General features: G+C 44.4%; 3 protein-coding genes, 1 long non-coding RNA gene and 1 pseudogene across 8 annotated transcripts; 2 read left to right on the top strand and 3 right to left on the bottom strand.

The window, feature by feature from the left end:
- Positions 1–5,044: 5,044 nt before the first annotated feature.
- On the bottom strand, positions 5,045–5,220 carry LOC139055038 (U2 spliceosomal RNA; annotated as a pseudogene).
- Positions 5,221–38,935: 33,715 nt separating this feature from the next.
- Positions 38,936–39,439, top strand: Blos3 (Biogenesis of lysosome-related organelles complex 1, subunit 3). The gene has a single exon (XM_065444127.1). The coding sequence runs from the start codon at positions 38,936–38,938 to the stop codon at positions 39,437–39,439; it is 504 nt and encodes a 167-aa protein (XP_065300199.1).
- A 167-nt stretch (positions 39,440–39,606) lies between these two features.
- Positions 39,607–104,228, bottom strand: LOC135911831 (VPS9 domain-containing protein 1-like). Of its 2 annotated transcripts, XM_065444177.1 has the most exons (14): positions 103,871–104,227; positions 85,812–85,884; positions 81,303–81,392; positions 77,244–77,514; positions 74,270–74,378; positions 68,427–68,489; positions 67,929–67,981; positions 67,767–67,857; positions 63,551–63,636; positions 56,750–57,049; positions 50,925–51,103; positions 48,510–48,576; positions 47,505–47,609; positions 39,607–40,244 (listed from the first exon to the last, which is right to left on the bottom strand). In XM_065444177.1, the coding sequence occupies exons 1-14, from the start codon at positions 103,943–103,945 to the stop codon at positions 40,169–40,171; spliced, it is 1,638 nt and encodes a 545-aa protein (XP_065300249.1). In that variant the 5' UTR covers positions 103,946–104,227; the 3' UTR covers positions 39,607–40,168. The 2 variants fall into 2 exon arrangements, 1 of the variants encoding a protein (XP_065300249.1); XR_010567465.1 differs by lacking the exon at positions 48,510–48,576 and having other exon boundaries at positions 103,871–104,228.
- Positions 104,229–104,616: 388 nt separating this feature from the next.
- Positions 104,617–208,944, top strand: Acn (apoptotic chromatin condensation inducer acinus). 4 transcript variants are annotated; one of them, XR_010567464.2, is made up of 17 exons: positions 104,617–104,792; positions 105,333–105,378; positions 105,458–105,477; positions 106,221–106,326; positions 133,640–139,881; positions 148,022–148,668; positions 156,238–156,286; positions 156,345–156,420; positions 168,344–168,456; positions 170,483–171,009; positions 179,549–179,747; positions 179,843–179,950; positions 186,981–187,416; positions 188,739–188,848; positions 193,602–193,736; positions 207,714–207,887; positions 208,350–208,944. XR_010567464.2 is itself a non-coding variant. In XM_065444176.2 (17 exons), exons 1-17 carry the CDS (start codon positions 104,655–104,657, stop codon positions 207,756–207,758), a joined length of 8,877 nt encoding a protein of 2,958 aa, XP_065300248.2. In that variant the 5' UTR covers positions 104,619–104,654; the 3' UTR covers positions 207,759–208,944. The 4 variants fall into 4 exon arrangements, 3 of the variants coding, with proteins under 3 accessions (XP_065300247.2, XP_065300248.2, XP_070382529.1); XM_065444176.2 differs by having other exon boundaries at positions 104,619–104,792; positions 148,022–148,418; positions 148,539–148,668; positions 207,714–208,944; XM_065444175.2 differs by having other exon boundaries at positions 207,714–208,944.
- A 13,312-nt stretch (positions 208,945–222,256) lies between these two features.
- Positions 222,257–236,407, bottom strand: LOC139050236 (uncharacterized). Its single transcript, XR_011508822.1, has 3 exons — positions 236,275–236,407; positions 235,217–235,352; positions 222,257–227,877 (listed from the first exon to the last, which is right to left on the bottom strand). It is a non-coding gene; the product is annotated as an uncharacterized lncRNA (long non-coding RNA).
- Positions 236,408–259,079: the final 22,672 nt, after the last annotated feature.

Below are 259,079 nucleotides of genomic sequence, written 5' to 3'. Positions count from 1 at the left end.
CTGAGTCCTAGTATAAGCGCTGCTGCACATGACTGCTGTTGATTCTGATTTCGAGCGTATCCGGCTTGGGCTCATTTCGGTTACTGAGTGAATTACACACTGTGTCCCAAATATCTTGCAACAAGACTTAAAGAAAGAGCGATTGCGTTACTCGAAGAAAACCTAGCGCATATCGTTTCCAGTACAATAAAGTAACCGCCAGTAATATTTTTCATTACTGAGATTTAATTATGTAAGTATATCTTAATCATGAAGTACTGTCGTAATTATCAAAGTGTCAATGAGGCATTTGTAGGCACCGCAAACTGACATCTAACTGCGGTGTTTTCAGCGACGTAATAATTGCATTTTTTTCCGAGTGGTAAAGAAACCCCATGAAAAATGAAAAATAACACGTGACTGCGCTCCCTCCCATTCAGTAAGGCAGCGCCCTCAAATAAGCTGATTGACAGCAACTGCATTGCCTGTCGTAATCCAGAAGAGACAGCGCATCACCTTGATAATCGTACTGAAGGAGCACCAACAGCAGGTTTCGTGGCTTCGCAGCTATTCCTTCCTCTGCTTTCTACGTAACGCTTATTCCTCTCTCAAGGCCGACTGATCACATTGATTACAAGAGCCGCTTGATAACCCGACCGCAGCGCCGCTCTGGCGACGCACGAAGCGCGAAAACTAATGCGATAGGCATATTGTGTTTCGAAATACAGGCTCTGCTCGCATCACATCGAAAGATTGCGCGCGTAGCTCTATTTCGCGCCAGAAACTTGCTTCGGACCAAAGCCAAATTAGTGACCGTTTTATTTTTCATTAGAGTGTACACGTGCTGCAAAAACAGGTTCGTGGCAACAAATAAAAGCGAAATGAATAGACCGGGAAGCGACTCAGGTGTAGAGAAAAGGCAAAACCGATGCGTTCAAGAAAGTAAACGTACCACTTCTGAGCCGAATTGGCAATCGGGGCGTCTGGACAAAACAAGAAAGAAAGAAAACAAAAATTCCACGCAGAATCTTCTCTAAGGTTTATCTGAATTATGCGTAAGCATATCGTAGTACTGACGTGGTTTTTCGTGATAGTATGCTGGCGTGTTTCATATAATTGCGAGAATGACCGCGAAAGAATCGCGAAACGGATAAGTGCGGTTGCAACACCGAACTGTTAAGCGAGACCTGCACGAGACGACGTATGTAGAAGCAATATTCACTGGTGTTATAGATAGCCCGCAGTGGGTTTAGACGGGGGATGAAATTACCAGGGAGATGTAGCAAATGAGGGAAACTTATGCGGCATTTATTAGGTACACTGAACCATTATAAACCGTGAGCACCCGTATGTGCTCCGGCGGAGGATATACGCCTGGCGGCGCGGCCCGTATCTTGACAGCGATCTGCGAAAGAGGCAGAGTGCGGCGTGTGCTGAGAGCTCCGTGAGCGCTGTGTTCTCGCCGTTTCGTTGGCGTTGAAGCGAGAGGCAGCACGCAGGGCAAATTAGCTCGCTGCTGCGGGCGCTATGTTGAAAGCGATTGTCTTAAGGGACGGACTGAGCGACGGTGTTTCCGTTCGGTAAGTATAGAAATGCTAACGAATTTAAAACCATCAGATTTCAGTATGCCCTCATTATCTATGAATTAGTAAGCGCCGTTGAGCACCAGCTGCTGCCTGGAGGACGTGTTCGAATAGGTCTCCTTCTGCAGCTACGCAGTACCGAGTTCGCTTTATCACGTCTTCAGTGGCTTTATCCGTCACGGGAGATTTCAAAATGAAACATCTAAAACACACGCGCGCGCAGGAAATCGAAACATCGTGCGCTGACGTAGTGCATGCACACGCGCAATCGATCGCCAAGAGTCCGTGCGGCCGCCGCATTGGGTTGTCATTGGCTTCCATCGTACAGTCAGCATGCAACCGGAATATACAGTCGCGGACGGAATATTATGGACCATGAAATCTAAGAAAAAGCTGAATATCTCCGCAACCTCACAACGCAATCGGGTATTTGCAATTTGGGCCTCGACTAGAATATGCTAACAACGTTGTCGTGGGCAGTTTTACTGGTTACTGCTACAGGCTGCTCGGGAATGAAACGTTTTCGGAGATCCCGTGGTCCATTTTATTCTGTCCGCGACTGTACTTCACATCGTACTTTCATATCATAATTTTTCGCCCATTGTTTCTTTCACGCAAGCCGAGTAGGCGATGACCTCAAGCAGTTACCACACATTGTATTTGGCGAAGAGTTCTCGGCTCTCAGTTTGCTCAGGGACATTAGTTTGGCAGTGAAGAATTTCCCTCGTATTGATTGCACTTCGAGAAACGTCCAGGACGGCGCCTGCGCGGTGCTCAAATTGAAGCCCCACCTTGATCTTAGCTTAAATTGAGTGCCGGAAGGCAATCTGAGCGCGCCGCGTTAGCCCTCATACCTAGTCAGCGGGCCGCTCCTGGAAGATGGCGCCACACCAAGACAAGAACGAAGGTCCGCTTGTGCCTGGCCGTTGACCACGTCCGGGCTTGAGTATTTCGCCCGACGTCTTTAGGCTACGTACTGCCAATGCTGCTGCTACAGGTCGGAAGACGAGTGCCGGCCAACCTCGCTATGACGCTAGCGAGAAATTATATATATATATATATATATATATATATATATATATATATATATTGTTACGGGAAGGAAGAAGCGTTCGTCTATTTACAAGTGGCTTTTAATAGCTGAGCCAAAAAGTGTAGAGCAGCGATGATGCTAAACTCTTCTTCGTCGTCTCTAAGACCACCATCAGCGTCGTCTTCTTTTTACATTACTGACTGTGACATCACCCCCGTCGGAAAAAGCACCTGATTGGTGCGGCTCATCTGTCCGAGAAAGGTAAGGTTTGAGACGGCTGACGTGGATGATGTCAGAGAGAGGTGAAGGCACCGTGGCATCCAGCGGAGACACTTCATACGTGACGGGGGTCACCTGGCGAAGGATGCGGTAAGGGCCATGGTATCGCGTGAGGAATTTCTCCGAAAGACCAACATGCCGAGTTGGATACCAGACTAGCACAAGGGCACCTGGTTCATAATACACGTCGTGATGGCGCTGGTCGTAACGGCACTTCTGGCGTGTCTGTGAAGCAGAAAGACGAATGCGGGCGATCTGGCGTCCTTGGGTCGCTGTGGTTATGACATCCCGAGTGTACTCTGTCGGCGAATCGAGCATGGTCGAGAGGAGTGTCTCGAAAGGCAAAGTTGGCTGACGGCCGAAGAGGAGATAGAAGGGGGAATAGCCAGCTGTGTCGTGGCGCGAGGAATTGTAGGCGAACGTGACAAATGGTAGAGCAATGTCCCAGTCGCGATGATCGGAGGAAACATACATTGCGAGCATGTCAGTTAATGTGCGGTTCAGGCGTTCGGTAAGACCGTTAGTTTGAGGATGGTAAGCGGTAGTAAGTTTGTGTTTAGTAGCACATGATCGAAGTAGCTCGGCTATGACTTTGGAAAGAAAGTATCTGCCGCGATCGGTGAGAAGTTGACGAGGTGCACCGTGGTGCAAGATAGCGTCGTGAAGCAAGAAATCAGCGACGTCTGTAGCGCAGCTGGTCGGTAGGGCTCTAGTAATGGCATAGCGAGTTGTATAGTCCGTAGCGACGGCAATCCACCTATTTCCGTCATTCGACATAGGGAATGGTCCGAGAAGATCAACGCCAACGCGAAAAAAAGGGTCGGCCGGTATATCCAAAGGCTGCAGCAGTCCGGCAGGAGGCACAGCTGGTCTTTTCCGGCGTTGACACGACTCACACGCGGCAACATAGCGGCGAACGGAGCGGTTGAGACGGAGCCAGAAGAACCGTCGCCGAATTCGGTCATAGGTCCGCGTAACGCCAAGGTGTCCAGCGGTGGGAACGTCGTGAAGCTGCTGCAGTACAGTCTGTCGCAGATGAGACGGAATGACGGTCAGGAGCTCGGGCCCGTCGGGGTGCATGTTGTGGCGATACAGGATGCCATTTTGTAGCACGAACACGATGGTGGTCTCTAAGACCACCATCAGCGTCGTCTTCTTTCCACATTACCGACTGTGACAATATATATATATATATATATATATATATATATATATATATATAAATTTCTCGCTAGCATCATAGCGAGGTTGGCCGGCACTAATATATATATATGGTTACTGAGCAAACCGTTACTAACCTTTTACTAGCTCTTGCAAGATATTCGCAGGTGCGTGAAGTTTAATAAACTAGGAAGGGAGACTAGCATAATCGCCTTGCCCGAGATCTGCTTTGCACGCGATAGCAGTCTTATTGGCCCGACATTTGAATGGACTCTATAGTTTCTTTCATTCCGTTGATTTGAAAGTTGTGTGCTTGCTCACGGCTCACGTGTGCGCAGACGGCAATTTGTAAATATTTAGGTCTACACTTATTTATTTATTTATTTATTTATTTATTTATTTATTTATTTATTTATTTATTCATAATAGCTTACAGGCCCGAATAATGGGCATTGGGTAAGGGCAGTTTCAAAAATTTTACATAGTATTTAGTAAAGCAATGAAGGGGGCTAGTTGGTGAACGTTCATGGTTATATTGCGCTTAGTTTTACACTGACGATATTAAGTGAAGGACAGGACGTGGACGTACGTAGTGCAAACTACCAACTGTTTAATACTGTTAAAGAACGCGCTTATATACAAGGAGATATGGCGGGGGGGGGGGGGGGTATCACAGCTCATTTACATAGTATAAAGAGCATACAATTATACACAACATAAAGCGCTTTGTTAATAATAATACAAGGAAGAATCAAATTTACACAAACTCTAAAATCCTCAGATCAAGAAAAAAAATCAGTACTTCGATCACATATACATACTCAATACGAATTGTGCTCCCAAAAGTAGGCCAGTGGGGTCGTAAATACTAATGAGGTGTATTACTAATGCAGATAGTTGCATATCAGCCCGTTCGTATTATTATGCGTTGTTCTCATTTATTGTGTTTTCTTTTACCCCGAAGATGTTTATGGCCAGGCTTCTGTGCATTTTTCGTGCGTGTGTGCCAAAACCGTGGGACAATCCCGAAGATAGTGCAATACCGGGCGAACCAGCGGGGGAGGTGAAGTAGGCTTCAAGCACTCCGCCAGCTTGCAAAATAAGTTTAATATATTGGGTCCAAATAGAACCCGTATCAGATCAGCTGATAAGAAAAGATACTACACTTTGACCCGCGTCGGCCATGTCTACGTTCACACTGCCCTCCCTTTGTCGGCGTTCCAAGCACTCGCGTATCTTCTTTCCTTCCGCTCTCCCGAGGAGGCAGTCATGTCGAAACGTCATGCGTGTCTACTTTTCTCCGGATACTCGCGGCGGTCCCGTCGTCCACGCGAATGTATATAAAACTCACGGTAAATGAGTTCGTACCTTTGTTCAAAATTCTGTGTCACCTCTTTGTCGTGTGCTAAACAACTTCGCTGGTCATCCACCTTCACAGAGTGGAATGCTTTATCACTTTCTTTTCTCTCATTTTCTTTTTTTTTTCTGTGCACTATAGCCACTCACAGCTCATCTTATATAACCTTAGGGTTGGGCAGCGCAATCCGGACGAAGGATAAAAGGAAGACGACGATACGAATGCAGACTGAAAATTGGTTTATTTTTTCGAACAAGTGATATTAAATATACAGAGAATGGGATCATGTGATCATGTGACGCGTACAAGTGGTGAAAGGGTATCAGCCAATCTTGCCGTTAAAAAGACTTTGTTTCTTTATCATGCAGAGAGACAGAAGTCTGGCTGGCGCATGCGCCTGGGTTGGTATGCATGAAGTAAACTTCTACAATCTCGCGGTTGATTTGATTTCCGTTTTTATGCGATATTTCAGTTCTTTTCAAACGAAGGTTTTGCACGGACTATTTCAACACAATGCGCGGCCAGATTCGGCCCTGTTGAATTCCTGATAGCAGCTTGTGCTCCCTAAGGTGAATGTTAAGGCAGCGTCCCGCTTGCACAAAGTACTTTTTTGCTACATGAACGTGGGATGACGTATAGACAACTCTCACTGAGCATGCCACGAGCTGATTTGTGTGCTTGATACGGCAAATGGCCTTGGAAGCCTGCTTAGGTCTATTCACGATTGCAAATCTTGTTTAACTAGTTCTTAGCTAAAAAGACGACTTGCACACCATATTTTATGGCTGCCTTTTTAAGCCATGCCGCAGCTTATGTATACATAAAGGATGACTGCATAGCTTTTTCCGGTTTCCACCTGTTTCTGGGGTGATTCCCCCCCCTTTTTTTTTTCTTAGCTAGTCCTTCACACATTGATACAACAATGGATTCAATAAACTGGCCTTCTCTAGACGATTTAGCTGCTGCGAACAGCTGAGATTAGCGAGGTGGTGGCATGACTTTCCAAGTACGGAACCTAAACATGTCGTATCAATGCCTCTTTTCAATAGTTTAGAGTGTGACGAAGGGTAGATTAAAATTGGTTTGCTTATCTTGGGATTATACTGCCAACAAATATGTTGTGCTGTTAATCTTAACTGTAAATACAAAAACAGAATTTCATTGTTAGTCGGCAGCTCATGAGTAAATACGAGACCCATTCCTCCTTTATCAAAGGCAGCGAGAGTTACTCCAATGTCTTTGGAACTTGTTTACGAGCGGATAATTATCAAGAAGTCATCAAAAAACCTAAAGCACTTAATCATTGTTCCCGTCAAAACGCTCTCGAGCGCCCGGTCAACATTGCCGAGAGAAATATATCTCGCTAAGAACTGGTGCGACATGAGAGCTAATGCAGATGCCCTGCTTCTGAATCATAACTTCACCGTCACAGATAAGGAACGTGGAAATTAAGTAAAAAAAACAACTGCTCGAGAAATGACTGAACCGGGAAAGCACTCTCATTCCTAAACTTTAACTCATCGTCATTCATAATGCAACCTTAGATCGTCTTCATTAGTGAATTTCTTGGAAGGGTATAATATAAATATGTTACGTCAACGCTGAATGCTGTACATGCTGGATACACTCCTTCTTGTAAAATTTTAACGACTTCTTCCGAGTTTTTATTTTTTTTTATTTTACATGGGTCTCCCACCCGAAGCCCTGTTAATTTCTTCTGAAGATTCGGAGACTACGTGTTGCCAAGTGTGTCTCTCAGACACAATTGTACACAACAATTACTCAGGTTTATGGGGTTTTATCGTAAAGAAAACTTCAAGGTTCAACCCCTGAATTTTGTTTAGTGTACTGGATAGACGCTCAAGGTCCAATTCCAGCAACAATTTCGTTGCTTGACCTTAACTTTCCTAGGTTCGACCTGTGCCTTTCTTTTAAGTTTTTTTTTTTTTTTGTTAAAGCAGTTGAGGCTTTCTCAGAAAACTGTCCTTCCGTAAGGAGGACGAAGTACCTTTCTTTATCAGAATGTCAATACTTTCACTTTGTTTTCTCTTAAAATTGCACAAGGGGTTGAATGGCTAGCGCTGTGCCATTCCAGTTTCCTTAGGATTTGACTAACACATCTACGCACTCAGAAATGCACCTGAATTTTTCATCTTCTCTACATGCCTGGACACTGATCTAACGGTGGATATATTGACGGGTCCTAATTCGTGAATGTACATGCACTTATCTGGAACGGCAATGTCGGTCAGGTTCAGCACTTGATATGGTATGGTATTCCTTATGCGATGGCGCGCACCCACTGTGGGGGATTGGCCGAGATTTGGATGAAATTAGGCAATCTTGATTAAATACTAAAATTGGTAAAGCTTACTGGAGGAAATGAACAAAAATAAAATGTTTAAGAATTCAAGACAATCTCTTTGTAGCAATTATAAATTCCTCCACGGTTGAGTAAATATCCCTGTGGCACTTTCCAAGAGAGGAGGCTCCTAGAGAAAGGATATTTTTAATTGGAAAGCTTAAACCAAGCTGTGTAAATCTTGATTCTAGAATATTTTTTCTTAAAGAAGTAAAACGACGGCAGAATATCAAAAAATGATCTATTGTTTCATCTTCTCCACAGACTGGGCACAGAGGGGAGGGCACCAGACCAGCCCTGTGACGATAGAAGTTTAATTTTGGTATTCGACAACGTAATCGGGTAAAGATGACTTCAGTTTTTCTGGTGTGAAAGGAATTTTTGGGCCAAGGGAATAGGAGGTGTCGATATTCTGAAAAAATTAGCTACAGCTGGGTTCAAAAAGTCTTGAATAATTGTATATCTCCTGAATCTAGTAGTCGTTAGGTAAGCTATTGTAGGAAGTAATGGTAATACAGGGTCACTGAGGGCCGCTCTCGCGAGACTGTCAGCCATTTCGTTCATGACTAATCCTTTATGTCCAGGCACACAAAGCAATCTAATTATATATGTGTGGGAAGGCACTAGAAAATGAAATGTACGTAAAAGGTTAGTGACACCATTTGCTGTGAGCGAGGAACGTAAGGATAAAGAATCTGTTATTATTACTACTGCCGATATTGACGAATTTAGTTTGCGTAAGGCTAGAACTACAGCTAGAAATTCAGCCAAAAATACGGAAAAGAAGTCCGGAATCCTGATTGCAAATGACCAATCTAGAGCGGGAGAGAAAATGCCAATTACAGATTTTTCTTCACACTGTGAGGCGTCTGTCGCAATGACCGTACTTATAGATAAACTCAATAAATGGTCCTGTAATAAGCCGTTTAATATATTATAAGAGAGAAGTTTTGCATTATTTGGGTAGATGTCCTCATATATAATTTGTAGGTTCTCTCGCACATCACAAATAGGCGGTACCTCCCAGTGACGCACATTTAAGGGATTGATCAATGTTTGTGCGAAGACCACCTGTGGTGTATGAAAACGATGCCAGTGTACTCCGAAGAATAGTGCAGGCTGGGAAATGAATATGTACTCCAATCTTGTAATAGGGGATTCATACAATTTTAAGACTGTTTGCACCGTCAGTAAACGAAATCTACGCAATATTGAGGGGAACCTGACTTCTTGGTGTAGTATGTTATTGGCAACACATTTCGGTAATCCGCAGCACAGTCGTAGGGCTTCCCGCTCAAGTAGAACAAGGGGACGTAATTTATAAGCTGGAGAACCAGGAAATAAAACACATCCAAATTCTGAAATGGGCCGCACACACATTTTGTATATCATTAAAAGTGGATCTCTCCGCATTTCGGACCGACTGTTGCACAGCTTACGTAGCATACCAACTGCTCGCACTCCTTTTTTAACTATTTGGTCAACATGGCCGAGCCAGCTGAGGGAACCGTCATATACTACACCTAAATATTTCACCGACTCCACTTGAGGTATAGTCTCGAGGCGATAAGATATCGATATGTTAACGGGATTGTTAAGAGGGAAAACCAATATCGAGCATTTTCTAAGGTTAAGTGAAAGGCGAATTTTGTTTAACCAGGTTTCTATGGCGTTGAGGTAGTTCTGTAGTCGATAATATAGAGAGTGAATATCACTGTCTGATGCGAAGAAAGCAATGTCATCCGCGTATACGTATGTCTGTACGTCTTGATGAGTAGGAATGGAACACATCAGAATATTAAATAGTAATGGTGAAGTGACAGCTCCTTGAGGAACACCTCGTGATTGATTATATATAATCGAGGCAACGCCTCTTAGACAGCAGTAAAATGTTCTTCAATTTAAAAATTCACGCTTCGGTTTCTTCTCCCTCGGAGGTAGGTTGCGCCGGACGTTGCTCCAGAGGAATTCCAGTGAATTCCTGCGCATTGTAGAAATGCCCATGCAACCATTTGTTTGAAAAAAGAAACTGAAATATTGTATAAATAATTGAAACGAAATCAACCGCGAGATTGCGGAAGCTTACTTAATGCATATCAACCCACGCGCATGCGTCAGCCAGACTTCTATCTCTCTTCATGATAAAGAAACTAAGTTTTTAATGGCAAGATAGGCTGACACCCTTTCACCACTTCTACGCGTCACATGATTACATGATCCCGTTCTCTGTATATTTAATCACTTGTTTGAAAAAATAAACTATAGTTGTCAGTATGCGCTCGTATCGTCGTCTTCCTTTTGTCCTTGGTCCGGGTTGCGCTGGCCACCAATAAAATTGTTTAGTTACCAACTCGCCCAGCTTTCTGTGTTAACCGATAATATGGTGCAATATATGAAAATTTGGTTTTCGTTTTTTTTTTTATTGCTTTCCATGCCCTGGATATGATTTAAATAAGAGCGATCTAAAGGCTAAACCCCATGAGCGCGATTTTGTGCGCGACAGCGACGAGCGACGGATCGGGACTCAGGGGCGATGTTCAGGTCCGATCGGGCCGTCGCGCGAACAGATCGCTCGGTCTTGTCGCGCGATCGCTCGGTTCTGCAAATCTAGAATTCGTCGCTCGTCGCCCGGAAGTTCTGTGAGCGACTAGCCAATAGCGCGAAGCCGGAATTGGATGTACATAACTCAAGTACTTCCGATTGTCGCAGGGAACGAGCAAACGATTGAATTTTTATACGTGCAAGGATAAGAACCTACTGCAAGACTTTCAGAAATATTTTATGCTGCTTTTTACAGTAAAACACATCAACTTAAGGTAATAAAACACGCGTCACGCTAGTTTCGGCGCCTATATTGCTGCCCTCATACCGGCAACACTGGGGAGACGTCGCTCGAAGTTTGGGGGGAGGAGGGGAGTGAAAACTAGTTTAAGGAAAAGAGGATATAAAGAAGGCCGGCGCTGGGTGCACGCACGTGGCAGCAGACGACCCCAAGTGGATTCCGCTGCTGCCACGCATGATGACGTCACAAAAAGCAAACTTAGAAAAAAATACATAAAATGCTAACGTTATCGTTTTGTTGTTAAATACACTACGCCTAAATAAATAAAGCATTTATTTTGTGTAGCGTTTTAAAATCGAAAATGACTGTCGGCGCCTACACGCGTGCACGCAGTGGGAGGACCGTTGCGATTCCTTGTGGCTGTGTGGTGTGTACAAATCAATATCGGCGAGTACGAATAACGTTGCCGTTACGAAGCTACAGAAGCTTCGAACGAACTGTGCTGCATCCACGAAACAGCACGACATGTCGCATCATTTGGACTGTCGGTTTCGAAGAGTCGTGGTAGCACAGCGCCGACTGCATATTTGGTCACTGTGTAATATCGGCGAGTACGAATAACGCTGCCGTTACGAAGCTACAGAAGCTTCGAACGAACTGTGCTTCATCCACGAAACAGCACGACATGTCGCCTCATTTGGACTGTCGGTTTCGAAGAGTCGTGGTAGCACAGCGCCGACTGCATATGGTGCCGACACGGATCATGCATATTGCAGGGTGTGTCGTATGTAGCGATTCTTTAAGTTGTGTGTACGCCTTCTGGCAAAGTCGGATGCCTATTTGGCCTTGGACACCACGTCGACACACTGCTCTCGAGCTCGAAAACGCAGAAGTGGTGCGCGTCGGCATTGACGTCGATGTAGGGTGCATACACATTTCCAAATCGCTGTGCAAAGTAAGGGCGCCTTTTGTCGATGAGCAAAGTGCGTTCAAACATTTCGCGTCGCCTTACGCACGCAGAAGCCTAGTAACGAAAGCCTGGACGTGAAACGTGAATCTAACAGAAAGGCCTGTCCCCGCCTGAAGGCAATGTCAGCAAGTGTCCGTGACGAGTGTCAAGTGACTCACACGAGGCTGGGCGTTGAAAAGTGTCTCTCGAGTGCCGCTGCTTCAGTCTGGCCAGGGCCCAACCCGCTTTCATGAACCATTTGAAATCCCAGTGTATTAGTTGCTATAGATTGTGGTGCAGCGAGACAGCCATTCCATAGCAGCCATGAAAATTACCTGTGGAAGTAATAGTAATGCGATAGGCTTTCGTGGTGATTGTCATTATGTATCACATGCATCGGAGTGCGATCATTTACACCCTGTGCTTGTGTTTAGATGAATGCTTTATCTTCTGAAGATACGGTACAGCACCTGGATCTTGAGTGGATCTTTCACTGTGCAGGCTATACCAAAACCTCTCTACCTTTGTGTGCTTCATTTTTGCCAACTGTCTTTGCTCCACAAAGAAGGCCAAGTTTCTTTCACTGAGTTTCACTCACTAAGGGAACAGGCTTGTGCGACTTGCAATCAACAGGGGTCAAACACATGTGGTAGAGCTTTAGTTGTACAATATTCAATTGGGTGCCATTGTACATGCACCCCTAGGAAATCATTTGCTATGGCAAATACTAACGTAGTGGCATTTCCTTTTAAAATTTGTATGCCTTAATAATATTGTTAAAATATAGAAGTATGTCTGCAAATTTAATAAATTTGGAGATCCTGACGTAATTCCTAATGCATGTTGGTACATTATATTATTCCCAATGGACTCCTCAGTATCGCTGTTATTTCTCAGCATTCTCCCACAACAGGTATTCTTTCATCTCTGAAACAAACGAAAGTCCTCCCGCTTTTCAAATCTGGTGACTAAGGCATTTGTAGCTATATATAGATTGATCTTCTTAGCACCTTATTCAAGTAAAATGTTAGAATACATAGGTTATAAGCATACTGTTGAATTCATTGAATCGCATAATGCCCATGTAAGTTCTAACATGGTTTTTTGCATGGATTTAGTATGATGTCGCAGTTAACTCACGACGTCACTCATGCTTGTGTTTTCTAGCAATGTCAATCATGATTAATAGTTTGCACTTCATTTGCTTGCTTTTTTTCACATTGCATGGTGTGTGCATATTATTCTTGTATGTATACCTGAATAAAAAATTCAGTTGCAAGTCAGTGCTCCTGTTGCGTTTTCACTGTCCTTCATACTTTGTGCGCTGTTTCTACTCTTTCAAAAACGCACTAACTCGTCCAGCTCTCAGTATGGAAGCTTAAAGTCAGCTGTTAAAATGAGAATCCAATAAACATGGAAACTGTCTGTAGGACAATAGCAATGATTTTGCTGTTTGCAACATGCAGTTTGTACATGTTGGTACAAGAAGATTTCAGAGAGATATACAGAGTGTTACAGTGCGTAAAGTTGAATGGTCCCGTCCCTGCCATGAATACTGCAGTATCATCATAAGTGTGCACAGGTCTTGCACTGCAAGCCAGAGACTTGCTCCAGGGCTTTCTTATTTTATTAAGTGTCAGCTGCTTGCATTGATAATGTGGTTGGTAAATTGCTTACCTATTTCCCACCTAAGTTCTCTGCATTTCATTCTGCTGTATTTATCGAATTGTTTTCAGCACTGTTCTTTCAATGACATCAAGGGTTACATTCATTTTGTGTCAAGGTGTTTTCTAATGCACCAAGATTAAAGATTCTGACAAGTTTTCAAAGCTGACACAATGGCAAAAATATTCTCAGCCATAAAGTGTGCTCATTGAGACACCAGGCACCCTGTCCCACAAAACATCAATTCTATTTTTAGATAAAAGCACATCAGTTTCTTACTTGTCAAGCTACATCTCTAGGCACCACATGGTCTTTCCAAAAAGAAGGTTGCACAAGTATTTAAATGCACTGTTTAAAAGTTTACTGTTAAGACTTGTGTTTCCTTCATTTCAGTTGCAGTATGTGAAGTAGGTAGCAAGAGTGTTCAGCTTTAGTGCATCTGCTGTTGACAGAGCTAAGCTTACATGAAGGTGAAAGGGCATCCCTGCATATATCAACCCAATGTAAAGGTATGGCTTGATAAAGACATGTTGTGCTGGAAAGGTTAATTAAAGGTCAGCAGGATTCTCTGGTAATGTGGCATGCACAATACAGCTGGGATACAATATGCAGATCACTTTGCAATTACTCATTCGCTTCTTGCTTTCTTTCTGCAGCATAAGTCTGCATGCTATGGTGTTATTTATCTTCATAACATCATAAAAAAAATTGCAATTCATTGCTCCACCAAAGGCACCATCAGCCAGCTAAGCCATTTTTGACATAAAGCTTCTCAGCCTGGTCTCTACATATGTTAGCTTTGAGAATGTCTTTTCACACAAACTTATCACAGGAACTCTGGAAAGGAGGTCAAGAACGTAACATAAATCTTTGGAAACTGATTTGTCCAGCCCAGTATCATTTTACAGTCCTGGCTTTCTTGATGCCAGTTTGGAACTTAAGAAGCTGCAGCTTAGCATGCAAGGTGTCGAATTATATATATTTCAGAGGAGCTAGACTTGAAAAGCCATTTTATTATCCCCCACATAAAGGTCCAAAAGGCTCTACATGAAAACTATGAGATAAACTTGCGTAAATCCCACGCAATGTGAAAATTGATGTTATGTGAAGTATTTTACAGGTAGTTGGCTATGCCAAGGTGAGGTATTGCTATCGGTGATTCGAAATGAACACTCGTGTGAAACTTCCTTTTGAATTTCAAATGGAGGTGACCAACAACGGGTGGGTGTGCTGCTGCTGAGACACCTGAATCTTTTCATGTGAGCCATCTGGTTCCAACGCAGGTAGCGTGAGAGTCGCATGACAAAGCTGGAATGACGACAACGCAGCGAACACGATGGCATCACAAACATAACACATCCACACATCTAGTGGCACAAGCTAATATACAGCTTGGGCTACTGGGTTGGCATAAAAACATGTAAGAGTAACAACCCCATTATTGAAATCTTTCAATACAAACTATAACAAAAAATTTTGTGCTTTGTTGCACCTATAAAACTACATCAAAAAAACGTATACTAACATAAGCAAATACACAATAAAAAGTCCATTACAGCAAAAGCAATATTGTATTACTTATGCGTATTACTTTATTGATGAGGCCATGAAAGTAGAAATGCCAGGTGATAACACTTGCCAAAGCTCAAGCAAATGTCTCGTTTAGTCCACTTCCTGTTTGGTGGACCTTAATTTGCTGGTCAATGATGCTTGTACACGTTGACATAGCTCCTGCCAGTCATGGCAAAAGCTGATATTATTGTGATTATGGCATGCAGTTTTTAAACTCCAAGCCCAGCTGCTGCTCTTTTTTTTAAGCATAGCTTCCTTCAGCTGCAGCAATAATATAAAATTAATATGTGCTGGGCCAATGTACAGATATTTCTGTACTCTTGCATGTCATCCTATCTTTTTACTTCTCCCATTTCTGCCCAGAATGATGCAGTTGATTCGATTTCCAAGGTTGCTTTTGCATTGCTTGTAATTAAGCTTGGAAGGCAGCATTCTCCACTCTTTTTCTGTCCTTGCTGGATTAAGCAACAAGCGAGAATACTGCTTCATGTGGCCCAGTGGTTGCTTTATTTTGTCCTCCAGTGTAATAGCAGTTGCTACGAACTTAGCAAGAACCTGGTCCAGATGCCAGCAATCCTTTCTGCACCTTCGTCACAGATGTCTGACAATGCAAATTATTGGCAGAAAATTTGCAGATCATGCACTTCAACTTGCTCACCAGCTTCAATGCATGTTGCTATGCAACGCTTGCAGCAGTTTGTCCAGTTAACATATTCCACTGCCAAAAAAACTTGTGTGTCTGTATCAGCATCACTCTTTTCTCTGGTGTTTGGTCGGATGAAGTTCTGCAAGAGAAGAATCTGCCAGTCATCGCACGAATTCTTGGGTATACATTAACCAAAATATTAATTGAATTGGTTTAAGCAATGTAGGTAGTTGGGCGAGTTGGTTCAGCATTGCAGGCTTGTAAATGTATATAAGATACAAGGACAGTTAAAAGAAAGCACAAGAATCAGTAGTGCATGTGCTACATGTGTGTTGTCCTTTCTTTTGTACTTGTATTTTAGGTGCATTTACATGTCTGAAATTGTTTAAGCATGTCGCATCTTAGTTTCAACAGGTATGGCTGACTAGATATTGTGTGGTTTTTGGTTTTTCTGCATGGGGTTTACATTTGAGAGAGAAAGAAAGGAACAAGGAAGGCCGGGTAAGTTAACCAGACGTACATCCAGTTGGCTATCCCTGCATGGGGGTGAGGGTATGAGGGTTTAAAAGAAAAAAAGGAGGCAAGTCGAGACAGTTCACTCGCACAAAAGACAGATGGTGTCTATAAGTATCTTTTCAGATTCGTTTATTTTAGAAAGTCATAAGAGCATGTATGCATAGCTTTCTTCATTAATATGGCCAAGCACCCAGGATCCTAGCCTCTGTGAAAGGTCGACTATCCAGTTGCGTGGGTAAACTCTAATAGGGCTGACATTGGATATCAAAGACTGACAGGGGAGGTGTTCATAGGTCTTTTTGCAGTTACAGTGGTCACATTTAATAACGAAGGACAGTGAATTTGTAAAGGCACTTGATCAAGTATGCCTCTAATTACCAGGGGTTACAAAGAAGGCCCAGATGTCATAAACAGTTCTAATAGAGCTTTCTCTCACCTCGAAGGGGAAATGGTGATGTTGCAGCACGTGCAAACATCTTTGAAAGTGGAGGCTAGTGAGTAACAATGGTTCTTGAAAATGTAGCCTGAGAGCTCACCACTTTCAAGCAAACGAGATGGTACTCAAGCAAGATGGTGGAATGTTGAATATGTGCTCTGAGCCCTTTAGTATGTATAGCTATGTAGGCCGAGATTAGGTCTCTCTGCTGATTGCAATTGTAACAGTTCAACTGTCAACAATCGCGAGTGTGTTTTACACACAGTAGATTCAAGAAAATGCTACCTCGAGACGTACCATGGCTGTATCACCAATTTAACCACTTCAGAGCTAAACTTGCATTTCAAAATGCTAAAGGTCTTGTTAACGGCCATGTGCTCAAGAGGGATTTATTTAGAATTATTTGTCTAGCATATGCCATACATGTACCCGCCTGTTGTGTTAACTAGGACAGGGACCATTGATTTATATTTGCAGAGGCTTTGTAACAGTGAGGGCTGTCTTTAGGAATTCAGTAGCCACACAATACACGATTTGTGGTGCAACCAAAAATATATGTGAGCTGTGCTCCAAAAAGGCAATGAGAAAATAACTTTTGCGATAGTGCATTTCGCACGGATGTAAGTGTAAGTCAGTGTGTTTTTTTTCTTTTTTTGCTCACTTCCTTTCTTTAGTCCCTTGCCGTCTAACATGGAGAATAGTTTTCCAAGCCTGGGGCTGGGGCTTCTCTAGATGCAATTAAATTTTATCTCGAAAGAGAGAGAAGAGCTAGACGTTGAAGATTTCACAGCCACTGACAGTCCACAGTACACTCTAAAAAAAGTTTACATCCTTTAGGGCTTGTCTTGTCCTACAGCGATAATCGTCATATCTGCCTTACTTGCATATTTCCTTTCTTGAAAACTCGGTGCTCGATACTTTACTGTTGAGACTGCTGTGTCAAGCTGATTACGCACAAGCCGTTCGTGACTAGGAAGTACCGGCCTCGCAGCATTAAAGAAAGGAAATGTGGGCAAGATAAATGACGATTATTGTTTGGGGACAAAATACAACCCACAGGGGGCAAACTTGACCGCAACATAGACATCTTGTAGGCTAAATTGTACAAAATGCAGTGCAGAGGAGCATATGTATATATATGCTCCTCTGCAGTGCAGAGGAGTATATATATATATATATATATATATATATATATACACACACACACACACACCTACACGTGGGCAAAGGTCTTGTATGTGTTTCTTAATGGTTGTTTTTTTGCTTTATCTTCACCACAATACAGACAAGTTATGTGGTGAGTTATACAAACTAACTGCATTGCTGTGAAGCATACTGAGATTGAAAGGGGGCTCAGTTCAACTCTCACGGGGACTATAATAAGAGTCCCTAATTACACACGTGCGTACACGTCGTCTCCGGTCACAGTATGAGCACAGAACCATCTTATATGTGTACCGACATGCATTCAGAGGTGTTTCTGGTGTGGTGTTTTAAACCGTTTTCTTGCCCTCAGGATTCCTCTCTGTTTGCGCCCTCTTTACACAACCGCTCGCGAACAACAATAAAGCCAACTAATAAACCCAGCTATTCGCTGCAATGCATAATTGTTGTCTGCAAATGGGCTTTGCAGCAGCATTAAGTATTATGCAGTGAAGCGCTATCGTAAAAATTTTAAGCTCCGGTAAACACATTGCGCTTCATCATGTTTTCGCAATGTTCAGTGTCTCGCAGGTAGCCAGTATATATATATATAGTTCATCGCAGCCACTGCAACTGCTGAGAACATATCGTAAAAACTTGATTTGCACACACACACACACGCACGCACACACACACACACACACACACACACACATATGTGTGTGTGTGTGTGTGTGTGTGTGTGCAATTCAAGTTTTTACGATATGTTCTCAGCAGTTGCAGTGGCTGCGACGAACTAGCTTTTACACCAAAATCTATCGGCTTCATCGCATAAAATTTTTGCTCCAGTGAAAATGTATTCGACGTGTACCATACATATCCGACTGCACTGGTACAATAAACCATCCACAAAATTAAGCCAATAGCTGTTTAGCTTGAGTTTCGTAGTTTTAATGTCTTCGTGCGAGTGAGATGTTTCCAACTTTCTAGTTTTTTGTCAGTGAGGTTCATTATTATGTTGTACTGCAAAGAAGCTGCATGTCAGAAGTACATATTCTTTACTCGTTGCACAGTGACTAACAAATTAGTGGTTCTCGCCATGAACTGCTGTCCATATTCACAATGGTCACAGTGATCTCACAGTTCCTGCAAATCAGTACTCATTCAGCTCATACTACGTGTCTTTTGGTGTGCGCTACCAATCAGTGATTCATTCTGTCTGCTGTTTGCAGTCGTCCATTAAAGCTGTATGTGTTAGTACTTAGAAACTGGGACAATATGCAATGATTTACTCATTTTTATGTGTTGTATTTACATTTTTAAATTTTTTCCTTTCTTATTTCCAATGCAATACAAGGCGTTGTGCAGGCTAACGATGCGGTACTTGTAAATTTATTAAGATAGCTCTGTTTTTTGAACACTCTAAACATGCATGGTTTTGAATTTGTCTTCGGTTATATGTGTAAACGGCAGGAACTCCTTTCTGGTATAACGTTCTTGGTTGCAGTGAAGGATGTATAAATATAGCTGATTTCGTAATAGCTTCACGATTTTTTTGCGCCGCAGTTCTTTGATAGCGCACTACCAATACATACAGAATACACTATAAAAATGTCTTTCCGCACTACACATTAGAATTTTTGGCGAGGTGTTTGCACCTGTGAAATTCAGGAGCCGTCGTGTTGTGGCTGCCCAATTTACGTGTCCGACATTTGTGGCACGTTCGAAAAGGTGGCAGTCAGGAACTGCTCTGCTTCCTTTTTACCCAATCATGTTGGTGTTCTGATGGTCTATCTTTTAGGTAGTCAGAGTTGTCAGTTGATATTTCTGTATCTACTGTCATCGAAAGCTTCATAGTTAGCCTTTGCAAAACATGAAATAGATTATCATATCTTGGAGGTGAAGCAGTGCACTGACAAGGACAAGGCGAAGACACCTAAGAATTTATGACACTAGCTGCAAGGTATGATGATTAATCAGCAACTAGCCCAGCTTTCCACATTAATGAAATATATCATTTACTTGTAGCGTGAAAGAATGACGCAATAGAAATGTCAGCTTTTCATATGAAAGTATGCATGCACGTGATTCATGCATGTGTGCTTTTTTGATCCAGCGATTCCACAAAGGCAGCCCTGTCAGAATAACTTATTCTTATGTGAGAATAAACCAAAGTTATTGTTGAAATGTTCTTTCCCATACTCACTTGAATGACTGAGATGCCCTTGTACTTAACTAGGGATAGCTAGTTGGTCAGCACACTTGGTCAGGCAATGGCCTGGCCAACTAAGGTACCACTTTGCCAGAAATTAATGGTGGTTTTAAAAAACACCTTATTGTGCAAGGTTTTGTGTAGAGAAAGTAGATCACCACACAATAAGTTAAATGACTGACAGTCACTGAACAAAAGAATCTTCTGCCTGGAGTCAATGTTTGGACAAAGGGACTTGCCTTATTAAAAACTGATTTCCACATAGCTCATCGCTCGCAAGGGTCGAGGAGGATATCAGGTGTGTAAGAGTAAAATGAAGGCTGTGGAAAGGGGAAGTGGAAGGCTTTGAAGGCAAGGATTAGTTTGCAATAGTAAAAGGGGTGTGCTAAGGGTTCTTCCAAGTGGAGTGACGAAAACAACCCACAAAACTTCAAATGAACCATTACATACAAGTAGGCATCAACCTACTGTGGCAGCCTTTTAGGGAAACCTAATTAAGGTAAGGCTTGCACTGTCAACTCTGTGGACAGCTGAAAGTCTCATAATCATTTCACGTTATGTCCTGGCCATGACCAAATATAATCTGGAGCTCCTACTGTTCCACTTGCCCTTTGTATTTACTATGATATAGTGTTACCTGAAAACACATCTTTCTTGATGGACAGCTCTTAAACTTGCAAAGCCTTTGCTCACTTTCACATACTCGGGCTTCTTAAGCACAATGTCAATTTTATTAGCTTTTTATCAATGGGTAACTGTTCTAAGACCTGTGGTGTACAAAAATTATTTATCTTCCGATGGTGCTTACTTGTTCAACATCTCCCAATATTGCCCACCATTTAATATTTAAGACAACAGCAGTTATAGTGGACTAAGGATGACTGTATTGACTGATGGAACTACCCACATTAAAATATTTCACTTTTAGTACTCTTAAGAGTTCAGCATTTGAATTGTTGAAACATTCAAATGTGGTCAAGTACACTGGGTTACAATTATTGGATTGTGTCTACATTAGAAAGAAAAGAATGAAACTGCTGCCATGATATGTATGGAACACCTGGCTTATAAATTAAGTCATGAACTCAAACCCTAGCAGGAACACGGATTTTGTTTTTTCTACAACAATGGTTTTTTTGTAGGATCATTTCTGATCACTAACTCAGCCACGCTAGCACCTATGAGTGGTATACATGACGGCTAAATTAATATTTGGTACATTATATTCTAAGCTTGTTTTTTTAACTAGTATATGCACTTGAACTGATTTGACTAATGGTTGTGCAGCTTTGCTAAGGTTCCCTTCTTTGTATATTGGATATGCGTTTAACGGGTTCACGGCAACTCCATTTTTATTAATCACTCTGTTGTGGCAATCTAAATGTACTGACAACCATCATCTTGCACTCATTTCTCTCCTTCCAAGTTGAAAAAGAAACACAAAAGAAAGAACCATGGTCACTAAGAAAAATGTTTTGCCTTTAGTGTACTTATCTGACTAAACCTGTATTCCATACATACTAATACAACTAGGAAGACGTTACAGCATGGAGCCCCTCTGGTTGCTTGAAAGTTCCGAGATTCATTCAGCTCTAATTAATATCAATATAAGTGACCTTTCCTCTGCATATGTTCCAAGTAGTACTTAATGAACAGGATTGTGGAAGTATATGCCTGATGCTGATGCTATTAAGCCAATTTGTCAAAAGACATTGCTACCTGATTTGTGTGAAGCCTGTCTGCAGCTCCTTTTTATAAGTTTAGGTGTATAAAAAAGGGTAATATTATAAACCTGATGATAAAGCAGTCATTGTAGAGAGAATCTGGTTCATATTTTAATGTCTGGAACAGGAGCCAGAAATATCACCTATCTCATCTGCCATTGTTAATGATGTGTGGGCATGTCCTACATACATCATTCTTAATCTGCTTCTGAGCCCCCCACCCGGGCCGGGCCCCTTGCTTTAAATCATTGTCCAAACAAAAAGAGCATGTAGGTGGCTGTGCTAAGACTTGTTCTTCATTATTGCCTTTAACTGAAAGCCATATGACCCCAAGCTCTTAACAGTATTCCTTTGACTAAGCAATGCAAATTTGTGTCATCAAGCTTATTAAAAAGAACTGGTCTGTAGACCAAAGGCATTTTCATAGTAGCCTAATAATTTACCAGCAGTTTCTTTGCAAAAGCTACCCAACATCTTTCACCGCATGCCTTGCATTCTTAGACTTTTGTCCTTGCTGTCTAGTTTTGGAATTGCTGACGTGCATCATTTCAGGCGTGCTTTCTAGCAAGATTGGTAGACTTAGCTTTCCGTCAATTGTACAAGCAATACTTGCCAGGTGTTCAGCTTGTGTTCCCCTACTTGATTCTGAAATGAAATACTTGTACACATAGTGGTATGTTTAACATTTTCCGTGCCTTCGACGAGCTAGGTTCGTCCTTGGCTTTTTGCTAAAAACGGCCAAAAACAAGCTCAGCTCATAAACAGTATTTCGCATTCTCTAGCATTGCCATGGACAAGCCAAGATGTGTCTCAATGCTTAGTCAGGCTTTTGATCGAAGGCAATGCATAATCCATGGGACAGCACAAGAAGAAGCAAATTTATTCTTTCCGAGCAGGTAAAACACGTTGTCAACTGAGGTTTTAAAAATACATTAGCCACTTTTCATCAGAATGAAATGAATTATGGGGTTTTACATGCCAAAACCATGATATGATTACGAGGCACACCGTAGTGGGGGATTCCGCATTAATTATGACCATCTGGGTTTCCTTAATATGCGCCAAATGCACAATACATGGGTGCCTTTTCATTTCGCCTCCATCGGGGTAACAGTGCGACATGGAAGGGGATAAAAAAGCGCTTGCTAGTACATACTGCACGAGTGTGCTTAACTGAGCTGGTTAGTGCACGTTTATAATTGAATTTACCAGTGCTGAAGAGTGGCAGAGAGAAGACGACAGACAGCGTTTAAGGGGTGAAGCCTCAAAACACCGTAAATAATTCAATATAGTAGCTTCTTTACAGCCACTTTTGTTTTCCAGGAGGATACTATGCCTTGATGTCACGACACAGTATATGGTCATGTGGGAGCAAGACATTACGATGTTACGACACTCGCTCTAGCTCATTCAGTTGTCCACTGTGCTGCTACATTGACCTTCAAAATTTGCAGTGCACAAGTCGACTGAGCTAGCCGGAGGCCTCAAGAGAGTGTCAAAACATTGCAATGTCCTTTTCTCACATGACCACATACTGTGTTGTGATGTCACTACATAGCATCCTCCCAGAAAACAAAACTGAAACCGGCTCCAGGAAAGCTATTATACTAAATCACGCCACTCCAAGGCTTGTTATTATATTTTTAGAGCTCTAAAGCCTTAATTTAATGAGAGAAAAAAAGGAATAATTGAAGATATCATGTCAGTACCTCTTCAAATGGAACTTTGCAGATAATGTTCGGCCTAAAGTGTATTGGGTGCTTTGAATAAGCATTTATGGTCTTAGGATGTGTTGTAAATGCCAAAGAAAAGTCGAAGGGGGACAGCCCCCGGGCATAGTTTTGTTGGTAAAGTACTTTATTTAAAAAACCTGAAGGAGCCAAGTAACATCTTTTTGGTGCAAATATTGGCTTGCATAGCTGTAACTGACACAACAATTGTTGAAGCTTGAAGCAGCATCGACTGTGTCACGGGCACTCAAGCAGTGGGCATTCCTTCTCTGGACAAAGACCTAGAGTGAGGGGGCAGGGTAGAATTGAAAAATATTGCCGTCCATTATGAATGCAAGGACATACTTTATGTTATGCACAACATACGGTATCTGTCAACAATAAACTTGCGCACAGTCATAAAATACAGATATGCCTTCTCGTGGATAGACATACATGGCTGCCTTATACATGACATTTAGCATGACAGCTATTTGGCTTTGCCAAAGTATGCAGTAGTCTAACAGCCATGCAAGACTGTATGGCAAAATCTACGCAAATTAAAGGGCAGGCTATTGCTTCATGTCAAGATAACTTGATTCAGTACAATACCAGTGCAATTTATATCTCGGTATATCTGCCCAAAATAGACCCTATTTACACATTGCACTTCTGCCCACGTTAACTCTCACACTACTGCACACAAATGTTAATGTTCTTTTCTTTCCCATTGCCGAACTCCTATTTTGTTCACCACTATAGAAGTTTGACTAATTAATAACCTTTCTGCTAAGCAAAAACTGCACACATTCAGCTTATGCAAGTCACAATCCCGATTTGCTCACAAGGAACAAATTCTATTCCATCTATTTCAGGCTGAGTTTGCACAGTTATGCAATTTTGAAGCTGTGTATAATGTTTGATGTATCGTACAGTGGGGCAGTGTTATATTAATATTGTGTTCAAAAGGAAATCCTTTTTCTTTAACATAACGTATTATTTTCACTCTTTTCTTGCATTCGGGTGCTTGAGTTGTTTCCCGCAATTTTTCTGCATTCAATTGCGTGACTGTCTTTCCAAGCTGCCAAGTGCCTTTGCTTCATCCTTGTGCTCCTCTTGACGCCTTCAGTATGATGCATGTCCGTTTGATCACACACGAAAGTGCAAAAACTCTCCTTTGACTTATCGTTCTGGTTCTGATCATGACTGCCACACCTTATCTCAAAGAATCCTTGTCTCGTTTTTCTGCAAGCTTCATCCCCCCCTCCCTCTTGCTTTGTTTTGCGTTTTTGTCTTTAGGATAAATGTTTAACATTACTTTAGCAGTGGTGCTAGATGGGCTATCAGTCCCAGATAAAGGTAAGCTGTCGCCGTCTTCAGGGCAGACACAGCACCCATTGACCGACACAGCATAGCAGACCTGCTGACAGAGAACAGAATGGCTTTTGTGGCACAAATTCAGATTCGCCTCAGAGTTTCTGTGCTTCTGGAGCTATGACTGTTGCTTCTGCAACGCATCTGTTTGCTGTGAGAATATCGCTACTAAAGTAGTGTTAAATTCTTGCAGCATTCTTTAGACCGAGTTACTTAGCTTTATCAATGGGCATCCTCTAGTCATGTGAACAAACCCAGCTCTATGGCCTGCTTATTAAAATCCCTGTTGGCTTGGCGGATGTGTAACACGCTTTTTTGTCTAATTTGGTCAATCGGACCTCGAGCTTCACTTTACTGCAGCAGATTTCCAATTCAAAGTATTCACAAGCCTCTACGTCACTCTCGTTGAAAGCAAACTAAGTTGAACTTAACAACTATTTGTGACATAGATGTAAGTATTCTATTACTTTTCTTTGATGTCAGTGTGCAAGAATATTCCCATAATTCTCAGCCACTCAATGTCCCATATTTCAGTCTTTTAGGTCCCTAGGGCACTTGTGAGTGCACAGACAAGGATTCTACATAATTGTTAGTAAACACTAGTGATCCTTGCAGTTCCTCCCATCTTTAATACTGCCATGGTGGTACTGGATGCTTGAAGGGCAAAGCTTCCAAATTTCAGATGGGATGACCTCAGCGTTCCAGCCTTGCAGACCTTGGAGAGCCCATCACGATGAAGGCACAGATTATTGGCAGACACACAGCTGGTGGTTTCAAGGGCTAGGCCTGCACGATCAGCCTTCCGATGAGACTTGCTATCCTAGCCTTGTGAGCTATGGAGCAGTCATCGTTGTGATGGCAAGATAAGTCTGCACTCTATGCGCCATTCACTTCAAGGACTAGGCCTTCAAGATGGATGTCACTGAAGAAATTTATCGTCCCAGCCTTGCAAGCTTTGCAGTTGTCATTGCAGTTGTCCTTCGCATCGATAGGCAGGTCATTGGCTGCTCCAAGGGCTGGGCTGACAGGTTGTGTCATTCACCTCCGGGGGCATCCTGGCTTTGTGAACTTTAGACTGTTGTACTGAAGGGCAAGGTCAGACAGGAGCTGAAGCAAGCAGAAGGTGCTCCCACCTCCCAAACTTACAGATGACGCCTGCAGCCACAGTACGAGTCCTGGGTATTATGGCACAAAATGTAAAGAATCGAGACAGATGCCATGGATACCCTGATCTTGCTCCTTTAATGGAACTCTAATGTGAACGATCATGATAGAAGAGTGGTGCTATCTTCCTTTTCTGTTTGCAATAGGTATGAGGGCATTCAAGGCAAGAAAACAGGTAAATTAAAGGACCTATTTGTACATATTAAGTAAGGGACTAATCACTGCGGACCACGAAGCCCCGGGTGACAAAAATGAAGGGAATAGCTGGAACATGGATGAAAGCCACATAGGAAGGTTGCCCCATGGATTGTGCTGAAGACATGCAGTCAAGACTTCACTGGACCAGGGCAACCAGTCAAAACCTGGACAACACATCGCTACAAGAGTACGGTTTGTAACTTCACCAGGCTACAGAATTCTAACACAAGGCCTGTGAGCTCCCGCTTCTGTGGCCAGAACACAAGCTTCTCGATATGGTTCCCGCTTCTTTGGCCAAGTGTGGACATTATGTTCGAGATGTCTTGGACCCTTCGGCCAAGCCTGTAGTTGCTGGGGTGAGTGCAGGGCTGCTTCCCTCTTCTCACCTTGCAGCAACAGTGAAATGTTTTTATTGGCTGAACAATACTTTTTTAATTCGCTTTGTTTTGTGCCACTGCTTTATTTGTTGTAGTCTGCTGTTCACGTCGAAATACCATCTTATTCTCAGCTTCTAACTTAAATCTTTACGATTTACTTCCCCTTCCATGGGTGCATTAAACTTTTATTGCATGTATGCGATGGATCTTTTTTTTTTTTGGGGGGGGGGGGGGGGGGTACTATGAGGTTTTTGGAAAGTCACCAATTCCAAATATAAATAACCGACATGATATCTACTGATTATTGGTAGCCATGTGGAAAACAGGCAAACGCAATGAATATGTAATGGCTAAAAAATCACTCCACATAGTTAGATGGTCTGTTGAGATTTTTAGGCCTGCCAAAGTTATAAGAACACGACAGTGCAAGCCATAAAGTACTTAAATTTAGAATATACAAAATAGTATTCGGTTATTCACTATGTTGACTGTTTATTAAATAAAGACTGGCAGATTTTATTCCGTAATGATGCTGCGAACAGCCATGCAGCTCAGTATAGTTGTAGCCGCAATGGGTCTGTGCTGCGCAGAAATGTAAATGAAGTTTATTAATTAAATATTCACATAACATCTGACGAGAACTTAGTTGCCATATACATGCAGCCGTGCAGGTATGTCTCCATGATCAATGAGCGCAAAAACAATTAGGCCATAAAAATAGCTGGGTGGCTTGTTTTATTCGAAATTGATTTTGCCCAAACTACACACAAATGAAAAATCATCACATAATATCTATCTCAATAAGACAAACATAAATGAGGGGGGAAATGGTATGACGAGGAGGACAACAAAGCCAGAAAGATGGGGCTTGGTTCGAAACCTGACAGCAGCTTCAAAGCATGGCCAGAAGGTTGGCCCAGGATGCTAGAAAATATATGTATGTTGGGAAGAGTTCGAGGGCATTGTGGTCAGCTTCATGCTTGATCCATAGTACTATCTGCAATGCGTGTCAATAATTGGTCTCCTGAAAGTTGTTTCCTATGTAAGCATGGCTGTGTATGTTTCAGCTCAAGAACAGGACCTGCTTCTGTGCCTGAATTGACAGGTGAGCACGCTTAATAAACCAGAGCGTGTCAATAGTGTACTGAGCAGGCGTATGTTAGCAGGCTAGGATTTTATTTGTCTTTAGTTATATTTCTCATCATTTTACCTGTTGCACAATGCAGACCAATGAAGGCCCAAGCACAAGAGGGAAGATGAAAAAGTGAATGCATACATGACTTTCTTTAATGACAAAATGAATGTTTTCTGCATCAATGTCATAATACATACCTGCCAACTTTTTCAATTTCATCACAAGTCAGATTTTTAGAGGTTGCTTATAATTCTTCTATTGACACAAATAATTATAATGTGGGCATTTCTTAGGCACTTCATCATCTGCACATGACCATCATCACATCGTGTTCTTCATCTCTTGTGGGGACCCAGCTTAAGATTGAACTGCGCCTTCAGTGTGATCGGTCCACCATGTCTTCGGGACGTATTAAAGGTCATGCTAAATGCTACATCACAGTAACATTTTTTCATTTGCATCTTAGTAAAGGCAAAAACTGATCTTAACGGAATGCAAATACAGTGAAAGCTCGTTAATTCGAACTTCAATAATTGGAATTTATGGATAATTCTAACTGTACGATTTGGTCCGGCCAAGCTCCACAGAAGTCTATGTATAAAAAAGTCCGTTAATTCGAACGCGAGAAGGTTCCCTCACGGATAATTCGAACTACGCTCACCTGGCACACGGCCAGAGAAAAGCGCCTACTGCCTACACACAAGGCTGTATTGCCTCCGAAACGGGGAGAACGGCGAGACACGGCACAATCGGAAAAAAACCTAACCGACGCGGGGTCAGCCAGAAGGCAGTGGCGACTGCCGCCTCTCCGTTCTACGTAATCTCCAAGACTTCTTGCCCGTTGCGAATCTCGGAGGCTTTGCAAATCTTGTACAGCTGCTAATGTTGTGCGGAGATGGCACGGCAAGCGCCAAAACACAGCGAATCAAGTACGTCGCAGCTGCGCTTGCAATCAAGAACCAACGAATCAGCGCCTTCGCCACCTTCACATGTTCAGCGTCTTTGTCTCGGCAGTCTTCATCGGTTGTGCACCTCTGTTTTCAGCTTAGGAGGTGTCGGCCGTCGCGAATCACTGTGATAGTGTTAAGCCTCGGCTAACGTTGGTTTCGGTGGACATCGGTGGTGTGGCACAGTCGGACCCAGAGCTTCGACTTGAAGATGGCCTGTGCCCGCGGCACACGCCATCACTTTCTGACACGCCAAATTTCTGACATGCCCTACTGCTTCCAAATCGCAGTGTACTGTTGCTCTCCTTCACTTTCGTTAGTTCGAACTTTCGTTAATTCGAACTGAAGCGGCTTCCCCTTGCGGTTCGAATTAACGAGCTTTTACTGTATTATCAATGGGCAATTTTCAGAGCCAGACTACTCAGACCCACTCAGGTATTCAGGCTTACTGGCAGCAGTGCCACAATAAAACGGCAGGTAATATTTTGGCTGACGTTACATGAATATTTTGCGAATAAACATCACAAACATTTCTTTTTCTATGACGCAGATTATGTTTGCTGCGAATATAGAGCAGCGTGCCTTTTCCTAGAGCCTCTACAGAATGAAGCCATGTAAGGTTCCCAGAAATGTTGCATAATTCAGTTTCCTAAAATCAGCTTCGCCACAATACGGTCTTGTTATGCAGTGAAGCATATGCAATGTACGACGGCGAAGCATATTATAAAAGTGGAAAGGGGCCACTGTCAGGGACATATAATGTGTTCCTTAAAGTGACAATAAAGAGAAAGATTATTTCTTCTGCATTAGTAAATTACCTTTCTACAACACCAAAAACACCACTCTTACCAGTATAAGATGCTTGGTAGACCAGAAAAAGTGCAAAAACAAAAGACGGGTGGCGACGCCTCCTTGAAGTTCCCAGACCTGGTCGCTGTGACGTCATGGATTTGGATGGTATCTTCTAGGGCCTACTTAAGTACATAGCGGTACAGACTGTCTACATTGTGTTCTAAAGGAACCAAATATGAAGTTTCTGGAATTTTTACTCAGCCAACGCTGCCCAAATGCAAAAATATACTTTGAAATCCCTGACGTCACACTGACGCAGCTGTGTCGAGGTTTTGGCGTGAATTTCAAATACTGATACTTCGAACTTCATTTTCACATCTAATAACCAAACTATTGTTTTAAAATGACTGCCTGCAGGGTTCTAAAACAATGCTTTATTAGTCTAAACTGATTTATTGTTTTGCTTTAGTGTCCCCTTAATGATACGTCTGTGCACCCTCCGTCTCCTGTCAGTAAAAGCACCAATACACCTATTTATTGTACTAGCAGGCCATCAGAGCTACTTTGGACATGGCTGGGGCAATGTGAGCTGTTATTTCAACTACCTTGCAAGGATGTAGCTATTATTCTAGAAATATTAAACACTTAAAAAACATGAACACTATAAACTTTGGCATGATAAACAAAACGTTGCTTTCTTACAGCTAGGGCCGCACTTTTCACCCCAGAACATGGGCCTTAAATCTCCACACAAACAGCTTTGAATGGCTACCAGTAGTTATTACATGTGTCGGTATTTGTAGTATGACAGGAGACAGCAGGTGCGTGCATGTGTAATTAAGGAACACGCATGTCCTGTGACAACAGCCTCTTTTCATTTTTGACATGCTTCACCGCGTGACACAGCTCTATCACGGAAAATCTGACTTTAGGAAACCGACTTACACAACATTTTTGGACCCTTGCCCAAAGTCAACCGAATTTCTTGTGCAGAAAACAATTCCCAGAATTTTTTACCATATTTTAGTATTTTATGTCTGCAATGGTAGTACTTTTTGGATTTAAAGTTGAAGAGTCTGTAATACAAATGGTTTGTTTGTGTGTAAAATGTCTATCGGGGTATCTTAAGCACATGTGTAAGCACATGTGGTGCGCACGTCTGTAATTAAGGAACACACATGTCCTGTGACTACAGCTGTATTACGGAAAAACTGCCTTTAGGAAACCAAATTACGCAACATTTTTAGACCCTTGCCCAAAGCCAACCAAATTTCTTGCGCGGAAAACAATTCTCAGAATTACTATATTTCAGTGTTTTCTGTCTGCAATGGCAATACTTTTTGCATATAAAGTTGAAGAGTCTGTAATACAAATGGTTTGTTTGTGCATAAATTGTCTATTAAGCGCCAAGTAGAACACAAAAGCAAGATGACATACAACACAGAAAAGCTTAAATTTGGCCTGACAGCACAAGATAGCACGAATTTTAGTTCTTGTGTAAATGTCTTTTGACCATAAGTTGAAAAACCCTGTTCACTTAATGTTGAATATAAAAGCTATAAGGAAAAGTACACAAATTCTTAAGGAATGAAAATGCACAAGGTAGGCTCATCAGAAAGTATAGGCTTTGCCTTTTAGTGAGAGTTTCTTGCAAATTTAAATGTGGTTTGTAATGAGAGCTAATTTTGAATGCTGATAATTGTAAAAATTCTATCACATTGAAGTCGTTTAATAAGGATCTAGCTTCGCTTTTTCCTCCAAGTTTGGCATCGGCATCTAACCAAGTAGACGTAGCAGGATACAGCTGTACAATGGACAGGGAAAACATGAATATTTACAGGACAAAAGACTCCTGCCAGATAGACTAAGCGGAAGGGCTCTGCACTTGTGTGATAGGTGTATTTAATAGCTCATGCAATTCAGAGATGCTCAAACAGTAAACATGTTTAGTACCTCATAGCGGCATGACTGTCACCTCTAACGCAGGCGAAAAAGATGAGCTCACATGCAGGTAGTGCGAGAATAGATCACGCTAGCGCACTTGACCAAAGTGGCTGCAGTGTCAGCCTGCCCCGAGATCCCGTGGCACCATGGCTGGCTTAAACAAACAGTGGCTACGGCAGCTACTTCTTCGCTCTGCCTCCCTCAAAGTGATGACACAGCTGACCGAGCCCAGCCTTCCCACAACTTGGTGACCAAGACGACTGAGCCCTGCCATGCCAGCATCAGCGCACCGACTTTACCAAGGCGAGTAGTGACGTGGCCTCGCACGGTTTGGCAGAAGTCTTGCGATTGTAGGGGGCATGGGAATTCTACATTGACATGCTGGACATCTGGTTCATCCCGCTAAACAACCATTTCCTTCTTAACAAGGTTCCAGGCTCCGGCTCTCAGCCCCTGCTCTGACTTGTACAAGGACTCGTGGGCAGCCGTCCTTGCTCACTATGTCACCTCGAGCACTCACTCTCCTCCAGCTGGTGCTCCATCACAACAGCTCTCGCCATCTATCGTGTCATTCTGAATATGGTCGTCCCACATCACCTGCTTCCACCCGTGCCGGTCGTCGGCAGGCGCCGACCCCAGCATCAAACCTCTACGTGGTCCATGAGCTTCCTCCCCCAGCTCAAAGGCAGCTGCTCGACGATTCTTTCCAAAAAATACACTGGGCTAAACGCAAGCGCCTTCGGCTACTTTACAGCTCGTCGCTGTTCTTCCTTAGACGTCCCCACAAGCTGCCCGCTTTCCACTCGGGGCAACTCACTCATCGCCAATTCAGAGGCTCAGCCACCGACTCAACAAGGCGCAAATTTCACTCTCGCTGGCGCGGCGTTGCCACAAGCACAACCTTCGTGATGCATTGAGTGACCACTGCAACCCTGATGCTATCGGCATTCGAGATTCCACTGAAAGCAGCAGCAGGCAAGCTTTCCGATGTTGTGCTCACATCTTCCGCAGATGCATGGCCTACCGAAATTTTGCAGGAGCAACTTTGCCATCTGGTTTCTTCAGCTCGAGAATCACTTCTAAGTCAACAACATGAGTGACCAACACTTGCGCTATCTCCACGCAAGTCCCAAGCTGCCAGATGGTCTACTTTTGGAGCTCCGACTTCTACAGGCCCGTGCATCTACGAGTGCCTGTGGCAGGTTGCGATTTCTCACTTTGGTATCATATGTGGCTGCGCTTCACTCACAACCTATGCTGCCGGTGCTGCCTGGTGTATATCTCTCAGACTGCAAGAACCCGACACTACCAATGACGACACCGTCTGCACACTTTACCTGGGGGCTTTACCATTGGACTTTATTTCAATTGCACTTCGCACTAGGAGATGGGCTCTGTAGCCGCGCGGCATCACTTCCAACATAGGCAAAGAAGATGGGCTCACGCACAGGCAGAGCAAGAATAGAACATGCTAGTGCACGTGACCTGAACGGCTGCTCCCAAGATCCCGTGACACCATGGCTGGCTGGCTTGAATAAGCCTAGTTACCTCTTCATGCTGCCTCCCATAAATTGGTGACCAGGACGACCAAACCTAGCCTTCGCACAACTTCTTTGTACATACACCTCTGCTCACAGTGCTTCCGTCGCAAGTCTGAAAACATTGCCTTAGCCTGCAAGTCATTATTGCATTCATGTAATTAACAATGAGGACTTGTTAATTTGAATTCCAGCAAAAGGGTTAAACAACTACACAAGTCGGAAATCAAAATGGAGCGACTCCCATGCATTATGGGAACCAATGTTATGGTAACATTTTGCTGGTAACCCAACATTGTTATGATTAACGTGAAGTGTTGCTAGGCGGACCAACATGTTTGTGTAAAATGAACTATGTGTGTAACAAAAGCAAAAAGACGTCAGTGACTATGATTGTGTGACACTGACAGCATGATTTCTACTCCGGCCATTTGAAGTCAGCTTACAACATGCAGACTGTTGCGTTCTACATGGGTACTGGACGAGCATATGAAAGAGAAGCATGGATTGTCAAGTTATCAGTGATTATGTGTTATACAATCGTACGTGCCTATGGCTATGTCATGTGATGTATGTTAAAACAATGATGGCTTCATAGGTTTCTCAGCCCAAAGCAGTTTTTTAAAAACCCATAAGGGATTTCTTCGAAAAAAAAAAAAGCTTCACAGCTGAAAAAAAATTTTCTCCAGGTCCTGGGATGGAACCCAGGACATTGTGCTAAAGTCAGGTTGATGAGAATTTTTCTTTTCGTGAACCCTCCTTGATTTTGCGGGCTTCCACAGAATTGATTTGCCATTAATCGGTCTTAGGAGCAGGCAAATGGTCGACGGCCCTAACTTTGACCGCCTAAATGCCTTGGGGTAGCATACAACAGTTTATTGGCTACTAGCCTGCTTCTAAGGTCACATGCAATTAAAATGAATTATATTAACTAACACATGCAGGATTGTTTTAATAACATATGCCTCCATGAATTCATGCACTGCCCAAGATCATAACACGCAAAAAGCACAGTTCACATTAGTAGGCCTTGCAAAGCGTGCCAAGATGCACACCATGAAATTTATTTGAATTGTTTGAGTGCTTCCTGTTATGGCCATTTAATGGGACACTAAAGGCAAATACTAAGTAGATGTTGCCTATTAAAGTAGCATTCCATAAACCTCACAGTGCTTCTTCCATGCCAAGAAGAGATAGTTTACGAGAAAATTGCATCTGAAGGGTTCGCATACCTAGAGAGCAATTCAATTCGCCTGCTCCTGAGGACAGAGTGGCGACGTTGTGCCATCACTGCCCTTCACTTCCATTGGTGAGTAAAACAGCACCCTACAGACAGTGCTACAGTTTTCTGTGCAAAATGCGTAAGCCCGGCCATGTAGCAACCGAGCCAAGACAGAACGTTGGACTCGCCGCTGCAACTGCTCTTGATCAAGTAGCACGGACTGTTCGGGAATTCCGCATCACAGAATTCCGCATCACATAAACATCGAATTCTCTGTAACTTGCAGTTTGTGCGAGTTTCGCGAGCCAGAAAATCCAGCTCAGCATGTGATAACGAAACTACTAAAACATGTAAGCGTGGGCGATGCTTTCAAGGGTAACCTCAATGGGTTCTTTTTTCTAAATATCAAATAGAACTAGATGAATAGCATTTTCTTTCATCTTATAATGCAATGCAGCAATCTTTTTATTACTAGTAGATAAGTCCTAGCGACAGAACTTTAATGAGGAGTGCCTTCATCATCGGGCTGGTACTTTAATGTGCTGCGGCAGCCTCTAATTGTGTATTGCAGTTACTTCTGTTCATCAATTACTGAAGCTCTGTTCGCAATAACAGTGATACCTTCGACGTTTTCAAGCACTAATCTATTACTTTAGCTTGACTTAATAATTGCCTTTAGTGTCCCTTTAGACACTAGTCCCTCTGACCTGCATAGGACTTGCCACAGCAGAGAGGTATTGCGCTGATAACCCCCACAGCACAACACACAAAGTGCTTGGCATGGTTCTTTGTACATCCTTGTCTCTCAGTACTCGTGTTACAAAGACACAATTGGGCTAATCACTTCGGTGCGGGAGAAACCATTGGGGCACCATATCTACTAGTCAAGTTTTTCAATTTGTGGCTAATTCTGAGCACATATGGCACGAAGTCATATCTAGTGATATCTGTTCTTCTTATGTCCGATGGTGTGTCCTAGTGAGGAACGCTTCACCTTTCAAAGAACAGATTTGGTAACGGCATGTACAACCAATTGAGTAAGTGGGATTTCAAATGCCTGTTCATTTGATCAAATCACATCAACAGGCCACTTGCCCCAATTGGGCAAATGGCCAATAAACCATCATACCCTGTCTTAGGGCATCAAGGGGCAGCCGAAGTCAGAGCCCTTGAACAGTTGCCTGCTGATGTATTTTATGATGCCTGCAGTTAAGACGTCTGCTGCTGTGGCTGTGAGTGGTAGTGGCTTATGCCAAGGGGATGGGAGGGTGAGTGCCACAGTAGCTGAATTGGTAAGGCACTACATGCCTAATGAAGGTGGTGTGGATTCAGCTCCTACCTACAGCAAACTATCTTTTCGTCCACTTTCATTTCCCTTATCCATACTATTTATAAATTCCAAAAATGCATATTTAATTTACCCTATGCTTTCTCCGAGTTCATTACCTATTTTCATCATCTGGTCAAACAATTATGGCTCAGCTCAATAAAGGCTAATTCAGCTTGGAAGATAAGAACATCCGAGGAGGCCAAAGGAAGTGACTTGGTCGGCAATTGTGGATACTGTTCAGAATCAGCTTTAAAAACATAGAAGGTTTTCAGCTAAGCGCATAGCAAAGACAGTCAACTTGTCATAAAGGTGCTTAGAGTAACTACTCACTAGTGCACTAAACATGAAAGTTTTAGCTAAGTGTGCCCAAATTTCTGACAAGAAATGCGGAAATAAGGTTACTTGTCAATCTAGTATATGCTCCTGACAGAGCACCTTGGTGGCGAGCGTCGCAACACCCGTCACAGCAGAAGCGCAACTAGCGAACAGGTGGGGGAATTAGGTCATGCGTGCCATGGCCGAATCCATTTTCCGAAAGCTGAAGAGCAGCTCGACAAGGACTTGCTAATCAAATGTAAGCGGAACAGACGCCACTAGGCCTGAGGTGTACAAATTGTACACCTCATGTACAAATATGCGCACAAATTTACCCACAGCTTCAAGAACATGCCTGCTAGATACAATGTCCCATTTGTTCCTTTATACACCTGTCAAATTAGCCCAATTGTGTTCTCGTACCTAAAGACAAGGGTGCATGAAAAATCACGCCAACCATATTGAGCATTGTGCTGTGGGTTGGTCATAAGATATCTCTCAGCTGTGGCAAGTTCTATGTGGACCAAACGGCCCAATGCCTGAATGACTATTTGAGGGAGCATTCAAACAATTTAAATAAACCGGATGGTGCAGCACACATTGCAAGGCCTGCTCATATGAGCCGTGCTTTCGCACATTATGATCCTGTGCAGGAGTAGCAACAAAACATCTCATGAGCTCACGAAGGTATATTTTATCAGAGAGTGCACATGTTAGTAGCACTTCAATTGCCTTAATTCCCCAGAGGTGCACTTGTTTAATGGCTATTTGTAGCATTAAAAGACAAACTAGCACTGTCACAACATTCACCTCTTGCCTGTGCACAAAATTTGTACACTATGTTTCATCCTTTGAATCATTAAATCAGTTAGTAGTTCGCACTTTCATGTGTCCTTCCTCTGTAAATAGATTTTCGCACACAAAAACAATGTGCAGCAGACTTCACCAATTTGCCCAAGACGAAGTCCTAGTCAGACTCAAAAATCTCCTTCAGAGATTTTCTTACTGTGATGAGAATTTCTGTCACTGCATGGCACTCTGTTCGAACAAGGCCTTCACTGATAAGATGGGAGAAAAAAAAGGTTACAGAGGCAAAAATTGTCACATTGGCACTCAGATATATTCCCTAATGCAATGCCTAAAAGATTTTTTTTTTGTTGGACAAGAGGATCAGGGTAAGGCTCATGACTAATGAGCATTCTAGTGCACAGATGAAGGGATTAACCAAACAAGCCCTGCGAAGTCAAGGAAGATTCATACAATGGAAACTTGGCATTTGCTTGAGAGTGGCATGCAGGGACCCGCAAACCCACACCAGTCATATTAGCGTGCATCTCACATCTATAACCTAATGCAGGTTTCTGCAATGAACCTACATCATGTTTGTAAACAAGTTGCGAGGAACATTTGCGCAAACCTGGTACCTCGCATAGCGCCATCACAAGAAGCAATACTAAATAGCAGCTTAGCAAACTAGCTGGAAGAAATTTAAGAAAATTTCTTGGTCTTCAAGACAGCCAAGCTTTAGAACAAAATTGAGCCAAAGTAGAACTATGAGCGGCTGGGCCACGTTCTGCAATATTTGTCTTCATAGTTTACATTGGGGTTGCTCAACATGTTCCTTTAGAACTGTGGCGAGCAGGTGCTCAAGCAAGTCGCGATTCGCTGGCCGCCAAAATCCGATAAACAAGGGAACAGTATGAACATGCAAGACAAGAAACAGTACAGGTAAATGCGACATCGAGTGCCATATAAAAATTGCAACAGCTCACTTACTTAGGCAATATCTGCAACAGCAATTCTACGAAGGATGAAACTTTTTTTTTTTTTTTCGCGATCGATGCACAACACTAAGCGGCAACTGCAGCAACAAGCATTTGGAACGAGTTTAAACGTTTTTTACCATAAGAGCAAAAAGTTCTGCCAAACTGAGAGCCCACATATGCTCCATTCACATCAGTAAATTCAACAAACAAGAGCAACAGCACTGAAAAACGTAACAGGAGCTGCACAAGACCACACTACCAACCATAAACGCGCTCCAAGGCATAAAGAAACGAGCTGCTCCAGCGTTGCGCCCAAGTGTGGCTCGAGATCGCAAGCTCGAACACCATCCGGTTCTTCCAGCGCAACTAACTAGAACAACATTCTATCACACAACACAGTAAGAAACCGTAAAATTCTGTTTTAGCTAAGCTGAAATGCTGAAGCAGCTCCAGCAGCGCGCGCAAAACTATAAACCGGAACACACCATACTTGTTTAAACAACGTCATCATAACTGTGACGTCACTTCCGTGCGTGGCAGCAGCGTTTTAGTATGGCATTTCGCTCCTACCACGTGCGTGTCAGCAGTTTACGCCTATAAAGAAAGGAAAAAAAATAGGAGGGGGAGCAAAAGGCTAGGTGGCGCCAGCCGCCGCCCGTTACAAAGGGTATAGCCGCCATCCATCCATCCATCCATCCGAAGTCATCGCTCGCATGGATGGATGCATGCAAGATCGCTTGCATGGGGTTTATACTATTATGCCTGATCATGATAATGTAGATGGAATGTAGTAACTGTTACTACGTCTTGGATCGAGTTAAACAGGACTAAAACACTGTGGGCATTGGACGGGGTCTCCCGATGTTAAACCGTGGGTCCAAGCGAACGTCTGTCCAAGTGACGGATGGTGACGGCATGCACTCTAAGAACAGTTTACACCCTTTGGCTTGCCCCTTCTGCCACACAAAAATAATCGTCATCTGCCTTGATGCGTTTCTTTTCTTTATCGCTGCGAGCCCGGAACTTTCCAGTAACGAACGGCACGCGCGTTATCAGCATTGAACAGTTTACACCCTTTGGAGTGCCTCTTCTGATAACGCGCGTGCCGTTCGTCACTGGAAAGTTCCGGGCTTGCAGCGATAAAGAAAGGAAACGCATCAAGGCAGATGACGATTATTTTTGTGTGGCAGAAGGGGCAAGCCAAAGGGTGTAAACTGTTCTTAGAGTGTGGGGCATGGTCACAGAACACCTATGCATGCACCTATCGTACAGTCTTGGCATCGAAAATCGAAAGCGGCTTCAATTTTGGCGCCACTAAGCTTGAAACTTAGAACCTCGGATGTGGTATTTTTTTAAAGTTTTTTTTAAAGCTAGCCAGGTTATTGTAGAAGGATCTAATAAAGAGAAAGACTGTACGTGAAGCGACAACATAATTTTCTTTTTTAGCTCCATGAGCAGCCCTTGGGTCGTCCTGTTGCCGATAAGAAGCAAAGCGAGACAAGCCAAGGCCAATGCTTGGCCGCTGGCCGGCCGGAGTCACGGACTGCACGCAGAGACGCGCGTTTATTTCCTGTTGTGGTCGAATGTGAACTACTAGCATACTACTAGTGACCGCAGCGTACTGGCTGTCAAGTTCTAGTACCGCCTTATTTTCAATCTAGCTGTGCTCAGCCGTTCCTACGTAGTGGTAATTAAGAGATCGTCTGAGGCCCATCGACAGCAAATATGGCGGAAGCGACAGACGCGGAGTTGAGCGTGGCGGCGGAGCCGCCCACTGTCGGCAGCGGCCAGCAGGCTACTGTAGTGTGCGGGGAAGCTTCGGAGTCGGACGACGAGGACCTCAGCGTTTCCACCAGCACAGTCGCCAGCGATCTGAGTGTGTCGAGTGCCAGCGACAGTGCTACGTCGAGCGAGCGTCGATCTGCGGAACCTAGCCAGCACAGAACGCTTCTTCACCGAAAACTGCGTGAACGTAACGCAAGCTTACGGAGGAGCATATGCGAACTGATGCGGCATCCCTATCAGAACGCTGCCCGCGAACTCGGTGCTATTTCCCAAAACCTTGTTCGCTCGCATCAACTTCTGCAAGAAGTGTCTACCTTCCTCAGGAAACTGACCAACGAGCTTTTCCAGATTGAAGACAAGCTCGACACTATACAGCACTGCAACATCATTCCGGAGATAACGATTCCGCCGCCAAATCCCCGTGCGTCACCAGAACGCCTGTGACTTATATATGTATATATTGACTTACTAGACATGATATCGCGATTGCAGCCAACACTGTTGACATGCTTCTAATACCGACCTTAAGCTTGGGTTGCACCGGTTGCCGAGATCTTTTGCGTGTGCTGCGACACCTTCTGTCGCGAAAGGAAGATGCAGGCACGTATCGATTCATTAAATATGTCTTTATTGACTGTACAGAATCAACAATTCAAATATGGCCGTTTCTGCGTGCATTTTGTGTGAGCACAGAACCATTTGAGCAACACTAACATACCCGTAGCATGCCACTCGCGGAGAACAGTAAAGTACATGACTGTTTTCAGACTGGCAGCACTGTTTAGGCATATAGTCAACTATTTTGAACAGGAGTCCAACACTTAATGACACTGTAGTACTACAGAGCTGTTTGCTTTTGCCAGCAATGTGTGATGCCCTAATATTAGGACTTCGCATTTTCATCAAGCAGTTATAATGCGAATCTCAAGTATGAAATACAGCTTGTAGTTTGAGCACACATAGCTCAACAAACACTTTGCCAGTCCATAAATTGGGCATGGTAGCGAAACTTAAGTTCACATACTGTTGGCAAAGTTCCACTAAATGCTGGAGGTAGAAAGTGTCACCTTTACCTATCGAGTTCTCAGCCTTTAAACAAGATCTGAAAGTTCAGTCATTTGTTTAAAAAAAAGCTTCACAGAAGTTCAGAAAATAAAAGCTTGGTTGTCTGGCTCAAGGTAGTGATTCCAGGTACTTGAAGGCCATCAGGACTGAAGCTAAGCAATACCCTTCTTCTCCAAGCATGTACCTGAAAGAACATGAACTTTGCCTATTAAATGAATTTCATAACAGACTGCATGCATTAGTTTTATGCCATCTTAATTTTTTAGCACATATGCCTTGCAGCACATCCTCAAATAAAAAAAAAGGTTGGTACAAAAAGTATTGCCACTAATGAGCAAAAAATTCATGCAACTGCACAACTGTGCTACCGTAAGTAGTGTCAAACATTGGCGTATTAAAACAAATACCAGCTTAAAAGCTACAAACTTGTATGTATAAACTTCACCATGGTGTAAAGCCACAATATAAAGAGAAAGGCTGTACCCACTTCCAGGAGGCTTGCATTAAGCAAAGCTGCTTTGAAATTGAATTACATTGGTGTTGAGTAAGGGGCACTTTGCAATTTCTGCAGTTTCCATGAGATTCAGTCAGCAGCAAGGCTTATTTCAATTTGCACAAGGGCTCTTACCCTGCAACATAAAGTAACTAACTAGCTCAAAAACCATTTGTCTTGTGCCTGTAGTTTCTAAAATTACATTTCCTTTTCTATTCCTCATGCCATGCATCACACCTAGTAGCCAATCTGAACCATAACAGTGGCGTTTGAGCCATGTCCAAGCCAATGACAAAGAGCAAGAAGAATGAAAGGCAATGTGAATTTCCACAAAATTAACCCCATGGTCCATATTTTCCAATTCATGATCCATTAAATTTTTCATTCTTTTCATCTTTGGCTTGGATGCTACCGTTATCCTGGTATTGGCCACACAGCAAAAAACAGGTGATGAAAACAGAAAATGAAATGGATGCTAAAAATACGGGCCGTACTTCCACAAGTGGGAAGAGTATCGATGGACTGGGCGGGTAACATATCCAAGAAAGCAATTCAGCTTCTTGTTCCACAGTGTGCAACTGAATGTTGCTTTTGTATTTTTAAGCAATAGTCACTTGCAAAAATCTGTCCCACTATCTGACAATACAGCATTTGTGTTAAACAACATTGTGATTTGCACAACTTTTTGCTTTCTACCATAGGGATAAATAAATGAGGGCAGTTGGTGCATCTGAAGTTTTGACTCCCAAGTCCAACTGCTTTTTTTGCTGGCACACTGATAGATGAGATTCCTTACAAGAATTGAAGCCAAAATATAGGCTCAGTTATGGCAAAATAACCTTCTCACCAATATGTATTCGTTTTATTATGCATAGGATATGTTACATGTAAGCCTCCTGCATTTTTAACTATATAGCGTGAAAACACTAATATTGTCCTGCGTCGTCCTGAAGGGAACATCGTATTAGACTACCCGTGTACAAGCGAGTGTTTAGTGTGCCTGAGAGTACTTCTGCCGGTCTCGCTGATTATCGCCGCTTTAAGGCACTAAAATGACGTGTGATGAACGCTCGCATAATATAGTTAAAAATGCAGGAGGCCGTACATGCTACATACAGGAGGATGTCCCATAGTCAAAGCCTGAAGGGGGGACCTCCTATAACATGTAATTTAATTATTTATTTAGTGCAGCATGTGTGGTCAAAATAAGAAATAATAATGCATCTATGTTACTTAATAAATAAAGAACTACACAAGATGAAGAAAAGCGTGAAGGTTGTGTTTAAACATGTTAATAGTGCAGGGTTCTTTAAGGTGTGGCAGTAATGGAATCCAAAATTAATTAGCAGTAAATTTGCCATAGTTAGTATTGGGCATAGGAAGCAAAAAAAGTTATTTGAAGGAAATTGCATGGACCTAGAATGGGGATGCTGGTTTTCTGAAGTTTTCCATTGAAGAATTTGTGCATAAGAATAATTAGTGAGTATTTGTGAAGCTTTCCCACAGATAATATGTTGTACATAGAAGTGAGGAGATGTTAGTCCTGGCACTGCTGAAAGTTATGATGCGCAGTGTTTTGTTTTAAATATGTTGCAATGAGCGTCACGAGGAAATGCAAGAATTAATATGACTGTGTGTAAAGGCATAGTTAAGGAGAAATGAGGATTGCTGATGTAAATTATGAGCAAACTTTCATGAGTACCCTAATGCCACAGGCAACATTTTTTGTCAATGCAGAAATATGCATGTAAAATTTTATATCTTTGTCCAGTTAGCGTGGTCGGACACAACAAGAACACTGTTGCCAATACCTATAGAGGGACTTCCAGGAATGTTTCTTTAGAAAGATGCGAAAATTACAAAGCAAGTTTTTAGCATTAATTGAAAGTGCTTTTCTTCGACACTAGTTTAATATATTCTCTGCATCAGTATTCAGTTTGGATAAGAAAATATCTACGTGTTTATCAGAAGAAAGAATGGTAGTGTTGTCAGCATAGAGTATATGCAATTAGAAGATATTAAGAACAGGGGTAAGTCATTAATATCAATTAAGAATAAAAGTGGTTCAAGTATCGAACCTTGTGGGACACCAGTGTTAGTTTTACGTAATAGGCTGAGAATAACTTCCAGGTAACAAACAATTTGTTCCCGATCAAGTAAGTAGTTGCAGATTAATCTTAAGGCTTGACCAGTGATCCCAATGGCGTTTAATTTGTTAAAAAGTAGTTTGTGGACAATAGAGTGAAATGTTTTTGTCAAATCTATTCATAATGTGCCAACGAAGTTAGACGAAGTATGCAGATCCAACGCAAATGTTGCAGTAGGTGATGTTCCGTAACTTGCAGAAGACTTACTATTCCTGTGCATGAAAATTGCAAAAATTGCAAAAATTTTCCCTGTATTATTCTAAGAATATCCTCATAAATTTCCCTGCCCAAACACACACATGGATCGCAAGGTTCTCACTGGTACTGCAGAAGTCACAGGGCACGGTAGCCTGGAACATTATAGCATCACAAGTTGGCGGCTGAGTATGATTCTAATTTTTTTTTTTTTACTAGTTCTAACAATGCATCATTATTTTGTACTATTGGTGGCACCTGTCTAAAGCAGCAACGGGGAACCAAAGCTTGAACCCAGACTAGTCCGTGGGTTGGGCCGTGGCGAGCCCCAACCCACAGACCAGTTCGGGTTCCAGCATTGATTCCCGCGCTGCCCCTTGGGTGTCCCGATGATGCTGCACCGCCTGTTTTAGTATAAGCTTGGGTGCTTCAGTTTGCCAGTTACATGTGCCCTTCTGAAGCAGTAGTTCTAAAACATGCAATCTAATCATCACGACGAAAAAAAGCACCCCATGACAAAACAAGTGCCCTGTGACTTCTGCAACACCAGTCAGAACCTTGCCCACATAGGCGCTGTCCATCTATCTATCTATCTATCTATATATATATATATATACACACCTTCACATTCTCTGGAATATTGCATAGAAGCACTTTTTTTCTTTTGTCTAAAATTCCGCGGCACATCACTGGACATAGGCGGAAAGTGTTAATTCTTCCGGGGGGGGGGGGGGGGAGGGTCGACCAGCTTTTCAAATCACACACACACACACACACACACACACACACACACACACACACACACACATATATATATATATATATATATATATATATATATATATATATATATATATATATATATATATATATATATGTAACCTTTAATAACAGTTGCACTTGAAAAAACTTCATGTGACCTCGAAGCACGTTCACTGACGTGACAACCTTATGTTAATATATAGAAGACCTTGTAGTAGGAGACAGTTCAGTTTCACAACTTGAGTCCTCTCGCACCGCCAAGAATCTGGCATCTCTCGGTAGTGTAATCTTCCTTCGTGAAATTGTTTAATACTTTGCTATCACTAATACTGCTTCGCCTTTCTGGAGGAACTGCAGCATCTCTCTCTATCATTTTCGGTGAGTTGGAGTATAAGCGCTACTGTTGATTCCGATTATGAGTGAATCTGGCTTGGGCTCATTTCGGTTACTGAGTGAATAATACAGTGTCCCAATTATCATGCACCAAGACTTAAAAAAAGAGCAATTGCGTTACTCGAAGAAAACCTAGTGCATATTGTTTCCAGTACAGTGAAGTAGCCACCAGTAATTTTTTCTGTGGAGTTACTGAGATTTAATTAGATAACTATAGTTACCTAACTCGAGAAGTACGGACTTAATTATCAAAGTGTCAATGAGGCATTTGTAGGCATTCTCCTACGACATCTAACTGCGGTGTTTTCAGCGACATACTAATTGCACACTAATATTTTTCCGACTGGTAAAGAAACCTCACGAAAAATATAATATACCACGTGACTGCCCTCCCACCCGCATCATAAAGCAGTGCTCTCAAATAAGTCACATCCAGCCAGTTTCGTGCTCAGCTGCTGTCCCATCTAGCTGATCCCAGAGAAGTGGGAGATGTGACAGCGGGACTTCGCTGAGAAACTATTCCACCACTCCAAGGATTATGTCCACGTAACACTGTTGACTCAGTGTATGATTGAAGAAGATGAGACTGATAATAGCACCAGTGTAAATTCTGAGCCACACATTGAACAACCACTGGCACTGGTGCCCATTGCACTTTACCCAATGTGAATTGGAGTTGCTCCAATGCAAATTTACCTGGCTGTTTCTGCAAAAATTGGCTTCATTTATGCACATGATGTTGCTCAAAAAGTCCAGTGACTCGTCCGCTTTTGTGAGGAGCCAATTCAAGAAATCTAGATGATTCTGCAGGTCCCTATCTTCCATGCACTGTGCAGGTGAAAGGCTCAGTCATTTAGAATCCTCCAAACTGATGACTTGGAAATTTGTACCTGGGCGGCCACGTCCCGCACGCTTGCATGAGGGTTTGAGGCCATAAATGCTAGAACATCCATGCGTAGGCTTGGACTCAAAAATGGAGTCCTCTGCTGCTGGCTCTAGAAGCTGCTGGTTTGTATGATGTTTTCATAGTTTCTGCTGATAGTCAATGCCTTTGGTCTACCGCCACACTTCCATGAATGATATATATTTGCGGCCTTCCTCTTGTTGCCATTCTCAGATCCCAAGGTAAGGATCATGTTTACCTTCTGCTCATTAGAGAAAGTCATGGCGACAGGGACGAAACAAAATGCACCTTTAAACCTTTGCACTGATGTTGTGAATTAACTTTTATGGTAATAGGTATTATGGCAAAAAAAAAAGAAAAAAAGCCATCCGTGAACAATATATACGCTAAGACAACAGCTATCACTGCTTGTTGCCAACTAACACCAAACGCGACGCATTACTTAGCTGATGCATGGCAGATAAGGAACTGGCTCGATCATGATGCTCTTCTTTATTTCCTTTATTTCGTTTTGGCTAACTTGAAGGGAGCTTGTTCAAGGGCACTGCTTTTTGGTGCAGGTGGGAGCACAGTCACGTGGCATTTTTCATATTTTGCGGGATTTATTTATCAGTTGGAAAAATTAGTACACACTTAAGTACGTCACTGCAGATGCTGCAATCAGATGTCCCTTGGCTGTGCCTACAAATGCCTCATTGACACTTTGATAAGTAGGATAGTATGTCTCGAGTTAGATAATTAATTACAATTACTAAATTAAATCTCAGTATTGAAAAAAAATTACTGGCAGCTACTCCACTGTACCGGAAACAAGGTGCACTACATTTTCTTTGAGTAACGCAATTGCTCTTTTTTTTTAAATCTGGGTGCATAATAGTTAATTGGGACATCCTGTATATATTTATGACCTCTGTGTGGAAGTGATGTTTCCATCCTTAATAAATGTTGCAAATTATTAGAAGAGTATTTCTTTTTTCATGAGTCGACAGCAATGCTTACCGGAAAGATAAGCAATAGTGAGACACATAATTCACCTGCATTTCACATGCCATTGATGAAAGACTGTCGAAGGGGTCACTGAAGTCTGCAGGTTTTTCTTCAGGGTCAGAAAAGCACGCAAAGCAATTTGAAGCGGGGTTAAGATACAGCAACAAGTTAATTCTCAAGGCATATATCCATACCATTAGAAATAATTTTTCACTGGCTACCTCCTTCTCTTTCAAAAATATAATAAACTTTGTCCTGTGTGTGTGCATGGTGTTTCAGTGGAAATATTAAAAAATGTTGAAATTAAAAAATATGGATGAGGCAGCCGCCAGGCCATTGCTTCATATGCGCTTGTACTCCAATTGTTAGGATTTGCAGAAATAAAGCGAAAGTATGAATTAAACGTTGTGCACATCCATGTCAACAATGATGCAATAAGCTATTAGCCACATAAAATTTTAAGTGAAAAGGTCGACGCAAGTTCAAATAAACCTCATATGATGTGGGTGACAAAACTCTGGTAATGACATTTTAGGCATGTGTGTATGCGGGGGGGGGGGGGGGGGCTCTGCCTGATCCGGAAACTGCTCGGGCCCCAAAGCCCCCCTGCAGTCGGCGCCTATGTCACTGGTTGCAGTATATTTGAAGGGAAGCTTCAGTGAATCAAATCCTACCAGACTAAATGCAATTTGTACAGTTGTGGTTATTTTCATCCTATAAATTGTGTAATCATGCAATGGTTACGTTTATGCACTACAGCGTTCACAAGCTAAGCTTAAATGTAAGCACCAAATCAGGCAAGTGCATAGTGCGAGATGTCAATGCAACGATGTCACATGGACGAAGGTGATGTATGACACTTGCCGAGGGAAGAATGGTGATGCAAGGTGCATTGCACAGGGGCACATAACAATTTTGGAGGTTTGCCTGAAAATTGGGACATGACCAGTTGCCCAAGAATGGGATAGCTAAAACATAAATTAAAAAAAGTTAAAAAAGCCATTGGACATTGAGCGCTATTCCACTAAGAGGCCTGTCTGTTATAGAGATACTTATGATCCGACATTATATGTGCAGGTTTTACACCATGATTTAATGTTTTATCAGGCAGAACAGAGGTATACTCCCTGGCACTACTTTGTTGGTCAACATTCAGTGCTTTTGTGGACACAGCCAAGACAAAAAAAAAGTTTCACTTTAAAATTATTTTTTAAATGGAAATGTAAGGCATCCCACACCTAAATGATGCTATATAAGTGTGGCGGAACCAGCAAAAAGATAACAGAAGGAGATGATGTACATGGCACACACACTGGACTTGCAGCTTGCAAGTCCTATGTGTGCCCTGTGTACGTCTTGTGGTGTTATGTCTTTTCACAGGTTCCACCACAGATACACTATCAACTCGCCCAGCAAAATGTTAGTATACGACATCGTGAAGTGCGATCACAGTAGAGTAAACAAGGTGTTAATCACAAAGGCAAGAGTGCTTCACTTGCATTCATAAATTCGATGCTGAGTCTACTTGCAAGGTAGCATAATTGAAGCAAAGTAGGAACTTACCTAGAATCTAGTATTTGCTCAAGTGCAAGGTATTCAGAATACAGCTGTGGTACCTTTGACTGCACCAAGATGTAAATTAATGCAGGAATGAGGTCATCAGCTCCCCTACAAGCAAAAGAACTCAGTGAACTGACGGTGTTTTAGCAACCCCACTACAGTCAAATTATTTATAATGAGGAACTGTTAAAGCATTTTGAAACCAATCGCTTGAGCTTTAAAAATGAACTGGCTTTAGTGGTTCCATTTTGATCACATTACACCAAGCTAGTCTGGTTTGGCATATGTGGCTGATTACTTTCATGTTTTAGAGATTCTCAATTCCACCATGCCCACAGCCACAAGCAATCATGTCGAAGCAAAAATGATTTTTTTTTTTTTCATTTAAAACTCGTGAGAAGTAACAAGTATGAAGAGCAATGTGCCTACTGTACAATATTAGCTTTCTGTTTAAAATATGCCCTTTTTCATTGCAAAAATGAAGGGCGTCTCAACCAATATACCTAGCAAGTCAACATAGTCGTCATGTCCACTACGTGGTTTTAACAGAGTGCGCTCAGTCGATACCAAGGAACTATATTCCATTTCAAACACAGCAGGCAGTACTACGAAGGCTAGAGAAACTTCTCTCAGTGTTTGCGTCCACAACCAAAAAGTAGCACGTCACATATGACAGGATGGGAAAGATTGACATCCACACGTCTTGTAGCACGAAGCTACAATGAAAACCCATATGGTTTTCAAATGTAAGCTTCCTCCACCTGGCGGGCTTCTACAGAACTGATTTGCCAACTGAAAGAAAGATATTGGGTATGTGCCATGTAATTTCATGTAAAATTCAGTGTCATACTTTTACGTCATGAGTGTTCCAATGCACAAATCGCTTCCTTTGTAAGTCCTTCATGCCCATTAATGTTGGTCTCACCAACCTGCGCTAACTGGTGTGCTCACAGTTAACTGATTGAGAGTATAGCCCTGCTCAGGTAAAATGACTTTCCATGAACTCACATTAGCTTCCTATGGTGTTCATCTTCGCTTGCAAGAGGTTCTGTACAAACCAGCCGAGTGACATGAACTAGAAAAAACAATGAAAGGGAATAACATTATTTTCCTCAAGTTGCGGCTGCACTGATATTGCCAGTGAGCCTGGAACAAGCTACAGTTTTACTTCTCTAATGAAAATTTTAATAGAAATTTCTATTGGTAGAAAACAAGAATTATAGGTCCAATAGCAAAACAAAGTCTCATAGACATTTCTGCCAGTCCTGTAGCTTCTTCTACAGGGCAATACAATGTTGAATTAGACAAAATACTTTATGGGTCTCAATTGAATCAATAAAAGAAAGCGTTATAATTCTGTAGTGGACAAATAAAATGCTTTATAGGTCCCAATAGATGGAATAGAAGTAATAATCGTGATATAAACTTGTATTGGTAGTATTGGTTGGGAAGAAGCCAACCAAGCAGACTCATCAAACATCGAGAATGAAGGCACAGAAGGCTTCGCTGTAATAAAAGAATTATGCATTCTAAGCTGTATATTTTTTGTGCTGAGGATATTTAGGTACCATTTGTTGTTTCACTGCCTAACTTTGTAGAGAACCGGGCTGGCTGCCAGCATATCTGTAGGGATAATAAAGATGGGGCTATATAACGGCCACAATTCGTTATACGAGTGCCGTCCTGTGTGCTAGCCATTGGCAAGACAGCAGCAGCAACCACAATCACCTAAGTCCGGGAGGGCTCACCTAGGAGGCTTTGCTTTAATATGAACAATTAGGAGACCTTTGTAGAACAAACCGTTTTGATACACAGTGCTCCTGTTCACACCAATACACTTGTAAACTAAAGACCAATCAGGTCTATTGTTTCACAGACCAATACCGACTATGTATTTTATCAGTGTGTCAGGTTTATTTCATTATCCAACAAACCAATACAGGCTATCTGTTTTACCAATGTATCAGGTCTATTGTTTCAGAATTCGACAAGATAAAAGCAATATAATTTCTCTGTAGGAATTTTTTCTAGGATTATGTGACCTAAATTTTGAACTTTTATACTTCCTCGAATGAATTTACTACTGCTAACAAAGGATAGCACATTATAAAAGGTAGACTACAAATATGTGCCAATGCTACAACATTGTCACAGCAGCATATGTCATGGAATGCTGATTCATATTAAAGACTTCAAGCACTTCATAAGGAGGTAAACCACAATATATTTTTTCGTGAAATGAGTACCTTTGTATAAGGCATTACAGTAGCAGTTGCATAAAGGATGATGAATATTCTCTCCAGAAAGGCAAGGCCTTTACATTTCTTGAAATAGTTTGCCAGAAAGAGCCTAGGACAGCATGTTTCAAGCTGTGGTGCACAGACTATAAAAGAGATTGGGGAGCTTGCAGTGAACTGCTCTGAAGACACCTTACTGACAAGTATAGTCTGTCAAAAGAGGAGAGATGTCTGGTGAGATACTCGTGAATCTGTGTGAAGTTGTGTTTTCCATGCTAATACAGGTCAAATTGAAGAAGATTAAAACACAAGCTGGAATAATGTAATGATTCTATTCCAATTCTTTTCCTTTTCCTGCTTCATCAGTGATAAAAACAGTGCCCCGTCTGCATTATCACCAGATCGGCTGGGCAAGAGCAGGGAATGATAAGAAGGGAATAGAATGCAGTGAAAGGAGTGCTTACATTATACCAGCCAGGCACATGTTTAACTGGACATCAAATATCATGAATTAAGCCTGATCTTGGGACAAATGGTTCTGGCAGTGAAATATCGCTCGCAGCACCATTTTCTTTTCTCATTGACTGTAGAATACACGTGACAGCTAAAGCTTTACCTTGGGCCCTCCCCATTTGAATACATGTGGAATGCTCTCATTTGGCAACCACTGAACTGGCTTCTTGAACCAATAAACCATTTCACTAGAGAAAGCATTTATGTGCTTCACATATATGCAAGTAAGGAAATCAGTTGGTGCCCAGCTAACCCATCCTCTTGATGTGCCTAGAATCTGTTGTCATGCTAGCTGCTGCTTTAGTTGCTGTGGTTTTATATTTACATCTGTTTTTCTAAGTGTAAATTATTGTTCCACAATAATAAACCGGAATTCACAGGGATGCCATGAGGTGCCATAGCATTCTATCATACGATGACATTGCTTGTAGGTTCACTTTAGAACACCTTTGCACAAGGAAGCCTTGTCCTAAACAGATGCCAAAACATAACCGTTCACTTATGGTCAAGTGGTCTACAGCAGACACAAAGTGCTGACAGTTTTATGCAGAAAAGAAGGCTCACAAAATCATATTTTGGCTTTGAAAAACAAACGTAAATGCCCCCATAGTCTCCAGCTTAGTCTTAGTGCTGGTCTCTGCAATGAAAAAAAAGAAGGCATTAGACTGCATACCCAGTACACGTAGTTTATGACTAGGGCCCAGCCGAGGCACAGTGCGCAGCATCCCCACTGCCTCACTTAGAGCGGGACTCTTGTGCAGGCAAGGTGAGACGTGCATCTCCTCAGCTGATGCTGAGGCCAGCTGGCTAATGGTGGTTGCCACACGCTGCTCCCCTGAAAGGTTTTCTAACCTGCAAACATGCAACCTGGCTCAGTGTTGCAACAAAAGCCACTACCTGCACTAGTAAACTTCAACTTTCTTTTTTGTTAAGTAATCATGAGAATGAAACCAACATAATAATGAAAGTATGTTGTGGCACATTTGGCAACTATTTCTAAGCCATGAACAGCAACTTAACCAAGTGTATAATCACTGTATTGTGTGTAAGTAACTAGCATATAAGGCTGAAACTTGGAGGAAAAGACTGAGGAGGGAGGGGAGGGGGTTACAGAAGAAAAGAAGCCAAGAACCAGGCGCTAGTTTATGCGCTCTTCTTCTTGAAGGAGTGACTTGACCTTTAAGCAAACAACTCAGGGATTGCAACTCAGGGATCTGAAAATATGCTGTACAGCAAGATAAGGGAGGCAAGGTACAGTGTGGCTTGCTCATTGACATAGTAGTTTCTTTCGATTTCTCACAAGTTGTCCACTCTCCTACGCGTGGTGACTCTTTGCTGGATCTTGTGCTTTTGAATGAGCAGTTGGTTAAATGTGGGTTCGAATGTGAAGTCGGTGATGGTCTGTCTGATCACAAAGCAGTCGTTCTTAAATTGAATATTGCACCTGAACGCAAAAGACCAGAATACAGGATGATTACTGACTTCACTCGTGCTGATGATGTCATGATATTTGGTGCTTTGGCGTCACATTTTGATGATTTTTTATTTAGTAGTGAACACTGTAATATTGACATGTTGGTCGAGCGATTTTATAAAGTTGTGCATGACTGCCTGTGTAACTTTGTGTCCAAGAAGTGTGTTAAAAGAAATCCCAAACATATCTGGTACAGCAGGGAAATTATCCAACTTATCCGTCGCATAAGGAGACTTCGCAAGCGATGTAAGTCACAACATATAAGTGATGGTGCGCTTCTAGTTTCCTTGAAAACGGCTCTACGAACCAAAATGCATGACGCTAGGAAATTTTATTATGAGAACACACTGACAACATTCATGAAAACCAACCCACACAAATTCTGGAAAACAATTACTCCGTCTGGTCGCTGTTCTTCATCTTTCATCCACAAGGCCGATGTTTAGTCTAGTCACTGAATTGCCATCCTTCCCGAAGTTGGATATAAGTTATAATGGAGTTCTGAATCTTTTGTTGCAAATTGACACGACCATAAGTGCTGGAGCCGATAATATACCTAACATGTTTCTTAAAAAATATCTGAGTGGTGTGCCCGGTACTTCACTGTTATTTTCCAAAAATCCCTCCAAACTGAAACCGTTCCACAAACCTGAAAAATAGCTAATGTAGTACCAGTATTTAAGTCTGGTAACAAACAAAGCCTCTCCAATTATAGACCAATTTCGTTAATATGCACTTGATCCAAGGTATTGGAACACATTATTCATAAACATATTGTCTTGTACTTGTCTAACAATAATCTTCTGTCTAATAATCAGCATGGTTTCCGGCCTGGGTTTTCTATTCTCACGCAGTTAATTGAATTCACACACGACATTGCATCATGCCTAAATCATCGTGGTCAGATGGATGCCATTTTTATCGCCTACTCAAAAGCATTCGATTTGGTTTATCATAGTAGGCTCATTACTTGGCGCCTTTTTCAAGGGAACTCACGGTGTCTGACTACTAGGCTGGATTAAGGACTACTTGCGATTAAGATTACAGTTTGTCACGTTTAATCACTCTCAATGAACATCTGTCTATACAACATCTGGTGTCCCACAGGGATCAGTTCTAGGGCCACTTTTATTTCTCATTTACATTAATGACATCGTCCAGATAACTAATAACACGTTAGTTAAAATCCGTTTATATGCAGATGACTGCGTTCTGTATTCAAACATAAATAATGCATGCGACCAGCTTACTCTAAATAATATGTTTTCTTCATTCTGTGATTGGAGCAACACATGGCAGATGAGGTTAAATTTTAGCAAAACTGTATCGATGACATTCACTAACAAGAAAAATCCTTTTCGTTTTTCGTACACTAACAACACACATCAACTAACGCACGTGAACGAGTTTAAGTACCTAGGTGTAGCGTTCTGTTCAAACTTGAATTGGTCTAGCATGTACATTTAACTTGCTCCAAGGCACTCAGGAAACTCGGGTTCTTAAAACGTACATTAAAAGATACAACCAAAAACTGCAAGCTGACAGCTTACACATCTTTAGTAAGGCCTGTACTTGAATATGCATCAGCGGTCTGGTCGCCACACTTCGCCAAAGACATAATTAAACTTGAAAATGTGCAGAAAAAAGCAATAAGATTTATATATAAGCGTTATGACCGTCACTTCTCTCCCACAGTTCGTGCCCGCATGTTATCACATGACACACTTCAACACAGACGCATGTGTGATCGCATTATCCTCCTTCACAAGATTATCAACCAGCGTATTTATGTTGACGCCCCCTTTTCTTTCACCAGTTCTTCAGCACGTGTCACTCACCGTTCCAACCCGCTTACCATCACGCTGTTTATGCCGTTTTTAGACAGCTTCAAATTTTCATTTTTTCCTTTCACAGTCGAATTGCGGAATGATTTAGATGGCACATTACGTGAAATGTCTGTTGATCATTTTGTGCGAGAATTGCCAATTCATGTATTTTCTTCGTGATACTGTACTGTTTTCTCTACAAATCTTTGTACTCACATTTGTAATCATGCACTTTCCTAATATTGTTTATGTATAATCTTCTGTAACACTCCTGCAAGGTCCCAATTCATGGGTTAGCAGTATTTGTAAATAAATAATAAATAAATAATAATAAAAGAAACGAAACAGGAGTCATGAGAAAAAAGGAGACTGGCACTCAGCAGTGAGACGGGAGAAGGCAGCAGAGGAATATTGCTTGCAGGGGTAGGTCGAGACAACAGGAGAGAGCCTGTGCAGAAAGAAGGGCAACTTGCCTTATCACACAAGGGCTTCCCAACATTTTATTTGTTTCTATCTGAGCTACTATTGAAATTTATATTAAAATTATTGTGGCAGACACTCCCTGGAGAGGTCTTTACAATTCTAGGTTATAACCAAAATTTCAAATAAGGCCTGGTAAGGGCCCTTAAAGGGCTGAGACATGTTGGTACAGATTAGATCAAATGTGGATAGACAATAAGATTAAGGGAAAGAAGTAAAGAAGGGCAGGTCATCTAATGCACAAAACAAATACGTGGTAGCTTATTAGAGTTGGTGAATGGGTGCCAAAATAAGAAAAAGTGCAGTTACGGGTGAAAGAGGTCTAGATGGAGTGGTGAGATTAGGAGATCATCAAATGTACAAAGGTTTTGGGTGATGCCGACCAGGGGCAAATGGACATCTGTGGGAGATGTCTTCATACTGCAGTAAACTCGAAATAAGAAGAGTAGGAGTAGGAGGATAAAAAATGAGCACCAAAAAGCCAGCTGACTCGTGTACCTTAACATCTCTTTTCCAGCGTGACTGCATATGGTGCCTGCAGCAAGGTTCACTTACTTTTGTCAACACTGTAGTTTCTTACAACAGGAAAATTTACTTTGGGTGGTTGTAGATTTATACATCACTAAGATTGCTGCATCTCTCTTCCTGCTAGCAAGCCAGCTGTTTAGTACAGTCTAGAGAAGTGCCGAAATTGAATTGAAAGACAAGGAAGGAGTACAAAGGCAAGCAAGTGTGAGGTTTAATCAATCACTTATAATAATATTAATAGCCGCAGGTACCAGCAGCTATGCGTTCTGAAACAAGAAATTAGGGTGCCAAAACTATGCCTAAAACAGCACTATTATTTTCTTCTCAGAATACAAAAGAACTGAAAACCTAGCCTTTTGGCTGCCTTCTGGTTTTGCTAAATCTACTTGTTGAGCTATTGGGGGCGAGGACTTACGGAGTCGCCATCTGTCAGAAGCGCCTCTCTTGCATAGTATGAGGGATCACACGGCACACTCCTAATAGGTGTTTGGCTTAGGCGCTCAGTAAAAACACCATGCGGCAGCCCTTCTGGACATTTCTGTAAGTACTCTCAATATGAGGAAAGTTTCTTAGTGATGAAATAATAGTCTTGGGTAAACTGAAAGCACAGAATCGTTTACAGATTCTATCTACCGAATACGTACAGTGCGATGCTCGCCTGCGCTCGCTGCCCGGCTAATGTCATGACGGTTTGGTCTATGAGCTTGTTGATGCTAGATACTGGCAAGTTTACTGGAATGGAAAAGGATGGATGTTGTCACGCAACACCTTACGATGACGCTTCGCGCCACCCTTGCCGAGCCCCTTGCCGCCCTTGCCACGTCCAGACATCTCGGCTGTTGCTGCTGCTTCGAAGCGAGTCAGTCGCCGCGATGGAGTCTCCCGAACTGGCTTCTTGTGTGAAAGGTAGGCAAACGCTGAGAGCGAACTATGTGAAATATCTTCTTATAGTGGGCTGTCTTTATAAACAAATAGAGCATAAAAGAATGGAGCCTCAATGCAGTGATCGCACGGGTTCACAGTGACCGACTGCGCGTCTGCATGCATGTCCGCGCACAATGTTTTCCTTTCGCTGCGAGCGTGTTTCCGCACCGTGCCGTGAACTTTAGGCTGCAGAATATGAGCATTTGACAGTACACAAGCAACCATTGTTGCATGGTCGCTATCAGAGCTAATCAAAAATAATTTAGTTATAGAGACATCGACGCCTACGGCGACTGTGATGTGCCGTCGCGATGATTCAATCTTTTTTTTTTTTTCTAACTTCTTGGACGTTTCAATATTATTTCTCAACTTGCGCCGCACTGTATGTTTACAGGTATTCTCAGCATGCAATTTGCCGCTGCTTCTGTTACGTAATCTAGTGTGTTAATTCATAACACAAACATCACCATATGCCACGCATTTTTTAATACACTTCTTACCGCTCCTTTTCCATTCCAGTAAACTTGCCAGTATCTAGCATCAACAAGCTCATAGACCAAACCGTCATGACATTAGCCGGGCAGCGAGCGCAGGCGAGCATCTCACTACGCGTTTTCTGCTACTCACCGAACATGGCAGTCCCGGTGCCATAGCAGAAATCTCCCTTGCGTCTGTGTTTGCTGCATACCCGAGTGGTAGCCGATGGCTGTTTGCCGGTTCTAAGTATCGCGAGCCAAGCTTCACGCAGCTTCTTGTCTTGCGGCTACATGTGAATAAGGCTTGACACTGGGCTCCGTTGCGTACATCCGGCACTGCGGCACCGAACATGCTGCACGCCTCCAAAGGCAGCCACTACCTATTATAGTGCTTTCAAATGTTGTCGAGCAGACACCCAAGGCGAGAAAGCCTCACCACTTAATCAGAACCGCAGCGCAGGTGGGACTTTAAACTTTAGTTTTCAGCTCGCTTTGGCGCTTCCGAAGCAGCTGACGTGGCAGCTGTGTCCACGTGATCCCTCATGCCACGTCATGCTGACTGTGGCGCCAGCTTTTCCAGTGGTGGAGCTCGCCCCCAATACAAGACCTTTAATGCAAGTGGAACACCGGCTATTAAAAGGCTCCGACACGAGGCACACTTATTACTGCTACAGTAGCACAACATGACAGTGAATTACTATATATATATTTAACACAGGCATTGTTTGAAGCACCCCTAAATTTTAATTTTTACTTAGCCTCCATAATAATGCACAGTGTAAGACCACACCTGACAGTGGCCAGAAGGTGTGGCCACAGTGGCCAGGTGAAGTGGTCTTCTAGCACACTGTAGCATACTTCTTGAGCAGCAGGGTCTTTCAGTGGCTCAAGCGTCAAACCTAGCAGTAGTAGTGCAGTTCGAAGAACACTTTCCACATGGGCACAGGCTATGGATCGTTGATTGCCACCACTTGAGGGTTCCTTAGGAGCTGCCACCAGATGGCTCCTGCTATCCAAAGCCATCACAATCTCTCGCTGCAATGCGACACGCTCTTTAGCCAGCCACTGGCTTAGAGGATGTTTGGAGTCCCTGGAAATGAACATTTACATCAAACACCACCTTTGGTATTAAAATAATACTTGTTAAAACAAGGATTCATGTTCAAAGCACCTGTATCTACTCCTACAATATTTAAAGCAGCTAAACATGATGTTCGTGCAACCAACGTGGAGGTAAGTATGTAGCTGATGCAGTGGCATACGTTGTTAGAACACACAATCGTTGCAGCAACGTACACACCACTGCATCAACTGAATGTAAATACTTTGGTGCATATAACTTGTCATAAAAATAGAAAACATTTTTAGTGGTAAGGTTATAGACAAATTTTTCTTTGAGGTGTGGTTTCACAACAGTGCATGCCACACCGCTGTGCTTCTGCAACCAAAACATTTGTTATCCCCTAAGCTACCTAACCTTCTCCCCATCCTCACACGATGGGGCTCCCTTCTCCTTTCTTTCATGGTTGCCCTTCCTCCTCCCCTTTTGGGGTTGCCATTTTGTGTTTTGGCTGGGTTAGCGGTTTGCAAATAGTGCACACCAGGGGCGTAGCCGGGGGGGGGGGGGGTTTACTGGGCTTTAGCCCCCCCCCTCCCCCCCCCAAATTTTTTCGTGCTGTGATGCATTGCTGACCAAACAACCCCTGGCGCCGGCAATCATTCTGGATTTTGTCTAGAATGTATTTCTCACGCTCGAAAAGGCATTTCGGCCCAAAGATTGTGAACTCGGGCTGGATTTCGTGGCAATGCCCATGCACCTGGAGTCACATAACCCAAAGATCCCCATCCGAACAGAAAGTTTCAAGGGTGTTTTGATGGCGAGTGGGCTCATCGCGGCATCTTGCAGAGGCCTCTGTATCTACAGGCCGCATGGATTTCAATTCTGAAACTTCATGAGTATAAAGATCACAGGAACTTTTGATGTGAAAAGTGCGTTGACATTTCCAAAGTCGTGCTTTACATTTTCAATTCCGGATCTTTGTGAGCTTAATGTTCTTATAAACATTTGATGCCAAAGCTGAATTGACTTTCCTAAAGTCGTACATCGGACCATACAATGAGACAAGCCAAATCAACACACTATCAGACAAGTTGATAAAGCACGCAGCAAGGTCCGATGAGATGAAGCGTTGTGATGGTTCATTTGTGCCATCATGTCACAAAAAAGAATACCAAATTTTTTTCACCTGCACCAAAGCATCCATGTCAAGACGCTACAGCCAGCAAAGGTAACTGCGTTCTTATTTATTTTTTTCTACTTTGACTTTTATTTGCGAAGACACATTGAGCCTCTTCAATTTTCTTGTTCTCGCTACCCGGGGGCTGCCAGAGCCAGTCAGAGGTCATGCGTTTTTCACGTGTTGCCCTGACAACTGCACGGCGCACTTTGGTGCGCTTTCGTTTTTCTCTAGCCAAGTCGCAAGGCAGCTTAGCCGCCGCGACGTGGTCACCCAGAGGGCAGCCGCTGCCGCTGTTGTGTGGGACATCAGCGGAGGAGTGACGGCGATGGCGGCGGCCATCCCATCCAGCGCCGCCGCTGTCGTTGCGAACACAACCCAAATCGCGACGAACGGAGCTGGGGACCATGGGGACACCGACCGCGATGTCGAGGAGTTTCTGGTCACGTACCGAGAGGTGCTGTGTCACTACAGGAAGGAACGAAGGAAATATCCACAACCCCACGGGCAGCTGAACAGGTCCCAGGCGGTCAACCCGAGACGGTTGCAGACTTTCAGCAACCCCTACCACCTACACCGCCTGCGGCCCAGCTGCCTGTGGTGCGAGCACAAACGCGCAGATATGGCCCATGTGCTTTGGCAATGCCAACACTATGAGGGGGAAGACAACAGCAGGACCCTCTGAAGCGGGGTGCCTCACTGAGAGATGGCAAGCCACCCTCCTCAGCGAGGCACCCGAAAACCAGGAGTGGGCCATCCAGTGGGCCAATGCCATTGCCAAGGATCTCGGAAGATTTTCCTCGGGCGATGGACCCTCTGGCAGCCTAGCCCCAGGCACCAACAGCAATAACCGTTGGACAAATAAACTTTATTCCTATCCTATCCTTCTGGCTAGCAGACGACAAAAAGAAGCAATGGTCGCTCGTCGCCACCATTGTGGGGACTCGACAGATTGGAATGCATTCGCTTGAGGGCATCACCATTTCAATGTTTTTTATCTTTTATCTTTAGTCTTTTATCTTGCCAGTGCAGGATAACGAGCACCATGCATGTGGTTCTCTGTGGACCAAGCGTCTCACGTTTCCTTCGATATTCCTTGGGTAGCTACATTAGGTGCTCCAAGTAGGCATTCGATTGTGGCCAACATGCTTTCCTTTGCATTTCTTCATTTTGATGCCACCACCCCACATACACACACACAAAAAAAAAACATTGTTGCGGCGCAGCGAATTGTCGCAGGGTGAAAGTTCGATTTTGTTACTTCTTTTGCAAAAAGTAATGGGCCACGGGACTCTTCAGTTGCTGGATACTCTTATTATATTATTGCGATAACAATTACATGGACACTCAAGGCGCATACCTGTCGTCCTCGTCATGTTCCGTATGAAGTCCAAGGGCGATAACATCGTCAGCGTGCGCTGCATGCTGTATGTGCCAATGAAAGTGCGCAGAGGGGGGGGTGGGGGGGAGCCGACGGTGGTGTGGGTCACTCTTATTGCGCACTGGAGAAAAGCGGGGAGAAAGTGCACCACCTTCCGTTGTGCGCGATGCATCGGGGGAGTGGGCAGGCCTTAGGATTCTGTGATCTAAAATTATGGGCTTTTATGTGCCAAAACCACTTTCTGATTATGAGGCAGGCCGTAGTGGAGGACTCCGGAAATTTCGACTACCTGGGGTTCTCTAAAGTGCACTTAAATCTAAGTGCACGGGTGTTTTCGCATTTCGCCCCGATCAAAATGCGGCTGCCGTGGCCGGGATTCGATCCCGCGACCTCGTGCTCAGCAGCCCAACACCATAGCCACTGAGCAACCACGCTGGGTGCTCTGTGAATCTGTGATTGCGCAACATGTTTATTTGCCTTGTTTGACGCATTATACAGGGTGTTTTAGCTAACTTTAGCTCAAGTTTTAAAAGTATGCTAATGCACTCCAAGATTATGCGACCAAATGTACGTTGCTCACTTTGGTATGCAGTGTGTCATGCAATTTTTTTATTTTGTTTAATTAGATAATTAGTCAAGATTAATTATCTAACTTCTGAAGCAACGAAGCTAGGAAAAAAATTCCAATAAGAAAGTATCAGAGCGGTTTACAAAACATCTGAATAAACATTTTCTGTCTTTCTATCTATTAAGTATTAGTGTTTTTCAGCCCACTGTGGATGCCCGCGAAGTACAAAAAACACTATGTGACATGCCCGCTTGCACGTTGTGATTGCACTGCTCCCAAGTGTTCCGCGCACAAACAGCCATAGGTGCGCTGCCGCTTAAAAAGTGACAGGGCAGCGACGCAAGCGTTGGCTGTTCGGTTTAAGCTAGCAACCGTTATCTGCTGCGCTGCGTAAAGCGACTGACGGACGTGGTGGTGGTGATATGTGGTAGTTCCAGACAGCGATAAACAGACTATCGTGCATCGGCTGTTAAAGCGCGATCAATTTCGTGATGCCTTTTTCCAACGAGGAAAAAGCAAACATGATCCTTGCCCTAGTACCTGCAGGCAGACAGAGACGGCAGGCTGCAAGAATATTTCGAAGCTGGCATCCGAGTACGCGACCGAGCCTGATGACAATATTCAACACCTACGAGTCGCTGAAGCAAGCCGGCAGCTTCACAAGAACGAGGCAGAGAGCTTCACTCATAAATAATGAGGTTCACTCCAACGTTTTGTCTTTCATGGAGGCTAATCCACATGCTAGCACACGCAGCGTGAGCGCACAGCTCAGTGTGTCCAACTCAACTGCCTGGACTATTTTGAAAACAGCTGGACTGCACTTGTCACCTGCAGTTGCATCAATGCCTGGAGTCAAAGGATCTACAAAAGAGACTCGACTTTGCGAAAGGGATTTTGGTTCAGGAGGAGCAGGCTGCTGACTTTCTCACCAAGGTTTCCTGAGTGACGAGGCGAACTTTTCCCGAAATTGCCAAGTAAATATCCACAACGCACACTATCACAGTAAGCAAAATACCAAATGGCTAGGAATATACCGCCACCAACATCAGTGGTCTTTTAACGTTTGGTGCGGAATATATGACAGCACAGTCACTGGCCCAGTGTTTTTTAACAACACTCTAACCGGCAAGAGGCAAGCGAGTTCCTCAAAGGGCCGGTTGAAGACTTCTGCTGCAACATGCCACTAGCCCAGCTTGACGCAATGTGGTATCAGCACGACGGGGCCCCAGCCCAAAGCTGCACTCAAGCACGAGCATGGCTTGATGTTAGCTTCTCAGGGCAATGGATAGGGAGAAACGGGCCTGTCCTGTGGCCAGCAAGGTCACCCGACCTCAACCCTCTTGACTTTTTCTTGTGGGGCTATATTAAGGATCACGTGTACACGACAGAAATGACAACTCCAGAAGCCTTGCAGGAGAAGATAACTGAAGCCTGCCACAGCATTTCACCGACGGCGCTCAAGGCAGCGACAGCAAGCTTTCTCAGAAGATCCCCGTGTTGTATCGCTGCAGAAGGTAACCTCTTCGAGTGCTTGCTGTGAAAGCACATGAAAGATAAACGTAAATTCAGTGAAAAACTGCATCCGGTCAGTTAGGATACTCTTATTCTACCCTTCTCAGCCTTCTGAAAACTAAGTTTTTTTATTTAGGGATGTTCAATTTGCTTACAGCTATTGCGAAATGACTGATCTGTTACTTCCAGCAGCAAAAGCGATAACCGCTGTGTCTCCTTAGAGCTATAACAAACTTTCATGAGGGGAGCACATCGCTGGCATAAATGGCCCAGCCAACACCTACGTCGCTGCCCTGTTGCCTTTTAAGTGGCAGTGCACCTATGGCTGTTTGTGCACGGAATGTTGGGGAGCAGTGCAATCACGACGTGCAAGCGGGCGTGTCACTTAGCATTTTGTATTTTGCAGGCATCATCAGTAAGCTGAAATATACTTATACTCAATAGATAGATAGAATGACAGAAACTGTTTATTTGGACGTTTTGCAAACCGCTTTGAAATTTTCTAATTAGAATTTTTTTCCTAGCTTCGTTACTTCAGAGGTTGGTTTACTAATCTTGACTAAAATCTAATTAAGCAAAATACAAAAAATAGCGTGGCACACTACATACAAAAGTGAGCAACATGCACTTGGTCGTGTCGTCTTAGAGTGCATCGGCATATTTTTAACGCTAGCTAAGATTAGCTGAAACACCCTATATACAGTTACTTTTGCTTAGATATGTAGATTTATTGGATACTTATATGTATACTTAAATATCTTGTTGCGAAGTTTTGTGGACACATGCAGTGAACATTGTTTGCAGAGACACTTTTTTGCTTTTTATCAAGCTTTATCTTCGCATTTCTAATGTACATTTTGCAGAACTGCTGCTTTTTATATGTGATATCTGTCGAGACTACAATTTCGGTGCAAATTACAATACACGACCGGTGACAGCTGGAACTGCGCAGTACACTGGAACGAAGGACAGCGTCATTGAGATTTTTCCCTGGCCATTGCATATGTACAAAAATGTAAACAAGGTTCTTGAATGACAAAGTTTCATTAAAATATTTGTCCTCAACTTGTTCATTTCACGACCTTTACATTAATCATATCAGCGGTATGCACTGCTTTGCTGGTTTCACACTGATATAGTTCTAAAGTTCGTGTGATATTTTCTTTCTTATTAAACAGACCAAAAACATGAAAGCATTGATATCTTACTTCTAGCACAATTTTTGGGACATAAGAATATATTCTTCTAGAAAAAAAGATGTTTTACTTGTCTTGACAATGCATAGCATCCAAGAATTCATTTGCAGCATCTTTCGCAATGGCAATGCAGTTATTATTCATGTATTTGATCCCTCGGCAAATTCTGTGAGGAGGCCGAGCTCCAATGTAAGCACCTCCCCCTCGCCCCCCTGGTCGAAATTTCTGCCTATGCCACAGGTGCACACAGCACATGCAAACCAGTACTGAGATCACAATGAACTGCACTCAATGACAGTTGCTTACAATATGCAACATAAGCTGAAGATTATCAGTGTGACTGAAGGTACAATGTGAATGAGTCGTGCATCTGCGAATGGAAAATGAAGCAGGAGAGCCTTCAAACTGCTAGTTGCAATCTCCGAACAAAAGCTGATGCTATCTGCAATAGTGGTGATGGCGCTTCAAGCAAAAGCAGCAGTGTGAGAGATGACGACTAAACGTTAGAAGCAAAATGTTTCTGGACCATCTCTTTGTCCCAATAAATGTACCAAATTGTTTTTATAAAAATCTGAGCATTTTTGTATGCAGTAATTTGCATGATGTCATACACGAGAAAATATGGTACTTATTATTCCAGTAGGAGCAAGAGCGGGATAAATGCAATTGCACAATCCAAATATTGTGATGCGCTTACCCAAGAATGTGCATCACAATATGCCTTGCGACTTTCGGATTCTTTGGATGAGATTCGAGCATATCTTGAAGAGCTGGAGGCCACTCCTGGTATAGGGAAGAAGCAAAGAAGCACAGTCAGCTGACCAAGTGCATGTGGAAAAAGCAAAACTAAAAGTAAAATTTTCTTCGGAAGTGTGCTTATGTTGTATAAGCAACACTCTTTTTCCTTTCTTCTGCTAATTGCAAAGGACAACCTCCTGTCTGCTAGAGACAGCTGAATGGCTACCTGCACGGTATCGCAACTGCAGCATGTTGTGGTCCAATCAGCTACTGCCATCCTTAATATTAGGCATGAGAACATACCACAGCATTATCAGTATAAGTGGTTTTGCTGATGTGTTATGCATCATCACGTGACACAGGTTATGAAGAGTTTCCCAGCTGCCTTCACTGGTTTTCGTTCTGCAGCGTGGTTGCTTCCAGCATTTAACAAACAGCCACACAGTGTTAGAAACCTGCCACTAAAGACTGCTAGTGTGGTAGCACTGGTCAACATCAACAAAACACCATTTGATCCAAGCGTGCAGTTGTTCTTGAAACTGAATTCTGCCAATTATTGATTATGATGATGGTTCTATTGCACAGCCTTCTAAACAGCTTTAAAAGAAACAATGAGATAAATATGAAACAAATATATCTAATCCTGTCTGAAACACTGTTGCTATTCCTGAAGTCGTCAATATGTTCTCATACCCCAGTCACATGAGCATGCCAAAGGTCTTTTGAAGTTAAGGAGCAGTGAGCTTTCAAAGGCACATTAGTTGAAGGGATATGTGTCGGTGCTACACGGTCTGCAGATGGTCTCCATTGAAGCTTTTAACAGAAACCGCAACGTATCCTTAGCGCTGCCAAGGCCTCGAAAGTAAAAAAAAAAATATGGCCCAAATGCATCTTATAATACATTCGTCATACTTTTTTCAGCAATACTTATTTTTCCTACTACATACGAACATCAAACAAAATGCACGCGTAGTAAAGGCATTACTTTACCAAATACAGATGTATTTATTGTAATGATGGCCACCATGTGTACCGCTTCGTACACTGCATGCTGGCGTTGATTATTCGTTGTTGCCCTTGCTTCAGCTGCTTTATTTCATTCCTTACAGCTAGGCAGCGGTAGGTACTCGTAAATGTGGTAAAATAAAGAATGACAAAACAAAGGTGACGAGGGAACAAGACCCGCAGAAAAAAGCCGAGGAGACTGGGATGCCTAGCAGCCGCTAACCAAAGAACGTAATCGAACATGGCACCCGTGTTGTGTCGATGTTGCTGCTGACAACAGGCCGTGCCGGCGCTGCTGTACCGGCGCATTCGTGATGAAGATTGCGGGTGTCCCGAAAGGGTTTAGTACTTTAGTAATAGTATTCAGTATTTATAAGCTTGTTCTGAAGAGATAAAAATTGAACTTCCATATTTTTATAGATTTTTTTTTTCTGCAGTTGGACGCCCTCTAGACTCTAGAGTATTCTCTTGAGGTTTCAAAGGACGAATGCACTCTCCTTTGACTCAAAGCTCCCTTCCAGTAGGACTCCTTTGCTGTGCCTGTGTGACAGTGCGCAGTCTCCCTTGAAGTAAAGGATCTTTGGTTCAAAGGACTTTGAAAGTGCCCGTGTAACTGGGGTAGTATAATATAACTTGTGCACTCTGTATTTCATTACGTTAGTATTTTAATTTTTTTGCCATTGTGCACATAAGCTGTCCCACTAACACACAGCCGAACATTAATTGCCAGTTTCTGCCACCAGCTTAGCGTCTGGCTGGGGATTCTGTGCATGTCCAAAGGTCACACAAGATGGTTCTATGGCATCACTACATCTGGTTCATGGCAGCACCTCACCTAGCCAGTGCCAAACGAACTGTCATAAAATTCCCAAGTGATGTGGCAAGTTACAAAAGCAAGATGAAGCATGACATGTAATCCACGGAACATGGATGATAGCACAGAGAATGAAGGATGATTTGTTTTTTCATTTTTTTATCATTCAGGCATCTTGCCGATTTTCCATGCTTGGATAATAAGCGAGAGCTGACACTGAGTTAGGCTGAACGCGCTGACACTGCTGTACAAAGCAGTACTAGAAAATAAATCATTCTGAAAGCTTTGCCAAGCAAATTATTGCTTGCTTGAGATCATGATGCATAATTACACACCATAAAAGTGTTAGAAAGCTGAGATAAAACAGCAGCAGCAACTAATATGCAAGTACAAAAGTGCCTTTCCATGAAAATGTCCAGTTTTGAGGTTTTGCTAGCATTATTAGGCTTGGGCATTCAATTAATACAATGCAATCATGTGCAACCAATGAAATCACAATAACTCTAGAAACTGAAAATTTCCATACTTCAGTGCCTTCAATTCCACACACGAGAGCTGGCCACCACACAACTCACTCAGACAGGTAGATACAGCTGCTTGCTATTTGATGCATCTTCAGCCAATTTAGTATTCACCCATCACCCCATTCTCCCCGAAAAGCCAGACAAGCAAAGGAAAAATAAAGAAGACATCTATCGTATCAGCATCCGTTAGCAGAATACTCAAGTAAAATTTTTCTTGTGTTGCAACGAGTACGGTTTTTGACATCTCATGCCCAGTTTTTTGTACACATTTCATGTAATTATCTTGCCATATTTATAGTTTGCAATTAAATAAACTGTCTATCTTTGCCCACTTTATCCTTAAGGATATACATATTCGTTCTTCATAGAAGTGGTATGAAATGTGAATATTCAATACATTCAAATTTGAAATTCCTTAAAACTACAGCTAGTATAGACACATTCCAGGTGCTTAAAGGGAAGCTGAAGAGTCTGTCGAATTTAATAAGACGCTCATATACGGATGCGGGAACCTTATAAACCATGTAGGTAAAATTTGGGGTTTTTTTTTCAATTAGGAGCGACGTAATCGTCGGTTGAAATTGCGCTGTAGCTCCGCCCCCCGTTGAGTGAGTGAGCGGAGCGGAGACCGGAAACCGCGGTGTTGTGACGTCAACTCTAGTGTTTCGTTCCTTCGCAGCGTCCGCGACCGTGCCTGACCGCGCTTGTTTCTGCGTGCGTGCCATCGTAATCTGCTTCGATCGACCCTGCATTCCTTTGTTGGTGCGTCTGCGTGTATGTAGAGTGGTAGTCAACGTGAGTGGTAATCAACGTGAGTGGTAGTCAATGTGAGTGGTAGTCAACAGGTGAAGGTCACTACACGTGCTGCATGAACCGGGAAGCTTTTCACGCGTTTAAACTGTCTTTGTAGATTGCCGACAGCTTTGCACAGCGCACAAATGCCGACGATCGCATCCCTGCTTACGCTCCACGAGGAGTCATGCAGGAACACAACACTACAGTTGTTTGACCGGAAACGAGCTCACTAGATCGGCGAAAGATCGGCGAGATCACTAGATCGCTTTGCAAAAAACATACTCACCAAAGAGCATTTCCAACATGAGGAGATCCCAAGACTTTGCTTTCGTTCGCGTCGAAAGCACTGCTCGCACCAGCATCGTTTGCTTCTTCGAGAGGCCGGCTCTTCGCAATCGGCTCGTACATGTAGGGAGTAACGCCGAACTCCTCAGAAAACCGCAGTCTCGCTAAATTTTCCATTACCATCTCAGAAAAACAGCACCAAACTACCTGGCACCACGCTTCATGTGTAGCGGCAGCGGTCGGTTACTAGAGTTGACGTCACGAGGCGCACCGACCAATCACAGGCGGAAACGAGACGCGCGAGCTGGGCGTGTCCGCTGCTGCACTTTTCGTCGAAATAAAATATATTTGCGCTTTCTTTCGCTCAATTTCGATACAATATTTGAATTCGGAGGGTTGAAAACCATTATGTACAGATGTTCACTCATTTTTTCTGAAAAACCTTTCAGCTTCCCTTTAAAGGACAGTAAATCGAGACCAAAGTAAGATAAAGTAGTATAATTATTGCAAAAAGGGGGTTTGTTGCTGTGTGCTGAAACAAGATGTGCAAAGGCTACATTAAAACAATTTACACCTATAGAAAGCGAAAGAAAATCTTTTCCCGATTCAAGTTTCGTAACATTGTTTCTAATGATACACAAAGAATATATCTGAAGGACATGTCCCATTAATTAAGAACACTGTGTGCATGGCAATACGCACACTGCATAAATTCCTACAACTCAAAACAAGAAAGAGGACTCTCCACTCACACGGTTGTTTTCATACTGCAGAATTCTGGCAAAAAGCTCCTGCTGTCGCTTCTCTTCTGGTGTTATGCACTCCCCAGAACCCTGCAATTTTCTGAGCCAAGACACTGCACTCACAAATCCTGCCAATAGCCCACAAAATCAAACAGCAAATCGGGACCCCACCTTGCAGCCATTTCAGCAATTTTCTTTTCTTGCTCTTGGAGGTTTCTCAGATACTACGAAAATGAAAAGAGAGAGAGAGACGGTGTTCACTCAGTACAAACCATCTTTGCACATTCACAAATAGAGCACACCCGCTTGCAGCTATGGTGGCTTTGTGGGGCAAGCTCTTCACCCACTGAGAGAGCAGCAGTTGAAGGCCACAGAAACTGATATAGCCATAGTTTATCAGAGGGTGGTGTATATCTTGTTTTTATTGACGCAGGCAAAAGATGGAAGGAGAAAATGGAAGATAACGTAACTTGGCTAACTGAAACTTGAGGAAGAGCATGTTGTCCCACGCAGCAATATAATCTGATAATAAAGAACATATCAATCAACTCCAATGACGTCAAAGAACTTGGATGCATTTTTGTTTTTTTTTTTACTACAAAAGCCAAAAATATACCCAGAAGCTGCATTTCCCACAGCAATGCACAAACAAAAAGCCACTGTGCTCACCTCTGCCTGTTTCTTCCTTCCAGCCATCAGGTTATCCATTAGTCGGCGCTGAAGTTCAAGGCGCTAGAACATAAAAAGTAGAATCTTTACACACACCTTTAATAACAAATGAGAAGTTCAGAATAAAGCCATGCAGTATTTTTTTTTTTTCAGAAGATGGCTAAAATAAGAAGAAAGTGCAATAGATCAATACACTAACAAAAGAGTCCTGCAGCACTCTTGTACTTATAAGTACACATATGGTTGCAAAGAATTGCATCAGTGAATGTGAGTGCCACTACCATTACAAGCACTTCTCGAGCAAAGAGCAGAAAACATTCATAGACACATTGGTGAAAAAGATTTCAGCTGTTGCAGGCACAATACAGGGTCCATCGTGATCTTGCAATGGAGAGGGAGCGGTAAAGCAAGGCAATAATCATAAAAAAGCTGTGTCACAGATTACACTGGACTGGATTGGAACTGACAGACTGACAAATGGACGGATAGATAAATAGAAGATAGATTTATGGAGTTTAACATCTCAAAGTGTTGCATGACTTTTAACTGTATATACTAGTTACTATGATGTGCTCTACTACTGAACCATGTTTTCACTACTTCGATTTTAGTATATTGTTTGAATTTATTTGTTAGTTTTCTTTGTATTATGCCACCCCTGCTTAGTCTAAGGATTGCAGTATGTTCTAAATAAATAAATAAAATAAAAGCAACACTGGGGATATCATAGATGCCACCACAGTCAAAGGCACTGCATCAACTTTAATCCCCAGGAATTCTTGTACATTATTATTTCTGCATTAGGTCCCCATCAGAATACAGGAACAGTGGCTAGGAATCGAGGCCACAACCTCGTGCCCAGAAACAGAATGCCATTAGCCATTAAACTATGAAACAACAACAACGACAATGATGATGATGCACAACTTTTATCTTTTATTGTCTGCAAGAATATGTAATGTGGTGGTATTAAATGAGGGAGGTTTAGCATAGCATAGGTTTAGGTCTGTTGCTAGCCTATCCTGCCATGCATTGCACGTACGTCCTCAGAAGTTGCAGTCATGTTGTTTTTCGTTGTGACCACTCTACCTAAGCTATGCCTTTCAATACTTAGCAGCAGCTGCATGTACCAAATGCTGCTTTCCATCAGCACTAGCAGCAAGGCCTTCGTCACTGTTTTGTTCACAGTAATGTTTAAGCAATAGCAGATGCTAATTAAGTTGCTTAGACCAGCCCTGAACAGCGCAGTTAACTAAATTTATACTTCAACCAGGAAAACTGTATCTCCCAAATTTTTTTGTGATTATGATTAACATAAAGACTACAAACTTAAAATAACACTGTCAGAGAGCACTTCCAATGTAGGATCAATGACCATAAATTAAAAGAAAGCTTGGTAGCAGTGCACAACAAATTGTTTTTTGGAAATATTTTTCATAGCACCCAGTTTTATGTCAGTGACAGATAACTTAAACAGGAATCAAATTATTCCCTTTCTACCAAAAAAATATTTTGTGGAAAGACTCCTTTTATTATAACCCAAAGAAACTACACATTTTGATGCTTTGAATGGGCGTACAGTAGCAATTACCTAACCACTGCACTGGCTTCGCGGCTATGATGTTGCGCTGCGAAGCACAAGGTCGCAGGATCTAATCCCAGCTACATTTCGATGGAGGTGAAACGTGAAAATGCCCGTATCCTGTGCATTGGGGGCATGTTAAAGATCCCCTGGTGGTCAAAATTATTCTGGAGTCCCCCACTATGGTGTGCCTCATAATCAAGCATTGTTTTGGCATGTTAAACCCCTGAATTCAATTCAATTCAAGTTCAGTAGTTCTCAAATAATTTATGAGAATTTCTTATGTGAAACTTCAAGGAAGTTTCACATAAGAAGTTTCACATAAAGTTTCACATAAGAAGTTTCACATAAAGTTTCACACACACACACACAGGCGCCCTGCCCTCCCTGTGTGTGTTTTCTTTCTTAGTCCACCGTAATTTTAGCGAGTTCACTTCAGATCACGCTTAACCAACACAGCCAACCATCCATCCTAACTTCAAAGAAGCATCTCAAGGACACGAATGAAAGTAATGATTTGCTATTTTTATTATAAGTACCGAGTGTAAAGAAAATCTCAAATATACAAATATGCACCTGGTTTCTAGTTCCCAACTTCTGCAAGTCACATCATGCAAAAAAAAAAATATAAGATTTGTTGGCGTCAATAATAGCCATATTGATTCCCATAATATGTGGGAAAGCAGTAGCTTTGCAAATGCCAAAACGGGCAAGTCCTTATTGTAAAGGGAACATTTGCCTTCACTCATTGCAGCAGGCACCTGGTTTGTTTTTTACTGCATTCTTTATGCTCGTGAAGCAATTGTCAGGTCAGGCAGCATGTAGAAGCCTCCTCATACTTGATTATTGTGTCCAATCAGCTCTTTTGTGCAAGCATGGTGGTCTACTGTGTGTTCAACTGGCGCTGGAGCCTCCACATGCTTTGTTCAGTTCCTGTACAGTAAAGCGGAGTGTTGCACAATATACAGTAATGAATAAGGGCCCTTGCAATGGCGGTCTTCAAGATGTAATACATTAGACAGCCAGTCAAGCTTCAGTCAATGGTTGGTCTGAAACTGACTGTCTGCTCTTGTGTGAAAGATAACCCCATACAAAGGGAAGGATTGTGATTGATAATTTGTACCTAAGCCGTCGAAGTACTGATGGATGAAAGCAACCCATGGTGGGGAAAATAAAGTTGTACTTAATATTAGCTGAACACAATCACCAAAATAATGTGCACTCATGGTATCTATCATTGTTTGAGATATTGATAGAACAGCCTATATGTCAGATTATAAAACTGACAACTTCAGAGAAGCTTCTGTGCCTTAACTGCTGTTGTCATTGAAAAAGAAAAGTTATGTTGCCGAGTCAACCATCAAAACGAAGCGCAAATTTTGCATCCTTTTATTGAAGAGCTGGGAGCACTGGAGGCTAGTTTTGACAATACCTCTGGTCTGTTTTATTTTTTCCACACCCGTATCTACCAAAAAGTTGTCAAATCTGGGAAATATTGAAAGTTCAGTTGTCATTTAAGACTGTGCATGATGTTGCTAGTACTAGAAGAATTCCAAATGAAATGTTTAACAACACGTAGAAAAACTGTCAATAAAATTGATCTGACTTCTATAGGTGTGGTCACAAAAGAGTTAAAAGCCCACTAGTTGGGAGAGATGGCATAAAATGATTGTGCATCTGTTTGAAAAATTAATATAATGCCATGAAACCAGTAGCCAATTGCCAAATTCGATTAATGTGGTTAAAGGGGCCAAAAAGATAATAATAATAATAATAATATTTGGGGTTTTACGTGCCAAAACCACTTTCTGATTATGAGGCACGCCGTAGTGGAGGACTCCGGAAATTTTGACCACCTGGGGTTCTTTAACGTGCACCTAAATCTAAGCACACGGGTGTTTTCGCATTTCGCCCCCATCGAAATGCGGCCGCCGTGGCCGGGATTCGATCCCGCGACCTCGTGCTCAGCAGCCCAACACCATAGCCACTGAGCAACCACGGCGGGTGGGCCAAAAAGAATAAAAGTAAACTGTTCAAGTAAGAGATTTCTTGCCAGCATATCAATAATATGTCAGGGTTCATACAGAACATTCGACTCAAAATACGAGAACATTTAAAGGATTTCAAGGATGACAAATGCCAAATTTCAACAAGAGTGAAACACACCTCATTCGTACACATACATTGGAAAATGGTGAAACCTCCTCCTTAGCTGCAATTCCTTGCAGCTAAGCAGTTTCTGAGTAGGACACATGCTTCGACCTGTTCAAGTAGCTTTTTGATGTTGACTTTCCCATTGTAAGGATGTCAATCAGCTTCTAGCATGATGGTTAGTAGTGCCTGGCTTCAGCCAAAGGTACTCGTCACATTAAAGGGACTGAGAACCAATTTTTCTGACACACATTTTTTTAGTTCAACAGAAAGCTTACTGGTCTGAGTGTCCAATCATACACTGGAGTGGAATTCAGCGTTGTTTGTGCAGGCGGCTACATTTAAGGGTCATGCGATGTTGTCAAAAGAAACCCGCAGCTGGACACCAAGACGGCGGTGGAGAGTTATAGCTGTTGGGGGTGGGAGAGCTGCGGTTTACAGAGAGCGCATAAGCGGGTTGACTATGAGTCTGGGCTTCCAATGTTCGGTTCGCGAGGCAGTGAAGTGGTTTTGAAGTCAACCCCTCGCCGCTAGACCACACCCATGCCGAGGCATTTCGCAAATGGACCAGATGCCCCAAAGGGCTTGGAAGTGTTTTCTTTGGGGGAGTGTGTCTTGTGAGATTGTAAGACAAGAGACCCGTTGCACTGCAAAGTATTTGTGGCAACAGCCTTGACATATTGGAACTCCAGATAGTGTCACCCTGGAGCCCCATTGTATACACACTGTGTGCACTGCAGTGTGATTGGATGAATGACAGGGCGGGGGGTAATGTTGGCGATGCTTTTTGGTACATGCAAGGTCGTTGGAGAGAGATTTCAGTGGTGATTCGGCTAATAGAAAGGAGACCAAATTGTAACATCATAGTAACTTTTGACTCATAGTCCTTTGATGTCTGTCTAAATACAGTAAAACCTCCTTCATACGTCCTGGAAAAAAAAAAGAGAGAGAAAAGAACGTACTAACTGGGAAAACATACGATTCGAAGTAAAAAAAAAAATTTGACAGACTTAACTATTGTTTACATCTACGTAATGCGAAGTGTCACGCAAATCGTTGTGGCACGAGACACCGACGCACGTGGAGCTGGTGGTGCTCCAGCAGCCTGAGACACGTTTTGTTGTTTTCCTATTGCATGGTGCTTTAGGAGGGCGACGGGAAACCGTAACGAAATCTAGCTGGTGGGTGACACTGGATGCCGCCGAAATGAAACGTGATGCCCACATCACGCCACTTGCAGCAAGAAATGGCGGCGCATTTGGATTATCAGCTACTAAGAGCGCGTAGTACGCAAGTAATGGCACTACGCACCATGCGCTGTAAAACAGATAGGCAAAGAGGCATATCGCAATAAGTTTGGCGGCGATAGCTGTGAACGTGGCGCGTGACGACCCAGGTGAAGATTTGCTGGCACGACGGCGATAGTTCGCTGTCAGGTTCATGCTGATTGGCTGGTTGAGCAAAATCAGATGATGTAGCTCACCCGATTTTGCTAAAACAACCAATCAGTGTGCGCCTGACGGCGAGTGAGGCGACGATAGTATCGCCAAAGTGGATCGTTTCAGAATAGGGCCCCTGTTCTCGATCACGCGCGCCTTGTGCATTTTCTTGTTTACATAGGATCTAGCAGCCTGAAAGCGTATAATATGATCGCAGTTTGATGACGTACTGAATGTTGGTGCTGAAAAATTGTGTTTTGCGGGAACATATGAACTGGTAAGAAATAAGCGTAAATCTATTAGGCCATTTTTTGTGTTCTCAATGGCAAACGTTGGTGCCGGGAAAACGTACGTAATGGGAATGTATCAACAACATTCTACTGTACACCTGCAAGCTATTTGATTAAGCTGTTGTGTTTACTAAACACGTCTGTCTTAACTTTAGAATTGTGTCATTGTCTTTCAAATTTATCTTTAAAGCACGTGCGCTCATTTAAAACTTGCAAGTGAAAAGATTTACAAAAACGTGAAAATATTTTTTAGCGCTATAGAATGTAGTTATAGTGATTCAATGACACTGCCTAGTATAATCAGAAAAGTTTTCAGATGCAAGTATGATTATGTAACTGTGTTCCAACTGAGGAAGAAATGAGTGAAGAAATAAAGAGTACCAGATTCTGTTTGGCCATGGGGTCCACAGTCCGTTGAATAAGTGCATGGTAACGCTGACATACAGCAGTGTTCTGTTGTTCCATTTGCTCCATAGGTGACAGCACTTTCCTGCATGTGCAACAGGAAAGTATTATGCTTGTCTGGCACAAGGTGGCCATTTTTGTGTATTCAAAGTTAAAAGTAGCATACAAAGTGAACAACGGCTGCCATTGAAAAGAAAGGATGTAGCATGGAGGAAGGAAAGTGTAGGAGAGGCCCTGGTTAACTCGGATCAGTTGGAGAAAATGTGGCAGAAGCCACATGGCGTTTTTCGCAAAGGAGCGCTGGGACTGGTACCCCAAACAGCAACACTACCATAGCAACCGCGCTCCTGAAACCCTCACTGCTGCTCTTGGCGTCCAAAAAGTGAGATAAGCTTTTTCGGCCCATGTCTTTCTCTCAGCACATTCTGCTTGCGAACAAGCTGACTTTGGTGTGTTGTGTGCAAGCTTGAAAGTTGTGTTTTGAGTCTGAGTGTGAGTGTCAACCAGGAAACAGAGACCAGGAAACAGAGACACTCAAGCAATCACGGTAGTGGTCTTTGTCGTCTTCTTTGGTGTGCCACGGAAAAACACAGGAGCATGTCTGCTTCACTATAGCTGTTACAGAAGTTTCGTAGGCTTCATTCTGACGTGCGTCAGCAGCACACACTTCCGACGGCTCGTAGAAATACAAGATCAAAGCTCATGCCTATCTGCTCAGGTGAGCTGATTGGAGGTGCAAAGGCAAATGGCACACCAACATGGCTGCACTTCTGGCTTCAAAAATGTAATGCGAGGGTCTTTCCTATTTTGTTTCTTTCCTCCATGGGGTATAGCATCTATGAATAGCTGCCAAATCTCTCATGCAACGCACACATACAAACTGGTGCTTCTCTATAGGGTGATGAACCGCTGCTGGATACAAACACAAGCAGAGCCTAAGCTTGTGTTTTGTTTGCAGTGAGTGTTTTGTTTATACTGAGGCAGATTTGGTGACAGTTCTGCTTAATCCTAATAGGTAATAAATAATTATAGACATAAGAAACTGCATTTTGCTTCACATGGCACAATTTCATGTATACCATATCAAAGTGAAAGACAGCGCCAATTGACCAGTAGGGCTCAACACCAGCTACTACAGGTGACGACACTACACTACCTCCTGTGCCAGACCAGTTTTTCCCTATCTGCCTCACTTGCCACTTCACATTCCCCATGAAATCAGAAGAGTCATGGGGAATGAAAAGGGGGCGTGGCCTAGAAGTACACTTGGCTTTTACACATAGCTTGTTAACTCTGTCTCTGTGCATGATCGTGTTCCAACAACATAGACAATAAGGTTTCATTCTAGCTGTTGATGTGCTGTTATCGAATTTCTTGTTAATCAAGAAATTGTAACTTAAGGATGCAAAGACATTAACATGAATGAAGGTGGGAGAAGCAAAACAATGACATTGAACTTCGAAAGCAGGACAATGCATTATTGGCATTTGTTTTAACCACAAGCATGATGACAAATGTGAGTAGCCGTTATCAATTATTTTTTAACAGCTGAAATGCCCTATAAGCTCACAAAGCAGGGCTAGCTGGTGCACATCGAAGAGAAGCAGCACGGAATACAGTGAATGAGAGGTCGCAAGAATAGGCAGGTCATGAGAACGGAAGAACTGCTAAGCATCAGACAGTAGGATATACAGTCAACTTTTCTTAATTCAACCCTGAAGAAACTGATTGAATTATCTGGCAGGTCAAATTAAACAAGAGGATGAAAATATGCCAAAACATACCTCTGCCTCATGTGGCAATACTAGTCTGAATCTAAGACACTCCGAATCTAACACACACACAGTTTTTATAGGTTCATAAGTAGAACACTAACACAGAAATTATATTAGAGCTCCTAAACAACATAGAAATCTAAATCACACCCAATTTTTTTACGAAGAAAAATGTAGCATGTCACCAATTCTAGCAATAAGAAAAGGATGAATCCAGCAAAATTTAGCTTCACGCAATGAAAACTTATTTGCACTTATTGTTCATTATTGTCACTTTCAGACAGCACTTTATCACTGTCTGTAGGCTCAACCATGTCCTCTTCCATGCAGTCCAGTGCATGTTTGATACTCCCCAACAATCACAAATGGCATAGTCGCCCATGCCTACACTAAATACTCTGCTAATTTATCCTGCAATGAATTCCCTGTAATGCAAAAAACACATGACACAACTAGTTGCCTCTAGCTTATCATGTATAAACCTTAGCTTTTGAATGAGCTTGCATAACCAAAGACTGAAAGCGGCATGTAGTCATTATGCCGTGTTATGCTATGCGAGAGCTTGTTCTGTCACCATCATGCGACAAATGGCAATGACGCTGGCTAGTCTGGCTCTGACTATACGATGCTGAAAACACTATGACACAGTTCTGGATTAACATGCAATTGCACCATGCAGGAAATTTTCAAACCAATTTTCTTGGAAAAAGAAAAATGCATGCATCAAAAGCTAGCAGATACTCTAATCATTCATTGTGAGCTTTTGCTGCTTTCGCTGGAAAAATCTGTCTAGGACAGTCCTAAAAAAGTGCTTTCAGCAAGGGATGATGTGTTTTCGATGCATTCACTATCCCCTAGCACCTCCAAGACAAGCACTGCAGCCATCGGGGTCACTAGTGGGGTTAAGCGCTTTTGTGTCAACCAGACAAGTTCTCATTCTCTGGTGCTGGCCAATTTCAGGATCGACATAATGAAAGTTTTGGCTTATAGAAATGTATGTGCTGGCGAGGATCTTCAACCGGGATCAAATTACTTTACTGTATAAGAGAAATTACTATTTACAATATCCCCATTTGGAAGCTCGTAAATTGCACAGAACACCTCTGGCAAAAAGTTCAGCATGGTGCAACATTAACGAGAGTGATGCCACATTAAACAGAAGTTATTAACCGCACCTTGTTACTTTGGTCTTTGTGAGTGTACCACATGTTCTCACAGTAAACATGGGGTTGGAGAGCAGTGCAGCATCAGAAGAGGCATCCGAATGTGGCTGCTGATGTGACTGTCGTGACAGAATCCGAGGAGCCAAAAATGCCACAGATGGCAGACCCGCCCCACCTAGTACCTCAGGCGTGCATGGGGTCTCCAACTCAACAGTGGGCAATGGACATGAATAGGTTTCATTATATCTTTCTTGTTCAGCATAGAACTGGTTCAGTGATGTTCCTGCAAAGTAACAAACCATCTCTATTTCCCATATCAAAAGCATGACTTCCTAAGAACTGAAAATACAAAGAGTGACATTAATTTAAACAGCTAGTTGATAAAGTCTTTTGGTGGTCTATTCAAATCTGCCAGTTGCTCACATTTCAGCAGAAAAGGCACTTTTGTATGTGATATTACACCTCAATGCATTTTGTGCTGAAACAAAGATCTTTTTGCTATTGGGCTAACTTAACCTCAATGTGCAAGTGTGCAGGTCACGGAGGCAGCTAAAGTGACAAATCAGAGTTTTAATAAGCAACATATTCACAGCGGTGTGTGAAAGTTACAAATACATTGCACAGTGGCTACATGAATGCGTGTTGGTGGCATGCCTTTCTTATTTTTTTTATTAGTGACATCCTTACAATACAGCCATAGCTACCAACAAAACTGTATAGCACATTGATGTTCTGTACAATATTCTACACTGCCCTGCATGTGACTTGTACCTCCTGCATAGGTGTAGGTTTTCTTGCAGTTGGTTTTTAAAGTACATGCAGGATCACCATGGCTGCTCTTCGTCAGTTGCTGCAGGAACAACTTGTTTTTGGTGTAAGAGGAGAAGGGAAACGGAGGGGCTCGATTTTTTTTAAATCACGACCATATAAAGCCAGCAGACAATGAAGCCAAGGAAAGCATGAAAAATGTAGAAAATAATGAAGGAAAGGAGAAATTAAAGCAGACAAAAAGATAATTTGTCACTGGCGGGGACCGAACCCACAACTTTCAAATAATGCAAAGGTTGTGGGTCCGGTCCTATCAGAACTGTGTTCTATCAACAATGTCATTAACTTTGGCTTTCAATATGTTATTTCAATAATATATACATATGTCTATCCCCATGCTACTCTAACAAAGCATTAGTAAAGAGATCTTTCCAAAAGGTTACCATATATGTATACAGGGTGTCCAGACTATCATGCACCAAGATTTAAAAATATTCAAATGCCACCTAGCTGGACAGAACAGAGGTAATGTTACTTGCCATCACGTGGAGACACTCAGATTATTTTTTGCATTCTGCCTATTTATATAGTTAGTCTTAATCAACTTTCAAATGTTATAATTAGATGAAAAGTGTCAATGAGAGAATTGAAGAGCAACATGAAAAACTCCCTATACAGCTTTTTGTTGCTCACTACATGCTACCTAAGGGTATTTTTCTAAGTGTGAAAGGAGCCCGCGAATACAGGCAATGTGCCTCGAGCGGCCAGTCTCATGGCAATTTTGCATGTAGTCGTGGTCACAGTACGAGCACCAAGACACCTAAGTTGACCAACAGGCCTTTAAAGTTTTAAAAAGACCCCAGTTCTCATGCTGGCTTTAAACATATCCTCAACTTACTTAGCTTTCATAGCGGAGCTGTATATGTCTACCCTTTCATGCATTTTTCAATGTCTGTGCCTCAAAGCTCCTGCACCCTCTATGAAGAGGCATTCTGACATCTGGCATGGCAAGAGGAAAGCTAAGAAACCACCTAATACATAGTTTCATACAATAATTACTAGAGGGAACTCTGCCGCTAGTGTCTATGGTCGGTGCAATCGGGGCAGTTCTGCCAGCATGGGAATTATGGGAAGTACCATATTTATTCGAATCTAGACCAATAGTTTTTTGTTTTTTTTCAAATAATAAATCTCTAGGGTTGGCTTAGATTTGAGGATTTTAAAAACGCGCCAGTTTGTAATTGAAAATGATAAATGTGGTTCATAGCTAGCGTAATCTAGAAAAGTCAGTATTGCAGCTGCTACTAACCATACCAGCAGCCAATTGAAGTACACGAGCGACGTCGCCACTTTGGCCTGTTTCTCCCTGTATGGTGGCTAGCCACCATACTACCTGTGTCGCATCGTGTACCTGAGCCACTTCGTGTGACCAGAAGTGAGCACCGCCACTAGGGGCAGCAGATATTCAGGGGGCCTTGCTCTCCGCCAATTCTGCTGGCACAAGCATGGATAATTTACAACCTCACTCAGCATTGAAACACCCATACCTCAAGATATGCCCTTTTTCGTTATTCAGATGCCTAATTCTGAGCATGTGGAAGGTTTCATGCCGCTTACTGTCAAAATATCGTCATTTCCAAACTGAAAGAGATGCGTCGTCTGCTCGAGCAGATGACGCATGATCGGAGGTTGCTCTTGTAACCCTCAAGACATGAGGCCGGCTGCTGCACCCGGCTGCTCACATATTTCAAATGCTGGAGAGAGCAGAAGCAGTTTACCAGAAACATGCTGAAAAGCCTGATGCTTACAACCTCACCATCAATGAAATGCTTGATAAGCATCGCATTCGATTTCCATGTTCCAAGCACAAGGTAGACATTGCAGTGCATCTTTTAAATTACTATGTTGGGTTGAGGATGTGACAGTTCAGCAAACAAAGAAGGTCTGACAGCAGCAAGTCGCGCAACTTGAGAAAGCTGGCTAAGCTTGTGTGAGCTACGTGCGCTGTTCTGCCAGCTGAGGGGTCAAATGTAAGAACTCTTGGTGCAAACAGCCGGCCAATTCTGATATCGAAATAACGGAAGATTGGGCCCACAGAAATGTATAGGCGCTAGCCGGGACCTTCGGTCAGGTTCAAATTAACCAAGAAATTGAATAACTCGAGTCATATTAACGGCAGTCTACTGTAAATATATATAATTTTGTCAGAAATGTTGATTTTCTCGAAGTCACCATGCGCTCAAATACCTTGCGCACCTGGTATTTCATATTATTTTATGTATTTACCACTCCTTTATGAGATAAAGAATTTCTGTAGAGTCACTCCTATCACCCAGAAAATGGTCACATCCACAGCTGAGGACCACTGCTATATAGGTGACAGAGCTACCATAACAGTCCTCTCAAACAGACAACACACTTTGGAGCATACATATATATATTTTATTTTTACTCAATCGAACTTTTTCTAATAAACTTGTTGTGCACATACCTGTGAGAGAACTTCTTTTTATAGACAATTTTTTTGTACCATGTGTGACCGCACAGTTGCACATGGTCAGCCATTTTTTTGAATTAATAAAGGGTCCTGAACATTTCGCTGCGCATGTTCGAAGAAAGGTTTTTGCACTCACTGCTCCACTGTTCTAAAATTTTGCAGAATGATTGCATTTCGGTGTTGACTTTGTTTAGTATAACACTTGGCACAGTTAATTGCCTGATTTTTAAGAAAGAAATTCAAATTTGCCTGTGCTTATGGGGATGCGAGCTGCTGCCGCGACGGCGAAAGCATAAACTTGTGTCGCCGCCTACCATCAGCTGCAGAAAGCAGCATTTCAGGGAGGGCAGTTGCCTGTGCCAGGAGCGGTCAACATGGGGCAGCCCTCCGTGAAATGCTGCCTTCTGCAGCTGATGGTAGGTGGCGACACAAGTTTACGCTTGTGCCGTCGCGGCAGCAGCTCGCATCCCCATAAATGCAGGCAAATTTGAACTTTTTCTTAAAAAACAGGCAATTAACTGTACCAAGTGTTACACTAAACGAAGTCGACGCCAAAATGCGATCATTCTAGAAAACTTGAGCAAGAACAGTGCAGCAGTGAGTGCAAATTTTTTTTTCAAACATGCGCAGAGAAATATTCAGGACCCTGTAGTACATGGGGGCCATTTGTGCCACAGCACGCAGCCTTCTTGTTGTTGCACATGCATCAACAAACCATGCCCAAAGAATGAGAACTGCAAGTCACAAACAAAATTCAACTACCAATCAATGCGACCTTAAACATCATGAGTATGCTTCTTACATACCTATTATCTTTTCCACTCTGTCTAGGCACTGCCTTGCAACAGAAATTACTTTTTTGGCATTGTCCACAGGTACTGGAGTCTCTGGGATGCCTGTTCCAAGTAAAAAGAGGAAAACTTCCACAGTCATTACAGAAGTAACAAACAAATGGCTCCAAGAATAAGGCATAGCTACAGCTGCATGTTCCTAGTTTTTCTTTCAAGACCACACAACTGCACAATTTGGGTAATCTAAAGCATTCGTTTGCGAAATTAGGTGATCAAGGATGTGTAGAGCATCTTCACCAGCCTGATGATATGTCTACTGCAAGACAACGAATGCTCATAAAAATGTCAACTACCCATGCCCTGCGTCAACCAAATCCATCCATATGCCTCCAAAAATTTTCTGCTGTTCTTCCATTGGTATATTTGGTAACACTAGTAGATCACCAGTTATCTGGTCTACGAATGGCCTGCCCCTCAGACTCCACCACTCTTTATAATTTCAACGAAAACACAATCCGCTCATGTTCAAATCCCGATCCGTACCACCGTATGTTTACCTCTTGAATAAGCATGGTGATCACACACCTCCAGTAATTGTTCCTGTGATATAATGGTGGAAGAGGTGCCTTTGAGGTGAGCGTACATGTTACATTGAAGAATTCATATATGCAAAAAATATATAAATATTAAATAATTAAAGGCACAATGGTGCACATTATATGAGTTTGAACATCTCGTAACAGTTTTAAAACATTACTTATAAAAGTAATGTCTCCTTTTTCAGGGACCTAAGTTTTATCGCACGATGGCAACACACCTGCAGAACATAGTGAAAGCTCAATTTAACGAAGCCACATTTACCACCAAAATACCTTCATTATATCCTATACTAATATGAGCATATATTTGCTACACACTGATAGTGGCAAGAAACATTTTAGATTTACATTACCATATACAATAATTAATCATACCTATGTTTGTTATATTGAGGTACAAACATAAAGTTAAAGTTAAATTCTGGTGTTTTATGTGCCTAAACTATGATAGGATTATGAGGCACACCATATTTGGAGACTCTGGATTAATTTTGACTACCTGGGTTTCTTTAACGTGCACCCAATGCACGGTACACAGGTGTTTTTGCATTTCACACCAATAAAAATGCAGCCACCGCAGCCGAGATTCGATCCTTCACACTTGGGCTTAGCAGCTCAACACCAAAGCCACTATGCCACCACAGTGGGTGAGTACAGCCATGTGGAAACCAATGATAAAGGAAAATAATAGACTCTTTTTGAGGCTTCTGTGTACATCCATTACTTCATGCCAGATTAGCAATAAATAAGAATTAATGGCCGACATGCAGGGTTTGTCCATAAAGTAATGAGACTGGATCTGGTAAAAAGAATTTATTGATAAGATCGGTACATATTATTAAAATTCTTCGAAGCAGTCTCCTTGGGCGTCGATACACAGCAAACAACACAATTCCCACGCTGCAAACGCTTTCTGGAAGTTAGCTGCCATAACCTCTTTCAGAGACCCTGTGAAAGTCCGTTGGATGGCAGGAACATCGTCAAAACGATTACTTTTCAGGCTTCTCTTGAGGTTTGGGAACAGGAAAAAGGCTGCCGTGCTCACAACGGGGCTGTATGGTGGCTGTGGCAAGGTAGACCAGGTAGGCAGTCACAGCGAAGGCGGCGTGAGCTGGAGCGTTGTTGTGGTGGAGCTTCCAGCAATCGGCAACCTCCACTTGTTTCTGTTTGATGGCTCTGTAAAGGCGCTCAAGGATTCCTTCTTAGAACACAGCACTGACAGTCCGTCCCAGAGGTACAAATTCTTTGTGGGCCACCCTACATTTGTCAAAAAAGGCAATGAACATTGTCTTAACCTTGGACTTCGACATCTCGCTTCCTTGGAGTGCAGTGGGGAGTTCGCAGTGTGCCACTCAAACTTTGGCGCTTGGTTTCGGGGTCATACTGGAACACCCATGATTTGTCGCCTGTTATTACGCTGTCTAAAAAATCCCATTCACTTTATAACTGCACCAACATTTCATGGGAATCATCAACTAGTCGTTTTTGTTCATCACTCAACACTTTTGGCACTAATTTCAAACAAACATTGTGCATGTTCAAATTTTCTGAAATAATTTTGTGAACCGTAGTTTTGCACATGTTGAGGCCTTCAGAGATTAATCTGATACTCGAACAATGGTCAGAGTCCAGGAGATTTTTTACTTTGGCCACATTTTCGTCCAAACTACTCCTTGAAGGGCGTCCAGATCACTCCATGTCTTCAACAGTCTCCTGTCCGTTCTTGAACTCACTAAACCACCTGAAAACATTGGCCCTTGACAAGACGTCATCTCTGTAAGCCTCCTTAACCAAGGCAAGCGTCTCAGAAGCAGTTTTGCCCAGGTGAAAGCAAAATTTAATCGCGTACTGCTGCTCCAGCGAACGCTATATTTTTTGTTTTCTGCCGAGACAAAAACTCAAAAACAGCTTTTGCAGCCCTTTAGATCGTCACAGCGTCAGAACTCGGAAGCGACTGCCTCCCAGTGTGTTACTTAGCTTAGAACCCTCACCAAAAATCCCGCATTCAGGGAGTGCGCTACTGGTGACTGCAGCGCTACGCGACAGGCAGTCTCATTACTTTACGGACAAGCCCTGTATGTGCCTTGATTTCTTTCTTTAAAAAAATGAGGCATCAGTACAAGATAACTTTTGAGACTTGCTTAACTTCTATGATGTGTGCATTCAAGTTTATCTGAGCAATTTATTTATTACTTGGACTATCTCTCACTCTCTGCCTCCTTTTTCTGTTAATATGGAGAGTTATCATGCACCTATCCTTGAGACATAGCTCCACACCCAACTTTCTGAAAAAACATCAATTTCACAAAATATGGCGAGATATCACCCACTTCAGCAAGTGCACTGCAGACCACACACTGTCACAGCGTACTCGTGCATTTTAAGAGCAGCTTGCTGCAGCCATAGATGGCATTTTATTTAATTGTGAGTGTTGCTTGTGAAGGCACACATTTACCAATATAATCTATTAAGTACACAGCACTAACAAATGCCAACAAAACAATATTTTTTGCGCTCAGCTTACAAAATTTAGCTTTTAGGAGACATCATCACCCCTCATTCCCATCAATTATGTCGACTGGGAGAGGGCAAGTTGAGCAATAACTGCTGATATTACATCAGTCATTTTCCAACTGAGTAAAGTTGGCACAGACGCATCATTAATCATCACCATCACAGCCAGGGGAATCGCATGTGTAGAAAAATCCAGACCCCTAAAGGGCACCAGTAATGTTTTGACATGCTACTCGTATGAATGTAGCAGCTATATATTTCTACAGCTGCTCCTGGTGCTCCATAATTTGTGAAAAATAGCTGAGAAGTTTAAACAACAAACCCACAGACTTTCGCAAAACACAAGAGACATACCAATGACAACAATGACGTCCTATGGATATCCTATGGACATTCACTGGCAGAACATATATTTCCTAGGGGTGTGCGGAATATGTCCTGCAGATGTCCTTCACATGACCACTTGGCCACACTTTGCTTGTCCTGCAGACATCCCTTGCATGTCCACAAGGGACATTATGGGGACATGTAGACTACATGCCTTTTGCACAGTGTTTGCCATAATGTCAATTACGGTTTCAGCACAAGCTGTGTGACAGATGCAACAGGCAGACCACCCATGCATGAAGAACAGATCTATACATTGTGTGCACATGTTACGAGTGCACACATGTGTGTGGAAGTGCAGCACATACCTCATTCTTCTAGGCTTTCCGCAAAGTGCAAGTGCCTTATTGAACTAATTAAGTTTCCAAAGTAAATTGCGTCAGAAAATTCGTACAGTACAACATACACACGAGCTGCAGACTTGATAGCTTCGGATTGTAATTTGAACATGCGAGAAAACACAATTCTGTTAAGAGAAAACTCGGACAAAGGCTTAATTAGACAACAAATATATGGTGTATGTCAAAAAAGGTCCACGTGGGATAACTTTGGCATATCCATGGTAGAATATCTGGAACAGGTCCATGTGCAATGTCCCTGGGACATTCGTAATAGGATATACGAAATTGGATGTCCAGCGGATGTCCTATTTGCATCCTAAATGGTGCATGGCCATTGGGACATGATTCGTATGTCCTATGGACTAAGTGCTTTCAATGGGACACTAGGTTGCTGAATATTGTATAACAACAGAGACAATTATAATTATAAGGTATAAATCTTAAAGTGATAGTCTAGTGAACAGGAGGCTGAGCAGAATCCAAAACATATTTCAGAAATGAAAAAGAAGTCATGCACTTCGTGCACACTAATAGTAGTCGAGGAGCACATCTATATGTGGAAAGCACACATAGTCCAGGCAAAGCTTTGCCTGGGCTAGGTGTGCTTTCCACACATAGATCTGACACTCAACTACTGTGAATACATTAGGTATTGCACATGAAGTGATTAGAATCACACTCACCATGAGACTCGTAATCCTTCAGCAAGCTGGCAGCAATGGCGTCCAGGCTTTTTAAATAGTTTACATAGGCTTTCTGAAAGTATAAGTGAGGGGGCTTACACACTTTGTGGACATGGTAGGAAACAGTAATATGAGTGCTTGTGCAGCTTCCCAGGTTTTAAATAATGTTGCATGAGTATCTACCGCATGGCACGTCAGCACCTCGTAACAGTGAGAAGCAGCGAAATTCAGCAAACCATTGTGCCTGCACTCAAAGCACATATCACTGCGAGCATGATCTGCTACAACAAACGTCTCTCTAGGGTTATCAGTGAAATCCTGCTTTGAAAAAAAAAAAAAGAAGTCTATGTGAAGCACAGGGTGTCTACCAAGTCGACATTTTCAAATTCCCTAAGTTCTCCAGGTTTTCCCCGAGTGCCTTTACAAAATTCCATGAGCAACACAGAACTTCGCGTTTTGTCAAGACGGGCCGACACTATGCCGCCTGATGCTGTCACTCTCTAAGTAAGCATGTTAAAAAAAAACTGCTTCATCCAGTTTGAATAGGAAGGAGTAATATTTATTTTATTCCAAACAGAAAACTGAAGGGAGTGGTAGTAAAATGCACAGCGAATAAATCATTTTCGAAAAAAAAAATGGTAAAGCCCATTGCAAATAGAGTTGAACATTTTTAAACATGAATAAAAATAGATACATATAGAAGCAAATATTTTCGAAAATAAGCTATTTCCATCAACTGATTGGTATTAGGCCTGAACTTTGTCACAAGTGAGATTCTCTTGGCAGCTGGAAAGTCAACCTCAGCTGTCCCAACACACTCTCAGCCCCCACAGAATGCCTCAGTGTTGTGTTTTACTGCATTAAAAGAGTTTATTTTGGTTTGGATGAGGGTCACCTGCACATCGGCATAAGCCAACACTTTTATTTTTAAGTTCAAGCTCCTTCAAAAAAGAGGCGGCACAGTTCATTCCTCAATGCGACAGCCCTTTCTGTTCTCGTCCTCTTCCTGTCGCACGTTCGCCCCATGGACCATTTGAAGAATCTTCTTGATCAATTGTACATCAACGTCCAATTTTTCGGACTCCCTAGGAATTTCATTGAAAGCTTCTGAAAAATCGGGTGGTCCGAAAAAAATGACTGCATATCTTTTACTGCCCTTAAGGTCTCGGATCACCACAGGCACGTCCGAAAAAACTCTGAAGGCCTAGCAGTACACTTATTAGGGCTATCAGTGCTTGTACTATAGAGGCTAGGTTATCCTAGTGTCGTGAAGGCGCGAGCCGATGTGAAATACTTTGTTATGCTATGGCAGATGGCGCCAGCGCTTGCTGGTGGGTTGCTCTTGCGGGCTCCGTGCGCTTTTCAGCGGGCGCTCGCAAGTGACCGGCCCTTCAGAAAGTTCAGAAAACAGGCATGCAATAATCTATGAGAGCCAGTCAACCTTACAAAATTAGCAAGCACGCTTATCGCGACGAGCGGTGAAATAAAACTGTTTTGGGCTAGTTGGCCCATAGCTGGTTATGACAGCAGCGTAACCAAGATGAAGAGACACAGAAATGAGACGGTGTGCTTGTCATGTGTTTCTATGTGCCTTGTCTTCGTCTCTGTTCTGCTGCCATTTTAACCAGAGTGACGGAAGCTACGCAAGCAGCTGCAATAAAATGGGGTTGGTATTTTTTTTTTTTTTTTCTACGGGAGATGCGACACCAATCAGCCCACAAATGTGGAGAGAGTAAATTGAATGTATTCTGTTTGTCTCGCGCATATAATTTATTGCAGCTTAACAAAATTGCATACTATGGTCCACAAAAACGCTGTATGGGGAGCGCTTCCAAAAACCTATGTGACAAGTTTTTTTTGTTTTGTTTGTTTTATTGCACAACGAAGGTAGGTATGTACAAAAACGGGGAGCATTTTCGTGACTGTTGTTCTACTGGCATCACCTAATTTTCAGGAGCTTCTGCTTTTCTCTTTGTGTGTTCCGTTCCATGTTCTTTGCTTTTGCAAAGAAGTGCAGCCTCGTCAGTGTGTAGAACTTTATTATGTTTGTTGTCAAACTCTCCCCATGCTCACTGCAATCCACTTCTTTAAGCTTCGCTCCCAGAAGGAAATGCAAAAAGCAGACCAAGCATGAAGCTGATTCCTGTTGAAATACACAGTAAATGTGTCCTCAACTTTAGAAACAAGCTCCTTAACAGCTTTGAAAAGGTAGATCAAGCCCCCATGATCAAACTGCCTTGTTAGTATAGAATTTCCACCACAATCTGCTTGTAGGTGCAAAATACAAAGGCGAGAGACACACTCTGGGCGTCGAAATCTGTCTAAAGGCTTTCTGACAACATAGCCAGCTATATAATACACTAATCTACTGTCACTCTGCTTTGACACAGTTGTCATGATCCAACTGTTTGCCTTGTGTTTTTAACACAGATTCTACACACTCCAAATCGCCATCATCCAATAGCTCATCAATAATTTTTGTTAGGTGGTCAGCCTTTCGTTTTACAACATCAGGTGGCTTTAAGAGTGCAGTTACAAAATCTCCTGGTGAGTTCCCATATTTAGGAGGCCTTGCCAGACTGTAAAATGACAAGCTGTTTATTAAAATTAAAAAGCATTCCGGTGAAGGATTGTCATTACAACCGAAGGATTGCCTTACAACACCAAGCATATTTTCCATTTTGTCCTGACTAAGATTAGCTGTTAACAAGTACTTGTAGCCTAGTGAGCTACTTAAGTAGTCTAAAAGGGACAGAGTGCTTTTCATGGTCATACGCAGACCGAGGGCAGTTCCAGGGCTAAGAAATCCACCACCATGCTTGGCAGCATAATCTTCCCATTCTGCAAGGAATGCAATGCACTCTTCAAGAAACTTTGCACTTGGAGAGTTGGGTCGGAGGCCTTTAGATGGTGTTTTTGAAGTCATAAATATTGACCTTTCCATAAGCTTCACAAGCTCTTTTGTCGGCTCAGTTGTTCTAAAGTGCCTGTCCAAATGAATTTTATAGAAAAAAATCCCCTTTAGTACCTCCTCGCAAAATAGCTGGAAGGCTAAGTTCGCGAGCATTTTTTTTTTTTTCAGACGCATTTGGATGAATGTGTGAGCGGGTAATGTGTGGCATTACTTTAAGAGTTAGTGAACCATGTCCAAGGCATTGTCACAGAAGTTCAGCACATCGCATTGCACCAAACCGTGGCACTACGGTGTCAACGTAAATAAAGGCTGGAACAAAACGAACTACGTCGGTGCACGTGCTACCCAAAACTGACGACGACTTGCGTCTGCATTCCTTCAGCTGGCATCAGTAACCCGATGGATGGATGGATGAGGCTCAACCCTTTGAATCGAGCAGCGGCGGCGCGCGCCACCTAGCCTTGAATGGTACTATATGCATGCATATCTATGCACTTACTCCTTTACTCTTGCGTTGATATTATCCACCAATCAGATAGCCTCCGTTTAGTTATTTCTATCTGTTCAAAGTCTATTTTACTTTCACTGTCTTTAAAACCCAAAGCTTTGAATAGTTCCCCGTTGCATACAACTGCAGGGTGAAGTTGTTTGCAAGCAAGTATCAGGTGTTCAGCCGTTTCCTCCTCCTCTCCACATGCCCCGCACAACAAGTCTATCTCCTGGTATCTGGCTCGGTACGTTTTAGTCCGCAGTACACCTGTCCTGGCCTCAAACAACGAGCTTCCCTTAGAGTTATCGTAAATATTTTCTTTGGCTATTTCTTGCTTAAACGTCCTGTATGTCTCTGATGCTGATTTGGTTTGCATCTCTGTTTTCCACATACCCCTCTCTGTCTCCTCTACTTTTTTCTTGACGGATGATTCTCTACCTGTCCCCCCACTGCTGCCCAAGTATTTGCTTGACAATTTTCTAGTTCGCTTCCTCCACCTTGTGTCAACATTCCTCGTGTATAAGTAACTGAAAAACTTCCTAGCCCACCGCATTTCCCCAATTTTTTTCAATCGCTCCTCAAATGCTATCTTGCTACTAGCCTCTCTGCCCTCGAAAGAAGACCATCCCAGATCCCCCTGCAACCCAAGATTTGGTGTCTTGCCTTGTGCTCCCAGAGCGAGCCTACCCACACCACGTTGCCTAGTTTCCAACTGTGCCCGGGTCTCTGCTCTCATACATAGAACTGCATTGGCAAAAGTCGGGCCCAGAACCATTACCCCCCTTCCATATCCCTCATACCACCTCGTACCTATTGTAGTTCCACAGTATCCTACTTCTCATAATCGCTGCACTTCTGTAACCTTTAGTCGTTAGATATTTTTCATACTCTGTCAGATACTCAATGCCATTATTTATCCACACCCCAAGAGACTTGCACTTATCGACTATCTCCAGCGTGGCCTCCTGTATCTTATGCTCGCCGCAAATGTTATCATTAAAAATCATGACTGCTGATTTTTCTTTGCTAAACTTCCAAGCCTAATCTGTCTCTTTCTGTACCACATATGACCATCAATCCCTGCAGACCTTCTGTATTGTCAGCCATTAACACAATATCATTCGCATACATCAGTCCTGGTAATGACTGTTCAATCAATTTTCCTTGTTTGAAAAATGATAGGTTGAAGCCAAGTCCACTTTGCTGTATTTTGGCCTCTAAATCTTGTAGGTACAGCATAAACATCAGAGGTTACAATGGACACCCCTGCCTAAGCCCCCGCCGAATCATTACAGGCTCCAAAACCTGCTTTTCACATTGTGTAATCACCCGGTTACATTTACAGATATCTTTTAAGAAATTGGTTACTCCATCTTGCACTCCTAAAGTTTCCAGAATGCCCCACAAGCCCTCGAAGTACACTGTCATAGGCTCCCTTGATATCCAAAAAAGCCAGCCTAGGAGCCCGTGTTCCTTTTCAGCTATTTCAATGCACTGTGTTAAAGAGAACAGATTGTCTTCTAGCCTCCTATGCTTCCGGAACACATTTTGTAGCTCTCCAAGCACCCCCTCATTCTCTACCCATGCCTGCGGTCTGTCCTTTATAATCTGCATAACCACCCTGTAAACCACTGACGTCAATGTTATAGGCCGCTAGTTATTTATGTCAGCTTCGTCCCCCTTTCGCTTATATATCATTCTCATCATACTTAGCCTCCAGTCGTCAGGTACTTTACCATCCATTAGCATTTTGCTCACTACCTCCCTTAATGCTTTCTTAAATTTCGGGCCCAATTTCTTTATTACCATAATTGGAATACCATCCGGGCCTGCTGATGTGCTACTTGGTACCCTCTTTTCAGCCCTTTCCCACTCTCTTTGCCCAAGCAAAAGCAGTGGATTGACCGGGCTAACCCTCTTCGACATACTGCATGTACCATTTCTCTGTTCTGTAAATTTTTCCCTCATCATGGTTCCTATATGCTCCATTGCCTCCTCTCCTTCTAACCGAGTACCTTGGGCTGTTACTATATACCTCTGCTCTAGGCTTGTCCTATTACCGAAGGAGTTCAGATGTTGCCAGAATTTCCTAGCTGCCTGTTTATCTTTTTTATTGCTTACTTCCGACAGCCATTGGGACCCTTTTGTCTTGATTTTCTCGTTGATCAAATAGGATGGTTCCCTTCTGCATTTTATGTAGTTTACCCATTTCCTCTCTACTTCTGCTTCAGGTTCTCCCTTACTTTTGGAATACCCGTGTTCCCTGGAGGCTTCCTGACATTTCTTTATGGCCTTTCTAACCTCTTCATCCCACCAGCTCTTGAGTTTTTGTATCCCTTGCCTTACTTTCCTGACTCCCGCCTGATCTAGCTCACGCTCAAATAGTCTCATTAACTTTGGGTAAGTCCAATCAGTTTCAGTACCCTCTGATATTTCTTCTTCAATATGTTTGGCCGCTATTTCCACTTGCTCTTCCGAGTAAAAAATCCCATCTGGCATTTCCTCATGTGTCGTTCATGCTCTAGTTTCTCTCTTAAAACTCAACTTGATATGCTTGTGGTCGCTACCTATACTTCTAGGGCCCTGTTCATCTATAAGCATGGCTCCTAATCTATTGTACATCCTATGTGACATTAACGCATAATCTATTGTCGAGTGTCGACCCCCTACCTCCCATGTTATGATCCCGTCACACTTCTCAGTAGAGTTACAGACAACTAAGTTATGCCTTTCACACATATCCGGCAGCATGTTACCTGTGGAGTCTGTGTACCCATCCATATCTTCAACATGCACATTCATGTCTCTTAATACAATTATCTCACATCCTTTTCCTAGCTCATTGATGTCCGCTGCTATACAGTCTGAAATTTTTTTTGTTTTCCTCTTTAGCACTTAATCCTGTCCAAAGGTATACAAAGCCTAGAAGTGTTTTCGCCCCTGCTACTTTTCCTTTTAGCCATAAATGCTCCTTGCATTCCTGTTTGACCCTTTGCCAATTTGTATTTTTATGAATGAGTGCTCCGATTCCCTCGCTCTTTCTGCTACCCTGCACTCTGTTGCAGTATTCCCATGCATAATCAGGGTTACAGGGCGGTTGTTCCATGTCCCTAAGATGTGTCACAGGAGCGCAGCACCCTCTTCGAACTACCCAGCCAAGCATCCAAACTGGTTTCTCTGGCGCTTTAGGGAAGGGCGCCCGCTCCCGACACTAGGAGAACATTTCCAGCCTCTATACTTGTACTGTGACAGGAGACTGCAGGGGCACACGTGTATAATTAGGGAATATGTACTATGTCCCGTGACAATTGCCCCTTCCCTCGCTTGGTAAGCCTCAGCGCAATACTTTATGTATGCTTCAGCGTGTAACATTCCTGTGCTGAGGCGAAGCTGCCTTTCGGGAACCCACATTATGCAATGCGCCGTGCTTCTAAGCCAATCGCGAGGATTGCAGAGGCGGAGTCGGTATCATTGCTGACAACAGCGAATTCTTTCAATGAAAAACATGGCACCGAACAGCAAGAACCTTAATAGCGAACGTCGAAGGAAGGCCTCGCGTTTCCGCAGTGGTGGCTACGGCTGCCAGGGGATCTGCGTGCGAGAGCACCGGTTCAAGGCAGCAAGATAATAAAAACGGCAGTGTTGGCTTTGATTAATGCCGTTTCGGACCTGCGGTCCCAGCAAAACGTCAGGATAATCGGACGGCGAAGGGTTGTTGCATCCGAAATTTCAGACGTTAAGCCGTCCGCAATATCAGGCATGTCCCAAAAATCGGGCGTCCGGAAAACGGGTCGTTGACCAGTTTCCGGACACTGGCAACTCCAACAGAGGACACGGCGTCAAGGACAACTCATTACGATTCCTCTCTTTTACTCAAGCCAGCATTAGAACAACTTTCGTCTACTTTCAATAAAATGACAGCTAATTTTTCCCTGATAGAAACACAAATTCCCCAAGTTTTCCTTGAGCATTTTCAGACTATTCGAAAAACCCCAAGAATTCCCGGTTTCCCTGGTTAAGCAGAACATGTAAGGTGTCTCATCTTCAATTCACTTTCCTTTTTTTTTTCATTTTATTGAACCCACGCATGCACCATAATATTATGATGAAATTATATGAAATAATAATAATAATAATAATAATAATAATAATAATAATAATAATAATAATAATAATAATAATAATAATAAAGGGAATTTATCAGGCACATATGGAGTATTGCTTGTGAATGATGGGGCCCCACGGATAAAGGCAGGGTGTGTGCACTCTTGAAGTGAACAGAGTAGTAGACAATTCTTTCACTGGAGAGTGCTTCGTGCACTTACATGTACTATTACTGATTTTGCTGCTTCTGACCATTATAAGGTGCTGACATGCCGTTCAGCCGATGCTTGTACAATTTCATTGGAAATCAGGGAGGCTGTGCATACATAAAAACAAAAATATTTGTCAGACATGAAACATGTATAACAGGTTGAACAGCTTCACTGGCTGAATGCGAAGAGCAGCAGTATATGAGTAATTATTAAATCAAATGTGCTACAGTAATATTGCCTTACATCTTTCACTCTTTCTACTGTATATAAACGGAACACACAAATACTTTGTTTCATAAGGATTTAGGCACATGTTTAAGGATAAAACGATGTCAATCATGACAAACATCATGAAAGCGAATTTTCTGCAGTTTTTACTGGCATCAGCTGGTTACAGCTGCTTAGCTCTTCATAGGATCACCTTAACAATTCCCCTTCACTGCATGATCACTCATGCTCATGTGAGACCCCATTTGAGAATGCCTCTTCAACCAGCACAACATATCATGGCCTCTGCTTCCTTTGTTTGAGCTGTACTTATAGGACAGCGCACATATAGCAAGGCAGTAAGATTGACACTGTGATGTCGTAAAGCATGTGCAACCATCATTGACAAAAACCGTGTAAGTGAACATAATAAAAATATGACAAAAAAAGGCAGGTACAGACGTAACAAACGAAGTATCACAATCATATCAAATGTGAAAAAATGCAATAGAGAGGTAAGGTAGATAGTGCCAATCTCAGACTTATGATTGAAAGTTCATGACCTTATTACTGCAACAGCCTGTTAAAAGGTCAAGACTGCATTTGCTACATCCATTCGCCAGTCCCATATCTACACTTTCCATACTATTTCCATTGCTATCAAGTCGCTGTCAGGCCAACTCTTCATTCTGTGCTTCACCCTCACCACATCGCAAAGAAAAACACTTTGCAGACTAATGGAAACTGAACTTCTGCCCCTATGGCAACGTTAAAAACCGTTACACAAGTTAAAAACCGGGCACGCTAACCAATGGCTATCATGCAGCCTTGGTGCTGGGCAAATAATGTGAAGTTCGGTGCGCCACGCAGACTGTAAGAGGAGCGGCATCTATGCATGTATTTTGGAGGCAACATAAGGAAATACTGGAACAGATAAGCACAATGTGAATATCACAATGAAGTTGCTGTTGAGAAGATCCCAGACTCCGCTGCAAGAGCCTCAGGCTGCCACAGTAAGCGAATTCAAAGCTGGAAGAAATACTGAAGCCTGGGCGTCATCTGCCCAGAATTCATACCAAATGCATTGTGGTAGGCAGGCAGGTTCATGTGTTGCCTTGCTTTAAGCCTCTCCAATAAAACAAAGATGTGTCCAATGGTGGGCTTTGAACAATAAAAACCCAATGCACTATCCATTAGTAGGCCAGAGACACTTGCATACTTCTCTCATGCCACCGCCAAATAGTGCACCGAGACACTGGCACATGCAACATGTTGCAAAGCAGCAATATGCTTAATAAAAACCATATGAGTGTGTACCAGTTTCCATGGCATTAGGCCACAGAAACAGGAACGGACATTGTACCAGGTTCAGGATCAACACAGATCGTAACAGAACAGGTTGCAATGTTTCTTCACGAGATTACAATAAATCAGTCATGTCAACGTCGTCGCAGTCACACTACCACTGTCGCCTTGGTGCTTTCATCAGACAGCATGCTTGCATTGCACAAACCATTGTTCACTTTACACAAATATGTTGGTCCATCTGATAATGCTCTGCAAAACTCCAAGCTATGCTGGGCAGTCAGCTACTTGCAAAATTGTTTGCTTAACGATTTACACAGTGCATAGGATGTGCGTTATTTTTACTGCGATAGAAATTTAATGGTCGCTTCAAACGTATTTTTGTTGTCGGTGCTGCCGTGATGTTCTGTACAAAGTCAAAGGACGAAAACACAGTCGCTATGCGCCGTATGTTCGAGTGAAGGCGTGCAAGGGTGAGCTGGTGATCGCGGCTCAATCCTGTGTGTGCAAGGGAGGAAATCAGGAAGGAAGCGAGCTGTCTTATGTAGCACATAAGGAACCGGGGGGACATTGTACTTTGGCAGCAACTGTGTATGGCGTGGCCGCACAGGCTTTATCTTCAAAGCAATTTGCTTTGGGGGCACAGTCTAGGTGAGCCAATGGCTCGTAGCTTTGCGTGCTGTGTTCTTGCTGCTCAGTTTGCGTTATGAAGCAATTGACAGCATGAAGGTCACTTAGCTCACTGCTGCAGCGGTGCTTCCACACGCCAGCATTATGACAGCAGGTGTCCGCAGTCATTGAGCATGATGCGTGCATGTTTGCCTGCGCACGCCGACATCGGGCTTGTTAATTTAGTTAGTAAGCGAGTGTTTACAAGTTTATACGGCTGATAAAACTACTATCCTTACTTATCATGGATGTCTACTAATTTTCCGTCATAACTGATGCTTCGCCTTTTGGGCGAAACTGAGTTTTTTTTTTTTTTCACATAATGGATGCAAATAATTTAAAGTTAAGTAGAACTGACTGTTGGGCAAACTGGTAAGGATTTATTTCTTCAAAATGGTGCCACAGAAAGACACGAAAACAGAATGATACTAAGAATACAGGCTTAATGTTCAAAACAGTGCCTTGGAGTGCATTCTGCAATGATCACTTTCGGCGATACTATCGCCTTGGCCACGACTTCGCCATCGGCGTGGGCCGATTGGATGTTTTAGCAAAATCAGATGAGCTGAATGGCTGGTTTAGCACTCATCTGTTTTTGCTAAAACAGCCAATTAGCGCACACCAAGCAAAATAGGATGAGCCGATTGGCTGGTTGAGCACTCATCCGATATTGCTCAACCAGCCAATCAGCTCATCCTATTTTGCTAAAGCAGCCAATCGGCGCGTGCCGATGGCGAAGTCATGGCCAAAGTGATCACCGAAGTGATAGTAGAGTGTCCACCTCATATGCGGAAGGTACTAGGTTTGAATTCTGCTAATGCCGGAAACCCACTAGTTTTTTTCTATTGGGTAAGGACGTACCGCCATATGGCACTCAATCATTTATATGGGTTCTTATCTAGAAAGTGAGCCCTATAGGGATTAGCGAGGGTCTCTAGTCACCCCTTGTTGCTGCCACAGCTTTGGCGAAATAGTCGAGCATCCGCCGCTGCTGTGGGATGCAGAGAAGTGCTGCTGCCAGGTACTTACAAGTAAAATAGGTACAAGCGTGCTCCTGGCCTCGTGCCTGGCAACTACGGGAGTTCCAGATTTATTTTATTTTATTTATTTGTACATAATGCAGCCCGATCGGGCTATTGCAGGAGTGGGTGTGAAAGGCAGAGCAATGAAAATAATAAATAATACAGGCAATACGAATAATACAAACCAATACAAACCAAACTATTCAATGGCCGCCAAGAATAAGTTTAGAGGAAGAGAATGAGTAGGACCAGGCAAAGAATTCCAGTATTCGATTACACAGGGAAATAAACTGTATTTAAAAGTGTCCGTACGGGCAAAATAAGGTGGGATGTTTAGGTGATGGTGACTTCTAGTATTAGATGGTTTTGCAGGAGTTAGGTAGTTTTTTGAAGATATACGGCAAGAGGATGCTTGGAAGCACACCCACCTATTGGGAAACTGGTGGCAGGGGACTAGCAGATGCTAAGAAAATGGTGCTTGTGTTAGTGTCATTCCGAGTTCGGGTCTTTCTGTGGTGCTCTTCAGAAGAAATAATCTACAGTATGTGCTAAGTACTTGACATTTTATTCAGTAATGCATGGCAATTCTATGTGAAACATAACTGCCTGCATATTTTGTTGTTTGTGGTACATTGCATTGAATACCCCCATACCTTTCATGTACAGAACCAAACGAAAACTTTCAAGCATTCAAAACGAATGTGTGTAGTTAGCTTATTAATTTTTATTTTCACGTACAGAGCAAGGAAGCCTTTTTTCTAGCAGAAGGCGTAAGTGCCAACTTGTGCATTTATTGACATTGTCGTTGCAGTAAGCTGTAGCCATATTCAGATAAAATAATAGAGAGTTTTAGAATAGGGGCCCCAAACATTTTGGGGCCCCAAAGAAATAGCGTCGAAGCCACTGCGCATGCGCGAGACGCAAACTGCGTTTGGGTTTTGCGTTGGGAACGCTATTTCAACGGTTTAGCGGGAGCTCAAATAGCGTTCCCAAAAGCTTTGCGTCAACAAACATGGCGGCACCCATCGAAGCGACGGCTCTGACCTAGCACCAAACTGGGTTCGATTCGGGGTAACGCGTGAAGTTCGCAAGCTAGGAGAAGTGACTGCAGTTATCGCTTTCTCTCAACTAGCGTATGTTATGAAGATTGATTCATTAGATGCCGCTGATTCCGAATTCGAGTGTGGATTTTATGGCTCGTAGGCCTAACATGGCTAAGCTTGGCTGGTGAAGGCACGTAATGTTGGTTTTGTTGCTCAAAACTAAGCACAACTAATTGTTTGCTGCTTGAAGAATAACCTCTAAATTGTAATTAAACGCAAATACATGCAAGTCAAAATTACTATTCATATCATAAAATGGAATATTTTATTTAATTATTTGTAATCGTTTTTCTTAGACGCCGTAGTGGCGCTGTCAATGCAAGACGCTATCTGCAAACGCAAAGCCCTATTCTAAAACTCTTCATTCCTGCATGCCCCAACGCTAACACCCGCAAAGCTGTTTGGGGCATTTGAAATCATGATGATATGATATCGGAAACACATAATTAAAACCAATTTCGCAGTAACATTTAACCATGAGGCGTAGAGGAACCTACAATGGCATGTTCTGATCAGTGTTTTCTCTCCAAATATGGTCTCTTGCCTACATGATAAGTATTCTGGAGCTATACATGCAATTAAATGTTGTCTAATTGACATCCAATAGGCTGCAGACATGAAGACCAAGAGGAACAAAGTGAAGTAATACTACAGTCTCCAATTACTAGTCTACAGTCGAGCAGCTGACAATTTTTCCCTTTCATGAACTTTCATCTACCTTGCAGGCTTCCGTAAAATGGATTTTTGATCAGTGTCCCTCTGCTTTGAGTTGCCGATTAATTTGGCCTCGTTCTGTGACCTACTAGCCTCCTGGTTAGCTCAGACGGTAAAGTGACTGCCCTGAAGAAGCGTTGGTCCTGGGTTCAATCCCCTGGACCAGGATGAATTGTCCTTCTACTGCGAAGCTGTCTCTCTGAGAAACCCGTACAGGTATCCTTTATGGCCTTGTGCTACAGTCGGCTGAATGACAATTGTCCTGTTCAGTCACTTGCCAACCTTCTTGCCCACAAAAGGTCATGCAGATATCCAACTATGTTACACAAGAAAGGTGTCAAAATGTACATTATTAGAATTTGAATTGAGAATGTTTCAATGCTCCAACACAACAACAGAGGTTACAAGAGACTCTGTGGTAGAGGGTTTCATATTAATTTTGTTCACCTGAGGTTCTTTAACATACTCGAAGCACAAGCATCCTCATATTCTGCCCCCAATGGAATGCAACAGCGGCAGCCAGAAGTCAAACTCATATAACCTCGTGGGCAGTAGCACAACACCGAGCCATCGGTCAGTAACAGTAGCTAAAATATAACCAGATTAGTTTTAACGCAATTGTACAGTGTGCACCCTATTACAATACACCCATAGTGTGAATTTTCAATTGAAAGTTATACATGCAGAAGCAATGTTTCCAATATTTCTGTTCCAGAGGAGTTCTTGCAAAAGAGGTGCCCAGGTTTGAGTGGATTATACTGACGGGTAATGGCTCACGGATGACAAAGTCATGAAGCCACTACTCCGATTTCTACACGAGGGGAGCCTCCACATTTTTATTTATGTTCACATCTACACCACAGGGCAAGCTGCTGGAAAAAACTGAACACAAACAAAATAAATCTAATGTTCCAGTAGATTTCAAATGATCCATAAACGTCATGATACAGTGAACTGCCTTTCTAACGGAGTGCTTGAGACCTCCAAAATCCTTTGTGGTACAGTTCGGTTACTTTGTTGTAAAGAAAGCGCCCATACCACTTGTTATAAAGCAGGTTAAGAAGCCCAACTCCGATGCGGCCTATTCAAATACATGTAGAATGCAAAAACATTTTTATGAGATAACCCCTGGGCCGATTTTAATAAAATTTGTTGCATTTGAGAGAGAAAGGTAAATTCTAGTGACTGTTGGAAGCGGAATTTCAATTTAGGTCCTGAATTTTGTTGAAAAGATTTTCAAAAATTCGGAAGTTTGAAAAAACAGAAGCACAAAGTTTACAGATTCATAGCTCTGCATCAAGAACAGATATCGCGGTTCTGTGAATGGCATCCATTAGACCAATGAAAGCGGACAAATTCGATATGTCATTTTATGTCATATTTCATATGTCATATGTGAATTTGTTAAATTGTTTACAAGGGTTCTGCAAAAGCTATATTTCCATATTACCAACTTTTTTGAGATTCATGTATAACATATAAATTTTGTCCACTTTAGATGTAACTATTAGATGCAATTCACAGAATTATATTATAATTTTTCATTGCTGAGTTGTAAACTTGATGGTATCGTTTTTAAAAATTTTCGAATTTTGCCAATTCTTAATAACAAATTGACGACCTAAATCAAAAATTTCAAACCAACAGTCACTAGATTTTAAGTTTTTATTTTAAATGCAACAAACCTCGTCAAATGTGGTGCAGTGGTTGCCGAGAAAAATGAAATCTCTTTCTACATGTATTTAGATAGGAGCACCTGAGCTAAAGCTTCCTTTTAGGCACGTTTGGCAAAAAGAAAATATTTATTTAGCATGACTTGAAGAGATGCCTAGTTAAAGGGACCCTGAACGATTTTGACAATTTTCTACAAACGTACTGATTCATTAGAGTAGGCCCTTCTGATCATTAATTCACGCATCTAAGTGCTCCGCATAAAACGTGTATTATAAAATTTTAAAAATGTACATCGCTGCCGATCGCAGCACACCGCTTGGTGGAATTTTCAGCCACCCCTACCCATATGACGTAAATCACCCAATTGATGTCATGTGGGCGAGCTATCCAATTGGCTGCCAGGGCACGTCATCTATAATTTTTCCACCTTTATGGTGAACAAATGATGTTCGTAATAGTTGGAATGTTAATTTGTTTCTATAAAAACAAAGTAACAGAAAGAGAATGCACAAGAACAATTTCTCACTAGACTTAGGCACTTCCGGCACACAGCAAGCATCGTCTGCTTGTGTTACAACATGCTCCATTTTGACGAGAGCTCCGTGGTCAGAGTCGGTCGGTCTTTTCGCGAGCAGTATGATTCGACTTTGTTGCGCTGTGGGCTGCAAACGTAGCGACTGGCCATATGTCAAGCTGCGACATCATGTCCCTCTGCAAGGCAGCAGACAAGCAGACTGGCTGCAGCGCATCGGACTGCCGCTATCCGATCAACGCCATGATTTTCGCATTTGCGGCCTTCACTTTAGACCGGAAGATTATTAACGCAATAGCGTCTCGCGAGGCCGGTGTTAGGGTAAACGCAAGCGCAAGGGGCCAGGGCCTCGCCCTTTGACTGTGTCGTTTCACGGGATGAGCAGAAGCGCAAATGTGAATGGTCTGCACAGTGCAGCCACCTGGTGGCACAGAGCTCAACCACACACAGTAGCAGTAACAAAATGTTTTCTTCTTTGCTGCTGGTGTAAATGTTTCGCAGGAGTGTAATCGTTAACACGTTTTTGTAAATGTTTAAAATGTTTTACACTTGGTTAGAGCAATATTAGCTCTGTTTGGCTGGTTAAGCTCTGGGCCAACGGGTGGCTGGACCGTGGAGGCTGATCAGGCAGCTCGCATACGTCTACGCTAAAATTCCTTCATCAGCTTGAGTTTATGCCTCCACCAGCCCGTCGAAATGCCCAGCTTGTTTGTGGTTACCGGAATACCAGACAGGTTCGGTGCTGCGACAGAATTCTCGCAACGCATGCTGCTTCGATAGCTCTCGCTTGGGGTCGACTGCCAAGCAGCTGGCGGGGAGTTTAGAGGCTTTGCGCGCGCACTCTTAGAGAACCGGAAGTCGACGACACGACATGCCATCATGATGCAGAGCCAATGAAAGTGGAGCTCAGCCCCGATCACGTGGTGAACGAGTTGAGGAGAAAATGCAAACTTGTAATGATCTGTAGCGCTCTCAATATGAGACGTTTCACACAAATTGTGGTGTGAATGATTAGCTGTACCCTACGCGTCTACAAAATTTTCCGAACCGTTTCATGGGTCCTTTAATTAGGTCTCCAATTTTCTTCGGCACACTTCATATGATGGAATGTGGGACTGTATCCAACGATACGGCAGCAAGATTTGCGACATGCTCAGTGGCAAAATCTAGGAGTGATGCAAAGTACAGCTGTAGAGAGCGTCAATTGCCTTTGTCAGAATTCTTGGTTAGTCTGCAGGCTCTTCATCACTCCTGCCTTCATCAATCTCCATGTCGTCCTTGATGGCCTCTACGAGGTTACCAAGAACATAGGTAAAAAAAAAGAGGGTGTGTGTGTTGGGGGCTACCATAGCTGCTGCGTTGTTCAAACCCTACCGCATGGTGGCATTCAATTCCTATATGTACCGCCATTCTGAGGCAACTACGGAAGAAAACAGCACCGCCACCACATGCATTCCTTGTAAAGCAACAAATCAGCCCTTGGGGACACGTATATTCCTTCATTGTACAGGCAAATTCACTCTAGTGGCCTTCGCTGTAGAGGTGTACACAATACACATGGCAGATAGGACTTCAGCAAGGACAAACAAAATCCTTCATTATGAAGGTCATTTCGTTGCAGGAAGCATTTCAGTGCTGTTTCAAAAGATGCCTTGAAGCATTTCACATACTTCTGACAATATTGTTATATAAACATAACATTATCAGCATATAAAAGCTGAAGAATGGTAATAGCTTTTCTTTGAAGTAATTACATCCAAAAGTAAGTGTTCAAACACATGTTCCCAATTTTAAGCTTTCACCCAAGGTTAGAAAGAAAAAAAAAAGTTGTAGAATTCACCGTGCCTTATCAATATAGGCATTCCAGCAGTGCAAGCAGGAATACAGACTCGAGAAGTAAGACACAAACATACACGTCTTCAATTGAGTTCATGTTCTTGCTTGTGATGCTCGAATACCATACGCTATCGTATCAATAAGCCTACATTGCAACTCACGTCACCATCAATGCAAGTGCCGAGTGGAAATCGGCAGGTAGTATTAAGAGGTCCACTTTCATTTAAAACTCCCATCATAGTCGATCATCAACGCCCTTTTGCGTCGGCCGAGAAAACACATGCACTGGTGATATGCTCATTATTAAGGCAAGAAAAACGTAGACCGTTTTGGCAATTTGCTAGAAATCCGCAGCTTTGTCACTGAGCACCAAACTTAAAAGTGCTTGGCTTTGCGATAATCGATTAAGCACAGTATATACCGATCTGCTGTCTGCACTGAATCCATGTCCAACTTCAGTGTATCACATATTGGAAACGAAAATCCTCTCTAAAAAAGATTTATGCCTGAAACAATTTACTGGCTTTTGTCATCACCTCCACAAATTCCCCCTTCATATGGTGCAATATGAGCTGGATATATCGTTTCGCGCACTGGTGGGTTTGTGCAGCTGGAGGAGGAGGAATAAACTTTTATTGTACAACCAGCACTTTATGATGTCCGGGCCTAAACCTCCCATGTAGGAAACGAAAACCTTTATTTAAAAATTATATTGTGGGGTTTTACGTGCCAGAACCACTTTCTGATTATGAGGCACGCCGTTGTGGAGGACTCCGGAAATTTCGACTACCTGGGGTTCTTTAACGTGCACTTAAATCTATGCTGCTTTCGCCCCCATCGAAATGCGGCCGCCGTGGCCGGGATGCGAACCCGCCACCTCGTGCTCAGCAGCCCAACACCATAGCCACTAAGCAACCACGGCGGGTGAAAAGCTTTAATAAGAAACGGCATAACGTTTGTTCACCAGTTACGGATACGACTAATCGGTTGTGCTTAAAGTTCAGATCGAACAGCAATCGTTGACGAAAGCTCAGCTGTCACGCAGCTTATATAATTGGGACGTAGCGGACACCAATGCAAAATCAATTCAGCAGACCTACAGGCACATGCTTAAACCGCGCGAATAGAGTTCCTGTTTTGAAAATACCACGGAAGACAGCCTCCTGAATGTTAGGTGCGATACAGAGGTGACTGTACGCGTCGTCTGCGTAAAAAAATTTACGCGCTCAAGAGCGCACGACGCACGTATATACCAACAGGCCATCATGACAGCTTACCTCATACTCATTTCGATCGTCCTGGCCAAGAGCCTGAGATACCAGTTGCAACACTAAACCAAACCGATCGCACATTTTTGATAGTCCGTGTACTTGCACGCGTAGTTTCGCTATGCACGTTTGAAGTGAGGCAAAATTGCGCAGCCGTGCATAAACCGCCCTGAGACGCCCAGCTGCTGCGTCCGAGTGATGCGAAACGCAGGAAGCGCCAGTCCAAAGGCCAGGAACTAAAGCAGCCAGGTGTTTCCATGTAATAGGCAGCAGCTGCAACAGTACGACGCCCGATCGTCTGGCGCACGCGGAGACACCGCCTACTCGCGACTATCAACAAGCAAAATCGCAAAATGTTGTGTGACGTCACAAGGACAGAAACTAGGGGCCATACAGAAACCGCAGAAACCACGGTAACGGAGCGCACACCACACTGCCTTTTCGCCAGACGTCGCTAGCGGAAGGCTGCTGGCATGGCTCGATGAAACCAAGCCGGTCGTGGATGAAACGCACCTCATCGAGCGTCCGTGCTGCTGGCTTGCAGTTTACATCAAAAACAGAGAACTGGAGAACTCTAGGATAGCACACTCCCTTAGAGACCATCTACAAAATGGGAATGCACGAACATGACGATCGAAGAACTGTAACGTGTTCAGAGGCGCTTGCAGTGCTGGACAGCAGCGCTCTTGGCGACGCGCGAAGCAACGAATCGCCCACAGCATAAATGAGCTCTGGACCACACCTTGGTGGGGCTATAGTGGGGCCAGTGGGGCCGAGGCAGCAACAGCGAAATATGGCGGATAAATCGGAAGCTGGACTAGATAGCAAAGCTCTACATTCGTTACGCGTCGTCGACCTCAGATCTGCACTTGAGAAACGAGGACTACCGAAAAGTGGGAGCAAGAAGGAACTCGTTGAGCGACTGAAGCTGGTAAGCAGTGCGGTCTCAGTAAATGAAGCTGGCTCTCATGCGCGCAAGAACCTGTGGTTCGGCCGACGAAAGCAACGTCGTTGCTACGAGTGACCAAACGCGCGGCAGTGTCTCGCTGCTGTCCTTACTGCGTTTCTGCTGGCATTCAACTGTGTGCAACTTTCACCAGACTACCACCAACGAGAAGCACGTGCAGCAAGCCTCTGTAAACAAATACACAGCGCATCTTCACAACATAACGCGGTTTAGTTTTTGCTATGCGAGTGCGCACGCACTTGAGGCTCGACTGTCAGGCGAAGATGGGAAGTACGTGGGTATGGTTTCTTATAAGTCGTAGGTTTGGCGGTATACCCAAAAGCACTTAGACATTTGTAATGGATTATTTAGCCTTTCATTGCATGGGTCAACTGCCGTAACACCTGGCTACCTTGTAGTGGGGGACAGTGTATGCGGTATTTTTGGGTGTTAGTGGAAGAAAGCTAAATGTGCGCATACATGGTATATACAAATTAAACGTGCGTATTTTTTTTTTTTTCACAGCAACTTAAGATAGAGAAACTGCACGAGGAGTCAGTGAAAGCTGAAGGTGAGTTGTATGTGCAGCACCAAATTAACTCCACTTGATGACTTGAACCAACGCATTTCAAAACGTATTTCTCTTCCAGATCGTGTGCCCAACCTTGACGTAAGTGCTTTTTTTTTTTTTTCACATTGCAACGGAACGAGAAATGTGTCGTACTTGTCTTTGGCAGAAATAGACAGCAGAGAGAGCAGTGGCAGATATAACCCAGAAAACTCCTAAAAACTTTAAAGCTGTAATATATGTAGAGCAACAGTTAACCCAGTGTACACAGCTTTCAGTGATGGTTGTCAGTGATGCCATGGTGGGGTATTTCTGGCACAATGAAAAGCTAAATTCTAATGCGATCAGCTTATCGCCAGCAGTGCTTCAGTATATTGTCCATTATGTCATACCCAGTTAAATGTAGAAATGAACATTAGCTATAGCAATATTTTATTAATGGCAACCTCTTGCAAAAAGAGTACAAGACCTACTTTAGCATCCTGTTAATATTAAAGTGTGTCATAAGATTGCATGCCAGTGTTTGAGTGTGCCACACGACTAATAACTAGTTTATACCAATATATACGAGAAATTCTGTGAGTAGGCTTCCTTGCATGGTCGCAGTGCCACCGAGACAGAAATAGTACTCATTCTCTAGCCAGGTACATGCTAGGTACAAGACAGGAAGTAAAGCACACATTGGCTGCTTTCTTCTTACCACTAGCACCACAAGCTCCAACATATTGGCGATGGTGGTCATGTGGAGAAGCCTGCTAACAGGATTCCACATTTGTCTATTGCCTTAATTGTTGATCTTTTAGTTCTTATATTGCATGTTTATTTTTTGCTGGCACATTTTGCAGCTCCAAGATGAACTGACTGGACAGAATGACTTTGTCAGGCAGTACTTGGCAGCCCAACAACAAACGTATGCAATGCAACTTAAAGAGCGCAGACTGGCTGAGATGCGTAAGTAGATAATGCAATGTTTCATTGGTAGCACTTAACTGCATGAGGAGTGAGCTTACTTTTGCTTTATCAGTAGTAAGACTAAGCTTGCACCTCATGAGAGTTTAGTAATGCGTAAAACATGTTGTTGCTCTGCCTTTAATATTGTGCACCACAAAATATAACCTGCATCTATATGGCGTTTCGGCTAACTTCTGCCAAGACTTTAAAAACTCATGTGTTTGCTACAATGCAACCAACTTAGCACTGTACACTGTCCTTTTGAGCAGCTAAAAGTTTAAAATTTAGCTTAAAATTTTTCCAGGCTGCAAAGAAAGTGCATGAGATTTGAAAAAGTACCACATAACTAGGGACCTACATGCAGCGACATTAGTGCACTCAAGCATGCTACCTACGAATGATTGATGCTGCATGCAGACCGAACACATTAGAAGTTCGTTAGAAATGCTGATGGATTGAAGACAATGGTCTTGGCCTCCACTGTTGAAGCAGTAAAGCAAATGAAGCCATGGGATATAAGATTAATAGCTCATGCCAATTCATGAAGCTCTGCCAGTGTTTTTATTGTAGATCGATTGTGTAAAGGGTGAGGAGGTTTTGGCACTGTATGGTGATGCATCGGAGACAGTGGGTGTGACCATTGCGTCTAAATTTTGCTGGCATCAATAATTTGTTGGTAGCATGTTTAAGGGCACTAACGTCAATTCGCACAATCGGCCAGTCACGTGGTATGTTTCAAAACCTTGCACACTTTCTTTGCCGCCCAAAAAAATGAAAACCAGTGCAGCTATCTTCACAGAAATTATCTGGATATTTCTCATTGGGCTATGCAATGTTTCCATTGAAAATTTTGCATTTAAAGCAATTCTTTAACACTTTCATGGACAGCAAGACTTATCAGTGTCACTTTTCCTGGAAACCTGACTGCACAGTATCAACTTTTCTGTGCAACTACGTATACGGACCTCCTGATTTTTTCTTGCACTTGATAGCATACTTATAGAAAAAAAAATGGTTACTGCAATTGTTTACTGCATTTTGCATTTCCGCATGTTTCGTTGTTATTTCTGTCTTCCTTCAGGTCACCACAATGGTAAACGGTGACTCTTTTGAGAAAGACGTCTTTGTTGTACTAGAGCAAACACATATAAAGCTGAAGCCCAATTTCTGCCACATTTATTTACGGAAAAGCATGTTTCCATAACAGCTTTCTGTTTTTATGATTTGAATTTGCCATACTCATACGTAGGAGTAATAAATTATCTAATTATTAGCATCACACACATCATGCGCTATCTATGATAAATGCATAGCCTTTGAGGCTTTCTATGAAGCATTTGTTTTCCGAAAACTGTTGTGATAATGGACAGACTTGAAAGACAATGCTGGTATAAAGTTGGTCTTTAAGTAAACAGAACGAAAACATGCAACACAGGCCCATGCTTCTTGTAAAGTCTGCTAGTGTACCTAGGGTACTTCCAATTGTTTTACAGGCAGCCATAAGTACGTAGAAGCAGGCAACAAAGGCATGTAATGCTTTCCTTGATGAAGCTGGCCTATGTGGACAATGGGACATACTGACATGTGTACTTGTATATCTTTTTCGAGTGACCGCTTTTCACCATCTAACAAATGTTATAGCTCAGTGTGGGGCGCACCTGCATGTATCGGAAATTTCTTTTTCTTTCTGCTGTCTGTTGTCACACAAGCTGATTGCATCTGCGATGCGAATTGTGTAGAACTTTCTGGAAGACACGCGGGCACCAGCGATTAATCTGGAACCTTGGATGGCTCATGTATTAAAGCTGATCAGATTTTCGCCGATCGCCAACTGTGTTCGCCCCTGTCACCATTTTTTGAGTGCAACCTGTTTTTGAGTGCACAATTTCGCCCAATAAAACACTAGTTTCATCATTCCCAGTTTTGCTGCTTTCTTCACCGTCACTACCACGTGACATCTGGTGGATATGCTTTGAGTTCATGTACCGGACACCCCCACAAAGCCGTGACCCAAGCTTGAATGCAGGAGACAACACCAACGCCGCCAAGAACCAGCGAGGTAGCCGCGGACATGCAAGGACTGCCCCCAGAGCACGGACTTTTGCCTGAGACGACTAGGAAGATCGTCACTAAGTCAACCCCAATCACAGCCCCAGCGTCCCCCAACATGCTGCAGCAGCCCGGGGAGCCACCGACCTTCCGTGGATCATCATTTGAAGACCCGGATAACTGGCTGGAAACGTATGAAAGGGTCACTGCATTCAACAACTGGAACTACGACAAGATTCGGCTTGTGTACTTGACCTTAAAAGACGCCACCAGGACGTGGTTTGAGAACCAGGAATCAACCCTGACTACATGGGACTTGTTCTGCAACGGCTTCCTGCAGACGTTCACAAGTCTCCTGCACAGAGAGCGAGCCCAAACTCTACTGGAAACCCGCATGCAGCTACTGAATGAGAACATAGCGATCTTTACAGAGTAGATGACTCGCCTCTTTCAACACGCCGACCGAGACATGCCAGAAGAGAAAAAAAAGTTCACTTCTTGATGCACAGTTTGAAGCAAAAGCTGTAATGCAAAAGGATAGAAACTTGGGGGAGTTGGTACGGTAACATGATCTTGGATTGTAGTGCGAAGTGACACAGACAGAGACCTGTTTGCTTGTAGTCTCTGCCCGTGTCACTTCGCACTACAATCCAAGATGAAGCAAGAGCTTTTCGCCGGATTGATATGCAACCCGCCTAAGACTGTTGCCGAATTTATTTCTGAGGCCACAACAATTGAGAAGACGCTCGATATGTGGACAAAGCAATATAATCGCCGACTGCTGACCGCAAACCACACCGATGCACAAGCACTCGGCAGCGATGACCTGCGGGAGACCATCAGAGCAGTCGTTCGTGAGAAACTGCAGAAGCTCCTTCCAAGGTCGCAGCCTCAAGTGGCCTCACTCGCCGACATCGTCAAAGAAGAGGTTCAGCGATCGCTTGGAGTTCCTGAGGTGCAACCACAATCACTGCAACCCCAGCCAGAAGCGATGACCTACGCCACAGTCGCCTGCCACCAAGGTCCCCCTCCGCGACTGCGCCAGGGCCCTGTAACAACGCCATTCTGTCATCCACCGCCGCCAGCATGCCCACCCGTTGCCCAGCACAGCTACACAAAGAAGACTGACATTTGGCATGCTCTCGACCACCATCCACATCTACCACCGATGCCCCTATCACGACTTGGGACTGTGAAGGTTCACTGTCAACGCGCCGCACCCACAGCTTGGGGAGCGCCTCGTGATATCGCCGAATACATCGCCGCTACTCAGTGGAGCCCTCGACGACCATCCCGTTCGCTGTCACCAGGCCGCTACCTGTCGCCGCAGCACTGTCCATACACTGACCCAGCCCGGGGCCAGTCCGTCTGCCCATATCCGGAAAACTAAAACGAGCAACCGATGAAAGTGCAGTTGCTGTTCGTCGAACTGACGAAGATCCTGCGGCGCCGCCGAAGACTAATTCGACGAGATAAAAACGACATGCCGCCATCCCGACAAAGCCTGGAAGCAAAGAATGCACCGACCAAAGACCTGACGATGCGACGTACCAACCACACATCAACACAACGTAGCTGTGATCTGCGCCAAGACCTAACTGCAACACAAGACAAAGAACAACTGACCTCGACGTGCTTGTCGACGGCCATGCAGTCACTGCCTTAGTGGACACAGGAGTCGACTACTTCATCATCAGTGGATTGTTCGCCGCCAAGTTGAAGAAACTCAAGTCTGCATGAGACGGCCCTCAAATTCAGACAGCTGGGGGACACCTCATAACGCCAATGGGAATCTACACGGCAAGAATTACAGTTCATGACCGGACCTACCCTGCAATGCCCGTTGTCCTTCAACAGTGCTCGTAAGACGTAATTCTCGCCATGGACTTCCTGAACCAACATGGCGCCATCATCGACCTGAGGTCAAAGTCGATAATGCTGTCCACAGACGAAGCAGTACCGATGGAGAGGCCTTCCACTCAGTGTGCCTTGAGGACCAAGTCAGCATCCCGCCTCACTCCAGCATCGTCATTTCAATTGGCAGACATAGAAGGCATCATCGAGGGCGACCAACGTCTACTGCTCGACCGTGAAATTTGCGTCGCGCGAGGGATTCAACTGATAGAGGGAAAGCGAAAGTGATGCTGACAAACTTCAGCCAGGAGTTCAAGCACATCAACAAGGGCACGACGATCGCATACATTGAGGAAATTGTGAAAACCAGCAATGCATTTGTCCTCTTGGATTCTGCCGTATCTACCCCGATGACCATAGTTCTCAAGCCAGACTTCGACATTAATCCAAGTCTCCCCCTGAGTAAACAGCAACAGCTCCGAAGTCTTTTGCATCGATACAAATACTACTTTTCGACATCATCGAGGATTTGACAAACACCAGCTGCAAAGCATCACATAATAACCGAAAAGTGCGCTCGACCACTCCACCAGAGCCCTTATTGAGTTTCGACGCGAGAACGCAAAGTTGTTAGGCAACAAATCGATGAAATGTTGCATGAGAACATCATCCAGCTGTCGAAAAGCCCGTGGGCATCTCCTGTAGTCTTGGCGAAGAAAAAGGACGGAACCCTACATTTCTGCGTCGATTATCGTCGACTGAACAGTATCACGAAGAAGGACACCCCCTCCCACCAATAGGCGACGCATTGGACCGGCTCTGCAACGCTAAATACTTCTCGTCAATGGACCTCTAGCCTGGCTACTGGGAAATAGAAGTCGACGAGAGAGATCGCGAAAAGACCTTTTCATGGCACCAAACGGCCTCTGTGAGTTCAAGGTTATGCCATTGTGCTCGGCATTGTGCTCGGCACCTGCAACATTTCAGCGGGTGATGGACATGGTTTTAGCTGGATTAAAGTGGCAGACCTGTCTTGTTAACTTGGAGGACATCGTCGTCTTCACCGGAAATTTCGACGATCACCTCAGGCGGCTTTTGACAGTACTAGAGGCCATCAAGTCATCAGGGCTTACTCTCAAGCCAGAAAAGTGCAGTTTCAGTTACGATGAGCTTTTGTTCCTAGGAAATCTGGAGTCTGCCCCGACCTGCAGAAGACAGCTGCACTCCCAAAGTTCCTTCAGCCCATCGACAAGAAGGCAGTAAGTAGATTCCTTGCCATCTGTGCCTACTACAGGCACTTTGTCAGGGACTTGCATCGCTGAGCTGCTGCCACATCTAACTAAATGTGATGTCGAATTCAAGTGGGAAATGTCGCCGGCCAACGCATTTCAAGAACTCAAACGACGCATGCAATCACCGCTGGTACTTGCGCACTTCGACGAGGACGCCAAGACTGAAATCCATAGTGACGCCAGTAGCCTAGGCCTCGGTGCCGTCCTAGTCCAGAGGAAAGACGGACTTGAACGGGTGATAGCTTACGCTAGCTGGTCGCTGTCAAAAGCAAAAGGCAATTATTCTACGACCCAAAAGGAATGCCTTGCCATTATTTGGGCTACAGCAAAATTCTGCCCTTACCTATATGGCAGGCCATCCAAAGTTGTCAGTGACCATCATGCATTGTGTTGGCTAGCGAATTTAAAGGACCCTTCAGGACGGCTAGTGCAGTGGAGTCTCAGACTGCAAGAATATGTCATCACTGTAATCTACAAGTCCGGACGAAAACACTCTGATGCCGACTGCCTATCACATGCCCCCATTGATCCGCCACTGCAAGATGACAAGGATGACAATACCTTCCTTGGAATAAGCGCGGAAGACTTAACTGAACAGCAACAAGCAGACCTGGAGCTAAAAAGTCTCAAAGAGTATTTGGAAGGGAACACCGATGTTGTCCCTAGGGCATTTAAACGAGGATTGTCTTCGTTCTTGCTTCAAAACAACCTACTCGTAAAGAGCTTCTCACCAGTCCGTGCCTACTACCTTCTTGTTCTCTTAGCGGTGTGTCCAGAAGTACTGCATGCCCTACATGACGATCTGACTGCTGAACACCTTGGATTCTCCCGGACGCTTTCGAGGATACAGGAAAAGTATTACTGTCCGTGCCTGATCGCCGACGTTCCCCATTACGTCGAGACATGCAGAGACTGTCAGTGACGCAAGACACCACCGACATGGCCAGCAGGATTACGACAGCAGATCGAGCCTCCTTGCTGACCATTTCAGCAGATCGGGCTGGACTTGTTGGGAGCCTTTCCAACGTCAACATCTGGAAATAAGTGGATCGTCGTGGCCGACAAACTACCTCACCCACTTCACTGAAATGAAAGCTCTGCCGAAAGGTAGCGCAGGCGAAATGGCTGAATTTTTCGTCGAGTACATCCTGCTGCAACATGGTGCCCCAGACGTCCTAATCACTGACAGAGGGACGGCTTTAACAGTGAAGCTCACCCAAGCCATCTGCAATAAAGCCAAACAAGCCACAGGAGGACAACTGCCGGCCACCCGCAGACAAATGGTCCTACGGAGCGCCTGAATAAGACCCTCACTGACAAGCTAGCAATGTACGTCGACATTGAAGACAAGACCTGGGATGCCGTCCTGCCGTACGTAACATTCGCTTACAACACGGCGGTGCAAGAAACAACATAGATCCCACCATTCAAGCAGGTTTACAGCAGGAACTTGACGTCGCCACCTATCTCCAGCTCACCCGCCTGCAGATCAAGAACCAGCAGAGGAGGGACAGCCGGCACTACAACCTTCGACAACGCTACGTCGAGTATGAGCCCGGCGACAGTGTTTGAGTTTGAACTCCAATACGCTGACGAGGGCTTAGCAAGAAGCTTTTACGCCGCTATTTTGGACCCTACAAGATCATCTGATGCATTGGCGCACTCGACTATGAGGTTGTGCCAGACGGCATTTCGCTATCACAGCGGCACCACTCATGACCTGAAATAGTCCATGTTGTGCGACTTAAGCCGTTCTACCAGCGCTAATAATCTTTGAGACATTGCATAGCTCAACTTTGAACTTTGTTTCTTTGTTGTTTTGTTACCGCTTAATAAGTGCCCTTTTGGTTTTTTTTTTTTCACTCCTGTCATGTTTGTAGCATCAGGACAATGCTTTTTGAGAAGGCGGCATTGACTCGTGTACTTCTATATCTTTTTCGAGGGACTGCTTTTTACCGTCTAACAAATGTTATCGCTCAGCGTGGGACATGCCTGCATGTATCGGAAGTTTCTCGAATGTTCTTTCTGCTGTCTGTTGTCACACAAGCTTGTGTAATCTGATTGCATGTGAGATGTGAATTGTGTAGAACTTTCTGAAAGACACACGGGCACCAACGATTACTCTGGAACCTTCGATGCACTTGACCCACGGATCAGATTTTCGCCGATCGCCGACTGTATTTCCTGCAGTCACCATTCTTTGAGTGTAGCCTGTTTTTCATGGCATAAGTTCGCCCAAGAAAACGCTAGTTTTGTCATTCCCAGTTTTGCTGGTTTCTTCACCGTCACTACTATGTGACGTCCCACCCATTTTTTCTCCTCTACGTATTGCTTGTGAACAATACCTGACAAGGAACATAATTGTAACGGCTCAGATAGAGAATGATGCAGTCATTTGTTAATGAATGATCTAAGCTCATAGTAAAAAAATACTCTCTAGTTGTTCAAGAGGACAATGAACAATACCTACAATGCAAGACTCGGGAATCTGATGACTATGTCTTGGCCAATCACAATTGTCGAATCATTCGCAAGTTCCCACCCATGATGTTGCACCGTTCCACTGCATTCTGCCTCCAATGTTGCGTGATTGCTCCCACATACGAGGCAACCACGTGGCAATCTGGAAAACCGAAGTCGACGCAGTTCCCACAGAAGTCCTCAACGTTGGCCCTTTGCAATTAGTGGGCTCTCCGCAACTGTCAGGTTGTCAGGGCCCTCCGTTCGTGATAGTTACCGCTTCCACGAAAGGCAGTGGCTGTTGTCGCGTTAACACTTTCGGGACCGGCCCATAGGCCATCGATCCTATATGATCGACGGTTTTGCGCGCACTGCCCCGTTCAAATTTCCGCGCGCTTGGACATGTAGCTCCATCTAGGAGGTCGTCAGGAACTAGACTCTCGGTTTCGGCATAGTTTCTTTCATTTCCAGCAGGTGGCGATACGCGAGAGAGAATTTTCTCGATTGCGGCGGCGGCGGACGCAGTGGAAAATGGCGTCGTGCTCGCGTCCGGTCGCTCGAAAAGAACGCCGTCAATCGCGCGATTCCGCTGCTTCGGCAACGGATTTTTTTGATGAACCGAGCAGCGAAGAGTCTGAAGACGACTTCGGCAGCTCCGATTTTATTTCGGACTCCGATTCGGATGATGATGAGCCACGGACTTCATCTAGTAGCCGAAGGTGAGCATAGTTCCACATTCATTTCTTTCTGGAGTAGGTGAACGGGCTCGCTATATGTTCTCATTATTTTATCTTTACTTGATAGGGTCTCAACAAGCTACGGCAATGATCTGCTGCCGCCAGCGCAGAAGCGGATTGAGTTTTCGCCGCGACGGGAACCTGGCGTGTACTTGGACGCAGAAGTGGGCGTGGCGCTCAGAAGCGGATCAAAGAAATTCTTGACTGCTCTGGACTTCTTTCTTCTGTTTTTCTCGATGAATGTGATCGAAACAATTTGTGACAACACGAACAAGTATGCTTGGACTCACATTTTGGAAAAACCAACGCATGCTTGTTCCGATTGATCTTGGGAAGAAGTCACCCCAAGTGAAATGCTAAAGTTTATCGGACTCGTAATTTACATGGGCGTTGTGAAGGTTCCTCGGCTGAAGCTGTATTGGAACGTAGGAGATCTGTACAGCGGTCTGCTCCCACCAGGGATCATGCGGCGACGCCGGTTCATAGCTCTACTCGCAATGTTGCAAGTTGCAGACTTGGACGATGTCACTCAAAGTTCAAGAGGAAAGCTCCGATACATGTGGTGGCTCCTGCAACACATGAACGAAGTGTCAGCGAATCTTTTCCAGCCACATCGCGATCTTTCCGTGGATGAGCGCATGGTGAAATCGAAAGGGCGGTCAGGCATCCGACAGTATATCAAAGATAAAGTAACAAAATGGGGCTACAAGCTGTGGGTCCTAGCTGACCCTGGCACCGGATATACTGTGCAGTTTAGTGTGTATACCGGTAAGCGTGAGCAGCCAGGGCGCCATGGCTTAGCTTTCGACGTAGTTTGCCAGCTGTGTCACAGATATCTTGATCAGGGCTACAGGATCTTTATGGACAATTTTTACACTTCTACTAGCCTGTTCAGTCATCTTCTCAGCCGAAAAACATTGGCTTGCGGAACCACACGCAAGGATCGCCGAGGATTTCCTGCCGAACTGAAGGATGCACGGTGGGAAAAAAAAAGCTCGACGTGGCGACATTCGATGGTTGCGCGATCAGAACATCCTGTACCTTCAGTGGAAAGACCGGCATGTTGTCAACATGATGAGCACGGTTCATACTGCAAATGACACGGTCACCGCAAAAAGAAGGGAAAGAAGGCAAAACTCCTGGACTCAGATATCTATAACAAAGCCTCTGCTGATCCATGATTATAATGCTGGTATGCTAGGCGTAGATAAATCGGATCAAATGATTGGATATTATAATGTTCTCATGAGAAGCGTACGGTGGTGGAAGACTCTGTTCTTCCACTGCATCGATATTGCATGTGTGAACAGTTTTGTACTCTTCCAAGCTCACCGCACATTGCACCCAGAGATTCCTGAGCTGGCACGCACTGCCGGGTTTGACCACCTAGCTTTTAGAGAAGAGCTCATTCGGCAGCTTCTGAATCTTGACGGTGCCAAGCAAGCACACACGCCTCCACCACCCGTCGCAAAACATGCACTCCACAAGCCGGAAAAAGTGGCAAAACGCAGAAACTGCAAGCTGTGCTATGAGCAGAAGAAAATCGAGCTCAAAACTAATGTCTTTTGCAGCACATGCCAAGTTCACTTGTGTTTTACGACTGCCCGGAACTGCTTCGTCGAGTGGCACAAGAACCGTGGGACCTGAGTGGCTGACCACTGGTGCAAGCTAGATTTCACACAAAAAAAAGACAGTTGTAGATACGCGTGCCAAATTTTCACAAGCAAGAAAGGAGGCATTGTAGCACATTTTGTATATCTTGAATTTTTTTTATTATGTTTTTCCACTTGTATATCCATGACTTTTCCAACTTTTTTATGTTGTTCTTTCAGCAAATCTTGAATTTGAGATTTTTTAAAAAATATTATATATCACTTTTAAGTCTAACCTTTCTTTATGCATGAAAGACCATCTAATTAGCTACATTTTGATAAACATTGCAGCAATATAGCGTAATGACTATTCGTAATAAAAAATAATTTTTGACACCCATCAGAATTGCCTGTTTTTTCCCCGGTCCCGAAAGAGTTAAAGGGCCCCTCACAAGGTCTGGCCATTGTGAGCTGACAAGTGCAGAGCATACATTACACAATAACGATCATGTCTGCAAAATATTAAATCGCTACGCGGCACGAAAAGACCTGAAATTTCAAACCGTACGCCATTTTTCGTTCTTCTTATGACTGCCACGCTCCAAGCTGGATGGTGACGTAGTCGTGCCCCTGCACCTACGTGGTCATGTCCGCAGTGTGACGTCGCTCGTGGTGACAGGTGACTTCGAGAATTATTCAAGACATCTGTTATCTGTGCGATCTGTTGCTTGAATTTACGAATTGAAGTTTAGAGAAATAATAAAACACACAAACGGAATGTCTGCATGTTTTTTGTTTTACTTCGCACCAAAGCAAGAGAGATGTACTTCCGCTTCGTCTGCTGGTTCTGGCAATCGTGTGGTCACGTGCGCAGGTACCAAAACTATGCCATTTTCTACAGCGTTCCAGCGCATGATCATGCTCAGTACTCGTGTAGCACTGAATTATACCGCTAGTCATGTTTTCTTGTGCACAGTGCGCAAAATCGTGCGCTGCGCAAACGAGATAACAGCTCGCACGCGACACCATCGGCAGAAGTGCATAGTGCCTAAAAAAAATGAAGGCGGGGCCTGTGACGCATGCACCATGTGGTCCTCAAGGTCCGGTATGGGAGAACGCAGGGAAGGAATTTCGCTTGAGAACGCTACACGGGACGAGTGGAGAGAGTGTCTTGCTTAGCAGTGGAACCCACCTGCTGAAATCATGGGTTCGCGGCACTGAAATATTTCTATCTCAGCTATTAATGAGCCGAATTGAAACATTTTTGTGGCAGAACGCTTCTTAGAGGACACATAACAACTTCCAGCATATAACCCAAATTTGCTATGGGGCCTGGTGAGGGGCCCTTTAAAGTGAGCTCCTTTGTTTGCGCATCACAGTCTATGTCGGACCCCACCGCCATCTGGGCGAGTGCTGACGAACCCGCCTTGTGGGAAGCACCTAAGGAATGTCGGTTGTCGTTCCGAGACGTAACAATGTATGCACCAATATGATATCCTATTTGTTGTGTATTATTGTAATCTGCTGTTGCAATTCTGCACTAGGCAGTATAACAAACAACTCTGCTATCTTAATGCCCTGGAAACTGCAGGAACATCGTAGGTTTACAGTACCATTCTTAATTATTTGTCATAAAAGACTGTTTATTCAATGATGACTTACCACTTGGACCATTGCAAGTTCACTCTATCAAGATGCTGAAATAAATGTCGGAGAGGCGCCTTTCCTCATGAAAGATTTGCATGATAGCGCAGCCCAGCCATATGGCGTGGCAGATTGTTCAACTTCTACTTACGCCAGTGCCTCTGATAATAATAAATAATAATATTAGGGGTTTTACGTTCCAAAACCACTTTCTGATTATGAGGCACGCCGTAGTGGAGGACTCCGGAAATTTTGACCACCTGGGGTTCTTTAACGTGCACCTAAATCTAAGCACACAGGTGCTTTCGCATTTCGCCCCCATCGAAATGCAGCCACCATGGCCGGGATTCGATGCCGCGACCTCGTGCTCAGCAGCCCAACACCATAGCCACTGAGCAACCACGGCGGGTCCAGTGCCTCTGATGCCACCTTCCATCCCAATATGAAACTTTCGGAGAAGCTTCATGACTAGGTGTAAAGTATTGAAGGACCCTTGTAGTATGGACTGTGTGAAATGCGAAAATGCTCTCATTCGGAAACTTATTGGTATCCGACTGAAATTTCTTGCACTTAAAGGGGCCCAGAAATACTTAAACATAGTAAGAAAACATTGCCGATCTTTTAACGAGGCTCCTGTGACCACGTGAGCCAAATATTATTGCATGCAACAGGAAACTTGAAATCTCATGTCAAGAGCAGTGAAAAGTCGCTTGCTGTCACTTCCGCAATGTTGTCATGCAGCATCATCGCAAGCAGCTAAACCCACAACAGCTATCAGCCGATTTCGTGATCGCAAGAACATTCTCAGTAATACAATTACTGTCCATTTGAGTCAGTTAAATGAAATATGTATATGTCTGCGATCTCAAAAAGACAGAAAAACTATTTCATTTTTGCACTGCTGGTCTAAACATTATAGTTGCATGCTGCTGCATCTGCTGTGCATGGCCTTTTGCATTAAAACTGTAGCATAATACCGTGGCCGCCACAAGCTGTCTCGCATTCAACCTTTGGGCAGGCCCAGTGGGGCATTGCTCCATTATGCCCCCTTGCCGTCTCCCACGTGTAGCTTTTGTCGCGCTCGTGGAAATGAAAGGAGACTGAAATCCACTCATCGGTCTGATAACTATGTCTAACTTCGCTTGTGCTTGAGGCATTCAAAAAAGTTTTGTAGCAGGAGATTCGTGAGGCAGCGTAATTTAATAGTGATGTCATTCTATGATAGGTTTGAAAATTTTCAATTTTGGATGCTAGTTGCGGACCATGTTGTAGGTCACCAACTAACCATTCTGTCAGTGTCTAGAGCTTTCATTTATTTATGAAGTGCAGAAAGATAACGCAAAACTGCAACTCGTATGAGTGCTGATAATGAGCTATAGCAAACCATGCACCAGCAACACACTTTATAATTTTGTTGTGTGCATTGAAGTTTGGTGCGATCATGTTCTATTGCATTTTCAGAAAAAAAAAAAAACTTTATTTTGCCATATTCGTATCACTGAGGCTTTAAAAAATATTAGAATAAACAAGTTGCAGGGTGACCACACTGATAAACGGCTTTATACAAAACTCAGCCGGGGCTCTTTCAGTGTCTTGTGTACAACTAGGTGGCATCTAAAGTTTGTGCCAAGTAGTTTTTACGTATATGGTGCTGCAAGGAGCAGTTGCACAGTTGTCTGCTGTTTTGCAAATTATTTTTATGTGGAAAAGTCACACCTTGTACTGTAGAGGCCAGGCCAATGAGTGTCAAAAGAATTTTCAGTCCTTTGTATCCATCGCTACTATGTACTGAGGCTCATGAAACAATTATTAGTGTCACACATTACATTCACTTTCTTAAAAACAGTGTGTGTTGATTATGAACTGCATAGCATGTGCCGCAGAGATTAACCCCCTAACTGCCAATGACGAATCAACTTGTGACAATGTGCGGTCGATAACGAGTTAACTCGTCCACTTTTTTAAGCGTTAGCATTCCTTGGGTACTTCACAAACTTTTAGGGGACTATCTATGTTTGTATCTAACCATTTTCCTGCCTGTTTGGGTCACTGGGCAGTCGGGGATCGAATGTGTAGCACATCAGGCTGCTGCGCTGAGGTAACAAGGCTCGAAACTAACCATTGGACCAACTTGGGTGACTGAATATGTGGCAATGTGAACAACAAACCTCTTTCGCCCCAACTGGGTAGTGTTAGGAACGGCCTGCAGAGGTGCCGACATGCAAAGTTTTCTCAGCCAGCTGCAGCTGCGAGCATGGCGAGCTTCCCCGAAGTGACCATGGAAGCCTTCACAACCTGCCACGGTGACTCGTTTGGTAGGGACGACGATGTGCTGCGTCAACACCCCCTTGGCGCCGCTATGACTAAACGTGGTCAGCAAACCAAGCATGGTTTGTGGATTCGCCGTGTCCGCTGTTTGAAGCAGCGGAGCCCTTGGAAGATATCTTGCGCAGCCGTCTCATGGGGCTTAGAAGTCATGGACGGACACGGTGGCCGTTGTGTGCGGGGTCAACACTGGGATGAAGAAGCGCCTGCCCGGGCCAAGCCCCGTGTCTCGAAGAACCCACTCGCCTCGGCGTGGTCAGTAAAACCTGTGTGGAAGTGTGTGTAACCCTCCTCCTAAAAGGCGGGTCGACTACGATGACGTTGGACGCTACGAATTGGTGAATTGCCAATCTTTCGCTCACCTATGGATCTAGGAAGGACAGTGTTTATAAGCAGCTGTTGTGCGGCTGCTGAGGGTGCTTTCTCTTGCAGTCACGCTAGGCTGATGAACTGCAACATCCTTATGTAGATACTGTAAATAAACCCATATTCCTTGTTCTCGATGAGAAGCAATCCTTCCCTTCAACAACGTCCTCAGCGTGGATAAGTTGGACGACAGCATGGGCCAGCTACCATCTATTTCATGCCCGACTCCAAACTTGACAACTGGTTGCCAGGGGTGGGATTGACCTCCCAAACATTATAGTAGGTGTAACATAAAACTATTCCAATCTAATCCAATTTTTTATGTAACAGGCCATTAGCCCTCCGTGATAGGCCAGAATGGTTAGAGTTCAGCCCATATGGGCGGGTGCCATGCTCATGTGGGCAGAGTCAGAAACATTTTGACCTATGGCTGATTTGGTATAAAAACAGATTTGAATAGTTTACATTGTACTGGTCTCCAATGAACCGCTTTGATGCCAACTTGTATCACTGGGTATGTGTCAGTAGGTGTGTGCCGATCTTCAGTAAACATCTTTGACGTCAACTTGGGTAACTGGGTATCTCCTACTGGGAGTGTGCCGCTGTACAATAACGAAAAATACCTCTTAAATTTCTCTGATGCTGAGTAGAAACATGTCCACGTGGCAAGGTTCCTTCAAGGACAGTAACTCGACGCATTAGCAGGCTGTGCCACAAATGCACTGGGTATGTGCCACCCTTGCATGAACCTCTTGCCAACTTGGGTTATTGAGTATGCGGCCAAGCGAGGGAACAATTGCCAGCGTTTGCAGGCACCGGCACACTACACTTCTCGTCTCAGGGGCCACGCGTGGACTTCTCAGCAGTGCCACTAGACGGTGCAGCATGTCCAGAAAGAAGCACGAGGGAGAGGTGTCCAGTTGCCGTAGGATGTGTTCACACACACCAGCGTGCCATGAATTTTGGAGGCCATGCGCAGGCTTCACAGCGGCAGCTTTAGATGACACCAGGTGTTCTTAGCAGGGTGTCTACCAAGTTTACATTTCCGGGTTTTCCCTGAGCGGCTTTGCAAGATTCCCTGACTGACACAGAACCTTGTTTCATGTCAAGACAGGCTGACACCTTGTTGCCTGACGCTGTCACTCTCTAGTAATCAAGCTAAAAGATAAGCAAAACGACTTAATCCAGTTTGAATAGTAAGGAGTAGCATTTATTTCATTCAAAAAAAAATCAGAAGGGAGGCGTTAGTAAAGTGCACAGCGAAAAAAAAATACCTTTAAACAAAGTTACTTATTGCTAATCGAACATTATGAAATACGAATAAAAAGGAGATCCATGAGGAAATACATATTTTCGAATATCCCCTTCAGTCACGAATTATGAATGACTGTTTATACATGCTTGAGACTCCACTGAAAGGAACAAAATGACTCTTATAGCATTTTATTATGAGTCATTGTAATTACAGAGTAACCAAAAGTCAGTCATGCTAAGTTTCTTCACAAAAATGATTAAATCCCCTGCTCAAATTACATGCACAAATTATTCATTGGCTTCAAGCATGTCAAGAAAGAAAAAAATAAATTTCGAGGTTGATGCCGACATGCTCCACGTCAAACGTCACGTAAAACACGATAGCGCCTTCACCAAAGCAGTATTCTGTAATGATACATATCACTTAGAATTAAAATTGAAGTAATTTTGGTTATCAGAATGTTCAATAAGCTTAATGTTCGTGCTCTATTCCTTGCTACCACTGCACAGAAATGGCAAAAATAAACCGCGTCCACAAATGTGGACAGCGTGACCTAAGGGCATGTGAGCTATTTCTATCAACTGATAGCAAGCTCATTGGTATGAGGCCCGAACTTTGTCGCAGGTGAGATTCTCTCTCAACAGCTGGTGGGTCAACCTCAACTGTCCTGACGTACTCTAATCCCGCGCACAATGCCTCGGTGCTGCGTTTCACTGCTTTAAATTTTTCTTTGGATGAGATACACCTGCATCTCGGCGTCAGTCAACACTCAAAACTCCTTAAAAGCAGCGGCACGCTTCCTTTCCTGTTCATTCCTCAATGCATAAGTCCTTTCTGTCCACGTCCTCCTTCCACCGCGCGTTCGTCCCACGGGCCATTTGAAGTATCCTCTAGGTCAGTTTTACAGTCCCAAGTCCGATTTTTCGTACTCCTTAGCGGCCGCGAAAACGTCCGAAAAATCAGGCAGTACGAAAAAATGAATGCGTGATTTTTCACTGCCCTTAAGGGCTCAAAGCGCCACAGGCACATCCGAAAAGGCCTGCCAGTACACTTATTAGGCATATCGGTGTTCGTACTGTGACAGGAGATGACGCGTGTACAATTAAGCAATACATAGTGTTCCGTGACAATTGCCCCTTCTCACGCTTCTCATACTTCACTGCAATGCTTCCGCGCATGCTTCACCGCATGACATTGCTGCATTGAGGCGAAGCTGACTTTCGGGACATGGCATTTTACAACGTGCCGTGCTTTCCGAGCTTTGAAGCCAATCGCTAGTCGGTGCCGTTGCTGACAGCGGTGAATTCTTTCAATGCAAAACAAGGCGCTGGACGGCAAGAAGCTTACTAGCGAACGTCGAAGCACCGGAGCGTTTGCCGCGGTAGTGGCTACGGCTGCCAGCGGATCTGCGTCCGAGAGCACCGGTTCAAGGCGGCGAGGTAATCAAAACGGCGGCAATGGTGGATTTGATTAGTGCCGTTTCGGACGGCAAAGCGCTCTTGCGTCCGAAGTTTCAGACGTTCTTATACACTAACTCTATGGGGTACGTGGTGGCACCCCGAAGCTGTCCGAATTATCGGGCGTCCGGAAAGTCTCGGTTGCACACTGGAAAGCCCTCCAGCCGACGACACAGCGTCAAAATACGATTCGTTACGATCCTTCTGTTACTCAAGCCAGCACTATAGCGACTCTCCTTCGCTTTCAATAAAATTACAGCTAATTTTCCCTGATAGAAGCACAAATTCCCTGAGTTTTCCTTGAGTATTTCCAGACTATTCAAAATCCCTGACAATTCCCGGTTTTCCCGGTTGGTAGACACCTTGTCTTAGGGAAGCACGAAAGAGAAGTCCCACTGGAGTACATACCTCATACATAACTTGTTTCGATGGTGGCAACACATTGTGTCACTATATCATTCAATGCTAGCACATTACAGTTGACAGTCATCGTGAGATGGGTTCTGCTGCAAGTTTTTTTAACTGTTAAAAAAAAAAACTTTGTCACTGAAAAAATGTGCTCAAAGGGTCTTTTTGCAAGCTTTGAGGTTGTATTAAATTTTTAGTACCTACAAACACTTTGTTTTAAAAATGTGCCATCAGTATTGCAAGCTGCTCGTGCAGCTGTGAAGCACACTGCAAGTGTTTTAGGCAGTGACAATGGTTCGAGTGATGATTAATTGTTGGATGAAAGCGATGAAGATTCTGAACTTGAAAAATCGTCAAGCAGTAACAATACAGATGACAAGTTAGACAATGTGGCCAGCACCTGGAACTGGGTTTGTCTTAACCAAAACAATGTCCTTTGCGCAATCAAGCTGCCTTTCTGCAATTCCCGCATCTTTCATTTCATTTATATACAAATAAAAATTGCACTATCTTGTAACCTTGACACATCACTAATGCACAATGTATTTCGCTAATTTTTTTGCAACAAGACCAGTATAAGCACCTGAAGCATTCTTGGTACCATATCTTTTAGAAGAAAAAAATGCAAGTTAAAAAAATTCACACTTGCCATCTAGACGACTGTCAGCTGGACCAAAAACTATTTATTTATTACCCTGGTTATCAGAGGATGCTTAAAGGATTAATACGGCAGCATCGACTGAATTACACTTGTAAACTAATTTTGAAAATTGGTATGTTACAGTGAAATGAAAGTAGTTGTGGCACTTAATTGCAAGAACATAGCCATGCACTACCTTTGGACAAAGCTGATTCATTTCGGATGTCACTGATTATTGAGGCATTGTAATAAAATTTGTTGAAGAGAGCTTATTTGAATTCATCTCCCAAGTTTTAGTGTTGTGATCACAGTTGGTGTTTGACAAGTTATGCATACAACAAAAGAAACCTTGGTAAACACACAATGCCCTGCTTATTTTAAAAGCTCCTCTCCCTTATATAGGTTAGTTCTAAAGTGAACTTCTAGCTTGCAAGGCTGTAAAAGGTTGTGTTAAGGTGCTCACGTGGTGCTAGTAGTGCACATCTAGTGTAACTTTCTTCTACAGTCATCGCGATTCCAATGAACAGGCTGGAAAAATATGTCTGTACTGGCAAGCACGCGAGCATTAAAGGATGCGCATGTGCAATGCAATGCCTCGACACCTGGCACTTGCTTCGTCAGAGGGTGCAAGAATTCAGTTTGGCATGCGCTCACTGAACCCGTATTATTTTGTCCCTGCCTGTACATGGCATATATAGTGCTCAAAGCACAACTGCATGCTTGGCAAAATTGAATATATGCTTCACTATTATAACCTATTACTGATGAAGTTTATCAGACACTACATTTGCAATAACATATTCACTTTGCACTAAAATTTTTACTAAGTCACCTCGAGGATGTGTGCTGATTGCACTACTGGCTCCAAAGCCCTGTCACAATGCTTCAGAAGTCATGCCCTGGTTGTGCTTACACGTCTGCTTGCTGCATAGTGGTCCTAAAGCAGCCACGTGTGGCATAATGTATTTCGCTTTCACTTTTGCCAAGGATTTTTGTAACGAGCACATTTTCAAAAGACAGATGACAGTTATTGTTTGAGGGCAAGATATGCCCCAGAGGGTGTTAACTTTCTAAATGCAAAGCATCCTTGTCCAAGTCAACCCAGTTTTTATTTTGTATCTGGAAGTTCTTGCGGGCCGCTCCTTAGGATAGTGCAGTCTAAAAAAAGCAGTGGTAAAGATAAAGAAGCTTTAATTTGAATAGTCATTGTACATGACTTCCATCTGAATTAAATTAAAAGCTTTGTGCCCTGAAAGAGTGTGTAGAACTGCATAATCAACCATGACGATGCTGCGCCTCTTGAGAAGCTGCTTTGCATCAAAGGCTAGGCACTTCTTGCACTTGTAATAGTGCGAGAGTTCACTCTGCTGGGCCACACATTGCACTCGCTCCATCCTGGGTGACTGCATATTTCTAGAAACGCACATACATATAGGATTTCCCCTATGTTGTCCTTGGTGTCAGTGTTTGTTGGCTTCTCATGATATGACTAATAAAAATCGAGCCCCTCGGTTAAACCCCTTTCTTCTCGTTTATTACATAACGAGGGTCTCGAATCCGGGGAACATTGATGCCTTCAGGTAGCATATGTGGGTTTATTGACCAGTTGCCTTCACCCAAAAAGATCATGTTCTCGCGACGCCTGCGCCAACAAGGACGTTCCACGTCCGCCGCCAAGGTCTGTGAGTGGTGGCGCTGGCTAACACTCCCAGGGTTCTACCAATACACATAAATACCCAAGAAAGTGGATGGGGAAACAGCGCCGCGGTAGCTCAATTGGTAGAGCATTGCACACGAAATGCGAAGGTTGTGGGTCGGTTCCTACCTGCGGCAAGTTGTTTTTTCATCCACTTTAATTTCCATAAATTTATTGTTTCTTCATTCCATTTATTAAGCACAAGTAATTTCCCCTATGTTGTCCTTGGTGTCAGTGTTTGTTGGCTTCTCTTAATACTAAGGAGTAATTTCTAATGGTTACCACTACTAAAATGGCTGCAATTGTGTTACTTTGAAATTATGTTTTTTAAATATGTGGTTGTTGAAAGAACACATAAGTACTGATAAATTGTGCTCTCACGCAAAGCTGAATTGTCAGTTTTGAACCCTCCAAGTGTGAATCTGAAATTCGGGTGCGGTTGATGGTGGGCCACCAATGGGGCAGTTGCTGCAATTGGCATAGGAATTACGGGCAGGACATATTTTCATTAAGCTTTGTCTTTGTGTTCTCTTACATCAGTCTTCTGGAAGCTAATCTGTAGCCACAATTTTTGTTCACTCCCTTTATAATAAAGTCGTTCCAGACCATTTTTGGTCAGTCGTTTCAGCACTGCTAACGTGCCCTTCAGCTCGTTTTTGTTAAGGTTCCCAAGGGAAGTACCACCGCACACTTGCCACTTCTCACTCAAAGATTCAGCCTAGACTGGAAGTGGCAGCATATTCTTCTAACTGAATTTTATCTCAACTGGAAGTACCTTTAGTTTCAAAAAGTTAATCAGAAAACAATGGCTATACATCAAGAAATAGTACCACTAGAACATCAGATGTCATAGTTACATCCACTATTAAGCTTTAATCCTACCCTTTTACGAGAAGATATATGTAAGTGTATAAAGCAAGCAGACAATGAAGCTAAGTAAAGCATAGGGGCAATTACTTTTCTTTTTCGTTCACCAGTTGGTATCTTTTAATAAGCAGAGATAAAAGTAGAAGAATAGATGAATTTGCCACAGATGACACGTGGTGCTTTAGCACTTCAGCTAGGTTATGTACACGTGTAACCTGGTCCCGAGAGCTAGTGCCACTTAGCCATAACGGTGGATGTGGAACAGCCATTAATGCATCTACACCATGTAGTGTATGACATTAGGAGCAGACAACTGGCCAATAAACCCTCATGCCATCTCATACCACTCAGGCTGCCAGAGTTGAAAAGCAGTGAGTGACTAGAATCGCAGAAACTGAGTGGTTTAATTTTTAGCCAAGTAACAACCATATGTATGTAAGCCAAGAAAAGCATTTTAAAAAACGAACTCTTTTTTTCTTTCTTATTAAAAATTCAAGTGCCATTATACGTGTATACATAAGCGTGTGATAATCTTGTTATCTTTTACAAAGGAGAAGCGAAATAATTTAGTGAAAGACAATCAAAGGCCTTAGTAAGAATAGAAGAACTCATGACGCTTATACATTGCTGAATAACGGACATGTTTTCTGCTATAGAGGTCTCCCAGGTAACAAGCAATACAGGGTAGGATTCCTAATCCATAAGGACATAGCGGGCAACATTGACGCCTTAATGAGAGGGTAGCTGTAGTCATAATCTTAATAAGAGGTATAGATTAAAGGTAGTACAAGTCTACGCTCCAACATCCAGTCACGATTTTGACGAAGTAGATCAGTTTTATGAAGATGTCGAACTAGTGATGAGAAAAGTGCAAACTCAGTATACTGTAGTAATGAGTGACTTTAATGCAAAAGTTGGGAAAAAGCAGGCTGGTGAACAAGCAATTGGCAACTGCGGCATCGATCCTAGGTACACTAGAGGAGAGATGCTGGCAGAATTCGCAGAAAGGAATACGCTTCGAGTAATGAACGCCTTTTTTAGGAAGTGTAGCAACAGAAATTGGACCTGGAAAAGCCCTAACGGTGAAACAAGAAATGAAATTGACTTCATACTTTCTGCTGATCCCAGCATAGTGCAGGATGTAGAAATGATAGGTAGAGTAAAGTGCAGTCATCATAGGTTAGTGAGGGCTAGAATTCACCTCAATTTGAAGAGAGAAAGAGCAAAATTGGTAGACAAATTCAGGCTGGTACTTGCAAACAAATAGCCTTAGAACAGAGAGATGATGATGACATAGAGCTAATGAATGAAACCGTAACTAGGCTGGCTTCAGGGGCAGCAATTCAAGTGGGAGGCAAGGCACCAAGGCAACCAACCAGTAGGCACTCTCCCAAGTAACAAAGGACCAAATAAACAAACAACAAAGAATGAAAGTGTCCAACTCGAGAGAAAAAATAGAATTCGCGGAACTGTCAAAACTCATCAAGGTGAAAATAAGTGATATTCGAAACTATAATGTGAGAAAGACTGAAGAAGCCGCAAATAATGGACGCAGCCTGAAATCAGTGAGACAGAAACTTGGCATAGGACAAACCAAGATGTATGCACTGAAAGGTAAGCAGGGTAACATCATCAGCAATTTCGAAGGTATAATAAAAGCAGCAGAAGAATTCTATACTGACCTGTACAGTACCCAGAGGAGCCAGGATACCTCCATCAGAAACACTAATGAAGAGGATACAGAAACTCCACCTATAACTAGCAATCGGGTCAGAATGGCCTTGCAAGACATGAAACGAGGAAGAGCGACAGGAGAAGATGGAATAACTAGATTTAATCAAAGATGGAGGAGACATAATGCTTGTAAAACTAGCGGCTCTTTATACGAAGTGTCGATCGACTACAAGGGTCCCAGAAAACTGGAAGAATACAAACATTGTACTAATCCACAAAAAGGGCCATGTTAAAGAATTGAAAAACTATAGGCCCATTAGCTATAGGCTATAGGCTATAGGTTCACTCCCCGTATTATAAAATATTTACCAAAATAGCCTCCAATAGAATAAGGGCAACACTGGACTTTAGTCAACCAAGGGAACAGGCTGGCTTCAGGAAGGGATACTCTACAATGGGTCACATCCATGTCATTAATCAGGTTATTGAGAAATCTGCTGAGTACAATAAGCCTCTCTATATGGCTTTTATAGATTACCAAAAAGCATTTGATTTAGTAGAGATCATCATCATCAGCCTGGTTACGCCCACTGCAGGGCAAAGGCCTCTCCCACACTTCTCCAACTACCCCGGTCATATGCTAATTGCGACCATGTTGTCCCTGCAAACTTCTTAATCTCATCCGCCCACCTAACTTTCTGCCGCCCTCTGCTATGCATCCCTTCCCTTGGAATCCATTCCGTAACTCTTAATGACCATCGGTTATCTTCGCTCCTCATTACGTGTCCTGCCCATGCCCATTTCTTTTTCTTGATTTCAACTAAGATATCATTAACTCGCGTTTGTTCCCTCACCCAATCTGCTCTTTTCTTATCTCTTAACGTTACACCTATCATTCTTCTTTCCATAGCTCGTTGCGTCATCCTCAATTTAAGTAGAACCCTTTTCGTAAGCCCTCCAGGTTTCTGCCCCGTACGTGAGTACTGGTAAGACACAGCTGTTATACACTTTTCTCTTGAGGGATAATGGCAACCTGCTGTTCATGATCTGATTATGCCTGCCAAACGCACCCCAGCGCATTCTTATTCTTCTGATTATTTCAGTCTCATGATCCGGATCCGCAGTCACTACCTGTCCTAAGTAGATGTATTCCCTTACCACTTCCAGTGCCTCACTACCTATTGTAAACTGCTGTTCTCTTCCGAGACTGTTAAACATTACTTTAGTTTTCTGCAGATTAATTTTTAGACCCACCCTTTGGCTTTGCCTCTCCAGGTCAGTGAGCATGCATTGCAGTTGGTCCCCCGAGTTACTAAGCAAGGCAATATCATCAGCGAATCGCAAGTTACTAAGGTATTCTCCATTAAATCTTATCCACAATTCCCCCCAGTATCCCCAGTAGAGACACCAGCAGTCATAGAGGCATTACGTAATCAAGGAGTACAGACCGCTTAAGTAAATATCCTGGAAAATACAGAGATTACACAGCTACCTTAATTCTACACAAGAAAAGCAGGAAGCTACCTATAAAGAATGGGAGACATAATATCTCCAATGCTATTCACTGCTTGCTTGGAAGAAGTATTCAAGCTATTAAACTGAGAAGGCTTAGGAGTAAGGATCGACTGCTAATATCTCGGCAACCTTCAGTTTGCCGATGACATTGTTCTATTCAGCAACAATGCAGACGAGTTACAGCAAATGATTGAGGACCTTAACAGAGGGGGTTGAAGATTAATATGCAGAAGACAAGGATAATGATAAATAAACGGGCAAAGGAACAAGAGTTCAAGTTCACAAGTCAGCCTCTAGAGTCTGTGAAGGAGTACATTTACCTAGGTCAATTAATCACAGGGAACCCTGATCACGAGAAGGATATTCATAGAAGAATAAAAATGGGTTGGATTGCATACGGCAGACATTGTCAGCTCCTGACTGGAAGCTTACCATTATCATTGAAAAGGAAGGTGTACAATCAGTGCTGACTTATGGGGCAGAGACTTGGAGACTGACAAAGAAGCTTGAGAACAAGTTAAGGACCGCGCAAAGAGTGATGGAATGAAGATTGCTAGGCATAACGTTAAGAGACAGAAAGAGAGCGGTTTGGATCTGAGAGCAAACGGGTATAGACAATATTCTAATTGACATCAGTGGAGCTGGGCAGGTCATGTAATGGGCTGGTTAAAGAGAGAGAGATGAAAGGGGAAAGGTAGGGAGGTTAACCAGAGAAAAAGATCCGGTTTGCTACCCTACGCTGGGGAGAGAGGGGAGGGGGAGGTAAATGCGCTGGTTAGATAACTGTCGCACCATTAGGGTTACAGAATGGATACCAAGAGAAGGGAAACGCAGTCGAGGACGGCAGCAGACTAGGTGGAGTGTTGAAATTAGGAAATTCATGGGCGCTAGTTGGAATCGGTTGGCGCAGGACAGCGGTAATTGGAAATCGCAGGGAGAGGCCTTAGTCCTGCAGTGGACATAAAACAGGCTGATGATGATGAGGATGAATAATGCTCTTATGGGAGCTGAGCCACATTGACCACGAGTGGTGCTAACACTCCCAGGGCCAGGTCACACATGTACAATTGGTACCAAAAGTTTACAAGGTGCGACTTCCTTGAAAAAGAAATTCTGCTCAGTTCAGATATGCAGACTCTAGATTAATGCAACAGTGCATTAATTGCACATACTGCTGCATACTGCAAGTCAGAGTGTCAGATTATCTTGCTGTTAGCACATTTCTGAACCGCAGTGCCAAGCAGCAGTATTTCAACCCTTTGGTCACCAGTTGGCCGTGCTAATCTTTTTTAAAGCAAAGCTTTCTTTGCCTCTTCCTTTGACTTTTGCCCTGCTGCTGCTGTTGTTGTCTTGAACACCACGTCGAGGGTGGTTCAGAGCATGTATATAGTACATGGCAGGAAGGAAAGTAGTTTTAAGACACTCGTTTGGTATTCCATTGCGTCGCATGTGCACAATGCCCGTTGGAGCTCCCTGGTTGTCGTCACATTATCCACTTGACAGCTGTAATTATCCATGGCACCCCTCAAAAGCATTGCAGAAACTGCAGCACTTACCTTTCTACTAGCGTGCAAGTCCAGAGGGGACGTAGATAGAATTGTAGAGAGGAGCGGGAGAGGAAGCAGAGAATGGGTAGAACGGACGCAGTTAGGGGGAGAGGGAAAAGACGACAAGAAAAGGCAAGGAAAGAGCGGTTGCGGGCAAACTGAAGGTATGGTATGGTACACTTCTGCTATTTCTGAAAAATAAATAACATGCAAATTTGTCAAGCAACCAATGGATGGAGGGCGTCACTAAAATACCGTAAGGCCTATGCAACACTAGCAAGTGGTCACACGGCTATGGCATTGCTCGAGGTTGCAGGTTCAATCCCAACCGTGGCAGCTGCGTTTTGACGGGAGCTAAATACAAGAACACTAGTGCACTTAGATTTAGGTGCACATTAAAAAACACCAGGGTTTCAAAATTAATACGGAGTCCGCCACTATGACGTGCCTGATAATCCGATCGTGGTTTTGGCATGTACTACCCCATAATTCAATTAAAGTTTAACACTTACGTTGCAGTGCGATATGCTGGGTGAAGCAATGAAAATGCTCAACCTTCTCAGAGATTATGAACAATGGCGCACAACAACACCTCAAGCAAATACATCTCCCTATGTGTTCTGTGTACTATGCAGACAAACAGCAGTGGTGCACATAAGGATACTTTTAACATCAACTCACAACTCTCACATTAGACTAAACGCTAAAGAAATTAAATAATTACAGTCAACATTACCGCTAATTATCGCCAATCAAAGCAAACAGCATAGAAAGCTTCGCTTACATCGATTCCCAGTGTACACATTTTTTTTTTTTTTGACAACTGTACAATAGACACGCAAATTTTTGTGGAAGGTTCTACCTTTCCGTCACATGACAGCTATTCTCAATTGCTTATCACTTTGTTAAAGCACACAAGTAAAAGTCTCTCCAATGGCCTCTGAGTAACTGAAGTCACAAGCTGCTACTCTGTTGGTGGTACTAGGCTTTCATGCTTTTTTACAATTATCAATGAATTGTAGTGTTGGATTCATGGTGTTCAAGAATGACAAACTTTGGAGCAGTGACATCCCAGGAAGCTGTTTTTTGTCTAGAGTAAGCACTGCAGAAGCTTACAGTAATAGGTCTAGACATAATGAGGCATTCAAATGCTGTACAGGGAGTAAAACAAATTTACATGATTTCCATTGGTCAATAGTTTCTGCTCCACTCTGCTGCAATTCAGGAGCGTGTGAATGGCTTTTTGCCTCAAATTCTTTTGCCACACCAATGTATGTTACCTACATTTCGGGGTGCATAGTTTGAAAGTGCGAAATAGGACGAGTGAATTGAATGACGCTATTCTGGATTTCAATTCGCTCATCCTGTCATTACCTGGCCTCATGTACGTTTTTTCATGCTGTATATATACCATGAAGCCTTACGAATGCGCCCAAGTTTCCATGCTGTTGAACAATTCAAGGAATGAATAGGGATAGTAGGATATTGAATTTGTTAGTCTAAAGTTCTAAATATTTGCACACCTCTCTTGGATGTAAGGAGCACAAAATCGTGAGCGAGCTGCTGCATTACTGTTGTTAAATGCACTAGAAAACAGGTGTGGACATAAGGCGAAAAAAAAAAAGAAAACAGTACTTATGACTGATTTGTTTCTATTCCTAGGAATAGCTTTTGCACAATTGAGAAAACCTTCACAATGGAAAAGGTAAATTGTCATAGCACCTGCTGCTCTCATCTTTAGATCACTTTCTGATTGTAAACTACTTGGCAGAGTGTGTTTGCTCCTCCATAGACTGCATGCTATTTTGCATGCTGAACGTCCACAAAGGCTGTCAAACAGCCTGTCAATCAGGGGCTAGATGGTCTTTGCAGAAAGCCGTACACGATGCCACATGTGTTTCAAATGCAACACTACTACTGCCTGTTTATGTGCAGAGGCCTGCAGCAGTGTTCCAGAACAAGTGGGTGGTGAAGAGGCTGCTGCAGCACCAATGGTGCTCAGCCCAGCTGGGTATGAGAAGGGCAGCCACCAAGTGACTTGCGAGCGATCACGCAGAGGCCGCATCTGCCCATCTTCTATAGATCCAGGAGGGGATGCTAGCCATAGTCCCAATCAAGGAAAATTGGCTGTGGAAGCAAATAACGCAGTAGACTCTTGCAGAAAGAGTAGTCTTCGCCAGCAGAGGCCATCTCCTCCAAGTCCAGCTAAGAAAGGTCGCACAAAGCCAGCAGGAGCAGGGGAGCAGAAGCAAAGTTGCCAGCCCGAGTCCAAATTTAAAAGCAGCCAAAGTGAGTGCAGCATGCATGACATGGTGCAAAGGATTGTACAGTCACCTCGAAAAGGAGCAGTAGCACCTGTTGTTTCCCCCCCGCCAGTTGAAGAGCAGCAAGAACAGCGGTACCCTTCGAGAAGGAAACGAGAGCAGTCTGCCAGTGAAGAAATGGTCACTGCTTTACAGTCTGAATGCACAGTAGCCATAATCAATGACGAGAAAGAGTTGTGTGATGCAGAAATATGCCAAACAACACCAGAGGATCACCAGGACAGAACTGCTGAGAAATGTAAATTTGTGAGGGAGAAACATGCATGGATAGCAAATCAGTCCCCAGGACTTAAGACTGCACATAGAAACACACGAAAAAAAAACAAGAGATCATCATCAACCACTATGGCATTAAGCAAAGACACCATTGCTGAATCCAGCCCAGTAGATCCAAGCCAGCAAACCTTACTGCAGCATTCATCAGGGCCTGCTCTGTCAAACTTCGAAAAAACAAGCAACCCCATACAATGCTCTGTAGTAGAAGGGAGTGAAAACAGGGGAAAGCCATTACGAATGCTCATAACAAGGGCTGGCACAACAAAAAGTGTCATCTCTTGCAACCGTGTAAATATGCGATGTGAACCATTACCTGAAAATGCTGCTGCATGCCATTTGAACACTTCATCTACTCAAGTGCCTTGTAATGTGCTATCAAGTGAAATAGCACTTCAATCATCTACCTTAAAGGATTGCCAGCCAGACACAAAAGATGCCCAAAGCTCAAGCCATTTGTTAGAAGCACAAGTTGGAGATGACCTTTATGAAACACTAAACAAATTACATATAACAGAGGCGGATAGTAGGAAAAAAGTAACGGAGATGGATAGTGAGAAGGAATGCCTTAGCTCAGTGCACTGTGGCACAATACCAGGGTGTGAAACATCTGAAAGCAGTGCACCCACTTTGGAGGAACAAGACTGGAATAATGAATGCTTAAATAAGGATTCTGATATGGGAAATTATAATACAAACACTGAGGAAAACACGTCATCAGAAAAAAAAAGTCTTCAGCAAGCAGCTGCAATTATGCAAGATGTAGAACAAAAAGCATTAGAAGAACATTTGAGCGCTTCAACATTTCCTGCTGGACGCAATGCCACTAGCACAAGTAGCATGATGGCAGGTACATCTAGCAGCCCCACAACTACAAGACCATCTGCACGTAGACCGCTAACACTAGCAGAAATGACAAGTGCCGTAGAATCCATTCTTCAAACAACAGAGCAAACACTGGCCATGAGTGAACAATGTCATGACATGCTCGAGACTGATGCCAACCTCATCGACAAAAAAGAAGTTGACAGTGCTACCGACAGCCTTTTAAAAGAGATGAGTGTTAACAATGAAGACATCAACTTCCAGCTCATTACCTCTTGCATGCCAGCACAACAGGACAAAACAATTGAATGTGCGACACCAACAACTCTACATAAGAATGAGATTCCCAGTGACGACAAGAGAGACTGTGGAGGTGAAGAAATCAGAGTAAAAAGCACTCCTGAGTCACTTAATTATATGAAATCGCCCCAAAGAGAATTAGCCATGTTTGAAACACAAATCAGCATTTCACAAAATGAAGACCTTACCTGCAGCAATATACCGTGCAGAGATGAACTTTCTGGTACACGAGTGCCATCAGAAGCATTACTTACCAAAGGAAAGGTGTTGGATCAAGGAGCACAATTAAACACACCTAACAATTCACCGCAATGCTTTGATGCTATAGGGTTAAATTCAGTCATTAAAGAAACCAAATCCAGCACAACTTCAGAGAGTGGCACACATCAGCAAAAAATATCTGAACAGAGCACTTTCACTGAAAGCAGTACTACACTTCCAACGGAATGCTTAGAAGACATAGATACTAAAAGATCATATGAAGGTACAAGATTGACATGCACACTTACAGAAGCTTCAAAACATGATGGTACATGGAAGACATTGAACAATAGTGAATCCTCACAAATCTTCAATGCTGAAATTTCTGTGCAAGTGCCCGAGATTGACCAGAATGTAAAGATCGAACATGAAGTACAAGAAATGGGCGATAAAAATTCTCTTCTGGAGAGTGCCTTCAATCAAACAACCCTTCAACCTTTACTTGAAACACAAGCTAAACAAGATGATGGCCAGAAAGCACTGACAAGACACCAGTCTTCAGACTGCCTTCATTTTGCTTGTGAAGACAATAATGCACCACACAGTCTTGTATGTGTGCCACCTCTTGAAACAGCACTGAAACAGAGTGCAGGTGTAGAACTGTTCAGTAACTTATCACTGAAAATTTTACAAGAAACACACAACACGCACCCAAACATTACAGAAAAAGGTTCTTGTTCTGTTTATAATGCATCAAAATCAGCAGAGGCACTGAAAACACCTGCACAAGAACTGGAGCTGAGCAGAGAACAGCTGACCAGAATTACAGAAGTGTCCACAAGCTCTCAAGGTAGTGATAATGCAACTATGATAACAAGCCCATGCAGTCCACTTTATAGCATAAAACCTGGGGAAGGCAAGGAAATGGACACTTCTAGTTTCGTTCCAGAGCCGCTTTCACTGAACTCGGATGAACAAAGCACACTTATACATGCTGATCAGTGCAAGCAGCTTGACCATCACCATGCCTCAGAGGACCATAAGCTGTCCAATATGTCTGTGGATGCTGATACACCAGCAATGCTTTCACCAAGCAAGAATGCAGCCATTAAAGTAGATAACAGATGCTTCAGCCACTTGCCTGAAGAGCAATCAACCACAGGATCAGGCTCAAATGAGCATCTTCAAAATGAACGAACAAATACTAAAGCATTGCCAGGTGCTGCTCTGAGAGTTCCCAGCAAAGAAAAGAAACCAGGAGATGAAACCTCAATTGACAGCTTGAAATTACAGGAATGTACAGAAAAAACAATGCATGAAATCATTGAGAAAGCAGCGTTGGTCACAAGAATTGCGGAATGTACATTCTCCAATGTTGGGACCACTGGTGAGCCATCTGACAGAAAAAAAGATCTGCTCCACTTTCCACAAAATGAAGACAGACAAAGGGAAATGCCAGAAGAGATCGCTCTTCAACACCACACAACTTCCTCACCACTGGACAAATCTAGAGACAAAGATGCTATGTCCACGTATATCACAAACCAAGATGTTAGCCTAACCAGCTGCGAATCGCCTAAACTTCAGGACAAATGCATCTCAGAAGCACTTAACAGAGAAACTGGTGTGAATTTGGACAACTCTAATGATGCCATGAATGCAAGCGTTTCAGACAGTGCAATCACGAGTTCAATGCCCTTGATATTAGTGGTTTCTGAAAGTTCATCAGGCTGCTTGGCCAACATGCATAAGCAAAAAGAAAAAGCTCAAGCTGTAGGCACGATATCCTGCAGCTCAGGTGCTGGCTTCACAGTGACACAGCAGCAGCACTACCACCATCCCCAAGATGCCTCCGGTTTGGGGAGCTGTGACTCAACGACTGAGCCTTGCAATGCTTTACAGCATTCAACAGCTGTGTCAGTCAAAAAATGGTTGGGAATATGCCCCGATGCTAACTCAGCCACAAGCGTGTCAGAAAAAGGGCAACATTATGATGAGATTGTTCAAGCACCTGACAGCACAAACATAGAGTGTAATGTGCTTCTTCGTACTGGTTTCTGCCATAACTCTGCAAATGTAATGGGACCAGTGCAAGCATACTCATCATCAAGTATACAAGACACAAAGGAATTGCCCTCCAAGATTATACCATGTTCTAATGCCTTGAAACCTACTGCAATTTCTCAGTTCTCCCCAGTACATGAAAATGATGTAGACATTCCGAATAAGCCCATGCAAGGTGATTCACAAATGCAGACAACTCAAGACAGAAGAGCTGCACCAGAAAAAGTTACAAATATGGTTAGTTCTGTTTCTGTTGGTGGAGAGACTAGGGACAACATTGGTACCATGAAATCAGAATCAACTGTAGGTGGTGCACATGGCAATTTCAGCCCTGTGCAAAGAACTCTTGAAAACAAAGGTAATTTTGATCATGCAAGTGTATCGTGTGTGTGCTCTGAGGAAGGTAACTTGGCCAGCACTGGAGAGCAATTTGCCACTGCCACAGAAGTTAAAGAAGACATAAAAGATGCTGCATCAGAACTTAAACAGAGTGCCATCACAATATGCAAGGTTTCAACTGAACTGAAAAATACTAAGAGAAAAGAGGTGACCGACAGCATGCACATTAATTCACCGTCTGAGATTTTGTCACAAAAACATGAATGTGTTGAGGAAACAAAAGAAACAACGGCAGGTGTCACCAAAGTGATCATGGTTCATAGCAACAAAGACAACACAACAGCAACTGAACAGCTGTTAGAGGACGAAAACAATTCTTTGAAAAAATGCGCAACTGATAACTATGAAAACAAGCTAGGAATGGGAGGGAGTCCTCACCTTCATGGAATATCACCTGAACATCCACTTTCCACTATGTCTGTAGCTATACCATGCACGGTACATGAAGCAAATGCGCCTTCTCAATATTTTCCACAGGAATCCACAAATATCTTGGTTCCTGAACACTCAGAAGAACTTCACATTGATGTCAGACATGAACAAGAAGCTAGAAAAGAATTTGAAAGTGCTGAATTTGGTGGACTCGAAGAGTTGGGCACAAAAGAACTCATTGATGACTCACATGATCTAAATGTCACTGGATCCACCAACACATCAGTGAAGGCGGGACAAACGATTCCCCAAGGTGCTGAAACAAACTATGTTCCTCACAGCAGCACTTTAAGAAAAAACGATTCAGCACATTCAAATTTATCATCCATAAAAAAGTGCCCAGAGGATGGCATAAGACCTCAAGATGTTGAAACAGTGCCGATTTCACGAAATACAGCAAATATGGAGCGTGAAAAAACTGAGCAGACGAATGTGAAGGGCATTGAGAACAGCAGCAGTTCTTATTCACTAAAGAAGACATGTTTCACTGGGCTGTATTCAACTCTGGGACCAGAAAACAGGCTGCCTGAACCAAGCAATACAGAATACACCACAACTCCATCTGTACACATAGGAAAGGACGACAGCCGGACGACCGAACTTAACTATACACACACCTCCACAGACATGACTCGTGGCACAGCCTGTTCAGGGAACACTACAGGGGTGGAATATTCAATTGCAGCACATGCAGTATCGCAAATTCCTGCTACTGAATGCATTAACTTGGCACAGCTAGATGTTTGCGATAGTGATGAAACGGTGGAGAGACATACTCCTACAACACTGGAACGTGATTCTCCCACCAATGCTGAACATTCCAATACGTCTGTAGAAACTGTGAATAGCTCGGTGAACTTTACTGTTCGGGATGACTTATTGATAGAATGCACCGCAGGCAATCGACAGCACTGCGCCCTTTTACCAGCTGAAGATGTCGCCATGGGCTCGGAAATTCAAGGCAAAGAATATATCCTCAGTAGTCCGTCCAACAGCACTAGTGGAAACGTTAGCAGCTTAATTTACAACAGCAAAGGGACGGAAAAAGACTCAATACAAATGGAAGCGCAGCACGGCGCCGACCTCTTGAGAGCATCAGGGGCAGATGGTGTGGACATTGATGTTGCTGCAATGCGTTCGATGAAATTCCCAAGCCGTTCGGAGTCCCAAAAGAAGAATGCGGCGTCAAACACATGTGGTGGTGACACTTTCAATATTTTTGCTTCTCCGAAAAGCAGTGTCGAACGGCGGTTTACGGGCGGCTGCAACAACCCCGAATCTCAGCCACATGAAGCGTGCGATCCCTTTCGACAGAACTGCGGCAAGTCCCACGCTAGCGCCGGTCTTCAGCACGAAACAGTAAGTACACTTAATGTGACTCTTTGTCATACGATCATTGCTACTAAGGTAAATCCCAAATGATGTTGTAGGTAGTCTGTACAGCAAGGCTACCCACAAAAGCATGTTGCTGTTTCATCATTGCTTTTAAGTGGGTACTCACAGTTTCTGCAGTGGTCGGTGAGCATTGCGGTGCTACAACACGTGCCTCGGAGTAGTGTCCATAAGCTGACGCAGTGTGTTAACAGCCTGACTTTCAAGTCGTTCGCACGCACCGTTACCTACATGAAAACGTTGCATTTAATAAAGTGCCCGCATCGTTCGTGTTGAAATGTCTTGAACATTAAGTTGAAATCTCCCTCTCGCGACAGTTCGCGGTCCGCATTCAAGCGAAGGTCTGCTTGTGTGGATTAGAAGAAAAAAAAACATATGTGCTGGCGCTGCTGTACAGTCGCAAAAATCTGCGGAGGAGGAGTAACGTTGGTAGCGCCACTCGGTGCCTCAACGTATTTTGTTTGTATTGCATTGGGTGGCGGTTCTAAGTTAGGCATAGGTTTGGTGGCCGGTTGTCCGGTGCCTCGCGTGTCTTGGTTTAACTGAGCAGGCTGAGGGATTGTTCAGCAGCTTTTCTTTTTTGACTTTTTAAGTAAGTAGCAATGCCAAATGTTTATGACACTAATTTTTTATTTCCTTTTTTTTTTTGCATGCTGTGTTCTGATTTGAGTCGTGCTTGCTGTGCGCTGGACCATAGGCTGTCTCGTGCGCGATTTTGCCGGGAGACTACTGGCATCTTTCGTTTTCTTCTAGTGGGGAACGAGTTGCTTTCAAGTGATGTAGCTGTGGCAGAACAGCGTGAGAACTGAGCATCCTAACTTCTGTGATCTGCAGTAACTCGGGCTTAGATCGGTGGTTATTGAAACACTTAACTGTTCAGTCTGAAATGGAACGAACGTCGCCCTTACTAGGCCTACTGCTTATTCGCTTTAGTTGAGTCTATTGGATGTTTTGTCTGGAGTGGGCTTGTCGGCAAACAAGGCAGAAACTAAAATAATTTCGTGCTTAGTGGAATTTAAGTTTTTCTACTCGGGCGTGTTTCATTTTAATATATGCACCATAAAAAAACTTCACTGCGATAAGTCGGCCATCCCTGCGCAAGACGAGATCACGGACAAGGCCATGAAATCAGCTAGATACGTGAATGTGTATTACACGAATAATTAATTTATTTGGTAGTACCTTATACGCAGCTTATGTTACTGTGCAAAGGAGGTAGGGAAGTGATTAATTATATTCTAGTGATCCTGATCTATTTCTCTTGACGATTAGCATTGTTAAACGTATTTCGCACTTCAGCCTTGGTTTCATAGCTGTAGTAGACGCACAGCTAACTATGAGCTTCCCGCGCAACATTGCTGGTTTTAAGATGTTACTCAAACCATGTTTATCCCGCAAAGATTTACTGTATAGGGGTACGAAGTTGAAGCCAAGTTGTATTTCTGCGTTTAATGTTCGCGACAAACGAAATCTGCTAGTGGCAACAAGTTTGATCTGACCCGTCTTGTTGCTACTCAGTTTTTTCGTTACATGTCTTTTGATAGGAACAGTCGACGCTTATTTATGCAACAGCTGGAGTAGCTTGAGACGTATCAGCTGAAGTGAAAAACAAAAGTTCTTTTGAAAAGCGCTTCCCAATATTCTGGCAAATAAATTCTGTGCTGTGATGTGAATACTTGAGTATGCGAACATTTAGCAGAAACAACACGCCACTGTGCATGTCCTAATATTTTTGGCAGCCACGTTCATCTCTAAAGTTGACTAATCATTGGCGGCTGTAGAAAAATTGCTTGCAATGGGTTAGTATGAATGAACTACCTGTGCCTAATTAGGTACAGCATGAAGCGTTTGTCATAGGTTTACTATGTCCTCGTGCAATTTGCCATGCCACTGATAAAAATTTGATGCTTTTTAAACGACTTCAGTGGCTTGAAAAACCAAACCTGTATGCTTTTAAAAAAAACAGTAGTAGTGACCAAGGTTGACGACTGGGCGTGTTGGTATAGCATATTGGAGGTTGGAATGCGCAACAGTTTGACGAGACACACAGAAGAGACATACACCACAGAGCGCTCTGTGGTGTGTGTCTCTTCTGTGTGTCTCGTCAAACTGTTGCGCATTCCAACCTCCAGTAGTGAGCATATGTGAAGGGGCCTAAAGCCTGGCAATATATTTAGTGCACTTGATAATTTGACTCGGGGGTATAAATATACTTAAGGTACATTTAAACAAATGTGCCCATTTCTGCAAAAGATCACAATTTGATGTGAGGACGCATCTACCACAAGCGAGTTGTTATATTGCACCATTAACATGGAAATGGTATGACTCATTCAAACTAGCTTCACTTAGGTTCACAGCAGTGCAAGTTAAGTAGATGCCAGTTCACTGGTGCAGAAATCTTGACAGCCCAGCGTTTTCCATGTCTGTACCTTTTGACAAACTATCATGGGAACAAGCTCATAAGATTTTGTAGCAGTGAATGGGCTAGTGTGGAAGCACTGTTGTCAATAGTTTGGTCTCGATTCAGTACTGTGTACAGTAGTGAGCAGCCTTGTCTAGAGCGCGCCGACGGTGCTCTGCGGAGCAAGTCAGCGCCACCTAACGTTGCCCTCAGGGTTTGAGTTATGCTTCCTGCGCGCATGCACAGCAGAAACAGAGGCATGCCTGCTCATCGCTTCTTTGTCCAGCCACCGCCTTGCGAGTTCTTTTCATGCCGCCAGGAACGCGCTGCCTGCAATTGTGACTGTGACGGCGGCGAGGGCGTCGCCATGCCGCCGTGTTTCACGAGTGTAACGAGGCGGCCAGGCAAGCAAGCGCGAGTGATAGCAGATCACCGCGCATCTCTGCACAGGCACCACTTGCCGCGGTCATAAATATGTCTTTCGGCGTGTGTCTGCACTGCGTATTTAGCTAAGGGTGACAGCCGACGAAAATAGACACCAAACAACCATATAGGCCCAATTCTCGCACTCTTAGCCTGGTCTGCGCCTGAAACGCGCGATCACCTGCTATCACTTGGACGTGCTTCAGAAACGCGCGATCACCTGATATCACTTGCACTTGCTTGCCTAGCCGCCCTGTGATTCGTGCGAAACGCGTTGGTTTTCCGGCCGCTGTTACATATCATTCAGCGCGGCCCTGGCAGACTGAAGCGCAAGTTCTGAGGCCGAGAACCCACGAGCAGGCACCACGTTATTTTGGCCGCGCATGCGCACAAGACGCATAGCTCAAACCCAGAGCGTAACGTTAGGTGGCGCTGACTTGATCCGCAGAGCACCGTCGCCGCGCTCTAGACAAGGCTGCTCACCACTGTACATGCATTTACTCTGTTAATCCATGATTCCTCTTTGCCATTTATCAAACTGCAGGCTCGCACACACATGTGCACCCAGACAGATTTTCTAGAAAATAGGGAAGTGGCAGTTTTTAATGTCTCCCACCAAACACATCATCATACCCTTGCCACTTCTCCGGCAACTTTGTCTAGCCCACCTCAAAAGATGCTAACGAACCTCCATAAAAGAGTCCCGGGCATGACCTCTGGTTCTTACTGTTGGTTATACCATTCTCAGCGACCTGAAGTAAAGGTTGCCGTAAACATGCCTTAGAATGAAACTAGAAGATGTAGGCATAATCAGCAGGCCATTGCTATCACTGCCACCCCTGATGAGAAGCATTCTTAATATCTACATTTGTGTTAGGTCCTTTTGAAAAATTTCTGTGGGAATGTATTTCTTAAAAGGCATTAGTGTGTTTTTCAGGTCTCTGGAAGACACGTTTCAGGGCCCCTTTAAGAAAGCCCTAAAACAACTTTTATTTTGATGGCAATTGTACAGGCACTCAAAGTGCATTTTCACTGTTGCCGCCACCATGACGGTAGTGACAACACAGGCACAGCTTGCATGCGAAGCATTAGACAGCTTCTAGAGACGCAAGCGATTCACAGTGTGTTTGGCTGCAAAACACTGACAAGTGGATGCACCATCACACTGCTCAATAAGCTGTGCAGGGGGTATGGGACAGTGTGCTGCCTTCCGCTGCTGGCACGAGTGTTGTGCATAATCATGATGCATACACTGGTCTGAGCAGAAAGGACAGCAAGTGTTAGCTGAAACCAAGGTCCTTTAATACCTTTCTAAAACTATTTAATCCTTTCATTGGGCACATGTACAGCACCAATGGTATTGTGTCAGTCTGATCTCGAGCACCTTTAAGGTGCGACACCGCTGGTGGCACGCTTTATGCCAGCGTCCCGAGATGCTTGGTAGTTGCCAGGGTGCAGCTTCTGATGTGTAGTAGCAGTTGCCTCGTATTACATGTTGCACTCGCATATCACCCCCGTTTATCCTCAAACACATATAAATACCAAGCAATTTTTTAATCTTTTATATCCATATGCACAAAATGCACTAAGGATAAGCATAATTAATGAAAAGATGAAATATTTTGTGAAGCTTTTTCAGCCCAAGAAAGGAAACTAAGCTAAAAACTGGAAGTGGGCTTCACCCCAAGTCGCCCATGGCTTGGGGTGAAGACAGATAAATTTGTACAGACAGGTCATCATATGTGAGCTGTAGATTTTATTTTCTTTACGTCAAATGTGTGATGCCACTGCAGCTGGAGATCTTGATCCATCTGTCTCCCCTGACCGTGCTTTGAAAAGAAAGCAAGTTGCATGCCAGACTTCTTTCTCGTCCTGTTTCCCCTCTAAACCAACAAATGATGCTTGCTGCCTGTCATTCAGTGTTCGCCAAAGACAAAAACTTCTTACTCAAAACCTTAATGCTGCAAGAAAAATTTCCTCTGACATGTCTGTAGGCAATGCTCGTCAAAAAGGGTTAATACACCGCCCTAGGCTCTCTACCACAAGAGCACACCTTGCTATTGCTTTGTGTACCTCGCCCTTTGGGCAGAACTGCCATTTTTTATAAAAGCAGTTTTATGCAATGCACACAAAAATAACTGGATCACAAATGCATTTAGTTGTGCACTTCGGGAAAGCATGTCACAAGAAGTGTCATCCTTGGAATGTGTTTCGAGTGAATATGCCTTGCAATGTCACCAGCTACAAATCACTAATTTGTTTATATGCCCTAAAGTAATAGGTTACGTAAAAGGTTAGTCAAATTTTGCTAAGTAGTTCTTTATGCATTTTGACTTTTCATGAAAACAATGTCTGCCTCTTCAGGTAGTCCAGCTCCAGGAACAGAGTTGTGCTATCTTTTAAGGGTGATTTTTAAGAAAATCTGTCAAGTTTGAAATAACACCATATGTATTTCTCTCTCTCTCTCTCTGTGTGTGTGTGTGTGTGTGTGTGTGTGTGTGTGTGTGTGTGTGTGTGTGTGTGTGTGTGTGTGTATATAATAAGAAGCCAACAAACACTGACACCAAGGACAACATAAGGGCAATTACTTGTGCTTAATAAATTAAAGAAACGATAAAATAATGGAAATTAAAGTTGATGAAAAAACAACTTGCCGCAGGTGGGAACCGAACCCACAGCCTTCGCATTTCGTGTGCGATGCTCTACCAATTGAGCTACCGCTGCGCCGTTTTCCCATCCACTTTCTTGGGTATTTATGTGTCCTAGTAGAACCCTGGGAGTGTTAGCCAGTGCCACCACTCAGACCTTGGCGGCGGACGTGGAACGTCTTTTTTGCCGCAGGCGTCACGAGAACGTGATCTTTTTAGGGTGAAGGCAACTGGTCAATAAACCCACTTATGCTACCTGAAGGCATCAATGTTGCCGGATTCGAGACCCTCGTTAAGTAATAACGAGAAGGGGGTTAACCGAGGGGGCCAATTTTTACTAGTCAATGTTTCAGTGTCGGTGTTTGTTGGCTTCTTATGATATGACTAATAAAAATCGGGCCCCTCGGTTAACCCTCTTCCTTCTCGTTACATATATATATATATATATATATATATATATATATATATATATATATATATATATATATATATATGTAATGTTGCCTACAGGCAATATATCTTGCAGAGTTTCACTATTGAGTTAGAAGTTCCTGGCTAAATATTTTTGGCCAACACTTAATGACAGTAAGCGTCATTTGTTGGTATAGAACAGGAACGCAACAAGGAAGAAGTTTGGCATGCAACTCGCTTTATTATGAAAGGACGGTTAAAGGAGACAGACAGGCGCAAGCCCTCTGGCTGCAGTGGTGTCGCAGACTTCACTTAAAGCAAATAAAGTGTACACCTATGGCTCGCATATGGTGAGAGCTGTCTGTACAAATTCAAACGAAGCCATGTGGGGCTTGCAGTGAAGCCCACTCCAGTTTTCTGCCTGCGGGTTCCCCCTATTCCTAAAAAAAGTTTCTACAAATTTTTTTTTTGTTGATTATGCTTATTCTCAATGTGTTTTGTACATTTGGAAAGAGCAATTTTTTGGGGTGTATATACGAGCTGTCATAGAAGAGTTAACTTACGGTTATATGAGAAACATCTTAGGATGACATTGGTGCCTTCCAAGAATATATTCCAGAAGAAAATACCAAATATGAACATACAGGGCTTCTTTTTTTAGCTGTACCAAATTTTTTAAAGATTGCACCATTCTAACCCTTGATCTATATTCTTCTGAGAGAAATCAATATGTACAATTGAATAATTAACAAAATTATGCTAATTAACATGTTAATAAATCACTCTGCCACACATTTAAATCTACGAATTATAGTAGGTGAGCTCACGAGGCGTATCCACTTAGAATGAATTCTCTGGACAGCACCATTTGAGAGATTAATTTTCAAAGTGTCCGACAAAGTGTTCCATTTACTTTTTAAGAAACCGCTTTTTATGCATTGAAGCACAAAAGTAGCTAGAACACAATACATTTCGTTGGACACTAAAAATTAATCTCGGAACTGGTGCTGTCCAGAGAATTCGTTCCAAGTGGATGTGTCGTGCGAACTCAGCGACTATAATTTGTAGATGGAAATATTTGGTGTAAATTAATTTTTCACTGGGTAATTAGTGTAATTAAATTAATTATTCAATTGAGCATTTTGATTTCTTGGAAGTGATGGCCGCCTAATGGAGTAATTGAGATCAAGGGTTAGAATTGTACTATCTGCCATAGGCAATCTTTTAAATAATTGGCGCAGTTAAAAAAAACCTGTATATTTAGTGCAAATTTACATCCTCTGTTCCCTTTTGGCAGAGGTGGCACTGGTGGCAATTCCCAGTCTGTTGTGCTTGATGTCTAGCTACAACATATTTGTTGCTTTCTGTGACACACTGGTGGTAGCTTCTTCTGCCAGTCATTGCGAGTGGCGCTAAGTGCAGTGTTTGGAAAAAATTCCCTCTAGTTGCAAGAATTCCTGCTGAATAAGGCTATGAGTGGTCCTGCTGAATTAGGCTATGCTATGAATCTAACGTCACACCTACAACCCTTAGCCAGTTGTGTGCATTTTGACTTCGGCCGCTAGCACATCTCTATGGGTGCACGTGTGTGTGCTGGCTCGGGATGGCAGGATGTGATGGTGATGATACTGACAAGGAGCTCAGTGGAAGTTTTGTCTACATGCTTGTAGTGACTAAGCGTGTGGTAGTACCTGTCTCGGAGAAGTGTGCAATTTTAATAGTGTAAGAGTATTGTTTTGACTTGATTTGTTTTGTCAAATATTATAGGCAATAGTGGCATGGAAGAGCACATTTAATGAGATTTTCTGTACTGCTGTGCAGATTTTGTGCAGGCATCAATCCCAGTGATATCCCATTGGCTGGCATCAAACAATGATTTCGCTTGATGTCAGCTGGCAGCCAGCCAGCAGCTTCAGAAAATGATGTGGAAAAGCCCTCTGTGAAAATAAGGCAAACTGTCAACATTACACTTGTTAGCTCCACAACTGAGTAACTAGAAAACTTGGCTGTAATGTTGGCAGGTTCATGCTCTACTTATAAATCTGTTTCCAAGCTCAAGGCGTGGTTGAGGTGGCTATAAGAAATAAAATTAATTGTATTAAGAATAAATTGCTATATTTTGTTTTTGCAGTTTCATCCCATTTCTTCTTACTAGGTGCTAGTGGATGCTCTCCGTGCTTATGTTTTTAGCTGCAAGTATTTTCTACACGTTGCATTTCAGCGGGAGACAGAGAGAAATGTTCTAGATCGTGGTGACCCAAGTGATAGTAGTGGGGGCACCAGCTGTTCTGAAAGTGAAGAGCACGAAATGGCACGCCTACGAGGTCGAGGGGTGCGCAAGCAGGTGGCTGCTCGTGCCGCCAAGGAGTCATCAGAAGCATCTTCTGATGGGGAAGGCAGTGAGGCTGGAAACCGGCGGCTGCGGAATGGTCGCCGCGCAACACCAGAGGAGCCTCAGGTGATGCGGCGTTCATCACGCAACCGCAAGGCAGCCACTGAGGGAAGTCCCAAGGAAGATTCGGATGCCGCCACCGAACCTGAGAGCACGCCAGGGAGCCCACAACTGGAGGAAGGCCAGGTGCTGAGCCCTGTGCATGAAGAGGAGGAGCAGCCTGTGGGTAAGAAGGCGTCAAAGGGTAGTTCGAGCTCATCATCATCGGAGTCATCAGATTCATCAGACGCGGAGGAGGAACTGGTGGGCCGGAGGGGCCTCAAGGGGGTGCTGGTGTCATCTCCAGGGCGACGCCAGGAACCCTCAGAAGAGCCCCGTTCGCCCGCCAACAGCGAGCCGCCACAAGAGGAGGGTGTCAAGAGCCAGGAGGAGCGAGCTGAAGTGGAGACTGCCGAGCCTGACCAGCGTCCACCGCAGTGAGTCTTGGAAAGCCATATTTCCTGGGTCGTACTCTCCCCTTGTTACCTTGTTTCTCTACAAGTTGAAAATTACCTATCAAAAAAGGGATCAGGCAAGGAGGCACAATATTATTCACTGCATGCTTAGAAGTGTTCAAGCTATTAGACTGGGAAGGCTTAGGAGCGCGAATCATCGGCAGATATCTCAACGACCTTCAGCTTGCCGATAACATTGACCTGTGCAGCAACACTGGTTATGAATGAAACAAATGATTGAAGGCCTTAACCAAGAAAGTGTAAGAGTAGAGTTGAACATTAATGTGCAGAAGATGGAGGTAATGTTCAATAGCCTGGCAAGGGAACAAGAATTCGTGATCGTCAGTCAGTCACTCACAGGAGACCCTGATCATGAGAAGGAAATTTGCAGAAGAATGAAAAATGGGTTGGAGTGCATACAGCAGGCATTACCAAATTCTGATTGGGAGCTTACCACTGTCATTGAAAAGGAATATGTACAGTCATTGCATCCTATTGGGGCTTACATAATGGGGCAGAAACTTGGAGGTAAACAAAGCAGCTTGATAAGTTCAGGACTGCGCGAGTGATGGAACGAGAAATTTTAGGCGTAACACTAAGAGACCGAATGAGCAGTGTGGATTGGAAAGCAAACGGGGATAGCCGATATTGTAATTGTCATTAAGAGAAAAAAATGGAGCTGGGCAGGTCATGTAATGCATTGGGCAGATAACCAGTGAACCATTAGGGTTACAGAATGGGTGCCAAGGGAAAGGAAACACAGTTGAGGAAGGCAATAACTTGGTGGGATGATGAAACTGGCGAATTGCTCGCACAAGTTGGAATCAGCTAGAACAAGACAGGGATAATTGGAGATCGCTGGGAGAGGTGTTCATTAGCAGTGGACATAAAGATAGGTTGATGATGATGATCCTCTCCCCATATGAAATCATTTTGCCAATTGTGAAATAATGGTACATTTACCTATGTTGCCTATTCATAACCTAGTCTAAATGAAGTAAAAGTAGCACTGATGTCACAAAGGCTAGTCAACACTTTAGCATCTTGCTAAGGCAGTTTAACCCATTCAGTGCCGTTCCTTTTTTCCTCGGATATTACAAAACAAACTATTTTCTGTTATTCAGAAGGGAGAAAATGACGCAGATAAAGGCAAATTCATTCTTGGTAATATCCTCATATTCCTATTTTCGTTTTCTATCTCCTACCTAGTTCGTTCCAACGCACATGCTTCCTTGATAGCACCGCCGTGTCAGGGCCCGAAAGAATTGTTACTTGCACTATTGTGCAAATATTTGAATGAAGAATCGCCAAGGTGAAAGTGCACAAAGTCATGGAGCCTTCCCTCTGATGGGCGGATGTGTGTTCCGCAGTGCACACAGGCTGAGCAATCCCACAGAGATGAGAAAATATGCTTCTAGAACTACGCGAAAGGTCGGGGAACTATGAGGGTAAATCAGAAAGTCTTTGCCCCTATATTTTATTAGTCAAATTAAGGTACTATTTTTCCACATAGTCCCTGCACCGGTTCATACATTTGTCCCATCACAGCACTAAATTTGAGATGCCCCTGTGGTAGAAGTCGTCAGTCAGCAACACACCCGGCCTCCCCGATCGATTATTGTCATGCAAGTCTTCACAGCCTTTTGCCAATTCACAACACCACCACCTCACACTTCTCAACTCGAGACACCTTTCCCCATGCATGGGCTACATTTCCCTGTCGATTTCAGTGGGTGTTCGTCCCTTGCTCAATAGAAAACAAATTGCACTTCGTTGCTCATACGCTGTGGACGTGTGAAGTGCAACCGCCATCTTCAACAACTGACAGCAGCGCCGTGCCGTGGAGCTACCAGTAGATAAGGCCGGGTCGGTCCACGAAAGGTCCACTGCTGGGAACATGTTGACTGCGCATTTACAGTTGTAGTTTCCCTTAAAAAAGGGGGAGGGGGCAGAAAACTCTGATTCACCCTCGTACCTCGGAGCTCACCAATTTGCTGCGCACATCCGACTGGAAAGAGGGGAGAACGTACCAGTTCGCCACTGGCACTGAAAGGGTTAACCAAAGCAAATACCACAAGATGTGGATGCACATCTTAACAAAGAGAAACGTGAACCGGGATGTGCAAATAATCATTTTTGATCCCAAATACAAATCAAGTAGTGCCAGAATCGAATAAAATATTGAATAGGTTTCGAATAATGAGAAGCTGTTATCACACTTTCTATAAAACAATGTTTACATCCTAGTATTCCTAAAGTTGTCAAGTTTGTCATTACATAGTGCGCGTCATGAAGTGTTGCACTGGGCTTTTCATAAAATGTGAATTATTACTGTATAACCTGTAAAGTTTGACTACCTGATGTAGCCTGCTCCACTGCACAAGTTCTCATGTTTTATGTCTATACTGTGCCCACGGGGGTGAAAACATACCGTATAATGCGGAATATAGGTCGAGGTGGAATGTAGGTCGACCCCCTTATATTGAAGCAAAGAAGTCAACATAAAAATTATAAGGCACAAAACTTTGTTTTATTTAGTGGTGCTGCCAGACTCGTCACCTGCTCAATCGTCTGAGCTGTCTGAACTCTCGTCCGAAGACTGCTTTTCGCTGGCTGCGTCCCACAACATGTCATCCTTGGTGCTGTCCAAGGAGTTGCTAATGCAACACTTCTTGAATGCCCGCACCACCATATCGTCGAGCAGTGAGCGCCAAGCCTGCGACACCCATGTGGCCACAGTGGCGAGAGGCGGCCTGCGCAGCCGGCCGGTTGGGGTCGTCAGCGGCCATCCACTGATTATATTGTTCACGGACACGGTCTTTAAAGGGCTTGTTGAGCGTGACGTCCAGTGGCTAAAGTCTTGAGGTCATGCCTCCCAGAATGACGGCGAGTTCCGTCCTCCTGTCGCGGAGTACCTGCATCACACCTGCGGTCAAGTGCCCGCGAAAGGCATCCAAGACGAGCATGCTCGGACACCGCAGGAGTGCGCCGGGTCGCCAATTATAGATGGTCTTAATCCAATTGAGCATGAGGGCCTCGTCCACATAGCCCTTTTCATTCACGCGAACGACAACATCCCGCGGGAAAGCCTCTTTCGGCGTCGGACACCAAGGGGGCGATAACGATGCGGATGCCGAAAGGCCTGCGCTCCTACATGTTGCCAGACGACTATTTATGTTGTGCCAAGGGCCGGTATATAAGTCGAGGGGTGATGTTTTAGTAATATTTCTTGGAAAAAACCTCGACCTATATTCCGCACTATACGGTACTCTACTTTTCCTTTGTTCCAATTTTATGTTTAATTGGGTGCAGTATACGTATTGAAATATTCGAAAAGTATTAAAAAAATAATCACGTTTACAAATAATGACTACAGTCGAAACCCACGATAACGAAATCCCGTGGCAGCAAAATTCTCGTTGCAACGAAATATTTTCAGATCCCCGGCGATCGCCCATAGAATTCGATGCATTTCGTATCTCACGACAACAAAACTTATTTTTACAGCGGTCACTCATTAGCGAAATTTTCTGAAAGGACAGTCTGCAAATAATCTACTCATGTTACAGTAAGTGTGTCCAAGAACTGCTCAAACATATTTGTTGTGCCCTAAAATTGCATAAACTACCACCACAGCGCGCTTGCGTGGCCGCCGCCATTATAGTTAACAAAGAAAAAACTGCAGTGAAGCTATTAGTGGAGCAGTTGCACCTCACAACAGCGATGGGGATCGCAACGGGTCGCTACACAGTGTCCGCACCAGAAATGCAATACAGTCGAACCTCGATATATCGAACAGTACGGTGATTGCAAAATACAGTCGCCGACCGTTTATTCGGACCTCACGGGGACTGCGGAAATGTCCGAATAAACAGGTGTCCGAAAAAGCAGATTGAGAAAAAAAAAATGAAATCCTTTATTTCCACGCACTTATTCGGGCTCGGCAGTAGGCTTGAAGAAATCGTAAGTGCGCCGTTGCACGCTGTTCCATTTACGCGCAATCAGATAAGCCTGAATCTCGAAGAGGGTCGTACGGTCACTATAGGCAGCTGAAAGCACAGTCACTGCTTGTGCACGCTCCGCGTGCGACGGCAGCGTAGCACATGGTGCGTCATCTTCCGACTCGGAGTCATCGTCCGGCGAAGCAGCAGAAACCTGACGATCTCGCCGTCGTCGAGTTCTGCGCATGTCAGTACAGCAGTGCCAGCACTTGTGAAACTGTCAAATGAGACGGTGTCCGGAATCGCAATGCAACCACTGCGCAGGTCTCGGCAGAATATTTTCCGCGTCAGTAGGGAGCACATCGGAAGGCGACAAATCTTAGGCCTCCCGGCACCCGCTTGCCGGCATTCCCCAGCGCAGTCTGCGCGGGCACTGTTGCACGCCGCGTTGGATTACCGAAACCTCGACAGAGCACACAACGCAAACACCACCGTGCCAACACCAGTCGCACAAACGAAAAACGTGCTGCTCGCAGCGTCGTGCGCGAAAGAAAGAAATCAGCTGCTGGATTGTCTTGACATGGCTTACTAAGCTGAAACCGGAACTACTGTACGACCACTCTATCGAACCAGGCAGAAACGATGATGATGATGAGCGGGGATTTCCAGTAGCGCCACTTCGTGGGGCAGCAAGAAGGCTCCGTTCAAAACAAAAATGGCGTTCAGCAAGTCGAACTATGCGCCGCGGTCAGAGTTGGTGCATGATGCCCTCGATCGAGTTGGCTCAAGAAGTGTCCGAAAAATCAGACGAGGGGTTGCAGGGCGTCCGAACTTTCGGCAGTTATACATTATGGTCTATGGGGAGAATGGCGGTGCCGCGAAGCTGACCGAATAATCGGGCATGTCCGAATTTTTGGAGTCCGGAAAATCGGTCGGCGACTGTAGTTCGATATAGCCAGAATTCGATATATAAAATCACGTAGAAAATGCGTCAAAAACTAGCACAATTCAATCAGTGAACCAATCGTGGCGCAATAGATACTCACATGAAGCTTCAAACAAAGTATTTATTTCGTTCACTGAAAGTACTGAAGCAGCGTAGCCTGCTTCATATTGGCAACCGCATGCTTGACCACGGCGTCCTCAACATAGTCCAAACGGTCCACAAGAGACAGTCCAGTGCCTTCTATTGCGCCGCAGTAGCGGCGGACAACGGCGAAAGCAGCTACAGCCTCAGTTGCAGTCAGGAGCGGGGCAACATCAGCGCTTGCTGGATCAGCCTCGGCAGCGTCTTCATTTGGCCGCTCAGCAGTCACTTCTGCCGCGATCTTTACGTATGTTAACTCCGCCACTGTTCCGGTGCTGTCGTCACCGCCAACGAAGTCCTCAATGCACGTGCTGTGTGGCTCAGCACCGACAAAGCGCTCCAACTCGCTCCAGGTTTCTTCGAGCTGGCATTCTTCCGGGCCCTTGCGTCAATAAACCAAAGGCAGCTTTGCGCACCCGCTGCGCGCCTGAGTGCTGGTTCTGTTCCGCCTTGCCCTTTATGTCACTCTTGTTTTTCAGCAGAGTGCTCAAGTACTCCTTGGGATGTTGAAAGCTTCGGCGACGCTCGACTTCTTTTCTCCATTTTCAACGCGCTCTATCACTTCCAATTTCGCAGCAAATGTCAGGGACGTCCGCTTCTTCGCGTTTGCAGCCATCACACCAACCACGACAGGCCTAAGCCACACACACTAACAACGACTGGCGTAGCACAAGCGGCAGCACCGAGACGCACGTGTCGTTGACGTTGTCAAACTAGCCAACCTGGCCAAGCCACGGCCACGCCAAGCTGCCGCGTGCGTACACTGCTACGTTTAAATGGCGCCCTCGGCGCAATCGATGTGGGCAGCTGTCGTACGCAGCTGTCTGGAACGCCCATCGCGCCGCCGCTATCTTCGAAAGTGTTGTGGGAAAGCTCGCCTCGTGTCAACAGAGCGCACTTGGTCTGGGGCGGCGGAGTTCAATATATTCATTTTACATCCAGCCCCGTTCGAAATCAAAAATTAAAAATGCATGCGATTTTCCACGTGATATAGAAAGTGTTTGATATACGCAATAATTCGATATATCGAGGTTTGACTGTATTAGTATTTAACTTAGAGAAGACAAAAACCGGAGGCAACCTCGCAGTGGGCTCATTTTATTATAATCCTGTGTGCCATCATAGCATGCCTTAATGCAGAGTGGAACATGGCATCTCGACTCATAATCTCTGTCTAGCCAAATCGACATTCACACGTGAATGCCTGGATAATTCCGATGACGCTTTATGCTTTGTGTGCTGCCACCCATGGCCGTGTGTGTAGTGTGGTTGTTGCTAGGGCACATCAACTGTGTGTGTGGCGAATGAACCATCTGCTTTGCCAGCCTGCTAACATGCCGCCTCCAGCCAAAAAGAGAAACTTATTACTCTACAGGATAAGGCTGCAGTAATTCCCAGGTTAAAAAGGGCAGGAAGAAAATGCAGATCACCGACAAATTTGAAATTGCATGCACCTCAAAGTCTATAATTGCGAAAAACAAGGGAGCTTGGAAACATGCATTTGGTTTTTTTTACCGCCAAACTGCACTTCTGTGCTGCAGTCGCTCGATCAAGGTGTCATTCGCAGCATCAAGTGCACATACAGAGAGAGCAGCGTCTGCTGCTGAACCTACACCTCAAGTGTCCCACCAATGTGGACATGTTTGACACTTGAGATGGTGGCTGCCGCATGGGTTGTGACGTATCCAGTTGTGATAACTTCATTCGCGCTGAGGGAGACATTGTGCACGAATAGACGACCAATGAGGCCATCATAAGTAACATATGCAAAGCTGACTACGTCAACGACAACCAAAAACCAAATCAAAAGAAGATTACAAACCCACGGGATGTGTTGATCGCCTTCAACACAATTGTTTTTCTTTTTCGGCGAGTACAGCGATGATGTGGCAATGGACCAGTTTTTGCAGTACGAATTCAAAGCTGTCAAATGGCTGCAAGGCAAGGCTCGGCAAAGTAAGCTTACTGACTTCTGGCAATAGGTTTTTTTTTTTTCCAGCCAATTCTGTCTTTGTGTCCCATTCTCGTGCTAACGAAATATGTCGCTTTCCCCCGCAATTTCGTTATTGCGGGTTTCGAACTGTATTAATTCAAAGACTACTCAATACAAAGATTGAATTGAATCGGACACTATTTGGTTTGTTATTCAAAAGTTTTCGAATATTTGCACACAAATAAATGCGAATGCCACACAGTCTTTATGTTGTAATCTTCGTGTCTCTGTTAAGGACACTCTTAGCTCAAGTTGTACCAACTTATACAGTGAACTGTTTTAGCCACGGAGGTTCTGGCTCTGTGCCTAGTTAGTATTCTTTTGTGGGAGTTATCAGATGTCATTTAAACCTTTCACTCTTGAGTATCAGTTTTGTTCTATGCCACTGTTAATGTAAGCTATGAACAATTTCCTTATTTGGTTTTTGTGGGCATCTAAATGTTTGTATTGGACATTTAGATGCCTACAAAATGCATGCTATAAACTTTAGCACATGTAAGTTCAACATGCATGTTGAATTGTTTCCACAGAGAGGAGAGGCCAGCCAAAGAACACATTCCTGAGGATGTAGAAATGAAGGTGGGTCAACCAGCTGTTTTCACCACTATTGGACCTAAGAATGTTTTTGTCTTCAAAGGATGATGATGAGAGCCAGCCAGCAGCATCGGAGGCATCGCCACCCAAGTTTAAAACCAGGAGGATTTCGACTGCGGGTGAGTTAATTAAACCATGGTTACTGTTGTTATTCAGATTGTACAGACTGGCCTAAAAGTTTACAGGATGGGGGATTTAATAAAAAGCTAAATATTTCCTGAGCCTGGCCACACAGCCTAAATTTCAAATGGGATGTGCATACTATCGTACATGACCAACATAGCGCTGTAGTGTTGCGATAGCTGCAAGCTAAAATTGTCTAATAACTTAATACTAATTATAACTCTAATCTAATAAACTTTTAGCCCTGCCTGTGCATGGCTCAAGCTATGCTTTAGGACTTTGTTTTTGTCCTGTTCTTTTGTATAGACCAAAGTACAGTAGCGAAGCTTTACATCCTTCTAAATGTTAACTTAAAGCTTGTATACTTTTGTAGAGGTTAAAGCTGTAGAATAAGCCTGTATGGTCATAAGCATTTTATTATAAATGCTTGGTACATTATATCTGCTTGCACAAAATACAAAATGGTTTTAACCCTTTCAAAGTTGTGCATAGCTTTTTTTTTATGTATTCTAGATTTTGAATGTTTTGAGCAACTTATTTCAGGAATATAAACAAGGAACTCCCTTTCAGATGACATTATAGCAACATATATTTTGAAGCATTTTGTGTGCAGTAAATATGGCTTATTCTTCAATAAGTGGTTCCACTCATGTGCCAATAATGCCAAACCTGATTATTGCCTGATTATGTGCCGACCTGATTATTGCATGAAAATGCGACAAAAAAAAGCTTCAGAATTTAGTGGTGTCTACCACCATTAGTTGCCGTGGCAAAACATGCACAGTCTGACCATCTCCGAGCCATGCATTTTGGTTAATCCTTCCCCTGTATCCGAAATCCTGGTTTTTCATAGCTGTGCGATGCTAGGGATCACGAAAGGATTACCGGTGAGCAATTAAACGTGGTCAGTTCTCACTCTTGGGTAGCTGACCTGTCCGTTGCTGCAAGTTCATCATGCGTTGCCAGTTTGAACATGTTGCCGTCAACACAAACATGTACTACTATTTTTTTTTTTTTGCTCATAAATTAACTGCTAAAACCAAGTGGGATCTAAAGTGTATTTAGTAGCAATAGATCATCATATTTAAACCTCGGGAACAAGCAAGTTAATGACACGTTTGCAAGCATTATTTACCAGTTTCGTACATGGTCAATCTGAAGTGGAAGCTCAGCCAGCATCTACCAATCTAAAAGTGACATAATGCTTCCATTTGGTATCCCTTTAATGCCCATTTATAGCAAATTGCTTCTATCTGCACTTGCGAGAGATTGTGAACTGATAAATTATATGTGGGGGTGGCTTAAAGCCATCTTGAAATAATGCTTGCAGTGTCTACTAATATGTGTAGGGAATTGTACAGTTCACTGAGAAATTGGCATGCTGTGTGTGATAGAGCTTTGCCACACGCACTAGATGTCACTTTTGTATTCAGTTTTATGCTTCTGGAAAACCCCCTTCAAAATTTTCGCAAAACGCTTTTTATTTTACATATCGAATTAGCTGTATATCGAACTTTTTTGTGATCCCCTTCAGATTCGATAAATCTGGGTTCGACTGTATTGTCTATAAGTTGGAAAATCTCGTTTAAAATCACATGCAAAAGCATAGCGATGTACTACGAATACATAGAAATTCAGTTCACTGCCACATGTGCTGCCACATGTGATTTATCAAACGCTGCGCTGCGCCCCTGCAAGTGTGCTCCTCCTGACAGACTCGATCGCTTTCTCGTGTTGTTAGTTAATGCTGACAAATTAGAAACAGCACTATTTTGGCAGATGCTGTCAAACAAGAGATTGAATCTGGAGGGCAGTACATGAAGGAAAAATTAGCAGGGCTCTCGGTTTTGCTAGCTGTGCATATGGGTGGCTCGTGCAAACTGCAGCCGTTCATTCACCGGCAAGAGCAGATCGCCCACTCTGCTTCAAGAACGCAAAAAGCCTCCTGGTCTGATATGCTTTCCACAAGAAAGCATGAATGAAGCGCCCTGGGCTTTTGCGCAAGAAAGTGCAAAAGCACAGGGCGCTTGGAGGCCGTTCTGATCCGTGGTCCCAATCTCTAAGGCTTGTTGTTCTGCCGGGCCGCTCGATGGAGACGACGCACTGCCGTGTTTGTGCGACGAAAAGTGAAAACGCTACGTGTTAACCGACACGTATGCAATAAGCTGGCACGGTTTATGCGGATACAAAACACATTATGTTCAATGGCTGCTGAGTCGGGGATTTGACTTTACTACTTTTAAAACAAAACTTCTGTTTAAGCGGGCATGGTTTAACGAGGTTTTACTCTATTCTCCTGATTATAGAATGTTAGCTAATGTTTAGCAAAGGAGTTTATCGGTGATGGCTATGATACTTGAGGAAAGGTGGTTCCATTCCTGAAATATACGGGGGATGAAAGATTAAAAGAAAGACTGTCTAACATGAGTCAATTCCTACATTACTGCGACAATCGACACGGCTTGAAATGTACTGAGTCTGCAGTGTGAAGTTGGTGAAGTGTGGTGTGATGGGAACTTTTATGAAATGGCATGACGGGTGACTTCGTGGCAGCTTGCCCATGGACCAAGTGCTAGGTTAGTTTGCATTGAGGTTATATTTGCAGTACGGTTATCATTAGAAATAATGAAACGAGTAGAGTTTTGTACTAGTTCAAGTGAAGTAACAAGACAAGGTGATGGACACAACAAATACAACTCTGGCGTCTCAGACGCCCAAACAACGGCGCAGCTCTCTCTCGAGCGCACCGGGAAGAAAGAAAAACTCAGTATCACGGGGCCTGGAAAGGCCTCATGAGCTAATCTAACCTATATCTCTTAGACACACAGCGCAAAACATATATAATATGGGCACACAGATGTTACAGTGGAATGTAAGGGGTTTACTCCACAACCTAGACAACATTAAGAAACTTTTACATAGGTACACTCCAAAGGTGCTGTGTGTCCAAGAAACACATCTTAAACCTTCACAAACAATCTTTCTCCGACAGTATGCCATTTTCCGAAAAGACCGCTACAAGGCCCTTGCCTCTTTGGGTGGTAGGGCAATAATAGTAGATAAGAGTGTTCCTTGCCGGCAGTTACAGCTTAAAACGCCCCTAGAGGCAGTTGCAGTCAGAGCAGGGCTTTTTAGTAAGCTGCTGACAATTGCATCTTTATACATTCCTCCCAAATGTCAACTCTCCAAAACTGAATTTGAAAACTTTATTGCGCAACTCCCGGAACCCGACATTGTCGTTGGAGACTTAAATGCTCATTATACCTTGTGGGGTGATTCTCGGTGTGATGCCAGAGGGCGTCTGATTGAAAACTTCCTCTTCAATACAGGTGCATGCTTGCTAAATAAGGAGGAGCCAACCTTTTATAGCGTTGCGAACAAGACATTTTCATCTATAGATTTATCCATTGTTTCAAGTGGAAAGTACATAAGAATCCATACAAGAGTGATCATTTCGCGATTGTTTTAAAATTAAAGGGGTTGGGACACCAAATTTTGAGGCTATAAAAAGCATGTTGTAGGCTGCTTCCGTATGCAAGGACACCCAGTACGAGGTATTGGATGCTGCAAACATTTCAAAATAATTTTAATTCAGCTCCAAAAAGTCATTAAAATCTTCTCATGGTCGAGACCCATCGCTAGGGCAGCAGTTATGACGTCACAGAGGAGGAACGAAAATATTGACGTCATAGCACACTACAGTCGCCGACCGTTTATTCGGACCTCACGGGGACTGCGAAAATGTCCGAATAAACAGGTGTCCGAAAAAACAGATTAAGAGAAAAAAAATTTAAATCCTTTATTTCCACGCACTTATTCGGGCTCGGCAGTAGGCTTGGAAGAAATCGTGAATGCGCCATTGCACGCTGTTCCGTTTACGCGCAATTAGATAAGCCTGAATCTCGGAGAGGGTCGTACGGTCACTATTAGCGGCTGAAAGCACAGTCACTGCTTGTACACGCTCCGCATGCGACGGCAGCGTAGCACATGGTGCGTCATCTTCCGACTCAGAGTCATCGTCCGGCGGTGCAGCAGAAACCTGACGAATGATCTTGCCGTCGTCGAGTTCTGCGCATGTCAATACAGCAGTGTCAGCACCTATGAAACTGTCAAATGAGACGGTGTCCGGAATCGCAATGCAACCACTGCACAGTTCTCGGCAGTACATTTTCCGGGTCAGTAGGGAGCACATCGGAAGGTGACAAGTCTTAGGCCTCCCGGCACCCGCTTGCCGGCGTTCCCCAGCGCAGTCTGCGCGGGCACTGTCGGCGCCATTAGACCCTTGACGCGATGTTTACGTATGCCGCGTTGGCTAACCGAAACCTCGACACAGCACACAAAGCAAACGCCACCGTGCCAGCACCAGTCGCACAAACGAAAAACGCGGCCTGCTCGCAGCGTCTTGCGCGAAGAAACAAGTCAGCTGCTGGATTGTCTTGACATGGCTTACTAAGCTGAAACCGGAACTGCCGCAGAGCCACTCTATCTAACCAGGCAGAAACGATGGTGATGAGCGGGGATTTCCAGTAGCGCCACTTTGTGGGGCAGCAAGGAAGCTCCGTTCAAAACAAAAATGGCGTTCAGCAAGTCGAACCATGCACCGGTCAGAGTCGGTGCATGGTGCTCTCGACCGAGTTGGCTCAAGGAGTGTCCGAAAAATCAGGCGAGAGGTTGCAAGGTGTCCGAACTTTCGGCAGTTGTTATACATTATGGTCTATGGGGAGAATGGCGGTGCCGCGAGGCTGACCGAATAATCGGGCATGTCCAAATTTTCGGAGTCCGGAAAATCGGTCGGCGACTGTAGCACAGAAACTTGACGTATGATGAGTAGCGATGAAATGCCGATTACGGAGCCTGCTGAGCCGAGCGACCGAGCATAGCCTCCACTATGACCGAGCTACAGGCATATAGAAATCCTTTCTTAATGCAAAGAAGGGGTAAGGCGTGCAGACACGGACACAAGAGGAGAGAAGTGGACAACACGAGCGCCGCACGGCGGCCCGCGAACGGCAAACTGCGTGTAACACTTGACTCCAAAAGGGACCAGGATATGCGGTGTTCGTGTTGTCCGCTTCTCTCCTCACATAGTCGCATAGTTCGGCAGCTCGGAGCGGTCTCTCATTCGCTTGGTCTTTCTCAATGTGAGGGCCCGTCCACGTTACCGGCACGGAGACTCGCCACACGCCGTTTGCCGTTGGCGGGCCCCCGTGCGATGGCAGTTTTGCTTGCGAACGGCAAGATTTCCTTGCCGTAGAGAAAACGGGCCCTGGACCCATTTGTGCGGCAGCCTTACGGCGAAGCGGCCAATCAGCGACCAAGGAGTCGTCACTCTGGCACCGACGACTGCCTCACTGCCTCTGATCGTTCGGCGCCGCCGATATCGTCGCTAGGCCTTTTCCGGTTCACTTCAAAGCTAAAGCTTATGGCGCTTCGGAATGAATCACCGACTCTCACAAGCTGCAATATTTTCTTACCGTTGTTGTCGCTCTTCGCAATAATTATAATAATCGCGACATGCACTTCGAATCGCCATTTGTTTACCTTTGCTGGGAGAGCATGGGTACGCGCGAGCAGACGACGCAGCATCGTTTTACGTCACTATTTTTTGCGGCCCACGTGACCAAGCCATGTTGCGTTTCCTCCTCTGTGACGTCATAGCATCCCCCCGGAGCCCAGAAACCGAAACTGATATCGCTCGGTATAATAATGTTACTATTAAATTATTTATCGGATATATATGAATCCCGCTGTGTGTATCGTGCTCCCTGAAGCATGTCGCAACATTTGAATCAACAAACGCATGAACAAAAATTTTGATGTTTCCACCCCTTTAAGGAAATGGGACGAATGTTATCCACATGTACCCCAGTGGAAAGCTGACTCAGCGAACTGGCAGCGATACGAAGAGCTGACATATATGACCTGGGATGATATTCGTGCGCTTAGTATTGACGATGCAGTGTCATATTTAACCACATTTATTGTCGACGTAGCATCAATATGTATCCTGCAAACAAATGCACCGCCTAATAAACGACGGGTTCCGTGGTGGAACGATGAATGTAAGGAAGCACAAAAGAAACAGAATAAGGCTTGGAATCGGCTCCGTGACTCTCCGACTATCGAAAACCTTATCAGCTTTAAGAAAATAAAATCAGAAGGCAGAAGAATGCGCCACCATGCCAACAGCTGGCTGGCAGTAGCTGGCAAAAATACATTTCCGGCATTAATTCTTAGAAAAGCCTGGAACAAGGTAAACAAATTAAAAGGTTGCGAAACTCATCCTCTGCCATTATTAGTAAACACACAAGCAGACACTCTTGAGGACCAAGCTGATTGTCTAGGAGCACATTTCCAGTAAATCTGATTACACAGATACATTCCTAAAATACCAGCGATTAGCAGAAGAGCTGCATTTGGGTCGGAAAAGCACATCCAATAAGTATACAATCGTCCATTTGGAATGGCTGAGTTCCAGGCCTCACTGAACTGTTGCAACAAGTCCGCTCCAGGAAGTGACAGAATAATGTATGAGATGATCAGACACACCCTGAAACCAAAAAAACATTACTGTCACTCTTCAATTTCATGTTCTCTGCTGGCTACATTCCTTCTGTCTGGAAAAAAGCAATCGTAATCCCTATTCTCAAAGAGGGCAAGGACCCTTCCTCACCCAACAGTTATAGGTCTATAGCTCTGACAAGTTGTCTATGCAAATTACTTGAGAAAATGATTAACCGTCGCCTCATCCATTTTCTTGAAAGCAACGAGTTATTCGATCCCTTTCAGTGTGGTTTTAGGGAGGGTAGATCCACAACAGATCACCTTGTCCGCATCGAGACACATATCCGTGGTGCCTTTGTCCACAGTTTTTCCTGTCGGTATTTTTAGATATGGAAAAGGCATACAACACAACCTGGCGCTTTGGAATCCTCCGTGACCTGTCTGAAATGGGAGTTCAAGGCAACTTGCTGAACGTGATTCAGAGTTACCTCTCCAATCGCACGTTCCGTGTTAGAGTTGGTAACATTCTGTCTCGTCCATTTACGCAAGAGGCTGGTGTTCCACAAGGTGGTGTGCTGAGCTGCACTCTTTTTATTATCCAAGTGAACTCGATGCAGACTGCCATACCACATACTATGTTTTATTCTGTATACATGGATGACATCCAGATATGTTTCAAATCATGTAACCTAAGTATCTGTGAGCGACAAGTACAGCTTTGCATAAATGATCTAAGTGGGCGGACAAAAACGGTTTCAAGCTAAACCCACAAAAAAGTACATGCGTCCTGTTTTCTAACAAGAGAGGCATACTTGTGGACCCCGCAATAGATCTAAATGGAGAACAGCTATCTGTGAGCCATGAACACAAATTTCTAGGGATCCTTCTAGACAGTAAGCTGACTTCTGTACCACACCTGAAGTATCTGAAATCAAAGTGCCTCAAGACTGAATGTGCTGAAGCTCTTGTCACGCACATCTTGGGGAAGTGACAGGCGGCGCCTTTTAAAACTTTATAAAACTCTAATATTAACACACGTTGACTACGGAGCAATAGTCTATAATTCTGCTGCACCTAGCGGTTTGAAAGTGCTAGATCCTATTCACCACTTGGGTATCCGCCTTGCTACAGGCGCCTTTAGGACTAGCCCTGTGGAAAGCCTCCACGTTGAATCAAACAAATGGTCATTGTATTACCAAAGGACATATTTAACTTTCTCCTATGCCCTGAAAGTTAACTCAAACATTAAACATCCTTGTCATTCTACTATATGCGATTTGTCCACTGCTAGGCTGTTTCGTAACCGCCCAGCCACTAGGCCTCCTCTGTCCCTCCGGTTGCAAGCAGTCTCAGAAAAAACGGGTCCCTCTTTTACACAATGTCCTAATGGCTCCTACACGGCTTCTACTGCCTTGTGAGTGGCAGACTATCCAATGTTACATCTATCTTAGAAATATTGATACGAGGCCTGGAGGCACACATATATTTGCATTTTCTGGAATTTAAGGAAAAGTACTCCTGTGATGAATTTTATACAGATGCTTCGAAGTCTCCTGCTGGTGTTGCTTATGCAGCTCTAGGACCCTCATTTTTAATATCTGGGGCACTAAACCCACACACCAGTATCTTTACAGCGGAAGGATACGCTATACTTAAGGCTATTCAACACATACAGCTCACAAATATCGCTAAGGCTATTGTCTTCATAGACTCATTAAGTGTAATGAGAGCCCTAATTAGCCTACGAAAGCACAAGAACTCCGTTTTGAATGAACTATATACCTTGTTGTGCTCTGAAAATATGGGCAACCAAGTGATCGTCTTATGCCGGGTACTTGGCCATGGGGTATAGAAAGCAATGTGGCTGCTGACGAAATGACTGCATCAGTGAGTTAAATACACCCATCCCTGCCACAGACCTTAAAGCCTTTGCTGCGCCTTAAATTGAGGAATCATTGGCAAGGCGAGTGGGATACACAAGCAATGAATAAACTTCACATTGTAAAACCAAAACTGGCGAACTGAATAAGTGGAAGAACAGCACGGTACGAGGAAGTACTTCTCTGGTGATTAAGGATAGGCCACACATATGGTACTCACTCTTATCTCTTGACTGGGAGTGATCCTCCAACTTGTATTAAGTGCAGCAATAGTCTCACAGTCATCTATGTTCTTATTCAGTACCCTGCCATAGAAACGGAGAGGAAAAAGTATTTCCCTGTTGCATATAGCGAGAATATACCCCTTCACCCTGCATTTTTCCTTAGCGATGAACCGCTTTTTAATCTGCAGACAGTCTTGGATTTTTTAGCCGAAACGGACACCCTGAAAATCATTTGGCCTGGCAACATTTAGCACACGACTAACGGCGCTGCACAGCGCTCTTGAAACTCTGGTGTCACTGTTATGTTTTATTGCATCATGATTTAACGAAGGCTCATTGCCATAGCCCACATCACTACCTAGTCAGCATCATTATTTTAGCACCTATATATTCTACACCACTTACAGCTACATATTTTAGGCCCTTTTACAGCCATGTCACATCTACCATGAGGAATTCGTTGTGCATGTCATCCACAATACATCGTCAACATTACCATTTGTCATGGCACTCCTTGGCCAAACCTGGCCCTTGCGCCATAAAACACCACACATCATCATCATGCCCTGTCAGCACATTCTTTGTCCATCCTGTCAATGACAATATTACAAAACAATCCTGGAACAATTCCAAGCGCCTCCAGAACAGCTTTCATGCAGAATTATCGTCGTTGTAGTAGGCTACAGTATTGTTAGTTGCTGTCTTAAATGTGTAAGCACTGGCAAAGTTTTCTTAGGGCAGCGGCACCAGATGAGTTGGTTGAGCGACTCATTGGTGTTCTGTGTTCGTCCGTGAATACATTTGCTCGGAAAATTGACTACCTTTGAAAGTTTTCTTTCTGCTCCATTTGCTGGACGATCGTGCCATCTTCTAGGCAAGTAATACGTTTGAAACTCGAAACGGAGGCGACCACGACCACATAAGCAAAAGCAAGAGTTTGACGTAATAGTTCTTTTCTACAAAGGATTATTACATCAAACTCTTGCTTCGAGTTGTTAACAAATTCGACTTCGCCCTGCCATATGCTAGCCGCCTGATTAGCTCAAATGGTAGAGCGGCTGCCCCAAAAAGGCGGTGGTCCCGGGTTCGAGCCCCGGACCAGAACGAATTTTTCATCAACTGCGATGCTTTCCTTTCAAGGAACCTGTATGGGATTCATTTGTGGCAATTGCTATGATTGGGTGGATGTCTCATCTCCTTTTAATTAATATATGATTTTTAGTACAAATCATTTGCTTACCACACGCACACACAAAATAAAAAAAGGAAACCATGCCGTAACGAAGAAAACTTCGAGCGACAACGATAAACAAACTGGCCTTCGCCCGCCATTTTTAAACATTAGGGTGCGCGGCACACTTCGGCATGACATTTGAACCGCTTTGAGCGAACGCTTGAGGTCGCGCTTTTGCAGGTTTGTTCCTCATAGTGCAGTCAATTTTTCTGTGCCAAAATTGCAAATTCGATTTTTGAGGGGGTTTATCCTACCATAACCCCCCCCCCCCCTTAAGGGCAGTAAAAGGCATGCATTTGTTTTCCAGACGTTTTTGCAGCCTCTAGGGAGTCAGAAAAATTGGATGTTGACTGTACTCAACTGCACGAATCGATTTGTGAACATACAAATAACTTCTCAACTCAATTATCTGCTACTCTGTTTTTCGTATATTTGGTGAAATACTTGGCTGAGGGCGATGCATTACATACAGCCCTACCATGGTGCTCATTTGTTTTTAGGACAAAAGAAAATTCTGGAGCTTCTACGGGCTGAAACCACAGTTGTCAAATTGCTGAACCCACAAACCACCATTGTACCAAGACAGGCGTACCTGTCTTGGTACAATGGTCATCTGAGTCAACTCGAATTGAAACAATTCCTATACCCTACACTGACAAAGAAAATGGCGGTGAAAGCAACACCTATGTGCGAACGTATATGACTGATTAGCCACTGGAAGGCACGCAGATCGCATCACATACACATGTTCATGCACACAGATTCAAGTGTTTGCACATGCAGTTCGGAACTTTCTGTCAATCCGCAAACTTCTGGGCGCAATCGCAGCAGTTTCGACGGTTGTCAAAAACATGTATAATCTCAGAACCGATCGCCGGTTAGCCACAAATACGAACATATTAGCAGCAAGCTTTCTGCGACGGCTTGTGGAAAGCTTGCTGGTCACATCGGCCAGCAGCCAAGTTTCGCAATGGCACACTGCCTTGGCTGTTAGGCCTGATTGGTAGGGCTTCGAAAGTTGTATCAGGTATCGGCGACAGAAGTTAGTTTTACGCCGATTCGACTTGTATCTATTCGCAGAGGCCGCATGACACACTGGCAGCCAACAAACCGCCTTACAATGAAAGCAACTGTACAGGATGGTACGAACGTTCTCCAACGCCATCACCATCTTTGCGGCACACTGTACAAAGGCATCTCATCTGGGCGCCGTTCATAGACGCATAGTCTCTTGTTGAGCTTCTAACATTATTGTTTTGTCTAGTGTGTTAAGGCACACCAAAGCGTATTCATCATTTGAAAGGCACGTAAGACATTTGCCTTCACTTTTTATCTTGTGCCTGATGGCACAAAGTCTTCTAGATCATTTGTAATTTCTTGTCTGACCTACACCTAGTGCATATTTTTGTTCTCGTTAGCCTATAAAATTGTATTTGTTTGGAAAATTAAGTTCCTTACCTACACAAATAAAATTTTTGCTGCGTATTGTACATGGTATACCGTCCGTAGGAAGGCAACTTTAATTGGTCGTTGTTGGCTTTGTGTCTTGCTTCATTCTTGAGGAGCACTTACTGATCGCACAGTAATAAGCTTCGCCGAATGTCTACAGATCACTGCTGGACTACTCCGTCTTCCAAAACGACCAATTTTTCTGCTCCAAAACTTCTCCAGAACGACATTTTTCCAGCTCTGAAAATTGCTCCAAATCCTAAACTGGCTGGACCACCGCTGGTGTGGTCTTGGTGCTTTATGCTAGGCCACAATTTACAGGTAGGCATTGTTGGCGCTTAAAAAAAAATGAATTCCTGCTACACCGCACAGCTTGGAATTCACCAAGGTGGTGCTTTGCTTTGCAGGCTGTAGGTCCAAGCTTTTTTAGAAAAATAAACTTATTCATAGACCCTGTGACCAAACTTCCGGCACTAATAGGAATTCGATTTTCCAGACATGTGCTGTAGCTGTAGATAAGCTGTTTCAAAGCTGCCTTGTTTTTTGTCTTAAAATTTTGTGTGGAAAAAGTGTGATTTGCAAGGTGGTAGTAAAAAACAGTACATTTGACATGTACCTTTATTTTCAGCCTTGAAAAAGGATTCTGAAGATAAGGAGGAGCGGCCACAGCGGAAGCGCAGATGGGGCTCCACAAATGTTGTTCTTGGTCCTTCAGTAAGCATTTCTACTGCTGCACTGAAGGTATGTTTGCATGTTCAGCACTTGAGAGCAAAGTATATCTTTGTGGTTGCTCACTGCCAGCTGTACTGTGGCAGTGCATGTAAAGAATAACATAGCAATAGAAACTAAAGCATCCAAGCTTGTGGCACCCTAAGGTGTTGAAAAGGCGAAGGCAAAGGAGCTTGTACTTAGAATCTTGGTTGTGATGTAAGATGTACCCCTGTATCATCTGCATACCTGCCAAGCATACCAGATTTTGACCATTTCTTCCGATTGAACGGTTGACAGGAAAGTGTCCCGGAAATTGAAGTTGTGCCCCGTTTCTATCCGCATCCAGCACTTCGTCTGAACACATTGGCAAAAAATCCAATCCAATCCTGTTGGAAGTTCATGGCGCATAGCACTAAGAAAGTAGTAGGGAAACCCTGGTTGGCATTATTTTGTTAACCGTAGCGCCGCTCATTACACTGACGAGGTTGTTGGGTGCCTTGGTAACCATAGTCTCATTCAGCTAGCAGGCGAATACCGCAGTCCACGGCTAGCAACACTATAGAGTCTGCATCGTTCACCTCGGTGCAGTGGCTAGAATTGGGAAGTGTGATGAACGCGCCAGCTCGCGCGTGGCGCTTTGGAAGGAAACTGCCAGGGGGCGCTGCCACACGCATGCATGTCGGCCGCGACGGTGGCTAGCGGCCGCAGCGCAGGGGCCCTGCATGGAATGCGATCATCCACGTGCACTTTCAGGAATGCAATAACAAATAAGAGAGCTTTGCAATATATATAATGCTCGCTCATTCATGACTGCAAATTGCTATATGCAGAATAGCATAGCTCCTTACGAATTAAAATATGCTGAGGTAACAATCCGATTGAGTGCGCATTGATGGTAGAATGCAGCTTGTTTTGTCTGGTTATCGAACTTAACGCAAGAAAATTCCCAGTGGTAACTGGGAAGCAAAAATTTTATTTTCAGCACACTGCTTATGCGAGCAACTCGTTTTTTGAAGAGTGGCTTAGAATCCGAAACCATTCTTAGTAATTGAGGATGTTTTGCTACCTGACACACCTGAGCTGGTGCTCTTTTTTTTCCCCAAAAGAACAGAAAATTTTGTTTAAATAGTTTACAAGCAGTTCAAACAGAACGTTGTCAGCCTCTGCTAAGTGACGTGCCTGAGCTTCAGGCGCTTCTTTTCACCGGAAGCCGCTCTCTCTTTGTTGAGTGCCTTCGCGTAGAAATGTAAATGGGTGACCAAAAAAAAATTTTGTAACCTGGTTGGTGACGTTGGGTACATGCTGTGTACAGCCTAGCATGTCGTAATTGTTTTGCAGGCAGGAGACAGACTTATCCACGCTGCCACTGTAACGCTCATTGTAACTGAACCACATCGAAAAAGTAGTTTCAAGGGCGTCTACATTTTAGAAGAGCTTCCCAGAAGGGTATATGGGGCCCCGTAGAACTTGGTGAACATCGCCAGCTATTCGTTGGCTTCATCGGCGGAAACAAGGAGTTCGTCAAAGCATTCCTTGCACTCAATCAAATCCTTTGCTGATATTGATGGGAGTGAAATGCAAAAAAACGCCTGTGTACCATGCATCGGGTGCGTGCGCCCCCCCCCCCCAGGACAATGGTGATGGGCCGACAATATAGCTGATGACCATGCTGGCGATGTATCAGGACCAAAATATTGTTTTTCTGCTCAACTTGGTGAAGAGATTAGCACATGTCCATGCAGGCCGAGTCTGAATTTTGAACGGTGCTCTGTAAGGTGTCTAATTTCGGTCGTTCTTATACATTGTCTATGGGGCCAGTGGTGGTGCCACAAAGCTGGCTGTATTATTAGTGTTGGAATTATTGGTTGGTGACTGTGTCGGCATTGGAGCTGGTGGCCCCCTCTCCTACAGGCTTGAAAACTGCTGTAAGAGTCTATAAGCAGCATAGCTGTGTGACATTTTGACTACGTATGAAGCTGTGCACATTAGTTGCAGATTTGGAGATTTGCTAGGAAAAGCACATTGTGAGCTTTTTTATCTCATTTTTGATATGCAGGACCTGATACCTGATATTGAAGAGCCACTGTCCAAGCCCAAAGAGCTTGAAGAGGAGCATGTCACTGCATCTGTTGGAGAGTCACCAGTTGCAGAGCTTGAGGAGACGTCTGATGAGCCACCAGTCAAACTCCAGGTTGTAGATGATGAAGCTACTAGTGAAGAAGTGCCACCCTGCGATGACAAGACAGAAATTAAGGAAATGAAGGAAGATGGAGAGCCTAGTCACAGTGAGAAATCTGCGAAGGGTGAGAAGGTTTCGAGAGATGAGAAACCTAAAGATGATAGATTGCCCAGGAGTGAGCGCATTCCTCGAGATGAAAAGGAAAAGCCCCTTGGCAGGGAAGAGAAGGCAGTTAAAGCTGACAAACCTCCGAGAGAAGTTAGTAGAGATGATAAGCTTGGAAGGCATGATGCAAACACAAAGGAAATGAAAGTGGCCAGAGAAAGAGCATCGCCAATTACAGCACCCAGTGCTGAGCGCAAGGCTCTCCGTGTGATCTCTGACAGAGCGCCCTTGTCTAAAAGGTAAGTTTACAAATCTCAAATATTTATGATGGAGTTGTTAGTCAAACGCAAAAACATGAAGACAAAGAACTCGTTAAAGGACATACTACAATATATTGTGCTGAATTTATTTGCTTTCAGATACAGTCTACGCTCGGTACAACAGACTTTAAGATATAATGGACCATATTTCAACTTTAGTTTGCTCTACCTATTATGTTAACGCACCGAAGTTTACTTTTAATGGACCGCAACACAACAGACTATCGGCTACAGTGGACGAAATTGGTGGCAATTTTTGTCAAAGTTGGGCATGTAAAATGGACTTCTGCTGTTTCGCCACGGGCTGCTCTATTCCAAAATCCAGTGTCCAGTGCCATGCCGAATTATGGGTCCAGTGTCGCGCGCTAAATGCTGGGATGTATGTTGGGCAGGCGGGGCATACTGGGAGACGCTGGGTAGGGGTGCGATAAGCTGCTCTAGTGCGTGGAATGCGCTGTATTTTAACTTTAAAAAAAAGTCCTTAATGAACCGCCGACCTGGGACGCTGTTTGGCCTGTTGCAGTCAAACCCACTTATAACAATATTCAGGTGCCATGAAAATTCTATTGTTATAACTGATAATTGTTATAACCAGGTTGCATGAAAAAATCAAAATGGGGGATGGCAGAGCTGTTGTAGAGAAAACTGTAATGGCGGGGAGGCCAGTGCCCCTCCCCATCACCTTCCTCCATCTGGCTGCTGATTGTGTTCACTCGTTTAACTGCTTCCTGGGTGCACAAAATGCATGTAACAAGCCGTGGCTGTCGACGTTAAGAATAGCACTGCTATAACAACTGCAAAGAGGGGTCACGGGTGGCAAGTGATATGCAAGTGTTGCCAAAGCATTGCATTGGTGGCCCCAAAAGGAGCCTTTTAAAAATTGCTTGAAGGCTGGCACGGCAGCTTGTTGGCTTAAGAAATCCAGAAAAAACGCTGAGGTGAGATCGCCACAAGCATATCGCCACGTACTTCTCACTGGCTTGCACGAGAGAACCCTATGCCCGTCAGCCTTGCGTGCTTTATGCAAAGCTTGCCAATATCTTTCTCCAAGGCATCCAGGTGCTCCACGTAGTGCTACGGAAGGTTCCTCGTGAAAACGAAGCTCCGGAGGGACAGAATCATCTGCCGGGGCCTCCTGTGAGGACAACGTTGAGGCAGTCTGCCCTGCCGCATCATCGCTGCCGTCGCTATCTGGTGCAAGCACGTTCATGACGATCGCCTCATCGGTTCGAAGCACTTAGTTTCCAAATTTACAGCCATGCACTTTCTTTTCATCGGCAACGTCGTGCATTGCCGAGGATCAGCAGGCGGATCAGCCATCTTCCATTTCGGCGGTGAGAAACTGCGTGGCCAGGAACGATTGCGACGCAAACAATGAGGAGCCAGCGAGCAACATGCGAGCAACTTGCAAGCAGTGCAGTTGGCGCGGTCCATTCGTGTTTCGGAGGTTAGGGCGGCGTAGAGCTGTGGGCGCAGCCCATTCGTGTCCGGAGGGGTGGAAGGGCAATGGGAAAGAGGCGCATGGAGATCGCTAGAAAACGAGCGCGCGGCGGCTGTTGGAGCAGCGACCTACGTGCAGCGACCTACGTGCAGCGGCCTACGTGCAGCGGCCTACGTGCAGCGGCCTACGTGCAGCGGCTCGAATTTCCGGTTTTCTTTTCTTCTTTTCAATGATTTCGCATTTCACTGACTTTTGTCTCGGACACCTAGGAGCTAAACCTCATTGTTATAGCCGATAACGCGGCATCGGAGCATTGTAGTAAGCGGGTTATTTCACCGTGGAAAGCATACAAAAGTTGGCAGTGCAGCAGCTTCTCATTGTTATAACCAATATATTGTTAAAGCCGGTATCATTATAAGTGGGTTCGACTGTACTGCCGGGTTTGATGGCCGTTTCTTGTTCTTCGCGGAAGGGATGTGCAACATTTCCTTAGTTCAACGATCAGTTTCAATCGACACGTCTGTCAAGTCGCATATCTTCGTCAGAGAAGCATAGACTAGTGCTAGCAGCCTTCGGCGACGGTACACATACATATACAGTCAACGACTGATTTTTCGGACTCTCTAGGGAACGTAAAAACGTCTGAAAATTCAGGCAGTCCGAAAAAATGAATGCATGCAAAAAACACACTTTTTTTCTCGGATCTAGAGGTAAAGGGCGAAGTACCAGGTTTCCGCAACCCTGCCCAAGCATCAGTGAAGTGGCTATAAAAAAACGCATTCAAAAACTCTGTATGTAGCCGATTGCCGGTTTATTATGTACATGTGCATCGTCGGGCAGCCGGTTTTATTGCTGCAGTGGCTTGAAGAACTTGTTGATTGTTGTTTGGCCAGAGTTCCGGTTGCATGCGATCATATTCACCTCGATCTGGGCAAGGGTCATGTCAGCACTGTACACCGATGAGAGTCAACAATGCTCGCGTCAACTCGGCGCTTGTAGGCGGCGCAGGCATTGGCTCCTCATTTTTAACATCGGAGTCTTCTGAATACCCCACAACCTGACTCCTTGCTCCATGCCGAACTCCTTGATCACGTCAGCCTGCGATGGGCCGCTCACGACTTGCTTAATAATGGCGGCTTTCTTCTCCATCGTTAACCGGCGGTACTGCTTTCCGCGCTTCGATGCCATCGGTGAGGTGGACAAAGACGGAGTGGGGGCCATCGAAGGCAAGCGAAGTCCTCAAGTTGCGAACAGTGGAGTTCACAGACGAGCGTTGAAGCACCTAGGCCTAGCGTCACAGAGCACACTTGACACAACAGCACAACCACACACCACGCTAGCCAAAACGTGGCCTACGCAAACAAATGAAATGCGCCGCTCCGGAAACTCCGCTGGACGTGGAAGCGGAAGTGTGACGATGAACAGAACCAGCGTGGCCAGACCAAATCGGTGTGTGATGGCTAGATTTGGCTAGTTGTGGTTCAAAGCGGTGATGTGCTTCGGCTGCAGGTCGATTTCCTGCACAAGGGCGCTGCGCGAGGAGCCAAAGGACCTTCCGTCGCGTCAAAAAGTCCGAAAAATTGGACGGTGGGGGTTTCGAGCCTCCGAAACTTCAGATGTCCTTATACATTGATTCTATGGGGCTCGTGGCGGTGCCGCGAAGACGTCCGAAATATTCTGTCCGAAGTCGTTGACTGTATTTATAACGCGTCACATCGCTGCTCATCGCTTCTTGTGCTGACAGTGTAGGCATGAAAATATTCTTTAAAAACACCGATGCAAAAGCTGAAATATAGTGATTTATTAGACTTGTTAGACTTGAGTGTTATTAGACTTGTTAGATTTGTTGATTTCTGAGCCCAGACGGGCCTATAGCGTGTAGACGGACTTGGCGGATATGCTATGCCTAAGCTTTGGTGCAAGGGAACGATCTTGGCATGGGTATCGGGTGGTTACTTAGATGTGTGTATTTAGCCCTCAGAGCCTTTTATCTATTGTCTTTTAGTACACTAAGGAAAGTGGAAGCGCATGAATCACCTCAGCTTTGTTATCAGTGCGATAATATCAATCAGTGACAGGGTTCCTGGCAGTCCATTTTTCCTGGCAATCCTTCTGGATTTCGTGTCGACTCCACAGCTCTGTGACCACAGCGACAACTCTTAGTCATTGGTTGCGTACAAACTACTAAAAAACGAACCGTCATTTGCATTTGCGTGATTTCTTTCATGCATATAGCTATCCGCCCAGAAAGGAAATGCAAAAAACGAAAGTGCTGTTCACTGTCAGGTATCCATGCTTAAAACAGGGCATGAACCATGAAAGGTGTGTGATCACGCACCTTTATTCCAAGCTGCAACACGAAATAAACTTTTATGACCCCACGATGTAGCATTATTTAACAAGAGACTAGTATCTAGTGATGAAATTGTATAAAGCATTTAAGACTCAACAGTGCCTATACTCCTTGTGCATATGAACCAGTGCGGCACAAACGCAACCAGCCAGTTTCCAGTGCGAGAACCAGTGCACCCCAGCATCACAGCACTGAAACCAGTGTCTTGTCCAGTGTGACCCAGCTCTTTTCCAGCATTCTTACTGGTGTCCTAGTGACTGCCAGCGAGCACCAGCATCCCCAGTGCTATCCAGTATCAAAACATGCCCTGGTTTCACTCTGGAGGGCACTGGAAGACAGTGGTTTTTGCAATAGGGTGGCAACTCGACTTGTGAGGGTCAGCTGACGATTGTGGCTCAATATCATGCGCACTAGGGAGGGAGAAAAGCGGGGCGGAAGTGCGCCGTCTCTTGTGCACGAGACACGGGAGAGGCAAGGGAGAGGGGTGTTCTGCTCCAGTAGCTGCTGTTAACTGTGGGGCCGCGCGAGTGCCATATCATGAAATGCCATGTAGACAAAGTGTGCACCCACATGAGGACCGTATCTTGAGAGCGATCTGCGATGCGGACAAAGTGCACGCCCATGCGGGCCACATCTTCAAAGTGATCTGCAATGTGATAAAGTGCGTTCAGTGCCAGTAGCATCATACGCACTGTGCTTTTGTTGTTTAGTTCGCGTTGAAGTGAGAGACAGCACAAAGGTCAATTCACTCGCTGTTGCTGCCATGCTTCCTCACTCCGTTTTGACACCGACTTTCTGCGGTCATCAAGGAAGATATGTTGATGTTACTTCCGTGCGCGTGACACGGGGCTCGTTAATTTCGTTAGTAAGCTAGTGTTTACAACTTCATATGGCTAATAAAACTGCTATCCTTACTTGGCATACCTGTCTGCTAATTTGCTATCGCGATCAATGCTTTGCTTTTGGGCGAAACTGTGACTTTGTTTGTTTTTTTTTTTTTACTTTGGACTTTCGTCACTCCCTCTTTGCAATAACGTTGTTACACAGCTTTTTCGCTTAAATCTACGTCCGGTGCCGAATCCGCACAAAATGCCTGTCTAGTGGCACCAAAACCATCGTTCTTGAAGCAAGGAAAGCGCATTCCCGGACGATCGCTCAGTCACGGCCCAATGCATAGCACTCAATGCATTGGGCCTGTGCATAGCACTCTTTCGTGACCACAGGAACATTGGTAGTTTTTTGGTGATCTGGGAAATATTCTTCTTTCCTGCCACAGAAAATGCTTGATGTTTGTTAAAGTGTATAGTATCAAATTGTAGAGGAAGGAATTATCTTTCCAATGGTATTAATTTCAAACAACATATTTATTCAATATAGTTCAAAAAGAATTATGAAAACAAATATTGTAACAAAAACAAAAGGATTAATATAAACTTGCACAAAATAAACATTTAAAAAATTCGAAATGTACATATTGAGCACAAGGGCCATATGGAATAATCCTGCATATACAAGCTCTGTATGTACAAGATTTCTTCAGATACACAGAAAAACATTAGCCCTAGTAAACTCCCGCGCGGTACTCCTAAGTAAGGTACAGTGAAACCTCGTTAAACCGTAGTCGGCCGGAGCTCGGAAAAAGTACGTACTAAACGGTAGTACTGTTTAAGCGAAATAGCATGAGATCGCCCACTTATCTGTCGAAAACGGAACTCAGAGAGAGTGCGATGAAAGGGGAAAAACATGCAGTATTTATTCACTTCGCGGGACGTAAATGTTATTTTCGTTTGATATCGCGGCGGCCCAGCACGACGACAGCGGCCTCAAACTTACTGAAGCTGCGTGCCAGCTTCTCAGCCAGCCCCCCTCCTCTCGGCAAACACTCGTACGGCAGATTCCTCGTTGGCGTTACGTATTCTCCGTGCACGCGCGCAGTAGTGCTGCATAAGTCCCGGGGCGCCTTTTTCATTGCCGGGTGCCGGAGTTCGGAAAACTTTTCGTTTGGAATAGTTACGTTATCGCGCCCCTGTTCTCCTTGCGACGATCGCATTCATGAGGCTGACGTAACGCGCAGCTTCTGCCACTGTCGGGCCTGAATAGCCCGTGCTGTCGCTTTCCGTGTCGTCCTCATCACTGTCGCTAGTTGACACTTCGGAAACAACAGCGGCAACGATGGTGAAAAGTCGAACCTCGTAGCCGACATCTCTTCGCGGTCGCAGCAGCGCTGCCGAGCAACTTCGCATTCCAAATGCCACACACTATAGTCAACAGCAGATCCATATCGCGGGCCAGCGCCGACTTCTTCGTGTCACGTTCGGTAGCACGGACGATGTCTAATTTTTCTTCTATGCTGAGCACCCGGCGTCTTTTTTTATCCTAGCTTCGGCATGACCCGAGTCCTCGCTTGCACGACGCCACAACGCTCTCCGGCACGGCGTCCATGCGGCGTCGAAATGATGTTGATGTTGATGCGGCTTCACGTGCAAACGCACAGGGCGCTTGGAGGCCGTTGTACTGATCTCTGAGGCTTGTTGTTCTGCCGGGCCGCCCGATGGAGACGACGCACCGCCGTGTTCGCGCGACGAAAAGTGGAAACACTACGTTTTAACCGATGCGTACGCAATAAGCTGGTACGGTTTATGCGGATACAAAATACATTATGTTCAATGGCCGCTGAGTCGGGGAATTGACTTTACTACTTTTAAACCGAAACTACTGTTTAAGCGGGTACGGTTTAACGAGGTTTTACTTACCAAGGTCCACAGCCGGCCGTCTTTCGTGCGCAAAACTCTCTCTCTTGGCCACCGGCCATTAATTTTCGTCATTCGGTCCCGCCCAAACGACATTGACACCCTGCAGGTAAGAAATGGGACCCTTAGGTGTACTTAGATCAATGCACAGCAGCGGTGAAACAGTCCGAGAAGAAAGTGAAAATCACTGCCATATGCCTGTGACATTCTGGGGTGGTTGGACGCATTTTTACCATCCGTACTAAAGTCTGACGGATGGAGGTCATCTTCCAAGTCAATGCTTCATCATCCGGAAATTCAAGCCCAGATGCATCGGAAACCGTCAAAATTAACCGTTTTCATCGATGCCATCTTCGAAAGTACAAGCGCTCATTACCCTGACTACGATAGCGCTTTCAATATCCCCACATTGTAAAATAGTTCCTCTTTAACCCATTAGATGGTGCTGGCTGTCCAGAAGCACTTGGAGAGCCCCAAAATTTCAATATGTAACCATCAATAACATGCTATCGATGTGAATAAGTGCGGTCACGAAAGTGTTAAAACAACCCTTGCCACAATGCCTGCGATGTATGAGATGCTTATACTTATAGTCATGAGTGGCCTCTTCATTGAAAGAGAAATGTTTTTATCAAATGCTGGTGACAGCATTAATGTTCACTTTTCATAGTGAAAAATTCTTATACTGAATAAGAATTTTTGTTAATTGAATGTGTTAATAGTTATCTTGCTAGTAAGGTCTGCCTCTTCGAATAATCCAGCTCAAGGACAAAAATTATGCTACCTGCCACAGGTGATCTTTAACAATTTTGAAAAACTTAAAAATGATCACCCCATATACGGACCTGCCCAGTTGGCAGCGCTCCGTCAGTGCTCTAAAGAGCCACCTGGCTGGTTCTTGTTCCAGACTTCGTAGCAGAGGTTGTGCTCGAGTTACTCCTCCCAAGCTTTTAATGAGGGAGGTGCAGCCACATTTGGTTTCATTTTATGGCAGTTTGTTACCAGTAGAACCTATTGCTTCTGGTTAAAAAGACGGGTATGGAAAGAAAATACAAACGTGCCAGGGAAGAGAAAGAGACAAGTTGCACGTGGCTAATCTATGCATTATGTCTGCCTTTGCTGCTGAATGCAGTGCTGTTGGGTTTTGACCCACAAAAGGAAACAATTCCAGCTTGCAGAAAATCACTAGCAACATTGGATAACAGCAATGAGGGCAATTGCAAAGTCAGACAGTGGCAACAGGCTGTAGTGTGCGTCTCCATTACGGCATTTCTCATAGCCCCAGTGTTGTTTTGGGAGGTTAAACCCTTGAATCAATCAGTCAATCGATAGTCTGCTTTCATTTGTAAACACACGCCACTCTAATTTTGCCAGTACATGCAGGAAAGCGAAGAGTCAAGCAAGCTCGGCAGCAAAGCTGCATCTCCTCCTGTTGTACTCTGTGCAAGAATCCTGATTGGTGATGTCGGCAGTCCTCATGCAATGTCACAGAGAGCTTAGGAGCCTTGGAAGATGACTTGTTAATGTCTTGGCACAGCATGCGGTAGTGTGAGGTTGGGAGCCTGCGTGATCTTTAAACTTGTATTAAATTTATTCTCCAACTTTTTCCATTACTTCTGGGCCAGAGATAACTATGTATACAGAGGAATTGAAGAACGCAAACTTCTTCAGTCTGAACTGTTTTGTCTGTACTCTCTTAAGCCCTGGCCCAGATAAAATTGCTTCATTTAAAACTGTGGGGTTAGATTTGTGTTGCAGTGCTTTGCCATCCTGCTAATTTTCTGGTTCTACTGCCAAACACGTGAGAAAACAATAGAGAAAGAAAGGTCACTCTGATTAAATGATTTTTTTGTCATATCCGTGGGACCTTAGAAATGTACTTTGGAAAGGAGGGCTCCTCTGTGTTGCTCAGTCTCATAAGACCCAGGAGAGTTTTCTTTGTAGTAAGCTGTTAACTAGTGTGCATGTCTGCAGGCCTGCTGCAAGCAAGGATGAAGTGGGCCAGCGCAAGTTGGCAAGCCCACCAAGGAATCCCAAAAGCCGAATTTTATTCGTGCGCAACCTTGTGCGGCCTTTTACGTTGAATCAGCTGAAGCAGTTGCTTCAAGAATTTGGAGACACTGTTGATTCGGAGTTCTGGATTGACAAGATCAAATCCAAATGTTTTGTAACTGTAAGTGCTGCACTATTTTTACATGTTGTTCCTGACACTTCATAGAAGACTTAAAACGATGGCATGTGTTGAATTTTTTTTTTTATATATTTCAGTATGTATCGGAGGAAGATGCTGTCAAAGCTCGAGAAGCACTACATAACCTGCGATGGCCACTCTGCAATCCTAAAATATTGCATGTAGACTTCTCATCACCTGAAGAGGTACATTCACTATGTTGTTTGATCACCTAGGTTTTGCTGCATGAGATTCATTGCAAGAGCGGTTCTTAGTAGAGAGTTCAAGGTGTGCTCACAGTTTATACAATAATACCTCGTTAATTTTGAATTAGTAAAAACCGGAAAAAAAATTCGAGATAAGCAAAGTTGCAGAAATTGCGTTGGAAAGTCAAGTTCCTTCTAAAGAATTCACCAATACTGACCAGCTTTTCAACAAGAGCTTCTAAACTGGTACCAGAAATATCAACCAGCTCCATTTTTTTGGAAATGCCATTATCCATACAGAAATACTGCGCAAAGTTAACCTGTCTTGCGGTAGCACTTAGACCTAGAAAGGTTTCCTCGAGCTGCTTCACGCATCGTATGAGCCAATTGTTCCCGCCACTGCGCTCAACTTTATTTCGCAGCAAGGGGAAGTATGATTCTTCTTTCGGCTGATGTCAGCACCTCTTGAGGTCCTTCATCGTTGTTGCCATTGTCTTTACTGTCCCCTCTGTTTCTAGCCATCCCAGCAATTTCGGCGCTAGTAAATTTGCCTGTCACTGGTAAATCCTGCTTGCATAGCATGTACTCATGAAAGCTCGTGTGGCTTTCTGTGGCACCGTTCCCAGCAAGTCAGTCCCGTGTGTTTTTATTCTACATTGCATAGAGTAAAAAAAGTCTGGGCTACGTGTGTTGTATAGAATAAAGTAAAATGGGAACCACACCTGTGATATGGTAAATCATGTGCTTTACATAAAGAGTCGAGCATGCTGTTTTGCAGGGCCTGCCTCTGCGCACGTCTCTCACTTCACATGACGTGCCACATGGTTGCTCAATAAAGTTAATATGCCGCTAGGTTCCGACTTCACATTCGGGGAAAGTGTCCACTTTGTGGTAGGTGCGGCAGCGTTGCGCAAATCTTGATAACTGGTCCAGCAGCGGAGTTTTTGTTACACTCTCAGTCAAGATTTCGAGATATCTGCAAGTTGGCCCAAAAATACTTCGAGATAAAGGGCAATAAAAATACACGACACGTACGGGAAAGGGTTTAGTGCTGCAGAAAATTTTGACTTAACCAATTTTTCTAGATCTGAGAGTTCGAGTTAACGAGTTATTACTGTAGTTGAAGCTCGTTTGAACAAACTTGCCTCCGACGTGAGAATGCCTTTGGTATAAGCATAGATACTAATATCAGCAAGAAAGAAAGAAAGAACATTTGCAAAAGAAACTCAAATGTCCCACCAAGCCAAACTACAGACCAAAGCATATATGTCCGTCCTGAATGTACCATTTGAAATTATTCTTGCTCAGTACAGTCATCAACTGATTCTTTATGATGGAAAGACCCACATAAAGACCTGAACTTCACTATGACAGCTGTCAGGCTAGCACATGTGTGATCTAGTGCTGGACTGCCGATGAAGTCTCTTGGTACAAACGTATTGATGGCAAGCTTTCCACAATGGCTTGTCACCTGAATTTTTGTTGCAATGGGACTCCAAGGTGGCTAGGTGTAGTCCGTCGTGAAACATTTTTAATCGGAATTTTCCAATCCAAAGCCGCGATCATGTTTATGAATTCCTTCAGTGAACGGTGAGCTCTTTTATTACAATGAACTGTACTTCTGATTGTAAATGATTGTTATTGTAAATGTTATTTTTGAGCCACATAAATAGTGTTGCATTAAGGTATAGGAGGCAAATGAAGAGGTGGGCCGCATACACATAACTACCGGAAAATTCCAAGCACGTGCACCCTTTAATGTAAATCCCCCACCTGTTAAGCATTTGAAATAGCTGTGCAGTTGCAAGCAGCTGTATCGTCTCTCTCTTGCAGCAATTTTTTTTGCCATATAGAAGGTAAGAGTTTTAAAAGTGTGAGCAGTATGTCATAAAAAATATTTCACAAGCTTTCAGATTCTATGTTTACCCTATTCTAACATTTCCTTGAATGTAATGTGCACCTGAATTTAATTTGGCCCCCATGTTCAGAAGGGTTTCACAGAAGGGTTATTAAATTTTTAAATTAGCTGTGTTAATGAAAGCGGTGTGTTGCCGTCACCATTTGCTTTTAAATGGCCATGGATAACCACCACCCAGGGGCAGTATTTTCGATCAATCACTTTTACAAATATTGCTGTCACTTCCGCAAGGTTTTACGTGACTCAGCATCAGACTTGTGGAAGCATGCGGCTGACAGTGTTCCTGTCACTGTACTCAGATAGCAAGTTCGGCACAGCGCTAGAAACGCTGGTGCCGAGTGATGCAAAATCTTGAGAAAGTGATTGACCGAATATGGCTCCAGATCACAGTCAATCACCATATGAACCCACTGCAACCTTCACAAAAACATGCTCCATCGCCATCTTGTGATGGCGATGACACTGTGTCAGACTGTAGGCTATTGCAAATGCAGCGAACATGGTTTTCGTTTTCTATTTTATTGTAACGAGCAGGCAATTTTCGGACCTATTTTCTCAGAGGAAAGATGAATGTTAGATTCGAGTAAATGCGGTACAGCTAAACCTAGCAATAACCAAATTGATGAGGAACACAAAAAAATTTTGCTTTCGCAAGACTTTCGTTGTTGCGAAGTGAGACAGCACCCGATAGGTAATGCGTCGCAGAAAAAAAGCTTTACTGTCAAAATTCCGTCAGCCTACTTTGGCAAGCTTGCTAGGTTATAGAACAGTTTTGCTGACAGTACAAAGTGTGCTGCATGCGTCGATCAGCAGTGGCAACACTGCATGAGCAGTATTCTCGGTCAGTTGCTTTCGGAGATCGCTTTTGCAATATTTTGCGTAACTTGGCACTGGACACAGAGCAGCAGCGCTGCACACATGCAGCAGCATTTCTCCAGTGCACACTGTCACTCGTAGGCACCGACGTGTTCGGTGCCAAGCGCAAATGTGATCGTATCTTGTATACCCGAAAGCAGACAAACGAAATCATGGCCCCTTTGCGCAAATCACGGCCGGCACCAAATCCGCATACGAAGCCTTTCAGGTGGCACTAAAACCAGCGTTCTTGAAACAAGGAATGTGTATTCCCAGATGATGACTCAATCACAGCCTGATGCGTGACACTCCGTGCTGCAACCACCATCTCAAGCACCGTAAACAATTCCACATCATTGGGACATGAATTTCCTTGTTTTGCTGCATTTTTCTTGCAGAGACAGATTACGTACTGCACTAGATGAGCGAAGACCATACTCGCGTGTCGGTAGCAACATGCTGTCACTTCTAACAGGCGAACAACAAACAAGATGGCGACGATGAAATGGTTTTCAGCTCGATCGCTTCCGGCGCTTGGTTTTCGTAAACAAAAATGGCATCGCCCAGACAAGTGTAATGTGGTGGTATTTTACGCAATTTTAGTGCAATGCAATCGCATTGAAGCACATCTTGGAGCCCGCTAGCCTTCCGCGAGTAGGCAATATGCGAGGTTATGTTACAGCAAATTTCATTGACACAGGATTGTAGTACAGCAACAGTTCGTATTCGAGAGGTACGAAGTGCATTGAATCCTAAGGGTGTTTGCCAAAATTCTGGCAATAATTTCGTAGTCGCAAGATTTCGTTATCACGGGTTTCAACTCTACATCAATGTGGTCACCTTCAAAATACTCACCATTACACAAAACACTGGTTCCACCTCTTCTTCCATTGCTAGAAGCACTCTTGGAAGTCTTTTTCACACTTAAGCAGCGAAGTCGTCTTTTTTTTTTAAATTGTCGTCACATGCCCTAAATACTGCCCCTAGGGCACCAGTTCCCATTTGTGGAACAAAACAATTCGGCAAGTAAAACGGTGTTCCAGAACAGCGATGGAATTATGTGCCAAAGGCTCACACATTATCAATATAGAGTATTTGATTGCACGTGGCACACAGTCTCTCGGACGCTTTAGGACCTTCATGTAGAGAGCTGCATTGACAGTTTTACCTTCAGGTACGATTTTGTGGTGCACAATTCCATGGCAGTCAAAAAACAGGATCAGCATGACTGATTTTAGCTTTATTCTTCCATGCTTTTATTGGCCTTGGCTAATCTTTTTTTCCACTCCTTGCTCTGCAAAATTTTGTCACCGGTGATAATCCTTTGGAAGAATTCATTGGTGTCATCTGAAGTTTCCAATAAGTGCAACATTATTTTCATTGCAACTTTTGCTCAGGAGTCAGCAGTTTTGGCACCGTCTTGGCGCAAAAGTTTTTCATTTTCAAATTTTCAATAAAAATCCAGCGATTAAATTTTTCAAATTAAGTGCTTCTGCTATCGTTATAACAGTCATTTGTTGGTCACTGAGCACAAGAGAATGCACACAATCTGTTTTTATTTTCGTGCAAGGTGGAGGGGTGTCCTGATCTTACATCGTCCTTGGTGTCTCCTTACCATCCCAAGAACGCTGCAGCCACAAGAAATTTGATATTGATGCTTTGTTGGCACTGATAAAGTTGAGGTGGTGCAATCCATGGGTGCAATCCTGGCTGCGGCAGTCGCATTTTGATGAGGTTAAAAAGCAGAAACACTCGTGTACGTAAATTTCGGTGCACAATAAACAACCCCAGGTTGTCAGAACTAATCTGAAGTTCTCCCACTTCTGCGTGCGTTATAATCATGCCTTCATTTTAGCTTGTAAAAGCAGGGAATTGTAACTAATGCTACAGAAATTCTGAGAATTGCTTACTAATGCGCAAGCATTCTTTGGTTCGGCTGCTACTTTGCTTTTGCTTATTATTTAGCTAGTATGTGCATGTCTACCCATTGCTAACAATCATCTACTGTTAGACTATTATGATGATTACATGTGTTGACTTGACGAATTATGCGTTTATTTTGCAGATATGTCTTATCAACTGAGCCGAAATACCATCACAGCCGATTTTCTCTCTCTCTCTCTCTCTCTCATGGCACTGTCACCCCTTTTTTCCATTTTTTTTTTATTAAAAAAGGCTACCAATCGTCTACTGTTAAACTATTATCACATTTGACAATAGGCTGTTCTGTCCTCTCTCTCTCTCTCTCTCTCTTTCTCTCTCTCTCTCTCTTTTATTCCGCTATCCCAAAGAAGGCTTCTTTGTGCCTACACCAGTAGTGCAGGAAAGTAAGCTTTTAAGGAAAGCAAGCTTTCACAGGGTGTCTACCAACTGGGAAAACTGGGAATTCTCAGGGAATTTGAGAAGTGTGGAAATACTCGGGGAATTAGTGCTGCTGTCAGGGAAGATTAACTGTAACTTTATTGAAAGGGAACATAAGTCGCGGTAATGCTGGCTCAAGTAACAGAGGAATCGCAATGAATCATCTTGATGCCGTGTTGCCTTTTGGAGGAGTTGCCAGTATACAGTCAACGGCTGACTTTCTGGATGCCTGATAATTCGGACACTTCTTTTTACCACCACATAGCCCATACAGACAATGTATAGGAATGTCTGAAATTTCCGTCCAACCGTCCAACCGCAGGTACCACCACTGCCATTTTGATTACCTCGCCGCCACGAACCGGTGCTCTTGCACGCAGATCCGCTGGCAGCCGTAGCGAACCACCATGGCAACGCTAGGCCTGGCTGCTTCGACATTCGCTATTAAGCCATTTTCTTCATTCAAAGAATTCGCCACTGTCGGCAATGGCACCCACTCCGGCTTTGTGGTTCTCGCAAATGGCTTCAAAGCTTAGAAAGCATGGTGCATTGCATGTAATGCTGGTCCTCGAAAGTCAACTTTGCCTCAATACAACAATGTTACTGGGCGAAGCACATGTGAAAGTATTGAAGGGAAGCGTAACAAGCGTGGGAGGGGCAATTGTCACGGGACACAGTATATATGTATTCCTTAATTATATACGCTTGCACCTGCCATCTCCTGTCGCAGTATGAGCACCAGTATGCCTAATAAATGTGCCGGCAGGCCTTCAGAGCGGTTTCGTATGTGCCTGTTGTGATTTGAGACCTTAAGGGCACCTAAAGACAGGCGTTCATTTTTTTAGAGCTGCGTGATTGTTCGGACATTTTCACGGCCTATAGAGAGTCAAAAAAATGAGTGTTGACTGTGCAACTGACCAAAAGCATGCTTCAAATGGTTCGTGGGGCGAACATGCGGCGGAAGGACGAGAACAGAAAGGACCTAAGCATTGCGGAATGACCAGGATAGGAAGTGAGCTCTAAAAACAGTCTTGGCTGACACCGAGACTAAGGTGTCCCTCATCCGAACCAAAATAAACTGTTCAAAGCAATGAAACGCAACACTGAGGCATTGTGCACGGACTGAGCGTATGTCTGGATAGTTAAGGTTGACTTACCATCTGTTAAGAGAGAATCCCACTTCTGACAAACTTCGGGCCTCATACCATGTGATGAGCTTGCTATCTGTTAATAGAAATAGCTTATGTTCGAAAATATTTGCTTCTGTATGCATCTCCTTTTTATTCGTATTTTAGAATGTTCGACTCGATTTGCAGTGGGTTTTACGTTTATTTTATTTTATTTTTTTAGTATTCACTGTGCATTTTACTGACCCTTCCCTTCCGTTTCCTTTTTGAATTAGATAAACACTACTACTTACTGTTCAAGCTGGATTAAGGCGCTTTTTATTTTTTTACGTGCTTACTAGGGAGTGACTGCATCGAGCGATGAGTGTAAGCCCCTTGTTGATATAAAACAAAGTTCTGTGTCTCAGGGAATTTTGCAAATGCGCTCAGGGAAAACCTGGGAATTTGGAAATGTCAACTTGGTAGACACCCTGTTTCGAGTGGGCATGACGAGAATGGTTCTCTTTTTTTTATTTATTTTCATTTCTTCCATATCGACTCTAACGCTACTGATAATCTACATTTACATTATTATAACAGTTAAATGTCTTAACTTCACCAATTATACATTTTGCAAAGAGTGTGACACTTTTTGCGTTACGGACAGGTTTTACTGGCGTGCAATTTTATTTTATTGTGTAAAAGTACAATCTTCACTACTTAGTTGTGGGAGCATTGGCACACTGTGAGGCCGTGTAACATGAACTTGCGATGCTTTGTGCCCGTACAGATGGAACGTCAAAAGGAGCCTCCCACACCACCGCCACCACCACCTAGGCCAGCAGCTACAACAGAACGGAGTGTACCAGCATTTCAGCGCACTGTAGAAGTGGAAAACCGTCTGCCAGCTGGACGTGAAGTATTGCGTGACCCACGAGAAGTTTTGCGAGACCCCAGAGAGCCCCGGGAAACTAGGGATCCTCGAGAGCCTAAGGACCCTCGCGAGGCTCGGGGCACTCTTTCAGCGCCTCCAGCACGCTCAGATAGGAGTCTGATGGTTGAAAGACCGACAATCAACAGGCGGCCTGCTGTGCCAATACGTGAGTGGGACCGGGACAAACTGCGTCAGGAGACACCACCTCCACCACCTGCTGAGCGGGCACCAGCCCCATCTCGGAATAGGGCCAGTTCTCCGCCAGACAAGCGAGAACGGCGAGACAAGAAAGGTAAAGGCACCTGGCTGTTTTCTTGATTGACACTGCACACATTTGGTCACTCCATACCCAGCAATTTGCAAGCAGTGCAACTGAAGGCGTCTTTAAACCCTGGTGGCCATGGGGCATAGAAATGCACCACAGCCTCCAAGATTTCCAGGTGGTTTCACTCGCATGCAATATAAGCAGCCTGCTTGCAAGTTGACCACTTTGGATGCCATAGATAACTTCGTAATGTTCTGAAAGAGTAGAGGACAGTGTGCAAATCTGGCCAACTTTCATTTTTAGTGGATAATTCAGAACACAAAAGGAAGACATAATGAAAATGTCATTATGGGCTGGTTCTTGCAGTTGACAAAACCTACTGGAAAAGATTGATCCAGAATGGATGTACAGTGCAGACCGTTTATTACGCAAGTCGCCGGAGTCTCGGAATTTCTGCAGCATAAGCGGTACAGGACTATAACTAAAATTTGGCAGATGCACAGACTGCTTATATGTGGGAATGCGAAAGCATTGTAGTCCATTTGGCGAAATGTGTTTTTCTGCACGTTCATTGTCCGCGCAAGCTCTCGCCAGCGCCTCGAGCTCGCTTGCCCCTAGGAGTTCATAACGCGAACTGCTCAGCGTCATTCAGTTGAACTATAATAATTTTATTTTACACACGTGATGTGGCGCCATCTCCACCTGATTGATGCTTTTGGATCTTTTGCTTGCATACTTTTGTGATCACAAAACCCACCAATAGCTTTGGTGGGTCCAGCTGCTTGTGATGTGACGACATTGCAGAGTGAGAGCAAGCGATTTTTTGCTGTTTTTGACCCGAGAGTGTAATTTCCCTGCTGCATGCAGTGCAGTAATATTCTGCACACGTTCATAGCAGCCTCTGCGACAGATCGGCAACATTTTCTTACCATGTTTAAAAAGTGTTCCAGGGCCCTTTAATCGCAGCTGCACATGAGCTTTAACTTTTGTTCTCTTCCTTTGCTTGAAAGTTACTCCAAAGTCTGACCTTGCAAAGTGCTTATGCTTGTTGGCCACCTTAAAGATCTGGGGCGGTATTCTGTAAAAGTCCACCTAGTGGACTGTCCATTTCGGCCGCTGCTGATTGGATGCAGTTGTACGAACGAGGAGCCGAGCAGCCCCAGCCAATCAGCAGCGGCCAAAATGGACAGTCCACTAGGTGAACTCCTAAAAAATACATCCCCTGGCGAAGTCATTTCAGCTAGAACATGAGTGTAATTACAAATGTTGTAAGCAAATAAAGAAAACGTTTACTTTTATACTCCTTTGCAATTAAGTCTGAGTGTTAAATATTTACGATTGTTCCCTAGTGGCAAAGCGCAAATCGGAAGAGGACACACCTGCCAAATTGCTGGATGATTTGTTCCGTAAAACGAAGGCGAGCCCTTGCATCTACTGGCTGCCTCTTACTGAGGAACAGGTATGTCATGGCGCCAATGTTCTGTCTACCTCATTTTTCTTCTTATATATTTTTTTCTCTCTCTAGCAAATTCAAGTTCTCCAACTTTAAATGCATTACGAGACACTCGTCACTGACATTTAAGTTTGTGTATATTTTATGCCTATACAGAATTGCAAAAAGTATCAGAACCATTGAAAAAAACTTGAAACTTTACAAAAATGAAGTATGTTCTTGTTTGCTTCAGCTAGTACAAGCTCCTTTAAAGTATTGTGCCATTTTTTGTTCACTAAATGGTAGCCACAATGTCTCAGCAGATTCCTTAACACGCTTCCTTTTACTGTTGAGCCTTGGTATAATAGAGAGTTTTAGAATAGAGGCCCAAAACATTTTGGGGCCCCAAAAAAATAACGTTGAAGGCACTGCACATGTGCGAGGTGCAAACTGCGTTTGGGTTATTTGTCGGGCATGCTCTTTCACTGATTCAGCAGGAGTCCCAATAGCTACCCCAAAGCTTTGCATCAACAAACAAGGCAGCACCCATAGAAGCGACAGCTCTAACCTAGCGCCAAACTGGGCTCGATTCATGGTAACGCGTGAAGTTCGCAAGCTAGAAGTGACTGCGGTTATCGCTTTCAACTAACGTGTGTTATGAAGATTGATTAGTTAGATGCCACTAATTCCGAATTCGATTGTCAATTTCATGGCTCGTAGGCCAAACACAGCTTAATTTGGCTGGTGAAGGCATGTAAGGTTAGTACTCAAAAACTAAGCATAACAAATTGCTTGCTGCTAATAGAATAACGTCTTTAAAAGTGAAAACACAAAAGTCAAAATTAATATGCTTATAAAATGGTATATTTAATTATTTATAATAGCTTTTCTTTGATGCTGTAGTGGCGCTGCAAGTGCAAGATGCTATCCACAAACGCAAAGCCCTATTCTAAATCTCTTCACTCCTGTGTGCCCCAATACTAACACTCACAGAGCTCTTGGGGGCGCTGAAATTTTGGAAGCCCTATTCTAAAACTTTGTAATGAACACAAGTATAAGGAATTATTAGATGCAATGAAACCTTGATATAACGAAGTTATAAAATTGGCAGTTTACTACGTTATATTGAAATTTGATCTTTTATGAAAATAAGTGCAGTAGCAGATGAATTTTTCTTGCTCGGGATGGACGGCAATATTTTCCAAATTATCAGGCAATCGGAAAAGGTGAACTTGAATGGGAAAAAAAAGTTTATTGAATTTAAGAGTCGTCGACAAAACGATGAGGTTTCATGCCGTGTCGACAATATCTTCCCATCAGCGGTATAAAGCGAAGCCGACTATAATTTTACGTCCGCTCTGTCCTTGTGTCTGGTAGTAGAGAGCTTTAGCATGTCCGGTATTCCACTACACACCAGCACATAGGGCGAAATACCAGGTGAGCGGAGGTATAAACGTGAGCAGCCTCCACAGTGCAGCCACCTAGTGGCACAGACCTCATCCTAACACATAGCTATTACTGCAGTAACCAAGTTTATTCTACTTCGCTTCTTTCATAAATTCTCAACAATGGCATAATCATGAAACACCTTCATGGTGCTGCAGTTGCTCATCGTTACATTCAAGTATTGTACAAACTGGCAATAAGTGGGTTCAGTTATACTTCTTTCCGTCTAATTAAAGTGTTATAATGTCTGTCCCCTTTTGTTGCAACTAGGTTATAACAATAGAGTTTCTAGTCAAAAAATAGAGTGCTAGTCGGGGAAAAAAATTCATTCTTTGTACTAGAAATTTGAAAATACTGCCATTCATTTAACTTTTTATGTAGGTTTCAAATATCATTAGTTTTTGTGTAATGTCTATATTTCTTTAGTTATGTCCTACGCAACTGCAGAGTATAGTCACTACCTTGCTTATAAAGTTTTCACAAAAAGCATCGTGCTGTAGCTTATTTAGCTCGTTATAGACTGCGATGTGCTAATATCCTAACAGCATGTGCAATTCCTGAAACTATGCACAAAAAAAACTAGGACACCTTTTTAACAAATTTTTTTTTAAGCAGTTCCATATAACCCTGCACTTTAGCAGCTCTGCCGAGAGATATTGCAATTTCAAGTAGATATCAGTGTTCTGCATGTCTTAAACCGTATGTGTGATAAATATCGTTAGTATAGGACAATTATAAGTGCACAAAGTTATTCTTATGGGAGTGTGAAAAAAAATTTGTTAAAGTTTACTAATCTTTTCTTGCCTAGTTCCACTAATTATATGTGCAGTTTGGATAGATATCAGTGCTTTTCATGAAAATTTCACTTTATTTTGCAGTTGTGTAGGACATAACTAAAAAAATATGCAGTCGACTCCCGTTAAAACGAAGTTCACAAAGACTGCAAAAAACTTCGAATTAAACGAACTTCCAATCAAGCACAAAACACAAAAAAACAGCACTTTATTTGTGGCGAAATCAAGTATTTTCTCTAAGAAAAATGGTCTGTCATCTTGCTTTGCTTCTTGCCGAATCACGCTGCTGAAAGCAAGTTCTTCAGGCTGTAGATGTGGCGGAACGCTTCTTCCGCATTACCTTCAGCGGCAAAGAAGCGCTCCGCGAAAGCAAGGCCCGCAGCTACATCGGCAGCCTTAGGTTGCGGCTCGCCTTCAACGTCATGGTCGCTTTCCTGGGTCGCTTGCTGGGGCCGAATAATCTCTACAATTTCGCTATCTGTCAGCGCAGCGCACGTTTCGACCGCCTTGTCTACGGCGACGTAATCTTGAAAATTGACGTCCCCGAGAGCATCACCAAAATCAGTGCCGTCAAGCTCGCTTGTTGACGCTTCCTCCGCTGAAATTTCGGAGGCATCCTCCGAAAAAGCTGCCACAAAACCGCAGGCCCTGAAGCAGTTTGCGATTGTTTCTTGCTTCACACGATCCCATGCTCGTGTCAACATGTGGATGGCACTAAGCAGGCTCACCTCGTACTTTGTGGAGCTATCCATACACAAAATCATGCGCTCGAGGAGGTGCCGCCTGTACAGGACTTTAACATTCTTGATGATGCCTTGGTCCATTGGCTGCAAAACAGCCGTTGTGTTTGCAGGCAAAAATGCGAGGCGTATTGCACTCACGGCTTGCACATTCACGTGAGCACTGCAGTGATCGACAAGGAACAACACCTTGCGGTTCGAAGCAGCAAACTTGCGGTCCAATTTGCTTATCCAGCTCGTGAAGATTTCGGCCGTCATCCACGCTTTTCTGTTCGCCTCATAGTCCACAGGCAGCGTCTTCACGCCTTTAAAACATCTCGGCTTCGCGGCTTTCCCGATCACAAGTAACCGACATCGTTCCGTGCCAGTCATGTTTGCCGCGATCAGCACCGACACTCTCCTTGCTGCGTTTGCCCCCAGCACAGTCGTCGTCCTTGAATGTCAGGGTCTTCTTTGGTAGAAGCCGATAGAAGAGTGCAGTCTCATCTGCATTGAAGATGTTTTCCGGTCTGTATTCGGCGAGATATTCACGCAGCTTTCCGTCCTTCCACGTGGCGCATGTTTTCTGGTTAACGGACGCCTTTTCACCACACACGCTCTTGAAAACCAGGTCATGGCTATCTTTAAAGCGCGTCAGCCATCCATCTGACGAAATGAAGTCATCGATCCCCAACATTGCTGCAAGCGTTCAGGCTTTCATCGCAATTATGTCTCCGCTGAGAGGAAGTTTGTTGCTCCTGGCCTCCCTAATCCAAACCAGCAGAGCCTTCTCCAACTCTGGGTAAGCGCCGGTGCGCATTCGCTTCCGAGAAGTCTTGAACTTGTCGTTCTCAAATGCATCCATTAATGTGCGCTTGTTCTTGATGTAGTTTGAGAGCGTGTTCGGCTTGATCCCGTACATCCGCGCTATGTCTTGTTTGGCGGCACCTCCCTTCTCAACTTCCTTCAAAACCTCGACTTTCGTTGCCAGGTCGAGCGTGTGATAAGAGCCACGGTTTGCCATGGCTATAAACTGCGCGTCTAGGTACAGTGAATTCCGAATCACCCGTGGAACAACCTAGCCTACGAGCTACCCGCACAAAGGCGCTCGACCAACACACGCCTCCACATACGCTGCGCACGCTGCAAGACTAATCTCGCACAATTTCGCCACTGCCAGTATGCAGCGCTGCGTGCATCTATGGCACCCGTGTGGCCTCCGCGATCAGCTCCGGCCACGCGCGGTAGCCGCGCGTGGCCTCCGGCGGCAGCTGCTTCGCCTCCCGCTGGAGTTTATCGCGGAGGCCACGGCAGCCGTAGCAATGACTAATCGCGCCGCTCCAAGAAGGATGGCATTGCGGGCGGCTGCGGTGGCGATGACACCAACCCGGAGCACGGAACTGTTGCAACACTTGAAAAATTGCACATTCTACCAAAGAATGACGGTCACCTCGAGGATCCCAGCTGAAAATTAACTTCCAATTAAACAGTATTACTGAACGAGGACTTCGAATTATCGAGCGATTTCTTCTATAGGATTACATGCAAAACTGACGGGACCAGCACTTCACTTCTAATTAACCGAAAATTCCAATTAAGCGGCTTTGAATTATCGGGAGTCGACTGTAGTAGCTACACAACAACTAATGACATATTTGACATCTACATAAAAAACGATATGAATGGCAATATTTTCAACTCTATAGTACAAATAAAAAAATTTTTTTATTTCGAGTAGCATCTCCCCTTAAGTAAGTACGACTATTAACATGGTTCAGTATTCATTACCTATAGAGTCTCATTTCTCCTTTCAACATTTAGATAGCACGAAAAGAAGAAGAGCGGAAGCAGCGGCGACAGGAGCGGGAGCGTCGACGGCAGCAGCAGCAACTACAGGAAGAGGAAGAGCGTCGTAAACGAGCCCTTGCTCGTGACATGGCTGCAAAGACGAAGCAGGTGACGGATATATGCATTTTTAGCTTGGCGCAAAGTGTGGTTTGCACACTAGTCAACTGATTTTGTGGACAAGTAAGAGGACTGTGGAAATGCTTCACCCGCCGTGGTTGCTCAGTGGCTATGGTGTTGGGCTGCTGAGCACGAGGTCGCGGGATCGAATCCCGGCCACGGCGGCCGCATTTCGATGGGGGCGAAATGCGAAAACACCCGTGTGCTTAGATTTAGGTGCACGTTAAAGAACCCCAGGTGGTCAAAATTTCCGGAGTCCTCCACTACGGCGTGCCTCATAATCAGAAAGTGGTTTTGGCACGTAAAACCCCAAATATTATTATTATTATTGGAAATGCCTGGCATAAGAAAAAGTGAATTCAGCAAAAAAAGAGGAATTTATTCATTACCCAGCCATCTAGCAGAAAGAAGGCTTGTTGATTTATTTGCTTTAGCAAATTATCTCCTCAAAATTTTGTGATAATGCATTCACATTCATCCAACATACATGCTGTTCAAGTTTCAAGATCCTCATAGTGAAGGCATCATGTGGAGGTAATGGGCACCTTGATTTGTGGGGTGTCTACCAACCAGGAAAATTCGCCAATTCTTGGATATTTTGAATAGTCTGGAAATACTCAGGGAAAACATGGGGAATTTGGGCTTCTATTAGAGAAAATGAGCTGAAATCTTCTAGAAAGGGAAGAAAGACGCAATAATGCTGGCCCAAGTAACAAAAGAGGAATCATACTGAATTGTCTTTGACGCCGTGTCGTCCGTTGGAGGAGTGGCCAATGTAGAGTCAACGACCAACTTTCTGGACGCCCGATAATTTCAACACCTTCACGGCACCACCACGTAACCCCATAGAATCATTGTATGAAAATATCTAAAATTTCGGACACAAGAACCCTTCGGGCCATCCAATTTTCCGGACATTTTGCCGTGACCGCAGGTCCACAACAGTGTTAAAGCCGCCGCCTTGAACCGGCGCTCTCTCATGCAGATCCACTGGCAGCCTTGCAGTCACCATTGCGGCAACACTAGGCCTAGCTGTTTCAACGTTCGCTATTCAGCTTCTTGCTGTTCTGTGCTGTGTTCTTCATTGAAAGAATTTGCCGCTGTTAGCACTGGCACCGACTCTGCCTCTTGTGGTCCTTTGACGTCCTTCCTGGGCTTCAAAGCTCGGAAAGCACAACACGTTGCATTAAGGGGGGACGCGGGGATCAGATCGCGAAAATCGCAAAAAAGATCGATTTTTGGCAACGACGCGTTTCCGTATCTGCAATGCCTAATCTACATTGTATCAAAATGGTTTGACTGAAAACGCACTAAAAGTGCCCGAAAAAAATTAATTTATCAGTGCGTAGGGCCAGAAAACAGCTTCAAATCGCGTAAAATCACCGCGGTTCGCGGAGCCCTAACTCGTCTTTCCCGCCACCGAACGCCGCCATCTTGGTATCGTACGAAAGCTCGAAGCTTCGCCATTCCGTTTCTGAATTCTTCGGTCGTCGCCATCTTGTAACAAACGCACAAACACAAAAGACGCGCGGGTCTGCTAGAGGCGGTCACACGGGCCCTGCGATGAAAGCGGGCCTCCCATTGGTTGCCGTACTGAAAGGCGTCTCGCCATTGGTTGCTGCTGCAGCAGCGGGCAAGCTGGCAACCACAGCGGACCGCAGTTGTCTGCTTTGAAAACCACGCCAGCGTGTTTCTTCGTTCGACACTCGCAGAATTCGGATTTATTAAAGCTCCCAGGTCAGTGATGGATCGTCGCTCGTTCGAAAAGAACCTTTAAATGAAGCATGCCTTCGGAAAACGGAAGCGCAAGCCTCCTACGGCGAGAGAGAGACGGCGGCCAGCGGAAGAAGCGAACCCCGACTGAACACGCGGATAACGTGCCGCGTATCTTGCACCGGGCGATTCTAGCAGCGAAGCCGACAATCGCCCTGTGACATCGACACTGATAACCAAGCCACCGGAAGACGTGCCAACGGAGGCTCTCGCACCTGTGCGTACGGCCGCGCGAGTCAGCAACCGAGATCGCGTTGTTGGAGGCGACGCGGGTCGAAGGTCTCCATCGCCGGCAGAGACAGTGTGCGTTTCCGATGCATCGTGCGACAGGGACACGCAGCCTGCGAGTGAGCCCCAACCATCGACGAACTATACTGTATGGTGACTCAAGGTTCACCAGACGAATCGTCGCACGATTCAGATGCGCCTCGAACCGCGGTTTGTGTCAGCGGTGACTGCAGAAGTGCAGGCATGCAGCGTTCGCGACTCCCTTCGCGCAGTGTCCGCGACTGAGCGGAAGCAGCAATGCCAAGAACAAATTTCGGCCCCTTGTGACTGTGAATTCATTATTATGCCTGTTTCCACGATGAACTCTTTGATCGCTAAAACTCTTTGCCCAAGATGCCAACAGCGTTCTGTGGGTGTACACTGCGATACCGGGCTCGGTCTGGCAGTGGAAATGGTGGTCATGCACTACTACAGACGGCGCAAGAAAAGGATAAAGAACGCCTGAAGAAGGCATCCAACGCCCACCAAACAATGAGGCAAAGGTGTAAGAAGATGCCTGACAGCAGTGATTCAAAATATTACAGCTCTGGTGCTTTTGAATAAATTTGCAGTGCTGTTAAAACTTTGCAGCCAGTTTTCTCAATTGCATTTTTTTTGTCAATCACCTCGCTCGTGGAAAGCGTAGCACAACAATGGCTGGACCGATTTTGGCCCAGTTTGTTTTGCTGTGATCCACAAGCAGTGCTGTACTTAAAGACAGTCTTGAAATGTTTCTTTATCTTTCCATTATTTAATTATTTCACAATTACTACATGGCTCCATGCAGTGAAGCACAGTCATGTGCATGTTATGTCGAGCAAAAAATTATTAGCACACTAAAAAAAAAAATCGAACACTGTCTTGATGTAGATTATACATCTGGGCAAACATGCAAAGTATTCCCAGCTCCCTATCACGTTTCATTACTGTGCCAGGCTTTCCACAAGCAAGGAACTTATAAATTCTTATAAAACAAAAACTAATTAAGATATCCTAATGAAATTTTAGATTTGTCTCTTTATTGTAATGTGCAGTGTGTGTGCCAAATTTCAGCCCTTTCTGTCAAGAAACAAAAAAGTTAATTCCGATCCCCACCTCCCCCCTTAAGACTGTTCCCGAACGTCAGCTTCGCCTCAGTACAGTAATGTTATGCAGTGATGCATAAGTGTGGGAAGAAGCAATTGTCTCAAGACAATATGTACTCCTTAATCATACACTCATGCACCAGCCATCTCCTGTCGCAGTACGAGCACTGATATGCCTAATAAGAGTACTGGCTGGCCTTCGGATGTGCATGGTGAATTTAGCGCTTAAGAGGGGAGGCTACCCCGGAGACGGAACTTTTTTATTTTTTAAGATATGTGGATGAAACTTTCAGGGTTTGTTCACACCACCGAACTATGAGGGACTACAAAGTTTCACAAAGATCTGTTTATTAGTTCCAGAGTTATTGACTAACTAGGTGGTTCATGTATATGCCTGAGGAAGAGCCTGGAGAAATGCCAGGACATCGTAGGAAGCTGAAATTCACCGTGGTGATCCCTTGATAGATTTTCCAGGCAGCTATGGAGCCATATTCTTTAATTTCTCCTCCACAAAACATTAAGACAACCTTGAATTTGATGTAGCCAGTAATGACCTCATTCATCAAAAGTTATTTGCTTATTATAAATTAACTGCACCAGCTTTCAAAAAAAGAAACCTGTTACCCCTTGGAAAAGTCATTCAGGAACAGAATAAAAATAACGGTATACAAATCTGAAGAACGGTTCTTGAGATATCGCCTTCCCCAGCACCACTACTATTGAAAAAATCCATTCCGAGAAAACAGGCCTTAAAGTTGAACACGTGTCTTTTATTAGAAAGCTCCTGCGTAGCTTCTAATTACCACAAAAACTGGACTGTAGGTCGGACCGGAATATAGGTCGATCCCCCAGCTAACGAATTCTAAAAATGAAAAAAATCTTTTTCAATGGCAAAAGTACCGAAGACACCCTTACCTTGAAACAAATGCGACTCCCGCACAATAGTGACAGTATTTATTTAAATGCCGATCGCATGTGCACCCGGCCAATTTTTAACAGTATCGCGCGACCGTCGACCCGCGTGCTTGTCAGCACCTTATTAACGGCGCTGAGCAGTGAAACAAACGAGATACACGCATGTGTATACATACGCTTACTTTCGCTATTTCGCTGCTCCGTGCCGTGATGATAAGGTGCTGACAAACACGCAGGTCGATGGTCGCGCGATACTGTTAAAAATTGGCCTGGTGTACAGTATGCAGAAGGGCACGAAGTGCGCAAGTGGTCCGAACTAGAGTCGTATGACGAGTGCTTCTCGCTGCCCAGTCCAGAGGTGCGTGCGATCTCTACCGCTTTCAAACGGATGCATTCGGCTGTCACAGGCAGTGCTCTTACACGCAGCTCCCGGACAAACTCCGCAACCTTGTCTTCCAGCTTTGCGGTCCGTTGCGGTCCGCTGCGGTCCGCCCACGAAATGACGTTTTCTGTTGGTTTGCTGCTTCTGTCTCCGCCAGTGCCGAATGCTCTTTTCGGATACTCCAAATTCGCGCTGTGCCGCGAGGTTGCCGTGAGCTTCCGTGCACTCAATCGCCTTTTTCTTGAACGCGACGATGACTTGCCGTCGGCTTCTGCTCGTTTTGAAACAAAATGTGAAAAAGCAACCTTTAAGGGGGGACACGGCTTTTTGCGGCGGAAAAATCGCGATAAAATCGATTTTTTTGAAAATGAGATTTCCAATATCTACAGCTAATATTTCTTTAAGTTAATTCACTAAGTTTCGAATCTCAGGGAAAAGTATTTCGTCCGCAATATCAATTTATAACATCACTGTGAGCTGAATTCCCCGCAAAGACAGCCCTTCATATCACGGCGCGTAGCTCTTTTTCTATGCACGTGATTGCAGTCATCTTGGTGTTGTCGGAAAGAGTAGCCTTCCTTTTTTAATTTCCCGCCAATAGTGACTCTGTTGGTTCGCCAGTGACGTTGAAATATGGGGAGAAAAAGAAGTCCGAACACACGATCCGATTCATTGACTAGCGCACGTGACCAAAAACGCGTGCTGTGGTTGGCTGCACGAGGTTCCCGTCATCTGCTCCACTCCCCAGGCGACGCGACGGCGCGTCTCGTTCTCAGTCGTACGTTTGTGACAAGTGCAGAACTATGTCCAATCTACCGGGGAAGTTCGCCACGAGGCACAAGTTCAGCAAAAAGAAGCGATCAACTTATAACTTTCAGAAGCGCTCTGTTCCTTCGGAAACCATAGAGAATAGCCTGCCACCAACCGCAAGTGATGCCCAAGCCGCGTACAACGCCAAAGTAGGCCTAGCCAGCTCACCAACGAGTGAAATTGTTACGGACAGCGGCCGCGTTTGGCGTGACACTGCAATGTTGCAACATGCGGATTTACTGCAGAGGGATATGAATGACAAAAGAAAACTTCAAGTCCTTGCTTCAACGCCAGCAACAAAACAGAAGTTGGATTCCCTCACTCATGCCGACGATGTTGCGGCCGCACCAGTCGACGTGGAGGTAGGCTTCGCTATCGTTTGTTTGGACGCCCTGAACGAACTGATGTCGTTTGTGAAGTGCAAGGTGTGCGGCGGTAGCGTCACAGTAGGCAAACGCGAACGAGAATATGGCCTTGTCATAAAGATTGCTATCGCGTGTGCGTGTTGCGGTGATATCGCGTCGGCGTGGAGCTCGCCCCGCGTGAACGGTAACCAGAAGTGCAACCCATTCGTTGTGAACGTTCTTGCCGCGCGTGCGATGCAAGCCACCGGAAATCGGCGAACGGCGCTGAACAATGTTTTTGCCACAATGAACATCTCCCACCGTGGTCTTCACACGAAAACGTGGCAGCGGTATGTGAAAAGGAAGTTGGCACCCGCGGCGGCACTTGCTGCCGAGAAGCAGACGGCACTGTGCGCGCAATCGGTTCGGCAACTGAACGACAAATTGGAGCTTGGAAATCCGGGAAATATTGCAGAGTCATAGGACAGTTCCTGGATGACGCGCGGCCATTCGTCTCACATTGGCGTAGGCGCCGTCATAGAGCTGTTTACGAGGCTAGTCACTGACTATGTGGTGCTCAGCAACTTCTGCGCTGGTTGTGAGCGTGGGCCAAAGGATAATGACCTGAGTTATAAAGCTTGGAAGGAGAGCCATGCCTGTCAGAAAAACACCTCCAAGAAGGCCGGCGAAATGGAAGTTGAAGCTGCCCTCATCCTTTTCCAAAGGTCACTACAACGGCATAACCTGAGGTACACCACCCTACTCTCAGATGGTGACAGTCGCGCTTTCCTTGCGCTGCAGGAAGCCAGAGTGTATGGATACATCTCAGTGGAAAAGGAAGACTGTACAAACCACATATAGAAATCTATGGGCACAAGCTTACGAAACCTTATCGCAAAGCATAAGGGACCTGGATTGGAGAGCCTTGGTGGTAAAGGCAAACTAACTAATGACTTAGTCACGAAGCTGACACGATATTATGGCTGGGCCCTGAAGACTCACAAGGGTGATGTGCAGGGAATGAAAAGGGCTGTGATGGCCACTTATCACCACACAACATCAAATGACTTGATATCGGACCACAGCTATTGTCCACCAGGACCAAGCTCGTGGTGCCGGCAAAATGCAGCAAGCGCTAAGGGTGAGGCAGCCCCTAAGCACCGCTACAATTTGCCTCCTCATGTCTGTGAAGCCCCGTTGCCCATTTATGAGTGCCTGTCTGATGAAAAACTCCTTGAGCGGCGCCTACGGGGCAGTACTCAGAACAGCAACGAGTCTCTCCACTCCCTGATATGGGCACTGGCTCCAAAGGAACAGCATGCTTCACTGTTCACCGTGCAAGCCGCAGTAGCTGAGGCAGTCATGAAATTCAGTGCTGGCTGTGTTACGACCTCTGCAGCAATATTGAAAGAGCTGCACCTCAACCCTGGAATACCCAGCATGAAACGCATGGTGGAGAAGGACCGCCGTCGAGCAGTTGCATCTGCAAAAAAGCGCAAGACCACTACAGACATCCAGAATTCTTTCAGGAAACGCCATTTGGGTGGCCGTAGTCAAAGTGACTACATTCCTGGTGGCTTTTAGCCACTTTCACTGCGAAATAGTGCACAATTTTTTCTGCACTTTTAATTAAAAGTGACTTCACTTCTTTTTTCTCGTTTTCTCGAAACACCGATTTTTGACTTCTTGCTGATTTGCAGCAACCATATCTCTGCCTTCAAGGCAGGTAGCGGCATAATTTTTGTTGTGGCTCGTAGCTGAGTGTACAAAGCACACAGGGGTAGGAACAGATTTTGGAATTTATGCTTTAAAATTTTTCAGTTCTGCTTTAGATCAGACAATAGGGCACCCACAATTGGAACAGTGAAGATTGAATTGCTATAAAATTACTAATATATAATATATCAAAAAAGTATTCCTACCATTGTGTTATGTTTTCTAGTACCTAGGCGTGTGCCAATATGAATTTTTGTAGCGCAGTTCTTTTTCTATTGTTTCCGCAAACAATGGACAATGAATTTTATTTATCTTCAGAACTAAATGGCCTATTGGAAAAATAATTACATATTTGAAATCAGCACAAAAGCCTTAACAAGAATGGAAAGTTTGATTAATATTGATGGAAAAAGATGAACATTAATTTAATAGCAGTGTCCCCCCTTAACCAATATAACTTTGTGACAATGTAAACGCAAATTGGTGGTGCCACAATGTCGCCACGACGCGCTTGACGTGCTGCTGCTGATGGCGAAGGCGCTTCTTTACTTCATCTGCCCATTGTTGCAAGACTTCCGTAGTTTTTCCGCCAATGTCCGATATATAAGACGAGGGTCTACTTTTCACGATAGTTTTTTTTTTTTTAAGTTCAACCTATATTTCGGTTTTTACGGTAGCTCTTGCTGCTCCAGGCACACTCAATGTTTCAGATTTTCGACTGGCGACAGCCAACAGTACAGTTCCGCTGCTGAAAAGTATCTACGCAATCAGCACTCACTGCGGAAGATCGGAAGTTTGATGCTCGTACAAGACACATATCGCGCTCCCACGCACCGAAGATCTACACTGTCTTGGGCTTTGCCGGCATCGCGTGCAGCAAAGAACTAGCGAGAAAAAAAGCTGAGAAAATAATCTAAAAGATAGCGCAAGGCGATGTGCAGCTCGCAAGCTCATGTTGAGGCGGACGGAGCAAGGGGCAACAATGACGCGAGCGCGGCATCAAAGGGAGCAGCTGCCACTGCCCGTGCAGCAGCCAATGGCAGGCGCGCTTTACCCTGCGGGATTTGAACGAGCTGCTACGGCCAATCAGCGCTCCGCATCGCATCGCGGGAAAACGCCAATAGCGCCTCAACCGTGCTGACGATGGCGTTTTGCAAGGCGGCAAAACAGAGACGAAAAATTCACGGTCAAAACGACACCAAGATGGCGCGTGCAGGCTGCATGGGCCGGGCATGGCGCGCTCGCTAAGTTTGACTTCATTTCGGCATTTGCGCGTGTTTCGTGGGCTGCAGTGGTAGTTTTTATTTTTTTGGGGTACTTTGCGGTTGAATTAGGCGCTGATAATTACAGAACAGGTAGTTTATGAGTCATACAACCCAAAAATATGTTTTTTCAAAAATCGACTGTTTCGCGATTTTTCGGTTTTTGAGGGCCACGTCCCCCCTTAAGGGGGGATGAGGGTCTTGAAAACTTTTTTTTTATTTCTTAACATATCTTCCTGAAAATTGGCATGCAGATATATCTTTGAATGCTGATCCCAAATATATATTCAGATTTTATATATCTCTTCTAGAAATGAAGACATTGCAAAATAATTGATCCCACATAGGTCTTTTCTTACGGGCCATTATGATAATTTCTTAATTAAAAAAACTAGTTTCAAAGAATAGCTTTCATTTCCAAGGGCCCACTGCACATCCTAAAGCTAAAGAAATTTTTAAAAAGTGATCATAGAGGTCGTGAATGAATAACAAAGTAGGAAGAAAAAAACAATGCAGGAGTAATTAGCTTACATCTGACCTAATTGCTAGCCTATTGGGTTTAATGAAAAATGGAAAGCTTTAGGATGTAGCTGAGGTTTTACTGAAAAAAATGATACCTAATTCAATAAAATCAATTGATGCAAACACTGTGAAAAGTTCTGTAAGGCAAAGGCATTTGATCGAAAAAGCAAAGCTGAGAAAATTGCATTCAAAGTTTTGCTTACTCTGCCACTTTTGTTTACCTATCACATGGAAAAATTTAATGCTTTAGCATGCAGCCCAGTCATTACTGAACACAATAACACCAAACTCACAGAAATCTGTTCATGTAAAGATTGTGAAAACCTCTGTATTGCATTGGCACTTGACAAAAAAAAAAAAAAAAGCTCAGAAAGTCGTCTTCACTAGCTGCGCCGACGTTCATTAGCTCGAACTTGCGGGAAGTCGCGGACTTCTTCGCCAATGAAGTTTTAATGTTGTCTGCGTACTTTTCACGCCCCGCGCACTCCGCGCAAAACACCGTGTCGAAGCGTTGAGCACGCGAGCTCGGTTCAGCCGCGTCCGTCGGCACCGAAGCGGCGTGCGGAAACGCCGAAGTCGACGTTAGGCTTAGCTCAGCCGGCTCGGCCGCTTTCGACGACACGGAATCCGAAGCGACTTGCAGCGTCTCAAAAGTTAGCATTTTCGACGGGCTTAGTCCAGGCGCATCCACCGGCACTGCAGAGACTTGCGGTAACACCGAAGTTGACACCGATCGGCACTGTCCAGCCGCGTCCACCGGCGAAGCTGTTGTTGGCGAGCTCAGTCCAGCCGCATCCACCAAGGGCACAGCAGCTTGCGGCATCACCGAAGCTGTAGTTCTCGACGATGTGCGCGCTTATTCCATGCGCGCCTCTTTTTGCTGACTGCTTTTCGCGTGCTTGCTTTCAAGCGCGCGTCTCGCGCCATCGTGACACGCGGAACAACGACACCAGGCACGCAAAAGCAAGAAATTCTTGGTTAAAAGAAGCGACTCAATAGCCAAAATATCTACAAGAACGATAAAGAAAAAGGCAGAACGAAAAATACTAGGAAACAAAGATGAATGCGAAAAATGACGTGCGCGCCGGCAAAAGCAGACGACGCGAAGGAGTCGAACAACGCGGCCGCGGGGCCGCGGCAGGCGTCACGGCCAATCAGAGGGCTGCGCCTCGGGGAGGCGCCCGTTTCACCCAATCAGCGGCTGTCTCGCGACGATTTCGCGCTTGAGAACGGGTGCCTGGGTTGCCGATCGCTCCGCTGCACGAGGGTCTACAGCGTGCCGAGGGGCGCCAGAATGGAGAGCGGGAAACCAGCTTTCAAACGAGACCAAGATGGCGCCGATCGGTTCGCGTCGCGCGGAGCTACGGCAGCTTGAAAATGAGGCAAACCCTCGCGCTTGGCGTTCAATTTCGGCTCACCGACGTTTCTAAATTGCCGTTTTTTTAATACTTCGAGTAGGAATTGCGCCATAATAATTTGTAGAGGCATAGTTGGGACATTAAAGACTTCAAAAACGCACTTTTTGAAAATTGTCGTTTTTGACCATTTTTCGAGATTTCAAGACCCGCGTCCCCCCTTAAGGGCAGTCAAAGACAAAGGGCTGTATTCTGAAACAATCCACTTCGGCGATAGTTCGCCACCAGGCATGCGCTGATTGGTTGTTTTAGCAAAATTGGATTAGCTATGTTATCGGATCTCTCAACCAGTCAATTGGCGCGCGCCTGACGGTGATACTATCTCCGAAGTAGATCGTTTCAGAATTCAACTCGTGCGTTCATTTTTTCGGAGTGCCCGTATTTTCGGACGTTTTCCCGGGTCTTAGGGAGTCTGAAAAATCAGATGTTGACTGTATAACTGACCAAGAGGATGTTTCAAATGGTCCACGGGGCGAACATACAGAAAAAGGAGGATGAGAACAAAAAGGAGGTGTGCCACCTCTTCTTTGAAGGAGCTTGAGCTCAAAAAACAAGGTATGGCATACGCCGAGATGCAGGTGTCCCTCATCCAAACCAAAATAAGCTCTCTCAGTCCGTCTTGACATAAAACAATGTACTGTGTTGCTCAGGGAATTTCGCAAAGCCACTCGAGAAAAACCAGGAAAACTCATGCAATTAAGAAATGGCAACTTGGCAGACACCCTGATTTGGCTGCTCCATGTCATTGCCATTGGAAACTTAGCTCATGTGTAAAGCAACAATCGAGCCAAATGCGAATGGAGCTGCCAGTCCTGTACCGGCACTGCGTCATCTCTTCTGATATGCGATACACAGAAATGCCTCTAGCCTTGTCAGGATTGGGGGCTCAATCCCTATCGCCCGTGGTCCTTTGCCAAGATTGGAGTACGGCATGAATTCGAAGGTAGCTGGCCCATGCCGTCGTCCAACTTATTTACGCTGAGGACGTTGATGAAGTGAAGAACTGCATCTCATCGAGAACGACAAATAAGGGTTTATTTACAGAAATTAAATCAGTCTAACATGACTGCTTGAGAAAAAGAGTGTCAGTCCAACATGACTGCACGAGAGAAGTGTATCAGTCTAACATGTCTGTTCAAGAGAAGTGTGTCCAGCATTCGCACAACAGTTTTTATACACTCGGTCCGCCGGCCATACGAGGCGGCGACTGTTCGTTTACTCATCGCCAACCTGCCGCCCCTCCGCAGAACAGTTTACGTACACAAAGGCACACACATTCCGATGCCCGACGATGGCGTTGGAGGGGTGCCGTTACGGGAAGCATCGGTGCCAATCGTGGGTAGCTCGTCTTGCGTCTGGCCGAGGCATGGGAAGCACCAAAATACGGCTTTCCCGCGGCAGCTTGTTCATGCGTATCAGATCAGATCCGCGCTGGAGAACTCCGGAACCATTGTTCGCATACCGAACTCGTTCCGTCACAATGTCGATGGGGCTGGTGGAAGGAGGCGGTTTTCAGCACAAAGGCCGCTTCTTCAAACGCCTCCTAGCTGCAGCGACGGTGAGTGGGGGATGCGCGTCGTGTCCCCTAGTCGTAACTGGGTGGCAATCTTGCCTTGCAGCTCGCCATTCTTAACAGCCTACACTGGAAATGCTGAGTAGCCAGAACATAGCTTAAATAACTGAAGCCTGCCCGCCTGTGTGCTTCATACCTTTGCCTTCCGCATCGCCAGCCCGACATCAGTGCAGTTGACTCATGTGTCGGAAGGGTGGAAGGGAAGTGCACGTGGCCAGCGATGCGTAGGGTTAGTGTTGTTAAATCAATAATGCTATATATACAGTAAAACCTCGTTAAACTGTACCCGCTTAAACAGTAGTTTCATTTTAAAACTAGTAAAGTCAAATCCCCGACTCGGCGACCATTGAACATAATGTGTTTTGTATTCGCATAAACCGTACCATCTTATTGCATACATATCGGTTAACACGTAGTGTTTCCACTTTTCGTCGCGCATACACGGCGGTGCGTCGTCTCCATCGGGTGGTTCGGCAGAACATCAAGCCTCGGAGATCAACACAACGGCCTCCAAGCGCCCTGTGCATTTGCGCGTGAAGCCTCATCAACATCAAGATCATAGAGCGTTGTGGCGTCATGCAAGAGAGAACTTGCGTCATGCCGAAATTGGATAGAAAATACGCCGCGTGCTCAGCATAGAAAAAAAAAATTAGACATCGTTCGTGCAATCGAATGTGACACGAAAAGTCAGCGCTGGCACGCGACATGGGTCTACTGTTGACTACGGTGTGTGGCATTTGGAATGCTAAGAAGTTGCTGGGCAGAGCTGTTGCGACCGCGAAGAGGTGTCTGCTACGAGGTTTGACTTTTCACCATCATTGCCTCTGTTGTTGCCGAAGTGTCGCCTAGCAATAGGGATAAGGACAACACTGAAAACAACAGCACAGGCGATTCAGGCCCGACAGTAGCAGAAGCTGTGCGTTCGTCAGCCTCGTGAATGCAGTCGTCGCGACGAGAACAGCACCCTGCAATGAAAAGGTGCCCCGCGACTTCTGCAGTGTTACTGCACCTGTGCACGGAGAATATGCAATGCCAACAAGGAATCTGGCATGCGAGTGTTTGCCAAGAAGAGAGGGTGGGCTGAAAAGCTGGCTCACAGCTTCAGCAAGTTTGAGGCCGCTGTCGTCACTGCTAGGCCGCCACGGCATCGAACGAAAATGACACGTTTGTCGCTTGAAATAAATAAATACTGCATGTTTTTTTCCCTTTGATCGCACTCTCTCCTAGTTCTGTTTTTTACAGGTAAGTGGGCGATCTCATGCTATTTCGGTTAAGTAGTACTACCGTTTAGTATGTACTTTTTCCGAGCTCCGGCCAACTACGGTTTAACAAGGTTTCACTATAAGTGGGTTTGACTGTATACATTGGCTCTATGGTGGGGCTGTGCAACCGTCAGAATTATCGAGCATGTCTGATAAATTGGGTGTCTTAAAAATCTGTTGTTGACTTTATAATACAGTATGTATCGAACTCTTATTTTCATTATAACAAGATTCAACTCTACGTTCCTGCATGTCATTTCCTCTGCACGCACTATTTGTTCCCCTACACTCATTCCTGCCATGGTGGTCGAGTGGGTATGACATTGTACTCCTGAGTACACATACACAGGTTTGGTTCTGCACTATACTACATTTCAGTGTATGCAGAATGCAGAAGTGCCCCTGTACAGAGAATTTGGTGCACATATGGGATCTAAATTCCAAGATTTCCATTATGGTGCCACTCAAATGCAGGTGATTAAACCCAGCCTGTCCTAAGCATATCCCATTTAAATAGCCAGTAAGCCTTTTCAGTAAAACATTGTTTCAGTGCAGTTTTAAACTTTGTAGGCTATCTAGGGAGAATGGGGAATTTCTGGTGTTTGTGTTAAGCAGCTCTTGCTTGTTCTTTTGAATCTGCAGGAGTCCAAGCGCAGTGGCAGCCATAGCCCTGTGCGGCGGCGTTAAAGAATCCTATGCTGCCAGTGGGCTTCAGCAGCCAATAGCTAGACAGGTGCCACCGGTTGCTCTGGGAGCCCTATGCGGGAGACAGGATCGACTTGCCTGCCCTATCAGCCCGGCACCAGCACGGGCAAGGTAGTAGAGCTTTCTTGCGGCCCCCAATATTTCCCAAGCCCTTTTTCCTTATTCCTTTTAGTAGTTCTGTCCCTCTGGTCGTAAATAATAGGCATTTTCTTTGCTGTGATTTCTGTAATGGTGGTTGTTTTAATTGTTTCTTTTTTTTTCTTCTGCCCTACTTAGTGTTTATTTTATTGCTGTTTTACCCCATGTTTGGGAGGTGACAAATGTGGGCCCCTGATGCGTTGTGGCTAGTTTAGTGTGCCTTGCTAGCCAAGAAGAAGGTAAGTATGGCCCGCACCAGGAAGGCTTGTAAACCAGAGGGACTAACTTCTTTGCTTCCCTTACCCCTTTCCACACCTTCCTACACCTTGAGTTTTGAGCTGCTCCGGGGATTCAAACGTTAGAACCAAACAGCAGCAGCAGCAGCAGCTAGGCCAAGTGGGGCACACATCACAACGTGGCAGTGTCTTCTTGCAGATAAATGGGGAGAGGGCCCTTGGTCGGACTGCTTGCGTGCGGGACCCTAGTTAGCTGCCGGCAAAACTTCCCAAGGGTCGATGGGCCCAGGCAGGAACACGTCGCAGCATGCACCACAATGCCTCAAATTGTCTCCTGAAAAAACAAACAAAAAAATCCAGCCTCCTCTTTCATCGTCATCACCATTTTGGAACGGATCTCAGTTGCTGTTGTTGGAGGGTGCTACTTCTGAAAAACTTTGTGTGCTTCAAACCAAGACTGAATCCAAGACTGGCAGCTGGTGCAACACTGATGCCTGTGCTGATAGACTGTGGTGTTGGACTGCATCAGCTTCACTTGCACACCTTTGGCACATGAGACTCCGTTGCATAAGCATTGTTAATTTCCATCTGTCTCTCTCAATTTCTTTCTGCCATTTGTCAGCTTGCAAGAAATGTGGCTTTGTACTCGTATCTGCATTCATTTCCTAGAGTGACTTCATGGATGCACCGCAAAAATGAGTCTATGAAACTGTAAAGTCCAAGTTCCCATCGACTGTTTTGTGCTCATTCATAGTGAAGTGTAAGGCCAATAAAAGTTTAAAGCTTCACTGTCATGACGTGTCATTTGCAGATTACGTGGCAAAAGAATCGCCCAGTATGGTAATGGTGTAGTATAAGAAATGTAATAATTTTTGCTTGTTGTTTAGTGTGCAAAGTATTACAACTGTGTAGGCAATGTACACTGTGCCAGTATATTGCAGAACATCCAACACACTATCCGTGTATGTTAGTGCCATAAACAGACATAACCACAGAGTTTTGTACAGTTGCTAGATGGGTAGGTGTGCCGACCGGCATAGTTCACTGCCTTTCTGCGTTTTGACAGCAGGAGTAATGCTGCGGTCAGAGGCCTGTATGGATACATGTCTTTTGAGTGAGTCTGTTGATATCGCGTGCCTGTTATATTTTTAATTATTGCTTTTCACAGGAACACCTGAAAGAAAATGGTTAAATTATGTTGAGAGAGTGCATAAATGTGTGAAGTATCTTGCTACAATGAGTCATTTTCAAAAGCGGTCATTCATATAAGTTAGGCTACCAACATGCAAGGCACTGGCTAAAACATCACCGATTTGAGGCCATCAGACCCAGGACTATTTGAGAACGTGAGCTGGCTCATCGCCATGCTGAGAAAATGGTTCAACTGCATTAGTCGTATGCAAGCTCCACTTTGAGAAGCATATAGAGTGCATTGTGCAGATTCTGAGTAGGCATATGCGGCTAATGAGTGACACTATTCCTTTGATGCTACCCATTACTCCAGCTGAAGAAAACTAGCAGAAAGAACGACGAAGACTTCAACTGGATACTGGTTGCTAAAATAAACCTTAAGAGATAGTGCGCCAAACTTGCACACGTGCTTCAAACCAACAGGATGCAAATGAAAAAGACGCATGTTGAACAAGTGAAAAATGAGTTAGTAGACAAGTGTGAAGTAGTGAACCCGTTGAAAGAGGGTCGAAAAATTTATTGTGTGAGAAGCTTGAAGACTTTTCGGCAAGTACGATGACAAATATTAACAACCACTTAGCAGAATAAAATTCAGTTTCAAGTGCAGCGGCTGCAGTTAACAAAACAATGAATGCTGTGTACACTGCCACAGACACATTTTTCTTCCTTTTTCTAGCTCAAGGCTTCTGGACTTGGTAGTTGCTTGTGAGCAGCACAAACTTGAACTTACGAACAGCGTTGTCAAGCTGATCCATCTTGTGAGGAGCTAGAACTTGGCTCCTAAGCATACTCCAGAAAAGAATCGCCTTTGGTTACACTACATGTATTGCGAGCGCTGTGATGCAGCGCTGTTTTATTTAAGGCTTAGGTTGCTGTAAAAACTTGATGCTGCTGGTTGACACATCTGACCACAGAATTTCCCTATTACATTCAAATAGTTGAACCTCGATATAATGAAGTCTGTAAAATCAGCAGTTATTTACATTCAAATAGTTGAACCTCGATATAATGAAGTCTGTAAAATCAGCAGTTTGCTTCGTTACATAGAAATTTTGTTGTATTGAAATTCGGCCTTTTATGCAAATAACTACAGTCACTGATCTATGTTTTTTATGTGGAAAGGGGCCGCAGCATTTTCCGAATTATCGGGCAATCAAAAAAAGCAAATTTGAAAGAAAACATTTTGATAAATTTAGGAGTTGGTGACAAATGATACGGTTTCATGCCACATACATCGACGATATCTTCACATCGGTGGTACGAATTAAGCGAAGCCAGCCACGCTTTTTGCGTGAACTCCACCCCTGCAGTTGTTAGTCGCCTGCATTAGAACGACGCTGTCAGGAAAAGCACTGGCCGCGGGGAGCGAATGCTTCGTCTGCCTCTTGCCGCAATGGGTCACCATAACTCAAGATAACGCAACCTCCAATACTAAACGTGCGGTAAGATAGCTTACATGGTGCCATGCCATCTCGTTAGGCCAACTCTTGGCACACGCCACAGATTATCTCTGAGCAAGGTGAGCGGCTGTGTATGCACTCAGCTGTGTTTACAGTAGAGTGTGCTAGAATACAATTGAGTGGGATGAGCGGCTGGGTCGGCACATGCTTTGCAGTGAGGCGCGCGACGACGAAAAATACTGTGGTGGCGCAGCGATTGAAGTGGATTGGGCCGCATCAAGGTCGCGCCGTTGGAAACTGCGACCGATTCTGCTCGGCGGGTTCGTTCGTACTGCTTCGCATGCTGCTGTTTATGATCAGGCAGCTCATATGGTGTTTATAATTGGATACGACATGTATTTATGCCTTCAGGACAGATGCATTTCTTTCTCTTGATTTCGCTTTATTTTTAATGCCGCTTGGTGACTGTGCGTGCATTGCGGCCGCATTGTCGGCTTTCATTTTACTATGTTATTGCACTGTTCCCTTTGGAGAAGAAATATTTTTACTGTTCAAGCAGTACGTAACTCTCATGTGTATTTTCGCACATAGTTTTTCATCAGTAGGTCTTGCATAGCGCAGATGGAAAATACATATGCAAGCTTCCTGCTTCCCGCTTCGAACAAGTAAAACATATTGGCCCCATCCGGTGCCCTGTACTCAGATTTACGAGAAGTATTATAGAAAAAGAAACTGCAGTGCAGCATTGATGTTTGCCGTCTTCCTCGCATAACAGAACGCAGAGTAATTGGCATGGGCTCTTTTATTGCAGTCAATGCACTTGGGTGCCGAAAACACATTTAGGTAGCTATTATACATGCGAATCTTTGGCCTGTAAGCCGTGTGAAATTTTTTGACCAGTCCATGCTTAACAACAAAATAAAACTCTGTGCCCTTCCACAGTGTGTAGACAGAAGACCAGCGAAGTTGTGTATGTGGGCCCCTAAAAGGCGAACTGCACCTCCACCGTGGGTCAGCCCTGCATTGCACTATCTTCAGGTTTTTTTTTCTACACACGGCCACAATAGCGGGAAAAATAATCCTTTAAAACTTCACTAAAAAGAAAGAAACGGCGCAGTACCTTAATTAGTGACTGCATAATGGATATGGCATTGCGTTGTTAAACTCGAGCTCATGGGTTCAAACCAGGTTGTGGAATTCGATGGGAACGAAATGAGCAAACACTCGTGTACTTCTGTTTAGGTGCACGTTAAAGAACCCCAGGTGAGGAAAACTGACTGGGGGGCCTCGTAATTATATTGCCAGACGTAAAACGCTAGAATATGTTTTAATTTTTTTTTTTAACCAGAAAAAAAAAAGAAGATAGCTGCCTCCTTTGGCTTTTTCTAGGGGTGTAAGCGAAAGAAATTATTCTCGAGTCTGATTTCTGAGAAAAACATGTTGCTCATATTTCATACCTAAATGTAATGCCGTTCCGATAGTACGTCCGCTCAGCTAAGCAGCTTCTGTATTATAAACGGCTGCTTTCAGTTATCCGATGCACTATCATCTGGACAGTAACGAGGCATTTAAAGGAACAACATGCCTCACATACACGTAGAGTTATTTGTATATCTGCTGTGTTTGTTGAAGATAAGTGTGGTACCACATTGGGCACCCAGGTTTAATGGGTTGCGGTCTTGTAAACATGGTGAGATTGTCAAAAAGTTTTCCTTGCCTAAATCATGTTGCAGATTTACAGGCTGCCCCAAAAAGGGCGTTTATAATGAATGACAGCTAGGAACTTGTTCAGCAGAACCGACTGGCACCCGTGCGTTCTCTAAGGAACTGGTGCACCTCTGCGCAACAGCCACAATTCTCCAGCAACACAATCATTCGGAATAAGAGTCCTCACTTGCATTGTCGTTACATTCGAATGTAAACAGCTATTCAATTATTTTTCATAGTGAATTCTGAAGTGAATAGTGAATTCTGAAGCACTAAAGGAAGAGAAAAAGTCATGAGAAGGTTTGGAGTATGTACTCCTGTAGATCACGAACATGTATTCGCAACTGTCGAAGGTCGTCGCTACGTCTTTAGGGTTTGCCTAGCCGAGATTCACGACCATCTGTGCACGTGAGATTCCGGAACTGCTAGGCCAGAACCATTTAGAAGTCGTTCTATATTGAGTTACCCATAGTGATCTGGAAAACACGTATATCGCGGGTAAATCAAGTTTTTAGGCACGTAGGGCCCTCTGGGCTGTCCTTGTCGGCGATAAGGTAGCCTCGCCGCCCACGAGATTATCTGACTGAGCTATGCTGAATGCTTGGTTGCCATAGCCGGAAGTTCAAATCCTATAAGGTTTTTTTTTTTTTTCTCTCTCTTTTGATGGTGAGCATGAAATTCACCTCCAGTGCACGACATCTGCAGACTTTGAGTGATGCCTGACACCGGCAGAAGATGCTGAGAGCGAGTGGGGCTACTATACTAATCCAGGTACAACCAAATTGGGAAGGCCCACTAAGCTTCAACAAAGACACTCCCTCGCCAGAACAGGAATTGTCCTCCCTGATGCAGTATTCGGCCACTACCTCCCAAATGATTCCTACAATTAGCCCATGGCTCTGTCCCCAGCAACTGCGGAGCACCTGACCAAGGCAGCGGTCAGACCTGTAATGCCGCAGAGGGTGCCAAGAATCTCAGGGTCCGGACAGGCCGCCAATGGAAACTGACCATCAACCTTTAATTGTCGAACTCTTTCGAGTGAGGCTAGCTTAGCAGGACTCTTTGAGGAACTATCAGACTATTGTTTGGGATATCATTGGCCTTAGTGAGATTAAAAGAACTGGTGAGGCTTATGCATTGCTGAATAACGGCCATGTCCTCTGCTATAGAGGTCTCTCAGATAAGAAGCAATGCGGGGTAGGATTCTCAATCCATAAGGACATAGCGGGCAACATTTGCGAATTTTGCAGCATTAATGAGAGAGTAGCTATAGTCGTAAAAAAACTTCAGAGGTATAGATTAAAGGTAGTACAAGCCTACACTCCAACATCCAGTCACGATGATGAAGTAAATAAGTTTTATGAAGTATACTCGCTATACTGTAGTAATGGGCTTAATGCAAAAGTGGGAGAAAAGCAGACAGGTGAACAAGCAATTGGCAACTGCGGTGTTGATTCTAAGAACGCTAGAGAGATGCTGGTAGAATTTGCGTAAAGGAATAAGCTTCGAATAATGAACACTTTTTTTCAGGAAGCGTAGCAACAGAAAGTCGACCTGGAAAAGCCCTAATGGTGAAACAAGAAATGAAATTGACTTCATACTTTCTGCTGATCCCAGCATAGTGCAGGATGTAGAAGTGGTAGGTAGGGTAAAGTGCAGGGATCATAGGTTAGTGAGGGCTAGGATTCACCTCAATTTGGAGAGAAAAAGTAAAATTGGTCAAGAAGAAACAGGCAAACCTGAATGCTGTAAGGGTAAAAGCAGACTACTTCTGGCTGGTGCTTGCAAATGAATATGCAGCTTTAGAACGGAGATATGGAAGATTATATAGGGATAATGGTTGAAACTGTAGCTAGGCTGCTTTCGGGAGCAGCAACTTAAGTAGGAGTAACAAAGGATCTAATAAAGAAACTACAAAGAATGAGTGTCGAGCTCAGATATAATTCGTGGAACTGTCACAACTGATCAACAAGGCGAAAATAAGTGATATTCGAAACTATAACGTGAGAAAAACTGAAGAAGCCGTAAGAAAATGGACCCAACCTGAAATCAATAAGAAAAAAAACTTTGCTTAGGACAAACCAAGATGTATGCAATGAAAAATTAGCAGGGTAATATCGGCGGCAATCTCGAAGATATAGTAAAAGCAGCGGAAGAATTCAATACTGACCTGTACAGTACCCAGAGGAGTCTGGATACCTCCTTTAGAAATAGTAATGAAGTAACTAGCGATCAGGTCAGAATGGCTTTGCAAGACATGAAACATAGAGCGGCAGGAGAAAATGGAATAACAGTAATTTATTCAAAGATGGAGGAGACGGTGCTTGGAAAACTGGCGGCTCTTTATACCAAGTGTCGATTGACTGCAAGGCTCCCAGAAAACTGGAAGAATGCAAACATTGTACTAATCCACAAAAAGGGAGATGTTGAAGAATTGAAAAATTATAGGCCCATTAAAATGGAGCTGTGCAGGTCATGTAATGCACCGGTTCGATAATCGTTGGACCATTGGGGTCACAGAAGGGGTACCAAGAGAAGGAAAACTCAGTCGAAGACAGCTGAAGACTACGTGGAGCAATGAAATTGGGAAATTGGTACCCATCGTGGTACCCATTCTGTCACCCTAATGGTCCAGCGGTTATCTGCGCATTACATGACCTGCCCAGCACCATTTTTTTTCTCTTGATGTCAATTAGAACATTGTCTATACCTGTTTGCTCTCTGACCCAAACCACTCTTTCTGTCTCTGAATGTTACGCCTAGCAATCTTCATTCCATTGCTCTTTGCGCAGTCCTTAACTTGTTCTCAAGCTTCTTTGCCAGTCCAAGTCTCGGCCCCATATGTCATCACTGGTAGAGTGCACTGATTGTACACCCTCTTTTTCAATGATAATGGTAAGCTTCCAGTCAGGAGCTGGCAATGTCTGCCGTATGCGCTCCAACCAATTGTTATTCTGTACATTTCTTTCTCGTGATCAGGGTCCCCTGTGAGTAATTGACCTAGGTAAACGTACTCCTTCACGGACTCTAGACGCTGACTGGCGATACTGAACTCTTGTTTCTTTGTGCGGCTGTTCATGATTATCTGTGTCTTCTGCATGTTGATCTTCAACCCCATTCTTACACTTTCTCTGTTATAGTCCTCAATAATTTATTGTAACTCGTCTCCAGTGTTGCTAAACAGAACAATGTCATCAGCAAACCGAAGGTTACTGAGATAATCGCCGTCTATCCTTACTCCTAAGCCTTCCCAGTTTAATAGCTTGAATACTTCTTCCAAGCACGCAGTGAACAGCATTGGAGTGATTGCGTCTCCTTGTCTGACTCCTTTTTTTTTTTTTATAGCTATCTTCCTACTTGTGTAGAATTAAGGTTGCTGTAGAATCTCTGTAGGTATTTTCGAAGGTATTTACGTAAGTGGTCTGGTACCCCTTGATTACGCAATACCTCTATCACTGCTGGTATCTCTACTGAATCAAATGCCTTTTTGTAAACTATGAAAGCCATATAGAGAGGCTTATCGTACTCTGCGGATTTCTCGATAACCTGATTAATGACATGGGTGTGATCCATTGTAGAGTATCCCTTCCTGAAGACAGCCTGTTCCCTTGGTTGACTAAAGTCCAGTGTTACCCTCATTCTATTGGAGGTTATTCTGGTAAATATATAATACGTGGAGTGAGCTAATGGGCCTATAATTTTTCCATTCTTTAACGTCTCCCTTTTTGTGGATTAGTACAATGTTTGCATTCTTTCAGTTTTCTGGGACCCTTGCAGTCGATCGACACTTCGTATAAAGAGCCGCCAGTTTTCCAAGCATTGTCCCCTCCATCTTTAATTAAATGAACTGTTATTCCATCTTCTCCTACCGCTATTCCTCTTTTCACGCCTTATAAGGCCCTTCTGACCTCATCGCTAGTTATAAGTTTCTGTATCCTGTTCATTATTATTTCTAATTTTGTATAATACTAGGAGTAAGCTAATAGGCCTATATTTTTTCACTTTAACGTCACTGTTTTTGTGGGTTGTCCCAGCTAACTTGGACCAAGATTTTGAAAAAACCTATACGTTCTTCAGAAAAGAAATCACGTGGATGTTGTTAGTGTTTAAACTTACTGTACCATTTTTTTTTTGCTCCTCTTTTTTGAGTAATTAGTCGAGATTAACTTTTTAAATACAACGTGAAACGTTGAGGCGTCAATAGAAAAGTTGTGGAGCTTCACAAATATTGCCCAATCCAGGGCCTAGCAACGACATGCTTAACGTGGCCGTTTTTATTCTGGAAAAGCGAAATCCCCCGGAGTGTAAAAAATTGCACGTGACGGCGCGCTCTGTGCGCCCGGAAGCGCCGTGATTACAGCGCTCTCAACCGTGCTATGTACTGAACATCGCTCGCTTCGCGCCTTTCGTGTTGCCCAGGACAGAGCTTCGCGTTGTGCTTGGTATCGAGATAAACGCCAGTGGGTTCGGGCGGCAGGTGAAGTACTGCAAGTTTAGATAAACGCTAACAACATCCACACGATTTCTGTTCTAAAAAACGCATAGGTTTTTCTTTTTTTTTCGATATCTTCGTCCAAGTTAGCTGGGACAGCCTGTATATAGAGTGTCAAAAATAGCAGATTACCTGACTAAAGCTACAATTGATACCGGCCGGCAAGAGTCGCGGGCGCACCAAAGCGAGTCAAACCATAAAAAATTTTACTGCACATACTTCTTTCGAGAAAAAATTACCGACGATTACGTTACTTCCTAATGCGAAATTTGAGCGCAGCAAATAAGCTGTTTCACCTTTTCGATAGATTGAGGCAAAGAAATCGAGCAACACATGTATGCGCTATCACAGAATTTTTTTTTTATTTTTCACACGTATTCCTTTAACAAAGACTCCACTAACAGTTCTTGACAGTCATGAAGGAAGCTTTGTGGTCGGAGAAATAGACTGATATATGTTCGACTTGGTACACCAATGCTTGATTCTCAAAGACGAGATCTATACAAGTGCCTCGCGAGGTTGTCACAGCCGTGGGACGCGTTACGAGCGAGAGGAACGGGATGTTCTCCCGCATAAGTGTTAGGAAATTGCTGTTTGTCTTTATGTCAACATTAAAGTCCCCCACTACTAACATCGGTGTGGATCGATGGACGGTTAATGCGAGTTGCAGGAAGTGCACGACGTCTTTCGTGAGTGCGGTAGGGGCGAAGTAGGCAGCTACTACCAGCAAGCCGTTGGGCAACTTTGCGGCGCACAGTTCGCCAACTTCAAAGTTCGAGCCGGCGCTTTGACAACCGGAGACTCGCAGGAAGGGGTGGGAGGGGGGCGGCGTGTACACCCAGCGGCAAACGATGGGGGCAGAAGCGCGTGCAGCAAGCGGACAACACGATAAAGGGAGGAGGGAAGAGATAGCAGCGACTGACTGATGCCGCTGACGCCGATAGTGAGTCAACCCCAGCTGCGGAGTTGGTTTCAGGGACAACGCCGCCGATGCCGACACAAACAATATGATACCCTCGCTTCCGCAGCGCTAAGAACCAGGGGGGGGGGGGACCCTTTCCTCCTCTTTCTGCATGGCGGCGACGGTGTTCTATGCAGTCACGTTATCTTGACTCACCTGAACATCGCCCCCGAGTGCTCCGTGATCGCTGCGCATGCGTGAGCTGAGAGAAGGTGAGAGAGGAGAACAACTCTTTTTCGCAGGATGTGACGTCACACTGTTGCTTGTTTTTGCTTTTTTGAAAGAGCTACTCTCGAACGTAGATTAGCCATTGTCGTCGTGTCGGCTACAAGACGTTCGGCGCGCGCTTGGCGCGCTTTTGTGCGTGTCGAGAGCGTATAACGTGCGCGATATTCGTGCGAGCGCAGTTTGACTTGAGCAATTGTGGGCTTGGACTCCGTGAGACTTGCTTTCGTCATATGCGAGTTAGGGGCTTGCCGACAGGTAAACCGCCGCTGCTTAGGTGAATACCTTGTTTTTCGTGGTCCTGAAATAAATAGCGCGTCGCTGCGATGGTGACTTCAGTCGAGTGCGGTAATTGCTGCGCATTACGGGCGATTTAATTGCACAATACGTGCTGCATTATCGGTGCAGATAGAGAAAACTTATCCTGTGAGCCTTACTTCCGTCAGTCAGTCGGGTAGATGTTTCGCTCTTATCCAGTGCACATTTCTTGATATCCACTAACGATCTGCTTCAAATATCAACGAACTGTCTATTGTATTGATCGTGCAGATGTTTTTTTTTTTATTCACACAACTGGCGATGGGCAGCAGTGTTACGGCCGTGAGTTTTCCTTTCGAGCAAACCTTTTCAAATTGAAGTTTTCGCTCATGTTCGCGAGATATAGCAAATTTAAGTGTTACACCCGCTGCTGTATTTTTCGATTCCATGTGACCTAGATTTAAGCTGCCTCAGGTTGTATTAACGCGCGCAGAGGCTTTTCGAAAAATAGTTGTCACCTGAGAAATCAATGCAGTGTGCCAGTTCTTTTGGAATGGTGCTATTTGTGAAATTGATCATATTTCCCCTAGTCATGCTCAACTATACTTACTGGTCAGATGCTTGAACTTCCGAAGAAGTATTTGTAAAGTTTCCCTTCCAATTCAGCATTGTAACCGACGGTTCTCGGAAGTATGAGTGGTATTTGGCCCTGCAACACTGCCATGAGTTCAAGTTCAAATTGTGCCCACCGACTGTCTATCCCTGTGCCAATAGAAAGCAAAGAACTCATTTCTCAATTGTCGCAACATTTCTTTTTCATTCCATCTTCAAGAAATTTGTTTACTTCTTTTCCTGGTCATTGTGGACTTGCACACATTGAAGTTTTGGATAGTTTGGCAAAAGCATTGCATAGTGGGCCTGTAGGTTTTTTTTTGTATTTAGCGCATTGTTCTTCTGACTGGACAAATTAAGTAACTGCATTACAAATATTTCACTTCCTTAGAATGTCTGTTCCATGTGCCTCATAACAGTACACAGTTGAATTTGGCACATGCACCTTCATATGACCAAGTGTAGGTTTGTATTGCAATGGAAATAAGAACATGAGTGCTTCAATTGTCTTCATCACATTGCTGATGCCTTCAATGTATGAAAATGGCTTGTAACAATATTGCTGTGTTTCATGTGAGGATATGGAATAGAATAACTTTCTTCTTTTATGCTGAAGGTATTCACCCCTTTTGCCTGTTGGGCTTCAGATCTTGTAGAAAATGGTGTGAGCAGCCTGGGGTGTGCCTGAAGAGCAATGCTAGTTTGTGCATGTTCATATTGTTGCTGCTGGGAAGATGACATATTAGGCACATTTTCTTCATACAATTAACACAAATGTTTCCATCTTTCCCCTTGTGGCTCAATCGTAGTAGACCTGTTCGTTTTTCAGTTACTTTGTTGTTTATTTTTGTTACATATCAGTGTTATGTACTATCAAGTTAGTGGGAATATAAAGCTATTTGATGTTGTATTCATAGGGAATCCTAGCCGATCCGTCGTCATGGGCATGTGCCATATGTCACAGGCAACAGTCATTTTAGTCTCTCTTCTTATGGTAAAAGTATCCCAAAGCCTATTTTGTATGCTTGCAGATGAGTTGAGATTTACACATCAATGCCAGCTCACAAAGCATCTAATACGGCAATCAGCCAGCCACCTCTGCAGATGGAGAATTCTGCAGTTTCCAATCATACTGTTTCTGTTGTCCTTGGCAGAGATGTTGATTGTACACAGAGGAAATATATTGCTGGACAATAAAAATAACTTGTCATGACAAGGGCAATATATGGTAGAAATTATAATAGGCTATGACCAGCATTAGCGCAAGCCCTGCGGTATCTAAAAAATGAGTAAAGTGCTGGTTTTCATATGCTATAGCTGCAGTGTGCATTAAGCTCAAAACTCCCTTCTTGGCAACATAACCCAGGAATGCCCACTCCAAACACTCTTGCACATGCACTTTGACAGCATCTGCTTTGACCTACCTAATTGCATATCAGTAAAGATGCGTCTAGTTCACTAAAGACTGACAATGCTGCATTCGAATAGAAACAAACTGTTCTCGAAAAGTTCTTGAAACCAGTCAAGCAGGTTTTCGAGAACTTTTAATCTGGCAAAATGACAAAATGAAAGTTATTTGAAATAAGTGATGCAATGCTGATGAGGTTTGGGCATGCATTTCAACGTGCTTGGCCTTCATTATCTCTAGTCATAGTGAACTTGCCAAATTGGCAAGGATCTTGAATGGATTCTTCACTAGACCCAACTATTTTGTTGCTGCCCTATATTGTCTCTATAGGAAGAGTGCACAACAAAAATCTTGTGGCTTCCTGTTATCATAACACTCTATAACTTCCTTAGATGTAGGGCCATTTGATATTCACCAATAAATACTTCCACAGGATTTAGATGATGCCTTTAAATATGTGTCCCTCATGCTTACACGTAAAAGAGCACTGACATTTAACTTTTGGACTGAATTTTTTTATATCAATCTGGTTCCAAATGGCAGCTTTTATGACCACACCATGCCACTGAAAGCTGCATGTGCTTTGAGTGATTCTTTGTGTGCTAAGACTTGCTTCACTAAATAAATTTTCTTATGACTCTTCTCAAACATCTAAATTAAAATTAATTTAATTCTAGTGTTCTATAAGTCACAACCACGATACGATTACGAGGCATGCCATAGTTGCGAACTCCAGCTTAACTTTAATCGCCTGAGGTTTTTAACATGCACCCACTCCACAGTGTGCACCAAGACATAAAGACCAATGTTGTGCTGCATAGTGGTCCTAACATGCTCAGTTTTCAATGACCTAATAATGGCATCGCTTACTGATGAACAACTGCAGCATGCATCATTTGTTTGTGACCTACCATGCAATGTTGTCACCAGATTAGGGGGCCACACTGCCTTTGGCACATGTTTAAATGTTGGCGTTTAGGATATATTTGTTGCGCATAAAAGGAATTTGAAGTTTTGTAGTGTAGTTAACTGAATGACAGCTACACACGCATAAGAAAAAAATTGTGCCAGGACTACTTAAACTCTGCAGTGTTTGAGTTTGACCAATTCTTGCAATTTTGCACATTTCAGATGACTGCAGGTCATTCATTACAGTTATACCAGCTTTTGTACTTTTTAGACATGCTGTTTGCCCCGGTTTTATACAGTGATCATAGATAGCCACACCACACCATGTTGGTAGAAGAATTAAGAATTTTAGTGAAATGGGGTTGCTCCATGTTGAGGTGCACCAGCAGGTCATAGTTAAATGGAAGCCAGAAGCAGCAGCATTTTAAGGTATTGTGCCGCACCATGTAAAGTCAAATTATTGTGCCCCCCTCCACTCTCACTGGCAAAACCTGCTGGTGAAGCATTGTGAGCAAGCTTTCGAGGTATGCTGCACTCTTTCCAAAACAGCGTCCGAGGCAGCCATCTATTTTGCCTACAGGACGAAAAGTCCCTGGCCAGGAGTGCATCGAACATACGGAAATAGCTGTCAATTGTGCTGCTGAACTTCTAGAGATTTATAGTTTTGACCTCAGGTTGCAGAACACAGCAATGCTATAGCAAGCAGTGTGGTGAAAGCTGTTTCACGGCTCTACCACGGCATGCATATATTATACACAAGCATGAGGTTTTAGCAGCAATACTTAACAGTAAATTGTATTTGTACAACTTCACTCTGTCTTTAACACTGCCAGGCTTCAAAATACATGAGAAGAGGTCACTGTCTTTCATTTGATGTGTTTATACAAAAAAAAAAGTGTGTGCATGGAAGGGGTTAAGGCTCCTTTGTCAAGCCAAAATGCTTCCTGGCATGATAAAGTGAAGCCTTGTGCATTTCAGTCTGCAGTTGCTCACTGCACTTTCAAAAGCGCAATCAGCACAGAGAGCACAGGAAAACACACAAGCAATGGTTCAGCAATTTATTTGAAACAAATGCAACTGTTTTACAGAAAGACCACATTCCAAAAAAGCAACCACATGCATATATATGCAGACAATACAGCCAACTCATGTTAATTGTACAGATGTTAACATGCCCTTCCTTTATATGTGGAAATGTTTCAAGTCTCAAAGTGTGCCCCTACTTTGTAGCTTGTCCTTAGAACAATGGATGATTCAAACAAATGCTAAATTTAGCACCATTGCCACACTGATAGAAGAAAACTACATATTAAAATGGCAACTTCTTGGAGAACAGAAAAGGGTGTATAGTAAACTTCCAATAATCTGACTACGTTAATTTAATTTTTTCAGTTAATTCGAACCTGGCCGACGCCCATGCATTTCTATGGGATTAAACATTCATCATTTCGATCCTAAAACTGGCATGCGCCGGATAATGCGAACCTGACCAGACCCCAATAATGACCCCTTTTAGTGGCAGCGCATGTCTCAGTAGAGCTTAGGGGACAGTGAATGCATTAAACAAATGCCATCTCCTCTCTGAAATGCCTATTTTTGACCCACCCGAAAAAGATTTCCAAGGAGTAACGGTAGCTGACAATGTCCGTTTGTGGTACTTATCTGATTCTAATGAACACTTTTTGTTTTAGAAGGACATTGAGACGAAAATTGTCTAGCTGTGCAATCGATTGCGAAACTAAAACCGTGGTTGTAGCATTCGTATGCTTTACCACATATCATGGCTGTAATACGGCGAAGCTCGCTTTAGAAAATCAGCTGCCATTCTAAAAAATGAGGTACATGTAGGTTTCTACTTTGGTTTGGAGTTAAGTCATTTCTACTTTAGTTTTATACTGTGGACAAATAGAAATTTGATGCACGTTTGTTTCAGAGGCGTGTTACTCAAGCACATATTGCCGAATGAATCAACGGTGCTTCAGCAGGTTTTTGCATCTTAATTCGACCCGTCAGTCTCGTGAGGGTAGAATTAATGGAAGTTGATTGTATAAATTGCGTGATGAAGCACCAAGAAAGTTACCTTGCTCAGGTAGTGAAAAAAGCATGGAAAAAGTGCTTCACACAACATCCACTGATGTTCTATTGCCGATGCAAAAGCTGCCTCCCTTATCTGGAACAGAATAAATTCCTTTCGAAGGCAAAATAAAAAACAGAAAGAGAAGTCATCAAGGCATTCCACATCCATCTTATTCAGTCTTTACAGTGTTGCTACATCACCATTTGTTAAGCCTCCTATGCCCCAAAAAATTGTCGGAAATAAGATGACCTGATTCCCATGTTTTTCATCATCCAAGCAGTGTTTACTGTCAATTATTACTGCTTTCTGTAACCTCACCTGTAAATACTGTATGTTGACCTATATGTTAACACTGAGCTATACGATAAGCTTAGTGAAAGTTAAAAAAGAATACTGGATGTTCATTTCTGTTTTTTTTAGACATAAGAAGGGGTGCGTAAAAGTGAGCCACATTTGCAAAATGCTTGAATAAACAGCAACTACCCTGGTCATGCACGAATTGTGGCCATGCTGACCCTGCAAACTTCTTAATCTCATCCATCCACCTAACTTTCTGCCGCCCCCTGCTACGCTTCCCCTCTCTTGGAATCCAGTCCATAACCCTTAATGACCATCGGTTATCTTCCCTCCTCATTACATGCCCTGCCCATGCCGATTTTTCTTGATTTCAAATAAGATATCAATACCTCGCGTTTGTTCCCTCACCCAATCTGCTCTCATCTTATCCCCTTAACGTTACACCCATCATTCTTCTTTCCATAGCTCGATGTGTCGTCCTCAGTTTAAGTAGAACCCTTTTTATAAGCCTCCAGGTTTCTGCGCCGTAGGTGAGTACTGGTAAGACACACCAGTTATACACTTTTCTCTTCAGGGATAATGGCAACCTGCTGTTCATGATCTGAGAATGCCTGCCAAACGCACCCCAGCCTATTCTTATTCTTCTGATTATTTTAGTCTCATGATCTGGACTCGCGGTCACTGCCTGCCCTAAGTAGATGTATTCCCTTACCACTTCCAGTGCCTCGCTACCTATCGTAAACTGCTGTTCTCTTCCGAGACTGTTAAAAATTACTTTAGTTTTCTGCAGATTAATTTTCAGACCTACCATTCTGCTTTGCCTCTCTGGGTCAGTGAGCATGCATTGCAATTGGTCCCCTGAGTTACTAAGCAAGGCAATATCATCAGCGAATTGCAAGTAACTAAGGTATTCTCCATTAACTCTTATCCCCAATTCTTCCCAATCCAGGTCTCTGAATACCTCCTGTAAACATGCTGTGAATAGCATTGGAGAGTTCGTATCTTCCTGCCTGACACCCTTCTTTATTGGGATTTTGTTGCTTTCTTTATGAAGGACTACGGTGGCTGTGGAGCCGCTGTAGATATCTTTCAGTATTTTTACATATGGCTTGTCTACACCCCAATTCCATAATGCCTGCATGACTGCTGAGGTTTTGACTGAATCAAACACTTTCTTGTAATCAATGAAAGCTATGTATAAGGTGTGGTATTAAAATGACATCTTTCGTCTCCTGCGATAGCTTACTGGTATCCTGTCTAACGAAGTTACAACCTACTTCTATTGCACACTCCTTAATGATGGCCATAAGATTTTCGTTCATTGCTTCAACCCTAAGGTTCTCTTCCCGAGTTAAAGCCCTATACCTCTTCTGTAGCTTGATCCGAAATTCCTCTATTTTCCCTCTTACCGCTAACTAATTGATCGGCTTCTTATGTACCAGTTTTTTTCATTCCCTCCTCAAGTCTAGGCTAATTCGAGATCTTACCATCCTATGGTCACTGCAGCGCACCTTGCCGAGCACGTACACATCTTGTATGATGCCAGGGTTAGCACAGGGTATGAGGTCTATTTCATTTTTAGTCTCGCCATTGGGACTCCTCCACGTCCACTTTCGGTTATCTTGCTTGCGGAAGAAGGTATTCATTGTCCGCAAATTATTCCGTTTTGCAAACTCTACTAATAACTCTCCCCTACTATTCCTAGAACCTTTGCCATATTCCCCCACTGACTTTTCTCCAGCCTGCTTCTTGCCTACCCTGGCATTGAAGTCGCCCATCAGTATAGTGTATTTTGTTTTGACTTTACCTATCGCCAATTCCACGTCTTCATAGAAGCTTTCGACTTCCTGGTTATCATGACTAGATGTACGGGTGTAGACCTGTATGACCTCAATTTGTACCTCTTATTAAGTTTCACAGCAAGACCTGCCACCCTATCGTTAATGCTACACAATTCCTGTATGTTACCAGCTATATCCTTATTAAACAGGAATCCGACTCCTAGTTCTCATCTCTCTGCTAAGCTTTGGTGGCACAGCATGTGCCCGCTTTTTTAGCACTGTATATGCTTCATGTGTCCTCCCAACCTCACTGAGCTCTATTATATCCCATTTAATGCCCGCTAATTCCTCCAATAGCACTGTTAGACTCTCCTCACTGGAAAACATTATAGCGTTAAACACTGCCAGGTTCAGATTCCAATACCAGCCTGTCCAGATCCAGAGATTCTTAGCACGCTCTGCTGCATCACAGGTCTGACCACCGCAATGGTCAGTTGCTTTGTAGCTGCTGGGGACTGAGGGCCGGGATTTGATTGTTCTATTCATATAGAAGGTTGTGGCCAAGTACTGCACCAAGGTGGCCAATCCTGCTCTGGTGAGGGAGTGCATTACTGGTTCTGGTCACCGGGGTCAGGCCACCAGGCCTGTTTATACAGCTGTATCAACATGTGGATTTTTTTTTATTCAGTGGAAAATTGCGTGGCACCGGGATTTGAACCACAGTGCTTTTGCACATGAGGCAGATGCTCTACCTCTATGCTATCGCATCGGGGCGCAAGTGGTAAGTAATTATACAGAAAGCGTTTTATGTACTGTAATTGGAGGATTGGAGTAGATTAGTTCGACCACTCAAGGAGTGGGAATGGTTCAACTGTCAGAACTCCGACAAAAGGACTGGAATCACATAAACCACAACTCTGAAGGAATGAAGTGGGAATAGAATGGAGCGCCCCCACTCTGCAATTCTGCGCCATGCCGATATATCCTGTTCTTGGGCAATGCCAACGCAGCTCTAGAACCACAAAGACGACCGCACTACCAGGGCGAAACACATCAAAGGCCCGTCAGCGGCTGCATGAGCACGTGCTGCTAACGAGCAATTCTGCACAACACGCACACACACACACACATATATACACACGCAGTGCACAGACTGGTACCCTAGGTAGGGGCTAGGACTCGCAAAAACTATGGTGTTATCCACAACTGTGACGAGTACCAGGCCGCCGAACTCCTTGCCCTGTGCACGTTGCTGTCTATCTTCATGAGCCTAGATCCTGATGCAACCACTGGTGCCACGCTGCTATTTTCAAAGGCCACCACTAGGTGAAGCGCCAGGGACCGCCCAGGCCAGGGGACATCGGCTTGGTCCGATACCCAAACGACAGTAAACTTCGAATTGACAGGACTACAAATTGGATTAGTAAATTCTTAAAGAGACACTAAAGTGAAAAATGATTTCTTCTGCATCAGTAAATTACCGTTCTACAACACCAAAAACACCACTCTTACATCGATAAGACGTTTGGTAAGCCAGAAAAAGCGCAAAAACGAAATACGGGTGGCGACGCCTACTTAAGTTCCCGCACCTAGGGGCTGTGACGTCTTGGATTTTGATGACATCTTCTAGGGCCTACTAATTATATATCGCGGTACAGATTGACTACATTGTGTTCTAAAGGAACCAAATATTAAACATGCGAAGTTTCGGGAACCTTTATTCAGCCAACGTGGCCCAAATGCGAAAACATACTTTGGAATCCCTGACGTCACGCTGACATACCGGCGCTCGGGTTTCGGCACGAAATTCAAATACTGATACTTGGAACTTCATTTTCTCATCTATTAATCAAACTATCTTTTTGAAATGACTGCGTGCAGGGTTCTCAAACAACGCTGCATTAGTTTAAATTGATTTATTGTTTCGCTTTAAAGTCCCTTTAACTAACCGGTACCAATTTGTAACTACTAATTAACTTTCTTCTCCGCGATCGCTAGTAAGATCTGGTGTGCCACAAAGCTCTGTATTGGGACCAATTTTATTCCACCACAAACATGGCTCCACACAATAGTTTTGTTTGAAAACATATGTGAGTACATACGCTTGTATTTGACAGCGAGAATAATTAAGAGTCAGTAAGCAATGTCAAATACATGCAATCTGGCTTACAAAACAAAAGGAACTGGTCACTATTTAGTAACAGTTTTCCTTTGTGTGAAACAACTTCAGCCTTGAAAAGTTCCTCATTCTACAAAGGTTTTTATAGTGAAATATAGAAATATCTGGATGTATTTGAGTTATCACCTGGCCCAAGGAACTTCTAGTGGCAGCCTGTCTCGATCTCGCAATTCCTGGCACTGCCCAATATACAGCATGCTTGACTGCTGCAGTGGTCAAGTGCTCTGCAGCTGTAGGAAACCGAGGGATAAGGGTTGATTGCACAATTTATGGCATTTCCAAATTTTTAACTTAGTACCATCTCTATACTATGTTGACACTATGCCACTAGACCATTGCTGTGCTGCAGTCATCATAATATTAATTACTCATCGTATACACAAGCTATACAACTGTTTAGGCAAAATTTAAAACTGCGCGAGGAAGACAGGACGTGAACTGAAACATAGACACACACAAAGCACAGGCTTCCAACTGGTTTTATTTTGTGAAAGCAAAGAATATATAAGGTACTTCAATATAGCAAAACAAGGAGCAATTGCAAATAATTTGCGCACGAGGTATTGACGAAAAATATCAAGGCCATGTATGCATTAAGAGTGCAGGAGCGTCTTAATGTGCCAATCTAAGACTTTAATTCTTTCCTTGAGAATCTCCTCTTGCAGTGCAGGAGCTGCGACAGCAAAAGCTGCCTGCCTTATGAGGAACAGAATAAATTCCTTTCGAAGGCAAACTCAAGAACAGAAAGAGAAGTCATCAAGGCATTCCACATCGCTAAAAGTTGTGACAAGTTAGCTCGCCTTGCTTTCCTTGATCCCTATCAAGGAAAGAAATAGAATTCTTAGATGGGCACATTGGGACTCTACTGCGCTCTTAATGCACAGGTGGCCTTGCTATTTTTTGTCACTGCCTCGTGCACAATTTATTTGCGAATGTTCTTTGTTTTACCATTTTGAAGAACCTTATAAACTCTCTGCCTTCACCAAACAAAGCCAGTCGGAAGTCTACACTTTGTGCATGCATCTATGTTTTTGTTCATGTCCTGTCTTCCTCGCAGAGTTTAAAATTTTGCTGAAGCTACGAGCTGATTAGCCCAAAACATGCCTTACTTCAGTGTACAGCTGGACTTGTTGGTAAAGCTACACAATGCAGCTCAAGTGTGTGTCCGCTCTTCCATGTTCTCATGATGTGGCTCAGCCTTGAGTGCAAGTGTAGTTTCAATACTGGCTACTATATTTTGATGACTAATATAATTTCTATCTTCAACTTCCAGCCAGACAGAGTACCTCATACTACATTCTGAACATTGCTGCAGTGTAGCAGGATTTCTGTCTAATGCATTGGCCCCTACCACCAAATGCCTGAGAAATTTAAAAAAAATTATGTAGATTCCAAGCACAGTGGGGATTCATGTTACAGGAGGCATACTGTAGGTAAATGGCTACATAGTGTTGGTTCGGGTTCTTCCAAACATTGCAGTGTTAACCAATGTGTTTGTGTATGGTGAGTGATTGCATATATGACACAAGCTTTGTGAGGAGAGTACGAATACAAAGGCATGGTTTCTTTGCCTCTTTCCTAACACTTTGTGGCGGCTGCTGTTTTGATGAGTGGAAAACTTGGCTTATGCAGTATGCGCAAATGGGTTTGAGACTTTTAAGACCAAATTCCTTGAGGCAAAGTTTAGCATGGAGCCAGTTTTGTCACAAGGAAGTTATTCCTACTCACACATGCCTGTTTTTTTCACTTAGTTTCAGGTCCACCTAAATTATTGCCTTCATGACAGCCGTCACATATAATATGGTAGGATCAATCTTTGTATTAATCATTCGAGTATTGAAATCTAAAAGTTTGCAGGAGTGTAAAAGGACAGGAGGACAAGAGGAGAGAGGAGAAGAGAGGTTGCAGTGTAACAGAAATAGGCAAGCACTAATTGAGCGACAAGACCACTGGACACAGGAAAAGCAGATTTAGCTGAAACACAGCAGCCTGTAAGGGAGAGACGGAACATAATTCTTTGTGAAGCTTAGTCTGCATCACAGTTTTATATACCATCGGAGATCATGAACATGCCAGAGGCAAAGCATACTGTTACGGGGATGTTAGGAGTATAGAAAGACTGTATTTACAATATATATAGTGACGGTTGAGAAGGCAGCAAAACTATGATTAATGAAACGAGCGTTTTATTGGGCGAACTTGTGCCCTCAAAAGAGGCTACACTCAAAGAAGGATGGTAGCGGCGAACACGATCGGGGGTCGTCGAAAATCTGATGAGCGGGTCAAGCGCGTCGGCTTTTATACATCTGTCGTCGAATGTTCCAGAGCAGTCACTGGGACCTGCGTGCCTTCCACAATGTTTCACATTATTTGCATCGCGCACACATGCAATCAGATAACACAAGTTGCGGTGAAAGACAGTGGACGGAACCATCGATAACATTCCAGAAACTTCTTTTACATGCAGGCATGTCCTGTGCTGTGCGATAACATTTGGGCGAGAAGTGGTCGCCCAATAAAGATGAAGTACACGTGTCAATATACAAGATGAGGCAGAGTAGTTAAGATGGCTGACCACCAACAGCACGCAGCAGCCAGTGTGCTGCGGTCTTCTTCCTCTCTTTTTTCATCCTTCCGTAACAGGACCCCCGGGTGGTGAAGCGCCGTCTCGGCTCATGGTAGGCAAAGAATCGCGAGCGAAGTATGGCTTCAGCCGCGAAACATGCACGACGTCAACAGGCGTCGGACTTGAGGATGCATCAAACTGAAGCGGCGAAATCTCGTAATTTACGTCGTTAACTTGACTTAGGACTTCATAAGGCCCTGTGTAGCGAGAGAGACGCTTCTGGGAGAGGCCAACCCGACGACATGGTGACCAAAGGAGCATCCAAGCACCTGGCGCAAACTTAACATCACGATGGCACAGTCATAACTCTTTTGGTATATGCTGCGGGGCTAATAAACGAGATCGGGTGACTTGACATGCCCTGTGAGCGCGATCGATGACTTTACGAGCATACTCAGTTGCAACACGTGGCACAGAAGGGAGGATGGTGTCAAAGGGCAAAGTGGGGTCACGACCATACAAAAGATAAAAGGGTGAATATCCTGCAGTGTCACTTCGGGACAAGTTATACACAAACGGCACGTAGGCCAGCGTGGCGTCCCAGTCGTGGTGATCGTTGGAGACCTACATTGACAGCATCTCTGTGATTGTTCGGTTGAGACATTCCATAAGACCGTTTGTTTGTGGGTGGTAGGCGGTGGACAGCTTATGCTCAGTGGCACAAGAGCGAACGAGATCATCGACAACTAGAGACAAGAATGAGCAGCTGCGGTCTGTAATAACTGTCGAGGTGCACCATGGTGGAGAATGACGTCGTGGAGGAGAATATCGACGATGTCTGTTGCACAACTAGTCGGCAATGCCTTTGTTATCGCATAGCGTGTCATGTAATCAGTAGCGATGGCAATCGACTTGTTAGCTCTAGTCGTCGTCGGAAAAGTGCCAGGTGTGTCAAGGCCTAAGCAAGAGAACGGTTCACAGGGAAGTTCAACTGGATGGAGTCATCCGACAGGTGGTAGGGGAGGTTTCTTCCAGCACTGACACAATTCGTAAGTTGCAACATAACAGTGCACAAAGCAGTAGAGACCTGGCCAGAAGAACCGGCGTTGTACATGATTGTATGTATGCAAAACTTCAAGGTGTCCCACCGTTGGTGCATCGTGAAGTTGTTCAAGAGCAACAGATTGCAGATGATGAGCACGGCGAAGGAGCAAGTCAGGGCCATCAGCATTCATATTGCGGTGGTAGAGGATGCCGTTGCGCAGCAAGAACATGCGGCATGTGCCGTCAGTGCTGTCGGAGTGATTGCACTCCGGCAATGATGGACTGTAAGGACTCGTAGCGTTGTTCGGTGCGCATGTCAGTCATGTCAGTGAAAGCCATCACGCAGGTCACCGGATCATGCACAGAAGGATCAAGTGGATCCACGGGGTGACAAGAGGCAGTTAGTGTCTTTGTGGAGGCATCCAGTCTTGTAATTGACAATAAAGGAAAATTCCTGGAGCCACAAAGCCCAGCCACCAAGCCGTCTTGTCGGGTCCCAAAGGGAAGACAGCCGGCAGAGTGCGTGGTGGTCTGTAACGACCAAAAATGTACGGCCGTACAAATATGGCCGGAACTTGACGACAGCCCAAACTAAAGCGAAGCACTCCCACTCGGTGATGGGGTAATTTCTCTCGGCAGGTGACAGCAGGCGGCTGGCGTAAGCTATCACACACTCCGTACCATTCTGTTGTTGATCGAGAACAGCGCCGATGCCATGTCCGCTTGCGCCAGTGTGGACTTTGGTCGGTGCAGATGGATCAAAGTGGGCAAGTATGGGAAGGGTGGTCAGAAACCTGATGAGAGCGGCAAACGCATGAGCCTGCTCCGGGCCCCATGAGAATGGTGTGTTCTTCTTTTTGATCTGTCAAAGGCCGAGCAATGTTGGCAAGGTTTTTGATGAAACGATGAAAGTAAGAACACAGGCCGAAGAAGCAGCGCACGTCAGAAGCAGAATGTGGCACAGGGAAACTGCGTACGGCACGAACTTTTTCCGAATCTGGTTGGACACCGGATGCGTCAATGAGGTGCCCCAACACGGTAATCTGACGGCGCCCAAATTGACACTTTGTGGAGTTGGAGGCCAGCTTTTCAGAAGACCGCAATAATGGCAGAGTCGGGTAAGGCAGCTGCCCAACATGGGAGAAAAAACAGCTTCGGCAAGGTAACAAAGACAGGTAGTCCATTTGTAGCATCGCAGAAGAGAGTCCATCACAAGTTCAAATGTCGCAGGAGCATCGCATAGGCAAAAGGGCATGACTTTGAATTGATATAAGCCATCCAGTGTGATGAAGGCTGTCTTCTCCAACCATTTCATCAACCGAAATCTGCCAGTAGCTGGATCGAAGGTCGATGGACGATAAGTATTTAGCTCTGTGCAAGCAGTCCAAGGCGTCATCGATGCATGGTAGTGGGTAGACGTCTTTTCGCGTGATCTCATTTAAGTGGCAATAATCGACGAAAATATGCCACGCACCATCTTCCTTTTTTCACACGGATGACAGGCGTAGGGCTGGCTGATGGCTCGATGACCCCTTTGCGGAGCGTTTTGCCCACCTCTGATTGGATGACTCGACGTTCAGCATGCGATGTACGATAGGGACGCTGACAAATAGGATTTGTGTCTCCAGTGTTTATATGGTAGTGAACAACAGATGTTCAGCCTAAAGGCCTGTTGCCAAAATCAAAGTTTCCACTGTACGATTCAAGCAGGAGACGTATGTGCCTGGCCTGTACAGAGGTAAGGTTAAGTGCAGTCATTTTCACAAAGTCGTCCATTAAGGAACCAGAGCTGGGCACTGCGATTGGCACTAATAAACCACTCTCAGAATTCAGACTCTCAATATCAAATTCAGAACCACTAGAAACGCTGTCCAAGAACATGCTAGCCGGAATCACTTGAGGGCACAGGCTGAAATTCAGAAGAAGTAAAACAATGTCATTATTAGTAACCGTGACCTGTTGGCGTTGCCGTTGCAGCAGTAGTGGGAAGTCTGGCGAATGGTTGCAAGACGCATCAGTTTTTGGCGTGCTGGAATTGTCGGCACTCTTTAAAGATAACATCAACTGTATAGGAGCTTTTGCACATGAGCAGATTAAAGGCGTCGTCAGCAATCCTTAAGCACATGCCCGACCTTCTCAGCTGCTGTCATGTCGTGATCGGGTTTGCTTTACGACAAAGTGCCAGCATGTCTTGGATGTACAAGAGATAGGACTCCATGGGGGATTGGGCACAGGAGGCCTGTTCCTGTTTTGTGTCAATTTTACAGCCAGCTGGTTTGCCAAACAAATCTGTCAACTTCTCTTTGCATTGGTCCCAGCTGGTTAGCTCCTCTTCGTGGTTTTCATACCACACATTTGCCGTGCCTCTTAGGTAGAACAACAGGTTAACTAGCACACGCGTGGGGTCCCATCTGTTGATTCCACTCACACGTTCGTACATAGCCACCCACTTTTCAACATCGGTGCCATTGGTCCCACAGAAAGTTCCAGGATCCTTGGGTTGCGCAACCACAACCTTGGCTATGCCCGATGACAAGGTACAGCAAGATGCTACTTTACCCCCAGATGTCACCTGTTATGACATTTCAAGGCAGCGAGACTGAGAGTGCACTGTATTCAGCAGCACTGACAACCATGATGTAGAGGATTGACTTTACCCCTATGTACAACACATCAGCAGAATAAGAACAAGGAAATGCCCCACACAGGTGCATGGCACTAAACTGGACACACTACCTGCTGTATGCAAGAGAGAATGAGGAAGAATGAGCTTCCCGTTACACCTGAGCACCTACCTACAACTGCTTTTATGGGCACAGCATTGAAGCTGCAATTGCGGTAATGCCTAACACCACATGAAATACAAAGCACACTACGTCAACACAGAGAAACCAAAACAACTGCACACACTTCTCACCGAAGTAGACGCAACACCTGCTTTGTTGCATCTGAGCTGAAACGGGTGAATCCCAAACTCTGTGTCACATAACATCTGAACAAATTAGCTGCTACGAGAGAACCAATGAGATTAATCTGGCGCGCTATGCATGCATCTTTAGCCTAATGGGTAAAGAATTGGGCTGCTGCACTAAAGACCCAGATTAACGACTCACCATCAGGCACATTACTAACTATTATTGAGCCTATCTGACTGGATGTACGAAGAAGCCAGGAGACAGCTCATGATAATGCTTTGCATAAGAGACAACGAAGCTGAACCCACGTTTTCTCCCTTGTGCTTGCAATGCTCTACCAAGTGAGCTTCAATGGCAGTTTTCCCAATGTCAATTTTCTTGGATAGCTGCGCATATGTACTAAGCATAGCCGTGGGAGTGCTAGGCAGCAGCACTCACAGTTATGATGGCAGACGTGTAGTATCCTTTAAAACACCCGCGTTACAAAGCACATGATCTTAGAAGCTGACAACTGGCTAATAAACACTCGTTTTCTACCATGAGGCCCCAAGGCAGCCGAAATCAAAACATTTGTATCTTATGAGCGAGAAAAATCAGGGGAATCATGCAGCTCAATTTTTTGTTTATAACAAGCATGTGATGGCAACAGAAAATGAAGCAACAGTGATATATATAGAAAAATGGGTTAGAGCTGACGACAATCACTGGCAGCTCACACTATAATGCTTTCTCTACAATTTATTGTCTCAAGACATCTGGCAGGAAATCCTCTGGATTCTTCTTCTACTATGTCTTTTGCAAATGAAATTTTAAATGTGTGTAATACTTCATGGCAACTTAGAACACTTAAATGGTTAAGCATCTCCATACCTTAAATTTGTGGACCAGCTTTGTCACCTTTCTAGAACAATAACTCTCTGGTGTCATACATCACTCAAACCAACTAATTCTCACTCAAACCACTACTTATTAAATCTACCTTTAGATGAGCAGTACCTGCATTAGACACAGCTGCATACCCTTTTAGCAAATGGATATACATACCACGCTCAGACTGAGCAAACCAAACAAACCAACAGCAACCAGTACTTGTTTCCATTTGTCTTCCACGAGGCAGAGACAGGCCAGGTCTCGATAAACACAACAAATATAAGGTGCAGGCAGAGGAAATAAGCAGAAGCTGTAAAGACAGCAGCAAAGTGAAACAAATTAGACAAATTTGCACACAGTCAGCGATCTGGGCCGAGGACAATGCACAACGTTACTGCCACAATGAGAAGCAAATGCTCCTCATGCAACAAGAAAAAACACGTTTTAGCTGTAAACAGCACGACTGCGCGGAGTTGGTTGTTATTCTAAAAACAGCACATACAACAATTAAAGCAGACAAATTACTCGTGTCATCTGTCTTCCTGCTGTTTTTACAATATCGGTCACGGTTGCAAAGCTACGCACATGATCTATGAACGAAAGCAACGGACGTGCATATAAAGCTTGGTGAGCCGATTCATACTAATATATGTTTAATTTTGAAAGTTGCCATAGTGATAGTAGCAGCAGCAGTAAAGTGGTCTCGTTTACCAGCTCGCTCACAACGTACGCATTGTATGATTTAACTCCACGGATCGCAAAGGAGCTACTCAGAAGCTTCAAGTGAAGGAAATACGCTTTCGTTATCTCACTGAAACGAATGAAAGCCTCTGACGCCCATACCGCGGTCAGCAGTGAGAAAGGTAATTAAATGCAGCCATGCGCTGCATGGGTAAATAGGAAGGGCATAGCGTAGTCATCCCATAGAGATGAAGAAAAATAGACTTAAGAGCGCGATAAACATCATAGGACGACATCCACGCTAGTTGAGTGAATGCATTTCTGGCGCGTGGAAGATGTCGCTGTTTTTTTGTTAATTTTTTTACATCGGTGCAACGCGTAGGAACTGCAGTGTTGAAGGCACGAACGAATAAATTATACTGCGATCACTGCGGGACCTGCGACAACCGTTTCGTGTTCCTTCGAATTTCGAGATCACATCGACCACAGCTCGAATGCGCAACCGGTTTTTTACATGTCAGCAAGAGAACGGGTAATCGCACAACACTTACCGTTGCTCCAAGTACGTCGCGGTAGCACCAGCAGCTGGGCAACAAATGTCATCAAGCCCTGGCCCACCGCAGAGTCCGCAACTTGAAGCTTCTAAGCATTCGCCAAAAACTAAAAGCGGACCACAGCCATACGTACGCGCGCGAACGAGACGCAAGCCATGCGTCTGAGTTCGAGAGTAGTTATTTCAGAAACGCAAAAACAAACAACAATGTGACGTCACATCCGGTAAAGTCAACTTGTCCTCCTTTCTTACCTTCTCTCAGCTAACGCATGCGCAGCGACCACGGAGCACTCGGGGGCGATGTTCAGGTATCTTGACTCTCTAGCGGCGTCAGCGGCATCCAGCGGTATCAGTCGGTCGCTGCTAGCGCTGGGGGGATGAAAGGGGGGCGGAGCTGGTTACGAGGCCGACGACAACGCCGACGCGAAACCCAGGAACGGACGCCAAAGAGCTGCGCGCGTCCGCGCAGCGAACGCGCGCTCGCTTGCAGACCACGCACTGACGACAGGAAAATTGAAGACGTTGTATAACCCATGCATCAAATATGTATGCGTAGCAAAAAGGTGTCAATATAAATTTCCAGTGGAAATAAAGCACTATTATAAAAGCGCATGCGCGCAATCTGTCTCGGGATCCGCAGCGAAATTACGTTGAATATGTCGCGAAGCGAGTCTCCGCCCTAAAGGATGGATGGATGTTCGGGAAACGTGCTACTGTCAGGGGCAGTGCGCCGATCTCGTCGTTACTGCGTGAAATGAGCCGGTATTCTTTACTAAGCGTTGTGCGACACCCACTGATACGCTTCGAAGGTAAGTTCATCGCTGAAAGGTACAGGACAGTCATAGACGACGTACTGATTCCATGCGTTCTTGACGGCCCGTTCCGGGAAGGCGTCTATATATTCTAACACGATAGGCCGCCGATCCACACTGCTCGTGTTGTGCAAGAGCTGCTGGAGGAGCGCGCCGTCACTCTCGATCTTGGAGTGGCCGCCTCAATCCCCGGGCGCCAACATTATTTAACGCTGGTGCACCATCCCCTCTATCAGGCGCCCGAGGATAGGCTTCGATCCACCATCGTCAGCGACTGAGACGTGCTGCGAATGAACACATCGTTGATCAAGTCACTCTATACTTCACTGCCTTCTAGGATGAGCGCTGTCATCGCTGCCGCTGGGGTCATGACGAGATACTAACTGAAGTTCGGAGCGTGATGTGTCCGATTCCCCGCCGGCGGACAGGGTCTGTCTGGTGTAGTGAATGATTGTCGAGAAAAATCACTTCCAGCTCATTGTCTTAACCTAAAACATTCTTTTATTCGTATCCGTCTGTTTCATCGTGTTCGACCCCCATAGTTATTGTTGAGTGCTTTGTTTTGCTTTCGAGTCAAAGACAGCACGTTGCGCGCAGTTCTTGGTGCGTCTTGTCGCTGCTTTTTACGGTAGCACATACAGTGAATAAATATACGTGCACGCGCTTAGTACCCCGGCCTTTTGAAAGAACAAACTAAGCATGCTGTCAAAAGAAGTTTGTGGAACTCCATTATCGCCAATGAAGGCTCAGAGTTTGGCATCGCACATAGGTTTAATAAAGAATATCAGCTCAGTTCCCGCAGTAACGATGAAATCGGTGCACTGCCCCTGACAGTAGCACGCTTCCCGACAATGCGGCCAGCGCGCGCCGCCATAGCAGGCGACGCAGATCACGACTCCGCCCCTCGAGCGTCTGCGCCTGCTCGACTCCATTCCTTGCCGCATCGCGATGCAGTACGTTTCGAGTTTTCCCCTAAATGTGAACTAGACTGTACACGCTTCTATTTGCCTTTAAGACGATCGGTACGCTTGACGATTATTTTTATGGCTGCAATGAGGCGAAAGGGCAGCGTCTGCTTAACCATGTAAGTGACGCTGAGCAGGTAATTGGAAACGACATCGTATGTGCGCCGGAAAAATCGACGGCACATACGATGCGTGTTAGCTAAAGTCATCTTTGCAGTTTTTCACAAAATGTTTGCTACAAATCCGTGTTGTCTGTGATGGCGACGACGGATTTCCATCGACACTGCGGAAATAAACAAAATATATCGATGCAAAGCACAAGCACGACATGTGCACACAACTTTAACTAGTACGTCCCCTACAATATAGAATAGAGGCAGCAATGTAAATAGCTTGGCCATTTTTTTAATAGTGCTCAAGAGACAGAAGTTGGAAGTATTAGTAATCATTTTTGCTTTAGCAATGCCGGCGCGACCAAGACGCGGGCGTGTATCCTCCAGTAACTCGATCGATCGGTGCAGTGGTGATGCAGGAATGAACTCCGGTCATGTCAATGCATCGCGCACATATTCAATTTCTCGGCATGCGTGAGCTTCGGCCACTGCTAGCGCATACAACAGACATGGTTTCCATTCTTGGGCAGCGCCCACACAAACGAAACACGAGAAAGAAGACAGGACAAGCGCTGGTCGAACAACTGAAAGTTTTTATATGAATAAAATTATTATATACGGAGTAATTATGAAATTCATGTGGGTTACATATAAAAACCGTCATACACTCGGGAGTGATCGATGAACGAGCTCTCTTCGTTTGCCACTTGTTTACTTCGTTCGGCGTACCGAAGTAATCGATGACCGTCGTCTGCTTTTTTCGTACCATTTTCTTGTGAATTGGCAGAACGTCACTGATGGCATCAACCATTTGGTGTTTACATTGCTGTCGTGACAGTTAACAACGCAATAATAATTTCCGGTCATCCGAAGAGGCGCCGTCGCCAACAAGAGACTTTTTCGCGCGCAGGTCGAGCCGAACGCGGGCGCGACCGTGAATGGAAGCGGCGGCGGAAACCTACACCCGTTGGAGGTGAAATCGTTCCGCCAGGGGAGAAACGAGCGCTGGCGTCTAGGATGAAACTTGGCGTGCGGACGTCTATTCGCAACTCAAATCAACATTAGGGGCCTCGAGCTCCACCACTGGAAAAGCTGGCGCCGCCATCGGCGTGACGTGCTATTAGGGATCACGTGGACATAGCGACCGCGTCGGCTGCTTCGGAAGCGCCGAAGCGAGCTGAAAACGAGAGTTTAAATTCCCTCGTACGCTGCGGTCCTCATTTAGTGGCGAGATTTTCCCGCTTTGAGTGTCTCCTTTACAACGTTTGAAAGCACTACAATAGGTAGTGGCTGCCTTTGAAGGCGCGCAACATGGTATAGACTACTGCTAGGTGCCGCAGTGCCAGGCGTACGCAACGGAGCCCGGTGTCAGCCTTATTCACACGTAGCCGCAGGACTAGAAGCTGTGTGAAGCTTGGCTCGCGAAACATAAACCCGATAAAAAGAGTCGTCGGCTACAACTCGGGTATGCACAAGCGCAGACGCGAGGAAGATTTCTGCTACGGCGCCGGGTCTGCGATATTCGGAAAACGCGCATTGAGACGCTCACTCGAGTCCACTGCAATAGAGAGTTTTAGAATAAGGGCCCCAATAGTTTGGGGCCCCAAAGAGCTTTGCGGGTGTTAGCGTTGGGGCACGTAGGAGTGAAGAGTTTTAGAATAGGGTTTTACGTTTGCGGATAGCGTTTTGCGCTGACAGCGCCACTACGGCGTCAAAGAAAAGCTATTAGAAATAATTAAATGAAATACACCGTTTTATGATAGGAATAATAATTTTAACTTTCGTGTATTCGCATTTAATTACGATTTAGAGGTTATTCTGTAAGCAGCAAACAATTAGTTGTGCTTAGTTTTGAGCAAACCAACTTTACTAGCCTTCACCTTAGCCGTGTTAGGCCTACGAGCCATAAAATCCACAATCGAATTCAAAATCAGTGGCGTCTAATGAGTCAATCTTCATGGCACACGCTAGTTGAGAGAAAGCGATAACCGCAGTCACTTCTCCAAGCTTGCGAAGTTCAAGCGTTACCGCGAATCGAACCCTGTTTGGTGCTAGGTTAGAGCCGTCGCTTCGATCGGTGCCGCCATGTTTGCCGACGCAAAACTTTGGGGCCGCTATTTGGGCTCCCGCTGAATCGGTGAAATAGCGTTCCCAACGCAAAACCCAAAGGCAGTTTGCGTCTTGCGCATGCGCAGTGGCTTCGACGCTATTTCTTTTGGGCCCCAAAACGTTTGGGGCCCCTATTCCAAAACTCTCTATGTCATGACGGTTTGGTCTATGAACTTGTCGATGCTATGGCAAGTTCACTGGAGTGGAAATGGAGCGGTAAGAAGCACATTAAAAAAAAAGCATGGCATATGGTCTTGTTTGTGTTACGAACTAATGCACTGGATTACAAAAAAGCAGCAGCGCGAAATCGCACGCTGAGAACACCGTTAAACATACAGTGCGACGCAACTCGAGAAATAATATTGAAACGTCCAAGAATTTAGAAGAAAAGAAAATATTGAATCGTCGTGACGGCGCATCACAGTCCCCTCCCCGTAGGCGTCGAAGTCTCTACAACGACATTATTGTTGAACAGCTCTGATACGCCCACGCAACAATGGTTGCTTGTGTACTGTCAAATGCTCATATTCCGCTGCCTAAAGCTCATGACACGGTGCGAAAACGCGCACGCGGCGAAAGCGCAACAGTGCGCGGACAAGCATGCAGACGCGCAGTCGGTCGCTGCGAATCTGCAGTGTGCGACCGCTGCAATGAGGCTTCATTCTATTACGCTCCATTTAGTTATACAAACACTATAAGAACGTATTTCACATAGTTTGGTATCAGCGTTTACCTATTCGCACTTTCCAGCACCTATAGGTGGCGCGGAGAACGTTCCAATATGGCGGGGATAGAGGTGATGGAGGCGATACGAAAGCGTGCACATGTGCAGAAGCAGGCGGCTTACGGGCCTCTGTTATCTCTAAGCGCGATCCTTAACATTGCTAAGGAAACGCAGAGATGTGTTGTAGAGGGAGAGGCTACGTTTAAAGGGCCCCTGAAACTGTTCGGACAAATTTTGTAGGCGCGTAGGGTACAGCTTAAGTAGAACATTCGCACCACAATTTAAGTGAAGCGTTACGTATTAATGGAGCTGCAAGCGATTAGAAGTTACCCTCCTCCCTAGCTATGCTTTTTCTCCTCAACTCGCTCGCCGAGCGAGCGGCGCTGAGCTCCGCCTTCACTGGTTCAGCGTCACGATGCGACGTCACATCGCTCACTTCCGGTTGTTTAGGAGCACGCCCCCTCCCGCGCGAGACCTCTCCGCTAGCCGCTTGGCCATCGACCGAGAGCTATCGAAGCAGCATGCGTTGCGAGCATTCTGTCGTAGCGCCGAACGTGTCCGGTACTCCGCTAAAAACAGGCAAGCTGGTCATTTCGGCAAATGACTGGAGGCATAAACTCAAGCTGATGAAGGAACTTTAGCGTAGACGTACGTGAGCAGCCTGATAGGTCTGCACGGTCCAGACACTTGCTGGCGCAGCGCTTAACCAGTCAAACAAAGCGCTAAAATTGCTCTAACCAAGTGTAAAGCATTTTAAACATTTATAAATCAACGTGTTGATGATTACACTCCTGCGAAAAATACACACCAGCAGCAAGGATACACTTCGTTGCTGCTACTGTGTATGGTTGAGCTCTGTGCCACCAGGTGGCTGCACCGTGCAGACCGTTCACATTTGCCCTTCTGCTCATCTCGTGGCTCATCCCGGCACAGTCAAGCGGCCAGACCCTATCCCCTTGCGCTTGCGTTTGCCCTAATACTGGACTCGCGGTTTGCAGGTCGCTAGGTTTGCAGTCCACAAGGCAACAAAGTCGAATCATAGTGCTCGCGAAAAGACTGAGACCGACTCTGACCGCGGAGCTCTCGTCAAAATGGAGTACGTTGTAACACAAGCAGACGACACTCGCTGTGTGCCGGAAGTGCTGAAGTGTACTAAAAAACTATTCTTGTGTATTCTCTTTAAGTTATTTTCTTTTTACAAAAACAAAGTAACTAACATTCCAACTATTACGAGCATCATTTGTTCACCATAAAGTTGGAAAAATTATCGACCACGCGCCCTGGTCAGCCAATCAGATAGCTCGCCCATGTGACGTAATATGGGTTATTTGCATCATATGGGTAGGGGCGGCTTAAAATTCCGCCGAGCAGTGCGCTGCGATCGGCAGCGATGGGTATTTTTAAAACCTTATAATAAATTACACGCTTTACGCAGAGCACTTAGATGCATCAATTAATGATCAGAAGAACCTACTCTAACGACTCAGTACGTTTGTAGAAAATCGCCAAAATCGTTTCAGGGTCCCTTTAACGCTGGCCATATAATATGGTGTGAAATACGAAAGACGACAAGCGCGGCTGTTCAGGTCGAGTAACTCTGCCTGCAGACAAGCGCCGTGAGAGGCCCGCCGCATACTATAGAAGTTCAAGTCTGCAGTGTAACCGGCGCCGTAAAGGTCACTATGTATCCTTACGTTTCGTAATCTATACGCGATGTACAAGAATTGACACCAAGCAGTTAATCGGTAGCGCTCAGATGTAAACAAAGCGCAGTATGCGCTTTATGCCGCTGCATAAGGTAAATGTTGGGTGCATTCGCGATGAGATAAATGGCTCGACGCACCGGCTTATATACGGAATGCTTGTTAATGATGCCAGATAATACGTAAACATTTCAGTAGTGCCGATTTACAATATATGAGTGACACTATGACGTGTGCCAGCGCGCCCCGTTTCACAGCACGATTAATGTTTTCGCGTGCTGTAGGGAAGCTCGCATGCGCATTCATCAATGACCGCTTCAGGTACGTAGTCCTGGCCCTTGTTTCTTGCAACATTGTTATAGAAGAGATACTTTAAGACCAAACAAAACTACAAAATCAGAAACACGTGCGCTCGACCCCCGATCAGTACACACCTTTGAATACAGCAAAAGAAAAAAAATCAGCGAACGCCTTGTGCATAGACCGCCTGTTTCGTTCTCACACAAAACGACTACGAACAGTTGCGGAATAGGTTCTCTAGTTTGCAATGCGCGCGACGCAGCGTCAGGCACCGTCGCAGAGTATTTGCCGAAACAGCACGAGTGCAGGCAGAAAACTTAATAAACGGTGACACTCGTGTACTTAAATTTACTTTGGGAATCTGTAGAGGGCCATCTTCGGCCAACGCTAGGTCTCAGTTACACCATGGTCTCAGTCTTGCTTCGTGGGACCACAGCGGGATCTTTTGCGAAGGCACAGCGTTTCTCTTCAGCCGCTTTCGTAAGAGCTCGCCACAAAAATAAAATGAAATCATTGAGCAACAGTCAAGTACACTCACCACGGTGGCCCCAAAAGAAGTTTTTGTTGAAATTCTCGCTACATATGACTATTTCTTCGCTCACTTGCTTCCCGATGCGGAGCTTGATCACCCACAATTTCCTGTCTTTTTTTTTTCTTTTGGAAAGTGGTGCTTTTCCCAATACTTTTCCCAATATTGCACGATTTGTGCATTGTGGCACACTGCACATGCGGTTGCTCTTCGCTCGTCGACTGTCTTTTTTTCCCCATATCAAAGAGTACCAAAACGCCAACACAGCTGCAGAAACCGCGTGGGCGGGAAATCCATCACCCCCTCCCGGGTTCCGAAAAAATCCGCGCGGCGGCGCTAGCGTATCTGGAATGGTATCAGTGGTTTACAGGGTGGTTATGCAGATTATAAAGGACAGACTGCAGGCATGGGTAGAGAACGAGGGGGTACTTGGGGAGCTACAAAATGGGTTCCGGAAGCATAGGAGGCTAGAGGACAATCTGTTCTCGCTAACACAGTGCATTGAAATAGCTGAAAAGGAACACAGACCCCTATGGCTGGCTTTTTTGGACGTCAAGGGAGCCTATGACAGTGTACTTCAAGAGGGCTTGTGGGGCATTCTGGAAACTTTAGGAGTGCAAGATGGAGTAACCAATTTCTTAAAAGATATCTATAAAGGTAACCGGGTGATTATACAATGGGAAAAGCAGGTTTCGGAGCCTGTAATGATTCGGCGGGGGCTTAGGCAGGGGTGCCCATTGTCGCCTCTGCTGTTTATGCTGTACCTACAAGGTCTAGAGGCCAAAATACAGCAAAGCGGACTCGGCTTCAACCTACCATTTCTCAAGCAAGGAAAATTGATTGAACAGTCATTACCAGGACTGATGTACGCGGATGATATTGTATTAATGGGCTTCTTCGATTTTCCACTTCTGGCTACCCGCGGGCTGCCAGAGCCAGCCAGAGCGTCTTCGTTTTTCTCGCGTTGCTCCGCCCACCGCGCTACGCACTTCCGCCGGGCGTTCGTTTTGCTCGCGCTGGACGGTTCTGGCTACCCGCGGGCTGCCAGAACCTGCCAGGACGATTTTGGTCTGGCTGCTCTCTGGAAGTTCTCTGGCTAGCAGACGACTAAAAGAGGCGATGGGCGCTCGGCGCCATCTTTACGGGGACTTCACGGATTGCAACGCCGGCGCTTGAGGACTTAAATTTACCTCGCTCAGCCAAGTGTATACGGTCATCTCCGGATTTCCTTACTTCTAGCGTTATCTTTTTAGGTGCTAACGCTCCGTTCCGCATCGCGAAGCGGTGTGATACGAGCCGTGGTGAACCGTTTAAAGCTTTTGTGTGTGTGTGTCCCCTGATTGCTTCTTCGCGGCGAACAGCGCGCCGCGCTCTCATGCGTGCATATTATATGCATCGTGTTCCACGCAAATTGTAGACGCTCATTCACACATTGCGGTACATCTTGGTTTCGTCTTTCTCTGGTGGCGTTCCTTTTCACATATTTCGCGTATGTATATCTCTCCTTTCTCTGCAGTTAGCGAAGGCTTTGCAGTTAGCCCGTGTTCGCTCCATCTCTCCGTCGTATGATTAGGTGGCAGCTCGAAACTGATATGTGTTCTAACTGCAGGCCGTTGATCTACGAATACACTGATTGCACTCGGTACATTTAGACAGACGTACATTGGCTTATTGCTCTCATGATTGCGACCAATGTTGTTTTTCGTGTGAAACGTTTCGCTGGTCACAGGCGACGTGCATTTTCACGCGCCAGCCGCGTCCCCAGCTCTTTAAATGAAAAGCACCATCAGCCACAACAAACATTTTGAAATCGAAGCCCAAACAGGTCGGCGCGAAATTTTATGCGTATGAGAGGTACCCGTTAACCTGCTTTTTCATGTCTTGTGATGACACAACGCCAACTCATCATTGTCGCCGGTGGTCGACGTGATCGCTGCGAGCAGGGATCCTCCAGCTATCGCTTTCGAGTGTACAATCACGATTTCGCGTCTTGTCATGCGCCTCGTCGGAGGCCATCTGTTGCGCTGCGCAAGGCGAGGTTGGCCGAGTACGCGTCCTGCGCCCAGTCGCGCGAAATCGCGCGAAAGTGATCGTATTCCTGAATACAACTATATATTTTCAAGCTGGCAACGCACAAATGGGCCGACTACGCCAAGCGCGCGTCGGCCTCGACGGGCGCTGCCATGCTGGTAGCATGTTTACATTTAGCCAGCTGTACCGGCGTTCGATTTTGCAAACTTCGCGCAGGTTCGGGTTGTCTTGGGATCCCAGCCCACGTGACTTCCTGTCAGAACCGGAACTAGCTGGCTGCCGTCTGGCTCCCAGCGGGCTGCCAGAACTCCGAAAATCGAAGAAGCCCAATGGCTGACAATGCAGAAGATCTGCAGGAATTAATGGACATATGTGGTACAGAAGGAGACAGATTAGGCTTGAAGTTTAGCAAAGAAAAATCAGCAGTCATGATTTTTAATGATAACAGTTGCGGCGAGCATAAGATACAGGAGGCCACGCTGGAGATAGTCGATAAATACAAGTACCTTGGGGTGTGGATAAATAATGGCATTGAGTATCTGACAGAGTACGAAAAATATCTAACGACTAAAGGTAACAGAAGTGCAGCGATTATGAAGAGTAGGGCACTGTGGAACTACAATATAGGTACGAGGTAGTACGAGGGATATGGAAGGGGGTAATGGTACCAGGCCTGACTTTTGCCAATGCGGTTCTATGTATTAGAACAGAGACCCGGCAACAGTTGGAAATTAGGCAACGTGGGGTGGGTAGGCTCGCTCTGGGAGCACATGGCAAGACACCAAATCTTGGAGTGCAGGGGGATCTGGGATGGTCTTCTTTCGAGGGCAGAGAGGCTAGTAGCAAGATAGCCTTTGAGGAGCGATTGAGAAAAATGGGGGAAATTCGGTGGGCTAGGAAGGTTTTCAGTTACTTATACACGAGGAATGTTGACACGAGGTGGAGGAAGCGAACTAGAAAATTGACAAGCAAATACTTGGGCAGTAGCCGGGGGAACAAGTAAGGAATCATCTGTCAAGAAAAAGGTTAAGGAGGCAGAGAGGGGTATGTGGAGTACAGAGATGCAAACCAAATCGGCATTGGAGACATACAGGACGTTTAAGCAAGAAATAGCCAAAGAAAATATTTACGATAACTCTAAGGGAAGCTCATTGTTGTTCGAAGCCAGGACAGGTGTACTGAGGACTAAAACGTACCGAGCCAGATACCAGGAGATAGATTTGGTATGCGAGGCGTGTAGAGAGGAGGAGGAAACGGCGGAACACCTGATACTTGCTTGTAAACAACTTCACCCTGCAGTTGAATCTAACGGGGAACTATTCAAAGCCTTGGGTTTTAAAGACAGTGAAAGTAGAATAGACTTTGAACAGGTAGAAATAACTAAACGGAGGCTAACTGATTGGTGGACAATATCAACGCAAAAGTAAAGGAGTAAATACATAGGTATGCATGCATATAGAACGATTAAAGGCTAGGTGGCGCGCGTCGCCGCCGCCCGATTCAAAGGGTTGAGCCACAATCATCCATCCATCCATCCATCCATGCGCGAATACCTTTCACGCAAGAAGCCGGTTCGGGAGACTCCACCGCGGCGACCGCGCGCAGTGGCGTTCACTGTACGTATTCGGTAAAGAGATAGCGTCTGTAAACGATTGTGTGCTTTCAGTTTGCCCAAGATTATTATTTAGACAGTAAGGAACTTCTCTCGTTTCGAAATTACTTACAGAAATGTCCGGGAGAGCTCGCGCGTGGTGTTTTCAGTGAGCGCTGACAGCAAAACCTATGAGTTTCATACTAAACGAAGTAGACAAGAAAATGCGATCATTCTGCAAAATTTGAGCTAGAACAGTGAAGCGGTTAGTGCAAAATGTTTTTTTGAACACGCGCAGCCAAGTATTCAGGACCCTGTATTTGATGTGCATATAACTCCATCAATTTCATTTCACACTTTTGACTGGATGTCTGCTGTGCCCTGTGCTGTTTCACATTTTATAGTGAACATTCAGTGCAGTGAATTATTTGACTCCCTTGAAGTTCACTGAAGTGAGAGTTCACTGTATATTCTAAACAGCTTGACACAAATTACCATACATCTCGTTTACAACGGCCCCCTACAGGCAGTGGCGTAGCAACGGCGGGCCGTGGGCCCCGGGTCCAAGGGGCCAGCATGGGGGGGGGGGGGGGGGGAGGGTCATATACGTCTGAAGGCACCTGGAACTTGTTGATATCCTCGACTACAGGCGGGGGGGGGGGGGGGGGTCGTGACAGAAGACCTATGGACCCCGGGTGCCAGACGACCTAGCTACGCCACTGCCTACAGGGGCAAAGAAATAAAGCTGGGGTGCTTAGTTGTGCGAATATCAATATTCGATTGTACTTTGTATTCTGCGTTCCTTCAGACCGAATCTTTTTTTATTGCGCATTTCGTGGTACTAGAAGACCCTGCTCAAATTACGTTCGCATACAGCACCTACATATTCTTTCGTAAAACAAATTTCGTCTCTAGCTCTCCCTTTACGGCTAGGTAATCCACACAGAGCATGTGCTACTTTTCATAGACTAAATTTTGATTTTACCGAACAAAACAGCGTTAAGAACGCTATATTTTTGCCTCTCGAACCAGCAAACAAACTGCTGACTGACAAGGCAGGTGCACGTACGTTACTTTCGCAAGTGAGAGCTCCGCTCCAATCAGAAATATGTAACAGTCTATGGTGTCACGGTGAAGAGGGTTTCAGTTTAAATACAGTGATACATACAGCGCATTCCCACTAATACGGCTGCAGCAGCACCCGACGCGCGCAGCTTCTGGCATTTTCTGACGAGTTCGTTCTTTCGGGCTCTCAAATATTCTGACTTTTAAGGCGCTCCCCACCTCAAATATGAAATAAACGTTTTGCTGATGAAATGTACAAACAGTATCAGCATGCAAAATATATGTTGTACTCGGTAACAAGACAGACAAAGGGTGGCTTACCAAGTACACCCGTGAAGATAGCTGCCAAATGAATAAAGAACATTTTTAAATATAAGCTTCCATATCAGCTGCAAGATGCCACCAAACAGGTGAATCAACTTTGCTGAAGGTGTGGTGGATATGACCAAAATGTAGCGGAGATAATAAGCTCGACGGACGCACGAAGACAGACTTCCCGCGCTTCGCCCGATTCAAAATTCCCATGAAAAAAAAAAGTTAGGATGTCCGGCAATCGCTTGGAGCGTGCATGTTCCTTGAAACCCATAGAGTTTCATATTACTATAACAAGAGGGAAATCTGGCGCTGCAATCGTTCAACTCTCATGGTACAGTGTGCTAGTATACTGTACTCATGGGAACGATGGGAAGTACAGGCTATGATTGGTATTCTGTTGACTGGCGAACTAATCTACAAGTGTTTTTTGGAAGCTTTGGTTTCGCTCCAAGCGCAATTCTATAACCTGTTGCAGTGGAACAGTGCGACGCAAAGCTGTCTGCCTTTGTTCTATTGCTCGAAGTAGCGATAGCGCGCTGGGCCAGCTGCCGGGCCGATGTTTGTGTCGCGGTGTGGTGTCGAAGCCCTGACGATAAAGCGACGGCATCGTAAACTCTGAAAGAACATGTTTTGACCGTTTGGACCTTGGTTTGTTAAGTGTGTTAGGTTGGCGCTGTAGCGTTACGTACTTTATGCAACTTCAGAATAGCAAAAAGTAGGCACTGAGGTACTGATACAAGACAGACAGTTGTACTTCTACTGGCTTGACAATCAAATTTTATTGGCTTCATATGCATTGCATAATGAAGTTCTTCTGGAGTTCTTCATTATGCATTGCTCGTTTATGTGCCCATTGAAATGTGTGTTTTAGGACTTTGACAACACAAACTTGTGGTAGGAAAGGTTGCTGCTTCCTGGCTGTAGTCTAGTGTCGCAAATTGGGTAAGTGCAAAGCCACGTCGTAACGCTTCGGAAGCGGTACGTCAATATAAGTTATAATGAAGCATACTTGAGGAGACCACAAGCGTCGTACTGAAGACGTTCAGCAATCATGACAGCCGACGCAGCCTTTCGAAAGAGCGAGAGAGCTCGCAAGTGCCTGCGTCTGCGAGACGTCCGCAGCGAGCAGGCATCGTAGCAGACGACACTTGTAGTGTTGCTCTCAAAGACGCAACACTTTCTTACAATACAAAATTTTTATTTCCGTAAATACTTGAGTATTTTTATATACGTATATGTACGGTTGTTATTGCTGTTGTAAAAATAAATAAATAGTTATTCTCTGGTGCTAAATCGGGAACAGAATTGTAGAAGAATGCATACCCTGGTGTGCCCTGGTGCTGAACCGCGCTTCCATCTCAGTCATACAAATTTTATATAATGTGTTGTGCATTATAGAAAATACTACAGAAATAAAATTACATTTCACGCTATAAGATTTGAGTATAGCTTCTTTTACTGCGCCGCAAGCAAACGCCACGTCTAAAGATCGAAGTCAATACAAAGCCTGTACTTCCCATTGTTCCATGGAGGAATTCGTCGTTCCCATGTAGGTTGAGGCCACCGTTTATAGGGTTGAGGCAACGCTCAGGAGAGCCCCTAGACTCTGGCGCCACATTTTCTTCTTGGGTATTTATTTAGAAACTGTATGGTCGTGAGTGTTACGGAGAATGAAGAGGAAGATGAGCACAAATAAAGAATATCAGTAACAGAGAAAACAAGAATTGTGCAAGAGTTGTCCTTAAAGATTCCTAGCACGTCATTTGAGCGGTGGGAGGTACAGCTGACCGGCGATACCCTGGCGGGACAAGAAGTTCTCGTCCAGCAAGTACGTCGAGCAGCCATGGCCAGTGGAGTCCTGGAATGAGGACACCACCCACTCGACCTCAAGAGCAACCACCTCGGTGGTCCGAATAAATGTTTTCTCTCTCTCTCTCTGTGCATGGTGCAAGAAGAGGAAAACGAGTTGCCGAGGTGGCATGACCAGTGTTGTCGTCCTCGAGTCAGCTAAGCTCTGGAGGCACAAACAAGATAGCATTGCAGACCTGCGCTTGAAAAGGGGTTCTACTGGCAAAGAACCTGTGCGCCTTCCACCTACTGACCCGTCGCTGTAGGTAGAGTCGTAGTGCTGCAGCATAGCCTTCGGCAGCATATGGCCCCATGTCCTACACCTGTACCTGCAGCTCCGTCGTGCATTACACAAATGTACAGGGAGGCACCCAGTAAACCGGACACGTCATGTGCTACGTGGACCACTCACCATCAGCAGCAACACGTTGTGGGGCATTCAGAATATCTGCTTTGTTTCTGAATCTTATTACAGTAAAACCTCGTTAAGTCGATCCTCGTTAAAGGGACCCTGAAACGCTTTTGACGATTTTCTACAGACGTACTGAGTCGTTAGAGTAGGTCCTTCTGATCATTAATTGACACATCTAAGTGCTCTGCGTAAAGCGTGTAATTTATCATAAGCTTTTAAAAATGCACATCGCTGCCGATCGCAGCGCACTGCTCGGCGGAATTTTAAGCCGCCCCTACCCATATGACCAAAATTACCCATATGACGTCAGTGGGGCGAGCTATCCGATTGGCTGACCAGGGCGCGTGATCGATAATTTTTCCAACTTTATGGTAAACAAATGATCTTCGTAATAGTTGGAATGTTAGTTAATTTGTTTTTATAAAAAGAAAGAGCATAAAGAGAATGCACAAGAACAATTTTTCAGTACACTTAAGCACTTCCGGCACACAGCAAGTGTCGTCTGCTTGTGTTACAACGTACTCCATTTTGACGAGAGCTCCGCGGTCAGAGTTGGTCTCAGTCTTTTCGCGAGCACTATGATTCGACTTTGTTGCCTTGTGGGCTGCAAACGTAGCGACTGGCAATATGTCAAGCTGCGACATCGTGTCCCTCTGCAAGGCAGCGTACGAGCGAACTGGCTGCTGCGCATCGGACTGCCGCTATCCGATCGGCGCCAGGATTTGCGCGTTTGTGGCCGTCACTTTACACCGGAAGCTTACTAACGCAATAGCGTTTCGCGAGTCCCGTATTAGGGCAAACGTAAGCGCAAGGGGACAGGGTCTGGCCGCTTGACTGTGCCGTAACGGGACGAGCCGAGATGCCCTCACCCCTGCGATAGCCTGGTCGTGGTCGGCACAGTACCGTGCCTCCATGAGCGATTCCTGCCCCTTCTTTCCCGCTCCTGTCTGCGAGGTGGACACTGGGCACCTCCTCTGGACTTGCCCTTCTCTACATGCCCTCCGCCAGAAACACCTGCTTCGATGTGGACCACCCCCAGGTCGGCCGCCAGACGTAGAAAGTTGGATCTTGGGGCCCCACCACCGCACATTGCTGGACTTCCTCCGCGAATCCGGAGTGTATTTACATGTTTAAATATTTCTTTATGCCAGAAGGCACGCTGTCGCAATTCAAAAAAAAGATGAGCAGAAGGGCAAATGTGAATGGTCTGCACGGTGCAGCCACCTGGTGGCATAGAGCTCAACCATACACAGTAGCAGCAACGAAGCGTATTCTTCTTTGCTGCTGCTGCGTATTTTTCGCAGGAGTGTAATCATCAACACGTTTTTATAAATGTTTAAAATGTTTTACACTTGGTTAGAGCAATATTAGCGCTTTGTTTGGCTGGTTAAGCGCCGCGCCAACAAGTGTCTGGACCGTGCAGACCGATCAGGCCGCTCACGTACGTCTACGCCAAAGTTCCTTCATCAGCTTGAGTTTATGCCTCCAGTCATTTGCCGAAATGACCAGCTTGCCTGTGGTTAACGGAATACCAGACACAATCGGCGCTACGACAGAATGCTCGCAACGCACGCTGCATCGATAGCTCTCGCTTGGGGTCGACAGCCAAGCGGCTAGCGGAGAGGTTTCGCGCGGGCGGGCTCTGAAACCACCGGAAGTGGACGATGTGACGTCGCATCGTGACGCAGGACCAGTGAAGACGGAGCTTAGCCCCGCTCGCTCGGCGAACGAGTTGAGGAGGAAAAGCATGGCTGGGGAGGAGGGTAACTTCTAATCGCTTGTAGCTTTATTAATACGTAACGCTTCACCTAAATTGTGGTGCGAATGTTCTACTTAAGCTGCACCCTACGCGTCTACAAAATTTGTCCGAACCGTTTCAGGGGCCCTTTAATTCGGAAAAATCGGATAATTCGGACTCGTCCTCTTATCTCGACAGGCGTGTGCGTTATTAGAGAGTTTTAGTACTGGGGACGCAAGGCGTTGGGGCCCCAAGCGCTTGGGTGTGTTTGCGTTTGCGTACGCAAGCAGAAACACGTTATAGGTTAGCGGCCTCAAACGCAAGCCGCAGTGAGGTCGCATGCGCTCGCAGCGCCATCAACGTCTGATCTTTGATGCATCATCATTTTTAAAACATGAAATCAAGCATATGAAGTAAATCACATAAATCTATTCTTATTAAAAGCAGTTAATAGAGAGGTTTATAGTGTCCGGTAATCGGGTAAACGCAGGCTGGGGCGTTGGGGCGGAGCTATGAACTAGAGCAGCCTAGTGTTCCTGCCTGCATGGTGTTGCCACCTGGTGGCGCAAAGCTCAAACAGAGAAAAACAGCTAATATAGCAGTAACCAAGTGTATTTTACATTGCTGCGGGTATAAATTTTTGCAGCAACAAAATAACGCCAGCGCCGAAAATTTACACCAGCAGCGAAGTAGAATAGACTTGGTTACAGCAATATTAACTGATTGTGTCAGTTTGAGCTTTACGCCGCCAGGTGGATGCACCATGCAAGACGCTCCCCTTTATGGCTCCGCCCCAACTGCGTTTATCCGCATACCGGACAAGCTAAACCTCTCTAATATATATAAAAACGACGTCTGTCGACACTTGGCGAAATATTTATTAGATTATCTACCCGCTAGCTACTCGTAAGTTCTCCTACACCGCGAGAGTCACGTGGGTAACGTGACCACTTAGGGGCAGCAATGTTTTCGGCCGGCCAAACAACCCAAGGACGCAAGTAGACGTAGCGGTCTGCGCATGCGCAGTACCGTCGCCCCTAGTTCTTGCGTACGCAAGCACCTTGCGTCCCCTACACTAAAACTCTCTATTTAATGCAATGAAACTCGCGTCAATTCGGACGTATTTGGCCGCACAACTCGGCGAGCGCGGAGCGCCGCAAATGTGTGACGTCCACCAAAGCGAGGCAGCGGAGTTCGCATCGCCATAGTCATCAATGGAAATCGTACATGTATAGTGCCTAGAATATACATTCTATAGGCACTATAGTACATGAATGACAGCAACGCCAGAACGCACCGTGCTTATTTGTGCCTTTAAAGGGAAGCTGAAACGGTTTTCAATTTCCATGAATTGCTGGGATTGGGAAGAGCAGACCTAATAATTTACGGTTCCGAAATTTTTTCTTCTTTTTGTTAATATAAGGGACGGAAATCGCTTTCTAAATCACCCCCGCGGACACGCCCCCATCGCTTCCCGGAGCGCCGGGTGAGGTGGTTGCCAGAGAGAACCGGCGAGAGTGACGTCACTGGCGGGGACCGAGCTGCCGGACCGGCGTGCTGGCATGCGCTGGCATGCCTCTTTCCGTCCTGCGCTTTACTGAACGACGCTACGAGAGATTTGCCGCCGCCGCCGCTCACGTTTGTTTTGCGATTTTCGTAAACTGTTCTTTCCTTCTGTGCTGCGTGAGTGCCTACAGCCAAGGGCGCCCAACATGCCTTCGTTCTGTGCAGCATTCGGCTGCGCGAACACACGCGGGCGAGACGATGTGGTGTTTCACAGGTTCCCGAAGGACAAGAAGCTTGCAGCGCAGTGCGGTGAGGAGAGATAAGTTCGTGCTGACGAAATCAACTGTGCTGTGCTCGGAACATTTCCGCGATAGCCGGATAGCCTTATGACAAATGCGGAAACGCGTTGTTCCTAGCGTCGCTATACTCCGTTTCATACATCAGGTGCAACGCTGTGGAGGCTTGAGATATTTCTTGCAGTGGCTGCGTTCGCACTTAGAAAAAGTTGGGTGTTTCTTGACCCGATTTTTGAGAAACATTTTCATATATAAGCTCAGTTCTGAATTAAAAAAAAAAGAATTTACCCATAGAAACAATCCGTGTACTTATACGGCTGCTAACACGTTCTTTTAAATCAATTTTCTTTTCGGCATTCTTTAATTGCAGCCCGTCGCGGCAGCTTCACGTGCATGCTCGCGCGAGCAAATGCCGCTGGCACGCTGCGAACCATAGACGGAAATGCGCGCAGTAATAAATTTTGGTAACCGGACTTCGTGCGTAGCTTCCACAGCGTTGCACCTGAGGTATGAAATGGAGTATAGGCTTGCCTAGTGACATTCAACGTACGGTTGCAGTTATCATGTTTACCACACGGCGGGGCTAAAACTGCCTAATATCTTTATGACAACACTAGCATGGAGCGCGCATACCGATTCTTGATCGAGCCACAATCGCAAAGTCGTCGAACCATATTGTGAATATTGCACATATAATCCCCCTGGCCATCTCGATCTGGATGTGTATGATAAGCAACTTCCATGACTGTACCTCGCAGCACTGCATGTGCGCGCTTTGAAACGTGGCACTTATGTTCGCGATCGTGTATCAACGCTAAGAAAACCACGGGACTTTAGACAAGCAGCGGCAAGGTGCTTGACATCGCGGAATTGTGCCCGTGTTTACAATCTAATGAGAAGTTAGTGCTTCGGCATTTTTCCAGCAGCAAGTTCCCAGTGACACTTTAGCGCATTTTTTCTCCCGTCATTGGAACGTGCAGCTACATGAAAAAAAAGCATACGTAACAGCTAAGATTTCCAACGCGCGAGAAGGTGCACACATCGCTCTCGCTTTTGGCACACTCAACATCGTCGTTGCCACCGTTGCCGCCATCGTTTTCCATATCGGCTGTCGGTTCGAACATGTACGGCGAAAATACAAGCTGTCCGAGACAGCGAGAACGTTCCATAATGCTTACAACTCAGCTATGAAGCCAGAACAGAACAGCGTGCTACGCTCTGAAACGGCGGCGCCGACCGGCGACTGCCGCCATTGACGTCACAGCGGCTCCGACCAATCACGGGCAACAGCGGCGTTCGCGCGATACCCTGAGGCGCTGGTGCGCGTTTTCATGAAAAAACAGCCGCTTGCGCTTGTTTCCGCCCTTTTTGAACGTGATATTCGTGTTCAGGGGACTCAAAACTGTATAATGCCGCAGAGAACTCATTTTTTTCTAAAAGTGTTTCAGCTTCCCTTTAAAGCGTTTCTTCTTACGTTTACCGCCACGCTTAGCACCGAAGTGGCCACGTGCCTTCACAACTGCGTAGTTGCCATACATGGGCGCTATTCTGGACATTCCGCCATTTTCTTCGATGCGTGACGTAGGCGCGACGCAAACAAAATGGCGCTGGTGGCCCGGTTTTGCTTACGTAACGTGACGCCAACTTGACGTTTCGCCTAAGAAACTGAAATGAAGGCACTGAATGTAGCGTTATCGGTAAAGCAAAACAGTTTTCCTCCGCAGTAAAAATAAAGCAGCTATCTCAAAGCGTATGATTATTCTGTCGAAAACGCTTCTCGCTTCCGTCGTCTGCTGCGTACAAGCCGTCGTCTGCTTCAGTAGCTCGGATGCGTGTCCCTGGAAAATGGAATGAGTCATCGCATGTTGGCGCCAACGCGCTTGTTTTCTTTCTTGAGACAACATACGCGACCTACCAGTGGTGATGCGCGCACGTTCTAGGCCACGTTATCGCTATTTCGTGAAACGCAAGTGACTCAGCCCGACTCGGCTGGCTTAGAAACGGCCGAATATCACCGATAGCGTTGCGCGCGCCAGAGATATCCACTAGAGCGACGCAAGCGCCGGCGCTGCCATCTCTTGTTCATTTCGCTGGTTACTCGCACCGCGGGAGGGAACTTCAAGGCGCCGCCTTGCGTACATTTCTTTTTGTAAGTTAGAAAGAGGCCGTTGTAATAACTTTTGATTGTGCGAAAAGGCATTAATCTCGATTACAATACAATTGCAGCAGTGAAAAGTGGACAACATTGCTGAAAGTTTGCTATATTCAACCAATATTATTTCGTATAAACGCGTTCTTTTAAAAAACGATGGCCCAAAACACAAATGCCAACACCACCCGAGAGCGATGCAAATACTATGAGCACGCGTTATGAACAAAAGATTTTCGTGGCGCCAAACGACGGGGAAAATGTGGCGATACGCATTCCTCTCGGCTGCCATTGCATATGGCTGCCCATTAGCATAATTCGCGCGGCTCGTCGCAGCAAAAATTATGGCGGAAAATCTCAGCAATGGCGGCCCTGCGAAACGTCACGCGTCGTCAAAATGACGTTTACGAAACAGCCCTTCCTGTGACGCTCCTCATGAGATATTCCTTCAGCCAATCAGCAAGCTGGCATGGCGCATATCTTGAATCGCCACCACATATTCGCGCAATTGCAGATGCATTGCACTGGCTTCTGCACGCTACCGCTCACATTCTTTTTGAAGCGCTAACATCACAATATATCTGCCAAGGACCAAAAGATGTATTAGTCCATAACATTTGCAGCTCCACGTCACGTTTCGTCATCTTGATGAAAACGCAAAATTGCATTTTGCAATACTTCCGCTTCCCGGCACAAATTTTAAAACACGTGACCTCTCGACAGCCAATCAGAGAGTAAACATGGCGGATAATGGCGGCCGTGCAGCCGCCATGCGTGTCCAGACAACGTTCTTAGACATACTTCAGTTTCGCAGCTCCCTATGCGAGCCCATTGGCCGACGTGGCCGAAACGGGTGTCACTGAAACTACCGGCGCTGCAGTCGCGTCTTTCGTCATGCGCCGCGCGTCGTCTGCTCCTGCTGCGATGCGTCGTTTGCACCAACAGGCCTGTAGGCGCTTACCCGTCGGTAAATGTAGTTTAGATACGCAGTATAAGTTTTGTGACAAACCTGCCGGGCGTAAGTAACGGGGACTTCACGGTGTCTGTGCACTATCGGCGCTGCAGTGACATATCTCTCACGCAGCGCGCATCGTCTACTCCTACGATGTCATCTCTGCGGTGGGTCGTTTTCCCCAACTGGCCTGTGCCGTTCGCTCTTCGACGACTGTGTTTTGGCTGCCCGAACAGTATTTTATGCCAAGGACCTTTGAATGACATGTCTAGCTAGTCTTTAGAAGCTGCAACTACACCGCAAATGAGAGGTCGTGCACTTCGATTCCGCTTTTAAACCAATTTTTTTTTTCTGTAAAAGCGCCACGGTGCTCCCTTCAGCGGGGGCTTTGTTTTTTGCTGTTTATTCTTAATATGTGTATTCATTAAAGACGGCGAGCGCCTGTGCAGACGTAGGGACGTTAACGCATCACGCCCATGCTGCAGTCGCTTGAGATAACGCTGTGGCGAATTGATCCACCCGCGTCAACGCTTCTTCGCCTAATAAATTTAATTGACACATGTATTTTTTATAGTTGTCTGCGGATATTATGGGACGTGCAAATGAGTTGGAAGTGATCTGTGAGCAGTACGTGACAAGGACGAAGGCAAATACTATGAACATATATTTATGTCAAAGTTTAATTCATTTTAATTTCTTTTTGGCGAACAAAACAAACAACAAACACAGGGGCACTTTTTATTTACTTTGTGCACAAAAAAAGTAATTTTGAGCTACTTTTGCTCAAAGCAATTTTGCCCTCTTTCTGGCTGCTTGCACCTGCTATGTCAGCGAGTTATCGACGCCAATCAGCACAGGTTATATATGAAATAACCTACTAGCTCACCTGTCCATATTTGTGCTTCAGCAAATGGTTGCGTACACACTTCAGGGCATGTGGCACATCACACTGGAAATAAAGGTACGCGCGCTCAGGCAGGCATGTATGTGGAATCTTGTGAGAAGGTGAGGTTACGCTGCCGCTGATTCCCATCTGCTGCCACATCGAGCGATTGTTCGCAGCTCCGTCACTGACTACGGCGATCACCACAGCACCACGTTTATGCAATTGCATTATTTCTTGCAACACCAGCTCTGCTAAAATCCTGCCAGGCGCAGCACCTTTCGTGGCAAAGCTATAGGTGGCACCCGGTTGCACCCAGCTCTCCAGAAGTGGTACGAACATCAGCACGAGCCCATGATCGGCAAGTTGGTCAGTTCCTTCATTTGAAATACCATCGTAGTCCACAAAACCATCAAGTTTGGAGGTTGACTTGATGAAATTGTTGAAATTGCACGTACGCCTGGCGTAACTTTTTAATTTCAACCAAAATCAGTGTGCCGAATTTCTTCCCATCTGCTCTGTTGCCAGCTGTTTTCCAATAGCTTCGCCCGTGTGCTGAGATTTAGGTGCACGTTAAAGAACCCCAGGTGGTGGAAATTTCCGGAGTCCTCCACTACGGCGTGCCTCATAATCAGAAAGTGGTTTTGGCACGTAAAACCCCATAATTTAATTTTTTCTAATAGCTTCCATACAGAGAGGATTGAAACCATACTTGCATGGTATTCCTTTCATTATTTGTGTGACACGGCTCATGGAGGGCAA

This window comes from Dermacentor albipictus, chromosome 1, assembly GCF_038994185.2.
Source record: "Dermacentor albipictus isolate Rhodes 1998 colony chromosome 1, USDA_Dalb.pri_finalv2, whole genome shotgun sequence".
NCBI lineage: Eukaryota > Metazoa > Arthropoda > Arachnida > Ixodida > Ixodidae > Dermacentor > Dermacentor albipictus.
Note: the sequence above shows the minus strand (reverse complement) of the source record. Positions and strands in the feature narration are given on the sequence as shown.

Bases quoted from the DNA above. Each gene is read 5' to 3' on its own strand.
- Blos3 (XM_065444127.1), top strand. From the start codon at position 38,936: ATGGCGGAAGCGACAGACGCGGAGTTGAGCGTGGCGGCGGAGCCGCCC.
- LOC135911831 (XM_065444177.1), bottom strand. From the start codon at position 103,945: ATGTGCGATCGGTTTGGTTTAGTGTTGCAACTGGTATCTCAGGCTCTT. The intron at 68,490-74,269 runs GTACTCTTTATT...TTTATGTTCTAG, and splicing joins CCATGGCCAAACAGAATCTG to CGCCTTGAACTTCAGCGCCG. The intron at 47,610-48,509 runs GTGAGTTCATGG...TTTTGCTTGTAG, and splicing joins GAACACCATAGGAAGCTAAT to GGGAGCTGATGACCTCATTC.
- Acn (XM_065444175.2), top strand. From the start codon at position 104,655: ATGGCGGATAAATCGGAAGCTGGACTAGATAGCAAAGCTCTACATTCG. The intron at 105,478-106,220 runs GTAAGTGCTTTT...CACATTTTGCAG, and splicing joins ATCGTGTGCCCAACCTTGAC to CTCCAAGATGAACTGACTGG. The intron at 171,010-179,548 runs GTAAGTTTACAA...GCATGTCTGCAG, and splicing joins AGAGCGCCCTTGTCTAAAAG to GCCTGCTGCAAGCAAGGATG.